Here is a 251,430-nt window from a genome sequence, read left to right as displayed (position 1 = left end):
ATTATGAGAGCTTTCATTGATTCGGAACAACATACACAATTTGGCTTTGATTATAGCTGCCAAAAGTTGTGGTTGGAAACAAATCGCTTATATGGCTACCAATTAGTAAGACGAATATGGTAGAATTGGTTATTAAGAACGGTTAGAGAATGTGGAAGAAATAAGCATCTCCTAGACTATATTTGAGAAGTGATTTGTATATGTGTCATCACTACATTAACTTTCACACAAAAATGATGATATGGCTTAAAAAAAATATGACATGGCATAAATCTAATTGTGACATGTAAAATTTACTATATTTAGATTTATGTTTTTGGTAAGATTTCTTAAATATAATAATGATGATTTTTTATATACGGATTTATATTTTTTGAAAAAGTTTCATAATATAGTAAAAACTAATAAATTTTATATCAAAAATATTTTTTCTCAGTAAATATTCATTTTGGTAAGATTTTTATGATACCTAATAACTTTTTTATATCTATTAAAATAATATGTTTTTATATATAAATAATAATTACGAATATTAAAATTTTACATCAATATATGAATCATATTTTTATTATTAAAACAAATGTAGTTTGAAATATATTTTTATCAACGTATATAAGTTATTTTTATTTAATGTATATATTATTAGAAATAATTTATATATTTACAAATAAAAATATTTAAAAATGGTAATTAAATAAAAAATAATATAATAAAGTAACTTTATAAATTTTAATTATTTTTATCAAAAGTTAAATAATGCAAAATTAAAACGTCAAAGTAAACATAAATAAATCAAACTAAAACAATTACATTATGGTTTTATTTTTTAAACTAATAAAAGTAAAATATAAAAATAGAAAATTTTATTTATATATAACATTTTTAAATATTTTATATCTGCGCATGGCGCAGGAAAACTCCTAGTTTGGTTCTGATTTTAAACTGTATATTCATGAAGAGAGTACATTTTTTTTTTTTTTTTTTTTGAATAAATGTAAAATTTTATTCAAAACTATCCTTTGTACATCAACTGCTTCTATTTTATGTGTAAATCAAGCTGAAAGCTCTAACAAAATTAACTCAAAAACTGTCATGGCCTTGACTCTCTAGTTCCAAACCATGTCTCCTCAAAATGTTTTTTCCCCAACCCCTTCACCATTAGAAGCTTTAGGCGGATTGCTTTATCCACAAATCTGGTAATCATGCCTGCACTTTGTGGTTTTTCGCCATGTCTACGGTTGTTCCTTTCTCTCCATAAGGCATGAACCGTGGCTTGGAATGTGTATCGTAGCAGAAATTGTTTAGTTGGTGGTAAGGTGGCTTGCGAGACCATCCCAACTAAATGATTCCATTCCGTGGTGAAAGCTCCTTGCAAGAGACCCCCACCAGCTCCTTCCATACTTCCTTTGAATATTTACAGTTGAAGAAAAGGTGACTACAAGTTTCATTTGCTTCATCACACAGCACACACACCGGGTTGACTGCTGTGTTCCACATCTGCATTCTATCGCATGTTTGCAATCTGTTTCTCAAAGCTACCCATACCAGGAAGGAGTATTTCGGCGTCGACTGTGTGAACCAGATGCCCTTGCTCCACTCACATCGAGAGGAGCCAGAGCGAAGCTGCAGCCATGTTTTTTTTGAGGAAAAGACCCCCTGCGTGGACTCCTTCTTTCTGTTTCCAGAGGGGAAAATCTTCTTCTAGACTAGGCGCAGACTGCAGGGAATCAATTTCAGCTTCTACCTCATTTAAAAGGTTTTCTCTGTGTCGTCGTCTCCTTCTTCTTCGTTGGTTGCCAAGAACATCAGCAACTACTGCTTGATCTAAAATTCCCAGAGCAATGCAGCCTCGATCTCCCAACACTTCCTTCAGACATCCAAATTTCGACCAATTATCATGCCAAAATAATGTGTTCTGCCCATTCCTTACCTCCATTTTATAAAATTGCTATGGACATGCCCAATTAATAAATGGTCCAACTGGACAAAAGACCAATTGGTACACGGTCCAATTGGGCGAAGACCAAATGGACAATGGGTGTCCATGGGCTTCTTAAAATATAATTTCATGAGTTTAATAAAAGAAAACATAACTTTACAATTTAACCAAAAAAAAAACAGTTTTATCGTTAAAATAAAAAATTAATGATTTTGACGGAAAACGTAATTCACAGTTTTGACGGAAAAATGTATTTCATAAATTTGGCGAGAAAATTTAATTTTTCGGTTTTGGCGGAAACACACACAATTTCTCGGTTTTGGCGGGAAAACGCAATTTCTCAGATTTTGGCGGAAAAACATAATTTCTCGGTTTTAGCGGGAAAATGCAAATTTGCGGTTTTAGCGAGAAACACACAATTTTTCGATTTTGGCGGAAAACGCAATTTCTTGGATTTTGACGGGAAAATACAATTTTTCGGTTTTGGCGGAAAAATGTAATTTCTCAGATTTTGGCGGGAAAATACAATTTCTCGGTTTTGGCGGGAAAACACAATTTCTCGGTTTTGGCGGGAAAACGCAATTTCTCGGTTTTGGCGGGAAAACGCAATTTTCCGGTTTTGGCGGGAAAACGCAATTTCTTGGTTTTGGCGAAAAAACACAATTTCTCGGTTTTGGCGGAAAAAACACAATTTCTCGGTTTTGGCGAGAAAATGTAATTTCTCGGGTTTGGCAAGAAAACGTAATTTTTTTGATTTTGGCAGAAAAACGTAATTTCTCGGTTTTGACGGAAAAATAAAAAAATATCGGTTTTGGCAGAAAAACGCGATTTTTCGGTTTTTGCGCAAAAGTTGCGTTTGCGGGTGGTAGCGGGAAAACCAGTCATACCCTTAGTCGGACGGTACAAACTTTTAATACGAATAAAAAGGAAGCTTACATACACTCTGCATATATATCATCTACAAAGAAGCTCACATTCTCTTATTTTTTGTAATTGAATATTTGACCTTTTTCCTTTTGGACATAATAACTTTGGAGGTCCTATATTTTGATTAGGACGTGGTTATATTAATGTGACAATGTCATTGGGAACAATATAACAACTTAGCAGGTTGCGAGTTATGGTTGCAATGTCATTGTGTTGTGGTATTGTTTCTAACTACTTGAAAATTACGTCGTGGAAAATCTTAGACATATCCCAAATGAATATATATACCCTCTTTAAAAAAAAAGTTTTACCAATGATCAAAAATTAAAAATTATTTGCTAGTAGATGATCGTTAATACACTAACCTTCTTTCTTTTAACAAGGAATTTACTTAACAAATATATATATAATTGATAAAGTAGGTGATTATATTCCAAATTTAACCATAAATGCAGATCCAATTACTATGATATATATGGGTTCGTAGCTAAATTATGAGAACCCTGGAGATTTTATTATGAAATCCCAGGTCCAATTATCAGAATCAAAGAAAGAAAATAACTCAATTAATAAATGATTTGAAATCTATTTTAATGTATGCACATTATTATACAATCATGGCCAGAGAGGTCACGCCACATGTGTATAGTACAATTTCACATGTGACAATGCCAATGGAAATTCACATAAACTTAAAACATTAGCTTAAGAGTTGAAGACATGTCCCATGTTCACTTTGGCTTATCTCTTCAATATCTCCTTGATTTTGATTTTGCAATTGCTTGGTTGCTAGGACACACTCGCATACAGCCACATGAACTCCCAATGACCCATATGTTCCTTTAGGGTCCAGATAAAGATTAGGAGTAATAAAAACCCACATTCCTCTTTCTACATGTACTAGTCAATTCTGTTTGTGCTGGTTTTATTTACTTTGCAAAGTGTGACAAAAATAACCACAAGAGGCGGTGTTAACGCCTACAAAGATAAAACAAGAAACGAGTTTATATATAATATATCCATTGGAGACTATTTTAACGTTCATCAAGTTATATGCGTGTTTTTCTAAAAAAATTATATATCACGCAAAATATTAGTTTTCTCAACATATCAATTTCATATATACAATCCGGGGGGGGGGTATTATTCTTGATTTACTTCAACTCTCAATGAATACTAAAAGGGACATACTGGCTCCGAGTTCATTGATTTTGGATTTGACTACTTTGTTCGAAAACTTTTATTGATATCAAGAAGTTTCGTACGTTTTCAGGAAATCGAGATCTGGTGATGCCTGAGAGTCTAGGGATAGAGATCATAATATGTTTTGAGACTTTCCATATATATATGAAAACAAATAGCTAAAGACTTATTTGATTCCGAAGCAGTTAAAATATTGTCTGATTGATGAAATTGACCAATCAACATAAATAAGATTCTCTTTCTTACGATGGGAAATAAGAATTCAGTAAATAAAAAACAGAACCCCACCGATTGCATCTGAAAAATCTTAGAAGCGTCGTGCATTATTGATAAATATAAAATTATAATAAGCGAGATACATACCAAAACATGAATATATGATTGAGAATAGAAGATACAAAACTAGGCCTTCTCATGTGGTAGACCTTACTTCAGTGAGACTGTGTTTAGGAGAAAGCATGTGCCTCTATTAATGACACATATATTAGTATATATTGCAAATGGTTTTTCCTAAAGTATAACACATAACACATACAATATAAACAATTGTTTGCTGGCCACGCAATTAAACCTAATAAGTGCTAAGTGGGAGGAATCCCCATCAGCAAGAAAGCTCATTATTATTGAAAATTAAATTCTTCATAAGATATGTTTGCCAAAAACAGATATGAAGGACTACGTCCAGTAATGCTAAATTTGTTAGTGTAGCCAAATGAAATGAGTGCTAGATAGTCAAAGTAATAGAAGTGTGAAGTATTATTACCATTTACCAGCTCATGCGCGCTTTAGACCAACTGCTAATTAAATCTGGTCAATTTATAACTATCATCATAAGCATGTCATATAAAATAATATCAAGTGTATGTAAACGCAAGTGGTAAAGACGTGAGGTTTATAACTTGTATAGCTGTATTGCAGTGTGTAATAGTAGTACTATTCTTATCCTAAGTCAAACTCGTTTTCAATATTTATCCACCGATTTTGTTATGTTTTTATTTATCGTGATGTATGATATCAATATAATAATATAACAAGTTATGTTCGTAAAACAGAAACTTCCAATGCCTTTCTCTCCACCAGTTACGGTTGCTGTCTTTTTCTTAGTTACTACTATACTTTAAATTAAGGGTTTATTTGCCAAACAACCAAAGAAAAAAAGAATAATTAGATTTTTAGTAAGATGCTAGAGAGATAAGAATAGAAATAAAGAGAGAGAGGGTGATTTTTGTTAGATGGTAAGTTTGTGTTTTTTAATGGTTATAACTTATAAGGTGCAAATTCCCTTAAATTAACTCCTTTTGAGAAATGGTTTACTCTTTTTGGATAAAATAACTATACTATACAATAGAATAATGTAGGGGATACGTGAAATAAAAATTACGAGGGAAAAACATTAATCCCAATCAATGGGCTACAATAAGCGGATACATTTAACACTGTGAACCAGAATAATTATTATATTGTCGAAAAGAAGTTAGAAGACAGTGAAGGGACAACAGAGCTCAGCTCTCTATAAGTGTACTTTGAATCAAAAGTAATTTACAAAAGTTGATCAACTTACATTTTAATATGTTTAATCTGGTCTTCGCTGGATCAAGTTGTCATCTTCCAATTCCTTACCAATCTTTCAAATTTTCTTAGGGATATTCTTGGAATCATCTTATTTTCCTTTTTTTTTGTAGAATTGGCTTCCTATTAAAAAATCATCTTATTTTCCCTGAGTTTGATTCATACTTCTTCTTAATATGCATAACATGCATGTGTCCACACGGTTTTATGATTCGTATCCTCAGAAGTATTTTTTAATTACTCAAAGAACCAAAAAAGTATTTCCTAAATTATGGCAAAATAGATCTAAACTTTCCTATAATATTAAGTAGACGCGTCTCTGCTTTTCAAATTAGCCTTTATGTTTTAAATATAGTAGAATGGGAATGTAGAGTTTCAAACTTTCAATGGTAACCTAGATAAAATAATCATCACAATGGCAAACTTTATCAAATTATCGAGCAGAAGTAATAAACTCGATGAACTTTGTTTAAGAGAACATTTTAACGGTTAAAATTTAGGTAAAGCTTAAATTTTAATAGTGTTCAAAAAAAAAAAGCTTAAATTTTAATTTTTAGACAAGATATTTTATGATCTATATTTTAAAGAAAATTTGAGCTTTATCTTAAATTTGATGCTATTTTCAAATTAATGGCTAAAATTGCATTTTTATTTGTTGAAGCTAGAAATAATAAGAAATAAGAGGACGTCCAGGAGTTTGACCAAAAAAAAAAAAAAAAAAGAGGACGTCCAGGAAAAAAAGAACCAGTAGTAATAACTTTTTTTTTTAATCAAGAAGCAGTACAGTAGTAATAATAAGAAGCATTGGACTTTTCGCACAAAGAAAACAAAGTAAAACGGGGAGTGTTTGGTGAGCAGTTGCAGGTTTTGGTCCTTGAGTTGTAGGTGGTTTTCAGAGTTTATTGGAGGCCTTCTCCCGTCTTTCTTTTCAGTGTTTATCTGAATCTTCCTTTGGTCTCTGGTTTCCTCGTGGCTTCGTTTGAAGCAATAGAAAGAGGTTGAGGCATGGAGGCTTTCCAGATTAAGGTGCGGTTGAGTATATGGTGCTCTGGCGGGTGTTGTTACATCCTGGTTTTATGTCTTCACTTCGTTGAAGTGGTGTGGGTGTTATCATTATGAACAGGTGGTTCAAATGAAGTTCTGCTCTCCATAAAGAAGTCCTCTACGTTGCTTGCTCTCTCTTGTTCAGTTCGTTGCCAAGAGTTCCGGCTAGTTTTAGTTCATTAAAGCTCTGTTCTTTTATCATTGATAGCTGGGTTTGTGTTTTGTAAAAGGAGTGTAGGTGGTTCGTTTAATCTCTGGATGTTGGTATGTCACCCGTGTTTGTTTGGGTTCTTGTTTCCCTCTTGTGGGCTTAGCTTCCGGGGATTTCTTTGTGTTCCGCCGGCTTTAGTATCTCAACCTTGTATCTTTTTCAAGTTATCAATGAAAATCAGATGGAAAAAAAAAAAAAAAAAAAAAAACAAAGTAAAACGACCTGCCGTCAAAATAAAAAAAAAAAAAATTTAAAAAGAAGCAAACGTTTCCTATAAAAAATGAGGGTAAAGAGAGGAAAATGCAAAGGAAGGAGGACTCTCTTGTTCCTCTTCTCTCCTCTTTATTATAAGTTGTTCACTTCATCACATGCTCCTCGTCTCTCTCTCTCTCAACTAATCACAAGTTTCAGTTACCCAGCTGCTCAGACTCTGATCTCATCTCTGTTTTGTCTGTTAAAACAAAAGATCCAGTTTTCATGGAAAATTAAATGAAACAGTGACGACTCAAAATCATTTCTTCTTCTTTGTTCTCTTACTCTGTTTTTTCCCTCTTCTAAACTCTCATTCATGGCTCCAAACTCAGTGGCAGTGACAATGGAGAAGCCAGACAACTTCTCTCTACTAGAGATCAACGGCTCAGATCCCTCCTCATTCCCTGACAACAAACGCAAATCCATCAGCCCAAAGCAATTCTCATGGTTCATCCTCCTCAAAGCTCACAGACTCGTCTCTTCCCTCTCGTGGCTCTTCGCCTCGGTCAAAAAGCGTCTCGCTTTCTCCTCCAAAGCCATAAACGAAGAAGAAGATCCCAAAAGCAGAGGAAAACAAATGTACAGATTCATCAAAGCCTGTCTTGTCATCTCCATAGTCGCCTTGTTAATAGAAATCGTCGCTTATTACAAGAACTGGAATCTAGATCTCGTGAACCGACCGTCCTGGGAGGTCCGTGGGCTTGTCGAGTGGTCTTACGTGGCTTGGCTCTCGTTTCGATCCGATTACATCGCTCCTATTGTCATCACTCTCTCCAAGTTCTGCACTGTCCTCTTCTTGATCCAGTCTCTTGATCGGTTGGTCCTCTGTCTCGGTTGCTTCTGGATCAAGTTTAAAAAGATCGAACCTAAGCTCAAAGACGATGAACTCGATCTTGAAGACGCTTCCAACTTCCCAATGGTCCTTATTCAGATCCCAATGTGCAATGAAAGAGAGGTAAACTATAAACATACTCTGTTTTTTGCTCTGTTTTACTCTGTTTTTGCTCTGTTTTTACTCTGTTTTGTGTTCTGTTCTGTAACTGTTGTGTTATGGTCTTGTTAGGTGTATGAACAATCAATAGGAGCAGCTTCACAGCTTGATTGGCCGAAGGATAGGATCTTGATTCAAGTTCTTGACGATTCAGACGATCCAAACTTACAGCTTTTGATCAAGGAAGAAGTAGCTGCTTGGGCAGAGAAAGGAGTGAACATTATCTACAGGCATAGGTTGATCAGAACTGGTTACAAAGCTGGGAATCTAAAGTCTGCGATGACATGTGATTACGTTAAAGATTACGAGTTCGTTACTATTTTCGACGCAGACTTTACGCCAAGTCCTGATTTCCTCATGAAGACTATTCCTCATTTCAAGGTAAACCAATCAATCACACTCAATCTATTCTAAGTACAAAAGGAAATTGTTTTTTTTAAGTTTCGTAATTTACGATGATGTTTCAAGAAAAAATTAAGTGAAAAATATTTACTCTTTTCACAATGTTTTTTTAATGGGAATATAATCTTCCAATTATACTCGTCACCGACAGTTGTCTCGATTTTTTTATTCATTCTTTTTCGGTGGGTCATGTTGAGAGTAGCCGACAAATATAATATAAAGTTTTAGGAAAAGTTGTATATGTTGTGTATGAAATTAAAGTAACCGACAAAACTAATTTACAAAAATCAACACGTCGTTGGATGATTTTCACATCATGATTCTACATATTTAGACTAGTTGAACCTAATCTTCACTCTGTTTATTTTGTAATAAAATAGTATGTTAATCATCATTTTTGTAAGCTGTAAACAGAGTCATCAAGATTAGGTTTATGATAAAGTACTATTTTGAAAACAGTTTGTATTTTATATTTTAAATAAAAAATTAAATATTTTAGTTTGCAAAACTGGAGTTTATTACTTAAAAACATATATTAATTGTGCTTAGCATATGATAATGAAACAATCATCAAGAAGCTAAAAAGAGTGTGTGTTGTGTTGTTTGTTGCAGGGGAATCCAGAGCTAGGATTAGTCCAAGCAAGGTGGTCCTTTGTGAACAAAGACGAGAATCTCCTGACAAGGCTACAAAACATAAACCTATGTTTCCACTTCGAAGTAGAACAGCAAGTGAACGGCGTGTTTCTCAATTTCTTTGGGTTCAACGGAACCGCAGGAGTCTGGAGGATCAAAGCATTGGAAGAATCCGGCGGGTGGCTCGAGAGAACCACGGTTGAAGACATGGATATCGCGGTCAGAGCGCATCTCAACGGTTGGAAATTCATTTACCTCAATGACGTTGAAGTCACTTGCGAGTTGCCTGAGTCTTATGAAGCTTACAAGAAGCAGCAACATCGTTGGCATTCTGGTCCTATGCAACTTTTCCGGTTATGCCTTCCTTCTATCATCAAATCAAAGGTAAATAATACTTAAATTCAATTTCTATAACCATAAATGTTCTAAAAAATCGGCTATCTACATGTGTAAAAATTATTGAATAATTTGAATTTTACTAAATAATTAATATATATAATTAAACAAACAAATTAAAACTAAAATTCAACTTCTAAAACTATTTTTTTCAAAATCGTTACTAAATAACTAATACATATATTCTCCTAATAAATTTGGAAGCCGGATTATATATACTAATATTTTGAGGGGCATAGACGAATGTTTTATTTTGTTATACTCAGAACGGTTATAAATAAGACTGAATTGTTTGTTTTTCCTGTTTTTGATTTTGCAGATATCAGTAGGGAAGAAGGCAAATTTGATCTTCCTCTTCTTTCTTCTAAGAAAGCTTATTCTACCCTTTTACTCATTCACACTCTTCTGCATCATACTTCCACTAACAATGTTCATACCTGAAGCCGAGCTTCCTTTGTGGATCATTTGTTACGTTCCCATCTTCATTTCACTTCTCAACATCCTCCCTTCACCTAAATCTTTCCCTTTCTTGATCCCTTACCTCCTTTTCGAAAACACAATGTCCATAACCAAGTTCAACGCTATGATCTCCGGGTTGTTCCAGCTTGGATCGGCTTACGAGTGGGTTGTGACCAAAAAGACTGGGAGATCATCTGAATCTGATTTGCTAGCGTTTGCTGAAAAGGAAGAGAAGTTGCATAGGAGAAACTCGGAGTCAGGTTTGGAGCTTCTGAGCAAACTCAAGGAGCAAGAGATGAATCTTGCAGTACAAGAAACCCCGAAGAAGAGCATTGGAGGGCTAGTGAGGCCGAGTAACAAGATCAAGAAGAGGAACATGGTGTTTAAGAAAGAGCTAGGGCTTGCGTTCTTGCTTCTAACCGCAGCTGCAAGAAGCTTTCTGTCGGCGCATGGTCTTCACTTCTACTTCTTGCTGTTTCAGGGACTGTCTTTCTTGGTTGTAGGGTTGGATTTGATCGGAGAACAGATCAACTAGACACACACACAAAGCAAAGACAGAGAAGACGAAGAAGGGAGATAAACCCGTTTATATTCGCTTATTTTTTTGTTTGTTTTAAATTCTTTTCCCTTTCTTACATGTGGGTTTTATACATAATTTTCAAAAAACTTATAATGTCCAGTTTCAGATAAATGAGTGAAACGATTAATTTGTTATATAATATTGACCTAAGGGTTAATAATCATATGCCTCTTAGGTGTTATGTACAAAGAGTGGTTTAAGATTCTGCTATTGATCAGGGTGAGGTGGGTTTGCTAAACATCTTTACCATAATCGTTTTGGAAATTTATTCACTAATGATGCTTAAGTGTTCCTAGGAAAGTCTTTGCTAAACCGATTGGTTTAACATACATGAAGAAGCTTCAGAACAAACGAAATTAAAGCAATCAAAGTAGTAATACTTTAAATTTTTTGGTTATCTTAGTATTGATTATAATTTATTTACCTAAATAAGATAGGAAAAATGTAATCTTAGTTTTTTTTTGATCAAACAACAGCTTTATAAATCATTAGTCTCCATAGCTGGAGAAATTGTTTACATCAAGAAATAACAAGGCCAAACCGGCTAAAACATATGCTGCTACCATAGCAAAACAAAACAATGAGATATAACACCATAAGATAGGAGCAAACATAACACATAAACAACACATAATGTCGCTGAGTAGTCCTCGAAACTCAACGCCAATCGTGCTAAGAAGTGAAATGAAGCTTTGGGAATTAGAGAGCACAAGTACTGGTCTAACGCCCGAGATTGAAACCGCAACAGAAGCAGCTTTAACAATCAGAAGTTCGGCATCACAAGCAGAGGCGACAAAGCACCAAATGGATGAGCCTTTGAGCAAAACAAACATGGAAGCATACATAATCTTGGGCACACTACTCCCTGTAACAGAACCACTCAAACCGAATGGAACATATGGGAGGCAATCATACTTCACAAAGGATAAACAATCCAGAAACACTGAAAAGATAGGAACAACAAGTGTTTCCTTACGAATCTGCCACAAGCGATGAGGAAGCAACTTTAAACTATTATTTGACGGAGTGAAACCAGAAACTAGGCTGCATACTGCAGAGAATCGCACAGAGGCGAGCGTACCGTAACAAGGCACGAGAGAACACTCAAAGGACATCATCGAAGCAAGCAAGATAGAGACAGAAAGTTTCAAATCTATAACCTGCAGGGATGTGTCCAGTAGAAGGATTAATGGTTCCAGTGATGGCGGTGAACGAGATCCGGTGGTGGGGGACATGGTGAAAACAAGAGAAGGGTGAGCTTCATGATAAGAGGTGATGGAGACAGATCTGTCTACTGCAGTAAGGGGTCGTATGAACACGACAATAAGAATCACCAAACCAACATCTTTTAGGAGAAAAGTCTCTTTGAAGATCTGGCTGTTCCAATCTATCTCTCTAAAAGTTTGAATTTTTAGATCTAGATCTGAAATGGTGAGAGTAAGGACAGGGACGCAAACAAAAGTGGAAGGGGTAGTAAACGCTGAAGTTAGGTCTGGTGGCTCTGGAGGGTCTGGCGGTTCCGGTGAGGAAACGCCGGTGACGGCGGCGGTCATCAGAAGAAGAACGAAGGTAAGCTGCTCTCTCTCTCTCTCTCTCTCTCTCTCTCTCTCTCTCTCTCTAAATGTAATCTTAGTTTATTTTCTTTTTAAGGATTCAAAGAAAATATCAAAATAGGCCGAAAACGGGCCTAGAAACATCCAAACCGCGTTTTATCTAATTATTAAAACTTTCCCACTTAAAAAAAAAATCTAAATAAGGAAAAAAACAAGAATTGTCAAACAGAGGAAGAAACCAACTTGGAGAACGCTGGCTTTGCCTTCAAGTCAGACCCAACCTCTCTCCCTATATATATCTCTCTATACATTCATACGTCTCTCAGAATCAAAAACAAACTAATATCAAAGGAGAAGAATAATAACAAGAAGAAGAAAAGCTATGGCAGGAAGAGGAGGAACAGAAGCGTTTCCTGATCTTGGAGAGCATTGCCAAAACCCTGACTGCAAACTCCTCGACTTTCTCCCTTTCACTTGTGACGGCTGCAAATTGGTAAATCTTTACTGAAAGTTTCAGTTTTTGTTTTCTTTTCCTGCAAGAAATCTTTCCATTAATGTTTCTTTAAATGAAAATTTATAGGTGTTCTGTTTGGAGCATAGATCATACAAGTCCCACGATTGTCCAAACTCAGACCACGGAAGCAGAACAGTTTCCATCTGTGAAACATGTTCTGTTGCAATCGAAACAACTGGTTTTGACCAAGAAGGGATCAAGTCTTTACTTGAGAAACACGAAAGATCTGGAGATTGTGATCCGAGTAAGAAGAAGAAACCCATTTGTCCTGTGAAGCGTTGCAAAGAGGTTCTGACATTTGCTAACAACATTACTTGCAAAGATTGTGGAGTTAAGTTTTGTCTGAAACATCGGTTTCCGACAGATCATGTCTGTAACAAGAAGACCGTTGCTAACTCAGGAACAAGGTCGAGATGGAATGAGAAGTTTATGGAAGCTTTGAGTTTGAGGAATGAGAAAGGATGTGGAAGAGGAACAACTTCTGTTTCATCAAGTTCTTCTCCTTCGATTAGATCATTTTAGTTTCTTTTTTTCATTCATTGCAACAGTATGCATCAACAAAATGTTTCTCATGTATGATTAATTCTCAATTGTTTCCAAGAGCATTTTAATGTGTGGCATTTATATTAGTCTGCATTACATCAAATGATTAATGTTTATGTTTAGTATGTAACAAGAAGATATGTTTTGAGGCTTTTACCAGCTAAATCATTGTCAAGAGTTGAGAAAAGCATACAATGGCACTCTTTTCTTATGAACAAAAAAGATTCAGATTTTAGCTACAAGGGCAGAAAATTTAAGAACCATTTGTCTAATTGTTTACACATACAAATTCTCTACTCAAGCAAACACTAGAAGAACATAAGGCTACATTTCTACATCTATAGAACAGAACAAACAATGTGGAGCAACAAAGCTAAAAGGCAGAGTAAAGAGTTTTCTACCTCTCTCTCACTGGAACATAAGGAATATTCTCCAAAACTCCTTGTCCAAACTCAGCAGATTAAAAAACAAGAAAAGGATCAGACTTTTTCAATATACAAGAGAATGAATATACTCTTTTAAGAAAAATCAGAACTACACCTGCAAGGGCAAAAGTGGTGCACCATATGAGTCTATATGCTCAGCCAATCCTCCATATGATAAAAAAAAGATTAACACTAGTCAAGACTTTTATTAAAATGAAAGGGGTGAAAAAAACAGAGGCCACAATGTTTGAGAAACAGAGTTCCAGCAAACCTCTACTTGATAAAGTAGACGCATTCAAATAAATATAACATCCTACAGAAATGAATGCCCTTAATTAATATGTTTGTTCAATTCATTGTTATTTCTCAGTTTCCATTTGTTTCATCACCCAAATACTAAGGATGCTATGAGAAAAGAATGACACATAAAACAAACAAAATCAAAGCACTGATAGAGCAACAGAATAGGTAAAACCTCAAATGTAATTCAGTTTTATTTACATCAGAAAAAGAGCAAAACTTTGTACTAACAAAAAAAAATTAGAATGAATCAAAGAATGTCTAAGTCTTGACTGTATTGAAGATACTGTCTCCGTGACTTGTGAAGATCATAAGGAGCCCATAAATAATCAACAGGACACGCCTTACCATCATCAAGCCTCACCCACGGCTTCCCTTTCCCACTCCAATGTATCAAACTCACCGGACCAGGATGCAAAGACCTACAACTACTCACCACATTGTCTCCACCTAGACCATGCTGGTTCCACTGGTGATCAATAGCTTCAATTTCTCCTGAAAACACCAGCAGAAACGGCGGCAACGAACCCAGCTCGTAAATCCTCTCCTCTTTCTGAATCTTCATCCAGTTCTCGATCTTTTTCGTGTACTCTCCTTCTCTCCATCTCTCTAAATCGATCACCATCACTCCCGTGTTGAAGTAGCAAGGCGTTTTGGACTCAAAGACTCCAGAGAGTTTTGGATTTGACCAGAAACGATCTGAGAAGTACTTTGTGAAGTTAGCGTGGCAGTACTCTGGTGCGCCGATGGTTCTTGATCCGGTTAAAGAAACCTTCCATAGCTTCTTGATATCGTCGACCACGATCACATCCGAGTCTAGATAGATCACTCTATGAACACACGTGGAGAGAATCTCAGACAAGTAGCTTCTTGCGTAGTTCAAGGGACTATCGAGAGCTTGTCTTATGGAAGAAGAGATGAGGTTCTTGACGATGGTTTCGTCGAAGGTGTAGACTTTGAAACTCAGAGAAGGGAAAACAGAGGAGAGAGTCTTCGCGAGGGGACCGTGGTGGGGACCCGAAGCGATGAAGTGGAAGAAGATGTTTTGAGGGCAAGATGTGTGTTTGAGGATGGAGTGGACTGCAGATACCGTGCCACGCAAGTAAGCTGGGTCGAGGGTCATCGCTATGTGAATAGCTGAAGGGTCGCAAGCTAACAAGAGTTTGTTTTGGGGTAGAACAGAGCATTTTGGTCCGTTTTGGTATCCTGGAGCCTCCATGAAATCTGAAGATCCATCGTTGAATGAAGATTTATCGTCTGGAACCAATCGGATTGATCCGACGGTGAGGAAGGCTGCAGAGATTATTGTGAAGATTATTATTAGTCTTGAACTAGACATCATCGGAGAGAAGTGATCGGGTTTGAAGAGTGGGTAAGATCTCAAAGCAGAGGTCTTTTTAAGGTTTTAGTTTTGAGTTTCTGGAGGAGAGATAGAGAGAAGGGTCGAGGAAGAAGACGAAGACAAGAACTGAAACGCGGTTTTGGAAGGAAAGGAAACACGGTCAAATTAAGTTCGTTTGAAACTCGTTTCTTATTGTCAATGCCTAGTCAATGTCAATGTTCTTTTTGTAGATAGTTTTTTTTTCTATAATCTTTCTAGAACATTTCTTTTGAGAAACGGCGAAAGTACAAAGTAATAAGTTCAAATTTATATTGATAATAACATTCAATGGTACGTGAATAGTGTTCATTGTATATGGAAAAAGTATTAAGGATACATTGATGACCAAGATAACATTGAATTTGCATCCATTTATTTCATTACCAGATTACATATGCACACCATCTGGTTAGGAACACCGACTGTTCTATAAAAATGGTAAATACTTATTGGCAAAGTCTAGCCATTTCAGTATATGGTCATCTCTCTTCTAATTTGCAAATGCTGTTGGGAATATCTAGTCTTTAATATCCATCCATTATATATGGTAAACCAATTTATAATCTTGAATTTGAACTTGAATTTTTAAGTGTTCAGATTGGCTCAGAGTTTAACCATTCTTTGGTTTACAGCAATAAATGTTGAGAGAAAGGTTTAACAAACCTATCTTAGTCAATATTGACATAATTTTTTTGATAAATACTAGTATCAAGACTAATTAATAATAATTAAGTGAATACGCATGTAAATGTAGACATTACACGCATAGACATTGTTTGATATATAAGGAAAGCATGTTAGGTTGTAGGAATCCAGCATCTTAGAGTATGGGTTGATAATGGGTCCAATGAACACATGGATCCATGTTCTTTTCTACTTATTTCGATATACATATATTATATATGTATTAATGTTCTCAATAATACCATATAATTATTGACTGACGGACAAAAGATAACAATATATTTAACTGGTCAGCTCACATTCATTGGATGCAATGCTCTTTGAATATAATAATACTATTAACTTAATGCTTGTATTTCACTAAAGCATGTGAGTATCCCTCGTTTAGATAGATTTTATTTGCAGGTTTTCACCCTTATCTATGACTAGAATTTGTTGTTTCCTTGAGTAGCGTTATGCTTATTCTCTGATATTAACAATGATATACTAATTGTAGCATCATACCAAATAAATATAATCGTTTATATATACACACATCTTATATTATGTTAAGTGGGAATATCCACTTCTAAGTTATATTGACACGTTAGCTTCTTCCAGAATTAAAACTAACATATCAGCTCGTAGTTTACGAGTGGATAGATCTCTAACTCTATAATAGTATGATATGTTTTTTTTGGTAAAAATAGTATGATATGTTATCAGAACAAATGTACGTGGTTGATAAGCCAAGGTGATATGATATCACATCCGTACTATCTTGCCTCATTCTGCACTTGATTTATACTAGATCGTATTGAACGCCAGTCACTCTTGCGTTTGTCAAATAATATTTACGCTTGGGGTAAGTCTTCGAAAGCTCCATGTGGATTACACACGCCCACATATAGTAAAATGAAAAGAAAAATTGGTTGATAATGTGTATTTACCACGTTTTATCAGTAATATATATACACACGTATAGATTCTTTTAAAACTTGCTTTCCAAATTTGTTGTTCTATTAACATGCTAGAACATTACCTATAAGAACTAGCTAATTACTATTCTCAATTTTTTTGCCATTTTGGGTATCAATTATTATTCCATAATCTAGTATGTGGAGACTAGATGTAGATAAAGAAAACAAATAAAGCTAATTCGATCTTTTTAAAAATAGAAAATCGAAGACATTTTATAGTGCAGATTTGTTGTTCCAACATCTTGATACACGAAAATTTATACAATTATTTTATGTTTACCAAAAGCAGCCATTACCCGTTCACTTGGTTTTACGTAAATCATACAACTGCTTTCTTAATAAAAGTGATTTTAGATCACATTTGTGTCTGCAGTTGTTCATTATAATTAATTTGACAAAAAAAGAAGAAAAAAAGTGTGATGTTTGAATACAGCTGTGTGTGCGGCTATGGGCTGGCAAAATCATTATTCTTTGTCATGAGTATACATCTTACTTTGGAATTATGCTTACCTAATTACAAAGTTTCTAACGTTCCCAATTCTAGCTACTTCTTATTTAAAAGAAACTCAAATCAACCACAAACTTTTGGTACGTCTGCTACGAGTTGCTTTCAATAGTAGTATCAAAGCTGGTGAAAAGTGAACCTATCATTAATAAAATTATTCCTTATAATTAGCTTTGAAGAATGGGGAGTCAATGAATTCATCATGGACGACTCATGGAAATGGGGAGTCAATGAACTCATCGTGGACGAGGACGACTCATGGAAACGACAAGTTGGTGGTGATCAGTTGATAAAAATTACTATCTATAGCAGTTCTCGCATGTTGTTGTTATCAACAAATGGAATCAAAACTAAGTGAAAACATAGATTTGCTCTAGTATTGGAACCTCTGTAGCCTTCTTTTAAACATAATCGTTTTAAATATCTATATGTAAATGGTTACAAATAAGGAAATAGCGTCATATAACATGTTCAATAACCCTTAGCTTAAAGAGTTTTATTTGTTTCCAGATCAGCGTTATTCAACAAGTTGTTCTCTGGAGACTGACCAATGAGAAGTAAACACCTGTGGATCCTTTTGCCAACAAGGATGAGTGGGTCCCACGCTCCACGAGCTTTCCTTTATCCAAAACAGCGATTGCGTCGCAGTTCTGAATCGTGCTCAGCCTATGCGCGATCACAACGCTCGTCCTCCCCACCATCACGCGCTCCAGCGCGTCTTGCACCACACGCTCCGATTGGCTATCCAAAGCGCTCGTCGCTTCATCGAGAAGCAACAACGACGGGTTCTTCAAAACCGCTCTAGCGATGGCGATCCTCTGTTTCTGACCACCGGATAACTGTACACCTCTGTCTCCGCAGTACGTATCGTAGCCGTCCGTTAAAGACGTGATGAAATCGTGAGCGTTCGCTGCTCTCGCCGCTTCGATGATCTCTGATTCGTCGATATTATCCGACGCTCTTCCGTATACGATGTTCTCTCGGATCGTTCCCGCGAACAACGTTGGCTCTTGGCTAACCAAAGCTATGTGTTGTCGGAGCGATCTCAGATTGTACGATCTTAAATCTCGACCGTCGATTTTCACAACGCCTTTAACCGGGTCGTAAAACCGTTCGATTAAACCGATCACCGTGGATTTACCTGACCCGCTTGGACCAACTATAGCAGTAGACTTCGCTGCGTCGATATCGATAGAAAAGTCACTAAATATCATCACATCCGGTCTAGTTGGGTATGAGAAATCCACATTAAGAAACTCGACCCGACCGGTTAGTCTTTCCGGTTCATATCCTTCTGGATCCTCCGGATCAATAGAAGTGTACCGGTCCAACACAGCGAAAACCGACCCGACCGCGTCCGAACCTTTAGCTAGATCCGTTGTCATGCTTCCAGCATCGGCTATGACCCGACCGGTACTAACCAAGATCATAAACGTTTCGAACAAAGCTTTAGCTGTTATGTACCCATCTTCGATCAGTCTACCACCGTACCAGAAGTCCAAAGCCCACGTGCATGTAGTTAGGCTCTGCGACATGGCGAGTCCGATCCCTGCGAACCATGACTGACGTATGCTTTCTCGCCGCGGGTTTTCTTGAGCCTTTTCTAGCATTTTCATGATACGTTCTTGTGACGAAAAGGCTGTGATGGTTCGTACGTTGGAAACAGCCTCAGCAGCTAGTTTGCTACTCTCGTCCTGAGCCTTGATTGCCTTTTTCGACATGTTCTTGAGTAGAACACGGCGAGTGTAGAAGCATACAATAATCAGTGGTTGCACAGCGATCATTACAAGAGCTAACCTCCACGCTATTACCAGACCCATTGTGCATGCTATGGTTACCGCCGATATTGTTTGTACCAATAGTGCCATACGATCACCTACTAGCGATCTCACCTATCATTAACCAAACAAAGATATTAGAGTGATCAAGAAACGTTATAATTGAAAATTTGAATAATAAGATTCATGTACGTACCACTACCACATTAGCATCAAGAAACGTTATATAACATTGTTAGTTAAAAGTTCAAATCATAATATTCATATACGTACCACATTAGCATCTTTTGCGAGTCTAGAACATATGGCACCACTTGAGTTCTCATCACGATCGAACCAACCAACTTCAAAGGTTAGAACCTTAGAGAGCATCCGTTCTCGGACGCGCTTAGTCAAGTATTCGCCCATGTATGCAAAGTTGTAGTGTTGGCTGATGTTGATCAAGAAAGAAAGCACGGCTAAGCCGACAAAAGATAATGCGTAGATCCTCGTTTTCTCCTTAATCTCGTCATGGCTCGTCAAGAAATAAACCGATACCATTGACCCTAAAGAATATGCATACGCCGGCTGTATGGCCCCAAACAAGGTTGCACTTATGCAACCGTATAACGCCTGTTTCCACTCAGGTAGATTCATTGCCAAGAGTCTTTTAAAAGATGGTAAAGGTGGCTTATCATCTTTTGAAAGATTCTTGACAATACTTGAACCTGTAACGGAGTTAGTAGAGCTTGACCGGCTAAGTGTCGAGACTCTTGAACAACTTCTGAAATCTTTAGTAGGATCCAAGGTTGGACTTGTTTGCACATTGACGCTCATGTTCACACTTGAGTCGTCTTTTTCAATCTGTTGTAAGCGGACTAGTGAAGCGTATTGACCATCTATGTTGTCCATTAGCTCATCGTGTGAGCCAGTCTCAACAACATGGCCGTTTCGGACCACGGTGATAACATCAGCGTTACGAATGGTAGAGAGACGGTGAGCAATAAGGATAGTTGTACGGCCGATTGATGCATTTTCTAAGGCTTCTTGGACTACTCTTTCGGATTCAGAGTCTAATGCACTTGTTGCCTCGTCTAGAAGGAGAATTGTTGGTGATTTGATTATTGCACGTGCGATTGCTATCCTCTGCTTCTGTCCTCCTGACATTTGCACTCCTCTCTCCCCAACCTATTTGTTTACACAAGCTAAATCAGTCTCTAGATAACACTACAAAAGATGCGATAATTATAATCCATCTGTCTGATAATATAAATTGTTTTATAAATATCTTTTTGTTTCAACATATAAATTGTTTTCATATTTCTATGTAACTTTTATCTTTATTGTAACCAAATAAGTTTTGTAGATTTTATAATTGATTAGACTATATTTATTCTATATATTAAATAATATTTTTGTTTTGTATGTTATGCTTATTGTCAAAGAGGATGGATAATTTCCCTCCTCTTTCTATTGTATTGTAGAAGATTGAGTATGAATGAAAGTAAGTTTGTGTTTAAAAAATTATTAAATTATATTTTTGAAGAATAGTAATTTTCTTAATATCTGTACTTTTGACTAATCTAACTTATATTATGAAACATAGAGTATAAAATTAGAATCTGACCTGAGTTTCATAGCCATTAGGTAACTGAGAAATGAAATTATGAGCATTAGAGGCCTTGGCAGCTTCCACAACATCATCCATCGTTGCATCTTCTTTACCAAACAATATGTTCTCCTTTATGGATGTGGCGAAAAGTGCAGGCTCTTGGCTAACTAAACCCATTTGAGACCTTAACCACTTCACTTGCAGCTTATCAATGGATACACCATCTATGAGAATCTCTCCTGCTACCGGGTTATAAAACCTCTGCAAAAGCGATATCACAGTTGATTTTCCTGACCCGCTTCCTCCCACCAAAGCCACGGTTTTCCCGGAGGGAACTCTCAGACAAAAATCTTCAAAGATGGATGTTTCTGGTCTTGATGGATACACAAACTTCACATGCTTAAACTCAACTTCTCCTCTGACTTTCTCTAGTTTTAGCCCTTCCGGATTGTTTGAATCAATCTTGGGAACTCTGTTTATTACTTCCATGATTCGCTCGCCAACTGAAGCCGCCTCGAAGAAGTACTTGAGATTAGACAAACCACCACCAAGTGATCTGAAACAATAACAACGAACAAGATCATGATACGATTTCACGAAGATCAACATATATTCTCTTTTAATATTTTGTTACAAGAAAACCACTTATAAATATTAATCTTACTACTCTACGGAAAGAATCACCAAAACATTGATTTATATGTAAACACGTTGAATTAAACTAAATTCCAATACATACATAAATGCATAAGAAAAGTATGAATTTATATATACATGTCATAAAGTTGTTATATAAACATGTTTTAAAGAAACTATAGTACAAAACTAATTAAAATATGTTTTAGATATCAAAACGAATAATATAATCATTCAAATTTGTAAGCATAAATTTTAGCATACGTAGTTGCAAGTATTACAATATAGATTGAATAATTTCTAAAAAAATAGATTAAAATATTTGAAAGAGCCAATTGGTTACGTAACTGGCTGATGCTATTTATACTAATACGTACGCAATGGATTCTATCATAGATAAAAAGCTGTGAGTAATTTTGATAGTTTAATTGTTGAAACCGTTTTGCATATCTCATTGTATCATACTATCATGCATATACTTTATTGTATGTTAATATATACTTACACGCCACCGATGGCAACAGCGGCGGCTACTGCAAATACGGTACCACCTTGAGCACCATGGTACATGACCATCCGGCTTCCATACCAAGACATGAACCCCCACATGGCGAAAGTGATTCCATTGCTTCCAATGGTGATTCCTTTGGCAAGCCCTTGTCTAATCCCTAGCTTTACCGAGCCTTGAAGCGCGGCTGAAAACTTTGATATCGTTTTCCTTTCCCCGGAAAACGCATAGACGGTTCGCACAGAAGAGATGGCCTGCTCAGCTACAAAACCAGCCTCATTGTACTCTTCACGTATCTTGCTAGATATGCTTATAAGGGCTCGGCCGTACATAAGCCCCGGGATCACTAAGAGGACAATAAAGGGTAAGCCAACTATGGCGAGTCTCCATAACAAAATAAAGCCAACTATGTAGCTTCCGACGAACATTGATGCGCTCATCAAGAAATTCGGTAACTGCACCAAACCGAACCGGTTTAGAAAAAGGAAGAAAAATGATTAGAATGAAAGATAGAAATGGTGAGACCTTTTCACTAAGCACGTCTTGGATGACGAAGCTGTCACTAGAGACACTTGTGATAACATCAGAAGTGCTTGTGACATGAAGATCAAAGTACCCCACATCTTGTCTTAACACTGCTCTAAGATATTTTTCTCTCATTCTTGCTGTTTGCCTCTCCCCTGTTCGTGTCCAACAATATCCTTCTGTTTTTATAATTTAAATATTAATTAGTTAATCTGTGGTTAATTACTATATAGTAAAGTAAGGTCAACATTATTAATATTTTACCAAGGAAACAGACAACCCAAGATCCACAAGCCACATAGAGCAAAGCCACAGCGTTCTGTTGATTTAAAAAAAAAGAATAAACATTAGTCTTCTTTCCTTATACAGACATACAATAAATCTAGAAGTGCATGTGTCATAAACTAAAGTTAAAACCGTAAACTGTTAAAAAATGACCTAATAAAAATGTCAACGGATTGTGGACAATCAAGCATCGACAAAAAAGCTTGTGATCAAAAAGTCTAATTAGAAAACCAAGTGATTATACATAGGAGATGAGAGATGGAAAGAATTGAGAGAACCTTGGATATGCTTTGCATGAAGGTTTCAGTCTTGAAAGAGGAGCCACCAAGGTTGTTCATGAGCTTGCTCGTGATGAGAAGAACAAGGGGAGTTGTGAAGCCATCACCGACGGCTCCGATTAACCCTAATCCCATCAGTACCCAATCCACACCGTCAGCGTGCATGAATATCGATCTTATGCTTCTAAAACTCTTCATCGTCTTCTTCCCAGTCTCTTTGCCCTCTACTTCACCCATTTTTTCTTTTGTTCCAAAGAGAGAGGAAGAGAAAGAGAGACCAAAACGACAAGAGGTTCTATGTTCGTGCAGTAATATTAAAAGCGGATGCCTTTACTTTCCTGTTTTTTTTTCTCTTTTTCTGTGATTCTTTTTTTCTAAGTTTCATTCACATTTCATTGATCCGATGAGGGAGTCGAAGGACATTTATAGAAGCCGAGAGAGAGAAAAAGCCAACTTCGGCTGTGTGAATTTAAAATGAGTATCAAATCATGTTTAAAGTTTATCTCAAAACATTATTCCCGGATGGATGTTTTAGTATTTTCATATATATTTAAAAAACACATCAATTATGTATCGTTTTTAAATTATCAAATTTGAATGCTTTTTAATTAATAATCTTTCAATAAATCTAACTAGTTTTATTGAAATTTGCTATTTTGTTTAAAAAATAATAAAAAAATTATTTTTGTAAAATCATTTTCTTTTTTTTTTTTTTTTTGAAAAAGGGCTTCTTATATATATATATATGTGAACTAAGCCCATCGGGCAGTTTTATGGGCACAGCCCAGTACAAAGTTTAAAAGTGGCATTAGCCCAAAATGAAAATAAGGTGGCGGATGGGTCGATGGGACAGAGTGGAGAGTGGTAGGTTCCGATGATGGAGCCCTGACGTTAGTTAGTAAACCAGAGTTGGAGCATCGTGGAGGAGAGAGCTGGATTGGAGTCCCTGAAGCTTGAGAGTTTGTTTTTGATGAGGGAAGCCGCTGATGCCGTGATCGAGTTCGATGTTCGAAAGCAGTGCCTATGTAAGCGGTTATTCCTTTCATTCCAGGTGAAGTAGATCGATGCCTGCCAAGCAATAATCCCCAATATCCTCTCTGGTTTGGGGCAGGATCGGCGTTGCATGTAGTCAAGGAGCTGAGGCCAGGAGCTGATCGGAGAGCAGCGAGCCTTGCGTGCGAGTGTTTCCCAGATCGCCAAAGAGAATGAGCATTCAAAGAACAGGTGATCCCTTGATTCAGCCGCCTGATTGCAGAGGATACAAGTTGGTGTAGTTTGAAGTCCCCAAGATATGATTCTGTCTTTTGTGGGACATCTGTTCAAGACTACCAGCCAAGTGAGAAAACTGTGTTTTGGGATTCCTCTAGAGGTCCAGACGACTGCATTCCAAGGGGCAAGGGGCTGATGCTTCTTTATGAGGCGGTAGATTTCACCAGTGGAGTAGGTGGAGATAGCTGAGCCATTCGGGCACCATTCAAACCTATCCTCCTCTGCTATTAGCGTGACAGTTGTGAGGTGAGCACAAACAGCAACCTGCAAATCAGAACGTGGGGGAGGAATAAGCCATATACCATTTCGATGAATGTCAGAGAGCGTTGCTGTTGGTCTGATGCCAAGAGTAGATGAATGGGGAAGGCATAGGAACTTCCTGATGTTTCCAAAGCTGCTCCAGTTGTCAGACCAGAATCTAGTTGATCGCCCATCACCAATTTTTACCTTAATCCAAGGGTAAGCAATATCTCTAACTCTCAACAATTTTTTGATCGCAAATGAGTGGCTTTGTTTCTCCTTCATAGTCCAAAAGTTGCTTTTGCAGTCACTGAGAATTGTCTTTGTGAGCCAGGCGACCCAAATGGAACCTGATCTGAAAAAAAGGAGCCACACGAGCTTTAAATTGCATGCCTTGTTCCACTCATTGAGGTCTCTTATACCCAGGCCCCCTTCTTCTTTCGACAGAGTAACGGTTTCCCATGATACTCGAGCAGAATGATGTCCCTCAGTTGTTCCTCTCCACAAGTAAGCTCCACACAATGAATTTATCATTTTGATACATTTCTTTGGGATTGTGAAAGTGGAACACCAAAAGTTAGATATCCCTGCTATAACTGTATTAATAAGAAGTAGTCGGCCAGCGAAGGAAAGGGAGCGAGCGCTCCAACTATTGACTTTCTTTTTCACTTGCTGGATTAGAGGTTCACAGTTTGCTAGGGAGAGTTTTTTTGTTACTAGAGGAACGCCCAGATATCTGACCGGTAATATACCATGGACTAACCCTGTTTCTGATGTAATGATGTTTACTTCAGGGTCAGTGAGGCCGCAGGAGAAGAAGCAGGTCTTTGAGATACTAACGGATAAGCCCGAGACCTCCGCAAACCGCTGGAGAATTTGGAGGACATTTTTTACCGATTGCAGGGAACCATCACAAAATATGAGAAGGTCATCAGCGAAGCAGAGGTGAGTTAGTTTGGAGTCTTTGCAGTGATGGTGGTAACCAAACTTCCCTTCAGAGGCGCCCTTGTCTAGAAGTAGGGAGAGACAATTCATGGCCATCACAAATAGGTAAGGAGATAAGGGATCACCCTGTCTAAGCCCTCGGGTGCTTTTAAAGTATCCTTGCACCGTTCCATTGAAACCTATCATGAAGCTTGGAGTGGTTATGCAGGAGTGTAGCCAGACAAGAAGTGGGTGAGGAATGTCCATCCCCTGGAGGATGCTGAAAATGAAGCCCCAATCCACAGTGTCAAAAGCTTTTGCGATGTCTACCTTGATGGTGATTCTGCCTGGGCCTCTGTTCCTGTGATAACCATGGACTATTTCCGAAGCAAGGATAGTGTTCTCAACCAGAAGCCGCCCTTGAACGAAGGCTGTCTGGTTAGGGAGGATGAGGGAGGGTAAGATAGGCTTGATACGTTTCACCAGCAGCTTGGAGATCAGCTTATACAGAGAGTTGCAACAAGAGATGGGCCTGAAGTCCGTGATTGAAGAAGCTCCAATACGTTTAGGGACGAGGGTAAGAATTGTTGAGTTGACCGAGTACGGAAGAAAGCCTGTGAGAAAGAAACGCCTGACACAAGCAATGACCTCCGGTCCTAAGAAGTGCCAAGCCGCCTTAAAGAATCCCGAGGTAAGACCATCAGGGCCAGGTGCCTTATTTGCATTTAATTTGAACATCATTTTTGCAATTTCCTCTTCTGACGGTAGCAGTACCATGGACACAGCATTCAGTTCAGGGCAGCGGAATGTAGAGAGAGCTTGGAACCAGGTTGGAGGGCAGGGGGAGGTGAGAGAAGTCTGAGGAGCCAGGAGCTGTTGAAAGTGAGAGATTGCAATTGCTCCCATTACCTCAGGATCAGTGACAATTTCACCCGTGGAAAGGGTAAATGATCGGATGGAATTGAAGGAGTTTCGGACTTGCATTAATCGATGAAAGAAGGTGGTGTTATGGTCCCCTTCTTGGAGCCAATTGATTCGGGAACGTTGCCTGAAGTAGCTTTCCTCAATGGACCGCAGGAAATCCCACTTCGCATGAAGTTCTTTTTCTTTGAGGAAGTTTTCTTGGGTAGGGTTTGTGAGCGCCAGTACAGATGAGAAAGATCCCAAGCTATGCTCCCGGCCTGATTCCACGCTTGCAACACTGTCTGGTAGAAGAGAGGGTGTTTAGTTAGGTAGTTGAAGAATTTGAAAGGCTTTGTTCCAGAAGTTGGGAGGTTCACAGCTAGGTTTAGCACTGCAGGGGAATGGTCAGAGAAATCTGGAGGGAGAAAGGAGGCTTGGCTATGGGGGAAGGAGGAGATCCAAGGCTGGTTAACAAGTACTCTGTCGAGTTTCTTTGCTATAGGGAAGGAGGGGCATTTGTTGGACCAAGTGTGAAGAGGGCCAGTAAATCTGAGATCAAAGACGCCAATGTGAGAGAGGGTGTCTCTGAACTCAGTCATGGGGGGGTCATAGCAGTTAACTGACGGGAGCGAGTGTTCAGAGAAGTGGCTAATTTCGTTGAAGTCACCACCCACAACCCACGGAGAGGAGTCTAGGGAGAGCTGTTGCTGGATATTGATGAGGTCGACCCAAAGATCAGATCTTTCAGAGCTGATATTAGCTGCATAGCAGGCAGTGAGAGTCAACCGGTGAGAGTTGCCATCATCGACCTCACAAGTGATAGATTGCCTTGTCTGGTGAATGATCTTGACTGAGATAGGTGCTTTCCAGATGATGACGATTCTTCCATCCGGGTCAGAGGCATGATTAGATAGGAAACTCCAGCCACGACAAGTTTTGGAAAGGACATGATTGAGTTGCGCTTCTTTGATATGAGTTTCCAAAAGAGCACCAAAATGGGCCTTACTAGAGGCTAACCATTTACAAAAAGGTTTGTGCTTATCCGGGTCATTTAGGCCACGGACATTCCAAAAAAATCCGATATTATTCATAGAGAGGATGGCGCAGACACTCCCTGTAAAAGGAGCGGGCCTTCAAAAGGAGTAGCAGAGGACAAAGGGGCTGAGGGGTCCTGGATGTCCCTAACAGAGGAACCAGAACACAGAGGGATAGGGTCGGGGAGGTCAAGAGCAGAGAAGGGGTTTAGGGTGGTGATAGAGAGAGGGGAGGGAAGGGTGGGTTTTTTACGAGAGGAGGTGTGTTTAAAGGGTGTGTTTCTTCTTTTGAACGGGGGGTTAGCAGCCAGCGCAACAACAAATTGTGACTCAGCAGGCAGAGATGAAAAAATAACAGGGGGAATGGTAGGATGGGGCGAGGTAAGTTCAGATGAAGAGCCAGGAGAGTAAATAATGAGATCAGTCATAGCAGAATCAGTGATGGGTTTTGAAGGTGAAGAGGAAAGGATCTCTTGGAGGTCACTTTCAAAGTCCGAAGAGGAAGGGATGGCTAAATCAGTTTGATCAGGGTGACGGGATTGGTTAGAGACTAAGGGGTTATCGGTACACAACAGAAGGCTAAATCAGTTTGATCAGTTTGATCAGGGTAAAATCATTTTCTTCTCAAAAAGTTCTATCTTAACGAAACAGAAGGAATATGTAACATGCTAGATAACATTTATTTTCGTGATTTGCACTAATATCACTGTTGTGTCCTGTCCTCATCAATTTTACGACATTTTTCTGCCAGCAACATTGTTTTAGACACATAACCTTTTATCAAGAGTGAGTGAAACAGTCAAATAAGATCCAGACTCAAATATAAATTAAAAAATATATATATGCACTATATAAAAATGGGAATATATAATTTAAAAAACTATATGTTTACTAAAAAGGTGAATATAGTTTACCAATAATTTGAGACCTCTGTGTATATAGGCTAAATTATTGTTCCCTAAATTCGTAATTGAAACTGGACATGAACATCAAAGAATCTAATATATAATTTCATTATTTTGAAATCTATATGAGATAAATTCTAGAGCTAATAAATAGGAAACATAAAATACATTTAGGATATTTTATAAATATCGCTTGAACTGAAGGCGGTATATTTCTAGTAATCAATGATATATATAGTAAATGCATGTAATTGAATTCGTCTTCTTGGGACATTAAAACCTGCGAGCAATTCCCTATGTGAGTCATGTGCTCGCCTAGCAGTCTTGCCTTGCATGCAGCCTTTTGCTCAAAACAAGTCTAACTCTGTATGTTTATTTATTGCTACTATTTTGACATCATTTATACATTTATATACTTATCGTATGGTAACAAGAAGTATAAGTGATGTAAAAAAAACAAGATGTATAAGATTATTCTCCATATTTCGAGTTACGGTGTAATTAATGTATAATACTAGTATTTGAAGTGTCCATATACAGAGAATGAAATATAGCTACTGCGTTTGTTACGATTGGAATACAACAACATTAAACGTACGTTTTTTGCAGGCGCAGCCGCGTATGCAATCGTATGCAATCGGATATCCATACGACTTCAGTCTGGTTTTTGTGGAAGGATTTTGGGCTTTATATATGTTTTTAAAATTTATTTGAATTTTTAAATTATGTTACGTTTCCAGCTGTAACATTCATTTTTGACCAGTATAAATAATTTTAGGAGCATATTTATGATTCTAGGCTTAGGGTTGGTATCAAACAATTTTGGTTTAAATTTGGTTTGTTTTTAGTTATGAGTAATTGGTCCCGCCCTAGTTATTTGATTTTGCTACTTCGAGTATAACTTTTGTCAATAAATGGAAAAATTTGGTATGTGCGGATATCATGGTATATTATTTTTACATAATCTGGACATGATATGGTAGTTATAGTTTTACATATTTTTCTATACTTCGATCAAGATTAATGTGCATTACTATTTACTACATATCAACTTATGTACCTATTATATATTACCAATATCTATACTATCAAAACATAATTCATGACTTTTTTCATGTGTGATAATTCATATTTTAATAATTATATCTTTAATATTTTTATCTTTTATTCAAAATACAAATAAATATTGTTTAAAAAATCTAAGAAAATCTTTCAGAATCAATTAAAATTTTATTTCCGAAAATTAATTAATTTAAATTTTAACTATCATAAAATAAAATTAGAATTTCAAATTATTTTTTTTATGAAAAAATAATATCGAATATTATATTTTTATTTTAATGATAACAAAAATTTAAATTAAATAATTTCCAGAAATTCATTTTACAAAAATCTTAAAAAGATTTTGTTAGAAAGAAATATCCATTTCTATTTCAAATAAAATAAAATAAAAAATCTTATCCAACTTTGTGTATTTCAAGCAATTTTTCATATAAGTTTTTTACTACAAAATTACTTTGCATGTACAATATATTATAGTTTCCTTTTTAAAAATAGGTTTTGTTATTTTTAACAATATCTCAAAATATTTATTTTATATTATGTAGGCCTGATTTAATATGACTCCCATATATATTTCGAATTTATAAATAAAATTAAAAATTATTTAAAATAGTATTGTTACATAATAATGTTCTGAAAATAAATTTTGTTACAAAATGTATAGTAATAACAATATAAACCACTTAAATATTGGTATTATAGAGTTATAATTAACATATAGGTAATTTAGTGATAAATTTTGTTATATAAACTAAAATGTTTTAGTATATATAAAGAGAAAAAACTTGTACGAATGTGCGGATGACTAAGTTGTTTTCTTATGATACATTAGTTTCCAGAATAATAAATCTAACTTTATTTTTTTCTTTTGATGCTCTTTAAAATTAAGTTTCTCAATTATAACACGAATATTTAAACATTGGACAGCCCAAAAAATCATTCTTGAATGGTGATGAATTAATTATCTATATCAAAGAGCAACTCGAATTAGGTCTATACGTCCTTGCAAATCATAAACCCTAATACACAAACCTTCTTGTATAATAAAATACTAGATTTTTCATGTGCAGGTAGATTTTCATTTTACAAATATATAACAGATACCATCGCAAAACTTTCAAAGATATAATTTACATTTTAGTGTTATATATTGTGTAAATCTATAATGTTATTGGTTATGTTTTTTATTCGATATTATTAATGTATAGTGATTTGTTTTATACAGTTTACTTTATTATTGATTGTTATTATATATTAATATATATTCGAGTTTGGTAAAATAAATTCATAGTATGAAATAAACAAATAGAAAATCTCCTTCATTTTTCTATACATATCACCAATTTATCATCAAATAATTGACATGTCGTTCGCGTTTGGTAGTATGGGAGTTGACAACTTAGTATCTCAGTGCATAAGTTCGTAAAGAACGTTCTCTGTTAAACAACCGAGTTATGCATGGATCACTATGTCTATCGGCTTTGATTCATGTTAACATGATAGATCGATCAAAACTCACTCATCCATCAAGTTAATTGGTATAGATCCAGATCACTAATCTAAATAAAAAATGATATGCCTAATTCTGAATTAACACGTATAATATATTAAACACTCATTATTGGGGCAAATGATACCGTCCCCGTGGGTGATTTCCAGGGTTTATACGTATGTGGTGACGTTTTCTCTTTTTCGCTTAAATTATGTAAACGTTGACTTCTGTTTAATTTTATATATTGGAATTCTTACAACATCACTCTTTGTTATTACTAATTCAATGATTACACTAACCTTTTTTTTTAACTTCAGAAACAGAATATAGGTTAGATAATTTTCCTGGTAAAAAAAAAAGTTATATAATTACAAGATTGGTGTAAGATATTATTTTGGATTTTCTACACAGAAGTAGATCACTGAATAGCTTTTAAGTTTTAGTAACTTTTATTCACTTTCATTTGTATGTTAGTCACGGTTTTCTTATATCACTTTAAATTCGTATGTATCAGTTAATTTAAATTTAAAACTTTGGTACATTATAGAATAAAAATAAATGTAATATTAGGTATTAACTATTAAGGTAGATAAAAAAGTGCAATCAGTGAAAGAGGCCTAAACAAAGGGAGACCGAGAGAGCGTAGAAATTTATAGAAAAGAGCATGCGACTCGAACATATCATATGAAAATAAAAACTCACAAACTTAACCACTAACTCAAAAGTAGTCTAAGTAGATAAAACCATCTGAGCAGCATATTAAGTAATGTATATCGTTAGGGCACCAGCTAGCTTCTGTAAGCTAATTATGCTATTGAATATGCACAATAACACATCGTTGGTAGAGTCTTATCACACTAAATCATACTATAGACTAGTGAAGATATACTAAGATATCATGAAATTATGTTTTACAAATTCACTTTTCAATAGGTTTGAACATCTATTCACAAAAATACCATATGGAATAATTGTTTAAAAGTCATTGAAATGATTTTTGTTCATTTGATTGAATCTTACCAAGTACAATCATTAATGCTAAATCCGAGAACACGGTTGTGTGAATGGAAATAAAAATAGACAGAGGCAAATATGTGGAACCCAGTAGTGTAATTAGAGGTTATAGTTAGTGACGACATATAACTATCATATGAAATCACACTATCTATTTATTGGTCCCTAATAGCTCAACAAATAACTAGTTTAGCTATTAAAGAACTTGCTCGTTCCATTGTACTATTTGAAAACCTATACTCACTTTAAGTGATGTATAGTTCAAGTATTAGGGTATATACAATAATATAAATATAGATAAAAATTAATTATAACAAACTGCTTAAACTCAAGCCAAATGCGTAAAATTGTCAATAGCGTTTCAGTTGGGTATTAAGATTCAAAATCTCTAATTTGTTTGATTGTACACCCAACACATAAGCATCAATATTATTATATATGCTAACTATTGACCTTTAATTTTGGGTTATGGTCACCAAATTCTACCGTTAACATGTTCAGAGATCCGTATTCTCCCTCGTAGGACTCGATCATAAGATAGCTAGTGAAGTAAGTGGAAAAAAAAAGATTTTCCTAAATTTCGCCAAAGTGTAATGATTTGAATATTGCGTCCAAAATCTAGTGGCACACAAAGAATGAAACTAGTGGGGGACACATTGTTCACCTTCTTTATGTTTCACTTCTTATTTCGATTATACGCAATTTAAGCAACCAAAGAAATCTCATTTCTTTTGTCGATTGTAAGATTAAAAAACGGTAATCGCTCTCAAGTGACCCAACAGTGCCTGACGTTTGTATTGTCTAGATGACTCCTAGAACTTGTTCTGCTATAAAAATAAACCTATAAAAGTTATAGATAAAATGATATATACACGCACTTATTTCCAACGTTTTAATGATAAATTAAGTTTTTGAACGTTTTGGCATATACCACATTTTAGAAAACTGCTTTTCCTTTAAAGATTCCAAGTTGGCCAAGAAAGATGCATTATGATAGTGACATATATATAATCAGTGCTTCATGTCTACCGCCATGTTTATAACCCATGCTTTCCACTGCCAAGTGTGACTTCAACTAGATATTTATGGTTCGAGTTTAATAATTAATCAAAAGACAACTGTAACTTTATTTCCTTGTCGATGAACTTAAATTATCCCACTTCTTCAAGCTTTCAAAGCCAATGTCTCACTTTTCTTGTGAATCCCAAAATCCACTTGTGTACCATCCAAGCATTCAGCAACTTTACAATTGCATGCCCTTCCAATTTCACTCTTGTATAACTTTCGGCTTCAAAGATCCTGTATTGTTGTTATCAATAAAGCTTGAAATGTAATTCCAGAGCCGTTACGACATTAGCAAAATGATTGCTTTGGAGACAATCGAAGGCTCAGCATTAATACAAGTGTTAATTATCTTGTCATTGACTTGCTTGATCGGTACAACTTTGTGGGGACTTTGAGAATTCAACCATTCGCTAGAGTGTCATGATCTAGTGCAAATTGCAAAACTTCTTGATTCCATTGATTGCATGTATTTCCATCTAAAACTAATATATTTAGGCTTCTTCATATTCACCATATACAGTAGCCACATAGCCAATAAAAACGCTATGTTTAAACTAAATGCTAATTTAAGTTTCCGCCATTGAACAATCAAAAGCTATATAAAATCTCATAATTATGTAAATATACAATTTTTTGGAACACTATTATTTAAATACATTTAACTTATATTTACTTATATAAACACAAGTATACATCTTTTCAAAAGAATTTAAAACATCAAACAACCTTTCATTTACATGCTATAATACTGTTGATGAGAAAAGGAAAAAAGGAAAGTGGAACTTGAAAGTGTGAGTATGAGTATGAGGATGAGTATGAGTGGGTGCTTATAATACATGTCATGTCATATCATGTCTTAGGTGAAGGAAAGCCAAACTCCACTTTACTCAGAACTATACATTCACTAAACAAGCTGAGCACAACATATCCAGCAAATCATATGAGTTGCAGGTTTCCATAAGTGGCAAAAGGCTCATCACCCTTCAGTCATAACCAATTGCTTTTCAACTTGTCCTACCAGTAGTGATTATATATCACTCCTTCACTACCACTGAAACTCACATCATCCTTCAAAGTGTACACCGACAATAGATTATTATTATATACTGCTTTTTTGTCAAGGGATTAATATTTTCCATATATAAAACTCAATTTTTTTTTTTGTAACACAAACCTCAATCTATTAATAGTTGTTTTGAGTAACTAATACATACCACTGCGGTATTAATGGATGCTTTTCATATATTTCAAAGTACTGCTTCTGAACTAATGAATAGTAATTATTCAATTTGTTTTTTGAATGTCTAGAAGTTCTGGATCCGAAGGTATGTATATTCTCTAAGGTGAGACTTATACCATTTTAAATTAAATCTTTTAAAAGAGAAGATCCTCCCAACGGAAACTGAACCTATAACCCTTTGGATTCCTACTAGGTAATTTCGGAGTTTTAGCCACTAGTTAAACTCATGTTTAGTTCGATTATTCATTGTCGTACTTCAAACACTTTACTAAATATCATATTGGATGATACAGATATCTCTCTATATATGTATATGTTTTCTGATATGTTCTAGATTTGATCAGTTCGGTAAAATACATTTAGTTCTACATAATAGATTTCTCTCTGAGTGATCACTATACTGTTTAATCCGAGTTTAAAATATTTTTCAACTAATGTCAGAAGTAATTGAAACGCATGTAACAAACTACCAAATAATTATTTATGGTCGAAGTCCAAACTCAAACTTGTCATGCAGCTATGATTTTGTTTTAAAGGTAGCTCGAACTTCAAGAAACGTGTTTCAGATATATGTATTTGTTGTGATTCTTTTGGTTTGTATATGTTGTGATTTTTGCATTCAATCTTCAGCCAAAGTACTCGCACTAACCACTATCAAAATACTCATCCTTGATGAGACAATCGATCGAACACATTGAAAACAAGAACACAGATAAAACAATAATAATAACTTTGTCTAACTAATGAAACATAGTAATTACTTCAAGGTGTATTCCATTATAGTTTACAATATAGTCAATTTCGTAATTAAATCTTAGCTTGGAAAAATAACACTCAAAAATATTGTGGATTCAACGTGGCTCCTACGAAAATTATATCTGTTCACGCAGATTCTCCTCCCAGAACAGTGCCATGGTGTATTCTGTTGTTAGACCCTTTTTGGTATATAGCTCTATATAGATATTTTGGTAACGGAACATATTGGATGATAGATAGTGTGGCACATACAGTAAATCGAACAGTTTTCATAGTCCCACATTCATTTTATATGATATTTACTGAAACAGCATATTATTATATTAGTCCTGACCACTCCTGAATCTTATTTATACTATTCTGAACAGTTCTATATTGTGAGTTTTGTGTAATTATCTAAATTTTCACAACAAAATTATTAATTTGTGTTTAATTTGTCCGTCAGTATTCAAAAAGAATATATAAACAAAACTAGAATAAATCGTGGATGTGCATGTGCATGTACATGTAGCACTTGAGCCAGCTATAATGCTAGACCCCTAATTTAAAATATCGCCAAAATAATTGGGCCTAGAAGTTTGGGCTCCATATACATGGGCCGAAGATTATCTGATTATTCCGCCTCCCACTGACGCAAACGTTTTCAAAACGGAAAGGAAGTGAGATATTTTTCCAGCGACGAAGAAACCATGGCGGGAATCGATACGCAGAAGCAGCTTCTCTCTCTGATCCGCGACTTCACCTCTGAAAGATCTCGTGGAGGTAAGATCATCTCTCTTACTTTCTCTAGCTTTTGTTTTCAGTCTCGAGATTTCGTAGAGAAAGACAACGGCGAAGAATCGGAAGAAAATTTTGAAAAATTAGGAGCTGATCTGCGTTTTGATTGAAATTTTTGTGAAATCTAGGGTTTGGATATGATTTGTATGCGATTCGAGCATGATAGTTTCTGTAATTAGTGAAATTATGGTTGTGATTTTCTGGTTAAGAGCAAAGAGTGGTTGGATTGAAGAAGCGGATCGAGTCTCTGCAATCGGAAGTTGAAGCAGCGAACGAAGAAGTTGAAAAGGCGAAACGAATCAAAGAAGTGGCGGAAGAGGAGCTCAACGGCTACGAAGTTGAATCGTCTTTGAACGATGCTACGATTCAATCTCTTGAGGTTTCTATTTTGTGCTTAGTTCAGCTCGATTAACATGTACAGGATCTGTTTCTTATCGTTAGTGTACTTTTTTTTTCACAGGCAAGGATTGCTCTTCTTCAGGATGAAGTTTCTACTGTTGGCAATGAAGTAGATGCTCTCAAGGTTTTGCTTATATGATCTATTGTAGAAGATTTAGAGCATTTGGTTTTGATTATTGTCTTTGTATGACATTCTGGAACTTTTTTTGTGTGGATGGCGAAACAAAGAACAAGGAAGGATTACTTAGGTGATTTCTTCTTTCTAACATCTTAATTTTATTTACATGAGCTTAAGTTTGTGTTTTAGTAATTCCTTATTACTTTTTTGGTTATGCAGAGATCAATTTATAAGCCAAATGGTTGAGCTGAACAAGGAAATAAGGTTGTTTTCTAGTCTATTGGCGTTCACCTTATGCTGCCTGTACACATCTAAAATTGATTGCTTTCTAATAGGGTGTTCCAGAGAACTGTAGCCTCCAGTGTGGGAAATGATGATAGTACTAGCATAACAGCAAGTGAGTAGCCTTTTTTTTTTCTGTTTACTCTTGTCAATTTTCTCACTTCTTATGAATGGCTTGTGGATATGTTTCCGTAATAGCAGATGTTGAAGTTTTTGAGGATGGTCATGGAGCTGATTCACAAGCTATCAAGGATATGCTATCTGATGTAAATTCTCAATTAGCAAAAGAGGAGGAAGGATACTTAGCGGAGCAGAACATAAAAGAACAGGTAGTGGTTTAGTCTTTGTATCAGTCTATTATCCATTCCCTGCTCTAACTTGTTTTTAAACATTCTATGACGTGAACAAACTCGTTTGATAACTCTATTTTTCTATCTGTAGCTGCAGAAAGAGCTTGATGAATATGAGAAGAAGATGTCACTCATGGAGGCCATAACAGAGAAAACAAACTCAGTGCATGCTCTCGCTGAATATCCTTATTCTCGGTAGTTAGTGAAGCGTGGTTTATAACCTGCACCAACTACTTTTGTTTCTATTGAGACAGTCTACTACTCTGCATCAGCCATTCTTTTGCTAAAATTTAAGAGCAAGCGAATGCTTGTACTTTTATTCTCATTTGCCATTCTTTCAGAAGAATAGTTTCCTTGACGTGCAACACGCAGAGTTCTGAGCTGGAACAGACATTGGCTTCACTGGGGGAGGAGCTGCAGAAGAGATGCCGATGCCAACATTGCCAGGCAGAAAATTTGGAAGTCTTGAGCTTACTTCTCCAAGGAGACCAGGTATGTCGAACCTTACAAACTATTTACTCATTTTACAAATAATTTTCTCGAAATGATATCAAGATACTGTAACTAAAAGCTTTTAATTTCGTATTTACGGTTGTGGGATTATAGGGTATTTTGACACAAGGTCTGTGACATATCTGAGTTCAAATATTTCTTTATTACTCTAGTTATCCTACAGCTTGGTTGATATCTGTTAGTCTAACCATATAACAGACATCAGTAAACGCTTTCAAGAATCTCAAAGTTAAGAAAAATAGAAGCCATCAATCACATATAGACCTACCTGATTCCTTTTAGACAGGCTGAACCAGCCATTCTATTGTTAAGACTTTTGTAGTCTATTGAGCATCCAATTTTATCGATGATACTTTGTAAACCGTGTAGTCACGAAATTACATCATCATATATAGGTTCTGCTTCTTTTCAGTTGGAGTTCTCATCCTAAAACATTTAGACTTGCGTTTAGCTTGTTCGGCTAACTACGACTTGTAACAATTTTATACAATGGTGACGAGAGTAGTGATGATCAGAAAACCATGTCTTACTTAGCTGTGTAGTATCTGCTAACATGACTTTGATTATATTGTCAAATTTATTGTGAGAGTGTAAAGGTGAGTAATATATATAGACTGAGCTTGTAATTTCTTACATTTTCTTCTGCAATCTTTCATGTTTACAATATTGTTTCATTTTTTTGGCAGGATATGGTGGTGTCTTAGTTAAAGAGAATCTTACATGTGGGTTGCTTGAGGGAAGATTGATTTACTCAGGTTCCAAAATCGTAAGACGTCTACTTTCACCTCTGAGGATATAAGTAAACCACTTACTATAGAAATTTTACTAAATGCGTAATGATGAAGCAAACACTAGTCCTCTAGTGTCTTCAACACTTATTACGTTTTCTGTTTAATTCTCTTGAAATCTTTGATACCATGGTTTTCTTTACATTAACAGCAACAAAACTTCATAAGTGAATGCAAAACTTGCAAGAAAAAAACTAAGTATACATTTTTTTGGTTTTCCTGCTCTTCATCTTCATCTTCTTTCTTCACTTTATCTTCTTTCCGTTTTTGAGAAAAAGCAAAACGGCATCTTTGACAGTCAACAGAGATTTCTTTGGAGACTGACCAATGAGAAGTAAGCTCCTGTAGGACCCTTTGCCAACAAGGACGAGTGGTCTCCACATTCAACTACTTTCCCGTTGTCCAAAACCGCGATCGTGTCGCAGTTCTGGATCGTGCTAAGCCTATGCGAGATCACTACGCTCGTCCTCCCGACCATCACTCGCTCGAGTGCGTCCTGGACCATGCGCTCAGACTGGCTGTCCAAAGCGCTCGTGGCTTCGTCCAGGAGCAGCACGGACGGGTTCTTCAAAACCGCACGAGCTATAGCAATCCTCTGTTTTTGCCCACCCGATAGTTGTACTCCTCTGTCTCCGCAGTTCGTGTCGTAGCCGTTCGATAGTGATGTGATGAATTCGTGGGCGTTTGCTGCCTTTGCCGCCTCTATGATCTCCGACTCGTCGATGTTTTCAGATGCTGCTCCGTACAGTATGTTCTCTCGGATAGTTCCGGTGAATAAAGCTGGCTCTTGGCTAACCAAAGCTATGTGTTGACGAAGCGACCTCAAATGATACGACTTTAGATCACGGCCATCGATTCTCACAGAACCCTTTAACGGGTCGTAGAACCGCTCGATCAAACTAATTATTGTCGACTTACCTGACCCACTTGGACCTACAATAGCTGTCGACTTTCCCTCCTCTATCTCAATGGAAAAGTCCTTGAATATAACCACATTTGGTCGGGTGGGGTAAGCAAAGTCCACGTTGACAAAGCTGATTATTCCCTTTATCTTTTCCGGAAGATAGCCATTTGGGTCCTCCGGCTCAATGGTTGTACATCGATCTAACACTGCAAACACAGACCCAACTGCATCCGAGCCCTTGGCTAGATCGGTAGTCATGGTCCCAGCGTCTGCAATAGCCCTGCCCGTACTCACAAAGATCATAAACATCTCAAAGAATGCTTTTGCCACGATTTTTCCATCTGCTATTAGTCTTCCACCATACCAGTAATTCAAAACCGTTGTGCATGCTAAAAGGCTTCGGGAAGTCCCCAGCACAATCCCTGCTAACAACGACTGGCGAACGCTTTCTCTCCGAGGACCCTCTTGGACCCTATTGAGTAATTTGAAAATCCGTTCCTGTGACGAGAAAGCTATGATGGTTCGGATATTGGAGACAGCTTCTGCGGCTAGTTTGCAACTCTCATCTTGGGCTTTAATTGCTTTTTTGGACATGCTTTTGAGCAGAATGCGTTGAGTGTAGAAACATACAACAACAACTGGTTGTACCGCAATCATCACAATGGCTAATCGCCAAGCGATGACCAAACCAAGTGTGCAAGCTATAGCCACTCCCGATATGGTTTGTACCAACAATGACACCCGTTCACCAATCAGCGACCTCACCTGTGATGAAAAAAAAACTTTAGAAAATCAAGAACTGTTCAAAGAGTTGTTCACTAAAGTTTAAATTAATAGGGGCGCAAGACATGCCACGTTAGCTTCTTTTGCAAGTCTTGAGCAAGCTGCACCACTGGAGTTCTGGCCTTCATCGAACCAGTTGACTTCAAAGGTCAGCATCTTTGTGAGCATCTTTTCTCGGATACGTTTTGTTAGGTTTTCGCCCATGTAAGCAAAACTATAATGTTGAACGATATTAGTCAAGAAAACAAACAGAGCTAGACCAACAAAAACCAACACGTAGATCCTTGTTTTCTCCCTGATCTTCTCATGACTCGTTAGGAAATACATTGACACCATTGATCCTACAACATATGCGTTTAGTGGTTGTACGGCCCCATATAAAGCTGCACTTAAGCAACCACACATTGCATGTTTCCACTCTGGTCTATTCATTGCCATCAATCTCTTAAACGATGGCACACGCGTCTTCTTATCCTTATGTATCGAACCAGAAAGACTCGAATCAATGGTTGAATTTGTTGCCAAGTTAGACCTGCTATCGACAAAAGAGAGTTTTGGACTATACTTTAAATCTTTGCTCAAAATCGATAATTGCCCCCCTTGCACCCTTACACTGATGTTAACATCATATTCTTCATTCTCCATCTGTTGCAAGCGAACTAGAGAAGTATAGTGACCATCCAAATTCTCCATGAGCTCTTCATGTGATCCAGTTTCTACAATGCAGCCATTATGGACTACACAAATAACATCAGCATTACGAATAGTAGATAGGCGGTGTGCAACAATAACAATAGTTGTACGGCCAGCAGAGGCATTGTCCAAGGCTTCTAGGACTACCCTTTCTGATTCTGAGTCTAGTGTACTTGTTGCCTCGTCTAAAAGGAGAATTTTTGGTAATTTGATTATCGCACGTGCAATTGCGATCCTCTGCTTCTGACCTCCTGACATTTGCACTCTTCTCTCTCCAACCTTTTCGTGCAAGAATTAAAAATACGGCTTAGTCCAACTATCTATAACAAACATAACTGGTTTGGTCTATTAAGTGGAATATAAATTTGATCCCAAAAAAAAGAAGACCTGAGTTTTGTAACCATGAGGGAACTGAGAGATGAAAGTATGAGCATTTGAGGCCTTTGCAGCTTCCATTACTTCATCCATGGACGCATCTTCTTTACCAAATAATATATTTTGCTTTATCGATGTGGCGAAGAGCACTGGCTCTTGGCCAACTAGACCCATTTGGGACCTCAACCACTTCACCTGCAGCTTATTAATGGGCACATCATCTATTAGAACCTCTCCTGCGACTGGGTCATAGAACCTCTGCAAAAGCGATATAACAGTTGATTTTCCCGACCCGTTTCCACCAACCAGAGCCACAGTTTTTCCGGATGGAATTCTCAAACATAAATCCTCAAAGATTGGGGTTTCAGGTCTAGAGGGGTACATAAATTTCACATGGTTAAAGTGTACTTCTCCTTTAAAGTTATTTAGAACTTGACCTTCCATGTTGTCCGAATCAATACCCGGAACTCTTTTTATCATTTTGGTAATCTTTTCCCCTGCTACAACCACCTCTGAAAAATATTTGAGATTCGAAAAACCTCGACCAAGTGATCTGCACGATATAAGATAGAAAATCTCAAAATTATAATATATTGTTTCTTTTATTTTTTTTTGCTAAATTGTAAATATCATTTCATAATGAAAGTTGAGATTTTACAAGATGTGATTAACAACTAGAAGATCTCAAAACTTGTTTCCACGGCAAAAAAAGTAAAAACATGGAAACAAAATCAATCAATACTTTAGCCGTTCTGCGTTGGAGCGAACATGACCAAAAGTAATGATACAAACTTGAGAAGTCCGAGCGAGAAGACAAGCCGAGACAGGTTTAAAGGGTGAGGACCGAAGACTAGTGAACGAGAAAGCACAACACTCACAAGAAGCTGATTCATCCGGCTACCTGAACAATTTGTCATCTCTCAAAAGAACAAACACAAGCCCGCTCAAAGACTGCCCTCAAGGTCCGAGCTGGGACACGGTCTGAGCCAAGATCCGACGAAAGACAGGACAACACTAACCACAGAAGCTTAATAGCGCTCAACTTCCTCAACCACGCTCGTCCTCTAAGCCGGTGAAGAGAAAGGGGCAGCATCACCACTTCCGAGCCTTACTACCTCCTCTAGGAACAAAGTGAAACCCTGAAACACCAAGAAAACGAAGAGCCTCCACCTCCACTACCCGTATCAGCTGAACCTACAATCAAAACCCAGACAACCAAGCAACGCCAAATCCGACACAAAGGAGGGATGAGGAGCTAATTAAAGCTACACTCAATAGCAAACACCTAAGCTTGACCCATGGAGAGACGAACAAGCCGCCTCCAATCCTGAGTCTGAAGTCCCGAGACCACGAGCTCGTAGTGGTGCACACCCAAATGACCCTTGACAGATAAGACAACTTTCACAGCGACAATTTAAACCAAACCGTTAGGGTCTTGCGGTGGACGGAGAGGCGGCGCAAGATCTGGTGAGGAGAGGCTGCGAAGATGCGGTACAGTCGCTAGAAGCACCAGCATCTGAGCTCTCTCAGCACGGCGAGTCCTTCAATCAAAGAGATGGAGAACGCTAGTCAAGACCAGAAACAGAGCGCTGATTCACCGACCGGACCCATGACGGAGTAGCAGATGGACATATGGGAGCGACAGTGGCCCTCTCACAACGCCGAGAGGCGCCGGAGAGGCGAGTTGAAAACAACGGCGGCTACTCTCGAGACGAAGGGTTTCAGAGAGAGATGTTGGGGCGCGTGGGTGGCACGCCCAAATTCTGGGGATTTTTGCTTAATGTATATATTGTTTCTTTTATGTCAAAGAAAATCTAAGAGCATTATTAAACCCAGTTTACTTACATGCCGCCAGAGGTAACGCACATAATGACTGCAAAGATGTTACCGCCTTTGGCGCCGTGGTACATAACCATCCGACTTCCGTACCAATTCATGAACCCCCAAATGGCGTAGATGATACCATTGCTCCCAAGGGCTAGTCCTTTAGCTAATCCTTGTCTTAAACCTAGCTTCATCGAGCCCTCAAGTGCAGCTGAGAATTTGGCAATCAACTTAGTCTCACTGCCAAATGCGTAGACAGTTCGCACCAAAGAGATGGCTTGCTCGGCAATAGATCCAGCTTCTTTGTACTCTTCCCGTATTTTCCTCGTGATGCTGATGAGGGATCGTCCGTACATCAGTCCAGGGATCAAGAGGAGAACGATAAATGGGAAGCCTACGATTGCGAGTCTCCACAGCATGATGAAAGTGGCGCAGCGTAGGGTTTATAACTCAGCTCAAATCTAGGGATTTAGGTTTTAAATCTCTAGAGACCTGACTTCTTGTATTGATGAATTGAATCGAATCAATGCAAGGCTCTCGGATTGATGAATTTAATCGAATCAACACAAGGCTTAAGAGAAATCTCTTGATTAATAACTTTCAAAAACTGCGTATCAAAAGCAAAGGTACAAAGACTTATATAAGTCTCAAGAGTCGGCTAAAATCTCCTAATCCTTGTAGAAATAGGAAAACTAATAAAAAGGAAATTAAACATTAAGTAAGAAAAGGAAATCCTAAAAAGCCAATATAGATGATCGTTGCTTGATGGTGAAGTTATCATGATGCTGCATCAGGTCCCTCCGGGTTCGAAAGATTCGACCACGAATCGAAATGAAAATTGCTGCTCCCGAACCTCCAAGAAAAGCATATCCTTCGTAATATTTTCCCTTTTCAAATTTCTCTTGATATCATTCTTCTCTGTAAGTATCACGTGCATAGTGTGATCATCTTTTTCTAATCTATTGATTTTGTTGACGTCGAGGAGAATATTCTTAGACATGTGACGTAGAGACTGATCGCCACGTTTAAGTCCCACACTGGCATGCTCCAAAAACTCATTCATGCCACTTCTCCACGAACGTAGGGATATATATTCAGGAAAAGACATTAAGTCGTGAACCAAAACAAAACAAAATAGGTTGCCTGAAGCGCAAGAAACATTACTCCAACAAATTAATGCCGTGTATCTGCAATATGAACCCATTTGTAGACTGCAAATAGCTTCCATTCCCAACGTGAAAACTCCACACCTGATTTGTAATGAGATGACTTGAAAATATGCCCATGGAACTGATGGACACGTATTTGGTATAGACCACACTGTCATGTTAGTGCCTATTGACCACCAATTCAGGAACTCATTTCTTCTGTTGTAGTGAAAAAGTTTTTCTTGAACTGCAAAAGCATAAAGCCCACGTTCTCGGTGAGGATGGACGATACACCGATCACCAATAACGAGAGATGAAAAGATGCCAGCAGGTGGTGCAATGAAACACAATACTATGCCCTTTATATCATTCAAACGGAACACAAAACTGAGTTCATGTTGACCAATGTACTCGTCGTAAGATGACTCGAGTTCCCAAGAAGTAGAAGACAACACTGCCCAGTGCTGTAAAAGCATTGCCCAAACAACACGACGCAATGAATTCAAGACATGCTTGAGAATACCTCTACGACATGTATCGACTTGATCAAATTCATGGCTGGTATTTCGATCACTCATCACTATCCTCAAAAGAGAACACACAACAATATGTGTTGGTTGAAAATGTGCACGAAGCTTAACATGAAACAGATCGTAACTCGTCAAAAGCTTGATCACCTTATTCCATGGATCTTGACAAGGAAATACTTCTTTACCCATTACCCATATTAGAATAGAGAAACCAGTCCAAGATGGCTGTGACAGAAAAAAAATGCTACCACGAACACATAACACACAACTGTAGGCCTCCCATAAGTACTTACTTGACACGCAAGCAATGTAACTCACCCATGTTGCTGTCGTGGATTTGTCATTCGACTTCATTTGTGGATGATGAACATCCCATATTCTCAACTTAGAAACTCCACAATGAAGCACTTTCCAATAAACAAATGTCTCCAAACTCTCCAGCATAATCTGTAATGGCCATACATGAATATGTAAGAAACTTAAAATCCTCGTGATCCACATATTTCCCAGACTCTGTGAAACCTCTGCCGTGATAAGGAATTCTAGAATATCGTAAGACATCATGGTATGAGCCAATAATGGCCACACAAGCACAGAGTCTTCTCCGCCAGTGAATACGTAAACCAAGAAAGAGCCAAGTGGAAACATTAACCATCGTGGAGAAGAGACGACATTAATAGCATAGTGATTTTCCACAAAATTTTCTTGGATACAGGTCACTGAAATACCCGTAGAAGTCGACAAACTACTCAAGAGAGTATCCCCTTTGATGTAGCTTTTGGACTTTCCTCTGTGTACAAGAAAATTTACACGCTTGGATATATCAAATAAATGATGATGTCGTGGCAGAACATCCATACCATCTTCACAAATTACCACATAAGTAAAGGCACCTAAGATGGTCTGCATACCAAAATAAGTAACACTGATAACTGGTTTCATTTGTGAATAAAACCATACAGTGATCCATCTTTGTCGTGGGCTAACATATGCGTTTCTTGTCACGATCCAGGGGGAAATATGCAACCACATGTACAACAGTGGCTGTACAACAGCTTCATCCACGTCAAAGTGCAAGGCTGATCTAGCAAAATATAGCACCTGATGATTTGATTCTATGTCGTCCAGCACGTGAGGTGAAGCAATTACAATCATTATATCTTCAGTTTTAAGAAGCAACATCTTTTCTCCAAGCTGATTACAACAATCACGTATAGGGCTCCTAACAGAAATATGTTCCTCATGAAGAGCGACCACAACAATTTGTTGGAAAACAAAATCGCACCTCCGTTGCATCACTGGACATGCAAATAACCCCTCAAAAATCTCACAGGATGATGTCTTTTCCTCTCTATAGTGTAGGTATATCCGTTTTGTACTGACCCACTTCTTCCAGAACAGCAGCCATTCCACAAGCTCACCATTGTTTTCTTTGTGTATAACCACAACTTTACTATGATCACGATCTGGTGGCTCTTTACTGATTTGCCTATGTATTTCGTCTTTCCATAGAATACAATCCATATGTTGTTCCATATGAATATATGAATCATTGTCACTCTTGTCAAAGAATGGAAGGCATACCGACTTCACATGTACTATTTCTCTCGGACGACTTGCTCGAACAAAGACAGTTTGTGAACTTGATGGACCTCCTTGATAACCGAGACCAGTCGTAGTCTTCTCTGTTCTACCAATACTTAAAATATTGTCTAAAGTTTTGGATCCCGTATTTAACATCCATATATTCCTGCGTGTTTTACTCAACTCACGCTCTAAAGTCTGGTTTTTCTCTTGCTCTAACAAAAGAGCTTCTTCAAGTTTAGTGATCTTTGCATTCAGAAATTTTGTATGCCCTTGTTCATCTTCAAGACCTTTGTGTTGAACACGATCAGGTGGCTCGCGATTGATGTGTCGGTGAAAATTCTTTCTCCATGCACAATAATTCATATTTTTTTTTTGTAAATCCATACAAGTCTTGCCAGCTCTCTCTTCACAGACACGAACAAGTTCTTGTTTGGGAATCATCGTTTGAAAGGAAGGAGATTTATCCTTAAGATTAAAGTCACATGTAACACCATTGCTTTTCACCAAACCTGTATTAGAAAACGTTGGAGTTTCTTGAGCGTAAACGGAGTCATTAAAATTTTTGCTATCATCTTCCCTTTCTTTATCCGTGACTTTTTTTGTCTCGTTTTCATCAAACACGTCATAGATTGGGATAGCTTCTGCCTCGTCTTCGTCAACCACGTCAAAAACTGGATTTTTTTCTGCATCAAACACGTCATCACCAAACTGACCAATGCAGAAATATTTTTTCGAGTCGTCTTCAAATATTGGGTCAGCATATATAGCATTGTATTCGCCGTACACGTCAAATATTGGATCGCCAATCTGATCGACAAAATAGCACTCATCTCCTTTTATGTTGTCTTCATCGAATAGACCATGGCTTGGATCAATTTTCTGCTCTGAAAAAATTTCTTGGCCGTCACTAAAGTTGTCAAAAACATCTTCGTGATTAGAATTAACCTGGATAACAAAATCCTGCACCGCCTTGCTAAGCTGTTGTATATCTTTTTTAAGACACACAAATAACTCTGCCTCAGTGGGAAGGGATTTTTTCTTAGCTTTGCCCATCGTTAGGAATCGTTGCTCGGCTCTGATACCAACCTGGCGCAGCGTAGGGTTTATAACTCAGCTCAAATCTAGGGATTTAGGTTTTAAATCTCTAGAGACCTGACTTCTTGTATTGATGAATTGAATCGAATCAATGCAAGGCTCTCGGATTGATGAATTTAATCGAATCAACACAAGGCTTAAGAGAAATCTCTTGATTAATAACTTTCAAAAACTGCGTATCAAAAGCAAAGGTACAAAGACTTATATAAGTCTCAAGAGTCGGCTAAAATCTCCTAATCCTTGTAGAAATAGGAAAACTAATAAAAAGGAAATTAAACATTAAGTAAGAAAAGGAAATCCTAAAAAAGCCAATATAGATGATCGTTGCTTGATGGTGAAGTTATCATGATGCTGCATCAGAAAGCCACTACGTAGCTTGCGACAAATGCAGATGCACTCATCAAAAAGTTCGGTAACTGCTTCCATTAAAATCACTAATTAAAAATGGTTTAAAAACAAAGAAACATGTTTAGAATGAAAATAAAAGAAAGATATATAACTGGTGAGACCTTTTCGCTGAGGACGTCTTGCATGACGAGGCTGTCACTGAAAACACTTTTGGTAATATCAGAAGTGCTGGTGACATGAAGATCAAAGTAAACCACATCTTGTCTCAACACTGCTTTCAAGTATCTCTCCCTCATTCTTGCTGCTTGTCTCTCCCCTGTTCTTGTCCAGCAATATCCTTCTGTTTTGTATATAAATATTAAAATCCATTCACAAATTTTACATAAATAGTTAGCTTTATACAAATGCACCAATAAATTTTAATTTGTAGATTTAAAAGAAAAACGGAAAGAAACATGGTCTAAAAGACTTACCAAGGAAACAGACCACCCAAGATGCACCAGCCACAGAAAGCATAGCTACAGCATTCTGTTAATCACCCAATGTGTACAGAAACCATTAGTTTTTTTTCCTAATGAAAAGATTAATTATAACATTCTCGACGTAAATTTCATGTCAAGATTCACATTTATATAACGTTTTTACACTTATTGCCGTTCCTAACATATATATGGTCTACTTCGTATGTTTAGTCGCAGAGGATAGAGACCAAAACCAGAAAACTAAGAGCAAAAAGAAGAGAGAAATGAAATAACCTTGGAGACGGCTTTCATGAAGGTTACATCATTGAAAGAACCACCTATGTCATTCAGTAGTAAGCCGGTGAAGAAAAATATAATAGGAGCGATGAAGCCATCACCAATGGCTCCGATTAATCCTAATCCCATCAACATCCAGTCCACACCGTCCGCGTTCATAAAAATCAATCTTATGCTTCCCCAAATCTTCATTTTAACTTTCTCCTTTTCCTTCACCTCTAAACTGTTTGAGAGAAAAGACCTGTACGACACCTTAACCTTAAGGAAACGATAGCTCACTCACAGCATTTTTTAGGCGCCTTTTCTTGTGTAGTGTTGTGGTTCTCCCGTCCCTGGTCGTTTTATATTAGCATGTGAGACACAGAAAGATTACTACACGAAAGTTTGATTCTTATAAAATGTGTTTATTATAATTCGTTTCTACGCGTTATTTTTGTTTTAAAACTTTAAAAATACTTGTTGTGTCTATATTTCGAACTCGTAGAATCACAAAAAATGATTTTTAAAACATCATCACTAAATGATCTCTGTTAGCATTATCTCTCGAGTTTCATGTCTCCCACCTCGGACTTGCGAATTTGGCCAGGTTGTGGGAAAACAACACTCAAATAGAAATGCGAAAAGAATCAAATCCATACTGATTCTGTTTTTTTTACTGAACAAAGTTATTTTATTCGTCGAAAAAGTTTAGTATAGCCATCAATCATACTCTTAATTAAAGAGCAATTTGAACATTTAAAGACAAATAATGTATGTTACTCAGACATGTGATCAATTTATCATTGACTTTAGCTGTTTTACATAACATCATAGGAAATATTAGTATAAAACTTCGATATAGTTTCAATAATGACACTATTGCATATATTTTTATTATCTTTGTATGATCTTTTTTTGACAAAGATCTTTCTCTGATCTTAAACGTAAAGCTATAGAAAATAATAAGTTTGCGGGGTTGGAGTATTTGCATAAACGTTTTTGATTTTAATTAATCAATTTATTAATAATTTATTAATGCATGGTATGGGGTAAGTCATCCATCCCCAAAGTTGCAAACTCTAGAATATCTGAAACCTTGATTAATAATACTTAAATTGATCCAAGGAACTAACGACGTTTAGAAAGCCAAAAACAATAATAAGAGAATTTTATTAAACATACATATGAGACCTTTTAACAGAGATTGCTCTGGAGACTAACCAATGAAAAATAAGCTTCTGTAGGACCCTTTGCCAACAAGGACGAGTGGTTACCACATTCGATCACTGTTCCTCTGTCCAAAACATCAATAGCATTACATGTTTTAATCGTGCTAAGCCTATGTGCAATCACGACACACGTGCATCTGACCATGACACGCTCGAGGGCATTCTTGCACCAGACGTTTTGATTGGCTATCCAACGAGCTTCTCGCTTCATCAAGAAGCAACACCGACGGGTTCTTCAAAACTGCACGAGCTATCGCAATCCTCTGTTTTGCCCCACCGGACAACTGCACCCATCTGTCTCCACAGTACGTGTTGTAGCCGTCCGATAACGACGTAAGAAAATGGTGAGCATTTGCTGCCCTAGCCGCCTCAACGATTTCTGATTTGTCGTTTTTTCACACTCTCCTCCGGAGATGCATGCATGTTGCATCCGGAGAAGGCCAGACTAATCCCCAAGAGGAAGTATTCACAAAAATCATGAATATCTCAATGAATGTTTTTGACATTATCTTTCCATCAGCGACGAGTTTACCACCCTACCAGAAGTTTAAAACCGAAGTGCATGCATGTTGCGAGGCTTCTCGAAGTCCCCATCACAATCCCAGCTAACCACGATTGGCGGATGCTTTCTCTACGTGGACCTTCTTGAGCCTTTTTGAAAATTGTCAAGGATAATTTATTTTAAAAATGTTATTTTAGGATAAAGTTGGCACAATACCCAAATTCAGATAGAAAATAGCAAAAACTCCTCAAGCATCGAGAACTTGCAGCACAGTTCCTTCGGATGGAAGTTGGGAATGGGAAACATACCTCCTTCTGGTATGATGTCTGGTCCAAGATCGGTTGCCTCAAAGTTGCTCTTGGTGACCGCGGTCTGATTGACTTAGGCATTGGTGATAATGCCTTAGTGTCTGATGTTCTTGGTAGGCAGCGAAGAAGGAGAAGGCACAGAGTGAGTTTTCTAAATGAAGTGGAGACTGAAATAGAGGCTCTACGGTTAGCTGCGAATCAGGGTGATGATATTGCTCTGTGGAAGCAGCAGGAAGGCAGATTTGTAAATAAATTTTCTGCAAAAAAAACCTGGGAACAGATTCGCCACAGCCGCCAAGCTTGCAACTGGAGCAAAGGCATCTGGTTCACCCATTCAACTCCAAAGTTCTCATTCCTTGTCTGGGTTGCTGTGCTCAACAGACTGCAAACTGGAGATAAAATGCGGCTTTGGCACACTGGGATAAATACGACCTGCATTCTGTGTAATGTAGCCGAAGAAACCCGTGAACATCTCTTCTTTGGCTGCAGGTACACAAGACAGATCTGGAAGGCTCTCGCGGAGGGATTGTTACAAAACAGATTCACCACAGACTGGAATCAACTTGTTGCGATCATCACCAGGCCGGGGCTCACTCCCATCAAAAACTTCCTTGTCCGGTATGTTTTCCAAGCAGCTGTACACTCAATCTGGAGAGAGCGCAATGCTCGACGACATGGAGAACAAGAAAGAGAAGCTCAGTGTCTAGCAAAGCTTGTAGATAAAAATGTTAGGCTTTGGTTGCTTTCACTCCAAGGTAGAGGAAAAATGGAAGGAGGGCTTGCAACATGGTTTGGGTCTAGAGTGGATCCTTAACTTAGGAATTTTGTTCTTAGATTCATGAATATGATTCTTTGATTCATAAACAGTTGCACATGATGTAAATATGTTTTTGCATGAATAAATTTAACATTCATTCAAAAAAAAAAAAGAAAATAGCAAAAAGAGAATTATGAAGGTTAGAAATAGAATTGATCCCTCTTTTTTCCCACTTGAGAGACACAGGTCACACGACACACATCGTTTAGAATAATATCGCCAAATTATTTGGGCCTAGTATTTTGGGCTCCATATACATGGGCCGAAGATTATCTGATTATTCCGCTTCTTACTGACGCATACTTTTTCAGAACGGGAAGTGAGATATTTTTCCAGTGAGGAAGAAACCATGGCGGGAATCGATACGCAGAAGCAGCTTCTCTCTCTGATCCGCGACTTCACCTCTGAAAGATCTTGTGGAGGTAGTAAGATCATCTCTCTTACTTTCGGTAGATTTTGTTTTCCTGGAAAGGTCTCGAGATTTCGCTGAGAAAGATAACGGCGAAGAATCGGAAGAGATTTTGAAAAATTAGGAGCTGATCTGCGTTTTGATTGAAATTTTGGTGAAATCTAGGGTTTAGGTGTTAGCTTTATGCAATTCGAGCTTGATTGTTTCTGTAATTAGAGAAATTTTGATTCTGATTGTTGGTGATTTTCTCGTAAAGAGCAAAGAGTGGTTGGATTGAAGAAGCGGATCGAATCTCTACAATCGGAAGTGGAAGCAGCGAATGCAGATGTTGAACATGCGAAACGAATCAAAGAAGTGGCGGAAGAGGAGCTCAACGGCTACGAAGTTGAATCGTCTTTGAACGATGCTACGATTCAATCCCTTGAGGTTTTCTGTTCTCCTTGATTCACTTGGTTTTTCTGATTCTCAGTACCTTTGGTGACTGATCAGCTCGATTATCATGTACAGGTGTGTGATCTAGTTGTGTTGCTTATGGCTAGTGACTGATCAACTTAGTGTACTTTTTTTCACAGGCAAGGATTGCTCTTCTTCAGGATGAAGTTTCTACTGTTGGCAATGAAGTGGATGCTCTCAAGGTTTTGCTTATACATTTTTTTATAGTAGATTTAGAGCTTATGGTTTGATTATTCCCTGTTTGACATTCTGGAATTTTTTGTGGATGGCGAAACAAAGAACAAGGAAGGATTACTTAGGTGATTTCTTCTTTCTAACATCTTAGTTAGTTCTACTTTCTATACGTGAACTTAAGTTTGTGTGTTTATAATTGCTTAGTACTTTCTTTTGTTATGCAGAGATCAATTTATAAGCCAAATGGTTGAGCTGAACAAGGAAATAAGGTTGTTTTCTTGTTCAGTTTCCTTTTCACCTTATGCTGTCGGTACACATTTAAAATTGTTTGCTTTGTAATAGGGTGTTCCAGAAAACTGTAGCCTCCCGTGTGGGCAATGATGATAGTACTAGCATAACTGCAAGTTAGTAGACTTTTTTTTTTTTGCAGTTTACTCTTCTTGTCAAGTTTGTGACTATTTATTAAGAGACAATGGCTTGTTGTGGATATGTTTCGTGTCAGCAGATGTCAAAGTTTTTGAGGATGGTCACGGAGCTGATTCACAAGCAATCAAGGATATGCTATCTGATGTTAATTCTCAATTGGCAAAAGAGGAGGATGGATTCCTAGCAGAGCAGAAGATAAAAGAACAGGTAAGGGTTAGTCTTTGTATCAATCTATTACGTGAAAGTTACTTCGCTCCTCCAATTACCGTTTGCTAGCTTATCCATTCCCTGTTTTAACTTGTTCTTAAACATTCTATGACGTGAACAAAACTCGGTTGATAACTCTATTTTTCTATCTGTAGCTGCAGAAAGAGCTTGATGAATATGAGAAGAAGATGTCACTCATGGAGGCCGTAACAGACATAACAAATTCAGTACAAAATCTCGCTAGATATCCTTATTTTCAGTAGCTAGTGAAGCATGGTTTATAACCTGCACCAACTAGTTCTGTTCCTATTGAGACAGCCTACTACTCTGCATCATTTAAGAGCAGCCGAGTGCTTCTACTTTTATTCTCATTTGCCAATAGTTTCCTTGACGTACAACACACAGAGTTCTGAGCTGGAACAGACATTGGCTTCACTGGGGGAGGAGCTGCAGAAGAGATGCCGATGCCAACATTGCCAGGCAGAAAATTTGGAAGTCTTCAGCTTACTTCTCCAAGGAGACCAGGTATGTCGAACCTTACAATCGATTTGTCTCTATTTTAAACAACTTTCACAAATTGCTATCAAGATACTGTAACTAAAAGATTTTATATTCCTGTCTATGGTTTGTGTGATTATATGGAGCATTGACATACGGTCTGTGACATATCTAAGTTCAAATATACTTTATTTACTCTAGTTATCCTATAACTTGGTTTGCTATCTGTTAGTCTAACTATATAACAGAAACCAATAAACGTTTTCCAGAATCTCAAAGTTAAGACAAGTAGAAGGCATCAATCACATATAGACCTACCTGCTTTCTGTTAGACAGGCTGAAGCAGCCATTATCTAGTTAAGACTTTTGTAGTCTATTGAACATCCAACTTTATGGATGATACTTTGTAAACCCCATAGTGAGGAAAATGCATCATCATATATAGGTTCTGCCTATTTTTAGTTCGAATTCTTATCCTGAAAGAATACATGTGTTTAGCTTGTTTGGCTAGCTAGGACTTGTACAATTTTATAGAATGGTAAAGAGGATAGTGATGACTAGATTATACAGTCAAAATTCTTGTGATAGTGAGTAATATGTGTAGACTGAGCTTGTATTTTGTTATATATTAATCTTACTTTTTTTTTTTTAACACAATATTATCTCACTTTTTTTCTGAAATCTTTCATGTTTACAATATTGTTTTTATTTTATTTTTGACAGGATATGGTGGCGTCTTAGTTAAAGAGAATCTTACCTATCTATGTGTTGCTTGAAGGAAGATGGATTTACTCCGGTTCCAAAATGGTAAGACGTCTACTTTCACATCTGAGGATATAAGTAACCACTTACTATAGAAATTTTACTAAATGCGTAATGATGAAGCAAACACTAGTCCTCTAGTGTCTTCAACACTTATTACGTTTTCTGTTTAATTCTCTTGAAATCTTTGATACCATGGTTTTCTTTACATTAACAGCAACAAAACTTCATAAGTGAATGCAAGACTTGCAAGAAAAAACATCTTTATGGTTTCCCTGCTCTTCATCTTCTTTCTTTACTTATCTTCTTTCTGTTTAAGAGAAAACGGAAAACGGCATGTTGCCAGTCAGCAGAGATTTCTTTGGAGATTGACCAATGAGAAGTAAGCTCCCGTGGGACCCTTTGCCAATAAGGACGAGTGGTCTCCACATTCAACTACTTTCCCTTTGTCCCAAACTGCGATCACGTTGCAGTTCTGGATCGTGCTAAGCCTATGCGCGATCACTACGCTCGTCCTTCCGACCATCACTCGCTCGAGCGCGTCCTGGACCAGGCGCTCAGACTGGCTGTCCAAAGCGCTCGTGGCTTCATCCAGGAGCAGCACGGACGGGTTCTTCAGAACCGCACGAGCTATCGCAATCCTCTGTTTTTGCCCACCCGATAGTTGCAGTCCTCTGGCTCCGCAGATGGTATCGTAGCCGTTCGATAGTGATGTGATGAATTCGTGAGCGTTTGCTGCCTTTGCCACCTCGATTATCTCAGATTCGTCGATGTTTTCAGATGCTGCTCCGTACATTATGTTCTCTCGGACAGTCCCGGCGAATAAAGCTGGCTCTTGGCTAACCAAAGCTATGTGTCGACGAAGCGACCTCAAATTATACGACTTCAGATCACGGCCATCGATTCTCACCGAACCCTTTAGCGGGTCGTAGAACCGCTCGATCAAACTAATTATTGTCGACTTACCTGACCCACTTGGACCTACAATAGCTGTCGACTTTCCTTCCTCTATCTCAATGGAAAAGTCCTTGAATATAACCGCATTTGGTCGGGTGGGGTAAGCAAAGTCCACATTAACAAAGCTGATTAGTCCCTTTATCTTTTCCGGAAGATATCCATTTGGGTCCTCCGGCTCAATGGTTGTACATCGATCTAACACAGCAAACACAGACCCAACTGCATCCGAGCCCTTGGCTAAATCGGTAGTCATGGTCCCAGCGTCTGCAATAGCCCTGCCCGTACTCACAAAGATCATAAACATCTCAAAGAATGCTTTTGCCGCGATTTTTCCATCTGCTATTAGTCTTCCACCATACCAGTAATTCAGAACCCCAGTGCACGTTAAAAGGCTTCGTGAAGTCCCCAATACAATCCCTGCTAACCACGATTGGCGAACACTTTCTTTCCGTGGACCGTCTTGGACCCTTTTGAGTAACTTCAAGATCCTCTCTTGTGACGAAAAAGCTATGATGGTGCGGATATTGGAGACAGCTTCCGCTGCAAGTTTGCTACTCTCATCTTGAGCTTTAATTGCTCTTTTGGACATGCTTTTGAGCAGAATGGATTGAGTGTAGAAGCATGCAACAACCACTGGCTGCGTCACAATCATCACAATGGCTAATCGCCAAGCGATTACCAAACCAAGTGTGCAAGCTAGGGTCACTCCTGATATGGTTTGTACCAACAATGATAGCCGTTCACCAATCAGAGATCTCACCTATAGTAACAAAACACTAGAAAATCAAGAACTGTTCAAAGAAAAAATTGTTCACTTAAGTTCAAGTTAATAAGGCGGAAGACATACCAAGTTAGCTTCTTTGGCAAGTCTTGAGCAAACTGCACCACTCGAGTTCTCGTTTTCATCGAACCAATTGACTTCAAAGGTCAATATCTTTGAGAGCATCTTTTCTCGTATACGTTTTGTTAGGCTTTCACCCATGTAAGCAAAACTATAATGTTGAACGATATTAGTCAAGAAAACAAACAGTGCTAGACCAACAAAACCCAACACATAGATCCTTGTTTTCTCCCTGATCTCCTCATGATTCGTTAAGAAATACAGTGACACCATCGATCCTGAAACATATGCGTTTATTGGTTGTACGGTCCCATATAAAGCTGCACTTAAGCAACCAGATATTGCATGTTTCCACTCTGGTCTATTCATTCCCATCAATCTCTTAAATGATGGCACATGCAGCTTCTTATCCTTAGGTATCAAACCAGGAGTATTCGAATCAGTGCTTGATTTCGTTAACAAGTTAGACCCGCTATCAATAGAGAGTTTTGGACTATACTTCAAATCTTTGCTCAAAATTGATAATTGACCCCCTTGCACCCTTACACTGATGTTAACATCTGATTCTTCATTCTCCATCTGTTGTAAGCGAACCAGAGAAGTATAGTGACCATCCAAATTCTCCATGAGCTCTTCGTGTGATCCTGTTTCTACAATGCGACCATTATGGACTACACAAATAACATCAGCATTACGAATAGTAGAGAGGCGGTGGGCAATAACAATAGTTGTACGACCAAGAGAGGCCTTGTCCAAGGCTTCTTGGACTACTCTTTCTGATTCCGAGTCCAATGCACTTGTTGCCTCATCTAAAAGGAGAATTTTTGGTGATTTAATCATGGTACGTGCTATTGCAATCCTCTGCTTCTGACCACCTGACATTTGCAAATGTCTTGATCCAACTTTGAAAACATAAGAAGTTTGTACTTAAAACTGGAATCTAACCTGAGTATTGTAATCATGAGGGAACTGAGAGATGAAAGTATGAGCATTTGAGGCCTTTGCAGCTTCCACTACTTCATCCATGGACGCATCTTCTTTTCCAAACAATATGTTTTCCTTTATCGATGTGGCGAAGAGCACTGGCTCTTGGCTAACTAGACCCATTTGCGACCTTAACCACTTTACCATCAGCCTATTAATGGGCACACCATCAATGAGAACCTCTCCTGCGACCGGGTCATAGAACCTCTGCAAAAGCGATATCACAGTTGATTTTCCCGACCCGCTTCCGCCAACTAGAGCAACAGTTTTTCCTGATGGAATTCTCAAACATAAATCGCCAAGGATTAGGGTTTCAGGTCTCGACGGGTACATGAATTTTACATGTTTAAATTGAACTTCTCCTTTAATATTCTCTAGAATTTGACCTTCCATGTTGTTTGAATCAATATCGGGAACTCTTTTCACCACTTTGGTGACCCTTTCCCCTGCTACAACCGCGTCTGAAAAATATTTGAGATTCAACAAACCTTGACCAAGTGATCTGAAAGATGTAAGATACCAATTACCAAATATAAAAAATGGTTTCTTTTATGTCAAGAAAAGCTACGAGTCTTGACCCTAGTTACTTACGTGCCGCCAAAGGTAACGCATGAGATGACTGCAAAGACGGTACCGCCTTTAGCGCCGTGGTCCATAACCATCCGACTTCCATACCAAGTCATGAAGCCCCAAATGGCGTAGATGATACCATTGCTCCCAAGGGAGATTCCTTTAACTATCCCTTGTCTCAGCCCTAGTTTCACCGAGCTTTGAAGCGCAACTGAGAATCTAGCTATCAACTTAGTCTCACTGCCAAATGCGTAGACGGTTCGCACCAAAGAGATGGCTTGCTCGGCAATAGAACCAGCTTCGTTGTACTCTTCGCGTATCTTCCTCGATATGCCAATGAGGGTTCGTCCGTACATGAGTCCAGGGATCAAGAGGATAACGATGAAAGGGAAGCCTACAATTGTGAGTCTCCACAGCATGATGAAACCCACAATGTAGCTTGCGAAAAACGCAGATACATTCATCAAAAAGTTGGGTAGCTGCTTAAAATGAAAACCATTAAAAAAAAACGGTTTAAAAACAAAGAAACATGTTTAGAATGAAAATATAGAGAGAGAAAGTTGAGACCTTTTCACTGAGGAAGTCTTGGACGATGAGGCTGTCACTAGAAACACTGGTGATAACATCAGAAGTGCTGGTGACATGAAGATCAAAGTAAGCCACATCTTGTCTTAAGACTGCTTTCAAATATCTCTCTCTCATTCTTGCTGCTTGTCTCTCCCCTGTTCTTGTCCAGCAATATCCTTCTGTTTATATAGAAATGCCCAACATAATATTTTGAATTTGATGTTTTCTTTATAGAATAAAAGAAATGAAAAGAAACACGGTCTAAAAGACTTACCAAGGAAACATATCACCCAAGATGCAGCAGCCACATAAAGCAAAACTAAAGCATTCTGTTAATTACCCCATGTACAAAAAGAAGCAAGGTACATTAGACTTTTCTTAATGAAAATAATAATTATATGTATTCTCAACGGAAATTTTACGCATGATTCACATACGAATAGCTCAATTCTTATAAAATTGCATACGAATATATTTTTACAAACGTATAGCATTCATTCATAAGGTCAGAGAACTATTAAGAGGTCAGGTAACACGCAAATTTTGGTCTACTTTGTCATGTCTAGTTGCAGAGTAAACCAGAAAACAAAGAGAAAAAAGAACCTTGGAGATAGCTTTCATGAAGGTTCTATCACTGGAAGAACCACCTAAGTCATTTAGTAGTAAGCCGATGATAAGTAAATAAATAGGAGTGATGAAGCCATCAGCTACGGCTCCGAATAATCCCATCAACATCCAATCCACACCATCCGCGTGCATGAAAATTGATCTTATGCTTGCCCAACTCGTCATTTTCTTCTTCTTCCTTATCCTCTTCCTTCTTTTCTAAGAGCAGCAGCAATGCAGACGCTTAGGTGGAGGAGCTTAAAAAAAATTATTATAATAAAGAATGAGTCCCACATAAAAACTAAACACCGATGCCTGCGTAGTCTAATTAAGAACCGTGTTTTCACGGTCTTCACTGACACGTGGTGACCCGCGATTGGTTTGTTTTTATTTTATTTTTAAAATCAGACAAAAAATAAAATAAAAAAATAAGCATTCCATTAGGGATGCTAGGTTAATGGTGCTCTAAACTACTTGAACCTTAAGAAAACGATAGCTCATCACAGCCTTTTTCAGGCACCTGTTCTTGTGTAGTGTTGTGGTTAACTTCTTCCTGGTCGTTTTATATCAGCATTTGAGATACAGAAAGATACTATTGGCCTATTAATTAACACATACACGAAGATTTGATTCTTATCAAATTTGTTTATTAAATCGTTTCTATGCGTTATTTTTATTTTTAAAACTTCAAAAATATTCATTATATCTATATTCAGACTCGTAGAATCACATAAATGATTTTTAAAACATCATTCACTAGTTCATGTCTCCCACCTCGGACTTGCCTCTAGCCAGGTTTTGGAAAAACAAAACTCAAATAGAAATGCCAAAAGAAGCAAATCCATACTGATTCTGTTTTTAGTGAACGAAGAAGTTATTTTAAAGTTGCACACTCTAGAATATCTAAAACCTATGATTAAAACTTTTACTACGTTAAGATCAGTATTATATATATAATTTTTTTTTACCTATTATTATATATTTGCATTTTTACATATCATGAAATAATAAATATATATTGAATCATCTACGTATATAATTAATTGGAACCTGCATTTAAATCAAACAATTATTGTTATTTCTTTTTAATCACTTTATGATAAATAATCCAAAAAGTCATTTTTATTTATTTTATATGACATAGAATTAAGTTTAAAAGATAATAATTCATTAATAATAAAATTTTCAATATGAGACTATTAATAGTTTTAGTGATTTATAATCATTTTTAAAAATTCAATGAAAATTTTGGAATTAATATATTAAATTCTCATTACTTGTTCAATGTAAATTTCAAAATTTAAGTATTTATTTATTTTATATAGTTAATTTAAAATATATTAAAATATATATTTATTTTAATCTGAATATTTTTTAAATAAAACTTCATACTCATATGGTTTTATTATTATTTTATCTTGTTAGAAAAAAATTAAACTATTAATCAAAAAGTTAAAATGTGGGATTTTTACAGTTTTATTAATTTATAATCTAAAAATTTCAAAACATAACATATACGAAAAATAATTATTTTTATAATAACATAAAAATTAAATAAAAATGAAAGAGGATACACATTTTTTATGAAATCTTTATTATTCAAAGTTATTTATTACCAAATATATTTTAATCATATTAGATAATTCCATAATTTTTATTTAAAAAAAGAATAAGAAAAAAAATTCACAAAATTCTTAGTGTGGACTTGCACAACTCTTATTTGATTAGAGTCGTGCTTTTATTTATCAAAATTCTAGCAAATGGCCTATTATGCCACTGAGCCGTAACTGTCAACGGACTCAACACTTATCAATATCTTCACCCATTTTATAAAACTATGGCTTAATTTTATTGTCACTGGTTCATCTCTCAATCTTTGACACAAAAGAAGAAATTATAATTCACCACTTTCGTGTAGTTTGTAGAGATTTGATTTTTTCTTCACATGTCCATTTTGTAGAGATTTTGATTTATAGCATGTGTTCTTTTGACATTACATCAGTAAAAAAAAAGATGCGCTCTTATGAGCTATTTAGCTCCAACCCAACAAAACCAAACGAATCTTAAGAAAAAACTAAAAAAAAAAGTTGCATAGAAACTCTAAACTGAACAAGTGACCTCCCGACCTAAAAAGCTAATGTCAGAGTCTTTTGATCTCATCTTCTGATCAGTTTCTCTGTATCTACCTCTTCGCGCATCAAGCACCAAATGTTGTCTGAACGTAGTGATGAACGCCTCTACTCTCTCGTTAAGCTCCTCATTAGATAACCTCCCTGGCTCAAAATCATCTTCTTCAACATTAGAGTCTACACCCTTCTTGTTAAGCACGCAACCTTTCACAGTTTCCTCGAATTCAGGACAAACCCTTTTCGTCTCCTCCACGACACAGTTCTTGATCACTTCCATTGGCTCGACAACAAGAAAATCTTGTCCAGAACAAGCTGGTTCCTCCACCATTCTTGTCTTCCTAGTCTTACGTCGCACCATCCTCATTCTACTTCCACGACGAGTCTTCAAATCACGAGTCTCACAGGAAATAGGACGAGTCGATGTGAAGTAAACTGCCAAGAGAACGACGTTGAGTAGAAGAAAGACTAACGAACGCCATTGCTCAATCAAATAAGATACCGAGTAGAAATGTTTTAGACAAGCCATTGAGAGAACGACAAAAGCAGTCAACAACGATGTACACATGTTCTCTTCCTCCACTCTAAGGTCTCTCTTCATCTCCATTGTCATCTCTCTCTCTCTCTCTTCTTGATTTGCTATGTTTCTTTCTTCCTTTGGCTCGATGAAGTTGAGATTCTTTATAAGAAATTTTCAAGATTCCTGAACAAGAAGTTGGTGGGTCCGGTTGTGGAAGACCAAATGGCGAACAGAAAGAACAAAATGAAAAGACAGGAGAAGGGAGAAGAAGGAGGAGGAGACAAGAACAGGCATGCCCCCTCTTCCTTCATATCTACTCTTTTTATTCCAGACATCTTATTATTACTTTCTTCTCAGGCTTTTCTAATTTCTTTGTTTTTACCTTTTTCTTCCTTAGGGGACCATTTTTCCTTAAAACAATCGTTTTCAACTTCCACTATTTGCAACTCTTTTTTTTTTTTTTTTTTGCATTTTGCAGATTTATTCTATACATCAAAAGAAGATGTTTCAGATTATGGACTTTTTTTGCTTCCAGTTATTAACATTTAAAATAATTATGTAAATGTAAAATACCAGACAATATATATTGACTACTGGATTTATAATTTCTTAGTAACAGAAAAAAAAAGCCAGAGAAGTGTATGCTACGCAAAGTTATGTTCAATGGGGAACCGCATGCTGAGCAGATAGGTGGAGAGAGTGGAACAGTTTTCACAGAAAAATGGGGATTATGTAAACAAAATATGTATTTTAGTGATATTGAATACTATACCAGAATAACATTTTACCAAAAGATAATAATAATAATAATATATCAGAAACATTTGAATATCAATATGAGTAACAAAAATAATAATTAAACACATTTCACGCCTGCTGCTGCTCTGTCTTGTTAATTCTTTCACACTAGTGTGGCCCCAAGGTTGCTCGTCTTTCCCAAACACATGCGTTTTCTGTTTTGCTAAATGTTCTAATCCCCAAAACAATATCTACATATATAACTAGAACTGCACTGGATAGCTTTTAGTTCAAATTATTTAACATATATTTTATTGAGATTGTTTAAAACTTGTTTAGAACTAGATCCATTCTAAAAGCTAGAATGTTATAGTAGTATGTACTAAACTCAAGAAAATATATTTATCAATCAACAAAAAGTTTAATAATTCCAGTCAAGATTCAATTTCTATTCAAAAAGAAATGAATCTACATTGAAAACCATTGTTTATACAAGTGGTTAAGAAGATTAAGATGAATGAGATCATGGGAAGGACCACGCTTATGTAGTTTCAGTCAACTTTAATCCTTGCCATATTGACATTTTAAACGATTTTAAGTTTGATTTACTTTATGTTTCACGTATTGGTAGTGTGATTCTTCCTCCCCTCATGAGTTTACCACGGTCAAAGAGTGATATTAACTTTGGTTCTCTGAGTAAAAACACTCTTCCAAGTTCGAATGACTCGAGAACATAGGGTTGTTGTCACAATAAGCTGAAAAGTTAAAATGTAATCCATAAGGTGTCAAGAGAGATAAGTACATACTTCTCAGCTTAAGCATTTTAGTTGATATATTTACTATATGTTCTCAAGAGTTCCCTTTGCACAAAGACTAGCCAGTCTACCATCAACTCTCAGACAAAGATTTAAGCTGCACATGACCAAAAGTAAGCATCACAAACTGAACACAAATCCAGATGTTACGAGTGTCAATGAAAATAATATGCTAGAAAAGTCACAGCTTTAGATGTAGTAAGACTGTAACAGATGCAGTTTCGACAGTTGAAAGGAATGTATCAGAAAAAAATTACTTGATAAAATGCATACTGTGTCTTAAGACTCTCAACTAATAAGAATGCGAAAGACTTTTAACAAAATTGAATGGACAAAAGATGCAAAGTAGATTACTCACATGTGTGGTTTCCTATAAGATGGTTTCATTTACTCAAAGTAGATTCAATTTGGTCTTGAGCTTTGTTTTCTTGATGTTTCCTTGGAAGGTTATTACTATCGTCTGCAGATCCTCTCTTTCGTTTCCTTTGGAATGTGTACTTCAAGAGTCGATTTACATTGGCTCTTGGAGGAGACTCACTGATTTGATCTGATACTACTGCAGTAACTTTTGATTCAGAAGCCATTTTGGTACAAGGAACCACACTTTCTTCTTCACCTTCACAACTTACCAACACATCACTGTCTAGAGTACGTTTAAGCTGCAAATGTTCTTTCAACTCTCCACAGGTCTTAAGGTCATCCACCTCCTCACTCTCTACGGACAGATGCGTCTCCATGGATTCTTCGCCATCTGAAGTTGATGTCTTGGAAGAGGTAATATTAGACTGAGATTGACAAGGCTTTATAAGCTGACTTTGAGGCCTAACCGATTTAGCTTTTGGTTTGCCAAACCTTCTCTTTCTCCTTCCTCTTAATTTCCTGGCTTTCTTGATTCCTAATGCGTTTGAAGGTATTGTTACCACCTCTGCACTACTAGCTCTAAGAGCAAGAACAAGACATCTTGTGTTCTCCAAAGTGCCAGCTTTTCCTGAGCTCAAGCTTTCTTCACTGTCCTTATCAGTTGTGCCTTGTTGCTCCTCTTCATCTGCGGAAGAAGATGATATCCTCTCCAAAGCATGGATCCTCTGTGTACAACCATTCCTAGACAGCTCAAACTTTTTGATTCTGATATCACCATCCAACTCCGACTCACAAACATCATCGTTTTCCTTTAAACTAGCAACACCTAACCCGTTGAACTGCTTTTCATCATGTATCTTGCACGTATCTGCAACCTCTTTATCAGGTTTCAAACTCTCAACAACAACAACCTCTTGATCAACCTTGTGAGTAGAAACCGTTTCTTCTTCCTTGTTCACAAGGTTCCTTTCCTGAGACTCAGAAGCTTTTGCTTTCTCCAAACTTTCATCATCTTCACATTCATCACGATCCTCTTGATTCGGATTCCAACTTTCAACGAGAACCTCTGGATCAACCTTGTGAGCAGAAACCATTTCTGCTTCCTCCTCGCTCACAACGTTCCGTTCCTGAGACTCATAAGCCTGTAAAGTATCAACCACACTTAACCCATCAAACTGCTTTTCCTCATTTTCACATTCAACATCATCCAATGAGCTAGGATTCACACTTTCAACAACAACCTCTGGATGAACATAAACCGTTTCTTCTTCTTCTTCCAGAGACTCAAAAGCCTTAGCTTTCTCCAATCTATCTCTGACCCATCTAACCTCAGACCTGAGATCAGTAATAATATCTTCAGCCTCGTGAAGCTGAGCTTCAAGCACATCAATCTGTCGTTGCTGGTTTGATGATATAACATCTCCTTCAATCGTCTGTTGACAAATAAAAGAGCTTAAGTCAGTGAATAACAACAACAACAACAAAGCAACCTAAGCATCTTCATCTAAACACTAATCCCAACGATGTTAAAGATTGTTTCTTTTTAAGAGAGAGAAGAAGATAACCTTAGCATCAATCATATGTTTCAATCGGACAAGCAAACGAAGAGCTTCCTCCTTGGTTTGAGAGAGATCGTGGTGAAAGCGAGCTGATTTTCTGTCGGAGAGCATAACCCTAGCGGCTGATTCCTTGGCCGTGTTTAGGATAATCTCCGCGTAAGCTTTCTTCAAGGCTGTCGTTTTCTGCCACACACATTAAAAAAAATGAAGCTCGCTGGAGGAAAAACCGAGATCGTTAGAACAGAGATCGAGAGAGAAAGCATATAAATTTTGTTTACATGTGACTCTTCCATGGTCGTATTATCGTCTCAATTTTCTCCCGCCGAAGAGAAGAAGAAACTCGGTAGACAGAAACAGAACAGAACACACAAAAAGGAAATAAAAATAATAAATGTTTCGTCTCTCACCCGTCTGTTAGGAACTGACATTCATGCGCTTCTTGCTTAAATTACAGTTTCACCCTTTGCGATCTCCGAACCGTGCAAAACGGAATAGGAATCAACATAGTTCGGGCTGGGTTATTGGGCTGATCATGGGCCTTGAGACATCTAAAAGATTTATATAACCTTCCGAGATTTTGAGAAGTTCTTCTCTAGAAATTTGTAAGCATGCCAAAAAAAAAAAAAAAAAAAGACTGTGTAGACCACTAGCTCACCTAGGAGTGGAAACTTTACCCGATATCTGAAGCCGCACCCGAACCCGATCCGAAAAACCCGAACTGAAATCCGAATCAAAGTAGCAAAATATCTGAACGGGTGTTGAATTAGGAGAGATTGGATATCCGAACCCTAATGAATATCCGAAGATAATCGAACATATGTATAATTAACCTTATATTTTTAGTTTACATATCTGATTTTATATAAAATATTTATATTGATACTACACATACTTTATACATACAATTACGGAGAAAATGATTTGCTACTCACTTAAAATGTATGTCAAATTTTTTATTTCAAGAATTAACAAAAAATTATATCTAAAATTTAAAAACAATAACCAAATTATTGTTTTTTTAGTTTGAAAATGTTATGTCCAAATATGTAAACCATTCAATCTATTAAAAATAAAAAATTAGTTAAGTGAAAGTTATATATTTAAAAACAAAAAATTTGAGAAATAAAAATTTTAATTTTTTTTTTCAAAATCTAAATATCCGAACCCGATCCGAAATAACCGAATCCGAACTAAAAATACCCGAACCCAACCCAAAGTACAGAAATACCTGAACGGGTTCTACACCTCTATACCGAAATATCTGAAAATCCGAAATACCCGATCTGAATCCGAACGGATACCCGTACGCCCACCCCTAAGCTCACTCATCTTGATTCGTGTAGAATTATTTCATATCTACGCAAATCAAGATTAGCAAAAAAAGCAAGTTCTGCCATCATTATAATGTTAGAATTGGTAATTAGGGATGGACATAACAGAACATATGTTATACATGTTCTGTACATCACGTCAACTTAAGAAAATCAAAACAATTCGAATATTTAATGTTGGACAATGATAGAATTTCCATTTTAATTGCTTTGAAACATCAATTAAAAAATTACTAATTCTCAAGTTCATATATGATGAACAAAAATATAAATAAAGACATCAAAGTCGACGACTAATCTAATCCTTGCGACGACCGTTCAACACGTCTGACTTCAGACAGCCTTTGTCTCTCTTCATTCCCAGAAACAAAAAAAAAACTTTACTTTTAATCCAAACCCAACAAAAAAAACCTTTGAACCCTTCTTCTTCTTCCATGGAGATCAGCTCAAAACCAAGAAAGCTCCTTCCTTTCTTCATCTTCTTCCTCTGTTATTCTTCCCCTGCTCTAGCAGCCGACGAAGACGACATAAGATGCTTACGAGGAATCCACACCTCCCTCACCGACCCTAACGGCCTTCTCAAATCATGGAACTTCGCCAACACCACCGTCGGATTCCTCTGCAACTTCGTCGGCGTCTCTTGCTGGAACAACCAAGAAAACAGAGTCCTCAATCTCGAGCTCAGAGACATGTCTCTCTCCGGTCAAATCCCCGACTCTCTCCGGTTCTGCGGGAGCTTACAGAAGCTAGATCTCTCCAACAACCGGTTAACCGGCACCATCCCTCGCCAACTCTGTTCTTGGCTACCCTTCTTGGTCTCTCTTGACTTGTCTAACAATCAATTAAACGGCGAGATTCCTCCCGAGTTGGCTGAGTGTAGGTTTGTTAACTCTTTGGTTCTCTCTGATAACCGGTTATCCGGTCTAATCCCGGTTCAGTTATCCTCTCTAGGGAGGCTAGTGACCTTCTCCGTTTCCAACAACCATCTCACAGGTCGCATCCCCTCTTTCTTTACCTCACCGAGTTACTCCCCTGATGACTTCAACGGTAACAAAGGTCTTTGCGGTCGTCCTTTGTCTTCTCCCTGCGGAGGGTTAAGCAAGAAGAATCTCGCGATTATAATCGCAGCTGGTGTGTTTGGTGCTGCTGCATCGATCTTGTTGGCATTCGTTGTTTATTTGAAGCGGAGGACGACAACAAGCAGTTTAACAGAAGGAGGATTAGCGCAGAGGCTTAGAATCCATAAGCTAGTTCAGGTCTCTTTGTTTCAAAAGCCTTTGGTTAAGGTTAAGCTCGGGGACTTGATGTCTGCCACTAATCACTTCAGCTCTGAGAATATTATCGTTAAAACTAGGACGGGGACGACGTACAAGGCCGTTCTCCCCGATGGCTCGGCGCTCGCGGTGAAGCATCTGAGCAAGTGTAAGCTCGAGGAGAGGGAGTTTGGTTACGAGATGAATCGGCTGTGGGAGCTGCGTCACCCTAACTTAGCGCCGCTTCTTGGTTTCTGCGCTGTGGAGGAAGAGAGGTTTCTTGTTTACAAGTACATGTCTAACGGGACGCTGAGGAGTTTGCTGGAGGAGGAAGAGGATGTTGAGTTGGATTGGTCTACTCGGTTTAGGATCGGTTTAGGTGCTGCGAGGGGTTTAGCTTGGCTTCACCATGGATGCCGCCCTCCTATACTTCACCAGAACGTTTGTTCGAGTGTGATTCTTATTGATGAAGATTTTGACGCGAGGTTAGTAGATTCAGGGCTTGCAAGGCTTATGGTTCGTTCGGACAACAACGAGGGGAGTTTCATGACTGGTGGCTTAGGTGAGTTTGGTTACGTAGCTCCTGAGTATTCCACCACAATGGTAGCTTCGTTAAAAGGCGATGTGTATGCACTCGGTGTTGTCCTAATAGAGTTGGCTACAGGGTTAAAAGCTCTTGGAGGTGGTGAAGGTTTCAAAGGGAGTTTGGTTGATTGGGTGAAACAGCTTGAGAGCTCGGGGAGAATGGCTGATGCGTTAGATGAAGGCATTAGAGGGAAAGGGCATGATGAAGAGATCTTGAAGTTTGTTGAGGTTGCTTGTCACTGTGTGGCTACGAATCCTAAAGAGAGATGGACTATGTTTCAGGCGTATCGGTCACTGAAAGCTATGGCTGAGAAACAAGGCTACTCGTTCACAGAACAAGATGATGACTTCCCTTTGATTTTTGACACACAAGAGAACTGAGACTGTGTGAAGTAAAACCTTTATGGGAAGCCTGTGATGGCAAGGATTTAGAGGATTATTACATTATCTTGAGCTATTATTATTATTATTATTTATTGTACTAGTTTCCACTGCCAATTTAAATGAAAATGTATGTGTATAGACTATGTTCATTGTAAAAAAAAACTGGTGTATATTATGTGTTCTTCTGTCAAAATTAAGAAAAGCTATGTTGGTTTGGTGTTTAACTGATCAAGAACTAGATTTCTGAAGAGTAACTGTTAAAAGAGTTTTAAGAGTGACAAAACAAATTTTCACTTATGTTTTCTTTTAAGAACAAAGAGAGGAATCTGTGTCCCATGCAGAACAGGATAAAGAGTGTTTTTATCAGCAGAATCTTACTTTAGGGTCTGCTTCTCGATACAGTCAAAATCAATCTAAGAGAAAGAAGCTAAAGAATGCAAGAAAGAGAGAGAGAGGTTTTCAATGTATGCTCACTCCTTTTGTATTCCCCTTTGTCAGATTCCCAAAGTTCAGAAGAAACCAAAAATGAAAATAGATGTGATTCTAAAGTTGTACAAGGACATGCCTTTTTTATTAAGAAGCAAACATCATGGAATATTTTAGTTGTTGTAGTGGTGAAAAGATAATACTACAAGGCATAGAATATTGATACAAATCAGTAATTTAAGGAGGGGAAATGAGTTCTAGAAACCAGAGCAACTTTAGTTAATGGTTTGCTTTTTTTAGCAGATGAAACACAAAAGCAAACTTTAAACTTATATAAATTTGAAAAAGAAAAGCAAAAGAGGAAAAACAAGAGAGTTGGATAAAGACATAAGCCTATAACTAATTCAAAATGTTATTACAAAATCCTACAAAGCCCTGAAAAAGTCTTAATATCATCAGCCTCAGTATTCAATCTTCAGACATAATGTTCCCAAAAGGGAAAAGAGAGCAAGACTTCACCTTCCAAAATGCCTCAGCAAGAAGAGACTTTATCTTTGCAAGGGTTCATCATAAGCTATGAGTTTACAGCATATACTTCCTATGTGTTGGAGCTAAATCATACTCTTGGTGGCAGTCTCGAAGTTCTTGCTTTCCTGAAGAAATAGTTTTGAAACAAAAAGCTCAGTAAAGTTGAGTTTTGCTGCAATAGAACTTTAACTAAAGTGGTCAAGTTCTTCACAAGTTCCTTTAGTTCTATTAAAGCATAGAAAATAGAGAAAGAAGAAGCTTTTCTTTACTAAAAATGATAACATTAGACACTGAAAAGAAGGAAAGAACAAAAATTCTGCATGCTAATAATCTTTCTAGAAACCAGTGATCATTGGTATCTGTGTAAAGTTACATCCAAACAATCTTGAATTGAGCAAAAGATAATAAGACTAGAAGATTCTCAAAAGGCTTTGATCTCTAATAGCAAACTCAAAGAAGCAAAAGATTGAAGTTGGAGAGAAGATGAGAGAACCTGTTGTGGATAGGATCAGGTCCATTTGGAACTTTTCGCTTGCTCTCATGAAACAGATTCGCATGCTCACCATTAAACTGTAAATTCTTGACCGTTTCTGTTGATGGAACACTTGTTGCAAAGCTTGATAAGTTACCGACAAGAAGAAACACAATAATACTCAAAGACAAAACAGCTCTAATAATCCCATTTCCACCCATACTCCAAACCCAATGTCCCTACAGCTTCCTGTTTAACATGAGCAGAACATCCATGAAGTTGGTGAAGTGACTGTCACATAAATAGAGGAAGAGATCTTCGTACAGAAGAGGTTAAAAAAAAGGGGGAAAGCGAAATGGGAAGCAAACAAACAAAGCTTATAAGTTGTGTGTTTTATATACCTTTGGAAAACAAATCTTTGATTGGCCTTATTTAAAGATGAAACACACAAAGCAACAGTATACATAATACATACGTAGGTGTCCACGTAGAGGGGAAAAAAAGTAAGCACGAGGAAGAGAAAGCTATGGAAAAACATATCTTTACGTAACATATGGGGCCGCTAAGTAACTTTTTTCTTTGCTTTGATTTGTGAGTTTTCATGCAGGCAAACCATTGGGGACCTCACAAGCTCCCCCTAAACATATATTTTAAGCCATAATAAAGCATAGGAATAGTGTATCTTTTCTGACTGAGTATTAGCAAGCCTACTACTTTCCTGACCACTATCTTAAATCGTCTGAATATTTCCTTTAAATTATAAAAGATAATCAATTAAGATTGTAACAATGCATAAGTTTCTAAAAAAAACTGTGAAAAGGAGCTCAAGCTAAAACTAAAACTTTCTTCCTTGTTAAGTATCCTCTTTTCGCCAAGAGCTAATTAGCAGAAAAGAAATGCATCATTTAAAGATAAAATGGAAACTTAAAAGGGCACTTACTATAGTATACCTCAAAGCAGATGAAATAATAAACTATAATCTTTACAAAAATGAGATTTAGAAACATATCCAGATTGCAAAGAAGAGAATCCATATCTGATTGACAGCTAGGGAAGATTTGAGTCAGTTTGTTTTCATGTCACAAGCAAACTTCCTTTTGGCCTTGGTGGGGTGGGATAGAGAAGCTTGCCCTTGTACATAGTAAAGCCAAAGTTTAAACAGACCTGGCCCCACAATTTTCTTACTATATATCTGCTGGGATCAGGATGGTGTCCTTCCAGTATTGATTCTTACAGGGATTCTGTGACCAAAGACATCTCAATATTTCACTTCAAGTAACATGCTCAATGGAAGAGTTCCTTACCAGAGTAGAATAAATTAGTAAGAAGGATTCCGTACATACCTCTGTTAAGTCACTTCCATAAAGGTTTTATCTAAGTTAGAAGTTATACTTAGGATGGTTATTGATGAATATCACTCATACATTTAGAAATTATGTATAGCAAGTTGCTCTCTCACGCTTAAAGCTATCAAGAGAAGCCATATGTAATGGAAAAAGGAGAAAACTCTAACTGACATCATATATCTCAAAGTGTGTACAAGTATATTTCTGCTTCACAAACACATAGGCGACATACACACCAGTACCGATTTAGAATTATCATAACACTGCAACTTGTTTCCATCTTATGACTTGGCAACAAACAAAATGGCGATCAGTGTACAAAGGCACCTGCAAAGGAATATAACCTGAAAGTCTGAGACCGTAAGAAAAAAATGTGACAGGAAGAAACAAAAATGAAAACGAAATGATCTTGTATATATTTTTATTTACATCTAAAACAACATACTCTAGTATTCAAAGGTTGGATCAAACTGTAGCTCTTCAATCCCAGCCTCTGTTCAATGCCTTCAAACGAGAAAATGGCCACATGTGACTGCTGAGATTCACTCTGGATTCAAGATTTTCTTGGCTTTTGAGCCCATTTGGGTCCATATATAGCCAGATGTGTCCGGCCAAACCTTCGATCAGTCATCTGTATGAAACATCTCTAATCAACATTCATTCAACCCCATTTCATTACACAATCACCAAAAGAGATAGTTACCTTTTCAAGGCATCCGCATGAATCAAGCATTGTGGTTCGTGAAGGGTACTCAACCACCTTAGATCAGAACACGTCCAGGTAAACATGATAAACACATGGTGACGCAAAAACACTTATAAGATGGTTTAAGAAGGAAAGCTACTCACAATAAATGTATTTTCCCCAATTGCTGGCGACTTAGAAACCTGATCCATCAGAACCTCATAATCAACCTCCATGTACGGTGGTGTAACGCTGATATAATCAAATGCTCCATCCTTACCTGATAGTAAACAAAATACTATTAAAAAGTTTTGCAAAAGTAAATAACATCTTCAAGGCTAGACAAGACATGCCTACTAATTTATCTGCACGTTCCAAGAAGTTTTCGACACGAGCAGTGTGTATAACCGAAGCTTCAACAAACCCAGTGTGTTCCAAGTTTGGTTGTAGAACATTTGAAACAACCCAAGGATCCATCTCCACAAAATGTGCCTGTGGAGAAACCAAAGAGAATCAAAAACAAGATCATACAAAACAAACATCTGCCATTACAGTTTTTATTTGTTTCTTTTGCTAACCTCAGAACATCCTCGGCTGATTGCTTCGATCCCAACGGATCCTGTACCACTGTACAAATCCAACCACCTCCCAGGACGAAGAGACGTTGGACAACCACCAGCTGCCTAAAGAAAGAGCCAAGAGGGTTTAGAATCAGTCTTGAAATGTTCATCACACAAAAAAAAGTGAAATCTCTAATCTATTACCTGGAGAATCCCAAAAGCTGCACCTTTGACAACTTCCATCATAGGTCTAACATCCATTCCCTTAAGAGAAAGCAGCTTCTTTCGTTTGGCCGTTCCAGCAAGAACCTAGAACAACTCCACACATTGAGGTTAATCAAACAACACAAACCCCTAAATGCTTTTAAAACACCAACAAACAAGTAAATACACACCTGCAAGAACCTAAAACAACTCCACATATTGAGGCAACCAAACAACACAAAACCCTTAAACGCTTTAAAACACCAAGAAACAAGAGCAAAAGCACACCTGAAGTAACCTATGAGTTGTTCTCGGCTGCACAACAACTTCTTCCTCTTTTTGACTGTTCCTTCCACCCCTTTCCTCCTCTTTTCTTCTAGACTTCTACAAACGTGTATTGAAATAACCCAACAGCAAGTCAGCAACTTTCCACATCTCTCAACAACTGTATCAGATAAGAACAGAGGAGAGATGAGTAATGAACCTTGGATTGAGAGGTAAACTCAGTAGCATCGTAACCATATCGTTCGAGCAACAGCTTCTTATCCTCGCTTGCCAAACCAGCTCCTATATCTGATTTCAAAATGAACCTCACAAGGTATTAAACAAAGAAGTCTATATGTATTTGAGCATTGAAAGAAACAAACTTTCGCACTTTTACGGCTCGAGGCGACGGTGACGACTGGTTTACGAGTACGCAGTGGAGTAGAAACACTAAAGAGTTGAACTTTGGGGAAAGAAGAGTACTTGGCACCCAGATTCTTACTCATATCGATGTTGATTCCAAGTGGAGAGACTATGGTAGAAGATAACACGACCGCCATAGCTCTAAAGGTTTCGACTTTGGAGCTCGCGAGGATACGAATAAACTAAAACGAAGGATAGGAATAAACTAAGACCCTCTTCCTTAGCCAGAGGGTCTATTTCTCTAAAGAGGTAAACTTATTTGAGCTCTGTATGTTTAGAGACTGTTACATAAGTGAATCCCAAGAAACTTGGATAAAGAGAAGAGATAATATAACTTATTGAAAAACTAGATGAAAGTAGTTCTTGAAACATCATAAAACATCGAATTTAAGCTACAAGAGAAGCAGTAACAACAACAACAATAGCATAAGGAAGGTTCTAATAATCGAAATCATTCAAGAGTTGAGGAAACTGTGACAGCATCTCTTGGTCCTTATCCAATATTTCATCCACAAATGAGCTCGCGGAGTGACATGTTCCAGAGGCCTTGGAAGCAATCTTCTGAGAGCTGCATTCTCCTTGGCTGTTGAAGTTTTCGTTCTGCGCAAAAGTGAGGTTGCTAGTAGCTGAGGATCCCACTACTTGTGTCTGAGAGCTAAGAGGTAAAACCGGATCCGAGAGAAGGTAATCACTCCAGCAGAACGTTGTAACCGGTGCCTGAGCCCCTTGGTTTGGCTGCGTGATACTAGCAGAAGATGACGAGGAAGAACATGAAGATGTGGCTCCATTGAGTGGAAAGTTTGAATGGTTAGAGAAATGGAATTCAGATGAAGTGGGATGAGTAAAGATCATAGGAGAGTTGTGATAGCTCTCATGGCTTGTTGTGTTCCTCATCATTTCCCAAGCTGAGTTGGATTGTGTGAGTATAGAGTTGTTAGATGGTTCTGTTTTGAAGTTTCTGACAAAAGGTTCGGATGAGTTTCCATGGCCGCTAATGTTTCTGAATTCCGTAAGGACCTGAGAAACAGGTTTGTGAGTCACCGGATCTATCCCCATTTTCACCAGCCTCTTCTTCAGCTTCGTGTTCCAGTGGTTCTTCACATCGTTGTCTGTTCTTCCTGGAAGCTTTCGCGCAATCGAAGACCACCTGAGAGCATCAGAGATTATTATTATTAGTAGAGTTTGATAGATTTTTTGTCATTGTTAAAAAGTTAGTTAGCAATTAGGTAACCTGCTGCCAATGATTCTGTGACACTGAATGATAAGCTCTTCTTCTTGGGGAGAGAAGCTGTCATGTTTAAGGTCAGGTCTTAAGTAATTAGTCCATCTCAATCTACAGCTCTTTCCACATCGATTCAGACCTGCACCCAAAATAAAAATAAATAAACTCAGACTTGTACATTGAAGAGTTCTTAAAATGAAAGAAGAAGCTTATGAACAAGACCTGCTTTCTTGGGGATCAAACTCCAGTTTCCTACACCATGGATTGCAACATAAGCGAGGATCTTAGCGTCTTCTTCTGCAGTCCATAGACCTTTCTTGACATTTGATTTGTCACAACATGGAGGCCTTCCCATTTTTTGTGGGTTATTCAGAGACAGGAGAGAAGGAGAAGATGCTGTGTGGAAGTACCACAAGAAAGGCTTTATGGAAATAGAATGATGCAATGCAAAAGCTCTGAGACTTGTCTAGAGAGAGAGAAATAAAAGGTGAGGATCTCATGCTTGAAGGCTCCTAGTTAACGGTAATTGCATGATTGTTACACTTCATTAGAAATATAAGAGTCTCTATGTGCATGACGTAGTTTAGACAACTATCATCTCATGTACACTACATCACGTATATTATTAATACATAATCAGTTATCATGTATTCCTTGCTTGAGGTTGATGCTACAAATAAACTAAACATGAAACCAGAGAAGCTTATTATTATTCTTTTTAGTATGTGTTCAAACATTTTTGCTTATATAGACCAAAGGTTTTTTCTCTACACACAAAAATTTTCAATCCTTTTTTAATAAGAGCTTTGATTGTTACTTGGTTCTTAAGATGAGCAAGCTTTGCAGCTCTTTCTGCAATATCCCTGGTCTGTTTCTGAACCCACCATGTAGACTGGATTCTTCTTACATTCCCCTGCCTTTGCCCATTTCTCGCAGCTCTCGTTCTCGTCCACACACCCAGTTGTCCTGGACACCGGTCTTTCGAACGACTTCACATGAATCCATCTGGTTGCTGACCATTTCTCTCCCTCAACCACTGGACAGCTTCCATGTAAGCTGCTCGGATCTGTTGTTGCATTCGGATGAAGGTTAAAGAATAGCAATGCGTCCCCTTTCATCGGTTTCACTGCAAAGACACACACTCTCAGATTGTGCAATATACCATTTGGAAAGATAGAATCATACTTAAAGCAAACGCATGTTGAAGAATACATAAAGTACACATGTATGTGTTTCTCTACCTGCATAACCTTGTTTGGCACATTGGGTCCAGCTATCGTCTTTGGGTTGAGCTGTTGCTCCCTTTAAGAATGAATGAACAGTGTTCAAATGAGGCCACTCAAGAAATGAAATCTAAATCATGTGATACATATGTCGTTATTACCTTCCACATGGGAAACACTGTTTCTCCACCTTTTTTGACGTTGGACAAGTACATCAATACGGTGGCGATCCGATGACCACCAAGCTGTTGGTTTACTTGGTCGTGAAAGAAGTCAAAATGCGGTTCATATTTTTGACCGTTCTCGTAGTGCAGTATTTGCATTGATTCTCCATTTTCTGATAGACAACACAGGTAAAAAAAAAAAGAAGAGATGAGTGTTTTTTCTGCTACTAAAGATAAAGTAAGAAAAGTATACATATGCCTCAAACAATACCCTCGGGAAGAAAAGTCCATGCAGCAAGTTTAGCCTCGACATTAGCTACTATATCATCCTGCACCGACACAGAATCTTTACCATTCATGCTTTCAAGCTCAAGGGTCAAACAATCAGTGAATCACAGAAAACCTTTAGAATAACCAGATTAGCATTCAAGCTACTTTTTCTAACCACAGAAGAAGACCATCCTAGATAGTGTTACTTGGTGGTATTAATAACAGAGAACTAATCTGTTTATTTGGTGAAGTTAAGCTAGTCAAATAGAAACAAAAGCAAGATTAGACCTCAGAAAACACATGATAATAAAATTCAACTGATTGCACAAAACAAAACATACAAACGGAACCAGATTTAAAACCACAACAGATCATTCAAAACCTTTACAAGAGCCAACATGTTTTCCTTACTGATTCACACATGTTATGAGTAATAGAAACTGAAGCTCTCACCTGTCTTTTGGAAAGAAACATTCCAGAGCTTGTGCGCACTTCACTCTCCACGCTCTTACCTGAATCATTATCCGCAACCATTGACTTCTCAAGCTTCCCTTTCGCCTAAAAAAAACAAAGTATCTGAACTGGGTCACAAAGTCACATAACATTCTATGATCATAACAAACAAACAAACAAAAAATAATCAAGAAGATGATTTGATTGATTGATAGTACCAAGTTGATGAAATGATCACATTCCTCATCTGTTAAAAGTCCCTTGTACAAAAACACCCTGCAGAAACCCATCACATACTTTTATAATCAAAACAATAAAAATTCAGACTTTTTAAAGCAAAAGCAACAAACAAACCTAGGAGTCCAAGAGAGCTGAGTGACACGAGTTGGATCAATAACTAGAGACGAAGCACTCGTCTTCTGCTTAATCACTGCCCCTTCTCTGCCCACCCAACCAATTAAAAGAAAGAAAAAAAAACAAATATTTATCAGTCAAACCAATGCGAAAGAACATCATTCATCGTTAGAGAGAGAGAGAGACAACCTTACCTATTACTACTACTACTCCATCGAGGGATGAATCTGATGGAAGCAGACGAAATTGGAGGGAAAATCAGGATAAGACTTAGCGAAAACGCGAGAAAATTTCGAGAATCCATTTTTTCCCTTCCCTGCTGAGAAAAAAAGAGAAGACTTTTTTCTTTTTGGTGGCGAAGACCAGACATTTAGTAACGAATTTGTATTCTTCTCAATTCTTACCCCCTCAACTATATTCTTCTTCTTAATTTGTCCCTGTAGTTTTGAGATCTTACAATTGCATCCCCTTTTTAAATGTATTAAATGATGGTAAGCGAGTGAGGGAGCGCCAACTGTAATTTCCTGCCTTCCTTTTTAATTCCCCTTTGACTAGATTTTCGTTAACTCTTTCTTACGAGACAGCACTTAATTTTAAGAAATTGTTGACCATAAATAAAATAAAGTTTTGTAAGTTGTCAAATATCAAATTTATGATGGGTTAATGTTTATTTGAGATCTGGAGATTATTAATTACTAAGTGTCAGTTTGATATTTTTTACATAGATTAAGAAAATTATTAGAATGTGTTTAAGTTGTTATTAATTACACATATTTTGAACAATAATATTTGAGATAAATAAAATTATTTATAAAATTAATGCAATTTACAATTAATTTTTAGTTGTAAGTAATATAATTTTGATTGAAATTTTGAAGTGACAATTTTTGTGTAATACGAAAAAATGATATTCCATCCGTTTCACTAAGATACATGTTTTAGAAAAAAAATTGTTTCACAAAGATAAATGTTCTATTTTCTATAAAAAAATTTGTAAACTTCAATAAAATTAATTAAGTTTATTAAATTATTATTGGTTAAAAGTTATTAAAATTTGAAAATTACAAACAACAACATTCATTATAGTGATTTAATGAGTTTTTTTAATAAATGTGAAAATAATAGAAAATCTATCTTTGTAAAATGATCGAATACAAACGATGGAAGTAGTTATTATTTTGGATGACATTGGTAAAGACTAATTGGCATCAAACTGTTGACGAAATGTAAATGGGTTCTGTGAAATTGAAGTTTCTAAAAAGAAAAATTCACTTTTACAATATTTCGATCATCAAAAATGACTAAATAATTCATTAGCGAATAAAAATTTTAAAGAAATCATTGTTAAATTCTTTTTTTTTTTGGTTTTTATCGTTTTGTAATATATGTTGCTTATGTAATAATTGATTTTCGGAGTTTATGTAATGATGTTGTAAACTCGTTTTAATTTCAGTGAAATTACTTTACCGGAAAAGAAAAGTTTTGTAAGTTGGTTCCAATATTAGTGGGCTTACATTAAAGTTCATTAACAGCATGGGCCCATTAATGGCTTTCTTTCGTGTAACGTACGTCCGAAAAACCCTAACCCTCCTCATTATGGGGAAGACACTTCTTATAAATACACAGCTTTGCCCTAGCAGTAACACGCTTTGTTTTTCACCGTTCGTGCAGAGAAGAAGAAGAAGAAGAGGAACGATGAAGGTTATCGCTGCTTTTCTCCTCGCGAAACTCGCCGGAAACGAGAACCCAACCAAAGGTGATCTGAAAAACATCTTCGATTCCGTTGGAGCTGAGTTCGACGAGACGAAGACGGATCTGTTCTTTTCTCTGGTGAAGGATCACGACGTGACGGAGCTGATCGCGGCTGGGAGGGAGAAGATGGGGGCTCTATCTTCCGGTGGTGCAGCTGTTGCTATGGTGGCTGGAGCAGGAGGCGACGCTCCTTCCGCGGCTGAGCCAGCGGCGGAATCTAAGAAGGTTGAGGAAGAGAAAGAGGAGTCGGATGATGGTGAAGGCATGATGAGTCTCTTTGATTGAGGATCTGATCTTTTAAGATCTAAACAGCTTTTTATTTTTTGTTTTTAATGTGGGATTCTATGGATGGATCGTTGTTGCTACCTTCGGATAATTTCAATATTTTAATTAAATCTATCTGATGCTCGAATTATGACTCGTCTTTATAATTTACCAAGAGCTCTAAATCGAGTAATAGACAATAGACATGTGCAAACCAGACATGTTAATTGTTTATGATGTTTATTTCGTTTGTTATACATTATTATCCTGTAGACCACTTGCATCTGATGCTTGACGAATCTGTCAAGCTTTGAGATTTGAATGTTACACCTTGAAACAATCAACATAAATGTCCATTGCGAAACGCAAAGTCTTATAAATTATGAAATGAAACTCCACCTTGGGGGGTTTTTACTTGGGAGAAATCCATTGTGTAGACTAGAAACTAAAATGAACCAGCTTCTTCAAGCTAGACTCAGAAACTAATTGTGAAAGTTATGCCAACATAGGAGCTGCTCTTATTTACTTCCATTATTGCCGATTTTAAAGCTCTCCCTCGCTTTGAGTGTATAATGGAAAAGGGCTCAACGATTTTGACGAATTGTCTCTTTGTACTGTGAGAAGAAATTCTTCGTTTCTAGTTGATGATGATGATGGTGGTCTAAGCTTGCGCCAAGAATTACTGCTCGCCACTTTTGAGTTGGGATTTCCACTCTGTTCTTAATGAGCTTTTCACGAAGCCCAATTTCTTGAGCGCATTTGGAAGCCGGTTAATTATGTTATTACGGCTATGAATTATACTACGTGATTTTACGGCCGACAATTCTACCACAGAAAATATTCGATGGTATGTCATGCACCATTTTACATTTTCTGGTTTGAACCTCAGATAACTAGTATAAAAAATATTAATGAACTTATTAATCAAAATATTGAACTAAAAGGGGAGAGGAAGAGTGGAAACTCTTCATTCTCGTTTTGGTTTTATAATATTTTAGTTTCGTTAAACTTTTATTTCGTCCATCTTTAGTAAAATTCTATGATTGTGACAATAAAATTTACTAGATTCTTTTCTTGTTTCACAAATCTATATTTCATATTAAAAAATATTTTTATATTTTTTAAATAACATTAACTAAATTTTTTGAATTAATTAAATATTATTGGTTAATAATTATTACAAAGTATATAGTAAATGTAAATAATAAACTTTGAAATAATCACTAGTATATTTTTAATATGTGAATATTATAGAAAATATTTTAGGAACGGAGAGGGTAATAAACTTAAAAATACAACAAAAGACTAGTTAGCTTATAATTCTAACTACAATAAAAACTTTATAAATTAGTAATGTTAGAACAATAATATTTTATTTATTTATAGAATTATTGATTTATAAATATTATATTTTAGCTTTTACCGTATATGCATTAATTAAATAAAAAAACGACTTTCCTAATGATTATTATATTATTTTGTATATATAAAATATGGTTTATAAAATTTAAATTTTGTTTTAAATATAATTTTATTAAATATTATTAAAAATATATTGAAATGTTAACAAAAGACAGAGATAAATTCTATTGTGAATATAAAATAAACAATACAATTTTTTGTATCTACTTTATCTATATATAATCAATTAATTTTAAATTTTAATGGAACCATCTGTTTACGTATGATTTCTTAAAGAATATTATTTTATCGATTTGTGTTATATTTTGAACCGGTCTAATTTGAGACCGAAAAAATTTATTAATTTACCATATATATTAATTCGTAGAATTGCTACTGTATGTATAAGCTAATCAATCAAAAGCTTTGGTTATGTTTGATTTCTTTGGTCAGACATACCCCACCAATATTCTTTATTTTTTCTTGAACAACCCCACCAAAATTCCAGAGAGCCCATTTTGATTGTAGCTCTAATTCAGTTGACGTCATCCCAAGTAAGCATGCTTCTCTAAGCACACCCGCGTATACTAACAAATTAAATGACATCGATAAAACGACAATAAAAACTTGATTTTACAATGTTTTTGTGTGATTATTTAATTGATTAGCCGTAAACCATTTGTTACTATTTAAATCTATAATTATGTTTTTCTTATCGTAATTTCGTGAGTATATAATCTGCATGTGGTGTTGTGGTGATTAATAAACTTAGGATGTAAATGTAATTTCATAGCGATCGCTCTTTCCTTTTTAGCTACTTCGATTATAGTTGAAGATAACGGATGAACCTAATATATGTTCAGATCCAATTACCACTTAAAGCAAATAAATGAAAATCTGTCATTGTGTAAAACATGTCATTACGTCGCATATTAATTTGTGTAAAAGCTACTTTTATGTGAGAAATTAAATTCCAAAGTTCATAGACAAAAAGATAAAGAAACGTAGATCTTACGTCAGTGAGGTTTAGCTGTTAACTCTTTCATAAACGGACAAAGGAAAAAAGTTCAACGTGTAGTCGAAGGTGTACTATTTTACAACCGTGACTAGACTTATAATACAACAAAATAAAAAGAGTAATGATTTCGTTGATGAAAGAAAATTTGTGGCTCATCCTTTATCGAATTTTATAAAAATTCTATAAAATATATAAGTGGCTCCTCGCAAGATGCCAGGAGCAAGCCTACGTAAGCAATTTTCACCTAAAAGTTTTGAGATCGTAACCGACAAGGCCAAGTGACGTTATTTGTTGATGTAATAAACCCTAAAAAGGTATATTAAAACTAATTAGGAAACTAAATAATATAGTAATATCGTATACATATCTATGCTCATTTTCCTGTAAATTAATTAGATATTTTGTGGCATCTTCCTCGATAGTATTATAAATAGAGGCAATGGAGCAATGAAACCAAACCAGAGCAAACTTGCAAAGTCTCAAGATAGTAAGCAAAAAAAGAGTAAACACACAAATCTCTCTCTTGCGACACAAGCAACTAGTCTTGAGACACAAGCAACCCAAAAAAACATGCTTGATACCGCAGCTATATGGGGAATAACCGGCACGACGGTGACGAGCTTCATGTTCATATGGGCGATATACTCACAATACGTCCCTCGCCATCTCCGAAGCTACATAGAGAAATACGCATACAAGATGATCGGATGGGTCTCTCTCTACGTCCACATCAAGTTCAACGAGTACACAGACGAAGGTCTCAAAAGAAGCGAGAACTACGACGCAATACGCAACTACCTATCCACCAACTCCGCGGCTCGTGCCCTGAGGTTAAAGGCAGACGAATCCAAAAACAGCAAGGCCTTGGTGCTCAGCATGGACGACCACGAGGAGGTTGAAGATGTGTTTGATGGTGTGAAGGTGAAGTGGTATTCGAATGTGAAGGCGATTCAGACAGAGTCTAGTGGTTATGGTCGAAGCAGCTCGGGCGAGAGAAGGTTCTTTACTCTTACTTTCCATAGACGACACAGAGGGATGATCATTGAGAGTTATATAACTCATGTTTTGAGAGAAGGGAGAGAGATAGGGTTGAGGAACAGAGAGAGGAAGCTTTTCACTAATAACTCGAGCTCAGAGTGGTATGCTTGGAGGTCAGGTAAGTGGAGTAATGTTCCTTTTCATCACCCCGCGACGTTCGAGACTTTAGCTATGGATCCTGAGAAGAAAGAAGGGGTCAAGAAGGATCTGGTAAGGTTTAGTAAAGGGAAAGATTATTACAAGAAGGTTGGGAAGCTGTGGAAGAGAGGCTATCTCTTGTTTGGTCCGCCCGGGACAGGGAAGTCGACGATGATATCTGCAATAGCGAACTTCTTGGAGTATGATGTGTATGATCTTGAGCTAACGACCGTGAAGGATAACTCAGAGTTAAAGAAGCTGTTGCTTGATACTAAAGGCAAGTCTATTATTGTGATTGAAGATATTGATTGCTCACTAGATCTCACGGGGCAGAGAAAGAGTAAAAAGGAGGAAGATGAAGAAGAAGACGAGGATGAGAAGAAGAAGGAGGAAGAAGAGAAGAAGAAGAAGATGGAAGGTGAGAGACAGAGTAAAGTGACTCTCTCAGGGCTACTAAACTCCATCGATGGGTTATGGTCAGCTTGTAGTGACGAGAAGATTATTATATTCACAACCAACTTTGTGGACAAGCTTGATCCAGCCTTGATAAGGAGAGGAAGGATGGATAACCACATTGAGATGTCTTACTGTAGGTTTGAAGCGTTTAAGGTTTTGGCTAAGAACTACTTAGAGATTGAGACGCATGAGTTGTATGGAGAGATCGAGAGGTTGCTCGAGGAGACCGACGTGTCGCCTGCTGATGTTGCGGAGACTTTGATGCCGAAGTCTGATGAGGAAGATGCGGATGTTTGCATCAAGCGTTTGGTGAAGACTGTGGAGGAGGAGAAGGAGAAGGCAAAGAAGTTGGCTGAGGAAGAAGAGAAGAGTAAAGCAGAGAGGGAAGAGAGAAGGAGAAAGAAGAAAGAGGAAGCAGAGGAGAAGAAGAAGAAGAAGAAGAAAGAGGAAAAAGATAAGAAAGTTAAGGGTTCTGAAGAAAATAGTGACCTTCATGAGAGCAATGGTACCAACTAAGAAGATGCAAGGAAAATAATGTATTTTGTCTACCTCTGGTGTACCATGTAAGAATTATGATGTTATATAATTTTTTTTGTTATATTTAAAAGATTGATGTTTTATATTTCAATTAATGAAATATATTTTTTGAATCTAATATAATTTTTATGTAAAAATAAAAGTTGTGAAACTTTATTGGAAAGAAAACGAAAATTTTAAAAATATTTTTAAAAAATATATATGTATGATTAACCTAAAACACCATTTAAAAAAAAAAACGGAAAGACTATAAAACCTGGTGCATGTTCCCAAGCTTACGTAAGATCTATTCCCCACCAAAAAGAAAAAAAAATGTTTAAGAATCAATGTATAGATAGACCTCAACGTGGCGTAATGCTAATTAATACCTTGATGGTTGATATAAAAAAAAATGTATGTATATAAGAAATTGTATGAATGCTCAGTAGTCGTTAGTACCAAAGCTTTTTTCTCAATAGCAACAAAACTTATACATTACCACTTAATTATTGCTTGGTTCATAACTGGTTAACACTAACTACTCAGAAATCAGGATGGTCCACAGACCTAGCTTCAAAGCTCATATCTTCATGATGTGACCAACGAAAATGAAAACTACATGTGAACAAAATATGTTGAATACGGACCCAAGCTTCTAGTCTCCCTTAATAATACAAGAAATTTCATTATAATATATAAACATTTTAAGTATCAAAATAAAATGTAGTGGCCTTTCTGAGACCCTAGAAGTTGCGATAGGACTCATGAGTATAATATACAGAGAGTTAAAGGTTTAGAAATTATATGAATGCTCACTACCAAAGCTTTTTCTCAATAGCAACAAAACTTTTACATTACTACTTTATTGTTGCTTGGTTCAGAATTGGTTAACACTCACTACTCAGAAATCAGATTGGTCCACACATCTAGCTTCAAGACTTTAAGCTCATATCTTCATGATGTAACCAATGATACATGTGAACACAATATGTTGAATACGAACCCAACTTTCTAGCGTCCCTCAATACTACAATAAATTTCATTATAACATATGAACATTTTTATTATCAAAATAATATTAAACGCAGTGGCCTTTCTGAGACCCTAGAAGTTGTGACAGGAGTGTAATAATAGAGAGTTAATGGTTAAGAAGCAAAGAGACCAAACACAGAGCACAACTTAGACAAAGTCTCCAGAGAAATAAAAAAGAGAAGAGTTTCGTGAAACGCAAGCACAAAGATGCTTGAGACAGGAGCAAAGTGGAGCAATGTGACACCTTGAGAAGCATTAATACATGATCAATCTTAAAATACTCTTATACTAAAGAAAGCATTAACACATGATTAGTCTTAAAAATACTCATTAAACTAAATACTTAAAACATGATTAGTGATCTAGCAAAAGCAAACGATCCTTTCTTTCTAACTTTTCTTGTTGTAGAAGCAAACTAACTACTTCCTCTCCTCTTAATCTGCCGCCTTCTCCTTTACTTCCAGATCTGCCTTCTTCTTCATCTTCTTCTTCCTCCTAGCTTCCAACTCCGCTTTCTTCTTCTCCTCCTCCTCAGCTAACTTCCTCGAGTTCTCCCTCTCTTCCTCCAAAGACTTAACCAAACGCCTAAGACAAACCTCAGCATCCTCTTCATCAGACTTAGGCATCAGATTCTCAGCAACATCAGCAGGAGACATATCTATCTCCTCCACCAACCTCTCAATCTCTCCATACAACTCATGCCACTCAATCTCCAAATAGTTCTTAGCTAAAACCTTAAAAGCCTCAAACCTACAATAACCCATCTCAATATGATTATCCATCCTTCCTCTCCTTATCAAAGCCGGATCAAGATTCTCCACAAAGTTGGTAGTAAACACCATAATCTTCTCATCACTACAAGCTGACCATAACCCATCAATAGCGTTTAGTAGCCCTGACAAAGTAACCCTACTCCGTTCTCTCTCTTCATAAAAAGCCTTCTCAGATGATGCTTTTTTCTTCTTACCCTCGTCATCTTCTTCTTCTTGATCCTCATCTTCTTCCTTCTTCCTCTTCTGCCCGGTAACACCAAGGGAACAATCTATATCTTCAATCACAATTATAGACTTCCTTTTTGTATCCAACAACAACCTCTTCAAGTCAGAGTTATCCTTCACGGTGGTTAGCTCAAGATCATACACATCATACTCCAAGAAGTTCGCCACAGCAGAGATCATTGTAGACTTACCAGTCCCGGGAGGACCAAACAAGAGATAGCCTCTCTTCCAAGGCTTCCCAACCTTCTTCTAATAATCTTTTCCTTCACTAAACTTAACCAGATCCTTCTTGATCCCTTCTTTCTTCACGGGATCCATAGCCAAAGTCTCGAACGTAGCTGGATGATGAAAAGGAACGCTACACCATTTGCCTTCCTTAAAAGACCAACCGTGACTCTTGTTGTTGGTGTAAAGCTTCCTCTCTCGGTTCTTGAACTCGATCTTTCTCCCTTCTCTCAAAACATGGTCGAGATAACTCTCGATGATCATCTCTCTGTGCTGCATGTGGAAGCTGAGAGTGAAGTACCTTCTCTCCTCGGAACCAGCGCTCGCGTTGGAGTGATCCTCACGCTTGCTCACGTGAGAAGACCATTTCACGTTCACACCGTTGAACACGTCTTCCACCGCTTCGTGGTCGGCCAAACTGAGCACCAGAGATTTGCTGCCTTTCTTCTCGTTGGCTTTGAGTCTTTTCGCATGGGCCGTTGACTTGGAGGACAAGTAGTTGCGGATGGAGTTGTAAGCTTCGATCTTCTTGAGACCTGTGTACTCGTTGAACTTGATGTGAACAGAAGTAGAGACCCATTTCATCAACTTGTAAACGTATTTCTCGATCAGGACTCGGAGCTGGTAAGGGAAGAACTGTTTGTAGATCGCCCAGAGGAACATGAGGCTTGTCATTGTGGAGCCTGTGAGCCCCCAGACTCCTCCGGTCTCACGCATCTTTGTGTGTTCAAGAAACTCTTTGCTTTCTTTCTTTTGGTTTCTCATGAGACTTTGTGACTAAACTACTTAACCACTCAATATCTATTTATTTATTTGTAATACTTTTATTCACGAAATTTTCATGGTCTTGAGTACAAATTTGACTGAAAGTATTAATGCGATTTTTCAAAGCGTTTTTTTAGAAATCAGCAATAAAGCACCAATCACGAGTTAGTTTTTAAATGCGGTTTCGTTGTAAATTGTAAAACAAATAAAAAACTCACTTCAAAAAATGACAAAATAAGCTAGTAAAGACAGTAACCAGAGAATATTAACCAGCGGTCCAGTGAAATCCGCACTGGTTAGTACTAGCTTTTTTATTTTTGATTTTTTAAAACAATAATTTTAATAATAAAACTATATATAAAGATCTATTGGGACAGTAGTAGAACATTCATTCTACACCTAAAAATGTTTTAGAATTCAACTCTCTCAAATAAATTGTTTTTCTCGACGACAAAAAAAAAGTAAAGTAAAATTTTAATTAATTTAAGGCATTGGATTTAAATTAAACTGATAATATGGTTAATATATATACTAGTAAAAAAAATATATATATACTAGTAAAAAAAATATATATATATATATATATATATACTAGTAAATAATTAGCAAATACATATTAATGTTATATTGATCTAATATATAACTATTTTTAGTAAATTTAGTTAGTTTCTATGCATTTTAAATTAATGCAGTAGATCTTATTGAATGACTTCATATATAGTGTATAGAAAAGTTAGTAGCGATGTGTACTTCTACATTTACAAAATTAAATGATTTTTTATACGTACAATTATAACATGACAAAATCACAACCGGCTAATCTCATTAATTTAGTACTGTTTTAAAATTTTGGGAGACCAACTTAAAAGTTGGACTAAACCAGTCTGTTGAAGCATGACTTATTCCTCTATTTGATTTAGATTTATGTTAGGAAACCATATTTGAGTTAAGCTGGAGAAATTAGTTAAAGTTTTGGCCAAATTCGTCAAAATGGTGCATCTAGTTCACTACTAAAAGAAAATTTTATAATATTTAAATTAAAAATAAAAAGTTGTAAACTAAAAAAATATAGGGCCATTTCGCTGAAAATACAAGGAACGAAAGATATTTAGGTTTCATAGCGGTTAACTTTTTATTTGGGTATGGTGATAAAGGCGTGGTGGGGAACTTACCATTTTGTCCCCGACGTCGAATATCAATCAAATCACATTGTGTGTCAGGAAACTCTGATGAAAGCGACGTTTTGAACATACGTATAGGGTTAGTTTTGGGCATACGTCTATTGTAAACAGGAGCAGATATCAACTTTTCCAATCACTTAAATTATCTTTCTAACGTGTATAGAGGATGCAATTACTCAAAAATATATCACATTATATTTAATATTTATCAAGCGAAACCACAAAATGCTTTTACCAATCAAATATTGTTCGACATCATCTATTCTATTAAAACCACATTTATCAACCATAACATATGAACTATAATAGAACTGTACCGTATTTTAATTATGCACCATTTATTTTATCTAATACTATGCGATTACCATTGAGACCCCAAAAGTATTCAAAGATTTTGGTTTATTTGCTCAAGTCATGAATATGCTATTGAGCTCGAAGCTAGGGTGTGGGGACCAAACTAGTTTCTGGTCCTGGCTACTTGTGGAAGAATCAAATACTGTATGTAACGTGGTGGTGATATAAGAATTTTTGAAGTGACTATGAGAATTCATTTCACATAAAAGATTATTAGCAATTACCTCAAACCAAAGTTGTATTCTATGCAGTATAATCATTTACTCCTTGGTGGTTAAAACCAAGAGTCTTTCAGAAGTTTATAGTCGTTATAGTTTGTGTGATATCCACTAGACTAGTTAGACTTTTTTTGTTATTTTCTATGGAAACATTTACATTTGTTAAGGTAAGTCTTGGTCCGTTTGATTATGTGACAAAGAGATTCTCTACGGCCGAATCTGCAAAGATGAAAATATGCTAACTTGATCCTCAAGCAACCATCTTATCAGTCCTGCCACGAAGAACTGTATATCTATCGTCTGAGCCTGACCACAAAGTACTCTTTTTGCCTTTTCTGTTTTTTTTTGTTTATTTAGTTTTGGTATGGTCACAATTTTCTCTGGTTGGCTATCGGCTATCTCCCACTCCATTTTTTGAAAAAGACCTCGGAAGCTTATTTAGTGCAAGCGTGTTCATAAGAAAAAAAAAACAAATCTTACAGATTTCGCTGTTTTTTTGTTTGTAATGTTAGCGTAATTTAACTTGATCCAGTAAAATTCCAGCAATCTGATTTCAAGAAAAAATTATCTACGAAAAAATATCAAACGAATATATATTCATATATATATATATATATATATATATATATATTGAATACCTTGTACAATTTACAATGCCAGCTTTAGCCAGAGATGGGTCAATATCAGATTGGTCCCGATACGCATCACATTAAGTTTGATCTTTTTTTTTTAAAGGTTCGAATTCATATCAAAAATATCTTTGAATTATTTCAGTCAAATTCGTACCCAAGATTCAAGTACGTAAATACAACATGTGTGACTTGAAAAACTTCTATAATAGAAAACGATTTTTTTCCTTTTTAAAGAAGTAAGTATATATATTTCACCATAAAAAGATAATTTATTAACTTCTTAATAACAGAACATTCAAAAATTAATAGGAGATAATATGGAATATTTCACTCAAAATGGAATACTTGAGATTTTTTTTTCTTGACATAATTTGAAACAAGATGATGATGAATACAAAAAATGTCACAATACGCTTCACGATAGAGAGTGATAAATTAGAGAGCAATAAGAAACTTATAGGTCATCACTTTGAAGACCTGAAAAAAAATACAAAAGGCAGAGAGGGAGAGAGAGACACACACACAACGCAATCATGAGTCAAGATCAGAAGCTTCTTCTTCAGAAAAAGAAAAGCAAAAGAAACCTATTCGAAATCTTGATGGGATCCATCGTGAAGCCACTCTTCGGAGACAACTTAACAACAATAGGATCAAACATTGCTGGTCTACTCTTCATCATCGAAACCCTAAGGAGATACTTCCCTGGACAGCTCAAGGTCACGATCCAAGAACTCCTCGTCAACGCAATCCACCGCTTACCCTTTTTCAAGAAGTTTGCCGACAAGACTCTTGCCTTCTTCTCCCCTTACGCTCAGATCAGGTTCACAGAAGTCGAGGAGTATAGATACAACTACGCTTACCCTGCCATCAAGACCTACCTTGGCGCGCAAGTTAACCCTCAAGTGAAGAATCTCAAGGGCAGCCAGATGAGGGGGAGAAAGTCTTTGGATTTCAAACGCGACGATGATAAACTCGAGGATGAGTATGAAGGTGTGAAGGTGTGGTGGGAGGTTGTTAAATTCAACGATGGGGCTAACATTTGTAGGCTTACTTTCCACAGAAGTAACTGGGAGGTTGTGACTGGTTCCTACTTGAAGTACGTTGTGGAGGAAGGTAAGTCCATTGAAGAAAAGAAGAAGAAGGTCAAGATCTTTATGAACAATCCAAGCCTTAACTGGGAGATGTCTACGATGAATCTATGGAGTAGCATTGACTTTGAGCATCCAGCAACGTTTGACACAATGGCTATGGATCCAAAGAAGAAAGATGAGATTATAAATGATCTTTTAGCGTTTAGAGAGGGTGAAGAGTATTATAAGAAGATTGGGAAAGCTTGGAAGAGGGGCTACTTGCTGCATGGACCTCCAGGGACAGGCAAGTCCACGATGATCGCAGCTATGGCGAATCTAATGGGCTATAGTATCTATGATCTTGAGCTAACTTCGATAGGGAACAACTGGGAGCTCAAGAAGCTGTTGCTAGCTACTACTAGTAAGTCGATTATTGTGATTGAGGATATAGACTGTTCCTTGGACATCACGGGAGAGAGGGGAGTTAAGGAAGATCAGATCAATGCAGAGATTAAGAAAGTGAAGAAGAAGAATGCAGTTACACTCTCTGGCTTGTTGAACTTCATAGATGGGATTTGGTCGGCTTGTGGACAAGAGAGGATACTTGTGTTTACAACGAACCATTTGGGGAAACTTGACCAAGCTTTGATCAGAAGAGGTCGGATGGATATGCATATAGAGTTGTCTTATTGCAGATTTGAAGCGTTCAAGATTCTTGCCAAGAACTATCTGAATCTTGATTCGCATCTCTTGTTTGGTGAGATTGAGACGTTGCTTGAAGAAACGAATATGACGCCGGCTGATGTTGCGGAGAATTTGATGGTGAAAGATGGTGAATCTGGTGTTGATGGACCACTCAAGGGTTTGATCCGAGCTTTGGAACAGATGAAGTTGAACCAACATTCAAATGAACAACAGAAGGAGAGTAACAAATAAATAGTATTAGCTGTTTTGTCATCTGCTTTGAGATCAGTGTTTCATTATGTTTTTACCATCAATTGTAGCTTGTAAAATCGAATTTAATAGCCGCTTTGAAATTAGTGTTTGTTATTAGTACTTCACACCTTACATTTTACAGATCATATATAGAGATTTCCAAAAAAAGTAAACACAAAAAAACACAATGTTTTGACGTGTGAAGAAAGTAATCTCAAGTGAATTTCTGTGAATTCCATATGTTCTTGTCTCTGTTTTCATTCTTTGTTGTGTGTTTAGTATGGATTATCTTTGGGCTTAAGTCAAGAGTTGGGACAGAAGATCTAGGAAATGTAATTAGTCTCATAAGTATAAACAAAGCCTCCTAAATCATATTCCCAAGAGAAACCCAATATTTAAAACTACCAAATTCCAAGTTTCAATAGATTTAGCTCTAGGCCAAGCCAATAATGTGAGTAATCAATCGATCAGCCTAGTGATGGGTTTTGGGTCAAACCCACCCCGCTTGACCAGCCAGCCAGCCAATGCACGGGTTAAGTGATGTTTTTGATTAAAAAAATATGACGTGTTTAACCCGCAAGAAGAAAATATAAAACCCGCACTCATCCTGCTTAAACTCTTGGGTGATCACTAGACCAGCAGATAATATTAATAGTAAAAATAATTATTATTTTAAATAAATAATTTTAATTTTTTAAAATAGTTTTTTCTCATAAATAATAGTTTTTTTATTTTTTTATTATATATTATTGCAGGTTGACGGGTATCCACAATTGAATTTAGCTGACCCGCCAAGCATAAGGGACGGTGGGTTCCTTCGACTATAACCTTCTTCAATGGTTCACTTTATTGTTTTATTCAGAATAGAAGAACTCTATAGTAGAATTGAAATATATTTCAATGATACTCTACTTTATATTGAAAAATAGAAGATAACATAAAATAACTGAATTGTTTTATTTATAAAGTAAATCTAATTTTATTCTGTTATAGAGTAACATATAAAGTATAATTGAAATATTTTTATTTCAAACTCTCTTTTTACCAACAGCAACGCAACAGAGGGAATATTGATCCGAAGACCTGAAAAGAAAGAGAAAGCGTAAGGATTAAAGTAGTAACTGGATCTGCTTGATTTCGCCGGTACGAGCCTGCGAGTGGATAGGTCGACACCTCTCCCTTCCACCAGCTCGCCTTCACCGCCACTGAAGTGCCCTGAAAGCTCTAGTCAGACGCCGTCCTCAAAGCAGGCAGAAACCAGAGAAAAGGGGACCAATGGTACAGATATAGAGCTAATCGGCTCCAAAACCCTTATCTAGAAAATTATCATTGAAGCATCTAACTGATAATTTACCTCAACTTTTGATGGCAAAATAACAGCCTAGCTTTCAATAGACGACTTCAATAGTAGTCATACAATATTTGAGTTGAAACAATGAAAAACGAAAAGAATTTGGAGGATTTTGTCTCTATTTTCTCGATCAACTAAGAAGATATGACATTGTTGATCTAAAAAATTTCGGAAAATTAGACACTCTCTCTCTTATTTCTCTCCAACCTCTCTCTAAGAAGAAAAAAAAAAACCTCTTTCGTAGATCTCCTTGCTCCGGCGACTGCTGCGTCCTCCGTGCGGTCGTGCGGTCGTCGGAGCCCCCCTGCTCTTGTGTCTCTCCGTTCCTCCTTGTGTATCTCTGTGGTCTCGGCGGAGGGTTAGTTAGACAAGGTCCCCCTTCCGGTTCAGATCCGGTGCTCCCGGCGTAGATCTAGAGGGTTTCGGTGTTGTGGGATGCGCTAGAGGACGGCGCTGTCTCATCGTACCGCTCTCTTCCTCTTGCTTGGAGCTTCAGTCCGGTTAGGGTTTTTTTCTCAGATCTCGTCTAGCTCTCTCAGGATTGGTGGCGTGTGGGTCGTCGGTGGTCCTCTCCAAGTGTTCTCTGATCTCTCAGTGTGGCGTTTGACTGATGGTGGGTTCGGCGTCTTGTTGGGGTTCCGGCTTCGAGCTTTGTGCTCCGGCCATCAAACTCTAGCTTTGTTTTCCACTGGTGGTCTCCAGTGGGTTGCGTGGGGACTCTGTAAGGTTGGGCTCCGTGCTCTCCTCACGGTGGTTCTGGTGGCAGCGCACTGCGGTTCGCTTCGGCTTCGGCTTCATAGCTCTGAGTTGCCGGCGGTGTGGCGTTCATCGCCCCTCTCTGTTCTCCATTTGCTTTGTGCAGGTACTCTTGCTCACTTGCGGTTGTAATAGGTAGTTTAGATTTGTTCAGGATGGCAATTGGGTCTCGGGTTACGAACTCACCAGATTGCGCCACTCCAGAGGTGGTGTACCTCTCCAGTCCGATTGTTCTATATGGACTCTTGGTTAAATGGGTGTATACGGTCCCGGTTGACAGACTTGAAGGCGGCAATCTTCGAGAACGTCTTCTGAACGACGGCATCGCTGGTCTGTGTCACTACCTCGTGCCACTGGTGGTGGTGAGTGTCGGGTTGGTAAGTGTATCCGTGCTCGAGATTCTCTGGATTAGCTTTGCTTGGTAGGTCATTAGGAAGCTGTAGGCACCGTGCAATCAAGGTTTGAGGGCGCCTTTCTCTCGGGCTCGCGGCAACCGTCGACTCTCCTCCTCTGCTCCGGTCCTTTGGTCTTAGCTCGCCTCGTTGTTCTCCGGTACTTTGGATGCTCCTGCTCTCCTCTCTTGGGCTTTAGGTCTTGTATGTAAACTTGTGTTTAGTTTCAATTATTGTACTTCTGCTACTAGTTCTCCTTTGTAATCTCTGTCAAAAACAGAAAACTTGATAATATAATTTTAACATTTTATCACAAAAAAAAAAAAAAAGATATGACATTGTTTTCTTCCGTTCAACAATTTTGTGCCATCATTTTCAACATTTAGCCCAATTTTTTAAAGTCTTAACCCATAAAGTATTGATTTTTTCAACGGTCCGTTTTGTGATGAAGCTAACTAATCAGCCACCTAATCATCATACTCATCGTCCGATACTTTAAAAGAGTTCAAGCTAAATCATGAATTGGCATCGATTTTATAAATCCATGTGTGTATGTAATTCAAATTAATGTAGAGTATAGAAATGTTTTTGTGTACATATAGAGTTTACTTATATTTTTTCAGCAACTCGTAGTTCAGACATAAGCCATTTTTCCGTGGATGGTACTGGGTTTAAAACTTGTGTAATACTCACTCCGTTTCTAAAAGATATATTTTTTAGTATTTTCACACATATTAAGAAAACACATTAAACTATCATAAGAAATGTATCGTTTTCTGTAATTTTCAATTTTCAATAACTTTTAACCAATAGTAATTCAATAAAGTCAATTAATTTTCTTGAAGTTTACAAATTTTTTATAGAAAACACAAAAAATACATCTTTGTGAAACAAAATTTTTTTCTAGAAAGTCTATTATTAAGGAACGGAGGGAGTATATATATATATATATTGAGTTTTGTTGGTCTCTCTTGTATTCCTATGTATACGTAATCATATGATGTAAGGATCCGATTGTCATCTAAGCGCAGGTCATACGCATTAGGTTATATACTTGTTAAAGAAATAATATATGTTACTATCCAGTTTGAAAATCTTTACCTAAAGAAAGTTGGATATCAAAACGTTTTTAGTCCACCACTACATGTCACTTTATCAGATAAACAATTATGTAATTCAGACTCCTTTTGGCATTTACTGGTATACTAGTTTTTAGGCCCGGCCATTTTACTTGGACCTAGTTCGAATCAGAATCTACTCGAAAATACCCAACTCAAAACCTAACCGAAAATTTACAAATACCTATTAGATTCAAAAAAAATTTACCCGAAAAAAACCAGAACCAAAAAGAACCATCCGAATAGACCTGAATCCGAAAAAAACCTACCCAAATATATCCAACCCGATAAGAACTGATTCATACCCGAGCTAAAAATATAAATATCCAAAACTATGATTTTTTATATTCTATTTTTTATATTTTATTTTATGATTTAGTTGAATTTGTTTTTGTTAAGAATCTTTGGTATTATTTTTGTAACATTTTTCAAGAAATATGAAGAATCAAATGTAAAATTTAGAGTTTAAAAATATTTTATTTTAAGTTATTTAGTAAAAAATTAGATATATATGATAGATTTCAACTAAATTTAATGGAGGTTTGGGTAATTTGTGTCCTTATATTGAATATCCGAATCCGATCCAGACTTGTTATGAATCCGAAAATTATAGGTATTTTACGGGTATTTTAATTATAGACCCGAACGGACCTAGGAAGAACCTTCCTGAACCTGAAAAAGAACCGATCCGGACCAAAAATTTACTAATACCTATAAGATTTAAATGTGTAGGACCCGAAACATCCGGATCCGAAAAAAATCGGGTTGAAACTAACCCAAACGCCCAAACGCCCAGCCTACTAGTTTTTATGGACGCTACTTTTACTTATATTGAATAACTTTATGATGAAATTGACGGTGAAACCATGGCTATTTTCCGTCTTTGTTTAGTTACTAGGGATTAACCCGGGCTACGCCCGGGATTTTTATTTTTTTCTAATTTAAGTTGTTAAATTATTTATATTTAGGTTATGATATATATTTATATAAATGTTAAGATGCATGTCATAATTAAAATTTATTTTTAAATTTTAACATGTTAAATTAACATATTTTTTTACTATTTAAATATTTTTTGTAATTTTGTTGGCTATCTAATTATCATATTTAGCAAAACTATCTCTTGAGTGTTAACATAAATGTTTTAGATATTAAATTAAACTGTAGAGTATTTTCGGATCGACCACATGCTCAACAATCAATCGATCCGTAAAAAGATGGTCGATCTCCTTGGCCAGGTAAGTACAATTTTAGCAAAAATATCTTTGATTTTCAGATATTAAGTATATAACTATTATTTTAAATATTGTTTTAATTGTATTTTTTGATCAAATTATTGTATTATAATGTTTATGTAAATATTTTTGTGATATTTGAATTTGTGTTGTTCGTATACTTAATCTAGATGATATTGATGTTTAACAATTTATTGTTTTATGGAAATAGAAAATAATGATATATCAAAACGTATCTAATACTTGTTAAATGATAGTATAATGTAAATTATATCCATTATTTGAAAATAACCATTTGTTGTTTTTTATTTTCTTTTTTAAATCAGAAATTATTTTTATTTAAAAACATTATTCATATATAATATAATAGTTTAAGTTTGGAAGATTAATCTATATATATAAATTATGTATATTTTTTTAAAAAATAATTTAAGATATTATATATTGAGTAACTGAGTAAAAGCTGAATTTCTTATCTTGAAAATCAAATATTTATATTTTTGTCTTCATGTTATACTCACCAATCCATCATTGATATTTATAACTCAGTATGTTTTTAAAATAACTTAGTTTTAAGTAATAAACGAATTTAATAATTAAATTCATCACCTATAATGTTATATAAACTATATTTGAAAACTCTCTAAAACTATATTTTAAGCATAATATTACTATTATTTAATTTAAGTTATTTTAAGCATAATATATGCTAAACTAACTTAAATTATATTTACAATAGGACCATCGTAAACCTGTTAATAAACCAAAAACAATACTAAACCAACATGAACCAATACCTGATTCGGCGTGGAATGAAGTGTTTCGGGATAAATGCTTGAATGGTTATTAACTGTAATAGTTTGATCATGAAATAGTTAGTATGAATATTAACAATAAAATGATGGATTAGATTAATTTAAATTTGTAAGAATACCTTTGAGTCTATGAAAAGCAATTCAATTCCCATGAATAAGTTTGGCTTTTGGAAGTTGTGGGTTTCCCAACAATGAATCCACCTAACAAAAAGTTCGTTGTTATAAAAAATCTCCTTCAAAGTCATTAAGGGTTTTTGGGACGGCAATAGTTGATGGTAGAACCATTTTTTTGCTCGAGTGCTTTAAAGTTTTTCTTGATAGTGTGAGGTTGATATTGATGGAATAATGAGTTTTATATGGACTTTCTTGACTTCCTCTGTTTCAAAATACATGAAGTTTTAGGTTGGGATACAAATATTAAAAACTTGTTTTTTATCTAAAAAGTATCACTAAAATATAAATTAAAAATTATTTAACCAATCACAAAACATACTACAAAATATAATTGGTTACACAGTTTTTGATAAAGATAAAAGATACCTTGAAATATGAAAACATCATCTATTTTGAAACATCAAAAACTCTCTAAAACATCATCTATTTTGAAACGGAGGGAGTACATTTTAATTTTTGTTTTGTTTAATGTGGTATTTTCATTTTTATATAATTTACTACCATTTTAAGATATATGTACATTTAAGATAGATGTTTAAATCTTAATGTATTTTTTCTATTTTTTAAAAATGTTTATTTCCATTTCTTATATTTTTTATTTACGTAATATCTATATTTTATATTTTAAAATAGATATTTAAATCTTAATGTACTTTTTCCTTTTTTTTAAATTGTGTATTTACTTATATTATATATTTTACATTTTAAGATTCATGTTTAATGCTTAATGAACTTTTTCCATTTTTTTAAAAAAAATTGTGTATTTACTTATTATTATATATATAATTCATATATTATAGATTTAAATATTTACTTATTATTTATTTTCCTGTATATGTATTTCCATTTCTTGTACTTTTTATTTACTTAATATCTTTATTTTACTTTTAAAGATAGATGTTAAAATCTTAATGTACGTTTTCCATTTTTAAAAAAAGTATATTTCTATTTGTTATACTTTCTATTTACGTAATATCTATATTTTAAATTTTAAGATATATTTTTAAATCTTAATGTAATTTTCCATTTTTTAAATTGGGTATTTACTTATATTATATATTTACTTATTATTTATTTTTATTTATATTGTGTATTTCTATTTCTTATTCTTTCTATTTACTAATAATTTTATATTTTAAGATAGATTTACATTTTAAGATAGATGTTTAAATACTAATGTACTTTTTCTATTTTTTTAAATTGTGTATTTCCTTTTGTTATATTTTCTATTTGCGTAATATCTATATTTTATATTTTAAGATAGATGTTTAAATCTTAATATAATTTTTTCCATTGTTTTTAAGTTGTGTATTTCTTTTTCTTATACTTTCTATTTACTTAATATCTATATTTTACATTTTAAGATAGATGTTTAATATTTAATGTACTCTTTCCATTTTTTTTAAAATTGTGCATTTACTTATTATTGTATATATAATTCGTATATTTATATATTTATAATATTTACTTATTATTTATTTTTCTATATATTATGTATTTCTCTTTCTTATATTTTATATTTTATTAATATCTATATTTTATATTTTAAGATAGATGTTTAAATCTTAATGTATTTTTTCATTTTTAATGTAAAACGGCAATGTTTTATAGAAAAACTTGGACAAATAGTCAAATAGTTATATTTATGTTTTTTTTTTATAAAATGGTAATGTTACATTATGGAGATAAACTGTTTTTTTTAGTGAAAAATAGTAATTTTACATATGTTTAATGTAGTTTTTCCATTTTTTTCATGTTGTATGTTTACATATTATTTTTATTTTTAAATGTAAAATGGTAATCATACATATGTTTAATGTAGTATTTCCATTTTTTATGATGTATGTTTACATATTATTTATTATTTTCGAAATTATATATAATGTTTTTTTTTACAAAATAGTAATGTTACATTATGCAGATAAGCCGTCTTTTTTTAGTGAAAGATGGTAATCTTACATATGTTTAATGTTTACATATTATTTTTTAAAAATAAAAATGTAAAATGGTAATCTTACATATGTTTAATGTAGTATTTCCATTTTTTATGTTGTATGTTTACATATATTTATTATTTTTGAAATTATATATAATGTTTTTATTTTATAAAACGGTAATGTTACATTATGAAGATAATCCGTCTTTTTTTAAGTGAAAAATGATAATCTTATAGTTTAATGTAGTTTTTCTATTTTTTATGCTGTATGTTTACATGTTATTTATAATTTTTGAAAATTAGTAATATTAAAATATAAAACTATATTTTATGCCACGTGTCATTTTTTGGGAGAAGTTTTTACCGCTGATGTGGACTCTCTATGGAGCCTCAAAAGGTCCTTTTTATTAGTATAGATTTTCTTCTTCTTTTCCAACAAAAACTGTAAATAATTAGTGGTTAGGTAGTTTCCAAGTGTGATCTCATAACATCTACAATACAAAATTGATAGAGACTTCGCAAGTAAAATTTTGTTATAAATGTCATAAGCTCTTGTATGCCAGAACCCCTATATCTTCTTCCCCAACATTAACCTTCCTTTCTGATCAAAATCTCAGCTTAATCTCATCTCAGAAACCTTCCTTCTAGTTCACGGAACCTAAATAAACCTATTCCAAAACCCTAAAACAGAGATTCGAGAGAATTAAAGGAATGGTGATGATGGGTCTTTTCAAACCTACTCCATTAAAGAAAAGAAGAAGAAGGTTAACCTTTTTATGAAGAATCCAAGTTCAGAGGCAGAGAGCGAGCGAGAGAAAGAGAGAAACACAACGCAATCATGAGTCAAACCAGTGTGAGAAAAGATCAGAAGCTTCTTCTTCTTCAGACAAAGAAAAGTAAAAGAAACCTAATTGAAATCTTGATGGGATCCATCGTTAAGCCAATGTTTGGAGATAACATAACAACTATTGGATCAAACATTGCTGGTCTACTCTTCATCATTGAAACTCTTAGGAGATACTTCCCTGTACATCTCAAGATCACGATCCAAGAACTCCTCGTCAACGCAATCCAACGGTTACCCTTTTTCAAGAAGTGTGCTGACAAGACTCTTGCCTTCTTCTCGCCTTACGCTCAGATCAGATTCAGAGAAATCGAGGAGTATAAACATAACTACGCTTACTCAGCCATCAAGACCTACCTTGGCGCACAAGTTAACTCTCAAGTGAAGAATTTCAAGGGGAGTCAGGCGAGGGGGAGAGAGTCTTTGGATATCAAACGGGACGATGATAAAGTTGAGGATGAGTATGAAGGTGTGAAGATTTGGTGGGAGGTTCTAAAACCCACGGACGGTGTTAAAATGTGTAGGCTTACTTTCCATAGAAGTAACCTGGAGGTAGTGACTGGTTCTTACTTGAGATACGTTGTAGAGGAAGGCAAGTCCATTGAAGAAAAGAAGAAGAAGAAGGTCAAGATCTTTATGAATAATCCAAGCCCTAACTGGAAGATGTTTACGATGAATCTATGGAGTAGCATTGACTTTGAGCATCCAGCAACGTTTGACACAATGGCTATGGATCCAAAGAAGAAAGATGAGATTATGATTGATCTTTTAGCGTTTAGAGATGGGGAAGAGTATTATAAGAAGATTGGGAAAGCTTGGAAGAGGGGCTACTTGTTGCATGGACCTCCAGGGACAGGCAAGTCCACTATGATTGCAGCTATGGCGAATCTAATGGGTTATAGTATCTATGATCTTGAGCTAACTTCGATAGAAAACAACTGGGAGCTCAAGAAGCTGTTGCTAGCTACGAGTAGTAAGTCAATCTTTGTGATTGAAGATATAGACTGTTCCTTGGACCTCACGGGAGAGAGGAGAGTTAAAGAAGATCATCAGAGCAACGCAGAGATCAAGAAAGAGAAGAAGAAGAATGCAGTTACACTCTCTGGATTGTTAAACTTTATAGATGGGATATGGTCGGCTTGTGGACAAGAGAGGATACTTGTCTTTACAACGAACCACTTGGGGAAACTTGACCAGGCTTTGATCAGAAGAGGTCGGATGGATATGCATATAGAGTTCTCTTATTGCAGATTTGAAGCGTTCAAGATTCTTGCCAAGAACTATCTGAATCTTGATTCGCATCTCTTGTTTGAAAAGATTGAGACGTTGCTGGGAGAAACGAATATGACACCGGCTGATGTTGCGGAGAACTTGATGGTGAAAGATGGTGAATCTGGTGTTGATGGATCACTCAAGGGTTTGATCCGAGCTTTGGAACAGATGAAGTTGAACCAACATTCAAATGAACAACAGAAGAAGATTAAGTATTTAACCAAATAATAAGATTCTAGTAGTTTTACCATCTGCTTTGATATTAGTGTTTTATTATGTTTTATAGCCACCAATTTCTAGCTTGTAAAACCAAACTTATGGAATTAAATAGCGGCTAGGAAATTAGTGGTCTATTTGAAGTGTGAAGAAAGTAATTCCTCAAGTGAAGTTCTGTGTGTCATATGTTTTTTTGTCTATTTTAATTCCTTGTTGTGTGTTTAGTATTGATTATCTTAGAGCTTTAGTCAAGAGTTGAAACAAAAGATTTAAGCAAATGTGATTAATCTCATAAGTATAAACACAATCTCCTAATCTCATCTTCAAGAGGAGAAACCCTATTTCAAACTACCAAAGTCCAAGTTTCAATAGATTTAGCACTAGGCCCAGCCAATAATGAGAGTAATCAATCGATCAGCCCTGACGAGTTTGGTATTTTAAGATTGTCAGTAAGAAACTGCATCTAAGAGGAAACGTCCAAGCACTGACGGTCTCGTTCTTGGTTCAGTGGACTAAGTATCTAACCACTCCTTACTTGTCTCTGTCCGTACTTATAATAATAATAGCCGTCTTCCTAACATAAAAAGACTCCTTCCCTTGAAACTTACACGCTGATGTAGCGAAAGCTTTATATAATAAAACTGAATACAAAGTTAAAAACTGTATATAAAATAAAACTATAAAACCTTAAAACAATAAAGATAATTATCTAAATTTAATAAAATAAACAATAAGATATTTGAAAATATTCCAAAATACTTATCCACGATTACATGAATCACGAGAAATCATCAAATTTGTAATTTTTAGGGTTTTGTTGTTTTGTTTCTCTTGCCAAAGTTCATTAGCTGCGATTATACAATATACTATGGGGATTCGGATTCCTATACTACTGGTTGGAGACGTGACTAGGCGCTATCGAATTACATTCCGAGAACTGGTTAAATAAGTAGTATACCTTACTATTCAATTAGAAAACCTTTGCCTTTAGGATAGTTGGATAACAATGTATATAACACTTCAGACTCTTTTTGGCATCCACTTGTACAATAGTTGTGGTACATGCTACTATATGAGTTAAACAATGATGTATATACTTCAGACTTTTTTAGCATCTACTGGTACACTAGTTGTGTTGTCTATTCGTAAAGGACCCTTTTAATTAAAATACATTCTGCATAAGTTATAATATGCATGAGACTGATGGTAGAAGCGTGCAATTTCCTTCTCTTTTCAGTTTTTGTTTGGTTATGATCTTTTTCCACAAATGTTTTTTTTTTGTTATAAAAATAGTCGTTAGGTAGTTCCCAAGTGATCTCATATTCTCATATGCGCAGACATAATATAATATTGATAGAGGCTTTTCAAGTAAATTTTTATTATATATTGTCATAAGCTCTTGTGTCAGAACCACTATAACATTCCTTTCTGATCAAAATCTCATCTCAGAAAACCTTTCTTATAACTCAAGAAACCTAAATAAACCTATTCTAAATGGCGACGATGGGTCAACTATGGGCTAACACAGGCTCTACTTTAGCAACCTTGATGTTTACATACACAATCTTTAGACGATGGTTCCCTCACGTAGGAGACCACTTGGAACCATTCTTTCAAAGACTCTTCAGCCGTTTCTACCCTTACATCCAAATCAAGTTCCACGAATACAGCGGAGAGCATTTCAAACGAAGCGAGGTCTACTCAGGAATCCAAAGCTACCTCAGCAAAGACTCCTCTCTTCGAGCCAAGAAGCTCAAAGCCAACACAACCAAAGGAAGCAAGTCTCTCGTCCTTAGCATGGACGATAGAGAAGAGATAACCGACGAGTTCGAGAGCGTCACGGTTTGGTGGCAGTCCAAGAAAGTGAGGAACACTAGGCAATCTTTCTCTTTCTACCCTGCAGCCGATGAGAAGAGATATTACATGTTGAAGTTCCATAGACGTGACAGAGAAGTAATCATAGAGAGGTATCTTGAGCATGTTGTGAAGGAAGGGAAGATGATAGATATGAAGAACAGAGAGAGGAAGCTTTACTCGAATACTCCGGGGCAGAACCATAGGAACCAGACAAAGTGGAGTCATGTAACGTTTGAGCATCCTGCGAGTTTTGATACTTTGGCTATGGAGGAGAAGAAGAAGGAAGAGATCAAGAGCGATCTTATTAAGTTTAGTAAGAGCAAGGATTATTACAAGAAGATTGGGAAGGCGTGGAAGAGAGGGTATCTTTTGTTTGGTCCACCAGGGACTGGTAAGTCTACCATGATAGCTGCCATGGCGAACTTCTTGGAGTATGATGTCTATGATCTTGAGTTAACAACGGTTATGGATAACACACAGCTGAGGAGTTTATTGATTGAGACATCGAGTAAATCTATTATTGTGATTGAAGATATTGATTGTTCTCTTAACCTAACGGGACAGAGAAAGAAGAAGAAGGAAGAGGAAGATGGAGATGAGAAGATGATGAAAAGTGAAGGTGAGAAGAAAGAGAGCAAGGTTACATTGTCAGGGCTATTGAACTTCATTGATGGGTTATGGTCAGCTTGTGGTGGAGAGAGGATCATTGTGTTTACTACAAACTTTGTGGACAAGCTAGATCCTGCTTTGATTAGGAAAGGAAGAATGGATAAGCATATAGAGATGTCGTATTGCGGGTTTGAAGCGTTTAAGGTGTTGGCCAAGAACTACTTGGATGTGGAGGAGAGTGAAATATTTGATGAGATAAAGAGATTGCTTGAGGTTGAAGGAATCAAGATGACACCGGCGGATGTTGGGGAGAATCTGTTGCCGAAGTCAGAAGGGGAAGAAGGGGAGACATGTTTGAAGCGTTTGATTGAAGCGTTGAAAGAGGCAAAAGAGGAAGCAAAGAAGAGGGTTGAGGAAGAGGTGAAGCAGAAGAAGGAAGAAGAGGAAGAGAAGAAGAGAATAAAGGAAAAGAAAGCAGAGATGAAGGCAAAGAAGGATGAGAAGAAGAAAAAGATTGAAGAAGAGCAATGAATTTTGAAGGAAATCTATATATGTTGCTTTTATATAGAGATAATCTACTATATTGTATAATCACTCTTATAAAGCATTTTAGTCTCTTCCATCTTGAGCATATTCAGAACTTTGTTCAGCCATGTCTACCCAAGACTAATCTATTACAGGGTTGGGGACAACGAGGGGAATGTAGATATGAGAGAGCGAAGGAGGAGCTTTTCTGTTTCAAGGGAATGGGACCAGAAGAGCTGAAACAGAAGCTTGAAGAAGAGACGGCTCGAATTATATATCAAGCTGTTCCAAGCACCCTTTAAACGGCAAGTTATATCCCCTTCGGTTGCATCTCCCTCCCAACAAAGAGGGCCAAGACCAAATACTTTTGGTTTCTGCTACTGTGTATTTCGGTAATATGCTGTAGGACAACGACAACAACAACAACAACAAAAAGAAGCATTTTACGTGACTACACCAACTTGATGCTGAAAGAATCTAGCATCAGGCTGTATATGAAATCCGACCTAAGCAACCAAAATCCAATACTACACCGAACATTCAATAAGATATTGTGTTTGGATTTTCGTAAGGCTTCCATCTATTTATTTTCTATAAGCTTCTTTTATTATCAGTTGAGATGCTAAATGAAACCAAATCATATTGAGTGAATTGTTAAACGTTATGTTTTTACAAGTCAAGACAAGTTCTTAAGGAGCACAACATAACTCAAAGCAGCAGCTTGTTAAGAAAGACGAGAGGGTACCTGGTCAAACTAGTGATCCTGGGCGAAGACTAGACAAATGCCCTTATCAGTCACCGTTTACCTGCAGTAACAGTTTTGGTTACCTAGTGTATAGAAATAATAGAATGGAAAATATCTTTTGAGCTTATATGTCTTACATCATGTATTCAGCTTTTTCACATTCAAGAGTCTCAAATCTCTCTACTCCAGGTGTGCCCAAATGCCATAATTTTCAACTGAAGCTTCTGTTTTGTTCCTTTTTCGCTCATGCACTTCTCTTCCACTCTCCAGATACCATTAAGTCTGAATCAAACAATTCTTTATAACCCTCTCAGAGGCTCTTGTGAAAGATTCATAAATTCATTTTTCTAAGGCCTTGCTTAAGTTTCCAGCTCCTACTTCGGGGAGTCCAATGTTTCCCTCTACTATGATATAGAACTGCAGCATGTTCAGAAACTCCTCTCGTTCCTTCAAAAGTACTCTTATCTCCATACCCACATAGCCTTTGGACAGCCCTCCAACGCCTGTTGTGGGTTCAATACGCTTAAAAGACAGTCTGTAGAAACAAGATAACCCAAGAGCGTCCTCTGATAAGAGTTGCAGCTTATTGAGCGCGTGCTACAGAATCTGCAAGGCATCAACCGATAGAAGATGAATCAATGTGTGTATTTGCAGCAGATTCGGGTGTGACGCATCTCCCGAGACGAATTTCGTAACATCTCCATCCACCTCTAACACACTGCATCCCGGTGCCTTTCTTATTCCCTTCTGATCTATCATCTGACGAATCTTAGACGCCTCGCCGTTTCTATGAGAAGTCATGTAAATACTAGATAGTTGAACAAGAGCTGCTTCCTCTTCATCAGCATTACCTTTCTCTACCTCAAGAAGATTCTTAACAGCTAGTTCTCCTAGCTCAACATTCTTGTGCGTCCGACAACCATTCAGCAACGCACCCCATACAGATGCAAGCGGTTTCATTGGCATTTCTTCAATAAGTTCAACCGCCTCATCTAATCTCCCAGCTCTGCACATCAAATCAACAATACAGCTGTAATGCTCATGCTTCGGAGTGATCCCGTATCGACCTTCCATATTATCCAAAATCCCTCTGCCTTCTTCAAGAAACCCTCCGTGAGCACAAGCGGCTAACACCGCAAGAAGAACTACACTGTCAGGCTTAACACCGTCCTCTCGCTCCATCTTCTCCAAACACACAATAGCTTCCTCACCATAACCATAACCCGCGTATCCTCCAATCAATGCCGCCCATGAGAAGACATTCCTCTTACTCAACTTCTCAAAGACTTCCAAAGCCGTCTCTAAGCAACCACACTTACAGTACATGTCAACAAGCGCCGTCCCTACAAACACATCATGCTCAATCCATTTCCTCTTCTCCAAAACCTCATGAATCCACTTCCCCTGAGTGAGAGCCCCAGCTTGTGCACAAGCCGTTAACGCTGTCGTAACTAAGAACTTATCCGGCTCTATCCCTCTACCCAACATCTCCCTGAACACACTCAAACCCTCTGATCCTAACCCGCGTTTAACATACCCGTTAATCAAAACATCCCACTTCACAACATCCGGGTGAGGAATTTCATCGAACACCTTCCGCGCATCTGACAAACAAACTCCATCTTCCACATAAAGCCTCAAGATTCCAGTCTGCACGTGACCGTCCGAGGTAAAGACACCATTTTTAACCACCAAGGAATGGACTTGCTTACACATATCGAACAAAGAAGCGTTCAAACAAGCGACAAGTAAGAAATGAAACGTGAGGTAGCTCGGAGCTATGTCATCTTCAGCCATCATTAGTTTGAAATAGCGTACGCCCAAGTGAGGCTGTGAGGTTCGAGAGCAGATTCTTATCATCGTGTCGTAGACGAAGGCGTTGGGGGATTGGATTGAGTCGAAGATGAGGGAAGCGTAAGGGAAGTGTTTGTTTGGATTTGGGAGAGGGAGAAGAGAGGTGAGGAGTTTGCTGACGGCGTAAGTGTTGCGGTGGAGGTTGTGGATGATGAATGACGCGTGTGTTGATTTGATTTGTTGTAATGTTTTGCAGCGCTGGCTCGCGAGGATTAGAGTCTTCCATGAGAGAACACTCATCGTCAACGTCGTCGTCAAATGAAAGGTTTTTGATTTAACGGCGAGTCTCGGAAATAAAAACGGCATGATGTTTGATAAATAAAAACGACAAGATGTGTATACTGTAAACATAATAACTCTCAGTTTCTGAATGTGGTGTGTTGGTGAGGAAGACAGTCAACCTTTCAGCATCTTCATCTTATATCAATCACTCCGAGCAATTACTCGAATCAAAAGAGGGAGGAGGTAAGGTCTTACGAAACCCTTTTGAATGCTGTAACCTTCTGTCTCGTTGCTATAAGGCTTTCTCTACGTCGTTTAGGGATTCAATTTCCCTTTCTGGGTTTTGCAAATTCCCGTTTCGTTTGAAATTTTGTGTTGATGGGTTTATTGAATTCGACATTTGATTATGTGATTTAGGGAAAGTTTCGATCTTTGGGGTTCGTTGATTCTGGGATTACGAAAAGATGTATTTTTATGCATGCGAACATTCTTCTACTTGTTGCAGAGATATTTCTTCATTGGTAAACAATGGTGAAAGCAGTAGTTGGAGAAGAGGCTAAGCTCACATCTACTGAAGATCGTCTCTCTCGCTCAGCTATTCCTGCTGAGGTAGTCACTAATTCATGTTATGTCATCTTGATATTGTTGCGGTTTCAAGTGTGGATTTGATTTGATGATTGGTGCATAGGTGGGTCTTGTGATAGGAAAGCTTAGCTCTGTTTTAGATCGTGGATTTGTGTTTGATTTGATCCCAACGCCGAGCAACGATGCTGGAGAGCCAGCATGCTCGGTTTTGGAGACCAGAGATGATAAAAAGAAGCCATCCAAGTCGAAATCTCAGTCTTCAGAGTCGTCTTCTCTGTCGATTGATTGTGATTGGGTAGCAGAACATGCCAGACAGGTTTGATACTATTGTTTGTCTTGTAAGTGTTAGATGAAGGTGATTTGGCATTGTAATGGTTGTTTCTTCTTCAGGTATCGAGAATGCTTTTGGGTGGAGTGAAGGTGGTTGGTATCTATGTATGGGCTAGTGACAGTTCTTTTAAGAATTCAACTATGATCCTTTGCCAGGTTAGTTTTGTGTGAGACTAATATTCCAATGGACATTGCTTGATTGTACTTTGGTTAATGAGTAATCTTTTGGATGCTATTGCAACTCTAATGCATGTTGATGAATCTAAATTATCAGGCTATTAAGGCAGTTTCAGATGCAATACGGCATTTGGATCCTGCCTTGGATGAAGCTCTTCTTGTTCACATATGCTACAGTCCAAGGAGGTACACCCCCTTTTTAGGTTCACTTACTAAAACTATGAGAACTATCTGGTAATTAAACTAAGAGCGGAATGTTTGTACGTAGATGGAATTGTCGAACATGTTTGTTGAACTCAAGTATTACATCAAGTAGCCTTCGACCTTGTGACTTTAAGCTGGGAAAGGTATTAAGTACTCTGCAAAGGTTTAAGTGCAACTACAACTTTAATTTCAGGTATGTTAATGCATCTAGATTTGGATTTTTGGGTTTTACATTCAGTAGCTTCTTCGCTCGTGAATACAATGTTGATTTCAACTATTCCTTTTGTATTTATTCTTGACCTCTTTCTGTTGATTTTCTTGTATATTTTTTCTTTGGTAGATTACCTATTTACTCCAAGGGTGAGTCAACTAGGCAAACATTTACTGAGATTCTCCGTCAAGAACTTGCAGTTCATGCAAAAGAGTTGAAGAGTGCAAATGCAATGATTGATGGGGACTTGGTGAGGAGAAAGTAAACCTTATGCTTTTTATGTTTCTGTGTTTATTGTTGAATATTGATGGGAAGGGGGAAACTATATGCAGTCAAGTTATCCTTGTGAACTCTGTCTGAAATGTAGTTTTTTTGTGCATTAATCATTGCTATAACCTGTCGGAAATATAGTTTTGTGTGCATCGATCGTTGCCTTGTCCGTGTTATCAACCCCTGTTTGTAATATCTTGTTTAACTTTTGTTGGAGTGAAGGTGCACAACGATGAGCCTTGCAACACGGAGGGGGAGCATGAAATTGAATTGTTATTCCCATTCATGAAAGATATTAGAGCTGAGGGTATGTTTTCTTTTATCACTCTTAACTTAAACACGGACTAGGGTTTGCTCAACGGACATATCTTTTGATGATCTAATCTAAACATCACGGTTTAATGTTGTGAAGCATTAACTGCAAAGAATGTTACTGGAATTCTACAATTTGGTGGTTCTATATACTCTTATGCCTATTTGAACGTGAAAGAACCAGTTTCACAAGCTGTTGCTGATATAAAGGTACTGCACCTACGCCTCTTCCCAGTTTTATCGGACCTATTAAAGTTTTACAAAATTAGTGATGTATGTATTATTTCTTTTCAGGCTGACATTACTAGGAGTCTGCATAGTAGATTGGACATTATCTGTGACGAGGCTGAGCAGGATCTCAATCCACCTGATGTTGGAGACGATGAAGAAGCTGAGATATTGACAATTCCCATTTCTAAATCCATATTAAACTCATCTACGTGAGTCAACTTCTAAACATAACCGTTACTCTATTGTCTGGTTATGTTAATGCTTAAAGTCTCTAATGTTTTTTAAAACAGAAAAGCTTGCCATCTTCGTCTTCCTAAGAGAGTTCTTGTCCCGTGGTTAGCTGGTACACACATCTGTGATTATCTACAGCCATATGAATCACTGGAGGTAGATGATCAACTTGCAATGTTATCAGTTGCACTCTTCTTCTTCCAAATGTTTATACCTGTTTTTTTCCTAATGTTAGGTAGTAAAAGAACGTTGTATGGAGTTAATGTCCATGGAACATTCTTCTTTTGACGCATCAAAGATCTCAGAAGTGGAAACCGAGACGTCTTTAATGGTTGCGGAGTCTATGTGGGACGTGATAACCTCTGCGTCTTCTGCTGCCAGCTGTCGCTTAGAAGGGAATGTTGTAAAGACAAGCCGTGAAGATGGTAGCAAGGGAACGGGTAACGCCAGTAATGCATCCAATGTCCCAATGATGGTAGCGATCTTCGTGCTTTTACTCTCGGTTATATTAGGATTCATGCTTTACCGGAAGGATTAGCAAAAGTTCACAGGTCTTTGTTTTTCATCAAACCACAAAATCAGTTGTGTTTTTGTTTCTTTGGGTTGGAGTTATAGATAGCGAACTTACAAGTGTGGCCTTTCTTCTTGATGGAAACTATAACATAAGCTTTTTCATTTACTTATCTTTTTGAGATTACCTTGAAACATGACCTGAAACACATTTAAAGGTTTAATGATATATAGAATTTTTGTTTAGTTCTTACTTGAAAGGCCATAAAAATCTGCATCTTCAAAGTGGATGTCCAGCAAAAGACATATTATTGAACGGTTACAATATAAAGAACAGACAAATGGGGATGTAGCTCAGATGGTAGAGCGCTCGCTTAGCATGCGAGAGGTACGGGGATCGATACCCCGCATCTCCATCTATATATTTTTTTTGCATGAAAGACTCCTCTAACGTTTGATAACTTTATCCCTCACTCAGTCCACGCAAAAGGGAAAATCAAAGTGAAATTTAAGTGTCATTAACTTTTCATTTATCCATCAAAACTAAAACACAATTATCTTTGCATCTAATTAACCAGTAAACATACATAAATGTTAGGTTCAGAAAAAACATACATAAATGTATTATACAAGAGAAAGTACGAGGACTAATTAAAAAGATATTACATATGCTACTAGTTATAAGCTGTTTAAGAAGATAAGTTTCATACCAACAAAAGCATAAATGTAAATGTAAATGTAAAGAGCCATGAAAGTCTAAAGATTTTGATATGTGATTTTTAGTGTGTAGGAATGTTTTTTTTTTTTTTAGTGTGTAGGAATGTTGAGAGTGTAAAGTTTTTTAAATGGATATATGTCTACTCTGTAATACGTGTTCTGCTATGAATTGATTTTTATCTTTTGAGTCGGGTGAAAATATATTACCATCCGAGCATGTGTTCTGGTAAATAGGAAAAAGAGGGTGAAAAAGTGGAGATGCGGGGTATCGATCCCCGTACCTCTCGCATGCTAAGCGAGCGCTCTACCATCTGAGCTACATCCCCTTTGTTGGTAAAGTTTAAACTTAGTGTTATTTATAAGAAGTTAGTTTCTCTTCTATACCCCTCCTGAGTCGTCACGAACTTGGGTCTGCCGGAGATTTTTGAAATTGCGAAGATGCTGAGAAGATTACTGACGCAAACATCCTCTCCTCGCCGTCTTCTCTCTTCCAAGACTCCCTTCTTCTCAAAACCCTCTCTTTCACCGTTTTCCTCATTACCCTCTTCACCGGATCCACCTTCCTCGGCGAGTAGCCATGTCGAAGAGTCAGGTTCCGCCGCCGCCGCTGGAACAACCATCTCCGTCGACCGTTCCGCTCTCTTCAATCCTCCCGGTAAATGATTCCACCTCCACACTCTATAGTGAGATTCAATTTGACAGCTTTGGAGAGTCTGATTTGTTGTTTGTTAAATTAGACCACTCTCATGAACCCACACCGGACTCCGAGCTCGTCAAGCACCTCAAGAGCGTCATCAAGGTAACTTAGACCGATTCTTAGTAGAAAGGTTGAAACTTTTTGTATGCAACTTTGATCAAATTAGTGCATTCGCACAGTTTCGTGGTGGGCCAATCTCAGTGGCGGAGTATATGGAGGAAGTGTTGACTAATCCTAGATCAGGTTATTACATGAACCGTGATGTGTTTGGAGCTCAAGGTGATTTCATTACTTCTCCTGAAGTTAGCCAGATGTTTGGCGAGGTAACATTACTTAGAAACAGTGAATTTGTGTGTTTGAGATTTGTTTATTTTCTTACTAGGTGTGTTGTGATGATGTTAGATGATTGGTGTTTGGACTGTTTGTCTCTGGGAGCAAATGGGAAAGCCAGAGAGGGTTAATCTCATTGAGCTAGGTCCAGGTCGAGGAACGCTCATGGTCGATCTCCTTCGTGTATGTATTTTGATCCTCTTGTGTTATGTCTCCAGAACCGCGAAGACTATCTCACTGCTGTCTCTGTTTTTTGGGGACTGTCCACGTTTAGGGTACATCAAAGTTTAGAAACTTCACGGAGTCATTGCATATACACTTGGTGGAGTGCAGTCCCGCGTTGCAGAAGATTCAGCACCAGAACCTGAAGTGCACAGATGAAAGTAGTTCGGAGAAGAAAGCTGTGAGTTCATTAGCTGGGACGCCTGTGCATTGGCACGCTACTCTTGAAGAGGTACCATCAGGAGGTATGCATGTTTTGTTACATTTACTTGGAACTTGAGACTCTCTTATGAGGCTTTTGTCTTAATATAGCAACAGTCAAATTGCTAAACATGTCTTAAGCAATGAGTTTTATGATGCCCTTCCTTGACAGTACCGACGATAATCATAGCTCATGAGTTTTATGATGCTCTTCCAGTTCATCAGTTTCAGGTAAGTGTGGGTGTAACTTTCATATTATAGTCTTCTCCTTTAGTTTAGTATGTGTATCTTATATGGACTCAATCTCTGCAGAAAACTCCCAGAGGTTGGTGTGAGAAGATGGTTGATGTGGGAGAAGATTCACAGTAAGTATTTGTATATATACAATATGCAAAGAAAACTTCAGAGCTGATGGATGAGTTGTTGGTTTTGTAGGTTCCGCTTTGTTCTATCCCCACAGCCCACACCTGCAGCCTTATACCTTGTGAAACGTTGCACTTGGGCTACACCTGAGGAAAAGGAGAAGCTGGAGCATGTCGAGATCAGCCCCAAATCAATGGATTTGACTCAAGAAATAGCCAAGAGAATAGGCTCTGATGGAGGTGGAGCACTAATAATCGATTACGGGAAGGATGTAATCATTTCAGACAGTCTTCAGGTGTGTGTCCTAAAAAAAATGCTCTGATCAAATGCTTATAAAGTCTTTTGTGTCTGAATCTATGGATATGATATAAGGCTATTAGAGAACACAAGTTTGTCAACATACTGGATTATCCAGGCTCTGCGGATCTAAGTGCTTATGTCGATTTCCCTTCGATAAAACACTCTGCTGAGGAAGCTTCAGGTTCGTTCCTATACTCACTTCTCGTTCCCTTATTGTTATAACTTACTTAAAAGCAAATGAAAACGTGTCTGTGTGTTGTGCAGAAAATGTGACAGTCCATGGACCTATGACTCAGTCTCAGTTCTTGGGTTCGCTTGGAATAAACTTCAGAGTTGATGCGCTGCTGCAGAACTGCGACGATGAACAAACTGAGTCTTTGAGGTCAGGGTACTGGAGGCTTGTTGGAGATGGTGAGGCACCTTTCTGGGAAGGACCTGATGAACAGACGCCGATTGGAATGGGGGAGAGGTATCTTGCAATGGCTATTGTCAACCGAAACCAAGGCACTCCCGCTCCGTTCCAGTAACAAAGATTTAAACTTTGAGAGGACACAACACTCTTTTGTTTTTTTTTTTTTTCTTTGAACTTGGCTTATCATCAATCTCAGGCTAAATGAAATAAAAAGCTTTTGAATTTCAAAGTTTTTGCTATATGGTTTTAAATCAAATGTTTTATGACATATAGCAATAATAAATGTTTTATAACATGTTACAAATCAAAAGTTTTATAACATAACATATGTAACAGTCAGGTTGACATATTTTGGCTGAGAGAACATAAAATGGCTACTTCCCAAGAAAAATTGAAGTACACTACTTCAACAGTATGTATAGCCATAAATTTTATTTTGTATTCATTATTAGAGATAGGAATTTAATATCCGGGTTTTAAGAAATATTTATAATCTAATTCTTTTTGTCTGAATAATCAATTATCCGATTTGATTTGATATATAGCTATCTGGATATTTTAATTGGATTTGATGTTCGAATATTAAAACAGTTTTATATTTTAATTGGATATCCGATTTGATCTCTACAAATAAAAAAAATTCAAAGATAATAGAATAAAAAATCATGTACCTTTTCATACTTCAGTAACTAGAATAATCAATTTTATGAATAAAATTTTGTAAAATTTACACAAAATGTAACAAAAATATAATTTTTATGTATATAATTGTTTATAATAAATAACGAATGGATCGGATATCCGTTTCTACTTTTTTTAGTATTTGTGATTATTTGTTTCCTGCATGTTATTTTGTTTTGCTTTGTAGAGTTAGGGATTTTTTGGTTCGAATAGAGTATTTTGCTCAACCTTCATTGGGTATAATAAATCGATCAACTGAACCAAAACCAATGTCCAGATGTTCACGGGTACGTTATTCGGTTAAGTAATTGCGCGCGCGTGCGTGCGTGCGTGGGTCTTTCTTTGTCTCTTTGATTTAGCAGACCGGTATAAGGGTAGTATCGTAATTTCAAACATGCAAACAAATCAATCAAAACTTCGAAGGTGTGTCTCTATCTTCCTCGCGTCGATCTCTCTCTCTCTCTGCTTGGATATATTTTCTCCAGATCTCTCCCGTGTCAATCATTGAGATCTGAATATCAAGGATGTACGGATTCGAGGCGCTTACGTTCAACATCCATGGCGGATACTTGGAGGCGATCGTGAGGGGCCACCGTGCTGGGCTTCTCACCACGGCCGATTACAACAATCTGTGCCAATGTGAGAACCTCGACGACATCAAAATGCACCTCTCCGCCACCAAGTACGGCTCTTACCTCCAGAACGGTGCGTGGAATCTTCCACATATCTTATGAATTTGATTGGTTTGACTTTGGATTCGATTCTTGGGTTTTAACCTTATTTTAACTTCAATGTATGGATCTCAAAGCTGATGTTATTGTTGATTATTATAGTATCTGAATCTCTCTGATCATTTATCTAATGGGATGCAGAACCGTCACCTCTACATACCACCACAATCGTGGAGAAGTGTACACTCAAGCTTGTGGATGATTACAAGCATATGCTTTGCCAAGCTACTGAGCCTATGTCCACCTTCTTAGAGTACATCAGGTGAGAGTCATTCTTGATCAACAGGTCATGGTTTGTGAGGTTTGGTAATTTCATGAAGCTCCAGTTTTCTATGAGATTGCAGTGTAATGGATTTGTTTTGTCGTAGTTTAAATGCTAGCGTATATTGTTTACTTTGCTCTTGCTTATGTATCCGTGGGTTTAGTTTAGTGTATGGTCTATCAGTGGAAGATGCTGGCGTTTGAGATATTGGGTTTTGTGCTCTTAATATCATAATGCAGATACGGCCACATGATTGACAATGTCGTGCTGATTGTTACTGGAACTTTGCACGAGAGAGATGTTCAAGAGTTGATTGAGAAATGTCACCCTTTAGGCATGTTTGACAGGTACCCCCCACATTGACCTTTTTGGATCTTCCTTGTTTATGTTTTTAGCTCATGATTTTTCTTTTCCAGCATTGCCACATTGGCAGTTGCTCAGAACATGAGGGAGCTCTATAGGTTGGTGCTTGTTGATACTCCTCTGGCTCCTTATTTTTCTGAATGCTTGACATCTGAGGTACATATCTGAAACATGTCTTCTTCTTTTTTGACGTTGAGTAGTGTTTTTTTAGTTACCGGATACATTGGTGAAGTTTGAAATTCATTTCATGTTCAAATTATTTTCAGGATTTGGATGACATGAACATTGAGATTATGAGGAACACCCTCTACAAAGCATACCTTGAAGATTTTTACAAGTTCTGTCAGGTGCTACTCGACTCCTAAATTCTTTTTTTACAAAACTTTAGAATCTACCTTTTACTAGCTGACCCGATTTTGCTGTGTATTCGAAATAGAAACTTGGTGGGGCAACATCAGAGATAATGTCTGACCTTCTGGCCTTCGAAGCTGACAGAAGAGCTGTCAACATCACCATCAATAGGTAAATTAATCACTGATGTATGTTTCCATTCATCAAACTACAAGAGATGGTACCCTCGTTGTGTTGCTTTGTTTACTAAGTCAGTGAAACTGATTTTCATCTTTATGCAGCATTGGCACTGAGCTTACAAGAGAAGACAGGAAGAAACTGTACTCCAACTTTGGTCTCCTGTAAGCGTTCTAGAGCCAATCGATAAAAATTCCGTTCAGTGGTTGCATAAAACAAAAGTTTTCTCACTATGGTTTTACTTTTTCTATAAACAGCTATCCGTATGGTCACGAGGAGCTTGCTATCTGTGAAGACATAGATCAGGTAAATCGGCAAGCTAATATATATTATTCCGCTGTTAGGTTCGTGGTGTTATGGAGAAGTACCCTCCTTACCAAGCAATATTCTCCAAGATGTCTTATGGAGAGAGCCAGATGCTTGACAAGGCATTTTATGAAGAAGAAGTCAGAAGGCTTTGCTTAGCCTTTGAGCAACAGGTTTGTTTGTTTCCATAGAAATTCCAAAAGCTGAGAGTCTAATACAATAGAGCCTGATTGCATAACGCGTCCTGAGTTTTTTGCAGTTCCATTACGGGGTGTTCTTTGCGTATATGAGGTTGAGGGAGCAAGAGATCAGGAACCTGATGTGGATATCCGAGTGTGTTGCACAGAACCAGAAGTCGAGGATCCACGACAGTGTCGTCTACATGTTCTGAGCCAGGTAAGAAGTGAGAAACACATTAAAATGTGTTCTAAAATTGGAGAATAAGAAGAAAGAACATGTTTGGTTGTTGTTGGTTACAATCTTCAATCCTCCGATTTACCAGAGAAATCTGCTGTACAATCTGCATTTTTTTTACATTTACTGTTTGCCCAAACCAGAATCTCTCCGATTTGTTTGTTTTGGCCATACTTTGATTGGTTCTCTATTGCCAATAAAATTCTTGTAATAATATAATCAAACTATTTATCTGTCATGCGTTTTTATAACATTTTGTTATTTAATAAGTTACGATTTTATAGGCCCACTACTGAAATAAAAAGTATTCAGTCATATTAAAAAATATTACAATTAACAAAAAATATTTAAATGATATAAACGTGAAGAAATAGAAAGTCAATATTACACGCACCGAATTTGACAAACTTACGTGAATGTAAATCATAAGGATCCCACCATCACTATGCATGTATAGTAACTTCTACTTTTTATCTCTATATAAACGAACGTTTGTGTTCGAGAAAAGACGCACCATTTATTATTCCTCTTATAACATATTTTCTCTCATTATTGTATCAGTATTATCTCCATTCTACAAATATAAAATTTTGCCCTTATTAAAATTTGTCTATACTACAAAGTTATAAGTTATTTTATAACATGTTATCAGCAAGATCACTCTGAAATTCGGTAAAGTTTATACGTATCATATATATCCTACTATAATGACCGGTATACTACCTATATTATTATTTATTATTTCGTAATAATTGTTGTAATTTATTACTCCCTCCGTTTTTTATTATAAGTCGTTTTAGAGAAACTTTTTTGTTCCAAATTATATGTCGTTTTCGGTTTTCTATGTAAAATTTATTAATAATTAATGTTGTATGACCAATAGTAATATATCTTCTATTTTTCTATTGGTTGAATTGTGGTTAGGTAAATAATTAATGATGTTTTTGTTTAGAAAATATAAGAAATTAATGGTTTTCTTAATCTACGTGCATAGCTGTAAAACGACTTATATTAAAAAACGGAGGGAGTATCATTTATCTATATTAATGCGGGTGGTATGTCGTCTCGTTAATAAACCTTGATTATTAAATATACTATAATTATTGGCTTGGTTGTGCCGTTGTATAATTGATTTAATGTTATAATTTTTCTATCACCATAATATGATTGATATTTATTTGTTTATTATATTATGGTTATTATATAAATTTTGGGCACATATATAAAATATTATGAAATTTACGGAATTTGGTTACTGATTATTACAATATTTTCAGATTAATTTTTCGGTTCATACGATTTAATTCCAACAGTCACAAAGAAAATTTTAAATTTTTCTCTTTTTCAAACGGCTGTGAACAGTGTTTTCATCTATAAATATACTCATTCTTTACTCATTTACTTCATCCAAAATATTTCATCTTCTCTCATATATTTTCAAATCACTCCATTCCGGATTCGCATATTTTTGGTTTTATGTGCAATTCTAATTTTTCCTTCTATGTATGTTCTTTTTATTGGAGAATTTTACTTCTGAAAAATATACGCTTAATGTCGATTTACTTTTCTATGCGTTGTTTTTCCTTGTGATTGCGTGTATCATTGATGTAAATGGTTCATTTAAAATTATGAAATTCTAATAAAATATATTATTTTGTGTTTTAGAAATACAAATGGCAAACATCGAGAAACTTCAGTTCCAAGCTCTAAAAATAACTGGAGAAAATTACGTTGGATGTGTCACAAATGTGAAAGCTTTTCTTGTAATGAAGAAGTTAACCGAAACGATAAAAATTGGTAACAAATCGCCGCCCAAGCATATAACCGAACCGATAATCTTCAAGCATTTAGATGCGAATCTAATGCATGAATTCTAGTTATCGGATCTCTCTTTCAAGGCTTGCCATAGTTCGGTTGGGTCTTCGCCGTTTACATAGTCGTGCATTAGATTCACATCTAAATGCTTTTTCAGGAAGATTATCGCTTCGACTATATGCTATGGCAGTGATTTGTTACCGATTTTTATCGTTTCGGTTAACTTCTTCATTACAAGATAAAGTTTCACATTTGTGACTCATCCGACGTAATTTTCTCTAGTTATTTTTATAGTCGGGAACTGAAATTTCTCGATTTTTGCCATTTGTATTTCTAAAACACAAAAAAAATATTTTATTAGAATTTCATAATTTTAAAATGAATCATTTACATTAATGATACACGCAATTACAAGGAAAAAAGCATAGAAATTTAAACCGACATTAAGCGTAATTTTTTCTGGAGTAAATTCTCCAATAAAAAGACCGTACATATAAGCAAAAATTAAAATTGCACATAAAACAAAAAATATGCGAATCATTTTTCTTGAAATGAAAAACCCGGAATGGAGCGATTTGAGAGAAGAGTAAATATTTTGGATGAAGTAAATGAGTGAAAAATAAGTATATTTATAGATGTAAACATTGTACATAGACGTCTGGAAAATGGCAATTTTTTGAAAATTTCCTTTGTGACCGTTTGGATTAAATCGTATGAACCGAAAATAAATCTGAAAATATTGTTATAATCAGTCAACCAAATTTCGTAAATTTCATAATATTTTATATAGGTGACCAAACATTTATATAATAAAGAAATAAATATCAATCGTATTATGGTGATAGAAAAATTATAACATTAAATAAATTATGCGGCAGCACAGACAAGCCAGTAATTATACCGTGTTTAATAATCAAAGTTTATTAACGAGGCGATATACTAGCCCCATTAATATAGGTAAATGATAATAAATTAAAACAATTACTACGAAATAATAAATAGTAATATAGGCGGTACACTAATCATTATAGTAAGGTATATATGATACATATATAATTTACTGAATTGCAGAGTGATCGTGATGATTGTTATAAAAATAACTTATAATTTTATAGTATAGAGAAATCAAATCTAAAATATTTAGTGTCCTAATTTTTATCTACCACTAACAAGTCATAATTTGACTATTTAAAGAATTAATTAATATGACATATTGTATTAGTTACATTAATAATAAACCAATTATAAATTTGAATTTCATTTTAATTATAATAAAATCTGATGAAAAATAATCTAACAAAATCTTGCTAGCTTTTTAAATATTTTTATAAAAGAACACATTAATTAATTTTGTAATTAATAATCTAATATTTTATAAATCATTGTTAATTAAAGTTTTATTATAAACAACAAAATAAAATTTTATACTTTTTATAAATTTATAATTATATTCTGTATTATATTAAAATAGAAGTACTATATTAGTTAAATAGTTTCATTAAATAAATTATCACTCATCATTAACAAAAATTTCATAAATTATATAATATTTTTATACAAAAATAAACTTATTAGCATAGGTTAAACTTTTATATCTACAACTATATTTTATATTTTTATTTAATTTGAAGTTCTCAACAATATATATTGTTGAAAATGTTTATATGAAAAATATAATAGTATACAACTAACCTTTAGTTCATATACTGTTTAAATATATGCTATTAGAAAATATAAATTTTAATAATTCATTTATATTACAAATTTAATTTTTATTTTATTTATAACAAAATCTGTCGAGAAAATATAAAAAATCTTACCAAAAGTTGAAATAATTTTTTGTAAAATAATATTTTTTAACAAAACAAATTCAAAATTCATGGAATTTTCTAAACTTAAAAATAGTTGTGTAATTTTAAATTTTTCTTTACAATATAAAATTTTGAAAATACATATTCAAACTCAAAATTATAATATTTCAAATTTTTGAAAAGATAAAACCAATGATAATGTTAACAAATTTTTTGAATTTTTTTTGAATTTTTTTTTGTTTTTTTTCAAAAAAAATTTTGGAAATCGAAAATTATGTTTGAAATTAGTTTTTTTTAAAAAATTATATTTTTAAGTATTTATTTATATATTTATTGGAATCATAAATTTCACTTTCCAAAAATTTTGCCCCACCCATCAACTCTAAGTAGTAAGTCTATATTAGTTAACTTTAAAGGTATAAGTGTCTTTTATCCTTTATTAAAAACAAAGGTTAAAATGATTAGTGTAAACATGAAAAATGGTACTATGAATGTGGTATGTGTGGCAATTTCCATTAACTACTCTAAAGTTTAGAGTTTAGGGGTAGAGTAGAGTTTTTGGAATGCAAAATTTAGGATTCTAATAAATATATAAATAAATACTTACAAAAATATTTAAAAAAATTTAAAAATAGTTTCAAATATAATTTTTGATTTTCAAATAGAAATTTTGAAAAAAAAAAATTCGAAAAAAAAAATTCAAAAAAAAATTATAAAAAGTTCGAATTCGAAAAAGTATAATTCAAAAACATAAATTTTTTATTTTTATTTATTTAAATAATAATTTATTATATATAGAGAACAATAGTATAAGAGTCTTTTGCCACTTAATGAAGAATATATTTTTGAAAATATCTCTTTAGTGTTGGTAAAAATGAAAAGTGGTATCATAAAAGTGGTAAACATGAAATATAAATATATGAATTTTAAAACACAACACGTAAATATGAATTATAAATCAATATCTTTTCTACAATATTAATAAATGAATTTGAAGAATGTATTATACGTAAAATGTATAAATTAAAGAAAAGCATATTTTGAAAGAGATTCTTTGTTATTTGTTGTATGTAGCTCGAAAATATATATGTAAATAATTAATGTTAATAACAAAGTGAAATGTATTAAAAATCGCTATATATTAATATTTTATATATTTAAAATACTAAAATTTAAAACTTGTAATAATATTAAAATTATAAATATACTTACGGATCAAAATTTATAAAATTAAATTATTATTCAGAAAATCGGATGAAAATTTTAGTCAATCAACGTAAAGGTAAAACGTATTCGAAATAATAATATTACATTTTCACTATTTTGTTAGATAGAAACATGAACATACGGCAATTTTGAGAGTAAAACCCCTAAATGCACGCCCAAAATTAATTTGACAATTAGCTTTGGAAGAGATCAGATCGAGTCTCCTTTCTCTCTCCTCACTTCCATCAGAGGAGCTCCGTTATCGCATGATGCACCGCCGCATCAATGGCGGATCCGCCGCAATCTTCACCCTCCTCTCACTCCTTCTACTCACCACCACCACCACCGCCTCAACAACTCTCCCGATCCCAGGACTAGACAGCTTCTTAACCAACCAATTCCGCCTCGACCCCAAAGCAACCAACGACTCCTTCGGATCTCTCTCCTCCTCTCTCAAACGATCCCTCTCCTCCTCCTCTCTCCACTTCACCTCCCTCTCCCAACCCCTCCTCTCCCTCTCGGTCCCCGTCTCCCTCCACGTCCGCTTCGTCGGCGACTCCTTCCCTCCCTCCTCCGCCTCCACTCTCTCCTCCTTCATCACATCCGCCGTCACCTCCGACACCTTCCACGTCATCTCCCCTCCCGACTCCTCCCCCGATCACAACCTCGCCGTCTCCCACTCCCTCCACCTCGACGCCTCCCTCTCCCCACCCTCCCTCTCCTCGCGCCTCGACGCCGCCTTGAAATCCCTAATCTCCTCCACCACCTCCTCCCTCCGATCCAACCTCCTCTCCCTCCCTTACTCCTCCATCGACGAGATCGTGAAACAAGAGTACGAGAAGGAGAGGCACGGAGACGGAGGAGTCTACATCTACTTGCTATCCCTCGGCCCTCAGGCGAAGCCCTACGCGTACAGCTACTCCCACGGAGACTCCTCCGCCGGGTTCACCAAGTGCCTCGGGAGCATCTGGACTGGGAAGGAGCGTTACCTCTGGATCGATCTCTCCGCGGGACCTGTAGATTACGGCCCCGCGTTATCAGGCGACGGCGTGCTGCCACGTGGCGAGTTTCACCCTCTCGCGGCTTTCCACGGACGTCCTAAATCGGAGAAGGCTCTCCTTGCTGACGTGGCTTCTTTGGTGTATAATGCGTATCAGGTACTGCTCGTTCCTTCTCTGAGGATCCCTGTGTACTTCGAGGAGTCTTTGGTTGTTCAGTTGATTCATGTTTACGGGTCGGAGCATAAGGATCCGGTTGGGTTGGATTGGGAGGCGGTTAAAGGAAGCTTCTTGGAGGAAGCTCATAACGGTGGGTTGTTGTTGGGAGAGCAGAAGCTGAGTTTCAAGAGTTATAGCGTGAATTACAGAGAGTGTCCTATTTGTTCGTTTGCTGTCTCTCGTGGGATGAACTCGTACACGTCTAGGTTCTTGTTTGATAACTATACTTTGATTGTGAGTGAGTATTTGGACTCCAAGCATATGCATCGGACGTTGACTGAGTCGGGAGATGAGTTGAGGAGAGTCGCGGGGATCCATGAGGAAGAGGAGTTCGCTAGGGTGTTGCCTGTTTACGTGTTTGATTTGGATGTCAACACGCCGTTGTTGTTGGATAGGTATCATCAGTCTGTTGCGTTTAAAGACATGGTGATTGCTGTTAGAACTAGAGGAACGCAAGCAGTGAGTGATTATACTTGTAATGGACGTCATGTGTTTGTTCATACTAGGGATCTTGAAAGACCTCTCGTTGGTTCGATTCTTCAGAGCATGTGGGGTGTGTCCTCGACTCATTTGACGTGGAGCCCGAGGCATAACTCGACGTTAGTTGACTACACGTGGAGCGTGGGGCAGACGCCGTTTGGACCTTTCTCTGATATCTCGTCTCTGTCGTTTGTTCAGAAAGACGCTGCGAAGAGGAACGTTATTCTGACGTCGTTGAACACAACTATCTCGAGCGCGATAGATGTTATCGACTCCGCGGTTGCTTATGGAGGAGAGGCGGTGCTTGTGAAACAGCACCGGCACTCTGAGTTCATGCAAAGGTGGAATCTTTTGAAGTACAAGATGGAGAAATCTGTTTCTGCTCTTTCACACAATGACTTCGAGATGGCTTTGTATTACCTGAGATCAGCTTCGCATGACTTGTACTCGATGCATTCAGTGGTGTACTTGGCGTCACAAGAGGTGGAAGCGAGTCTCGACTGTTTTAAAGATCCGCCGTTCCCGTGGGGAGCTGTTTCAGTGTCTGGAGTAGGGTTAGTGGCCTTGAGTTACGTGTACGCTAAAAGAGATAGGCTCTTCAAGAGCAAAAGAAAACAGTTCTGAAGAATCCTGGCCACTCTATTGGATAAAAGACTTGGCTTGGTTTTTGGGGTTGATACAACATGTACTATTATGAGCTTGTTTCAATTTGGTAATGTTGAACAAAAGAAAAACAAATGTTGGATCCTTTTTCTTCAGGTTGTCTATTTATTTGAATAGCTAACCTGACGCCAATTGAAATTGGTTTTCTTGTTAACTAAAATCACTTGAGAGAGCTAAGAGGATGTTATTAATCTATGATTTTAGTTGGTTTAAAAATCTACATAAAATATTAATAAGTATTTTGCAAAATGATTTTTAATTAGTTTCTCGCCAATTTACTTTAATTACTATTTTCAAATTAATTTAGTTAATATCTTACAAATTTATTTTAAATAGTATTAACAAATCTATTTTTTTTTGTTTTTATGTCTTTGTATTTTAAAATAAATTTGTTTCACATCATTAAAATTTATTGTAGAATAGAATTCATAAATAAATGGAAAATTGCATCCTATATACATGAAAAAAACTTAAATACACTAACTAACCAAAATTTCCCATTTCTCCTACTTTCTCTTCCTATCTTTCTCTATTTTCTCTCCTAAAATTTAATTTTTAATTTTTTTTGGTTATTTGGCAAATAAGTCCAATAAATGGCTCCCAGTCATTTTTTTGTTAATATCATTTAATTAAGTTTGTAACCCCTTTTTAGCAAAAAAAAAAAAAAAAAAAAAAAAAAAAGTTTGTAACCCCATCATGAACTGATTTTTTATTCCGTTTTATTACAAGACGCACTCCACCGCCCAAGGATCCTATAAAAGACACTACTCTCTTCTTCTCCTTAAGCTCCTCTCTCTGGTCTCTCATCTCATCGAAGAAGCCATGGCGGACGGACATTCCTTCAATAACATCTCTCTCAGTGGCCGCGGCGGAACGGTACGTTCCTCTCTCTCTCTATTCACTCTAATTACGTCATCAGTTTTGCTTTCTGAGGAATTTTCACTTCATCTCGCCCTTTTCCGCTTGCTCCGAAACCCTAATTTCTTATTCTTTTAGCCGCCGCCGATTGATTACTCAATTATGAGATGAATGTGTCGTTTTCGATTCAGTAACGTATACAATTGTGTTTTTTTGGATCTTCCAAGTGTGGAAATGGTTACATCTCGTCGCGGTTCTTGCTTCCGATGATTGATGGAAACATTCTTCATCGATGTTTATTAGGGTTTAATGTTGTTTAATTGGGGTACTGTAGAACCCAGGCCTCCTGAAAATAAACTCAGGAGGGATTCAATGGAGGAAGCAAGGCGGTGGGAAAGCTGTGGAAGTCGATGAGTCTGATATCGTTGGCCTCAGCTGGATGAAGGTTCCAAGGACGAATCAGCTTGGTGTCAAAACCAAAGATGGGTTGTACTATAAGTTCATTGGCTTTCGTGATCAGGTTTTGTGCGCTTAGCTTAGCTTCTTCGATTTTATTCCAATATTAATTGAAAGTTTATTATCATTACTTGTGTGTTTTGTTTGGTGGGATAGGATGTTGCAAGTCTGACGAGCTTTTTCCAAAGTGCTTTTGGGAAAACACCTGAAGAGAAACAGCTCTCTGTCAGTGGTCGCAATTGGGGAGAGGTGGATTTGAATGGTGAGTTCTTTATCACCTTGTGGTGTGTTCTCGTCCTCATAATTGACTATTTTTCTAGCCTTGGGAGATTTTTTTAGTGGGAAAGAATCATACTTTGGCTGAGTTTAAGCTTCTTTAGTGAAAAAAAGCTCTTAGCTTTATGCCTTTTCTTTGTGCAGGGAACAATCTAACCTTTTTGGTTGGCGGAAAGCAAGCTTTTGAAGTGTCCCTGGCTGATGTTTCACAGACTCAGCTTCAAGGGAAAAATGATGTCTTGTTGGAGTTTCATGTTGATGATACTGCTGGTGCCAATGAGGTATACTGCATCTTGGTTTCTCCTTAAAAATGTGATCTCTGGGCTAATAAGTATGCTAGCTGTGTTACTGATTCTGTTATATGTATTTTACAGAAAGACTCGTTGACGGAGATAAGTTTTCATATTCCCAATTCCAACACTCAGTTTGTTGGTGATGAAACTCGTCCGCCTGCTCAAGTAAGTTGCCAAGCCTTTTTTTAATTATATGGGTTTGTCTCGAGTATTTTCCTGCTGATACCAATACCATGTTTCAGGTTCTCCATGACAGAATCATGGCTGTGGCTGATGTTGGTGCTGGAATTGAAGAGGCGGTCGTCACATTTGATGGTATCGCAATCCTCACACCCAGGTGAAAGATTTTTCTTTCATCTTTTCTTTTCGAGTAGAGTATTAGTTGAGCTTTTTATCATATGTTGCTTGCACTACTATATGTCTGCATCATCTCATGACTACATGATTGGTTTTTCTTTCACAGGGGTCGGTACAGTGTGGAGCTTCACCTTTCCTTCTTACGATTGCAAGGACAAGCTAATGACTTCAAAATCCAATACAGTAGTGTTGTCCGCTTGTTTTTGCTTCCAAAGGTATTTTTTCTAATCATATCCTGGGGAACTTTATTTATACTAGCAGTTATCAGATCAGAGGATTATCATATTATGGTCGCTGAATCTTATTCTTAATAATGAAACTATTGTTATCTGTTTTCTGTGTGAGCAGTCGAACCAGCCACATACGTTTGTTGTTATCTCTCTAGACCCACCAATCCGGAAAGGTCAGACGATGTACCCCCATATTGTGATGCAGGTAAGCATTAGTTCTGTTTTCCTTTTATATCAGTTTTCTTTATGTAAGTGCGTTTCTTTACATCTGTTTTTTCTACCTTCTCTAGTTTGAGACTGACTCCGTCGTCGAAAGCGAACTGTCAATTAGTGATGATCTTTTGAATACAAAGTTCAAGGACAAGTTGGAGCCATCATATAAGGTCTCGTTCTTGACTGCCGCTTACGTTATCAATGATTTATAGAAAATAATTTCTACATACACTGATTGCGAATGATATGGCTATGAATCCTCAGGGTCTCATTCATGAAGTCTTCACCACAGTGTTGCGTGGGCTGTCTGGTGCAAAGATCACCAAACCAGGGAAATTCCGCAGTTCCCAAGATGGGTTTGCAGTGAAATCATCTCTTAAGGCCGAAGATGGTGTTCTTTATCCACTTGAGAAGGGCTTTTTCTTTTTACCTAAACCTCCAACGCTTATACTTCATGATGAGGTATTTTTTATTATTTTATGATTAGGAATTTTCGTTAGGCTGTGAGATAGAGTTGGTTTGTTCAAACCGTTTGCTTTTCATTTTTAGATTGACAATGTGGAGTTCGAAAGGCATGTTGCTGGTGGTGCTAACATGCATTACTTCGATCTTTCCATAAGACTGAAAACTGATCATGAACATCTGTTCCGGAATATTCAGAGGAATGAGTATAATAATCTCTACTCCTTCATAAGGTTAGAACGGGGTATTTCAGTATCTACTGTGAGTGGATTGAATTGTTGTGAGTAAAACATTTGTATTCCCTTACTGCAGCTCTAAGGGTTTGAAGATTACAAACCTTGGAGGTGCGGGTACCGCAGAGGGTGTTGCTGCCGTTCTTCAGGAGGATGATGATGCTGTTGACCCTCATCTTGAGCGTATCAGAAACCAAGCTGCTGATGAGAGTGACGAGGAGGCAAGTGCTTTATGTCTGACCGAATTACTTCAGTGTTCTGATGATCATGTTTTTTTGACAATATCGATACTTTTTAATTTATGAAGGACGAAGACTTTGTTGGGGGTGAGGATGACGACGGTGGTTCACCAACTGATGATTCTGGCGGAGACGACGACGACTCTGATGCTAGTGATGATGGCGAAGGAGAGAAAGAGGTAGAACTGTTTCATATAAATCAAACTCTTTCACCAGCGAAACCATATGCTTGACATATCTTATCTTATTCCGATCGTTGATTCGTTTTCAGAAATCTATGACGAAGGAACCAAAGAAAGAGACGAAAAGCTTGCCCCCGAAGAAGAAAGCAGTAGCCACAGAGGAAGGCAGTAGCAAGAAGAGGAAGGTGAAAAGGAAGAAGGATCCTAATGCACCTAAGAAGGCGATGTCTGGTTTCATGTACTTCTCCCAAATGGAAAGAGATGTGAGTTCCTTCTCTCTTCTTTGTTCTACATTTAACTCTTAATACATTTTAGTATGCTTGTTTATCCCACAGACAGCATTCCTATCAAACATTTTGTGGCGACCAAAACACTAATATATATCATTTTATGTTGGTGAACTGAACAGAACATAAAGAAGACTCACCCAGGAATAGGATTTGGAGATGTGGCGAAGGTGCTTGGAGATAAGTGGCGTCAGATGTCTGGTAAAATTCAAAATATTTCCTTTTAAAACTACAGTTATTTTAGCTTAGCATGTTATCTTATTTATTGTGTGTGTGTTTTCATGTGACTATAGCCGAGGAAAAAGAGCCGTATGAAGCTAAGGCACAAGTCGACAAGAAGCGATACGAGGATCAGATTAGTGATTACAAGAACCCTCAGCCAATGCTTGTTGACTCGGAAAACGAGTCCGACAGTAACTAAACTCTGATAGTAGTACCCCAAAGACTAGCATCTGAGATTTTACATGTTATTTTGTCTACTGCTTCATCTTTAGTTCGGGTGTTTTTCTCAATGTAGTGAATCTTACAAGCTCTTTAGTATCGTACTTTAGCTTGCTGAAGTTCACAAAGATCCATGAGTTTTTGCTCTTTAGGACAATTACTTATCTGCAAATTACACAATTATTTTCACTAAATCAAACTTCAAATCATAACATAATCGATTATAAATCTTCTCTTATTAAAGTCCACATGATGATGAAACTTATGAACAAGAAGAAGCATCTAAAAGCATATCGACAATGGGACGAGGTCTACACACAGCTTCCAATAACGTAGCCCTGCGCAACGTAATTCCCTTTTCATCTTCGCTCATGTCCACATATTCTTCTCCTGCTCTCTCCCACTCGAAACATTGGACCAACGATCCCAAAGCCAACGTCACTAGCCGCAGAGCTAGGCCTAAACCAGGACAAGCTCGTCGTCCCATCCCAAATGGCATCAACTTTTTATCCTCCCCTTCCTTCTCAAACCTCTCTGGCTTGAACTTCTCTGGCTCTTCCCACATCTCTGGGTCTCTATGTATGGCCCATACGTTCACCAGTAAGTTTGTTCCTCGCGGGACATCGTAGCCTGCCACCATGCAATCTTCTGATGCCATGTGAGGAACAAGCATTGGTACAACAGGATAAAGCCGTAAAGTCTCTGACACGATGCTCTGGAGATAAGGAAGTTTTACAATGTCTTGTTCCTCTATTAACCGGTCTGAACCGATTTGCTCGTCGATTTCGGTTTTTGCCTTCTTTAATACTTCTGGATGGTTCAACAAATTCGACATCGCCCAATCTAACGTTGCTGCTGATGTGTCTGTCCCGGCAAGTATCATAACCTATCCAAAATATATATCGAAATCACTTAGTTAATTTTTTTTTTCGGTTGTTCCTTTGATTAAAAAAAAACAAAAAAAATGAACCAATCGCGAACCGCCACGTATCAGTGGGACCTGCAAACATTGCAAGCAACAGGTGCTTGTGATGTCTAATTAAGCACTCATTATTTTTCTTTTTCTTCTCTTTCCTTTTTTTTAATTAAAAAAAATCTAAGCACCCATGATTAATGGTGCTCTTTAACTTCCCAAAAATAGAAACTTAGCCACAAATGTTATTATTTAATGTTTCTACTATTTTGGTATCTCGTTACTTACGACTATGATCCCTTTAATTATAGCATCAGTGTAGTAATCAGGCTGAGTTTCTTGTAGAGCAAGCAAGCGATCGATCACTGTGTTACCCTTTTCTTTCTCTGCACGTTTCTCATCAACCAGACTTTGCAAAAACTTGTCAACCCGACCGGCTAACTTCTTCACCCGTTTCTCATAATCAGTTATCCAACAAAGAATCGGGAAGTAGTCAGCAGCATTGCCTGCATCTGCGGAATAAACAGCATCGGCGATCAACTGTCTAACGTGTCTTGCCTCATTGTCATCCTCCGTTCCATCGCCGTAAAATCTCTTTCCAGACAACATCCTAATGATGTTGTTTAGAGTCAAGCTCATAAACAGCGATCCCATCTCCACCTTCGCAGATTCCTAAATTTCAGTTATTAACCAAATGGATATTAGTTCAAAGGTTCATTTTCTGATTTGAAGCTAGTGTACTCTGTCAAAAATGAGTGATTTATAAATTTTACTCTCTCCCAGTTCATAGATAGTATCATTTTTACACTTTTATACAGATTAAAAATGAATAAAATTCATTTTATGTCTTTAGTAATTACATTTGTTTAACCAATAGTGTTTAAGATACATAATATTATTTACAAGATCAAACCATTTTGTAAGTAATATTAATGTCAAAATAGATATAAATTATACTAGAATTTTAAAATGACATTTTTGTATAATAAAAAAAGCAAAATAATTTTTTTTTGTGAAACATATAGTAAATCTAACTACTTTTTTATATTTTGTGTTTTATTTAACTCATTTTCACCTGTTTTAAGATAGAACTAGATTTTGACCCGTGCGGTTACGGGTGTTTGTTTTCACTTTTCTATACATAAATTATTGTTTTAGAACATAAGTGATATATATTTTTAATGTTAATCATATACTTAAATATTTATATAACTATTTCAAATACAATAATTTTATAATTTACATGTTATAATTAATTAATTGCTTAAACCTTATGTATTTGCCACTTCTTATTATATATTTATCTTATTGTATTTGCATTTAATTATTAAGCAAATTAATATATTCATGAGAAAATATATTTAAAAAATATTTTGTATTTAATTTATGCTAAATTCTGACCCGTATTTCAAAACTGGATTTCTTTTTACCAATATTTTTATGCTTATTTATTTTAGATAATTTATTATTGTATATATAAAAGTGTAAGATATGTTAATTTTTAGACATGTATTATATAGTTTGTTAATTTTAAGCCATTCTATCATCATATTATATTTTAAACAAAAAGTTTATATTTATGAAATAAAATTTATAAATTTATCAATTGAATATAATTTTATCATATTTATTTTAGTATAATAATTATATTTTAACATGATCATGACTATAAAAGTAGACAAAATAGGATATGATTTATTTATTTTCATTTCTAAACGATAACTTAAAATACATTAAGTTATTGTTTAAACATTACACAGATTTATTAGAATTTTTAAAATATAATATATAAATATATATTATATTTAAAATGAAAATAGATTATGATTAAAGTAGTTACAAAGATTTTATATTATTAACTTTAAAGAAATACATGTTAATTTTTATACATGTATTATATAGTTTGATAATGTTAACCCATCTTACCAACATATTAGATTTTATTTTTGAACATAAATATTTTATAATTGTGAAAATAAAATATATAAATTTAATATAATTTTATTATATTTAGCTCAATATAATAATTTTAATTTAATATGATTGATTATGATTATATAATAACTAAAATATTATAGATTTTTTTTATTTTTCATTTTATATAACTGAATATATTAATGTATAATAATATTTTAAACTAATTTTGAAATTAGTGAAAATATTTAAATATAATTTCGAAAATGAAGATCTTGTAAAAATCTTTTTAAACAGATTTGTTAGAATTTTAAAATAAATATATTTATATTTAAAATGAAAAGATATCAAAAGATACTATGATTAAAGTATTTTAAAAATTATATTTATTATTAGTCTGAATTAAAATATAGTATGAATTTCTATGAATAGGTCCATTAGGTCCATTTTTAAAAAAATAAACATGAATCAAGGTTGTGACTTCTGTTTTAATATATAAGATTATATCATATTTTATCAATTTTATAATAATATCTATCATTTTAAAATAAAAATGTTATATTGAAGAAAATATGATAAAATTATTTTAAATTGATAAGTTAACATATTTTTTTTTTATAAATAAAAAATATTTATGCTAAAAATATAATATGTTGGTAGAACGGGTTAAAATTAGTAAAATATATAATACATGTATAAAAATTTAACTTATCTTAGTCTTTTCAATATACAGTAATTTATTATATAAAATTAATAAACATTAAAAAATTACTAAAAAATCTAGCGATTTGAATTACGGATCATGATTATAATAAATTAAATACAAAATTGTTTTCATATATGTTGTTTCATGCATTAAAAAAATTAGTTTAGTAATCAAACGCAAATTCAATAAGACAAATATATAATAAGCAACATATATATGTGATGATTTTAATTTACAGCATGAAAATTATAAAATTATTATATTTGGCATAATTATACAAACATTTAAATATGTGAGTAACATTAAAAATATATAATAATTATGTAAAACAAATATCTATGTATATAAATGTGAAAATATATACCCGCACGGTTGTGCGGGTGGAAATCTAGTTTAACGTTGCAATACTATACCTCCATATGTTAAATATTTAAATATTTGTCGATGTTAACTTTTAAAATTATAAAAAAAACATTTTAAATAACAAAAATCATATTATCTAACAATGATTAATCTTTACTACCTTAAACCAATGAAAAGAAATTTTAAACTATATAGTTTATTTTAAAAATTAAACAAAAAATAAATGTTGAATATTTACTTGATAATATAAATCTATGAACCGAAAATTTTAATTTTTAAAAAACCTTCTAAATTTGTGAAATGTTACAATATCTTTGAATATGACAATATAACAATATTTTACTAATTTTTATATATATTTACGATTTTAATAATGAAATAATAATCCAAAAATATATATATATATATATATATATATATAATATAGAAGAAGATACAAATACATGTGAAAGTTTGAAACAATCTATTCAATAAAAAAATATACCGTAAACTTATTATGTTTTAACAATTGATAGACACAAATATATTACTATAATATATACTAATTTAGAATTGAAAACACAATATTTATATAAAATAAATGAAAACAAAAACTCGCGCGGACCGATTTAGTTTAGGTGATGGTTGAGGTTAAATGTAGTGCGATCGATATATATAGATCGCTAGGTTTGTTAGGGTATTTAGGGAGAATATACTGTGACTTTATTCGCAAGGAAGAAAATTAATTGTAGAAAATTTTAAATCGGTTGTTATGGTTAGTTATATCGTAGACATTGATATCTTGATATATTAGAGGATATTCTTGGTAGTTGTTTGGATATTTCATAGCAAAATTTTAGGAAACACACACAATATGTTCATCTTCTCCAAATGCTCACTGTGTAGTTGTTTGGATATTTCATCTTCTCCAAATGCTCACTGTGTTTAGGTTATTAAGTAATAAAGTTATTAACAAATGTTCATGTTCAAAACTAACAATCAAATACGTAACAGATAATGGAAGAAACATTCAAGTGCTCATATTCAAGGCTAAAAACAATATAAGCTTATTCAATTGTCAATTAAAAATCTATGGTTGGAATGTTGTGTGTGAATTCTCACAAAAAAGCACTTGATAGCGTAATATCATGGTGGTCAATTGATTTCTGTTACTTTTGATTGACGTATATGACTGCACTTACGTACGTAGCAACAATTCCTTTCATGTTTCATTTGGAGATACACTATGAAACAAACCTGAAGCACTCCTGTTTGAGTCGATGTTAAAGTTGCAGAGAGGTTTGGGTTTTGAAAGTAGACGGTTTAGGTTAGTTAAACGTGTGTTAAGGAAGAGTAAAAATTGTAATGTTTGTGGTGTTTCAATGTATAGATGTGGACATGAATTAAATGTGATCAATTCCTAATAGATAGTCCAAAATTAATATGAAAAATGTAAAATGAATTTCTAGTAATAGGTCCAATTGGTCCATTTTAAAAAAAAATCACACATGAATCAAGGTTGTGACTTCTGTTTTAATATATAAGATGCATGTTTCCTAAAGAAGCAATTTTGTATTTTCATTAGAATTTTTTGAAAAATTCACTTTTTATCCCAATCATTTCAATATATCAAAATACAGACAGTTGTAGAATGTCTAAATAATATGTATAATAAAATTATCAAGAGACTTTTTGTGATTTTTTTTTGTTTTAAAATAAGAAGATTAAATCAAAACAAGATGAAACCATGTGAAATCTATCTCAGATTGTGGATTTTTTGTGTGTGTTTTTTTTGGCTAACTATGTTCTGGAAAAACAAAAAGTTGTACTGAAAAGTAAGGCAATCACGACCGTAACAACATACGCTTGTAAAAGACCACACTTACGTGCTGAGAGTTTTTCGATAAACAGAAGATGAGCCGTCGGATCTCGTCTTTACGGATGGATAAGAAGCTATCGAGCCTAAAAGACGAGAAGATCTCAATGGTGCCAATACGACGGAGGTTGCGCCAGTTGTCACCATAAGGCGAACTGACCATGGTGGTACAGTTGTACCCTATGTGTTTCGCGAAAATAAACTCCGGCCGGTTGGCGAAAACGATGTCGTTTTTGGTGAAACATTCCTCGGCGACCGCGTGAGAAGAAACGACAAAAACGAGACGATAGCCGAGGCGGAGTGAGAATATAGAGGCGCCGCCTAGTGATTTGGAGAGAGATAGAAAACTCCGTTGGAGCGGCATCTTTAGGAGGTGGAGGTGTCCGATAACCGGAAATGACCAAGCTGGACTCGGCGGTAGGTTTAATTTGCGCCTACGTGTTCCGAACAATAATGTTAGAGAGAGGAAGAGAGATAGTATCAGGTAGTAGAAAGTTTCCATTATAGTTTTCTTCCTGTTTGCTAAGGCTAACTTTATAAACACACTGAAGCTAGTAGTGACTCAATTATTGAGTAAATCAGATACATGCATGTGTGGTTGAGAATACAAGCGGGTAAAATAGTTTTGGTGACGTCACTGCTTACTATAAATAGATACTCATCATGCATGCATAACACGTGCTAACCACCACGATTTGTGTTTGTTGTATTCATGTATTGTATTGTTTGTCTGAATTGCGTCAGTGAGTTCTTTAGGTTAACAAGTCGAACACCATCAACTTGAGGTAAGGATTTGTTGTATGTAATAACAATGATAACGAACGTAGTAATAAAGAAAACATGCGATATATATTTTATTAATAGAATAAGAAATATCGATATTTTCTTAATGGTTTACAAATAGAGATTAAATATCGCATGGCGTTTCCCTCCTTCATATTTAGTTAAAAAACAATATTATTTGAGATGAACTCATGGCTCCCTCCTTCATCTGTTGTTGTTAACTTGCGTCTCACTCAGTCTAAGTGTTTGTTGCTAGTGTGGCTCAATGGCCTGAACACGCTTCCTCCGCCCAAATGTGCCTTAGCAGCGGCATCGTACTGAACTCCTCCTCCGAACCCCATGGATCCCCCGAAGAATCCTCCGGCTTCTCCTCCGATGTTAGCTCCGACGTTTCCTCCGACCTTGGCTCCTGCATTACCTCCTACCTTGGCTCCGGTCGTAGGTCCACACCCGGCTTTGCCATTACCTCCAACCTTGGCTCCGGCTTTAGCTCCTAATTCGACTCCGGCTTGACCTCCGACTTTAACTTCGCCTTGAGCTCCGACCTTGCCTCCAACCTTGCCTTTGCCTCCAACCTTGCCTTTGCCTCCAACCTTGCCTTTACCTCCAACCTTGCCTCCGGCTCCAGCTTGACCTCCGACTTTAACTTCGCCTTGAGCTCCAAAGTTGCCTCCCACACGACCTCCGACCTTGCCTTTGCCACGGCCTCCGACCTTGCCTTTGCCACGGCCTCCGACCTTGCCTCCAACAAGGCCTCCGACTTCGACTCCAGCTCCGGCATTACCTTCGACTATAACTTCGCCTTGAGCTCCGGCGTTGCCTCCAGCATGACCTTCGACCTCGCCTCCAACAAGGCCTCCGACCTTACCTCCGAATTTGCCTCCGGCCTTGCCGCCTCTGCCACGACCTCCGACCTTGCCTCCAACAAGGCCTCCGACCATGCCTCCAACAAGGCCTCCGACTCCGGCTCCGGCTCCGGCATTACCTCCGACTCCGGCTCCGGCATTACCGCCGATGGCTCCGAGGAAGTTACCGCCAAGTTGGACACCCTTCTTGAGGAAACCATCGAAAAGGCTACCGGCTACAACGGGGTTCCCCATCGGCTTCCCGGCGAATTTGGCACTGCACTTAGTGATCACCTTCACGAAAACATTAATGTAACCCTTCAACTTAATCAAACACTTCTCAATCTTGAACCTGTCAGCCATGCTTATCTGAGCATTAGCATCGAAATTATACTTGGCCGAGATCTCAGCAATCATCTGCTCAAGCTCAACAAACCCATCAGCCATCACCTTGTAGCTCTTCCGCACACCAGACGCAAGCTCACCTTCAACACCAACAGCTGCTTGAGCCGCAAACATCGCCTCAGTCATCATAACGAATTTGGTATGAATAGAACCAAACGCACTCTTGACGGCTTTAACCTTGAAAACAGCGAGGTAGTCGCTGTAGCCTTTGCAGATGGCGAACAAAGTGCTGAACTGAGGTGTGTTGGGTGCGGATTTGATCTTCTTTTCGATGAGCTTAGAGATTTCGATGGAGGGGAAAGTTTGGAGTTGGGACAATGTAGGTGGACATAAGTTCTTTTTGATTTTCTTAGGTGGGTGAGCTGAGACGGAGCCAATGGCTAGAACCACGGCTATAAATAACAACAGAGAGATCCTTGCCATGGTTGTTTTGATGGCAAGGTAAAGAAAAAATGAAAAAAAAAAACTAAAAAGAAATGAATATGAAGGAAGTGCGAGTTTTGATTGAGGATTTTGAAGGGTATATATACATTTTTCACAAAGCCTAAAAATAGGTTAAGGAAGGTTACAAGAACAGAAAAAAACCATCACAACAATACAAAAGAGAGATTCATGGTCGTTCACTTGAATTTTTCTTTGTCTAAACAATTTTGATGAATCACAAAAACAAACTATTTGTGAGAAGAAGTCAATTACTGGAGAACCACTGGTCTAGCTACTGTAATTAGAATATATACAAATTTAGTTTTCATCATACAATTTTTGTTTACATTCAGAAAATAGATTTGTTTTGTTATAACAGTAAACACAAAAGCAAATGCAAGAGCTAAGTTTGAAACAGTTGACCTTTTATATCAAATAATATGTGTTATTTCTTTGGGAAATTAGGTGAGATGACGCTACAAAAAAGCATAATTGATTGAGTAGCCAATTACCCTAACTCTTCTATTTACTGTATCAACAACAAAATCTGTCTCTCTGATACGGTTATATGTATTATCTCCACTGATGTTGCGAGATACAATTACATTTTTTCGCCGTGGATGAAGTTGATCGGAGAAGATAAACAGTGTCTGTTTATTTTGTTCTATTCTATTCTCATATGGAATAGAAATGTAAAACAATATGTGTTATGTTTGTTCTATTCTATTCGCATATGGAATAGAAATGTAAAACAATATGTGTTATGTTTGTTCTATTCCTGTTATGAAATGCGATATATTCTGCTACTCTTCTATTTTATCATGTTCCATTCCATTTGATGATTACTAAAGAGTGTTTTATTTTGTTAAAAAATTTAGTTTTTGAACAAGTAAATATCGTGCTATGATCTAGATTGTGTAGTTTAATATTACATAATATAATTTAATTTTACATAATATATGTAATTTTTTAGACTTTGATATTTGGGTTTAGGGTTTATATTTTAGTTTAGAGTTTAGTGAATATAATTTAGGGTTTAGTATTTAGAAGGTGATGGGATATGGTTGGGGGATCAGCATTAACTTCTTACATGAAATCATAGATATTTCATCATTTTGTTCCATTCGGGTTTAGTTTATGAAATATTGGGGTTGACATTGGATTAGGGTTTATATTTCCGTGTAGGGTTTATATTTAGGGTTTAGGGATTAAAGTTTAAGGTATAGTTGGGTACAGTTGGGTCACATTAACCTTTTCCATGAAATCATAGATATTTCATAATTTCACCAATATATACCATGCTATTTATTTTGTTACATTCTATTTGGGTTTATGGTTTATATTTGAGTTTAGGAATTAGTGAATATAGTTTAAGGTTTAGTATTTAGAAGATGAGGAGGTATAGTTGGGATCAACATCAACTTCTTCTACGAAATTATAGACATTTCATAATTTTACCAATATATACCATATTATTTATTTTGTTTCATTCTATTTGGGTTTAAAATTTATATTTGGGTTTAGAGTTATGTATTTGAGTTTAGGGTTTATTGATTAAGGTTTAGGATTTAGTATTAAGGGGTTGGGGTGGGATTTGGATAATGTTTAGTATATATGGGTTAGATTTGGGATAATGTTTAGTATTAGAGTATGTGAGTGAGGTTAGAAATCTGTTTTATTTCGGTGATGTGGAATAGAACACTGAAATATATGTATGTGGTCATAAATATGTGACGTGGTTCCTTATATTCACTCAGATGTGATTTAAATATTAGTCATACCTCAATTTGTTTACGTCATCTAACTTTCTATCTTTCACCGGTTACTTGCACCAACCAAGGGTATTACCGGATCAAATGGGCCTTAAATGTTAGTTACCCAATTACGTCAAAATCAATGCCATTCTCTTAATTTCACTTCAAATTTTGGCTATTTGGCTAATTGACCCTATTTCTTTCCTTTTCTTTGAACAAAAATATGTGTTATTTCTATTGATGATTTAAATCTTGCTATGATATTCTTTTTAGATATTTTTAAGAGAAAAAGACTAGAATAACACTAAACCAAGTTTTTGTTCCCAAAGTAGCACTCAAGGTTCAAAGTCACAAAAATATGTTTCATTAAAGAGGTAAATATACACTTATACCCCTAGGGTTAATTAATCCAAACCTTAGGGTTTAGAGTTAAGGGGGTGGGGTTTTGGAATTAGGGTTTAAAATTTTATAAAAAATAAATACTAAAATAAAAAATAAAAATTTTAAAAACAGTTTCAAAAAGTATTTTTAAATTATAAAAAAAAATTTGAAAAAAAAATAAAAAAAATTTCAAAAAAAAAATTATAAAAATTTCGAATCTGAAAACATATAATCTGAAACTATAAATTTTTTTTTTTTTTTATTTCATTTATTTTTATTTATTTATTTAATTTTAAACCAAGGGTATTAGGAATATTTTACCCTTTAATGAATGTCATTTTTGTGACTTTCTACTTGTAGTGTTATTTTTGAGACATAAACTTCAAAAGGTGCTATTATTGACAATTGCCCTATTTTTAACACTGTTTTATTGAAACTAATTTGGAACATATCATAGAAGAATATGACAAAACAATAATGAGAAACTAGTATTCTAGAATACTTTTTATGATTTAGACATACTTTTTATGGAAAAAGATTATTTTTTATATTGAGGATTAATAATTTACTAATGCGCATATAGAATTGTAAATTAATTATTGACATCATTAATAAAACTATAAAACATGTGTTTTGTCTCAATCAAATTTCTCTCTTGGTTTTTGAATCAGTTCTCGACAATGAACTCTTGAATCTCTATGCCAGTATGACGTGCGCCGCCCTGTAACCTAATCAAAACTTGATCCCCAAGTTTCAGCGAGGTCACAGGAACAGCAGTTTTACCAGATGAGTTTACTGCAAGAAAGTAAAATACATTCATCAGAAAACCATTTGATGTAAACTGCAATAAAGATCTCAAAGACAAGAACCTTGATGAGGAGTGACTAATGCAACTGTTTCCGCGTTCTGTAGGATGGTGCTAAAACTCGTTTCATCCTCCTCTCCACTAAGCTGCAAGAGATGAAACAGCTTAAAGTCTAAAGCACAGAGAACTAATGTACTACGAATGTAACATATGAACCTTAGCCTCCACGAGGATAAGAGGGCGCTTCTCGATTTTAACTCTCCCGACAACTGCTGTCCGCTGTTTTCCTTTCTGATCAACAACTATTACCTGTCTTCCTGTTCTTAACTCGGAGAGGTAACAAGTCCTCCCTCCTGGAACAGCGACATAAGCATGAACTGGTCCCTGTAAAATTCAAGTTTTTGAGTGAATAGTATCTTCAACTTATTAGATGAAGGAAATAAAAAACTCACAGCGTTGACTCTAAATGGTCTGCTTGCAATGTAATTAGACTCCAAGCACTCTGAGTGAACCAAGAACAGTCCTCTCGCAAAGGATCCAACCTTATGAAGACAGATTCATAAGTTAAATGGTTTTAAGGTTAGTAACGTTAATGTTGGAGTAGGGAGTGTATATACAGGCAAACATACAAGAAGACCTTCACCGGGTCTCATGAGGCTGCAAAGATCAACACAGACTCTGTCTCCCATACCGACCATTTCAATCCGAGTTATAGTTGCTTCAGTCAAGCTTAACGTATCACTTTCTTCTCCCCTTTTGTCAAAGTATTCCTAAATAGAAGCAGAAACTATTTACCAAAATGAAGAAGGTGGTGGCTATGCTTTAATGAGATGATGATTGATAACCTTTAGGTCAAGAACAGCTTTCACATCTTCTGTTTTAAGTATGATTCCGCCAAGACCATGCTCTAAAGCCTTAAAGCCAAGCATACAACCCTTTTATAAACTCAAACGTAATGTCAAACAACAGAAACTAGAAGCTACCTCAAGGTATAGTTTTGCTTCAGAGGGAGTACTTGAAATGGCAAACACCGTCTTCTCACTTCCTTGGAGAGCCGCCACTAGATTCTCTGCTGGGATTGACTACAAAACAAAACACTCTGAGTTATCAAAAGGTAGAACATTGTCAGTGTGTGTGTGTTCAAGTTACCTTCCAGTCTAAAAGACCAAGAACAATATTCTCAGCCTGCTCATTCTCAATCTTAAGCATCTGTAGCTCCTCAGGTGTTGAAACCTCAAAGACAGCAGCCACAACTCTCCCCGTTCCATCAGTAACTTGCCTCTCATCAATAAACAATGCATCCACCAACGCAACCGCTACAAAGACAAAAACTCAATACATCGAATCAAAACCTCAAAAGGAAGCTTTTTTTTAATAGTTTGTTTGTGATTCTGCAATGTACATGACCAGTCATCAGAAAGTTGTAGACTATCTGATGAGAAGACAAAAGTGTTCCACCCTCGTTCCACTGCAGTCGTCATCACTTCTTTGCACTCAGTCCATATCCAAACCTTCTTTGATCGTTGAAGATTCATAGGCAAAGTTGATGATGCAGACATTCTCACAGCAAGTCTCTGAGGAAACGTTTTTTTTCTAATAAGTCTAGTCGAACTGTGATGAGAGCTCCACGTTTGTAATCTATAAAGTCCAAATCTTTCTGCATTATCAACATAACCCAGATGGAATTAAACTTAAATTCAAGGCAAGGACTTAGCATCTGAAGCTGTTCTGCAATAAACCCAATCCATACACTTTTTTTTTTTCGATCCTGAGAACGATTAAAGAGAAAAAGACTAACCTTTTCGTAGTGGGAAACAATGGAGTTGGGTTGAAGAAGATTGGATGTAAGAAACAGAGGAGACCAAAGGCAAAGCCATAACCTCTTCTTGTCTGTTCCGATCTTTTACTTCACTTTCTCTTGTGAGGGGTTTGCGTTGGATCATTCCGGTTTGTCCCTGATCCAACCGGCTTTCTCAAAAATTTTGTCTTGTTTCAACCGAAACCAAATCCGGTTCGGTTTAATAGATAAAAGCAGCTCCAATGAAATTCTTTTAAGATGATATCTCACAAAAAAATAAGAAAAAGAGTTACAAAGTATCTAATTTAGCAACTATGAAAAACTCCTAAGAACCTATAATGCCATGTGTCAACAACTCAATTTTCCTAAAATAAATTTAAGTATGTAATTACACAATGTTACAATATTATTATTTTAGCGATTATAAAATTTCATTTAAAATACTAAAGGATGGAGCTACTCTAAATTATGTTATTCTGACATGATCAAAGATGAGTCCATCAAGTTCTCTAGGTCACTGAATCCATAAATTTAAACTTATCATTGTCACATATCCATTGTATTATATATAACGGTTCAAGAATGTATACTTCTGATTGTTAGATAATCATCATAAGTAAAAACAGTTTATTTGCTGTTCTTATGTTGCATTACACCATATTGACAACACGGTTTGGTCTCAATGTAGTTTCAGCACACATTATGGCCGCGAACTCGCATCTCAACATGCATTAAAGATATAGGGCGGTACATCTCTAATAGAGCCATTGGGTTCTTGTTAAAGCTGGAGAACGATTTCTTATGATATATGCATATAAAGAGAAGTTCACATGAAGAATATTTTAATTTGGGAAATGTTAAACTTAAAAGAAAAAAATAAAAAGAGGAGACTGAACAAAAAATTTGATAGGATATGCATATAAATTATTATTATTATTATTACTTTCTCACTATTTAATGTGTCATGTATACATACTCACAATTCTTTTATATTCATATTTTACAACGGAAATTAAAGAGAGAAAAAAAAAACCAAAATTATGCATGCAGTAAGGCTAACGCATGTCAGTAATTCTCTAGTATTTAGCAAAAAACATTCTACAGCTCGCTGCTGTAATTGTTAGCAGGGCCATTGCTTTATTGTAATTATAGTATTAATATGTGTTTCCGACCTATATGGTCCGAGAACCGACGAGTTTAATTTAAGACGAGCCGGCTTTTTTCTCTGTTTTGAAGCTGCTCTGGCCTGACTCTGAGGTTTGTGAGTGTGACTTTTTGTAGCTAGAAGAACCTTCATAGCTCGTTGCCCCCACTTTTCCTTTGACAGATTGATTTACTGAGGCTCCACTACCACCTTCGGTTGAACCCGCAGCTCCAGCCTCCGAACTTTGTTCCGTTGTACTTCCACTCGGGCCTCCGGCAGATGATCCTCCAGCTTGGTAAGATGAATTTTCACTTCCGGTGATGGAGGAGGTCTCACTACTACCCGACGCTGAACCAGAAGGGCTACTGGCGGAACCTTCCGCGCTACCACCTGTAGTGTCCGCGTAGGAACCTCCACTATTCATTGAGCTTTCTCCTTCGGCAGAGGTTTGAGTTGAAGTTTCACTCGCACCGCCTGAAGCACTTGCTCCTCCTGCCGACATATCAGATGTACTTCCGCTTGGAGCACCGGCACCAGCATCGCCAGAGGGTTCACCACTAGGACCACCGGCAGTGCTTCCACTTTCGGCACCAGTTTCACTTTGGGTCTCAGTAGAGCTTCCACCACTAGCTTCCTTGGAACTTTCTCCTGATTCAGCTGAGCTTTCACCTTTGGAGCTTTCATCCTTAGAGCTTTCATCTTTTGAGCTCTCATCCTTGGAGCTTTCATCCTTGGAGCTTTCATCTTTTGAGCTTTCATCCTTGGAGCTTTCATCTTTTGAGCTCTCATCTTTTGAGCTTTCATCCTTAGAGCTTTCATCTTTGGAGCTTTCATCCTTAGAGCTTTCATCTTTGGAGCTTTCATCCTTAGAGCTTTCATCTTTGGAGCTTTCATCTTTGGAGTTTTCATCTTTGGAGCTTTCATCCTTGGAGCTGTCATCCTTAGAGCTTTCATCCTTGGAGCTTTCATCTTTAGAGCTTTCATCCTTGGAACTTTCATCCTTAGAGCTTTCATCTTTGGAGCTTTCATCCTTGGAGCTTTCATCCTTGGAACTTTCTTCTGATTCAGTCGGGCTATCAGTTGGGCTTCCACTCGGTCCAGCAGCACCAGGAGTTTCACCAGCACCCGCTCCACTACCGGCACCAGCTGTACTTTCGGCCTCAGCGGAGCTTTCACTACCACCCGTGGAGCCTGCTCCTGATGAGCTGTCACTTGGGCTTCCACTTGGGCTACCGCTTCCACCTTCAACAGGAGTTTCATTAGAGGGAGAACCACTTTCACTACCAGCCGGACTACCAGTTTCAGCTGAAGGGGAACCGGTGTCCCCACTTGGACTTCCACTGCCACCAGTGCTTCCAGTTTCCATGGAGGTAGAACCAGTGGCCGTGCTTCCAGTTTCCATGGAGGTAGAGATGCCGGTTGCACCTCCACAGCCAAGGGATTTGAGATCTATATTACCGCCACCATTCGTCTCAGTTACGCTTTTCACAAACTGACCGATCGTTTGTGCCCATCTCGACATAGATGTGACCAGCTCTGTCCTTTGTTCACTTGTCAGTGTTTGTGAACCACTCCTCTTGTACTCAGCCAAAGTTTTCCCCATCGACACCAAACTTTCTATCAATTTGGTTGTATGCGCCTACCAAAAATCCCAAAAAAAAACAAAAAAAAAACTATATTAATGGGCATGCATGTTACTCATATGAGTTCACCTTGTGAATAACAAAAACATAAACTCTTACCGATGCTCCTGCTGTGCCACCCATTTTTGTGATAGCCTTGAAGAGCTCCTCAGATTTTGTTTTCAACTGAGTATGGAACTCTGCGGACGACCCTGATGCTGAGTTTATGAAGGCCATGAAATCCTTCAGCTTTGTGAAGAACTCCTTGTACTCCACCTTCAGGGGACATAAACCCTCAAGGTGGTCTATAAAACTAAGTATACCCTTGAAAGCGAAAGGTTCGAACTCGCTGGATATTTTAGGAATTTTCTTCATGTAATGGTCTAATAAGAAATGTCCTTGCACTTCATATATGGTACTTGTTGTTATCATAAACATTAGACATATTCCTAATGGAAATTTTGCCATTTTCTTGTTAGATGGAAAAGAAGAGAGTTAGAGTGATTTATTTCTTTTTAAATTTTTTGAAAATTTCTATGTTTTTTTTTGTTTTTCTGATGATTTTATTTTCTGAGAGAACTGGATTTATATAGATGCTAAAGAATTCTAAATTTTTTTTTTTTTTTTTAAGAATTCTAAATTTGATTTAAGAGAAATTGGTGGATCCATTGAAGGCCACGAGAGAATAGCACAAAAAAAAGGACTAATGGCTCTCATGTTCCCATACCCGATTAGAATGGCAAACTACGTTCCTCTTTTGTGTTTCTACCATTCAATATTTAGAGAATAAATCACTACCATATAAATAAGGAAATAACATTACAGTCCATCTTTTTAATGGTGCTTTGTAGAAATAATTAAGTACTCTCATTCCCTAATACATTTTTAATAACATATGATATATAGATTTGAATATGACTGGTAATAAATAAATAACAAACCTTCATGTTACGAAAAATAATAATAATAATAACAAACCTTCTAAAATATTTAAGTAAGCCAAACTTTATTTTTGTCGGTCTTGTGTACTCCAGGCAAAAATCAAAAAAATGATGTATATGTGACTCTGGACCTTCTTATTGGCTGATGGTCTTGAAGTCTTGCTAACTACTTGAATACCTCATCTCATGAGATAGAACTGCATATCTTCTTCTTCTTTCGGGTCAAATAAAACTGCATATCTTCTAAAAATCAAATTTTCATCATCATCTTCATTGAGATTCTAATTAACTCAAAGTGATGGTAACTATTGATTGAATTATGATAGGCAATAAGATGCTGATAAGTAAACGCTTATAGTTGGAGTTGCTAGTACTAATCAATGAACAAGAACCTTTCAAAGTTTGTAACTTTCCATTGGGCAGCCTCAACTTCTAACTTGCTACTTGAAACCAATCTTAACTCTCTAGTCACACTTCACTCTTATGGCATAAGTTGATGAGTGGGATCATGGGGAATAGCTATACGGAGGAGTGGAGTGCCATTCTGGCTTTTATGTCTCAGCTAAAGCTTTCGCGGGTTGAGAGTTTCCTAGCTCGTTACGTTTTCCAGTCGGCAGTGTACGTGATTTGGCGAGAGAGAAATTCAAGAAATCATGGGGAGAATCCTCGGCCTCTGGAGAACCTCTTCAGAACAATTGACAAGATGATCAAGAACAGAGTTATGTCTCTAAGGACTCAAGACAAGAGACTGGAGAAAGCCTTGCAAGTCTGGATTGCATATGTAGAACTTAAGCTGTTCTTTTTTCTTTTTTCATCGGTTTTGAAAAAGTAAAAAACAAAGTAGCAACTGCTGTAACAATGTGTTTTTTCTTTTGAATCAAATTTAACATTTTATTCAAAAAAAAAAAAAAAAACTCTCTGGTCACTCACAATGCATTCTTCTACGATTCTGTTTTGACGTTTCATAAACGTGTATCTCAGAAAGGCACCTTCCCTAGTTCACGATAGTGCCTTACTTACTACGTACAACGCTTTTCACTTTAGAGTTGAGAATAACCTTTCCATTTAACACACTTGGTACCATATCCCAGTTCGTTGACATAACGTTTTTACTATCTAACCTAATTGTGTATGAAAGTTTAGTTTACTTTTTCTTTAGTTGTGAGCTATGAAAACATAATTGTAAATGCTGTAGATAAAAATAAAAATACATTTATAAAACTTGTAAAATACAAATGAAATCAAACTGCAGCCAAAAATTGAAATAATCACTTAAACCTTTTATTATATAAAGTTGAACATAGGCGCAAAAAACTAAATTAGACGTAGGCGACTGTTTCTAAAATTACAACATAGACAGCAAGAGTATGAATACGTTTACTGGCTAGTTAATGTTTCAAGTTTTTGACCCTTTCAAGTCATACGATTAATTATATGTACACAAATGATTATATTATTGGTACACACTACTAATCTAATGTGAATTGTAAGAGATGCAACCGATTATATTGTTATGTACATTTGGATAATCATGAAGGTGTAAATAAGTAATGGTTTTATATTAATTGTGAACATGCTTGATTTAAGAGTTAATTACAATAAAATTTGATCCTTCTAAATATAGACAGAAGAGAAACGTGGATGAGAAAAATTGCCGTCAAAATAGAGCAGTAAAAAAATAAGAACCACATATATGCTATTCTCTCGCGACCTTAAACCATTCCACCATTTTCTCTTATAGGCACTTAAATTTAGACCTTTCACATCTATATAAGCCAACTTCTCCCACAAACCAAAACAATTCGAAAAGAAGAAAAAGAAAATAATTAATTAATTAAAAAAAAAGAAAACGAAAAAGACACTTTTACTTTGTTTTATTATTTCATTTTGCGTTCTTTAATAGAAAAACATGGCAAGGATTTCACTAGCGTTATGTCTGATGTTAGTAGTAACATCAAGTGTGATTTATGAAGCGCGAGGGCATTTCTTGTTGAAGGATTACTTGAAGACTAAATTTCCAAGCAAGAGCAGCGAATTTACGCCATACGTTAACAGGGGTTTGACAGAGTTCTTGACCGACCTTGAACGTTTTTGTCCACCGACTCCAGAGTTCAAAAGTTTCTTCACAGAGTTCAAGTCTTTCTTTAGCTCCATCGAAACGTCATCGTCCACATCACAAAACGTCGACGTCGAGAAAAAAGGTGACGGGCTTTTCAAAGCTGTGTCTGCAATAACTGGTGGTGCAGGCCAACAATCTGTAAGTCCTGTAATATTTTTATGGTAACGAATATGGTTACGCCCTGAGATTATGAAAATCTTAAACAATTTAGTAAACTTCTTTTTTCTTTTACAATTTGAAGATCTATGTTTTATATTTATGAATTCAAAAGAACTTAGATGTTCTAGTCTAATATTTCATTGTTACCTAATTGTTTGAAGCCTCGTAAATTTTAGAACCGGCCATAGTAGCCACCAAATTTTTGATTTTTTTTTTTGGTTATTAATTTCTTCTCAATTTGCAACAGGCGGAAGCAGGGAGTTTCAAATCTACCATGATCTCTATGGCAAAGACTTTGGTTGAGCAGAAAAAGAGTACAACGACGATAACGTCTACTGAAAAGAAAACGCTAGTCACATCGATGGTGCAGTGGACTAAAACGATTGCTACAACCGTGAAGACGGCTTGTGAGAAGAAAGGAAAGAAAATCGACATAAACTCTTTTGGACTTAACGTTGATGTTAACTCTGTCATGACTGTTAGTGAAAGCCGCCAGAGTAGCTCTTCATCCTCCAAATCCAGTCATGAATCCTCATCAAAATCTTCAACTTATGCCGCTAGAGCGGAGACTGCCGCTTCAGCAAAGGCTAAAGAAACCAGCGGTGCTAGAGCAGAGACTGGCGCTACAGCAAAGGCTAAAGAAAACACCGGTGCAAGCGCCGAGAAGGATGAGAAGGCTGAAAAGAAGGCTGAGAAGAAGGCTGAGAAGGCTGAGAAGAAGGCTGAGAAGAATGAGCAGAAGGCTGAGAAGAATGAGCAGAAGGCTGCTACTTCATCAGCCAAAACCAAAGAAGCCTCCTCGACCAAAGCTGGTGCAGCTTTCAGAGACACGACAGGTGGATCTGCGGGAAGCCCGAGAGGAAGTCCCACTGCTGGTAAGGATAAAACCGCAGGAAGCCCGAGAGGAAGCCCCACTGCTGCTAAGGAGAAAACCTCTGTCAAAGGAACCGGAAACGCTGCTGGTTCCGTGAACCAACAACAATCCAACGCTGGAAGCAGCAGAGGAAGTGGAAGTGCTGCTGCTTCCACGAACCAACAACAATCCAACGCTGCAAGCAGAGGAAGTGCTGCTTCCACGAACCAAGAATCGAAGAAAACGGCGAGCTCAAAGTCATCATCGACCACATCAGTGACAGAAATCGAGAAAGAGACTTCACAAGAAACAATGTCATTCATATCAGGACTTGAGAAGAGGTTTGCACAAAAGGCAGAACTCAAACCCTTCTTCGAGAAGCTCAAGGCTTCCATGACTGCCTCCTCAAGGGTTTCTTCCACCAAGTCCGAACAAGAATATACTAATACAGCCAAATCAACCACTGGTAAACTATCTGATGCCATGACTTTCGTCGGTTCAAGATTTAGCAAATCAGCAGAGGTACCTAATTTATACAACTTTTATTATTCCCCTTTTTTTTAATTATTATTATTATCAAGAATTAATACATTTCAATATTTTTACGTTGTGGTACGTACGGTAGATGAAGAGCACCATCCAGACTACCCAACAACAATTGATCAAGAATCTTCAACAATTTCAAAATCTCAACAGCCAAATCGTGGGCGAACAGAAAGTATCATCGACAAAAGAGACAGAGATTAAGAAGACCATGTCAAAGATTGAACAAGTCACAACCCAGTTTGTCGAGACTGCTGCTTCTTCAAGCTCGTCTTCATCTAAGCAAGAGACCGCTGCTTCTCAGCAGTCTCAGAAGCAGACCATGGCCTCATCTAAGAAAGAGACCGCTGCTTCTTCTCAGCAACAGACCCAGCAACAGACCCAGCAGCAGACCCAGCAACAGACCCAGCAGGAGAACGGTATGGGTAGGCTCAAGACCAATTAAGAAGCTGTACGTACTAATACGCGGAAAATCAGCAGGAATGACAATCCAGTAATGCCAAATATTTATTTATTATAATTAGTAGCTAAACTATCAGATATATTTTTTTTGTATATAAAACTAAGATCGGTATAGGCCAGCAGTGTCTAGCTAAAGACCGACGTATGCATGTAATAACTCTGTAAGACAATACAGATAGAATGTAACCGCTCTGTATGTTACATACAGAAGCGAGTGATTCCTATAAAAAGGATTTTGAATAATTTTCTTCTTCTAAATGAATAAGGCTTGTGACAAAAATAAATGATAAAAGATATCTTATCATCTTTAACTTCCAGGATTTCATTGTATGCATCTAAGAAAACATTGGAAGCCAAAGTAGAGATTGAAACATAACACGAGTGTTTTTTTTAAGTTTCATGGATTTTTAATTCAAAACCAATTGACAATTTGGTCCAAGTCTATTATATATCATTTTTGTTTCATCCAAATTTTCAATGTAAAAATTTATATTCTTATACATATTAGGGGCCAATGGCTCATCAATCTTTACATAATTTCAATACTCCCTTTTGAGATAATGGTTCTAACCATTAATAACATCATTATCAAACCCGAGAACACAAGCCATTTTTTAGCCGAATTATATAAGTGTGTGGATTGATTACCAAGCATTTTTTAGTATTAAGGTTTTTGTGGCTATAATATCGTGTTAAGTTTAATGGAATTCAAATTCAATATCAATTGGTAATTGGTGGATTAATCCAAATTATTTATATAAAATTTTATATTTTTAATTACACACATTTAAAAAAAAATAAGATTCATTAATCTTTACATAACCCCAATAGTATTCTGAGTTTGGTGCTTTCATAAACCTAGCAAATAAAGCGAGCCCGGGGGTTCAGAAGACAAGAATAAATGGACCGTATTTGCATATTTTTCTTTTAAAAGACTCATTTACCTTATAAATTTTGAAATCCTTTGACAAAATAACAATAATAAATATCTAAGTATTAATTTTAACCTTGAATTTTCTTTTTAACCTTGAAAATTTTAAACGTGTGTACTTCATACGAATAAGAATCATGCGGCACGAATATAATTTTATCAAGTATTATAAAATGCTTTGGTTTATAAGAAAACAGTATGAAATAAATTACTTTGGCTTTACACCATCTGAACTTTGTGTTGTCACCAATTGTTAATTGCATTAGATTATTTCATTTCTAATGAGAAAAGAAACTTCTTTCCAGAAATAGAATGATAAGTAAAAAACGGAGAGCAACATAAATTTCTGTCCAAGTAGAATGCGAAACATATGAGAACAGCTTGTGCTTTTCTCTCGCGGCCTTGAATCGATCCACCCTTTTCTCTTAGGCACATAAATTTAGACACCATTGAAAGATCTTATAAACTGCTTCTTAGTAATTGTAAAACTTCAAAACAAACAAAAAAAAATTTAAAAAAAAAACAAAACAAACAAAAATGGCAAGAATTTCGTCGGCGGTATGTCTATTGTTACTAGTAGCACTAAGTACGGTCTATGAAGTGCAAGGGACGTTTTTATTAAGGCACTTCCTGAGAAAAATTCCCAGAAGATCCAGGGGGCTTAGGCCGTTCGCTTGCAAGGGTATGCTGAAGTTTGTGAACCTGTTGGAGTTTAAGTCCCCATTGAAGCCTGAGTACAAGAACTTATTTGGAAATTTAAGGTCTTACGTGGGCGCAATAAGTTCGGGGTCGAATGTTGACTTGAAAGGGAAAGCTGAGGGCGTCCAAAGTGCTCTGTCTGCACTGGGTGGTAGCAGCGGATCGTCGGTAAAATGTTAATATTTGTTAAAATAATTTTGTGTTCTTAAAACGCATGTCAAAATTCAGTAGTATTTTAAAATGTAATCAGGCAAGTTATTATTAGAAAATGGCATGGTTTGGTAAAATCTTGATTTCATTAAATTGGTGATCAGGTGGACACCAGCAAGGTTATGGATGTGTTAATGACGATGGGAAAGACTTTGACCTCACAAACGAGTAGCAGTTCAACGGAAATGACAAGCGGACAAAGACAATTGTTGCTCACGTCTCTTGTGCAATGGGCACGAGTGATTGGTCAAGTTGTTGTCAGTTCCGCATCGAAGAGTGGAAAATCTATTGACATAAAATCCCTAGGAATCGATGGCATTGATGACAATGTGGCCACCGGAGGTTCAACTTCTACCTCAACTACTGGAAGCTCTAACACCAAAACTGGAAGTTCTACCAGTGGAAACTTCATGACCGGAACCACTGGCACGGGCACTGTCCCTGGCACTGGCACTGTCCCTGGCACTGGCACTCTCCCTGGCACGGGTACTGTCCCTGTCGCTGGCACTGGCCCTGGAATTGGCATGGCTGGTGGGCCTGCGTCTTCAACGGAAGGAGGAAGCTCTTTTGGTAGATCATTTTCAGGTAAAACAGGATCAACTAATTATGCAGGTTCTGTCAACTATCAATCAGGCCACAAGTCTTCCCGTCAAAGTACCACAAGCAACTCGGGATCCCCAGGCGGCACGGTATCCCCAGGCGGCACGGTATCCCCAGGCAGCTTCTAGAAGGATTGATTCAGCTCCAAGTACTAGAAAGACCGACCTTAGAATATATATTTGATCATTTATTAATAAGAAACGGCCCTGCTAACATATCACAGCAGCGAGCTGTAGAATGCCTGGCTCTATTAGACCTACCTTAAATAATACGAGAATTTTTTTTGTTTAACATTTTTCTAGAATTGCGGCATTTAGCTTCACGTTTTTCAATACATATGCCTGTCTTTAATTTTTAGTTTAAAAATTAAATTTCAGTTCTGGACATTAATCCAAGAGTAAAAGACTTGTTTCCAGAGCCATTCATCAAGTGACGACGATCTTCTCTCTGCTCGTTGATTCAATATAAAGATGTATTTTCAATGTATTTCACATCACATGATTTGTTTTTTTGTTGTACGAGTGTGATGTATATGTAGACTTATGCGTGTGTATTTCTCTCTGATTTTTTTTAGGATTCTACTATTCAACGGAAGTTGATTTGTGGTCCATATTCTTGACTTTGCCCATATCTTACTAACGATTAAAATTACACGCAACCAAAGAAAAAACATTCTATGTTTAAACCGATTTAGCTATTTAGCAGATTAGCCACATAAATGTTGAACCTCGACCAAATATGTAGTACACTTGTGACGAAATATGTGTTCTGGGACTTTATTATATTAGTCATGACTCATGGGTAAGGACCAAAGGCTAAGGGCATCTCCGACCTAACTCCGTATCTCATTTAATAATGGAGTTTACTCGTTTACTCCATAAATAAAATAATTTATTTTTTGTTTATTTATTATTTCATTATGGAATAAAATATAAAGTTGGATTGGAACAATTTTACTTTATTTTTATTTTTATTATAATTTGAAAAAAATAAAATTTTACATTGGAAATGCTCTAAAGACAAAGATATGAACATAAGTTTTTTTGGGGACGTCATTACTCCTATATACCAATTAATAGTAATATTAAACCGTTCCATTTGTGTTACAAACAAAAAAATCAAACCGTTCCATTTAAATAAAGAGAGCTAACAACCATTAAACAATATAAAATACATTTATATCAAAACTATCATAAATAACTAGATTAAAATAAGTCTCTTGAAACAAGGTTTAGTGGAGGCCATCTAATTCCTGTTTCCAAACGGCAACACATAACAAGACAGAAGACCAACAATGCCATCCGTTAATTAAGCCACTAAGTAACCCACTTCTCTCTCTCTCTCTCTTTTCTACTACTATTACTTACTATCAGATACTCAATTTGTCTCCACTCATCTTACGGTTAGTTTGATTTTTAAGGCGTAAACATTTCCGTGAAAGTATGGTTATTCAATCATTGATCAAATAATAAGTCCAATGATTCATGTTAGTTTGACGTTGGAAAGTACTAAGATACAATAATAATATAAGGGGCATAACTAGGATGCGACTTTTAACCGAATAAGAGTTTCTGAACGAATTATAATAAGAGGCAAAACTACGAACGCGATCTTTCGCCGAATCAGAGTTTCTAAACAAATGTGAGGTTTTTAGTTTTTTTTTTGGTTTATCTACTTCAATTGGATCAATCGGTAACATTTTGAAATTGATTTGGCTATTGGTTGGATTGATTCAGATCATCTAAATCAATAAGCACATTTTCTATTAATGTATCATACAATGTATACAAACTATATCTCCATTAATCATCTAATCGTTATTTAAAAGTTGAAATAATAATGATAAAGACGTAAATTAGTTTTTAATATTTCTTTTAAGTTTATTTATACTTTCTATTTTAGCTACCAGTTACCCACTTATATTTAATATATTATTTACACTTTATTGGACCAGCAAAACTTGGTGGTTTAAGAATATAATCATATTAAATAGTCCGCTTTGTGCTGAATCAAACCATCATTTTTAATGGCAGAGGCTAACATTTCGGGGGAGAAAGATTGTTGTCGTTTTCGTATTTCTACCGCATAAATATATTGGAGAGTATGCATATTCCTGAAATTGAGGCCACGATTTGGACTTACATCTATGTTTGAAAGCAATTTGAGATATTCAACAAAATTAGTGTAAATTGATTTTGGTTTGAATAGTACTACTAAGTTTTATATCTTATTGTTACTTAGTTCGTTAATGGCTTTGTGTTCCGTAGATTAAACTGCTAGTGATTTGCATCACGGAATCTTATGAAAATCCTGAAATTAGCATAGACATAGAATTCCGTAGACGTAAATTGTACTCCCCTTTTCTATTAAATATCAATATCAAAAACAACGGCCTTAAACTCTCAACATTAAAAACATGTATATCATTAAAAATTAAAAAAAAAATGTTATTAATATCCCAACCATAATAAAAATTTTAAAACCATATTTCTCTTTATTTTTGCGTGAAAAATCTCACTCTCTGTTTAAGCAACTCAAGTTGATACGATGGTGTACAAAAAACTAGAAAAAAGTTCCTAGTTGTAACAGTTGGTGAATAGCATGTATATAATACAAAGTTTACAAACACAGATTTTAAAATGCAGTAGAGAAGAGAAATCTGATAGTATAGAGGCATATAGGCCGGCCACAGCTCAGGCTTTTTAATCATTCAAACGAGCGAGATACGAGCTATATGTTTCAAATAGTGTCATAAGTGAGAACATATGTAAATAGTCAAAGAACAATATAAAATGATAAACATCTTTTTTGATTAATATGGGTATCCCAAACAAAAAAATTCAGTCTAATCTCCGATGAGAAATGCAGTATATGGATAAACCTTCTTTTTAAATATATAAATGGGTTGTAAATAAAAGGTTTATATATGTGTAGGCGTCCATAAACAATATGAGTTTTTGTATTATCATTAGTCTCCTAGATCGAATGTGAAATATGTTGGACATTTCTCTACTACATAATCTCATCCCAAACTATCTATACTATTATTTGCGAAATAAAATTTTGAAATCGAACTCTCACGTTAAAAGTTAGAGCGGTTAATATCTTTTTTTTTTTTTTTTTTTTTTTTTTTTTTGACAGCAGCGGTTAATATCTATAATACCCTTAATGAATTTTATATATAATTAATTATATAATCAAAAACGAATTTTTATTAATAATATTAACTTTTTAAAAAATAAGATAATTCTTATATATTGTTTTGTTATCTTAAAACATATTTTTCAATTATAAAATTTAAAAATAAACTATAAAACAATTATAATAAATTCAGTGGTTAAAGTCAATGTTATCTTTAATAAATTTTAATTAAACGTATATATTTAATTAGATTTTTGTCATATATATATGTTTGATTTAATTTTTTTGAAAACATAAATAATAAGTTATTATGTTGGTTTTTGAATTAATAAAAAATAAACTAATAAATATTTGTAAAACGATTAAGTTCGCATATGCGGGCAAGACACCTAGTTTAAACATTGTTTGACAAAAACTAGTAGATTATTCCGTGTTCAACAATATAACTACACTATGAAAGAACGAAAAGATTCTATCCAAAATCATGAAATTGTTTCTACAAAAATGTTGGACGAGATTTAATGACTCATAGATTGTCCATGAAAACATAATATTATCATAATCATATTTAATCTAAACTAATTTGTTTTATCCATGGCCTCTTTAAATTTAGTAAATAAGAATAATAATGTAAAGCTTATCAACATTTTTAAAAAAGGAGTGAAATCATGTATCAATTAGTAGATTGAACTAAAATCATTGAACTGGCAATCTAATTAATTTATAAAAAAAAAAAATCACATATATTTCAAGAAATTAGTGTATTAATTTACAGTATGCTAATATTTTATGTCCATAAAAGAAAATTATAGAAGGACACAAAAAAACCAGTAGATATTATTCCTATTTCAAAAACAAAAATTAAAAAAGTTTTATCCGAAAAGGAACCATGAAACCATATGAATACAAAGAACACCTACCAAATGGTTTTTGATGACTTTATAAATAACCAAATTATCTGAGAGAATTCTTATAAAACGCCACATTCTTTCTTCTTCTCCTCTGCGACTTTTAGAGAGAGAGAGAGAGAGAGATAGCATCCAGACGAGACGAGGAGACTGTAACTAGATGATGTTGTTGTCCTTGTGCTCGCTTTCATAAGTCAATTGGTTTGGACCATTTGATTTTGTTCTTCTTTTTATTAAATTCCTCAAAAGTACTCTGTTTTGGTCCCCTGTTCTGTCTCTGTTTCTAAACTGCTCTTTACTCGCAACTCGTTACGATCTCTCTTTCGTCTTTTCTTTTCCAGCTATTATTTTCACAAATCTCCATAAAAAAATATTCTTTTGATATATATCTATCTCATCGATCTTACCAAACCCTTTGTCTCCAAGAGTTTTTCGTTCCCCGATCCATTATGGGGTGTACGAGCTCGAAGCACCGTAAGCGATGCCACCACTGCCGGCAAGGGTATTGTCCGGTGAACATGCGTCAAATCCAATCGGTGCACCACCCATCTCAACACTCCGACGACAGCTGCCACATGGTTGCTCTCAGCTCCACCAGCCTCGGCTCTCTCAAGCTCTGCGACTCCTCTGACTTCAGCGGGAACCTTGTCCCCGCCGCCGACGAATCTCTAGAGAAGCGACGAGTCTCCGTAAATGGGTTTGGGTCAGAGAAGGAGAAGCTGAGTTCGGAGATGCAGGCTAAGCTTATGGAAGCTAAAGTATGGTCAAGCATGATGAACGAGAAGATCCCAAAGATCGTCCCCAAGACTCCCATCTTGACGCCTCCGGGAGAGCCGGAGACGATCAACACATGGGAGATGATGGATGGGCTTGAAGATTCGGTGAGCCCTAACCACGTTAGGAGCTTCTCGTTTGATACTGCTGGTGGTCATGGTGGTGCTTGTGAACGTCCCAAGTTGAATGGTGAGGTTAAGCCACTGTGGCTTCAGTTGGAGGAAGAAGGGCTTGACGACTTCGATGATTTCGATCCTGAGATCATATCTTCATTCAGGAGGTCTCTCCAAGAACTTCCCTCTGAACATCCTTTTAACATTTCGATTCATGACTTGAAACTGAGGCCACAGTTTAAGTTCTCTGATGAAGAAGAAGAAGAAGAGGAAGCTACTGGTAAAGACAAGGTGACACTCTACTTCACAAGCCTTAGAGGTATAAGGAAGACATATGAAGATAGTTGTGATGTTAGAAGTATACTAAAAAGTATTGGAGTTAGAGTGGATGAGCGAGATGTGTCTATGCATTCGGGTTTCAAGGAAGAGCTTAAGGAGCTGCTAGGGGATAAATTCAAAAATGGTGTTGGGGTTACTTTACCTAGAGTTTTCTTGGGGAAGAAGTTACTCGGAGGAGCAGAGGAGATTCGGAAGTTAAATGAAGAAGGGAAGCTTGAGAAGCTTCTACAAGGCTGCGAGAGGGTGGAAGAAAACAAGAACTGTAATGGGCAAGAATGTGAGGCTTGTGGAGATGTAAGGTTTGTGCCTTGTGAGACATGTTCAGGGAGCTGCAAAGTATACTATGAACATGAAGATGATGATAATGAAAGTGTAACGGAAGAAAGAGAGTATGGGTTTCAGAAATGTCTTGATTGTAATGAGAATGGACTCATCAGATGTCCTGTTTGTTGTGATTAGCTTTTAGAATATACACACACAGAGAAAACCTTATTCTTGTTTTTGTTTGTTTTGCTACATTGAGTTTTTGAGTGCTGTAGTGTTTTATTGCATCAAGAGGTTTTGTTGTGTACATAAAGATGGTTATGATTGTGAAGAAGGTTATATTTCAAGTGTAAAATAGGATATGGAGCTTTGCTGTCTATTCTTTGAAATTCCGTTGATGCTTTACATGTTGTTGAGGACACATATATTTGAAAAGGCAGTGGCAGTTCAGGTTAAAAAGTCAGCTGACAAATATGACCGTGGAAAATGAGAATCTTGCAAATGCTTTTTCTTTTGTCACCCTCCCATTTGAATAATAGTCATATAGGAAGGTAAATAAAATAGGTATGTCTGTTTTTTTTTTTTTTTTTTTGCTCAACTTCAACTGATTCATTCACCCATAAACTTGGTACAAGACATTTTGACACACAATGTTTCTACCACATATACAACACTGCATCTTAGCAACACTCTGGAACACTCACTAGGTGAAAACTCACTCGGATCCAGCGCAGCCTAGAGTACAATGCTGTATTTTTTAACCACAGTGAGATGAGAGAGCTCCACGACTCGAAGCAAACCATCTCTTAAACCACCTAATTAGACCTCATGATACAGACACGTTTACTAACTTAATGAGACAATCCTAAAAACGAGATTACAAATTATACCAAGCTGTTGGTCCCTTAAGATCGGCGTGATAAACTTGCCCCAACAACATCATCACCTTAGGCGTGTTCCCGCATTAGTTTTGTACCACCAGCTTTCAACGTGCTGATCCTCAGCCATAAAACCGGACAAACCTATCCGGAATGAAAGATCGAGCCTTGGTAGCCAGCACGAACCGGAACTGTGAATCCAAGTTTCCAGCGGTGTGGGGCTCGGACCACCGACTAAATTGATTTTCGCCGGCGCTGGGATGTCGAACCACCACCACGTACCCCTTAAAGGTAAGCTCCTCCAGTCGACCACTCCTTCGTCGCAGACCTTCGGTACATGTTATCCCCGAAAACCAGAAGACAAACCACCTTTCACTCGCCGTCAATCCTTGCCTCCGAAAGTCTCACCTCCATGTGCGAAGGTAGATCCATGACGGAGAACTCATCACACCGAGTCACGCGCCACCACCGGTTAGGAATCGCCACAGATCTGTAAAGGGAAAATCAGATCTTGCTCATCCTCAAGCTCTAAACGCCGACCCACTTCTCTTTCGTCGCCACCACAGCCTCGCCGCTGTTCCAGAGGGAGCCGGAATGCGACGCCAACGGATCCGGAGATCCGCCGGGAAAATCCCAACTAACCCAGAATCAACGAGCAAGGAGACCAGATGAAAGACAGAAAAGAAGAGAGCAAAGGAAAAAGGAGATGAGGGGAAAGGAGGAGCCTCCGGCACCGGCACCGCCGGACCGGAGTTAGGGTTTCACGGCTTTGATGTTAGAGATGGACGAGAGCGTTTGTTAGAGAGAGAAGTTTTAATCTAGTGAGATGTGTTCACTTTAATGTAAGAAACAGGTATGTCTGTTTAGGGTAGATAGAAGTTGGGATGCCAGATTTTAGAATATGGTAATAATGTGATTTATTACTATCTAATTGTATTCTTTCATTTTTGTCAATTTCTTTTTAATGTGTTGTTCTATTTTCGTCAATATACTTTTAATATATGTATGATTTTTGGTATTTACAAAATTTTAACATGCTATTTTTTTTTGGTCAAAACATGCTAATTTTTTTATCAATATACTTTACTATGTAGATATTTGTTCAATATATTTTTATATCCCCTATATATTAAAAGATAAGCATTACAACATTTTAACTATGACATAAGTCTATGAATTTTTGTTGTAAAAAAAAAAGTCTCTAGAAAAATATATTGGTCCCCTGAACATATATAATATATTTTTCATTAAACTAACCATGAAATTAATTAAAAATCTACAATTATTATTATTTTTTTTTTCCTTAAATAAAATCTACAAATTGCCAAAAGTGAATAAAGTATATATTTGATAATTAATTATTTTAATAATAAAGATTTGACAACAGTTTACATATCTTCCATTGTTTTTAATGTTATATTGTTAAAATAAATTAAAAAATCATATTAACCATATAATAAAAAATTAGATTTTTCGTATATGTTATATTTTGTATTTTAAAAAATAACTATAAATAACGAAAAATTGTTAAGAGTCTCACATTGAAAATTTTATGATTTATAGTTTAAAATTTTTGTTAAAATAAAATACAAATGATCGTAAAACCATATGAGTAAAGTTCACAGTCAATAGATATTTAGATTAATATATATAAGACTTATGAATGATATAATTATGGTTGACCAGTCAAAGTTCATATTTAACAATTATTAGAATATACATTTCATTTCGTGTGTAATCACCTAGTACGTATATATATATATATATATATATATACATATATATATATATAAGGATTTCTTTTATAATACGAACACCTAAGCTGAAGTTATCCACTAGTGATAAACGACATTAAAATTATGGAAGCTCCTTAGTCCGGTTTAACTAAAGCTTCAACAATATTTTTATACCGGGAGGTTATCTTCGAATCTCAGAAAATGCGATACTACGAATATTTATAGATTTTTTTCATAAAAGATATTCAATATGGTCCAATAAGTACTATCAAACATGATTTTTATTGGATGGTTTAGGTAGTGTAGTCAAACATAAATTCTCATAAGACATGTAAAATTGTCGGCTGTAAAATTGTCTATAATATTTTTCATATTTGTATTATCATAATTATCCAAGCTTTAAAAGAAGAACAACATTAAAATCACCAATTAAAAAAAAAAACCAAAATCCTGTTTGAAAAGTTGGTACCAATAACCATACAAATTTTATTATTAAGATTCTAACCATATAAAACTAATGGCTAGAGTATTCTGTGTACAATATATATTATTATTTTTTGCCCTTTAAAGTCACACACACAATTTATTTTATTTATTTTCAATTTTTTTCTTCTTTGTCTTCTTTAATCAATTCAATCGTGACTTTTTCTCCATTTCATGATTCATCTCTTTTACAACTCCATCGATTTCATATTTGGTCACTCCGCCTCAATCATCTCCACATGTAACATCGGCATTACCAACGATTATTTCATTGTCACCACTGTTTTCACCTCCAAAACCATCGTCACCTGTCATTTCCTCTCCTCCCATCATCTCTTCTTCTTATTCGGCAATGATACCAACTACAAAATTCATTTTTCCGCGAATGTTAGATACAATTTTCTTTCACAACTCTTAGGTATAATTTTTCTCAATCGGAGAAAATGAAATTTTTGATGTTTTAGTCTATTATAAATATATAGAATAGAAATGCAACACTAATTAAGTATTATTTGTTGATATCCTACATGTAGCATCACCACCACCACCATGACCAATTGTTTCATCACCGCCTTCTTCTCCACCACCATCACCACCCATCATCTACTCACCTTCTCCCACTGTCTCTTCTTCTTCGCCTCCTCCACCTCTCGTGATGGCTTTTTCTTCTCCTCCATCAACCATGGCGACACCTCTTCAAGCCCTCTATACTTATATCTCTTCATATGCTTCAAAATTGTCCTCTTTCACTATTTCATTGGCACCGCCTCTAGTCGTTTCATTGCAAAATACTATTTGTTTTTCAATTCTATTTGACGAACATAGAATAGAAATGTGACTTATAATATCTATGTCTAATGATAATTCTTTATACACCTCATGATATATATCTTCAGCTCACCTCCGGAAAAATGAATATTTCACATTAAAATTTAGTAGTTTGTTTTGTTCTATTTTATTTAAGAAAATAGAATAAAATTTAGTCTCTCTCCCTCGCTCCCTCTCTCTCTCCCTCGCTCTCTCCCTCCCTCCCTCCCTCTCTCTCTCTGAGAAAAATCATATGTACAAAACTATAATTTTATTTCTTTCTTTTTTTCCTCGTTCATTTTCTTTCTCTCTATTACTCATTTTCCTCCTACTATTCCTTTTTTTTCCTTCTCTTGGTGATGTGATAATGCTATAATTCAATTATTTTCTGTTATTTATATAGCAAATATAGTATAGTATAATATAACCAATCGAATTAGCGAACGGTCATGTGCGGAGAAAGAGAAACTTGTCAATTTTCATGTTAAATTGTCACACCCTTCTTCCCAGATCGAGGCATGACAATTTATCTAATTTTTCTTCTACTATGTACATTTCACGAGTTCACCGATCTTGTTTTGTATGGCCTATCAAACTATTAGTTCCAACCATTTTATTTTTACATGTGTTACTAATTACTATTGCACCAAAGCTTCAAATTAATAAATGTACCTAAATTTCTTCTTTTTAAACACCTTCTGAAATATCATATTTTGAATTTTAAGACTAAACATGTTAACTATTTGTGTTACGGGCCGGGTGGCTGGCTTTTCCCTTGACTATCTTTTATGGCTTTTGTTTTTTTGAAGAAAATCTTTTATGGCTTTTGTAAGTAGTCGTAACTGGTAAGATCCTAAATTCTCCTTCCAGTTACATAAAAGAAGCCTATTACAAATCAATCTATTTTAGAATATAGAATAATTACATTCCGTAGTAATGGAAAAGATGTTATTTAATAAAGACACAACAATGAAATTTTACTAGATAAATTAGCTCTCGTTTATCTACTTCGAGACTGGTAAAAAAATGTTTTTGATAAAAGACTGGTAATCTTTCCATACTATTAAATGGGTATTGATTTATTAAATGGAAGTTGGGTATGATTTATTAAATAGAAGTTGGGCTTTACGATTTCAAATTTGTGGTCCAACTTCTTTAAAATTTAGATAAACTAAACGTCCACCTAAAAAATAAGATGTGACAAATTAATTGTATAATAATTTGATGAAATATAAAATCAAAATTACAAATTTAAGACTAGTCACATTATTATTATTATTAGTATTATTTCATATTGACTTTTACCTATTCAGTATTCACTCTATAATATAATTGACTTCTCAGATGCATTACTTTATTGTTAACTCAGAAAAGTAATGGATCCCCTCGTCAAAGTAATGGATCTCCCGTCAAAGTAATGATTCTTCTTGTGACATTTCTCATATCAACGTAGTTATGTGGCAGCTTGCCCACAAAACCAAAGCTTTTTCAAAAAGATTTGTCGGACGTTTATATACTACACTCATGCCCATTTAGTCGTATATTTTTAGTGTCATCGTGAAATGTAGATACACCTCTCATTACTTCGTCAACGTCATAGACATTTACAGAAATGCAATAACTATGGTTCTCAAATAAAAGTCATTCGCTGTTTGGTCTCAGCATATTTAGTTTCGTTTCTGTTTCTCAAATAAATGTATTCCGCTATGGTTCTCTCAGGTAGCTCATGGCAATTGGACCTTCTCTTCGACCTTTCTAACTTGCTTGGTCTCAGCATGTTGTTTAGCTGGTTGCTAGACTATCTTATCTGATTAGGTTTCTTTTTATTGTCATTTTTCGTTTGTAGTTTCGTTTCTGTTTTCCGCTACTAATTTTTGTAACCACTGTAAAAAAAATTAAAAAATTGATATATTTTTTTTTTCAAAAATTTAAAGTTTTGTATTTAAATTTGAAAATTTGATATATTAATTTAAAATTTTACAAAAAAATGCAATAAATATTAGCCGGTGCTTACCCAATAAATAATTACATATTTATATTAACTGGAAAAAGTATATATATATTTGTTAATAATGAATTTTGAACAAATATAAATTTATACATCGATAGCATAATTTGATAAGAAATATAAATTTACATCCTGCATTTTTATATCTTTTAACTGACACAATCGAGTTCAGACACCTCAATGTCCAATATTTTGAAAGGAGAGAAGATAATCATAACTTTTCTCAAAGTCCTCCCATTATTTGAGTATTAAATATAACATCTTTTGGAGACTACAGACTAGAGGTTTAGTGTGATTGCTGGACCATAATTCAGAAGCTCATAAGACAAATTGTCGCTTCATAATATATTAAGGACGATCAACATTACATATTAATTAATATTATATAGTATAAGTTATATAATAAATCAATATATTGGAAGATTACATGAGTAGGTTTCTAATGACGGCAGCTTCTTGGCTATCTTCATCAACTGAGTCGAGGAGCAGCGACAAACGGTCACTGATATTGTCAACTTCTCTGTGCAGCTTTCTTATGTAGTTGCATGTCTCTTGCAGTACCTTCGATGCTGACACCTAAAAAGTTTCATATTATGCGCAAACATTGTCAAGACCACATATATGTACGGACATCACACCGCCATAAGTTTTTGGACGTTTTCATTTGGTCAAAATGGAAAAAAAATATGCTCAGAATTCAAAAGTTTGGACTTTTTTTTGTATACCATCTTCTTTTAACGAAGAAGTGTTTTTTCTTCTTCCTTCTTAAAGGAAAAAAAAATAATAGTATTAACTATTAACTATACTATAGATGAAGAGGTTAAATGAAACTAATGTTATGTAATGTACCTTATCAGAACGGCGCCGTTCACGAATCTCCGGTAAAAACTGACGGAGCTTACTAACGAGGTCGATGATCTGGTCATCGGAGATCCTCGTAGCACTTGAAGATTGTCTTGATCTTCTGTTAGACATTTTCTTGTACGACTGATTGTTCCTTCGGTGTAACACTATGTCGCAAGAAAATGACTCTTAAGCCGTGTACTTTATCTCTATCTCTACGTTGGACAATACAGAAGAGATGGAGAGAAATAGGGAGAGATAGAAAGGTTGTATTAATTAACAAGGGAGTTAAATTAGTGGAAACGAGAGAGGCTATAAAGCCAGTAGGATATAGAGGGTTTATGTTTATCCCACAAATTTTATATTTTGTCAAGGGTGGAATAGAAAGAGTAACGAGTAGAAAACTGAAATCTAATCAAACTTGGAATTATAAAGAAATTGAGAAAGTGATAAGAGGGACTTTAAATAGGTAAAGGACCACAGGAGATGGAGAGAAGAGCGCAATAAAACCTAGACAATGATGTAGTTGGAAGAGAAAGAGATTTGATAACCTCTAACTGAAGTCGTTGAAATTATTTATGTAAACCTTTTATTACGTTTATAAGAAACGGATATGTAATATTAAATGCTCTAGTCAAGATAAGTAATCATTTTTACTAACTTAATTTTCCAAAGTGTATATTTATAAATTAGTTTGGATTTACACTACAACACTTATTACAACACTTATAGTCGTGTGTAGTTGTGACATTTTATTTCTAACCAAATATTGACTATAATTAACATCTTAAATTAAGTGTAACTTCTCCCAGTCTGCAGCATGTTTAATTATCACTGACGTGACAGAAAATCGTAACTAAGTTGCAGCCATTGTTAATGGACAGTCGCAATCAAATAACATATATACAATTGGTTTGTAACAATATTTAGAAAACAAGTAAAATATTGGTAATTAGAAATATTGTATACGGTAGTTCAAAAAAAATAAATATTGTATACTTATAAGATAAATTACATGTTGACAAAAAAATAGATGTTGAATAATGGAGGATGGTTTTTGGATTATAAATAAGGAATTTAAAAACTTTGTGTTCCCAAACTGGTGTTGAAGTTGAAGTGGGATTTAAGAGAATTGTTCCATGTTGAGCTAACAATGTAGCCCTTTATGTGCATGACACTTAAAGGCAATACCATGTGATGACACTGGCTTTCTATTTTCATTTCCATTACTTTTCTAAATTATCCTACTTTGTATTAGTATTAAGAACTAGCTAACTAGTGAAGGATACATAAATAAGTTCATAGTTGGTCATCTTCAAATAAAAAAAATGAAAATTTGTTCCATTCAAGATTATAATCTATGAAACTTTAAATTTAAAAATCAATAATACTTAATAGATAAACGATCTACGTACATGGTACACTCGTAAAGTTGTGTATACGTTGTGTTTTTTCTTAATTATTATTTCCGCTGAATCGCATTACATCAAAAATAGAATCAAGCGTGGGCTTGCTTCGGCCTTGCAATTAATTACCCAAAAAAGTAGTCATGAGGTTCGTCTGCTTCCTAATTTAATCCTATGTTTTGGAAGCTTGGGTACACTTGATGCTGAACAGCATACATGTCCCATGCGGTTGCTTAAGATCTCGGATTATGCCTCCTTAGCTTCTTACATCGGGGACACAGGTACCTTAATTACGTCCTTTGTGTGTGCATTGTTTACGTAACATACATAAGTGTCAACAAATCAGGAAAAATACTTCAAATCAACTGAAACCATATTTTCTTCTCCAAGCTCAGTGGTGTTGGGCTTCACATTCCCAACAAAAGCAACATATCGATCAAAATTATTACCACAAATTTAAAATTAGGGAGAAGTTTGGTAGAGTACTCATTAACTTCTTATATTCGAGTCTCAAAATTTATCCATGGACTTCTTAAAAAAAATTTACATATGGATTTTTAGTGATACAGAAATAAAAGATAACAAATAAATACATATGTATATATTTCTATTTTCTAATGTTGCAAAGGGAGATTCAACATGTTAGTCCATGTGGGTTTCACGTACTAAATGTTAGGCCTGTTGCTCCACGGTGTTTTTTATGTCCAACGATCCCTTTTCCTATCAATTTTGGTTCATTCATAAATAACAAAATAAGATTTCTCAACCTTGAGTTAATTAATAAATATGAGAAAAGCACCAATATGTAAAACTTGACTTGTCCGATGCAACTATTAATAGTATAGTGTAATTTGAATAGTTGGAGTTTCGTGTTGCTGTTTATGCTGCGGAATCAACGTCGTAGTTTAATTTTTCTTTTCCTTTTACGTCGTAGTTTGAGCTTATATATGATCTTGCTAAATTGCGTAATTATAATAAACAGCATGACATAATAGTGATTTCGACGAGTCCTCTATCTCTATACGTCTTGACTTTATTATAGGTTATAAATAAAATACTGCATAACTAAGAAATGATATTATGGTCCGACAGAATACTAATGATGTTTTAAGCACACTTCACCTACCTGTAGCTTTACTCAAAAACCGATTGGTCAATTTACCAATTAATAATTGCTATAACTCCTTACACCGACTTCTTTTTACCGACGTTGAATTGTTGTAACAGGTTCTAGAGAAAATGACGGTGCCTTGACAAGGCCAAAATCAAAAGGAGAAGAAACGACGACTTTATTTTTGGGTTTAAGTTTTCTGGGTAGCCGACAAGTGAATCTTTTTCATTGATCAACCGATCGGTTTCATATGAACACTCCGTATGTTCCAGAATATATATTGTAAATGTGTTTTTGTTTTAAAATATAATTTATCTCTATATTTCTATTTAATTTTTTATATTTATTAAATATTGTGTAACCAAATTAAATTTGCATAAGTAGGTTAACTATATTAAATTTTATATGTTGACAAAAAATATTAAATGATATTTGAAATAATTTTTTTAATCTTCTTGCTTTTAAAACAATTTATATTATGGAAAAGAGGGGATAACTGAAGCAGAACTACCTTCCATAAACTTTGGTTCGATTAGAAAATCATTGGTTTGGTAATAAAACTAATATCTATTATGGATATTTGATTCCCTTGGGCTGCACTATATTTTAGCTAGCCTAGAAAGAAAACGCCCAAATAAGGCCCATTATTAAGACCTTGTTTAAATATCGGCACATATCAGTTTTCTTAAAGGGTATGTAGTAATGTAGGCTCATATCTAATTTATTTTCTTGGTGCAGGCCCATGTCGGATCATGTTTAAATTACACGTCTATTCCGCGAGGATGAGAGTGCACACTATGATTTTATAAGATTTGGCGGGCTTATATTTGTAAGAAGAGGATGTAACTTGACTATTTTTCTACCACAAGAGGAGATCCATTTCAATGAAAGTGGAGAACTATTGAAGAAAACAAGTAGGGATGTCTCGATTTCAATTTGAAAATAAAACCATTTACTTAGAAACAAAGGTGAGCATAAAAAGTTGTAAGAGATAAAAGGCAGGAAGACTTGACGCACAAATGACAGTCAAGGGACCCTCTCGTGAAGCAGAAGCAATGCAATAGTCAAAACATTTTATCATTATCAAACCACGTTTCGTGCAACCCTCTCTAAACCAGTACATGCACTGTAAACCTTCGTGTAATTGTTGTCTTGATTTCAAGATGAGATTGATTTCGAGATTTATAACTGCAAGATGGACAAATATTACCCTAAAAATCATATATAAAAGAATGTACAGTCTTTTATGAAATATTATATATAAAAATTATGTTTGGAACTTTTAGTTTTATAACCATTTCAATCACTCTTTGGAACCTTTTTCTTTTTACTTGTTGATCTATCACATCAAACATGTTTCATCTTGTTCTTTTGTTAATTGGATTAGATCGCTTGATGACTTGAGATAATCGTCGAGTTATGTAAAACGAATTATTTTTGGTAAAGAAAATGCATTACGTTAGTATTACGATTAAGTTTCCTATAGTAAAATAAAAGTTTATTATAAGCTGAAGAAGTCCATATTGATCTTGGAATTGAAATCGCAGCTGAGAAATTACACTATATATGATTATGAGTATTTTAGGATTTAGGTTTCGCTTTGTTGATTTTCTCTCTTTTGGTTAAACTTTGTTGGAACCGAGTCTTTTAAAAAATTTAATTTATTTCTTAGTGTTCAAATATTATTGTTTTAAAACACGAAACGTTTTGCTATATATATAAACATAACTCACTTAGTTAGCATGACTTTCTTTGGAATAAAATTGAATATTTGTTTTTTTTATCAGATAATATTTATTCCAGAGTGAAATACAAAGTTTGATAAATAAGGTGACAGATAACATAAAATCTCCCCAAATAAAAGCCTAAAAATAGGTAACTAAAACCCACAGTAGGCAACTTATCACCACAACATAAACAAAACATAGAGCTTAAAACCCAACAACTAAAACACATCAAGATAAACCCTCAACACAAGCCAAAAAAACAAATCAGTTCAATATATTTTCTAAAAGGCTGAAAGCAGTGAAGCGGATGTATCGTATGTTATCCTTGACCAACCAAATAATACCATCCATTTGCAGAACTGAAGACACAGTGTCTTCTTAAACCAGATCTATCGCTGCCGCATATTGTCTACCAAGCGATATCATCCCTCACTCGAACCCAAGAACCAAAATTTTATAAACCGACAAGAAAAATTGCTTCACGATCCATAATAACTTTCGGATACGGCTTAAACGCAGTCGTTGACGTTCACTTTGCACCTAAATAGAAGCCCACCTTAAACCTTCACACAATCAAGCTTCATCGATCGAATCCTATTATAAATACAAACCTTAAAAACCAAACCGACAAGAGATTACTGCAACCACCACAATAAGAAGATAAAACTGAAAATGAACCTCCAATGCTCACCAGACCAAGGCTTCAAAATGTTTGAGAGTCACTCTACCCAAAGTCACACTTAAAATCCTAAAAGGTTAGCAGCTAGCCAAGATCGACGGCAATAACAACCAGACAATCTAGTTGGATCGTTGGTTTACCCCATAAACTCCAACTTCAGAAAACTACAACCGAGCACATACCAGCTAGGCAAAAAACGAAACAAAGAACATTTATGAAACCTGAAAATAGATCTGTGCCCACCGCCATAAAAGCCGACTCCCACCGGATGTGACTACTTCACACTGTTGTGCCATGTTTCCAGAATCAAAAGACGCTCTACCAAACTGCACACGCGCGAGCGAATTGACGAAATAGACGAACATCAATAGTTTAGTACCACAAGCAAAACGATAGATGCACAAAGATAAAAAAAATGAAATATAGGAAATTATGGTGCTGGCACATACGTTCACGCGCCGACCAGTGACTGTAGATGCGTCTGTGCCACCGGAAAAAGTCAGATCTAATTTTTGGCTTCGAGAGGAAGGTGATGACCAAAAGGATTTTCTTCAGTTGTTTCCTTCTACTGAATCTTTGTTATTCAATTCAAAATTATGCATTATAAATTTTACGTTTTAATAGGTATTATCGAAAACTAGTCAAGTATTATAATTATATTATACATGTAACTCGTAACATAAAAAGACATGTAGCAATGTCTTAAAATTGATTGATATGATGTTTTGAGATGATTGATAGAGATATACATGAATGGACTGTTTGCTAAAATATGAATAATACAACGAGTGACATTGTTGATAATGGGAGATTGTGAGGCACATGTCTGCCCTTTTGCCTTCTCATCATACAATTAAAAAGGAAAGATTTTCTGTATAAGAACCAAAAAATCTTCACACTTTTTCCCTACATATTCATCAGTAAATAAAAAATGAAAACTTTTCTTTTTGTGCACATAAAAATGATACATCTCCGAATAGTTTTCTTTTAAACCTAGCCTGCTTTAAACTTTAGACAAATTAGCACGTTGCAAAGATGAGCAGGTTCGAGGTTGTTTCATGCAGCCCAAACTTGAACCGTGATGAATTGTAGGTAGCCTTTAGCATGAAGGATCAAATCAGAACAGTGTAATATTGAAATCAACTACAGACCGGATTGGAATCATAACAGTATATAATATTAGCATGTAGCTCAAGTAAGTTTATCTGTTATATATAGAGCAAATTACAAATAGTAAATTTAAAATATGAAATATCATTCGGCCTAAAAGTATAACTGCATAAATATTTCAAAGCCAAATTATCACACATATTATGTAATTAAGCAAACATCTCTCTTTTCCTTTTTTAATAAAAATCAAAGTGATTTAATAAAAAAAAAATATAGTATCTATTTAAAATAGTGTGGATTACAACACCCAAGGAATCAAAAGAATAAAGAACCTAAAGTGAAATGGTTCTGAAAGAAACTGGTAGTAAAACACATCAAACCATCTTCTTAACAACCCGTGAGACTTCTTGTAAGAACTTCAATGGTGACGCAAGGGTAAATGCTTGTTCATTCTTCTTGCCTCTTTTCCTTTTTCGGGTTAAAGTACATAGTTCATTGTCTGCTCATTGAATACTTAATACGATCAGACTTATAAGTTCCACAATTAGATTTCTTCACGTTTCTCTACAGCTATACGTGTAGGAAATATACAAAATATACAAAATACGCACATACACATACTACTGTAAAGTGAACATACTTGAGGTGTGTCAGTAAGTGGGGACATGCTACTCCTTCCCAATGCTGCTTTTCATGTTCAATTTATTTCTTTATTTAAAAGTTGTAATGATAACACTAACACATTAACACTTTTCATAAAATTCATAACTCGATTCAGCTTTTCCTGAAGTGTTCATCACTTTCGCGTGATATGCTTTTATTCTATGTGGCTTGGTTCAATGTTCTAATTAATTTCAATTCCAATTTGAAAATAACTACGCAAGTTTTTTTTTTTTGTAAATGCATTCTTTATAATTAAATAAAGGGGGTAAAGAAAATGTTTTTACAAAAGCCCATAGACCATAAGCTTTAGTTTCGGATTTAACCCAAACTCATATCAAACTACGCAAGTTTTCTATCTTTAATGTATGTGTTGATTGGAAATTAAAAAAATTTACAATAAGATATGGTCTTTATCTTAAAAGAAGATTTTGAAAACCACATGCTAAAGCAAATAAAAGAAAAGAGATCCAACTTATAGAATAATAAGATTGAAGGGCTTTACAGTTGGTTTCTTCAGTTTGTTTTTCTTTTCATGTTAATTATTGAACTTTATATACAACACACACCAGCAAGAAAATATAACGAAAAAAAAAGAAATGAATCAAGTACATCCTTTCTTTTTCATGACCCCAACAACTAGAAGATATATCTACTATATCATAATTGAGACCAGCTAAGTCTTGGGTTAGTGGTGAGCTCTAAAAATCTTGTGTGCTCTTAAGCCCTCTTAAACACTGATAAGTTGGAGTCATCTATTTTAGAAAAACTGCAAAACACTGATATATCTACATGCTACCTATCTAGCCTAATTTCTTCTAGTCATTCTAGAAGTTTACATTTATAGAAATGTATTGTATATCAATATCACATGTGAGAAATATACACAAATAATTATTGAGGATTTCGTGGTATCTTTTCATTTAGGCACGTAAAATTTACATACACCCAATAAAAAATATAAAAATCTGCTTGCCCACCCGAAAACTTTGGTGAAAATAACAGCTAACTTATCAATATCATGTGTCGAGACGTGACAAATGGTATACTCGTGGAACACCAGATTTACTGTCAAACAATTTGCAGCCAAGTTATCACAAAAAGACATGAATTGTTATGTCGTGAACATTTCTGAGACACGTGTGAAGGCCTTTTGAGCCAAAGCAGCTTCATTAGTTTCTTACATTTTGATGGTTAATCATGGACTCATCAACTCTGAGACCACTTGACCGGATCAGACCATGCCTGATCAAACCACTCACAACATCTCCGAGCAAGCCTACTTACGATCCAAACGTTTCTGCCAAATATTGATGAGCCAAAATATAAGACAATATGTTTTCTTGAGGCAAAAGTTAACAGCATAATGAAAATATAGTTTAGCCTTATGTTCCAGAAAGGACGCATAAGCATGCAAATACATAAGCTCCTGACAAAATTCAAATTAAAAGAGAAACCTTAAGGAAGCATAACACTCAAAAGCTTCATTATCTACACCTATTCATATTATCATTATAATCCATAGAAACCTCCCATATTAAAGTTTTGATAAAAGTTACACAAGCCAACTTTTGTTCTTAATCCATCAAGCATCAAATCATAAGCGTTTGAAGCTGTAACAGCCTTAAATAAGTTCAAATCCTATGTGTTTGAAGCTGTAACAGCCTTGAATAAGCCCCCTCTGGTCGGCTTACAAGCTCGGAATGGCTTCCTTGCTCCACAATCCTCCCGTCTTGAATCACACCGATGGAATCAACACCTCTTATGGTCGACAAACGGTGAGCGACTACCACGGTGGTCCTGCCTCTCATGAGCCTCTCCAAAGCTTCCTGCAGCACGCATTCAGATTCGGCATCCAGCGCGCTTGTTGCTTCATCAAGAAGCAACACAGTAGGGTTCTTGAGCACTGCTCTCGCTATCGCAATCCTCTGTTTCTGTCCACCTGATAACTGCACTCCTCTTTCACCCACTGGAGTTTTGTAACCTTCAGGCAACCCACTGATGAAACCATGAGCGTTTGCTGATCGAGCAGCCTCCATAACCTCGGACTCAGTGGCACCATCTTTCCCATATGCGATGTTGTCGAAGATAGTTGCTGCGAAAAGAGCTGGCTCTTGTTGAACAAGACCTATCTTGAGCCTCAGAGATTTTAGGTTTAGCCTGCGGATGTCTTTGCCATCAATCATAACTTTTCCACCAAGGGGATCATAAAACCGCTCGATCATAGCGATCACAGAACTCTTCCCTGATCCACTGGCTCCGACAAGAGCTTGGCTATGTCCAGCTCTGATCCTGAGGTTAAAGTCTCTAAACACCATGACGTCCGGTCTTGAAGGGTAAGCAAAGTCCACATGCCTAAAATCAATGTCTCCACGGATTGTCTCCACCGGATCAGCATCAGCATCGTCAGGGTCAATCCTGGTTTGCCTATCCAACACCGAGAAGACCGAACCAACAGCTTCACCTCCCCGGATGATTTCAGGAGCAAGACTGACGGTTTCAGCAACAGAGTTTGCGGTAATGACCAAAACCACAAAGACTTTGATCACTTTAGAGAATGTTGACTTGCCTTCGCTCACAAGGTGGGCGCCGTACCAGAGGATTAGAGCCTCGGAGCCATAGAGAGCAAGCTGAGAGAGGCCAAAGAGGAAACCAGAGGTCTGGCTTCGGTAGAAGCTTCTTTTCTGAGGGACACGGAGCTCGTGACAGAACAAGGAGAGGATTTTGCTTTGCGCATTGAATGCTGCTACGGTTCTAATGTTGCTGACTCCTTCACCAGCAATCATTGAAGTCTTTGCATGAGCCTTGGCTGTGTCTCCGGCAAAACCCTTTAGAGATAGTTGCTGCAATACACACACTTATGCATCAGAACAACTACAGATGGCAAACAACAGTAAAAATTATAATAGAAGTTAAGTCCAAATCTAAATTTAGTTCACTTTCTTTAAGTCCCAGGTAAAACATGATGTGGAACCATTCACTTAATCACATATGCAAAACGTCAACCTCATCAATTATAGGTGCATATACATTGTATCTCTATGTCCTTGTGTGTGAAATCTATTGATAGATTTTCATCACGGGTGAAAAATCTTATGGAGATTTGAGAACATGTTGGTGATATCTAAGCAGAGTTCTGAAGCTTGCAGATAGGAAAAATAAAAAAAATTCAGAACCTAAACTACCAAACAAAGAAACACAAGCAGACATTGACCATTGGCTGACTGTTAAAACACTGACACTCTGACATTTACATACACAACTGGGATAAGTAAATAAAAAGCTGAGACAAGAACTTTGACCAATGGAGAAAACAACAGCAAGAAAAAGGAAAAAAAAAGGTCTCTTCTTACACAATGTCTGTAAATAATTGGTTCTTGGAAGAAAAGAAAAGTTGCAGGTTTTTTGGATTTTGTGTGATTTATGGAAAAATGGGTTTATGGGCAAAAGAATTGAATAATAAGAGAGTGGGAACAGAGTTCAGAGTTGAGTAAGTGTGAAAGCTTAAAGTAGGAGAAATTTAGCATAAGTAAAGCAAGAAGATAGATGCATAAAAGACAGAGGAATCTTAGCTATTTTCGTGAACACTGTTATCTATGGGCCGTACTACCATTTGAAACAATATAATAAATATTCTACACAGATGCCCAGAGATTAAATAAAGTCTACTGTTTTCCACATTCATTGATGTGAGGGCTCCATGATCTTGACCCTCACACTATTCTCAAAAAGGAGAAAAAAGAGACTTAATAATTCTTTTATGATTATTATTGTAAAAATAAATGCACTCAGTGAAGAAGCACGTGCAGAGGCAGTGGATGTGTTGCCATGTTCTATAAAGTTTTGAACTTTTGCAAAAAAAGAGAGATTTAAATAAAATTAAAAACTGGCCCTTTGTCGTTTTTTCTGGAGATCATAATGGTGAATGCAAGATTCCCATTGATCCAACAAAACTCACAAAATTTATAAATATTTACTTAATTTTAGTTTTATGATTTGATGCATATAGTTGTAAAATTAAAAAAACTGAGACTGAGATAATATTTGTTCACCTGAGCAAAGTTGGCAAGGACTAGAAGTGGGAACGTGGCTAAGATGAGAAGAGAAACTCTCCACTCTACTATGAAGGCAACAATGAAGGATGTGAGAAGTGAAGTCATGTTTTGCAGTATCACTGAGATTCTCTCGGCTATGGCAGATTTAACATCTGCTGCATCAGTGGCTAACCGTGCAGCTATCAGGCTCGAGTTGTGTTCATCCTCATCGAACCAACCAACCTCATTCCTCAATATAGCTGATAAAGAACAATCAAGAAACCAAAACAATTAGAAAATGGAACGATATATTCAGTATTATAAGTTCAGACATTGATATATATATACCTGAGAGCATCATTCTTCTAACTCTTGTTGTGAGGTTTTCTCCCATGATGCTAAAGAAGTAATGTTGGATCAAGTAGGCGATCACTGCGTAGATACCAGCACCGATGTAGATGAACACGTACTCTTTCGTTTTCCTCTCCATTGAATCATAGTCTGTGTAGTAGAAGACTTCGATCATATTACTCATCACAATAGCAAACGTAGGACCAATGAAACCAGAGAGAACCGAGCCAACTGCTCCCATGATTGAGTAAGGCCATTCAGGTGCATTAAGCTTGAGAAGCCTGTAGAAGTAGTTTTGAGGCGCACGTGTCTTTCTATCCGTCTCTGCGTTTGAGATCATCTCGATCCGACCATCAGCTCCAGTGCTGTACGAGTAGCTCAGGTTCCTCAAACTTCCTGATCTCAAGCTGAGTGACTTCGTCGACAGGGAGTGGCTCAGACGGGTGGAACGGGTGCGACGTGTGGACGGGTTTGAGAAGTCTCGAGTTCCAACCATCTCTTGAAACCTGATGAGGGATGCGTAAGCGCCGGCTTTGGCGATGAGCTCTTCATGTGTTCCGGTTTCAACGACTTGGCCTTGCTGTATCACAGCGATGGAGTCGACGTTTCTTATTGTGCAGAGACGATGAGCAACGACCACGGTGGTCCTCCCCACCATGACTCTGTCTAAAGCTTCTTGTACAATGCTCTCTGAGCTAGCATCAAGAGCGCTTGTTGCTTCATCTAGTAACAGAATCTTTGGATCTTTCAACATCGCCCTAGCGATTGCTATTCTCTGCTTCTGTCCACCTGAGAGCTGAACACCTCGTTCTCCAACCTGTGTGTCGTAACCTTTAGGAAGCAACGTAATGAAGCTATGCGCGTTAGCAGCAGAGGCAGCAGCTTCAACTTCAACCATAGTTGCATCAGGCTTTCCGTAGAGTATGTTCTCAAGAATAGTAGTGGCGAAGAGCGCAGGTTCTTGGTTCACAAGCCCAATCTGTTCACGCAAAAACTTCAACTGAAGCGTCTTTATCTCAACACCATCCAACAGAATTTGCCCTGCTCATCCAAAAAAAACAAAAGCTATTATGATCATGTCACTAGCCAAAGACTCGGATAGAAGAGATAGTTTTATATTCAAGTTTACCGTTGTTTGGATCGTAGAATCTCTCAATGAGGGAAACAACAGTACTCTTCCCAGAGCCACTACCACCAACCACAGCCACAGTTTTCCCAGAAGGGAAGAAAATAGAGAAGTTTCTGAAGATGATAACATCAGGACGCGAAGGATAGCTAAAAGTCACATCTTTAAACTCAATGTCTCCACGAACTTGGTCCAAGCATTTCCCATCCAACGGGTCTTGGATTATCGTCGGTCTCTGGTTTATAATCTCCATCAACTTGAAACCAGCAGCTTTACCTTTACTAAACGCCCCAAGATTTGAGAAAGATTGTCCCAAGCTCCTAAAAACAACAAAAACAAAACAAAGATTAACAAAAAAACAACTTTAGAAAGAAAAAAAACACAGTTTCATGTTGTGTTTCTTACATTCCACCAACAATGGCAGAGAAGATAGCAGTGAATGCCTTTCCTCCATCTGTTGTCCCGCTCCTGATGAAAACGCCAGCGTACCAGAACACAAGAGCCCACGACATACAAGCTATCCCATATGTACATCCCAAACCCAATCCTTTAGCCATCCCTGCTTTATATCCAAGCTTAAGAGTGTACTGAATGGCATCAGAATACGAGCTCAGGGCCTTGCTCTCCCCAACATAAGAGTAAACAGTTCGAACTTGAGCAATTGCCTGTAATAATAATATTACACAAACACAAAAAAAAAAACATTAAACTCTGTTTTTGGTAACTTTTGAAGAGAAAGATATTGACTTAAGATTTGACCAAAGAAAAGTGAAAGTTTAAAATGTTAATTATGAAGTTAAAATCACTGTTTAAGTCCTTGCTGGATTGAAAGAGAAGAGAGAGAAACATAATCATTAGAGGGATCAAGTACAAAGAGCAAGCCTAAGAACAGTACAAAGCATTACGTCGAACAGGTGGTGGTCATTAAAAATGATTTAAAATATGAAAAAAGTAAAGATTTTTATTCTTTTTTTTTTACCTGCTCGGCAATAACGCCGGCGTTAGCATAAGACTCACGGCTCTTGGAAGTGATTCCGGTGAGCGTATAAGCGTATAAACCGCCGGCGAAAGCGATTCCGGGAATCACCGCCACACTCAACAAAGCTAGTCTCCATGCTGACACAAACCCAACCACAAGCCCCGCCAAAAACGTTGACAGGTAATGTATAAAGTTCCCCACCTGAAAAATTTAATGCGCACGTTAACTAACGTTTGCTAACGTGCACTCGAACTGCTAACGTGAACGGGACAGAAGCTCTGATTGAGATTGTTCGGGATAAAAATGGGACCCGCCGGTAGTAATAAACACGACCTCAAATACACGAGAACATGTCTAGTACAATTACGGAAGGGCTTTAATCATCATCAAGTTACAAAACCTTAAAATAAAAGCCAAAAAAAAAAAAGATTTAGTTATTAAGTTACAAAACCTTCTCGCTAATGGCGTCTTGAACAAGAAGAGTATCGGTAGAGACACTGAAGACAATGTCACCGGTTCTTGCATCAGTGTCGAAGAAACCAACGTCTTGTTTCAGAACAGCTTCAAGGTACTTCTTCCTCAGCGCAGCTACTTGTCTTTCTCCAGAGTACATCCAACATGCAATCTCTGTATTATTCGATAATTAATAAAATAAACTTAAAAATAGAATCTTTTTTACGAAGCGTAATAAATGTGAGGGAGATGCCGATTTGATGACGGCTTAATGGATACGGACAAAGTAAGAGTCCATGATGAATCACGTGGACTCGGTTTATCCTCTCTCTTTTTTTTTTAATTTTTTTTTTTTTTTACAACAACTTTTTTTTTTTTTAAAATTAAAGATTGAATTTTTTTTGATCCTATTGTTTCTGGGTTTATTGATTGAAGTGTAAAGAAAAAGAAAGTTTGGGTTTTTTACCTGCGTATGAAGAGAAGCACACGACCAAACCCAAGTAGACGAAGTACAGAGAATACTGCAGTTTTTTTTAAGACAGAACATAATAACAGATCAGATCTTAGATCTGTTTTAAAAATTTATTAAATGAGTTAAAAAGAAGGGAAATGTTTTTTTTTTACTTTGGAGACTTCATGTGTCATCTGGTGTAAATCCATCTGGTTTTTGCCGAATCCGTTAACCATTTCACCGAAGAGCAAGAAGAAGACAGGCATGGATGAGCCGTGAACGATGGCGCCAAGAGTGCCAGTGGTCATCAAGAGGTAATCGAATTTGTCTGCGAAGGAGAAGAGTTTGAAGAACGGTAAGCTCTCTTCTTTCTTCTTCTCGGCTTCGGCCGGTGGAACAGGCTTGGTATCTGCCGTTGTTTCAGACATTTTTGTGGATCCGAAGTTGTGGAGTGAGGAGAAGGGAGAAGGAACTGTGTTAGAGCGAGACAGAGACGAGTTGGCTCAGAGAGAAAATGAGATCATTGGTGGTAAATGGAGGAGAGATCCAGAGCTGAGATAATAATGTTTTGAGTAAAAATGTCTCGAAAAGAAGAAACTGACAATTGTTTTGTGAGTTCGAGAACTCTGCACTGGAGTCTTGATTGGGAGTGATGAAATTGAAAAAATGGAGAGAGAGATAGAGAGAGAATGAGAGTGTGGAGAGGAAGGTGTTATGTGTATATATAGAGAAGAAGAGATGAGAGAGAGAGAGAGCACAACTGTTGAAGAAGACCAGTGGTCAAAGACTACAAGAGCATTGAGAAATGAAATAAGAGAGATTCGTGTGTACCCCTCCTATGTGTGCGCTCGTGGACTGAGATCGGTAAGTTAACTGGTAAGCAGAAAAATTAGTGAAAATACGGCCAGTTGATATTAGTTACTAAGATTTTAATCAATTGATCTATTTTGTATTTTTTTTTTTTGATCAAATTGATCTATTTTGTATATATTATTATTATTTATAGCTTCCTTAAAATGATGACGTATTCAACTATAGTAGTTTTGAAAACACATTCAAAATTGGTTAAATTCAATTAGTGGTTTTTAACAAATATGCAAGTAGAACTCTGGTCAAAATATAAAGATATGCCATTGGCCTATTCAACCGTATATTTCCTTTCGGCTGGTCTACCATCTCTGTTATGAGAATTCATCAGTTTCTTTCCTTTCCAATAGACCATTTATATAGAGCATCACTGGCTATTTTAAACTAAATTATAAACTTTGCTATAATCTACAAGCGAATTAACTTGTAATGGACCATTAATCCTTTGACTTAAGTTTCTTTCCATACGAAAAAAGAAAAACTATGTTTCCACAAGTTTAAGAATGTCTATGAATCTCTATCAATAATAATAAAAAAGTCTATCCTTCTACTCTTTTATGTGAATGTTATATCTATATAATTTTTTTTTGATCAAAGTTATATTTATATAATTATGTTTCAAAATATTCGGGAAGAGTTTCCATAACATAGTCCATATTTGAAAATTTCAAAAAGTGCAGATAAATGGCTAGTCAGTAAACATCATCAACATTACTAATTTACTCTAATACATTTTTATGTGATGTACCATTTTATACCACTTAATAATGTATCATTGTCATCACACACGACCTTTTTAATAGAAATTACATTATTCAACAAAGGCCGTAAATGATGATAATGATACATTATTCATCGAATTCAGGGGTTTCAAATGCTTCTTGAATTCTAACAACTATTTAAATCTGTTCACGTGAACTGCTATGTACTAACTTATAATATTACATTTGTTATTAGTATATTTAGGAATTTAAAAAGGGGTGGGAAGAGATGATGTAGTAAATTACAAATCGACGAGAAACTGACGAGCGACTTCGATTCAAACATTCATATCCAAATTTGAATTACCACTTCTTTGAGTCAGATGCTTCTCAAGTTTTATCACCTTTTTAAAGCGTTTCACATAGGGGTGTTCAATCCGGATATCGGTTCGGTTTCGGTTCGGTTATTTTTGGTTTTCGGTATTTCAGTTAGTAAAATATAACTACCATTCTAAATCCATATTTATTTCGGTTCGGTTCGGTTTATATACTGTCGGTTTTCGGTTTATTCGGTTTTATACCAAAAAACATAATTATTTTGTTTGAGATCATATTATATGAATTTTAGAGTCATATTGTGAACACTGTCATTTATTAAAAATATATTACATATTCAAGTAAATGAACAAAAAAATAAAAATGCTTCTACCATCAAATAAAATAATCAAATCTATAACTAAAATCAAAGCTTGAAATTTAGAGAAAAAAAATGAAACAAAACAAAAACATAAAAGAAAAGTTTTTCCACTCTTCCATATTTAGTATTCATTAAAGTCATGCTTTTTCAATTAAAAATTTTCCATTAATTATTGTCCATCAAATTTATAATCTTCATATTAATTTAGTGAAGACTAAAATAAAGCAAAAAGATAAGAAAATAAGATGTCTGAATTGCGATGTATTGTTATTTAGTTATAGTTCAAGTGTTCTACAAATTAAGGTTTTTTATTACTATAAAATTATGGTAATAGTTATTAACACAAATTTAACTTATGTAACAAATAGATTTTCATGTATTGTTATAAAATAGATACATATTTACATGTTTCTACTTTTAATCGGTTTTGTTCGGTTTATTCGGTTAATTCGGTTATATACCAAACCATATCCAAATTCTACGGTTTTTATAAAATTATATTCATTCGGTTTATATGGTATATACCAAAATCAAACCATATTGTCTATTTCGGTTCGGTACGGTTCGGTTTTACCATATTGAACAGCCCTAGTTTCACATATACAACTGACTAATTGAACATTTATTATCCCTATTATAAAAATGTTAAAATGGCAACAGCGTAAAAGTAGTTAAGCGCATCTCCAAAAACAATTTCAAATATGAAATGTCACTATACAAAACTTCATATTTGAAGTTTTTTACTTTTAAATCTTTATACAATTATCTATTTTCAAATTATATTACTAACTTCTATAGTTATGAGTAAAGCAAAATATTACACAAAAAATATTACAATACACATTTGACACAAATCATAAAGTGAAAATACAAAAAGATAAAACGTATGAAAACAAATTTATTACATCAACTAACGAAAGTACAAGATTTTAACAATTTTTAACTTGTAATCTATAAATAATAATAATAATATTTAGCTATTATTTCGAAATACATGTAATATGTGATATCTTGTGTATTTACATGATTTCAAGCTTCATTTTAGTTCTCATATTGATCATTTGGATACATTTAGAGTACATTTAGGTTGTGTTGCATTACATATGTCTAAATCAGGTGTTGGAGATCTTTGTTGGTGACTTTGAAGACAATTGAGACGTTCTAAGGCAAAAAAGAGATGTTTGGAGTGTATATTAGTTTCTGGTGCTAAGTGTCGTAGAGACGAGAGTGTAGCGACATCGTCTGGTCGCTATAGCACCTGCCATAGCGACCCCGCCTGGTCGCTACGAAGAAGAAGAGCTGGATATCTTAAAACGACTAAGTGTCCATAGCGACGTGAGTGTAGAGACATCATCAAGTCGCTAAGAAGCCACGCGAGTCATCCTAGCGACATGCATAGCAACCACACATGGTCGCTACGAGAAGACCAAGACTGAAGTTGCAGATGGCTAAGTGTCATAGCGACATCATCTGATTGCTGTGGCGTGACGCGAGCAATTGTAGAGACACGACAAGGTCGCTGCAGACCCTGAAGGGCTGAGGAGTGCATAGCGACCAACCTGTAGAGGGAAGACCATGTCTCTGCAGGCGAAAAGACTGCTTTTTCACTGGGTTGACCGAGGTTTGTTGGGTTTACCCAACTCATTTTTAGATTTCTATAAATACATTTTAGACCTAATATTGGGACTGATCTTGTTTTCTATCTAAACACAAATCTATTTTGGTGAAAAATTCAATCTTTGGATTATCTTGATCATTAATCATGATTAACCTTAAATTACTATTAATTCTTGGGTTTATCATGTCTATTAGTGAGTAGTTACCTTTTGAATCAATGGGTTAGGTAGATCTAGAGTGATTAGTAAAGAGTTAAGGTATTTAATGATTAGATCTATTTGGTTATATGCATATTGAGTGTTCTTAATGCTTGATTTGACTTGTTCATTCTCATCTTGATAATAAGTTATTTTATATCCGGAAAGTGTTTGTTAAAATGTTTGACTGAACTTAATATTTTTCTAGTTTGAATTGATTTGACTTGTTCACTCTCATCTTGATAATAAGTTATTTTATATCCGGAAGATGTTTGTTAAAATGCTTGACTGAACTTAATATTTTTCTAGCTTGAATAACCAAAGGGATTTGATGTTAGGATTGCTAGATGTTTAATAGATTTGAATATAATACATGCTTGGATGATTTAAACCAATGTGAATTGATCTTTAGTTCATGTTTGCATAAGGATCTTTACCTTGAGAAAAGATTGATTTTTATTTGTGTTCTAGACCTATAGAAACTTGGAATTGCTTAAAGTTAACACCTTAACTTAAGAACTAATTACCTTAAGCGCATGGGTTCTTACTTGAACAATTGATTGAAAGCCTTTGATATTGCTTGCTTTGTTTGAATCTTGTTACTTATCAACTTGAATCCATTGATTGCAATTAAGTTGTATGGCTTGCATTCTTAATGATTGAAATTGATTGACCCTAAAATATTACAACTATACTTAGGATTAATCTTATTCCATATCAATACATTATTAAAATGTATTATCTTATTAATTATTAATGTGTATAATATTAAGTTAATATTTTATTGCTAAATAAAAGTTTTATGATTTTTGCTAACCTTTATTAATAAGAAAGACTATAGTGCAAAATGTAGAACTTTTAAAGTTAAGTTTGAAGTTTCTTAGAAGTTTCAATTATTTTTTGGTGACGAGAAGTTTTCTCTCTCCTGCGACGAAAAAAGCGATTAGGGTACTCCCGAGTCGCGCCGTTCACTGACCTCACGTCGGTGGCCGAGAAAGTGCCCCTCTCCTCCCGTCTCCCATGGATCCAAATCCGACGCTCCTGTTCGACGACCAGCCCGCTAAAACCCCAGATGGGAAAGTTCTCTCATCCAGAGAAGTTGGCTTCGCAAACTCGGTTCTCGACTCAAAGCTTCAGACTTCCTCAGCCAAAGCCTCGCCTCCGGAGATCTCTGTCCCTTCGTACGCTCAACGCTTCAAATCGTCGCTCAGGAATCTCAGAAAGATCTCGAGCCCTACTTTTCTCGAAGACGGTACTCCGGTGGTTCAAGCCCCAGCTTCAGTCCTCCTCTCCACAGCAGAGATCTGGAAGGATCATATTGTAGCTCATTTTCACGGCTCCTGTCCTCCGCCGGGGAAAATCTTCGCAGATCTAAATCCGGTGTGGGGGAAATTTGGAGACATCACCGTTAGGATGGTCTCAGAGACTTCTTGTCTGATCTTCGTTCCAAATGTTCAGTCAAGAGAATGGGTTTTGCAGGTGGGATATTGGCAAGTCGATCATTGTGCAGTCTCAGTGTTCCCGTGGTCTGCAGAGGGATCTCTTCATGATCTGGAGCTTAAGTTTGCGCCAACTTGGGTCATTCTTAAAAATGTCCCACCACAACTTTACTCGTTAGACGGCATCAGTGTGATTGCGAGCGCAGTGGGAGAACCGCTTCACACAGAGAAGTCGAGACTTGATCCGTACCATTTCGGAGATACCAAAGTCAAGATAGAGATTGATTTGTCGATGACTCCCCCAACTCTGGTCGAGGTTAGAGACTCAGAAGATAACTCAGTGAGAATAAAGCTTGAATACCCAAAACTCCCTCCTAAATGCTGCAACTGTGGAAAGTTTGGTCATTTGATGAATCGTTGTCCTAAACCCCTGATGAAGAAAAAGATGCAGCACCAAACTCAGGAGAAAGAGAGGATCAAAGTGGCTATGGCTCCGCAGTCAGTCTCTGTCGCGAATGCAGGTGCACCAGTGTTTTTACAAGAGGCAGAGGTGAAGAAAGTCAGTGAAGAGAGGCAAGTCGAGATCTCTGCTGTCTCTAGAAACACTCAGCGAAGAGCAAGATCAAGGTCCAGAGCAAGGGCGCGTAGAAGAAGCCTCTCGCAGCTCCCATCGTACCATGTACATTCTGAGGATAGTGATGATGATTTGGGTGGGCTGTCTAGGAATGCAGGAGGTTCGAGTGTCACTGTAATGGCAAAACAAAAGTCAGTAGTCGCAGGTGTGAAAGATCATGAAACTCAGAGCAATACCATCCAGGAAATAGAGGATTTCACATACTCGGAAACCCCTGTTGAGGAACACATTTGGCTATTGCCGAAGGCGGCAAGGCGAGCTCGAAAGAAGGAACAAAAGGCTTTATGGAATGCTTCAGCAGGACAGATGCTCAAGAACAGGATTCCACAGTTTCTAAACCGAGGAGACACCTCGGGGAGGAAACGAAACCTTTGATTTGTGAGTCCTTGAGATACTGCCCCTACGATATAAGATAATGAAGACATTTAGTTGGAATGTACGGGGATTAAACAGTATGGATCGTCAGAGAGTTGTTCGAGATTGGGTTAGAAGTGGTCGTTTTTCAGTTGGTGCTTTTGTAGAGACTCGTGTGAGAGAGGAGAACGCTGCGGCGGTATTGCAGGCAGTTGTTCCTGGTTGGAGATATGCTACGAATTATTCAGGGTCAGAAGGAGGTCGTATCTGGGTGGTTTGGGATCCAGAGCTATCAGTGCTGGTTTATAGCAAATCAGATCAGATGGTGGTTTGTGGGGTGTTTGATCAGGAGACCAGTCTATATTACACGGCGGCATTTGTGTATGGATACAATGCAGAGATCCAGCGCAGGAGATTATGGGAGGAGTTGATTTTGGTCACAGGAATGGAATTGGTTAAAGACGCACCTTTAATTGTATTAGGAGACTTTAATCAGATTCGTACAGCGTCAGAGCATTTCTCTATTGCCTCGTATCAGCTCCCGGTGAGTGGGATGGGGGAGTTTCAAGAGTGTCTGGTAGAGTGCGGTCTGGATGATTTAGAAACTCGTGGGGTGTTCTTTTCTTGGACGAATGGAAGGCCAGAGGATCCGATTTTGCGGAAACTTGATAGAGCGTTGGCGAATGATACATGGAGGCAAAGGTTTCCTGATACAGTTGCAGTGTTTGAAGCGCCAGGGGAATCGGATCATGCCCCATGTGTAGTGGATTTGGAGGTGGCTACTGAGATAAGGAAGACGAGTTTCAAATATTTCTCTTTTATCTCAACTCATCCAAGGTTTATAGGAGACATTCAAATAGCTTGGAGTGAGAGCATCCTAATGGGGTCAAAACTGTTCTCTCTAAAACAAAGATTGAAAGCGGTAAAAAAGGCTTGCAGAGAGATCAACAGAGTAGGGTTTGCAAATATTCAGCAGAGAGCTAAAGAAGCTATGGCTAATCTGAAGAGTGTGCAGGAGCGCCTTTTAACTGTGCCTTCTGATTCCTTATTTCGGGAAGAGTTTGTAGCAAGAAAGAAATGGAAGTTTTTTGAAGCAGCGCAGAGTGTGTTCTTTATCAGAAAGTCTCGAGTAAGATGGATGAAAGATGGAGATGCAAATACGAAATTCTACTACAACTCGGTAATAGCCCATCAAGCGAGGAATGCCATCAGATACCTCTTGGATGCGCAAGGAATAAAAATTACCAATAAAGCGCAAATAAAGGATATGGTTGTGTCTTATTTCCAAAACTTGTTGGGGGCTGTGAATGGGGAGGTAACGCCTTTGACAGTGGAAGAACTCAAAAGTATGCTAGTCTTCCGGTGCTCAGAAGAGGTCAAAGAGGAGCTGATAAAGATACCTTCAGAAGAAGAGCTTAAAGGTATTTTTTTCTCTATGCCAAAGAGTAAAGCACCAGGACCGGATGGCTTTCCTGTGGAGTTCTTCTGGGAGGCTTGGAATATAGTTGGAAAGGATTCGGTTCAAGCAGTGCAAGAATTTTTTCAGAGTGGAAGGATGTTGAGGGGTTTTAATGAGACAGCCATCTCTATAATTCCGAAGGTTGTAGGGGCGGATAAACTGAACCTGTTTCGACCTATCGCTCTTTGTACCACAGTTTATAAAGTAATTGCTAGGGCTATCAAGAAAAAGCTTCAGCTAGTGGTTGATGGCATTGTTCAAAGAAACCAAGTGGGGTTTATTCAGAAGAGACTTTTGTGTGAGAATGTTTTATTAGCCTCAGAGCTAGTAACAGACTTCCATAAAGAAGGGGAGACGAGAAGAGGTTGTTTGAAAATTGATCTCTCGAAGGCGTATGATAATCTGCATTGGGATTTCGTTCTCAACCTGCTCGAGGCTTTCGACATGCCATATGAGTTTATTGGTTGGATCAAGGAGTGTATTTCTACTCCAACTTATTCAGTGGTTGTAAATGGCGAGATGAATGGACACTTTCAAGGGAAGAAAGGATTGAGACAAGGGGATCCAATATCTTCACTGCTGTTTGTTATGGCGATGGATGTTCTCTCTAAAATGTTGGATAGAGGAGCAGCGAGTCAGGTGTTTAAACCACATCCTTCATGTGAAGACCCCCTGATCACGCATTTAAGTTTTGCCGATGACGTCTTAATCTTTTTCGACGGTTCTGAGGAGTCTCTTGCTGGTATTCTGTCTATACTGGAGGAGTTCAAAATGATATCAGGTTTGAAGATTAACAAGGAGAAGACTGAGTTGTTGTTGGATGGAGGTTGTTCTGTTAGGTGTCAAGAGATGGCTGAGAGATTGGGAATAAAGCAAGGGTCTTTACCCATTAGATACTTGGGTGTACCGCTATCTTCAAAGAAAATGAAGAAGAGTGATTTTCAACCATTGCTAGATAAGGTTTTAATCAGGTTTAACTCCTGGACGGTCCGTCATCTGTCCTTTGCAGGCCGTTTCCAGCTAATCCAAGCAGTGATATACTCAACTATCTCCTTTTGGGCATCAATATTCATTATCCCAAAAGAATGTATAACGATCCTAGAGCAAATGTGTAATGCATTTCTTTGGAAAGGAGCTCCGACCTCAGCCAGTGGTGCTAAAGTCTCCTGGATTTCAGTTTGTACTCCGAAGGAAGAAGGTGGTTTGGGTCTGAAGAGATTGGAGGATTGGAATAAAGTGCTCGCGCTGAAACTGATATGGCTGCTTTTTGCAGCGGGTGGCTCCCTGTGGGTTTCATGGGTCAAGCAGCATCTGATAGGAGATAGGAATTTTTGGGAGCTACAACCTCAGCGTTGTGATAGCTGGATTTGGAAGAGTCTGTGCAATTTAAGATATATTGCGCGGCCTATGATCATTTGTGAGGTGGGGAATGGTTCTCTTGCGAGTTTTTGGCATGATAATTGGACTTCTTTAGGCCCGCTGATTGATATAACAGGACCGAGAGGGCCAGGAATTACTGGTTTACATGAAGATGCAGTCGTAGCAGATGCAATTAGAGATGGGACTTGGTGGTTAAGTAGAAGCCGTAGCAGGAACAGGCTTATTACTTTGATAAGAGAGCGCCTCCCCGATGTAGCTCCAATCTGTTCTTCTGTAGCTAACGATATCTATCTGTGGAAGCCAGGGAACACAGCTGCTTCGAGTTATTTTTCCACAGCAGATACATGGGAAGCTTTGCACCCACAAGGTGAGCCCGTGTTCTGGCATAGAGAAGTTTGGTTCCAAGGAAGGATTCCCAAGCACGCTTTCATCACTTGGGTGATTGCGCGAAATAGATTGGGTACAAGAGATAGAATGAGGAATTGGGGATTGCAGGTTCCTGCAAATTGCATTTTGTGCAATGTGGCAGAGGAGACAAGACAGCACCTGTTCTTCGAGTGTAGCTTCAGTTCGGAGGTGTGGGCTTTCTTCTGCTCAAGATTGAGTTTAAACCCGCCAGCTTTGTTTGAAGATAAGTTGAGATGGCTTAGGAATCCCACATCTGATGAGTTTGTGAGGTTGATCACTAAGTTAGTGTTTCAAGCATCCTTGTATCACATTTGGAAGGAGAGAAACTCTAGAATTCATAATCAGAGCTTCCGACCGGCGCGAGCAGTGATCCTTGAGATGAAGCAAATAATCCAAGCCCGCCTAGACCCGCTATCCAGAGTCCACAACTCCAGGAGGGTAGACACAACAGTGCTTGGTACCTGGCTGGGACTATTCTAAACGGCATCAAAGTCTTGTTTCCTAAAGTCGACAGCATGAAGCTTTGGAGGTAAGTGGAAAAGTTGAGGTAATTTTTTTAGTTAGTTGTCTACTTTTGACTAGCTCTCGTATAGATAGCATGTGATAAGTTTTCCCGGTTGTGGGCACCGTTTTCTGGTGTGTTGAAGTGTAGCTCGATCAAAATATAAATAAATAAAAGGAGTATTTAAAAAAAAAAAAAAAAAAAAAAAAAAAAAAAAAAAAGTTTGAAGTTTCTTTTTTTTTTTGAGAGAATCATTCTTAAATTTGAAATTTGAAATTTTGCCAATTTAAAAAATGAAGTTGGTTTTGAAAATGCTCTAAATGGAAAGAAAAAAAAAAGAAAAAAAGCGAGTCGCTGGATAGTATAGTAATTCCAGATTTACAACCAACTAAAAGTGACTTAAGATTCGGTTATGAATGTATAAGAGCAGACCATGTGAAGTGGTTGTCTTCTTGTGTTGCTTTGGTGTAGACCAATGGCACTTCACGGCTTCAACGATGTTTCGTTTATCCCATTTTTCTATTTTATATATACATCAAAATCTAGAGATAATGCTGTATGAATATAGATGAATAGATGATAGATGCAACCAACCCTGAAAAAATAATAATTTGCATATACGAATATCGATAGAACGGTCTTGTAATAATAGTGTACGACGATGTGATTAAATAATCGTCAGAAGTATGGTATTGATCGTAGAGGTTTTATTATGTATTTACTAAGATGTTGGACATTAAATTGTCTTTCAATAGTGGTGTATCGATTGTCCACAGACATATAAAATGCTTGAGATTTGAATTCTAATAACAAATACTCTCCATTGTCGAATCTCTTAGCAAATTTCCAACCACCATGCTATAAGAAAAATTATAAATTTTAAATTGCTAATACTTTGATACGAATTTCGAATTTTAAATTGCTAATATCATCAACTCATGATAATACTTTGATACGACTTTTAATGTTTAAAAAATACCCATTGAGTATATAAATTATATTCATGAAAACCACAAATATAAATACATTATATAAAGTGAAAATAATTGTCCACACATTTTGTTTGTTAAGAAAAAAACAATAATTGTCCACACATGTGCTTGCGATATTGTACAATATTCAATTTTAGCATGATGAGGGTATATATGTTTGTGTATGACGTATATACGCATATAGTTAATGAATCATGATTTAACGTGTAATGAGCTAATTGTTACTAAATCTGCCATGTTAGTGGTTGGTATGGATGCAAGATCAAATTTTGATTTATGTTGTTTTGTTTTTCTCTTGATATTAAATATGTTTGTTTTGTTTCAAATGATCATCGATGTTAATTTATTGTGTTGATAAACTTTTTTTTTATAAACCGGTCCCGAGAAAAATACAATTAGTGTAATAGAGTAAATTAGCCTGAAAACGTAGTGCATGATCCGAACTTAAATACATGGAGTAAACAGATCGTCTGAACACGAGTATATTTAGGGCGTGTCGGATACATGAGTTGTCTATTACCATCCATGTAATATATATTCCTCTCGATCATCAGTCACTTTCTCCAATGGTTTTTTCCGATCAATTTGTTATTTAGTTGCTTCGGTGTGAGTTTTATAAATATATGGATGTAATTGAATATGCATTTCTTTGGTGTGGATATAATTTTAATTTACATGATGGATGTATGAAATAACTATGCATCGTTGAGAAAGAAAAATCGATAAAATTTCATGCAAGGCGGACTATTTGGTAATGAGCCCTAGAGTGGTTGGGTCTAATTGACACCTCGATGTGTACACATCAAACTCGGCCCAGTAGTCCAGAACAAACTGTATTGCACAAATCCGGAAAATTGCAAAAAAAGTATCTCACCCATTTCACCAAATAAGTTTAACAAAAGCTTGTTACAAAAAAAAAAAAAAAGTTTAACCAAAGCTACAATGTTCTACGACTCAACTAGGTATAGACGTACGGGTATTCGTTCGGGTTCGGATATCCGTTCGGATTCGGATCAAATATTTTGAGTTTTTTGTGTATTTAGGTACAAAGATCTAAAACCCGTTAGGGTATTTTTTTTTGTATATCAATCGGATTTGGTTATTTTTCTATTTCAGTTTGGATTTTTCGGATCAGATTCGTGTTCAAATTTCAATATCAGATAAACTGCCCAGCCTAGACCATACTAAAAAGGATACTCAGAAAGTAAATATTGTCCCATTCATAGATTTTTATTCAACAAATTTTATCTAGTTTCATGATTTTTTCAAAATTATCTTATTTGTTTCAAATTCACCATTCAATATATGAGATATTTTGATTTAGGTTTTCCATATTTTAAAATAGTCATACTTAAATAATAATGTTTATATATATATTGAAAACCCAATGAAGAGAACTCTTCGTTGGGATACTCTAACACAGTAATATTATCCATGGGTACATAATGTTTTGTCAGTCCTAAAGATTGATAACTACTTTGTGAGATGTAAATATCACTGTATTTATACAAATTTTTTAGTTTTCTTTATAATGAATAATACTCACTCAGTTCTTAATATATGATGTTTTTAAAGAATTTTGATGGTCGAATATATAAGATGTTTTTATTTTTCTAGGTAATTTTTTGTTTTATTAAAAACTGTGTAACCAATCATCATATTTGATAGTCTATTTTGTAATTAGTTGAGTAATATTAATTTATAGTTTTAATGATATTTTCTAGATAAAAAGATGATTTTTTAATATGGATGTATTTACCTAAAAATCTTATATTTAGGAACGGATAAAGTATCATAAAACAAGTATTCAAAGGCTGAGGCAACTAGAGTGAAAATGGGAAAATACAGATACCGATAGGCCAAGTGGCAAACGACAATAATAAAGACTGAACTAGATCTTGATCCGCGCAACCGAGCTGGTGTTTGTTTTCATTTATTTTTTATATAAATATTTTGTTTTCAATTTTAAATTGGTATATATTATAATATATAGAGGTGTGTCTATCACTTTTTAAAACACAATAATTTTATCGTATTTTTTTATTGAATTAGTTGTTCCCAGATCACTTTTTTTTTTGCTTAGAAATAATTGATAGTTATTTAGTTCCTATAATGTAGCAATATTGTGTTATAGACATATTATTTAGTTCCTATAATCTAGAAAGTGAGTTATTTTGACCTATATGTAACATAACTTTTTGGTAATAGGTCCATTTTAAAAATAAAAATCACATATAAATCAATGTTACAAATTCTGTTTTAATATATAAGACTAGATGATAACTCGCGCCTTGAGCGGGGTGAGTAGATTTAAAAATATTATCTTTCAATTTGTAGACATAATAAAGGTTAAAGTCATAGTAAGAAAAATATATGTAAGAAAGTACGGGTTATAGCTAAGAATTTTAGTATGTCGATATAAATTTATATGCGATCGACTTTAAAATTAAATTGTATATTTGTTTGCATAAAGATAAATTATAAATATAAGATTAAATGAAACATAAGCAATAGTTTAATAAAATATAAAAGGAACAATGTATCAGAAAACAAAAGAAAATAAAAAAATAGAAACAAAATAACTGATGTCAATAATGTCTTCAGAAGTCTTCGTTTGCAATCTTATTATGAGCAATAAAAAAGGGATCATCTTGCGAAATTAAACATATTATTTTAAAAAAATCTGCCATTAGCTTTTTGTGTTTGCTAGAAATGTAATGCTAAAGGGGTTTAGAGAAGGAAGAAATGGTGAGGAGATGTAAACGAACACGTCTACTATTTATATATGAACGGAGCCTAGGTCTTTCCTCACCACGCCAAAGTTAATGAGGAAGCCGATATTTCAGTCTTGAAATTAATACTGTATATACTACTTGCCTTGTTGTACAAAATTGCGAAATGTTTGGACGTCAAATAGGTAACAAAATGAAGTTCTGGTCACGAAAATTTAATTTCACAAATATTCTCCGGTCGATTAAGGTAAGTGTAAATCAAAGATAGACAATTTGAAATTCGTAATAAATTTGAAATGGTATAATTTGATTCAAATAACATCTATGGTACTTAAGTTAAATCCGTGATATATAAATTATTTCTTTTCAAGTCAATTTTATTTCTTTGAATACGCTAACATTCTAAAACAAATTTGTATAATATATTCGATCCCGTGATCAAGTCAATTTGAAATAACCTTTAAAATTTGAAGCATTAATTTTTGGGAATAATCCATTAATTGTGTTGCCTTGAATATAAAAGATCATAAAACGATTTGGCATATTATACATTGACTAAATTAAATCAAAGAAATGGTCATGGTACTTTCATATGGTCATGGCATATTACCTCTTCGTACCATGACTAATTAGCTTTACAATTGAAGTGATAATTATGGAAACAGAACAATTATGGTTAACATGCAATTGAGGAGATTTGAAGCTCATATTAGATTTTCAAAACATTATGATAAACATGGTTAACTTGTTGTAGGATGAGATATGAACTGCAATCCTGATTATGATATTTTCTTACAAATCGGCGTATCAAACTTAAAGAACCAATTCGAAGTGCAAAGAACATAATATAAAGAAGTTTAATAGATTAAAGAACCAATCATTTACTCAAGCTTAAAGAATTATCACCACACGTATACTTGGATATATTGTCAAGGTTCTTCACCGAGGAACATAATTATAACAATAAAGACTCTCTTTGAATGGTAATAAAATGTTTCCTTATTTAAAGATCCGATTTTTTTAAAGATCCAAATGTAACGTTGTGAAGATAATTTTGCTCGGAAATCTTATAATATAATGTAATGATCAGTGGCATTTGTTTGTAATTAGTCTAGTTGAGGAAGAGCTTTTAAAAAAATGAGAGGAGAGAGCTTGTGGTGATGACACCTAAGAAATGACACACATGTAATAAACACATGAAATCAAAATTATTTTTTATCAATGCTCCTCAAATAATAAAAAAGGGATAAATGAATATATAGTAAATAAGTGGGTTTGGTTGTTTCTGCACCCCTTTTCTCGAGCAAAGCATCTCGCTTATGTTATAGTATATCATATAATATTCCTATATTATTGTGTAACAGAAGATTAAAGATTGGGTTGTGGCCAAAATCGGGGCATGTGATGTGTTGAAAAAGCTGTGGTCTACGGTTTATTGCTACTATAATTATTCCTAACTAGTTTAATCCATTGATGGAATGTTTCATATAATGCTTTTATAAAGCTTATGATTCAACATAATGAAGATATCGTGGTATATTTCAACGAAGTGCCAGGGCCGTCTAACAGCACGCGCAAGTGGAGCGGTCGAACAGGGCCCCAAAATATAAAAATAAAAAATTTAAGAATTTTTCAAAATATATAGATAAATTATGGTAAGAAACTTAAAAATTTTAGATATAATGCTAAATTTAGAACTTATAATTAAAAAAAAATCAGACAAAATTATTAAATTTGAAAATTACGTGATAAAATGTACGATTAATATTTTTTTTGAACAGGGCCTAAAATTAATTTGAGACGGCCCTCCGAAGTGCCTTTTACTTTTTGAGGAAGCATCGATGTTTGGTAGGGGACACGACACGATATACAGTAACAACAAACACCCCTCAAACAAGTTTCACTAAAAACTTTAAAGGTTGATTGTCACTAGATATTTACATTGTTTCTAAAGGTTGATTGGTTCGTCTGATCATTGACATAAACAAAGATCATGTTGAACACATTTGTTACAGTGAGCACATATATGCATATGACGAATTAAAACTTATCGACAAGAATCGAGAGATAAACCAAGAAGCGATAGCTTGGTCGTAAAAAGAAGGTTTGAGTTAAAATGTAAATTCGTCGGCCTTAAGTTTGAATCCTGCTAAAAATTAATTTACTACTGTTTGGTCAGACGAAGATGGAGGCATATCTTATGCACTATTAGAAAATTCGGGAACCAAAATAATCGATGGTATTGTTTTTTGGAAAACTAGATTTTGGTCTAAGATATTTTCAAGAAAAAATTACAATTTTTTTTAATAAAAACTGATAGATATAGGCTTGTATCATATATCTATATAGGCTATAGTTAAACCTAATGGATTTCTTCTTTGTTTGCCGAACCAAATGAATTTTTTTTTGTAGTTGAACCTAATGAGCTTTTTATAAGGAAAAAAAAGAATCGGCTGGTTTGATGACCTTTTTGAGATTTCACTTTACAATAGGCACGACTTTATTAGTTGTTAAACTCAGCAAAAAGATTCGACTATATACAATGCGTATAGTTATAGATAATAGGGTTGGGCATAATATCTGTAAATTTTGATTCGATTCGTTATTCTTTTCGATTCGAACCGAAAATTCAGATACATGTAACTCTTTAAAGCAAAATCTATACTAATGTGCAATATCCGTAAGAAACAAAGTAAATCACAAATACTAATATTTTTAGGAACGGATATCCGATTCGATATGTTATATGCATATATATATATATATTTATTTAAAGAATTATACTCCTTTTGTTTCTTAAAATGTATATCACTTTGATATTTTTTACAGAGATTAAGAACCTTGTATATCTCTTTGATTAATTAAATGAAAATGATTTAATAAAAATCTATTGATTATTTAAAAGAGTAAAAAGTAAATTTAGTGTACAAAATTACATTGAAATTGTAGAATAACGTTTTTTTAAAAAATAAAATAAAATTGTAAAGTAACAATTATTATGAAACAAAGAGAACATATATTATATTTTATATAAGTTTTACAATATTTTATTTACTAAATTTATTATATTAGTTATTAGAGTTTTTAAAAGGATATAAATATTTATTTTTGTAGTAAATATTACTATTTTATATTATTTTGGACTTTTTATCTATTTTCTAGTGTTTACTTATTTTTTACGGATCAAATCGGATATTCGGTCAAAAATCTAAAATTTTCTGGATATTCCGGATCTCAAATATCTGGATGGTTACAAATCAAATCAGATTTGATAATTGGTTATTCAAACAAAAGGATTGGATCACGGATACCTTCAAAAATCGGATATCCGATTCGTGGCCACTCCTTTCTATACCCCCTATTTAGAGAGTGATAATTACCACATTCCATAAATAAATCTGATTATAATGCAGTGAGTACGTGATTTATTTATATAACTTGATCAACCAACTCATAGAACATGTTTGGGAATTATTATTGTTTGCTTTTATATGGGTATTGTAGGGGCCAACATTAATCACTTTTCCTTTGATACAATTATAATTAATTAGTTTGTCTTGATGCCATTGTCATCTTTAAATCACACTCTTTAATATATCTCGTTATAAAGAAATTCAATCTAATATTTTTTTCAGTATGCAGAGAAAGATATCTTATCTTATGCTTTATTTTATTGGACACCTTCTGCGATATTGGGACCGACGACTCTGACTTATTTTTCTAACCATAGTTATGTACTTCAAATTAAAATTAAAATGCGAGAAAATCAATGAACAATATTTAACATGGTAATGTGCTAATTCTACTTACTTACTTAATAAATAATCAAAAGTGACTTTTTAGAAACAGTTTTAAAGACTAAAACTAGATTTTGACCCGCGCTTTGAAAGCGCGGGTTATTTTAGATTATAAATAAATTTTGATAGAAAATAGTATTTTGTAATTGTTGTAAATTACTATATTACAAAGTTGTATGATATGACATATTTTTGGGTATTCGTTTGAGTTTTTGGATATGTTTTTGTATCAGATATTTTTTGGGTTTTCGCATATTTTTTGGATTTTTGGGTATTTCAAATCTTTTTCGAGTATTAAATATTTGAACTGATCCGGACCTGTTATATATTAAAAATATAGGTATTTTACAGGTATTTGAATTATGGATACAAACATAAATCAAATACCTAATTAGGTCCAAATGTCTAAGATCTGAAGGACTCAAACTCGAAATGAACCGATCTGTACCAACCCGAAAATTCGATGTCCATGCTTATTCTATTTCTCATTATATTTTGTGTGCATTTTATAATAGTTACATTTGTTAAATTGGTAAGACTTGAGATTAATTTACATATTTTAGCTATAGTATAGATTTATACTGTTTTTAATATAGTTTTTAAACTTATATTAAATAATAATTTTTTAATAATTTTTTTTAATCTTCTATTACTATATATTTAAAATGATTACCAGAAGTCTAACCGATAAACCAAGTAATCTAATATGTAATCGGGTATGGTTTTTAAAAATATATATAATTTAAAACCCGTAAAAAACTATTTTGTGAAAATTAAATTAATTATTTTATTGTTTTAAAAATATATTCATATCGTACTATATAACATGATTCTTTTAGCATAAATAAATTATACATTAGAAATTAGTAAAAGTATCATCCCATCATAATATTATATATATTCACAATAGTGAATATATTGAAATTAGTTTTGTGTCCAAAAAAAATATTGGAATTGGTTTATTCACGTTATGCAAATATCTATTCTAGCTATAGTAATCTTTGAAAAGAAATAGTTCTAAAGTTAAAAAAAGAAGTAATTATGTTTTATTTAGGCAAATAAATAATTAATCTTTGCAAATATCGTAGTAGCATAATAATTTTTTTATTTATATATCATATCAAAAAACAAAAGCATGGTAAAAGCATAAATAATTATGTTGTAATAAAAAGTATATATAGTTATGTTGTTCAAACATATAATACACTATGTGCATCGTGATAGTACTTATTTCATTGAACTCTAAAAAATAATAAAATTCATATATAGTGTACATATTATAATTAAAATCGATTAGTTTCGTGAGATGCCATTTAGTATCTGATTAATTATTGATTGGTTGTAGTGTTTCTTTTAAATTGGTTAATAATGATTAATAAAAATAATTAATGTAATTTCCGTTTTAGATCAACATAATGTTGCTTATAAATAGGAATATATATATTTTGATTGATTAAGGCAAACATTAAATAAACATATTATTAATGAAGGGGTCCAATATTATTAATGAAGGGATCCAACAACCTTTATAAGTAGATTTTTCAAAACTGCAGATGAAACCAACTACTACTTTTTCTCTGTTTGAAATCTCGTTTGCTCAATATGATAAAATTTACAATTGCCGTTTTCATATATCAGTTTTGTCTTCTTCGTTTTTTGGCGTCGGATATATAGACATTTCGACTAATGATGATCAAAGATAATACCAAACTTGGAGTTTTCGTCGCCGTTATCATGCAACATTGAAATGCTATAGTGTGAGAGGCATCAAGACTTTTTTTTTTTAAACCAGGAAAAGTTTGGGCCATAGACTTTAATCTTTTCCTGGGTAATATATACCGTAGACATAGCGAGAAGCATTTTGTTCACCGAAGCTCAAAATAGAAGCACAACATGACCAACCCATGCGCTTAAGTAACCATAAACCTACACACGGATGGTAATTTGTAAGACTTGATCAAATGCAAATTAAATACAAATCAGCAGTGGCTTGATCATGTAAGTCCCATATTTTAAAACGAGTTTACTATTTCCGGAAGGATGCAAAACATGTTGATTGTTCTTGAAGATCACCAATTCACCATAAGTTTATTTTTCTCGTTTTATCTTCATTCGCACATAATAAAAGTCATATCTCATCAGATCACAGTTCAGAGTATTGAAAATCCACTTTTAATTAGATCACCCCCACCCCAAATGATTATATATGCCGCACAATAATAACAAACTAAAGGAAATGATGATACCCAAATAAATTAAAGGTATAACGATACACTGCACAAGAAAGATAGAATGCCTTTAGAACATGCATTCCCTTTAACCTGTTATTGTCGCAACTGTTTTTGTCACGACCCCTTTACACTAAACTTCCTCATATTTTCCTCATTGCCGTAAAGTTAACACACACCCAAATCTTTTTTTCTCGAAAACCTTTATGAGCCAAAATGAAATATTACATATATGTTCTTTCCGCCGATGTGTTAGTTACAAGAATAAAAATGATAAGTAGCTAAAAGACGTTAGTAAGAACAAGGTTGACCAATATGCCAATGACTAAGAACAAAATTCTATTATAGCTAAATTATATTCTCTTGATATTCAAGCTTCACTGTTATCGAGCACCTTTTTTTACTCGTTATCAAATCATCAATAAAACATCTATTTTTCCATAGTTGATCATAGTCTAGTCTTTCTTTTTATAAATCTTATTTCTGAATGAAGTTTAGGACTCATCACGTTCTTTACACAAACCCAAATGACTATACACACAATTCATACGCTACTATGGACTTCGATTGTGTAAGCCAGGCAATGGAAACATGGCATACATCGGTTCTAAGCAGAGCTTGTTCTATCTGTTCATCTAAAAGTCCATATCTGTTCATCTTACAAGAAGAGCTTCACATTCTAAATCTAAGACAAAAAATTATTGATGGGCCTTAAGGGATTAGCCCATAACTTATTTTGGGCCTATTTGATTGTCTTCTCAAATATTCTTACAGTGAATCTCCAACTCAGGTTTTGCCCTAAAACCTCTCTGTCTTTCGATTTTGCCTCTCAAAATCAAAACTTTGTTCTTAGCACCGAGCCGCCATTGAAGGACCTCCATCCAAACCTCGTCTTGGTCCTCTGCTTCAAAGGGTACAACAAAGTTCCAATTTTTATTTTATTTTTTGCTTTTAGCAAAAAAAAAAAAAGGTTCTAACTTTTTCTCCTCTTTACACTCTCAGCTCGTAGAAAAATGTCTGCAAAGTGGCGAGCTCTCCAGCATCGCCACCGCTACACATACAGTGCCATCGTGTTCCCAACCTCCTTCACCACTTCTTTAAGCCAATCTAGTTTATCCCACTGCTGTCCCAAGTTCTACTCCGACATCGAAGAGTTGGTCTCTCTGAACTCAACCTACGCGCAAGTTAACCACGCCAAGAGAGTCGTTGCCTCGTTCGGCGAAGTACTCTCAAAGACCCACGAGAACGAAGAGGCAGCTTTTGTGCGTGAAGCCATCAGGCTTTACCTTGAGGTTCTCTTCATGGAGAACTCACAGCCTCTTCACAGGACTCTCGTCTCAGCTCTGGCTAAAACACGTAAGTTCCATTCGGTGATTAGTTCGTGTTTTAGAGAGCTTTGTGATGAGTACGGCGGTTTGGAAGACGGTGGGAAACGTTTCTGTGTGTCTAGAGTTGCTTTGTCAGTGATGGGAATGCCTAAGTTAGGATACTTGGTTGATATAATTGAGGATTGTGCCGTTTTGGTGGGTCGTGATGTTGTCTCCGGGTTGAACGGTATTGTGTTAGAGACTGAAGCTTGTGCTAGGCCTCCTCCTACTGTTATGGAGCAGTGCCAAGAGGCTTTGTCTTGTTCTTATTACTTGTTTCAGCGGTTTCCTTTGAAGTTTAAGGGCATGGTTGGGGAGGATGCGAGTTTTATGGAGAAGGTTTTCGCTGTTCAGATGAGTATTTTGAAGTCGGCGGCTTTTTCTAGAGACTGTTGTGTGGCTGCTGGTGTGAGTTTCTGTGCTGCTCTACAGGTTTGTCTTGAGGAGGAGGAGGTTGGGTTGTTTATAGCTCAAGGTATGTTTTGCTGGAGCGGTGTCGTTGAGTTTAATGATATTGTTGGTAAGATTCCATTTGGTGGAGACATTTGTTCTGAGATCAGAAGCCTTTCTTCTTTGAGTAGACTCTGCTTGATCAGAGGCATTCTTACAGCGGTTTCTAGAGGTGTTCTTGTTTCCTCTGTTGATTGTGATCACCAAACTATTCTGTACGATGGAATATTGCCTGAGCTTTGTGATTTATGCGAGAACCCTGTTGACAGCCATTTAAACTTCCACGCACTAACTGTGATGCAGATCTGCTTGCAACAGATCAAGATGTCTACGTTAAACGATCTGGCGGAAGATTATGATCCAATGCCGGACAGCAAGGTCTCCCGGGTGCTCAAAATCATATGGAACAACTTGGAGGATCCTCTGAGCCAGACGGTCAAGCAAGTCCATCTCATGTTTGACCTCTTGCTAGACATTCAAACCACCGTTCACCAGACGTATGATAAAGTGGAAGTGAGGGAGTCTCTGCTGAAGATTGTCAATTATCTTCTTCGCTTGGGGACACGGTGTAAGGGGAGGTACATTCCGTTAGCGTCCTTGACGAGGCGGTTAGGTGCGAAGACTTTGCTGGATATGAGTCCTAACCTATTGTTTGAGATGGCAAATGCGTATGTTGATGATGATGTCTGCTGTGCTGTCACATCGTTTATAAAATGTTTCCTTGAGATGTTGCGTGATGAATGCTGGGGGAGTGAAGGTGTGGAACGGGGATACGCGGTTTATCGACAGCGTTGTTTGCCTCCTTTTCTTTACGGTCTTGCTTCTGGAATGTCGAAACTCAGGTCTAATTTAAATACTTATGCAGTACAAGTTTTGCTAGAGCTGGATGTGGATTGTATATTTCCTTTGCTTGGTTTGATATCAATTGGGCCGAGCGAGGAAGAGACCAAGCTAGTCTACACTGAGTTGAGTAGCATTAGTATGGAACTGACAGTTGAGCAGAAAGTGGCTGTTTTAGTGTCGCTGCTCAAAGTTTGTCGTACGCTTGCATTCCTTGAAGGAGACATTGAACAAAAAGGAAGCGCTGATGCATTTGCATTTGTCAAAATCAAGGGTATCGAGTTGAAAGTTCCCGTTGAGTGGCTAAAAATGGCATTGACCCATGTTGATGAGTCCGTTCGTGTGGATGCTGCAGAGACACTCTTCTTAAACCCCAAGACCGCTAGTCTTCCGTCCCCCTTCGAGCTATACCTCATCAAGGAGGCTGTTCCCTTGAACATGAGGTCATCTTCTACAGGTTTTCAAATGAAATGGACCAGTTTGTTCAGGAAGTTTTTTTCTCGAGTTCGTACGTCGCTGGAGAAGCAGTATAAGCTAGGAAGCTGGCAGCCACGTCTAGCCAACGGAAACAATGAAAAATGTTTAAAAGGTGATGAGGATGCAGTCTTACGAGCAGAGAGTCTGTTCAAGTTTATGAGGTGGCTAAGTTCGTTTTTGTCTTTGTCTTGCTACCCTTCTGCTCCATACAGGAGGAAAATAATGGCGACGGAACTTATACAAATCATGATGGAAGTCTGGCCTATCGTGCCTTCTAAGGACTCCACTTCGCATCTTTACCCATACTGTGATATTGTCACTTCGCATGATTCAACGTTACTGTTGGTGGGATCGATTGTTGATAGTTGGGACCGGCTCAGGGAAAACGCTTTCCGTATATTGCTTCATTTCCCAACTCCGTTTACCGGCGTTTCAAGTGAAGACATGGTTCAGACCATTATCCCCTGGGCCAAACATCTAGTCTGCAGTCCACGTGTAAGAGAGAGCGATGCAGGTTCTTTGACTCTAAGGCTTATCTTTAGAAAGTACGTATTGGACCTTGGATGGATAGTCAAGGTTTCCAGCGATGTTGTTTGTTGTCAAAGAGAGCGTGAAGGCACGAATGGGTTTCATCAGAACTCCAAGCCCAAGTATCCTGTGATTGAGTATATCAAATCACTGATTCATTGGCTTGATACTTGTGTGAAGGAGGGAGAGCGTGATCTCTCCGAAGCGTGCAGAAACAGTTTTGTTCATGGGGTGTTACTGGCTTTGCGCTATACTTTCGAGGAATTGGATTGGAACTCTAACGCAGTGTTATCTAGCGTGTCAGAGATGAGAGAGGAACTTGAAAAGCTTCTTAAATTGGTGACGCGGATAACTACATTAGCACTATGGGTGGTTTCTGCAGATGCCTTGTGCTTGGATGAGGATATGGATGACATAGTGGATGACGATAGTTTCTTGTCAGATGTTCAAGATGATGCTGCTACTACTGTTCTCTCAAAGGAACAAAAGGATACACATCCAAAACCTGTGCAAGAAACAATACAATCAGAACAGGTGGTTATGGTTGGTTGTTGGCTCGCCATGAAGGAGGTACTGTTCTGTCATCTTCTCACAATTATCTTTACTTTAACATCACATTTTTTATATTTCTTAAACTGTTTTCTTTCTTCAGGTGAGTCTTCTTTTAGGAACCATCATAAGAAAAATTCCATTACCTACCAGCAGCCTTGCACCTTTAGAAAATGGTGATCTGGCTTCTGCAGTCCCTGATGATTCCGTTGTAGGAAATTCTGAATCACTGCTTGACCTGAAGCAGCTTGAAAAGATTGGAGATCACTTCTTAGAAGTTCTTCTAAAAATGAAGCACAATGGTGCCATAGATAAGACAAGAGCTGGGTTTTCAGCTTTGTGCCACCGTTTACTATGTTCTAACGACCCAAGGTATGATTTTAAGCTTCTTGTGGGTCTATGTAGTTTGTTTTTATATGTTCTGATATATTGTGGTTGTGTTTTTCTTTTCATAGACTTTGTAGGTTGACAGAGTCCTGGATGGAGCAACTTATGGAAAGAACTATGGCCAAAGGACAAACAGTAGACGATCTGTTACGAAGAAGTGCAGGCATTCCCGCTGCATTCATCGCTCTGTTTCTCTCAGAACCAGAAGGTTCACCAAAGAAGCTTCTCCCACAGGCGCTTAGGTGGCTGATAGGTCTTGCAGAGAAGCCTCTCATGGATCCCGCGGAAGAGAAAGGTTCTAAACATATGGATGAAGAGGTCAATCCTTCTAATATGCATCCAAGTGAAAAACTCTCAAAGGTCCGTGATGAAGGTGTTGTTCCAACGGTTCATGCGTTCAATGTTCTCAAAGCTGCTTTCAACGACACAAACTTGGGCACTGATACTTCGGGATTTTCTGCGGAGGCTATGACTGTTGCAATAAGATCCTTCTCTTCGCCATATTGGGAAGTCAGAAACAGCGCCACACTTGCATACACTGCTTTGCTCCGCAGGATGGTTGGTTTCCTTAATGTTCAAAAACGTGGATCTGCTCGGCGTGGCTTGACTGGCCTTGAATTCTTTCACAGGTATGTCTATTAGATCCTCCCCAGTGTGAAATAAAGATCTTTGTAGTTAGTTAATATTGTGGTGGTTTCCTTGAAGGTACCCCTTGTTGCACCCTTTCATATATGGTGAACTAAAGGCAGCGACTGATATGCTCGACACATCTGGTCAATCAGATTCAAACCTCGCAAATCATGTCCATCCGAGTTTATGGCCCATCCTCATTCTCTTATCCAGGCTTAAGCCTTCACCCATCGCAAGTGAATCTGGAGATGACCTGGACCCATTCGTTTTCATGCCCTTTATTATGAAATGCTCTACTCAAAGCAATCTCCGTGTTCGTGTTTTGGCATCCCGTGCTTTAGTAGGTCTCGTTTCCAATGAGAAGCTGCAAAGCGTTCTTCTCAGCGTTGCCTCAACATTGCCTTCTAATGAAGTCCAAGGCGGGCCTTTCAATTATCTTCACGGAGTTTTGTTGCAACTTGGTAATCTCCTAGATACAAACTGTAGAGACCTTACTGATAACTCCAAGAAGGATCAGATTATTGAACAACTGGTCAATGTCCTTGCAAAATGCACATGGATGGCTTCTCCGTTGCTGTGCCCTTGCCCTATCATCAGTACATCGTTCTTGAGAGTGCTTGATCATATGCGAGCTATTGGATGGAAAAATCTAAGAGACGTTTACAAGTTGCATTTGGATTTATCTACAAGTTGCTTGGATGCAGACGCTTCTTATGGTTTCTCCTATTATGACCCTACAGTCGCTGAGCTTAGGGAACAGGCAGCTGTATCTTACTTCGGCTGCGTGTTTCAGCCATCTGATGAAGCAGCTGAAGTGTTCCAAATCACTCAGAGACCAAATTTGCTATTGCAGAAAGTTCCTGAAGCGTTAGATTTTCCTGACCTTAAGGGTAGGCTCCTCCGTTGTTTATCTGATCAGTCATATGAAGTTCGTTTAGCAACACTGAAGTGGTTTCTGCAGTTTCTGAAAGCAGAAGATTCCAGTTTCTCAGAGACGAGCAGTATCTGGCATTGGGCGAGTAACGGACTCCAGGTGATGTTATTGGATCTCTTGGAGAAGGAGAAGAATCATAGATGTGAGAATTACATTCTGAGGATTCTTTGCCAATGGAATCTTCTTATGTTCAAAAAAGAATCCAATGAAGGCATTTATGTTGGTTCGTTGAGTTATGATTCGGTGATTCATCTTTGGGGTAGACTGACTTCTTTATATGAGAGGACAAGACATGTTAAGACTCGAGGTACACTCATGTCTTGCCTAGCGATTTGTGTGAAGCATCTCACTAGTTTGTTCTTTGACAAAAAGGAAGAGGAGCCAAGATGGAGCTGTGTAATTGACTGTGTCTCCTACTTTGTTAACTTGATCAAAGAGAAAAGCTCATCATCCGAGCAAGTGAATGTTCGCCAAGCATCTGCAGAGGCTATTATAGCATCTGGTATATTAGAACAAGCGAAGCTCATTGGTCCTCTTGTCTCAAATCACCAAACACCCTCACTAAGCAAGTTTCAAAACGCTTGTGATGTATACGCGTATCAGATTCTGGAGATGTGGTTCACATGCATCAAACTACTGGAGGACGAAGATGATATCATCAGGTCAAAACTCGCCACGGATGTCCAGAAGTGTTTCTTCTCCACTGCCATGGAAGTTCCTACACAAGTTGAGAAAGTCTTGGAACTGAGCTTCGACCATTTATCTTTTGTCTTTGGTCATTGGAACGAGTATTTCTTGTATCTCTCGAGATGGGTCTTCAGCACTGCAGATTACACTGCACCACTGAAGGGAGGTATTGATCTAGTGAGACGGGTTTTCGACAAGGAAATCGATAATCACCACGAAGAAAAGCTCCTCATCTTGCAGTTTTGCTGCCACCATCTGCAGAAGCTAGCGAACAGTGACTTGCCCCATGGGCAGCTACTGGAATGGAGGAGTAAATTTCACAATAAGCTGCTTTGTTTTGCTAAAGACCATGTGGGGAAACAAAGAGAGAGCTGGGTAGGGGGTGTAGGGAACCACAAGGATGTGTTTTTGCCACTCTATGGTAACCTCTTAGGTCTCTACGTCTTCTCCAACTGTATTCTCAGATTCTCAACTGATGGCAATGACAAGAAAGCTATGTTTGCTGATATGGTTGAGCTCGGGGAAGCCTTGAAACCGTTTCTGAGGAACCCTCTGGTGTCTAACATGTTCAGAGTAGTTGTCGGATTACATGAGAAGTCGGTGGATGATTCTTTGGTGGATATGTCTAGTGTTCTTGTTGGAGAGGTTTGGGAAGGTTTTGATCCGTATTTTCTTCTCAGATAGATGATAATGGTATGTTTTGGTGTCTCTCTCTCACGCTTTCTGCTTTGTTGTAACAATAGTTTTGGAAACTTTGAAAATATACTTTTTGCTATCTACGAGGTTACGCCACAATGATTCTACAACATATTATATGCCCTTGGACTATACTAGTTCAACAATGTGACTTTTACAGAATGTTAAGGGTTTATGACCTTGTCGTGTAAAATATAAGAGACTTTGCATTACAAGCTTGTCATGTAAAGGTACCTTTCTTTTTTTATGTATGACTTGTGACGGTGGTGAGACTACTTGCTGAAAAGACAGTACACGTTGTGGCACATGCATATGCCAGGGCTGGTTCAATACTTTCTTTGACTTCATTGCTGATTGTAGCAATTGACAAGATCAGAGATGCAACTGTAGCAGTACAGGAAAATGATGATGATGTTCTGTGTCCAAAACAACCATCTGTCTTCGAGAATTTATATTTTCAAGTTTAATAAATCATAGTTTGGAAACAAAAGCTTGATAGGCTAACATGCGTTGAGTCAAAAGTGTAGTCACCATCCACTAGTATGTATCCAAACGGTGAATTAATGTGTAAGCAAAAACTATATGATTTACATTTTCATCTCCTCCCACTTTAACAATGTTTCCAACCTAGCCGCACTTTATTGTGTGTTATTTTATCTTTGTTTTTAATGTATATGTTATCTCTAGTTTAGAATTATTCAAGTCTCTATCATATGAGTCTCAAACATTATTCATCAGGCCATTCATCCTCTTAGTCTTAGGTGCAAGACAATCTACTCCCGTGGATGGATTTTCGATGGTTATAATGCATAATGAAGTCATAAAATCTGCATGAATAAGGCGGTTTAAACGGCATAAACTATTTAAGAAGAATTTTTGAACATTAATACTTCATAATAACTACTATTTATAAGTTTGTTCTATTCACTCTTTTTTTGTTTCTATGTACTCAAAATTAATAAGAAGAATAACAATTTTCTGAGTCGTGTAAAAGCATCTGTTGGCATAACGAATTAAAGATTGTCCGAGTTTTAAAAAAATCGTTATAAAAAAATATAAATTAGAATTTAAAACTTTAAATTTTCATTATATTTCTAAATTTATATCCTATCATTTAAAAAGAAAAAAAATATTTAAATAAAATTATTAACTTTAAAATTATATTGTTACTTTTTATATATACCCTTTAACTTTTTTTGAATGGCACTACACTAACAATCAAATTGGCAGATAAGGGTATATACTTGACGTGCCAACGGCTAGTCTTCTTGATACCATTAAGACTTGACCAGATGGCCGGAATAACTGAGAAGATGACTTCAATTAATGGGTCCCAGTTTATAAAATAAGGCCCGTTATTTGATCACCAGGCCCAAACATTCAATAGCCTTAACTCGGTAGTTTAACAACTTGATAACCAAACCTAACAACCGGTTAAGTGCGGTTCTCGATTCGTTTTGGTTAAAAGGAAAATGGTACCGATCGCATGCACTGTCACTTGCTGATAATAAATATCGACTGAACTATGCATTTGTTCTTATGTATTACTGCATGTGCGCTTGCAGTGCTTTTATTTCTCTTCATTGCAAATATTATTTTAGTTTTCTGTTTTTAATATTGGCAAATAATAGTATAGATACCTAATATTTATTTTTATGCTTATAAATTATAATTTTCTCTCTTTTTATTTATTTTATCTATCTAATAATTAAAATAGGTATTTACGCTGGAAAATGTGCTTTGCCCGTCCCTACATCACAAGCACCATCCATACATCACACATGCATTCCATGTTATTGAGTCGTCATTTAATAATAGCAAAACATATATATGCATTTATAAGAATATTATGCCTCTGATATTCCACCTCCATGCTTATTATGATTCATCCCTACACTTTTAATGCGTTATGTGAGATATATAGTAAAAATATCAAATCTACAATATATCATATAAAGTACATATCTCCCGTTTCTATGGCCGTCGAAAATTCGTATTACTTTAAAAGAAAGTTGGATTCGTGTTATATGAGTTGTTTTTTTTGGTTTTAATGCATGTATTGACGTCTTTGAGTTGATAACGCAACTATGCAATTTAAATCTAAATGGTTGATAAACAGCCTGTTAACACAATAAAAAAAAAGTTTTATAATCGTACATAATCGGTAAAAAGACAAAATGAAATTTCACACTTGTTATTAAAAAAGAAAACCTACCTGCGTAAAATAAATAGACATAGCACAACATGCATTGACAAAAGAGACGAAATTGAAGGAGTCCCGTGTCTCTTCTTCTTCCTTTTCTTCCGGCCTCGTGAAAATCAAATTGATCTCATCTTTTTAACTATTTGTTGACATATATACATACATACACATGTTCACATAAATAGATATGGTTGTATGACTTGTGTCTATCAAATCCAGAAATCTCCATTATCTTATGCCAAATTCTCATACTAATATCTCTAATTAATCTCTTTACACCACCTACGATAACGACATATGTAACGTACAATTAATTTCATCTAAAACTATGTTTACCAAAAATCCAGATGTGGTCCACTAATACCAATCGCGAACCATACCCGAATAAAACATACAAAATCATATTTTGATATATTATCATGGATATACAAACATTATATATAGAGAAGTCATGACGTAGACCATCATGTAATTTGACAAACGCCAAAGACCCACTGGTTCTATCCGAAACAGCAAAAAAAATTCTTTTTTAAAAGAATATCAATTCATTTCATGGAACACCGAAACAGCAAATCATGACGCAGAGAAAATCTCGTTCGTCAAAAGACCCTTTCGTCAATTTCTATTATTAACAAAGCCTATGCATTACACATAAATGCAATAGCCACTATTCAATTCTTAAAATTATCATAGCAATAAATCAAAAGCTAGAGAGGGAGATATCATCTCACATATCATTATCATGCATGTTCCCGTTATTTTAAATAACATAACCCAAATAATAATATTTTTTTTGATATTAGGGTTTTTGAAAGGAGCAAGCCCACATTGAATGCCACGCGGTTTTGTGTGGAGGGTAGAGACTTTTACTTTCGCTACACAGCTGACTTTGGAGGCTTTACCTCCACTTTTGTAGTTAATGCTTTACACATTTTATTTTAATTTATTTTATATTTATTAGATTAAATACTCAATTTTGAGAGACCAAAGAGGGGTCAGCACTCTCTCTTTCTATTTATATATACATAGAAGAAGAAGGTGGACATAGACCTTTGTCGCCAAGCTTAACCATTAGATACATCCAAAGTCAAGAGTACTAATTAGTGAGCTTAAGAGTACTGTGACTTATCAACAAGTAAAGTTATTCCAATTTTCTTCTATTTTCTTGGCAAAGAGTTGTTGTAGTCGGAAACTAAGAGAGGGAAAAAGTTTAAAGGGAGTGATTATTAATTAGATTAAGAGAGCTCAAGATAATGGTGAGACCTCCTTGTTGTGACAAAGGAGGAGTGAAGAAAGGGCCATGGACTCCTGAAGAAGATATCATTTTAGTTACTTACATCCAAGAACATGGTCCTGGTAATTGGAGAGCCGTTCCGACCAATACTGGTATGCCAATCTTCATTCATCATCTCTTTCGTTATTTACATAGATATTAAATCATCTCTCAAGGTTTATATGTATATATGTAGACAAGGAACCAAAATGGGTATGGATTAAATTTGGTTAACTATACACTGTTCTCCAAATGGGTTTGATTGTGAAATAATCGTAACCAAAACCATATTTGGAATAAATTAGCTAGGGTTTTGCCGTTTTGGTTAATGAATTTAAGATCGAGCTTTAATGCATGAGCTCTTGTTCTTGTTATATATATATATATGTATGTAAAGGTCAAGTCTCTACTCATTGGTTTTAAACATTGTTTAACCTTTATGAACATTTTTTCTTGGAAATTTAGGATTGCTTAGATGCAGCAAGAGTTGTAGGCTTAGATGGACAAACTATTTAAGGCCAGGAATCAAAAGAGGCAACTTCACAGAACATGAAGAAAAGATGATTGTCCATCTCCAAGCCCTATTAGGCAATAGGTAAATTTAATTATTCACTCCTAAATCAAAAGATGATTTCTCTAATTTTGTTTTCCGCAAATTTTTTGAGTTTAAACGAAGGAAAAAAAATAATAGAGGGCATTTAATATTTGGTGTAGATGGGCTGCAATTGCATCATATCTTCCACAAAGGACCGATAATGACATTAAGAACTATTGGAACACTCATTTGAAGAAGAAACTCAACAAAGCCAATCAAGATTCTCATCAAGATTTTGATCAATCAAGAGACCTCTCTTCTTCTCCATCGTCTTCTTCTGCTAACTCCAACTCAAACATCTCAAGAGGCCAATGGGAAAGAAGGCTTCAAACTGATATTCACTTGGCGAAGAAGGCTCTCTCTGAAGCTTTGTCTCCTGCTGTGGCGCCAATCATTACCTCTACATTTGCCACCACGGCCACAACATCTTCTTCTGCTGAATCAAGACGTTCTACTTCCTCAGCTTGCAGGTTTCTTAGGACGCAAGAAACATCTACCGCTTATGCCTCGAGCACCGAGAATATAGCAAAATTGCTCAAAGGGTGGGTGAAGAACTCTCCGAAGATTCCGAACTCTTCAGATTTAATGGTTTCTCCAGATTCTGAGACAAAAGATGTGATCAAGAGTGATGTCGAGGACTGTGCAGGGGCATTCCAGTCATTTTCGGGGTTTGATCACTTGAAAGATTGTGACTCATCATATCATCAGGCTGGAGTATCACCGGATCATGAGACCAAACCAGACATAACTGGATGCAGTAACCAAAGTCAATGGTCTTTGTTTGAAAAGTGGCTGTTTGAGGATTCTGGTGGACCGATTGGTGATATTGTGTTGGATGAAAACCCTTATTTCTTCTGAAGAATTTGCCTAATCAGATGGTTCTAATTTTAGGATCATCATCTCTTTTTCTTTGTATAATTTGTTTATTTTTGGCTTTCCGAATTAACTAGCTTAGATAACCTGGGCTAATATTAATAATTTTATTTATTTTCCCTCGGAAATTACAGTTAATTATGGGGGGTGGGGGGGGGGGGGGGGGGGGGATATGTTGTTTTACAAATGGCCTTATGAATTCCAAAGGGGTAAAATATTGCTCACCCAATGTTTTAGTATTGGCGTAAAATTCCATATCTATATTTTCAGTTTACTAAATGTTATAATTGAATCATTGTTTTTACTATGTTATATTTGAGTCTTTGAAATGTCCAAATTGTATGTATAAACGCCAATATATTTATATACCTAAACTGAAATGACAAAAAAAAAACTTACCAACTTGTTAAATTGTTTACTAATATCGGGATTAGTAAGCTAATTCAGTATAAGATGCGCTCTATGTGTAGTGAGTAGATAAGAACTATTCCTATAGAATAATAAAACGATTACTAGTAAACAATCAATACTTGCAAGTTCCAACTTGCCCTTTTATTAGCAGAAAAGTACACTACACTTGGTTTAGAGTGTCAAATGGCGCCGCTCATCAAAATAAAAACGTAGATTTAAAGACAGGCTTACTATTGGTGAATTTGATACACCTATTGATAAAGAAAATAGTACTACTAGTAAAGAAAATTAAATGATATATTTATTGCTTGAAATAAATGGGGCCGACAAGCTATAAAAGTATTTTAAAACGGGATGGATTGAAAGTGATGAAGAATTAAAGTTTGACTTTCAATCTTGTGTGACCTTGTGAGTTATGTGTTGTAACTTGTGACTTACCTACGGTCCTACACCACATAGTTACTAAGTTAAGTTCTACAGAAGTCAATTTCACCGTTAATTTACCATCTCCTTTGGTTTTACGGTCGTGGTCGTTCGACGGTAAAAAAACAGTGGAATCATGTTTAACAAAAATTGAACCGGAGATTAAATTGAGCTAGTGTTATTGTTTGTTGGATTATGGTTCAATCAGCCTAACCGACTATTTCCAAATGAATTAATATGACATAAGTTTATACATTGTAATTTTTTAAGTTAATACATTGTATTTGTCCCACTAATCTCGTATAGAGAAAATTTATCATGAAATTTTTGATCCAAACAAGAAATAGTGAAAATCATATAGAGGCACAAGAAGCAGCAGCTCCTTTGCTGTAAAGCTAATGTACGGCAAGAACCGTATGCAACTTCTTGGCTTTTGATTTAATTCTCATCAGCCGTTTTATTTTATCTTTTGTTGATTTAAAATTAAAACAGCAAGCATAAATATATACCTGGTTCACCAGTATTTTGCTTGTGCATTATATATAAAAATTACATATAATAGTATGTGCGTATATGATTGATTGTAACCAAAAAATAGCTCGCATCCAGTTCAAATTCAAGGTGCATGGTAAATTTTTTGAATAGTTAGCAAACATGTACAGAAACTTTGGAACACTTAGTTCAATATGCTGATAAATATATAGATGGTTAGAAAACAAACACATATTTGGAAGAGAAAAGAAAATAGGTATATCATATGTACACGTCCGTTGGGTCTGGAACGGCGCGTTCCACTGCGTAATCTGAGATGTTTATGACTATTTGCCATTAAGCAAAAGTATGATGGTTAGGTTTTCGCAAACGGGTTTTTGGTTGAATTCAGTCACTTCGAAAAAAATTCTGCAAATCTTTTTGAGGACATAAAAACTCATCTCTAAGACCCGACTAATTTGCATTCTTAAGATACACAATTAAAGTTCAGTGTAGACCGCGCAATGTATTAGTGTTTTTTCTATCAGGTAGTTTAGTTCTTGCAAACGGTTCAAACACTACATCTATAAATAAAATTTCAAACATAAAAACATTCTTTTGGATCATTATAAGTTGGTAAAATAAAATAACACATAAGCAAGTCTGTGTTTCGACCAAAAAAAAGCAAGTCTGTGTGTGTGTGTGTGTGAATTGTGAATAGTTGGTGAGCTTGGTCTTAGGCCCGTGTTAGACTTTAAACCCAATAAGAAGAAAAAGTGTTAAAAGGAACTGAAGAATCATGTGCGTTCATGCATGAGGTCTCAAAGCCCAACCTCTTGCTTCTATTTAGCGTAGTGATCTTTCTTGCTTTCTCACGACTGAGATATTAATTATTTAGTAACAGAGTGCCTAAATTAAACTAGACGCTAAAATGTTGATTGACTACCTAAAGTTAATTAAGAACATCCCATATATAAGGTGTACAATATGTTATTTGCCAACTCCATATATTTGACAAGAGAGTTTAGTTCTAAATATCTTATGGATCATTGGAAAAGTGCATATCACACAGTTAACTTAATTCAATCTATATAAGTGATACAGAATTAATATTATTATTTTTGTAACAGTTGAAGCTCCGTATAGTCTCTTACATATTCGAAGTTAGCTTTTAAATATTTCAGTTTAAGTTATCTCCCTCACCCGACGTGATCATATGCAACGTCGATGCAGCCTGGAAAGTTAGTACTCGTAATTGTGGCGTTGGATGTGTTTTTTCAGGTCCAAGACATGTCCCAAAGCTGGACTTCTTTAGCGACTCACATCGCTCTGTTTCCACGGCGCTAATGGTTGAGGCCCTCGCCATCCGTTCGACGGTTATGTATGCCGCTACGTCAAATGTAAAAGCTCTATTGATCCGGTCTGAATCCCTCTCTCTCGTTAAGATGCTGAAGAAAGGAAGCTCTACGCCGGCGCTATATGGGATTTTGTTTGACATCTACCACTTTAGGTCTACTTTTATTGCTGTTTCTTTTGAGTATGTTCCAAGGTTGAATAATGTTTTGGCTGATTATGTGGCAAAATCAGTCATTCTATTGCTAAACTCTTCCTCCTCCCATGGAATGTAAAACCTTTTATTATGAATGAAGTAGTTGTTTGATCAAAAAAAAAAATATTTCAGTTTAGGATATAGGGTCCACAATTTCTCTTAGTTCTGAAGTCAGCTTTTAAATATTTTTATCTGAAAGGTATTGTTCTGTATTAAATGTTATTTGAACTCGGGGCACAAAAAATACTAATTCTCTTATACAACCAAAACAGGTTACTAACATTTTTTTTTGTCAAATTCTAAATTCATTTCATAAAATGGCATTGTGATACAAGTAAACCTGAATTAAAATCTGCTACAAATAGTAAAGGACTATCTAAAAATCCCCCAAACAGATAAAAATATTCTTAAACACAATACTTAAGTCTGATTAATCTCAATCCAAGAACTTAGACTAAAGCTAAAGGAGTAGAAAAGCCGTTAACACTTAGCAACCAGTACCGACTGAGCTAATTCACGAACCTCCAAGAAAAATAGTCAAGGAAGAAGCGAGCAACGGAGATAATCTCGGAGGATACTTGACCGAATAACATGCGGAGGCAGTTAGGCGTCCCGTCCCCGACCATCACAAAAATAAGAGAAATCCGTAATCGACCAATCCAGAGGCAAAAAGCGGAGGAGACTGTAGATCTCTGCTGGTGGAGAAAACAACAAGCTTGAGGGACAAGATCTCTTAAGAAGGTAGGCGGTGGTTTAACTCCCAATACCGATTACTAACATTTTGGTACTGATATTAATTTGATTCAAAATAGAAAATTGTCTAAAATATCATATTCCTAATACAATTTTTCATGTTTATCTTAATCATTTTTACCGTCACTTTGAAAAACACTTATAATCTTATAGTTAAATAATCAAAATTTAAAGTTTAGAATCGAGAGGTGGAATAGGATTTTTGGAATATAAAATTTAGATTTTAATAAATATTTAAAAATAATTAAAAAAAAAAGTTTCAATAAGAATTTTTGAATTTGAAAAAGAACCGAGAAAGAAAATTCAAAAAATTTTTTATCAAAAGTTTGAATTTAAAAAGGCAAATTTTGAAAACTATAAAAATTATTATTTTATTATTTTATTTTATTATTTATTTATTTAAATAATTATTTATTATATATATATAAATGATATAAGAGTTTTTTTACCTCTTAATAAAAATATATTTTTGAAAATATCTATTTAGTGAAAATAAACATGGATAATGATATCAACAATGTGATAAACACAGACATTCCCCAAACATCAAACATTAGAATGCTTTTGTACATCCTATTTAAAATGGACATCATGTATATATTAGAAGCAGAAGTAAGTGGATACAAGTCAAGTTAATGACGAAAGCCAAGTGAAGCAATAACAAGAGGCACGAAAATAAATTTAACCAAGATGCGTTTAAGACTTGAAATCTAAACAAAGTGGAAAGTTTAGTTTTTGATGATTTTAGTCAAATGGCAGAGGAGTGTTGGATGATCCCAAGACTCACTCCCACCTATTTTGGATAAATCCAGAGAAATTGTCAAAATCACCACATTCCTAATATCATTTTTCATGTCTATTTTAACCATATTTATTTTTATTTTAAAAAGGTAAATAGACACATTTATAACCATAGATTAATTAATACAGACTTAAAGTTTAGATTCGAGAAGTGAAGTATTGCAATGTGAGGTGTAGAATTTTAATAAATATATATATAAATATCTAAAAAAATTTAAAATAGTTTCAAAAATAATTTCAAATTTCAAAATTAAAATTTGAAGAAAAAAATATTTTCAAATTCTTTATATAAAAGTTTGAATTTGAGAACGTATAAGTTGAAAACCATATAAAATTATTGTATTTTATTTTATTTTACTATTTATTTATATTTATATACCCATAAAGTAAATGTATTTTCTTTTGACTCTTTAATGAATAAGGTATTTGTGAAAATATCTTTTTCATGAAGGTAAACATAAATTATAATACCAAAAAAAAATTTGTAAAAATGAAATTTCCCCATAAATCTAAAAATTAAGTTTTGTATTGTTACAAGGTTCACTATTTTGTTCATTAATGGATTGAACAACATTTATAAATTCTTAGCATGGATTTTTTTTTTGTTCACATGTGTGAATAGTCTCTTCCCTAATATTTTGGTGGCTTAAAGCATTTTTATTCAAATTTGGCCCTTTATATACATAATAAATAATATATCTTTGTAATCTTATATGTATTAATAAAAAAACTTTGAAATAAAAAAATGTTGATTGTACTTAATATATTCTAAATTAATTTTGTAAAATTTATTAGTTTAGATATTAACAAAATTTTATTTCTAATTTGTCTATTTTGAAGTTTATTAATTATAATCTATTAATATATTTGTGGCATTTTTTCAAAGGATGGTTTCAAAATTTAAAACCATGATTGAAATCACGGAAAGACTGATGTTCTAACTTTCGCAAAAAGCTGAATTCTCTACAATATGACCACAATAACATGGGTGGTTTTATGTTCAAAAAAAAATAACATGGGTGGTTTTCTTTTCTAACTGGTTAATTTTAGTTCTTAATAGGTGTTAGCTTGATGGAGAAAAAATATGACATTCATCATCATCAACATATTTATGAGTATTGGGGTATAATGAACATCGTTCTGAATATTGATTCTTACTAGTGCCGTGCGTGGTCCAAAACCCTAATTATATAATATGCAGAGGAGGATTAGAGGTTGACAAGTTGCCTTTCTTTCTCGCTCATTCATTAGAAAGTTAAATTATTTAGATTCCAGTCTTGTAATTAATTCCAAGCTACGTCAAATCGAAAAATAAAAAAAATATTCCAAATGTTTTTGTAATGTTTTGGAGTTTATCCAAATTTAATTGTACTCTTCGTATCCATGACTCGTGACTCTGTTTAGCTTATTTGTTTTTTCTTCTATTCCATCGTTCTCATGAATCATGATCAAATCTAAATTCTAAGAATCTATCATAAAAATAATATGTTTGCATTAATAATTAAATAACGTAAATGAAACTACGAAGAGGACATAATTTAAAGATGTGGCTATTAGTTAATGCAAATATATAGAGATAATACTTTTTAAATATAGAAATGATTATTCAAAAAGCTTCTGGTTATCTATACGTAACTCAATTCCTCAATAGATAAATATAAAAAAACATGAACTTGATAAAAAAACATGATCAAGAAAACAAAACATTTGAGGAGCTTGCATCATATAAATGAAAGATTTCAGAAACAAAATCTATCAAACTCATATAAGTAAGTAAAATGCTTGCAGTACCAGATCCAATTAATATGACAAAAATATAGTAACAAATATTGTTCATGCACCACTGAGAAAACATCCATGATGGCTCGGGACACTAGAGGCAAAGTATGCCTTATAAGGATATTCGGACGCTCAAGTCAAAAACTTCTCGAAAATATTTAGGTGAATGTTTAGAGAACAACTGCATCATGTGATGTGCTTTAATTCTTAATTTTAAAAGGTTAGAAAAAAAATTTACAAAAAAAAAGGTTAGAAAAATTTTGAAGTATTTTTTCAATGTATCTTGAGAGTGAATTGGTAACACCCCACATGCGACCTAGATCAGGTCAAGGTGCTAATCTTCTAATGGCTAAACTGTCTGTCTTATTTTTAACTTTTGAAAACTAATTTAAGAACAAGTGGAATTTCTAACATTTGCCAAATAGTGAAAACACATTCGTCAAAATTTGAAGAAAGAAAGAGGTTCCTTCACAGAAACTCAAAAATCAGGGTTTCTTTTCATTCTTAATGGAATCAACATTCAGACAGGGTCCTAATGCAACTATCTTACAAAAATATTAAAACTGCAGTCAATTTTTTAAACTCGCACTTCCTATACAAATTGTTTAGCCGCAAGGAGGTTAGTACCTCCTAAATAAATAAATAAGATTGACCGTTGAGTAGTCAAAGATTACACATCACTAATGGAAGCTGGGGAATGAGAGTTGGGTTGTTGAGAAACATAATCTCTCGTTGCTTTAAATCTCTATCTACTCTCCTTATCATAAATCAATAAATCAATAACCATCATTACTCCACTAGCCACTTTTGTCTTTGCCATTAATATATTGTAATTTTACTTTACTTATATAAATTCAGCCTCCACTAACCCTCTTTTAACATTTTTTTGATAACTAGACGGAGTTCCAGTCAGATCCTAATCTCTTTTTAGATCTAAGACCACCAGTATTTGCTAATATTTGATGGCATAGCGTAAAGTATTTTTCAACGGAAACCGAAATAAGAGTACAACAGAATCAATCTTTGTGCTAAACTACTAACACAAAGCACGGTTAGTAAGGCGTTTGAATACTTTCGATCATGAAGGTTTTATCTTTTTTTTTTCTGACTTGTGTGGACATATTAGTTTCCAAATGGGGAAATGGTTTTTAACACTGATTATTAGATTATTAACTCTATTATTTAAAGTAAGTGACCCGACTATAAGAACATTGTATATTGTTTAAATCCTAATCCGCACCAATAATAGTAAAAAGGAACCATGCAGATTTTTTGCCATGGAACTTTTAGTTATTCCTGTATAAACTATCAAGTAAAACTACAAACAGGTTCTGTTGGCCTATAATTATATAACTAACTTATGGCGCATATATGTCTGGTACGACTCCTAATTGTCGTTAGACAGAAACAATCTTATCAAATCAAAATAAAATTGGTTGTACATTGTCTGCAAATGCTTTATACATTTATCTACACCCATGCATTATATATGTCTTAATATAAATTATAAAAATATGACAGAACGATGAATCTCGGAACTTGCAGATGTGAAGTGAGCATTGTATTGAGTGCGTCTATTCTAATCAGTATTCCACCAACAGTAAGATGAAAGTTGAAACAAGGAAACTATGATCAGTGTTATTTGACATTTTTATCTCACAATCAATCGAAGACACACAGACACTATATATACACGTCTTTTTACTTAGATGAATGATACATGTCAATGATGTCATCTCAGTTAATACGATGATATTCGGATAATATCTCATGACTTTTTTTTTTTTGGTAAAATAATATCTCATGACTTGCGTAAAATTCAAAGGTTAATATATTTATATCAAATCTCGAAGAAGAAAATATCAAAATATTTATTTTCTAATTATCCGATATTGATGGAACACATGAATAAAGACCGTTTGATGTCTAACCGAAATACGAATGAATGTATGCACGTGTAATTGAAAATATCAAGACGTAATTGCAAAGTAGCAAAAGATCGTGAAGGATTGCGTTGCCTCATGATGTACATAGTAAGTTTGGTAGCCCAACTTATCAGTCCCACGTTTTTAGGTCCAAATGTATATACATTTATACACACATTTCTATCTTAGTTCATGCATTTTCATCACACAATCTAAACATATTGATTGTTACTTAGATTACAACAAAAGTTGAAATCTAAGAGTTTAAGTCCGTACATTTGATCGGGTAGAAACCAAGTGGATCACAATATCACGTATCCGACATAAACAGTTCTTTTTTGTCTATGCATAGATTTATACTCTCGAGCTGGATACTAATTCATATTCTTTACGATATGTATAAATGATTTTCGTAACCATACGTGTAATTATAATAAACAAAATGAATTAGAGAATATAGTAGAAGCAAAACATGGGATTAAAGGGGATGAGGGTTAAGGGGCCACCACAGTACATATTAGGTCTTAAAAGACAAGCTTAGCTGTTTTCTTCCTTTTAAAACCAATCACTTTGTTTGGTCTTAAAGAAAAGCTTTCTCATCATTTTAGGGTTTTCTAGCAGGATTGAACAAAAGATTCATTCACGCACTTGCAAACGTAATTTAATTTTGCTTTCATGATATATTAATTGTTACAATCTGTATCAGCACCCACTTCTTTATATATTACATTATTCTATTGCTTATTGTTATGATCATTGATAAGTTAGTTAAAACAATAAAAATAGATTATAAGCTAGCGCGCAATATATACATATTGGAATATGATAATGTTTTTTCTCTTCTGAAAGTTTCATATAGCAGCAGTTTTTTTGGTTCCGAATACTACGTTCAAGGATGATAATACTATCAACTAAAGACGGGTGCCTAACTCACATAGTGGTGTGGCTCCATGTCTCATGCTTATAATTGCATGTGATTTTTTTTCTTCTTGGTATCTCCGGAGTTACGGATATTTTTGAACATTACTAAACCAATAGGTTACAGTAGACAAATAAATCTCTTTTCTAGTTAAGCCTAGCCAAGTTCCAATTTCTGACTCAGCATAATGACTTCCAACTGGATGAAGAAACTTAGTGACTGAGTAAAATGAATTTTAAATAACATGAGCAAAAGAAACTTCCAGCACATTTAGGTTCATAACCCAAAAAGAAGATGTACTCATTCAATAACATGCATACACATGTGAATGCATAGTTGTGGACGCCAAATAAACTAAAATTAAGAAAAAAAAAAACATATTTGCATATGTATATCCATCTAAATATATGAAAATATTTGATAAGTTGATTATCGGATGTGAATCTGAATATGTGATAATGCATTAATATATACCATGATCATGTACATCTACACACACACCCATATATGTATATATATACATACTGACATACACATGAAAAATATCTAAGGTTGGTTGTCGATTGCTATCAGGAATGCTATAAATATATCATCTAGGGTTAGGGTTAACAACTCTTGTAATTGTCTCGATCTTTCACTCTCATTTCTATCTCCCACCGTAGAAATTTAAAGTAATAAAAATTATTTATATATAAATATATCATCTTCTTAAATATACATCACATTAATACATTATTACAAATTTAAATTTTACAAAGGAGTCGAGAAGAAGAAGCATATGAGAAAGCGTCAAGTGGTGTTGAGGAGAGCCTCGCCGGAGGAACCTTCTAGAAGCTCGTCGACGGCTTCGTCTCTGACGGTGAGAGGTGTGAGATACGGCGAGTGTCAGAAGAACCATGCGGCGGCGGTCGGCGGATACGCCGTCGATGGCTGCCGTGAGTTCATGGCAAGCAACGGAGAGGAAGGTTCGGTGGCAGCGCTAACGTGCGCCGCCTGTGGCTGCCACCGCAGTTTCCATCGTAGAGAAATCGAAACCGAGGTTGTTTGCGACTGTAATTCACCTCCTTCGACTGGAAACTAGACCAGTAAAAACTAGACCTAGGTAAGAGTTAATTGGTTGTGTCTTTGTGTGCTATATATTATACTATAATACACGGCTGAAATTCTTAAAATATATATATTATATTGTTTTAATACCTTCGTAGTGTCAAGGGTTTGTGTCTCGTTGAGAAGTAAAGCAGAAAATTTCAGAGATGTATAGATTGGAGGTTGTGGAAGATCTATAATAACAGGATGCTTTAAGCATGTCTCAGAAAAGATCTATGAAAAATGAAGCTTATATGTTTCAAGAAAAAAGAAGGTTGTTTTTATCTAATGTTTTATAAAGTTTGATTTTCTGTTTTGGTCAAATTAATGTATTTTGATTATGTGGTCGAAGCATATATCGTTTCAAATCAATTTCACTTTAAGACAACTACTAAGTGTATTGTGAAATAAATTTGTAACAAAGTTAATCTTGTATTCTAAGAACATTATATATGGGTATTTCTTGATGAATGAATGAGAATGATTGTTCCTTAACATATATGGAAGGTTCCTCTCTTGTAACAAAGCTAGATAAATATGGAAATAGAATTATTGGTTATCTCAATTTTTTTAATTGTTCAGATATACTTCTATATTATTATTTGCGAAATAATTTTTTTACTTCCGAACTCTTACGTTAAAAGTTAGAGCGGTTAAAGTAATTGTTACCGTTAATGAGTTTTATATATAATTTATTATATAATTAAAAATAAAATTTATGTTAATAATATTAGATTATCAGTTATATTAAATAATTGATTATAAAGTAATATAATAAAATTTTCAAAATAAGTAACATATTTTCTAAAAACAAGATAATTTGTATATCTATCATGTTGTTATCTGGAAATAATATTTTCTATTCTAAAGTTAAAAGTTAAAATTTTATAAAAAAATTATAATTAAATATTAATCAAGCAAAAACATTTGTATCAAGCTATTTTCTAAATTATATCTAATACGTGAGTGTTTTTAAAGTTTCAACACAATAATAAGCATTTATAGTTTGACGAAAAAATTCTCATTTATAAATAAATTGATGTTTGTTTTAAATCTTTTAAGAACATAAATAATAATTTATTATGCAAGTTTTTAAGCTAATAAAATAATAAACTAATAAATATTTGTAAGAATATTCGTATGTGCAGATAAAACACATCATTTTTTATAAATCTTCTAGAGTGAGAAGAAAAAAAGTTAAATTTGGCTATGTCGAGAGGACTCCTTTTGCTTTTAAAAAAAATATGGAACTTGTGGTAGTTAACTTTTAAATCACTATTACATATATTAATGTTATTTTCAAAAGTACATGTTTCAAACTAGAGATCGATTAAATTATATAAGTTCATAATTTACTGATTGTGCCATGATAAGGTACCACTTCCTTCGGAATATGCCTTTCCGTGCATGTTTCCAGTAATAATACTCTTTTACATTTCCAATATGGAAAAATACTCTTTTACATATTTTTAATATTTTGTGTCAAAAGATAGATTTCTTCAAGTTTATATAAAATGACTAGAAAATATATAAAATCTATACTAATAAAAGGGACCTTTTGAGGCTCCATAGAGCGTCCACATCAGCAAAAAAAACTTCTCCCGAAAGATGACACGTGGCATAAAATATAGTTTTACATTTTAATATTATTAATTTTCAAAAATTATTAATAATATGTAAACATACAGCATAAAAAATGGAAAAACTACATTAAACATATGTAAGATTACCATTTTTCACTTAAAAAAAAGAAGGCTTATCTCCATAATGTAACATTACTGTTTTATTAGTATTTTTGGGACGGCAAGAGTTGGTGGTGGAATCATTTTTTTGCTCGAGTGCTTTGAAGTTTTCCTTGATAAAGTGAGGTTGATGTTGATGGAATAATGAGTTTTATAGGGACTTTCTTGATGTAAAACTATACATTTTTATTTTTTTTTGCTAAATGTGGTATTTCCATTTTTATATAATTTACTATCATATATAAAATAACTTTGAATTAAAAGGAGAGCCAGAGGCCCACAGATCTAATCTTTGTTGGTTGCTAACTTGCTATGATGAAAAAGATTAGTTTTTAATTGATTTATTAAAGAACCGTTGAAACTAATGATCGTTCATGAGAATGGCTTGTGATTTCTGATGATTAGTTTTCCATAAAATCAGAATTAGGTGGGAACTAAATCTAATCTAACTGAATACTCACAAAAAGTACAAAATAGTTAAATAAAGAAATAAAATTAAGGAATGCTAAAACAAAAGAAAAAATGAACGACACTATTACAATCTCCAATTAATAGGGTTTTGAGCTGTTGTTACTGCGATAAACTACAGTATTGACCTGATGAATTAGGTGTTATCATTCGAAGAAAGTTAGATATCTTTGAAATGACGTGTGAGATGTATCATCATGAACGTACATTGTTAGGTATTTGAATATGGAGAGAAACAACTCCTGCTGCATATGTTTGTTAGCAACATTGTACCGAACTTGGTCAGGCCAATGTCGATTTTATATCCCTATATTTTCATATGTTTAATATATATCTATGCTGACAAAATATATTATTCTTCAAGATAGATGACGTTCTATTTTGTAATGATTTACAACACAAGTGATAGATATATTACTATAAAAAAAAAGTTTTCCGAACGGGTTCAATCAGCACATAATCACATTCTCATGAATCTAGTTATATTCCTAAGTTTTCACACTCAACCATTCACTTGCCACCGATTAGTGAAATACCATCCCATCGTGGACTAGACTATGACAAAATGAGAAAATCGATGATTTCAACCTCAACAATTTCAGTCGTGTTAAATAAAAGCCGAACAAATAGTCAGTACCAAATACGATCTCAACTCAATTATAATTCAAAAAATTTACCAAAATTTCTTAAAATGTGCCTAAAGCTACATTGATTCTAACCGAAGTTAGTCAATCGTTACAAGTAAACGACGTTGTTTTGATCTAATTTTTTTTAAATAAAAAATGTTCATTCAAGAATTCAAACCCGTGCCTTAATACCCCGTCCAAACGGACATGGTGATGATTGTATAAACTACTATACGTCTAAAGTAACTTTTGAAATATTATTAAAGTAACTTTTGAAATATTATTAAAATTTTGAAATTATATAAACTACTATATGTCTTCATCTTATCCAATTAAAAATACGGTGATGATTGTTTATGATTTATATAAATACATTAAAATCCTTTTACTTATTATATATTTAATAAAATTATATCTTACTAAAATATAAATAATAGTGAAAGAAAGGTAAAACGCATCTTAACATTTTGAACAAAATATTAAAAATATATAATATTAACTTGCTGACAAAAAAATATAATATTAACTTTGAAAAATAAAAAAAAATTCCACTTAAGTTTAAAAATTAAAAATAATGTAAATAAGAAAGTTTTATAAATAGCTTCAAAGTTGTAAGTATATTTAATTTCTTATAGTTATAAATGTTTTATTATTTATATTTTAGTAAGATATTTTACTATTAAAGATATGACAAGTAAAAAATGTTAATGTATTTATATAAATCAGAAAAAATCATCACCAAAGTTTTAATTGGATAAGATGAAGAAGTATAGTTGTTTATATAATTTCTAATTTATAATAATTTTTCAAAAATTTACTTTAGTCTAGTGGTTACTGTGCCCCTTTAAATGGGTACAATGTACATGTTCAAATCCCATAATGAACATAATTAAAAAAATCAAAACGACGTTATTTTAACTTGTTAACGGTCGATTAACTTTTGTTAGAGTCAATGTTGATTTATACACGTTTTAAAAAATTCGGATAGTTTTTTTAACTATAATTGAATCGAAGTTGTATTTGGCACTAACTATTTGTTCCGGTTGTATTTGGCACGACTAAAATTGTTAGGGTTGAAATTTGGCACTTTTCCTTGCAGAATACAATGCTATCACGTAGTATACATATTCCATTTCTGATATTCTGGAAATCTTAAACTATTCTCAACTCCATTTCATATTATTTGGTTAAATAATACTTACTTTTCTCTAGATTTTGAATTATGAATTAGTAGGTCCACGTGACTCATACATGGACCATAAATAATTAGTTAGAAGAGAGAACTGATGTAATACGATTAAACCGGATGTTACCAAGTTATACCATCTCCATTTTTTTCCTCTAAAATAGAGTAACTCTATAATAGAGTTAGATGTTGTTCTAATAGTACTTTATTTTAGAGTGAAAAATAAAGTAATGAACAAAAAATAAAAAAATTACTCTATATATAGAATAAAAAATAAGTTTACACTATTATAAAGTAGAAAATATAGTACCATTGAAGCATTTTTATTCTAAACTCTATTTTAGAAGGGAAAATATAGTGGGGTTGAAAATGTCCTACATCTCTAAACTAAACATCTCTTATGTGTATCAGTTTTCAATGACTTCACACACAGCTATGTCAAACTATATCTAGTTAAAACTCTAAATAGTCAGTTTTCTTTTCGATTCTTCAAAACGCAATCCAGTTTAGATGAACCATATATACCAATATTATAAAAGGATCATCAAGAGTTTTGTATCATTGGAAACTAATCGGAGGGCCGCATAGGGCGTTGATTGACGACAATTGACTGACAATTACATCAAAATTCTGAGAATTGTATAGTTCTTATTTTATTAGAACAAATGGTGTATAAGTTTATTATAGTCTTACTTGAACAAAATTATTGCAGTATGTTACTTATGACTTATGAGTTATGAGTCTTATGACTTGCATATAACAGAAGGAAAAAAAAGTAAGTCGACTTACTTTGTTTAAATAAAAGCCCAAATAGTGATTAACCAATTCATAAACATTTATGGGCCATGCTAAATTTGATAGCCCATGATCTGAAGCAAACGTACACACCGCATCTCCTTTGTCATTTTTATTTTCTCTGTAATTTTAGTATTGAAATCTAAAGGATAAGACAAAGCTTTTCTGATGCTCGTTGAAATCACTGCAGTCGAAAAATCCATAAAATACCGTCTTCTAACCCGAGAACAAACATAAAATTGTCTAAAATTCAAAATTTATTTTGTTCTGTTTCATACTTTTTTCTTTTAAAATTGTACTGTTAGACTTGAATGGTAATTAAATTATCATTATTATTCACTGCATATACGGACAGAGAATTTGTTTTCGATGTTCTTGTGGTAGAAGCATGTAAGGAAAGACAAAATTTAAATGTTTTTTGAAATTAGTATAAACACGAGAAATTTAGGATCACATGCATAGTAGAATGAAAATGCAGTTTATACACATAACAAGGAAATGATTATCATATGTTACAATTCCAAAAAGACAAGTTTGGGGTCCACAAAACTTTGAATGGCAAGCATTAAGACAGTCAAAAATCTGTTTTATAGATGGTGCGTGGAAAGAGAATGACAAATTCACGGGGCATGGATGGTTCTGCAGAGTAGTAGGATCAGAAGAGAAGATGATGGGGGCGATGAATTTCCAAAGAAGCTTATCAGTTCTACATGCCGACTGTGAAGCTTTGATATGGGCTATGGAGTGCATAAAGACCCTTGATTTTTTAGACATAGTTTTTGCAACAGACTGTTCTCAATTGGTGAAGATGGTATCCTCTCCAGACGAATGGCCAGCTTTTACTACACACATGGAGAAGTTTCGACGCAGTAAGTGTTTCTTCCCTTCCTTCAAGATTCAACATATACCAAGAGCAACTAATCTAATAGCAGACAACCTTGCACGAGGTGCTCGGAGTTCCCCTTCAGCTGTATTTTATGTTGATTCTATTCCACCGGTTTGGTTTTCCGAGCCGGTAGGTTTCTTATCATAGATTAGTTATTGTTTTCAAAAAAAAAAAATTATGATATGTTACATATTATGTTGATTTTGGACAATAATGTAATTTCCTTTCGTGTAGAAAAAAGTGAGATGCTTTGATGCTTTGTTCCAGGAAATTTAAAGAGGCGATTGTGAGCAAGAATTGAAAAAAAAAGAAAAAAGTATATCAGAGAATTGTGGTTATGTATTGTGTTTACAGAAGTAGGATAATCAACTTTAAGGTTACATCGGAAAAGATTCTCGGCGATGCAATTACTGAGAAACCAGTCATTGAATCTCAGCAAGTTTGGTATGATTGAATGAAATTAGGGATTCGAACAACAGTTTCGTGGCCAGAGAAATAAGTGGGTGAACCATAATTTTAAAGAAGATGAAAAATTAGCGATGGATTGTTAGAGAAGATGAACAATAAATTTTGTGTCTTATGTTCTATTCTAGTTTATAATCATATTATAATATGATACACTTCTCTTCCTCCTCCTATGTGAATTGTATCTATTTCTCTGCCCCATGGGTCTTCTTGTTCACTATTCCTCTAGCTCCAGTGTCTTGTCGTCCAGCACAGTCACTACAAATTGTGTCCTTACCTCCTACATGTTCTTCTTCTCCTTTAACTTTTGTGGTGGTTTCTCTCCGACTTCATAGACTCCACTACAACTGAAACATCAATTCTTCTGCTAATTGTATCTTCTCATGCACCTCGTAATTCTTCTTCATCACTACTTCAATACAGTGGCAGAGGTAGAAAAAGAATCTACCGGGGTTAAAATTTATATATGCAAAATTATACAACTAATTAAGAGGGTCAGACTATGAGAATTTAAACAATTAATCAAAATATATAACAATTATATGCATATACTAGATCAAATTCGAAATTTCGCAGAGGTCAACTGACCCATGTGATCCTTGCCACTGCTTCAACATCTCTCCTTCTTGCATTGCAAATGCACTATTTATTTATTTATTCTATTTAGTGAACATATAGAAATGTGACTTTACAATAAATAAATATGTGTTATATTTTGTAGGTGTAACATTATTATGAATCGATTGATTTATACTTACTGATTAAAATTAATCATTTATAAATGGGTTGACAAAAAAAGATCATTTATAAACGGAAATATATTAGGATTATATTATTAAAAATGAACGATGATCAATGTGATATTGAGTATTGTTAATGTGCATTATACTCTACTATTATATTTATCGAAACAGTATAGCCTCCTCCTCCTCTTATTATAAACATGTATAAAACAATATAGTTTATGTTATGTGTAAAGACTATGATATGTTTCCTATCGAATAGAACAATTTTGAGTCTTTTAAGTTTACTAGTTGTATCTGGTTTTGCTTCTTGAATCGGTGTAGACATTCGCACAATAGATACATACCATTTCTGAAACTTGCTTTTACAAAACAATATGCAGTATCAGAGGTGATCTGTTTGGTTTTCATTTTCTGACTATACTATACATTTTATCTTATAGATAGTTTTATATATAGTCAGAGCCGACCTTAGAATTTTTAAGGTTAGAAGTCCAAAAATAAAAAGTGGCCGAAAATAAAATGCTGCAGGTTGGAGGATTCAAACTCTGGTTTGGATTTAATGAGCTATGGCTATTAATCCACTACATTAAAACACGCCTTTAGAAAATTGTGGCCAATTATATTGATATTATTTAGCGGTCGGAAGCCCATGCTTCTTTCGCTTGGACCTAGGGTCGGCTCCGTATATAATAGGCTCTAACATTTTTCACGCACACACGCTTTTAAAGAATAAGAGAGAAATTTTTCTCTCCACTGCAAGAAAAGTTACAATGATCTAGTCGGTCCAATCAGCTACACCAAACTTCGCTATGTCAGCCTTTCAATTACCAGTCAGTCTATGCAAACAAATGCAATCAATACTCACCACATTCTGATGGGATTCAAAGAATGGAGAGAAAAAAAAACTGCTGGAAGTCTTGAGACTCTCTAACTCATCCCAAAAGTCTTGGAAGACTAGCCTTCCGTGATGTTCAAACATTTAATAAGGCTCTGCTTGCAAAAATTGCTTGGAAGATCTTCACCAAACCAAACAGTCTCTTGACCAGAATTTTATTGAGCAAATACTGATACAAAACTTCCTTCACAAAAGTATCTCTAGGCTCAGCGATTTCACAAGGTTGGAGAGGCATTCTAGTGTGCAGAGACTTGTTGTTTAAGCATCTTGGCAAAGTAATAGGAAATGGAAAGAGAACCAATCTCCGGTCGGATTCCTGGATACACCGTGAAACAAATCTCAAACCTATCGGCCATGTCGCCTTGCAAGATAAACACCTCATGGTAGCTGATATCCTTACAAAACTAAAGAATGGAACAAGGATCGCATTGTAAACCTCTTACCCGAACTAGCTGATCACATCTTTAACATCAAACCAAGTATGTTAGGAGCTGACTACTCATACGTATGGCCTCTGCAGAAGACTGTAAGAAGACCTTCGGACCTTTTAGGAGCACTCTCGGACTTCGATTCTCTGGCTTCTCCTATGACATCAACCTTTCTCTTTTGTCGCTTCTTTTTTATCCATCGCTCTAGTAATGGACTTGCAGATTCTATAGCTAAAGCCTGTTTTTCATTGTATTTGGGCCCAAGACCATAAGCCTACCACTTGCACAAAAAAAAATGTAATTGTTCCTTCCACTTTGTTTTACTGTGTAACAAGGCTATATTTTTCATTGTTAGACCTTTGTCAAATATTCTCCTAAATGACCTATAAACATATTTATACTATTATTTGAGAAGTAAAATTGATGATTTGTCATGCTCTCCAAAATTTTAAGCTCACTCATATTTTATGCTTAATTAATCTTAATAAATATTTTTTGTGATTTAACTGTTAATTTTATCATTATCTTCAGGATAATTAAAAAATATAACGATAATTTCATAGTTAAATTTATATTATATTTACTTTAGTAATATTAAAATATTATATATATGTTTATATTATATTTTGATTAGTAATATTAAAACGAATCTATTTTAATATTTATCACATAAGAAAGAACTATTTATCTTTTAAGATAAATTTCTTAGGAAAATCAAAATCACATCATTGTGATTTTTTTCGTTCTCACGTTAAAACTTAAATCGTTTAAAGTTTTTATTACCCTTAGTAAAGAATTAGGTTAGATTTTTTAATATATAATTACCCGTAAATGAAAAAAAAGTTCATTAATTTGATAATCATCATTATCTAAAAAGATTCTTTATACATCATAATATTTTGAATATTTTAAAAATAAATATAAATCCATGTGTATAGTTTAATGTGTATATGAATGTTTTCAAATTTATTTTACGTAATAAATATATATTTTATTAAAATAAATATTGTATATAAAAAATATTATTTAATTAAATATTAACTATTTCAAAAGCATGAAAATATTTTTATCCGGTGAAATCAATGGTGGTCTCGAGCTTCTCCGCCTCTCCGCTTCTCTCCACCTCTCCGCTTCTCTCCACTTCTATCCACCTCTCCGCTTCCCTCCGCCTCTCCACCTCTCCTCTTCTCTCCACCTCTCTGCTTGTCTCTGCCTCTCTCCTCCGGTTCTCTGGTTCCAGTTTCTCGTAAAGAATAACATGTCTTTGCAACCTTTATCTTTGCATGTTGCGTTCTTTGGTTCCAATGGTGCGTTCCAATCCTAGACAACCTTTATGTTTGCATGTTGCTCAAATGATTTGTTGCCATGGGTTTGTGTTCCTCAGGTTCCTCTTTGCATGTTCCTCATTTTGTTTCTTAGAATTAAATGAAAATAACAGTATGTTTTTGTCTAACTTTTGCGTGTTTATCACATTAGGACACTGAATTAGAATGATAGAATTACATTTGTTAATTGTCTTAGTTTGGTGAATTGATTACTGTGATCATATCTTCTATTTGTTTTGTTTATGGATTCGTTCATGGCTTTGATGTTTTTTTCTCTGATTCGATTTTTGATTAAGAAGGACAAACATGCTGTTTTTTCATTCCATTTGATTTGTCCTGACTTGATTTTCGTTTCTACGTACCGAAAGAAGGAAAATCATTTATTTAAGTGGGTTGATGAAGTTTTGCTTGATGAGATTTGAAGGGTAGAGGCGGAGCAAGGGAAAATTGTAGAAGAGATTGAAGATCCGAAAAGGAGTATGAAAATGACAATGGAAGAAGAAATTAGGAAGCAGAAAAATTCCCTTGGAATAGGTTGTTTAGGAAGCATTCTATTGCTTTCGGAAAATTAAAAAGCTAAAAATGAATGGAATCAGTCTACTGGTTCTTAGTATTTTGTTCTTTCTAGTTTTTTTATGACAATGAATATGTCGATTTTATTATTCTTATTACTATTACTAAGTCGATTTTATTAGTCTACTGATACTTATTATTTTGTTCTTAGTGTTTTTTGCCTTACAATGAATATGTCGAACAAACGAACGCACTTGATATCATGCATATTTCCATTGTTTTATCCATCCATCCATATGCATTTTGATCATATAGATTAGGATTTAGTCATGTTTAGGTTGCATTTTGCATACATGAGTCCTTATCAGGTATTGGAGTATCACATGGAGTTCTTGGAGACGTTTGGGTGCATTTGGAGCTCAAAAGAAGTGTTTAAAGTGATCAGCGGACGAGCAACACACCGGAGCGACCTAACCGCAGCGACACGATGAAGTCGCTGTGCCTTACCTCTCGGAGCGACCTAACCGGAGCGACGTCCTGAAGTCGCTGTGCCTTACCTCTCGGAGCGACCACGTTGGAGCGACGTCCTGAAGTCGCTCGCTCTTTTGACGAAACAGAGCTCAAAACTGAAGCCGGAGCGACCTCTCGCAGCGACACCCTGAGGTCGCTCCCGAAGCCCAGAGCGACGTGCTGGAGCGACTTGCCGAGGTCGCTGCGCGTCGCCTATCTGCTCGAATTCATGTTTTCTCAAGGGCCTTTTTGTCATTTTATTATGCACGTTTTTTATTCTGAAAACCTATGTTTTAATACTCTGTAAGCCACCAAGAGGGGATTATCTTTTTGTTCTTAGAAAAACCACCAAAAACCTTTGGAAAGTCATCTCTTTGAATCAATTGATCAGTTTATTATTGAGAATTCTGTGTTCTTATCTATTTTTCCTGAGTTTCTCTACATGATTAATCTGAAATCCAACATAGGTTTAAGAGGAATCATGGAGATTAGTGAGTAATCACCTTTTGAATTCATGGGTTAGGGAGATTGAGGGTGATTAGGTTAGAACTAGGATGTTTTAGCGTAGATCATTCATATTTCCTTGCTAGTTGAGTGAGCATAATGCATCTTCTGAGTTGGCCACTCAGTAGTTGAGCCTTAGGCATTTCCCCCCGAAAGGTGTTCGAGGAAATGCCCGAGACAACTCTTCTTAGCTTTTAGCATACTTTGCCAAAGACATTTGTTGTTAGAGGTGCTAAGATAGCCATTGGACTCGCTAGTTATGATTGCTTTCATATTATTCAACCAAAGACATTTGATGTTTGAATTGTGTTAAGTAAATGAACATTCATCTAGACATAGAGTTTGTTTAGGATTGTGTCCAAGCTTAAGGTTAATAGATTGATTGATCGTTTGCCATCTTTAGTTCGAAACTTGATCACCCGAGGTCTAATCCCTATATCCATGAGTTCTCTTTTCCAATAGTTAAGAAAGTATCATTTAGTTATTTCTTTTAATTAGTCATAGTTTAAAAACCCATCTAAATCATTGATTGCACTTAGATTAAGTGATTACTTGCATTCTCGGTGCTTTGATATCTCTCAGAACTGGTTCGACAATCATTTATACTACAGCATTTGTCTTAGGAGCCTTGAAAACTCCTAACACCAAATTGGCGCCGTTGCCAAATTCTGAGTAGATTTAAACATTGAGATTTAGTCAATTGCTTGAGACTAAGTCATTTTTATTTTCTTTTGTTACTGACTCTTCTTCACCTCCCTTTAATCTACAGGTGTATGAACTTGAGGAGCAGGGGTCCATCAAACCTAGTTCCAAGAGCAGCAGACATCAGGGCTTTAGAGAGAGAGTGTGCTAGAAAGAGAAGAGAAGAAGAACATCAGGCTCAATTGCAGAGACTGAACACTGACATAGGAGACGTTCATCAAGAAGATGCAGGCGTCAATGGCGCTAACAACAATGGCCCACCTAACCAACAACGAGCAGCTCGACCCATTGGCACTTACGACCGTCCAAACATTCATGGTCATAGATTGGGAATCCGAGCATCCGCTGTGGCAGCCAACAACTTTGAGATCAAGTCAGGACTCCTCAACGTGATCGAGAACAACAAGTATCATGGCTTGGCTCTAGAGGATCCATTTGATCACTTGGACAGGTTCGACAGCTATTGTGGGTTGTCAAAAACCAATGGTGTGTCCGAAGATGCCTTAAAGCTCAAGCTATTCCCTTTCTCTTTGGGAGATAAGGCACGTCAGTGGGAGAAGTCTCTACCCAGCGACTCCATTACCACTTGGGATGACTGCAAGAAAGCATTCTTGGAGAAGTTCTTCTCTACTTCAAGAACTGCTAAGCTGAGAAACGAGATTTCCAGCTTTCAACAGAAGGGCTTGGAAGGTTTCAGTGAAGCCTGGGAGAGATTCAAGGGCTACCAAGCTCAATGCCCACACCATGGTTTCTCTAAGGAGAGCTTGCTGAGCACATTCTACCGTGGTGCTCTCCCTAAGTACAGGGCCAGACTGGATACAGCTAGTAATGGGTTCTTCTTGGGGAGAACTGAGGAGGATGCAGAGGAGCTGGTTGACAACATGGTTAAGAGTGATGCAGTCTACAGTGGAGACCACGACAGACGCAGTAGAACTGTTGATAAGCAGACGAGGAAGGAATTGAAGGCTCTACAGGATAAGATAGACATCCTCATTGCTGATAAAGCTACCCAAGAGCAGCTGCACTTTGTTGGCAACCCAAGCCAAGAGACACCAGTTGTTGTCCATGAAGTTGAGGGTTTGGAAGGTCAGGAAGAGCTGTGTTTCATCAACAACAATGGTAGCTGGTACAAGAAAGAACCCAACTTTCAGTACAACAACTACCAACAGAAATCCTATTCCAACAACCAACAGAGTGGTTATCAGCCTCGGAACAATCAGCAAGGCAGCTATCAACCTCAGCAAAACCCTCCTCCTGGATTCAACAACAAGGGCAACCATTCTTCCCAACAACAATCTAATCCCTCTACCTCCACTCCTCAAGTCAGCAGCACTGATGCTCTACTGAAACAAATCCTGGAGTCTCAAACAAGAAGTGAGAAGCATGTTGGCTATGAGTTGAAGAATCTTCACTCAAAGATTGATGGGAGCTACAATGAGCTCAACAACAAGTTCAGAGCTTTGGAGAACCAGTTTGCTGCCATGAACACTCAACAAAATCGCCAACAGGGTTCTCTACCTGGAAAATCTGAGCAAAACCCCAAGGAAACCATGAAAGCTATCACTCTCAGGAGTGGTAAGGAGTTACCTCAGAGAACACTCACCAAGGATGCTGAGAAACAAAGTGAGGGGGTTGCCATCACCATAGATGATGAAGTGGTGATTGTTGATGAGAAGATCAATGACGAGATCTTGGAAAAGATAGTGGAAGCAAAAGGAAAAGGAAAGGTTGGAGAAGAGAAGAAAACAGTTAAAGATGGTGAAGTTGTCACTCCTGCAAGTGAAAACTCTTTTGTTCCTCCTGCCTATGAACCCAAGCTTCCATTCCCAGGTCGATTCAAGAGGCAGCTGCTAGAGAAGTACAAAGCTTTGTTTGACAAGCAAATGAGTGAAGTCCAGGTCACAATGCCCATTATTGACGCTTTCATGCTGATCCCTCAGTACAGCAAGTTCCTCAAAGATGCTGTAGCTGCAAAGAAGAAAGAGATGGAGGGCATGGTGATTCTCACTCATGAGTGCAGTGCTATCATTCAGAGACTGGTCATTCCAAAGAAGCTAGAAGATCCAGGATGCTTCACATTACCTTGTGCTCTTGGACCTATGGTATTTGATAGATGTCTCTGCGATTTGGGAGCTAGTGTCAGCTTGATGCCCCTATCTGTTGCTAAGAAGCTGGGTTTCACTCAGTACAAGAAGTGTAGACTTTCTCTGGTATTGGCTGATCGTTCAGTGAAGTACCCTGTGGGTATCTTAGAGGACCTCCCAGTGATGGTTGGAAATTATGAGATCCCTACAGACTTTGTGGTGCTTGAAATGGGTGAAGAAGCTCAAGATCCTTTAATCCTTGGAAGACCTTTCTTAGCCACAGCAGGAGCTATTGTTAATGTTAAAGAAGGCAAGATTGATCTCCATCTGGGTAAAGGGCACGTTCTGCATTTCGACATCAAGGAAGTAATGAGGAGGCCAACAGTTCAAGGACAAGTGTTCTACATCGAAGAGATGGATGCCCTTGCTGATGAACTCCTTGAAGAGTTGTCACTAGAGGACCCTCTACAGCATTCTTTAACTGTAGAGAAGGAGACTGAGGTGATTGAGAACCTGGAGAGTACTGCCTATGGGATGATGCTGGATTCACACCAGGCGTTTTTCAGTAAGGACCAGTACGAGGAGCTTCCACAGATGGTTCACCAACAAGTCTCAGTCACTCAACAAGAGGACAACCAGCAGGATGACTGGAGTGAACTTAAGGCACCTAAAGTGGAGCTTAAACCTCTTCCCCATGGTGTAAGGTATGCATTCCTTGGTCCTAATGAAACTTACCCTGTCATTGTGAGTAGTGAACTTACTGAAAATGAGCTATCTGAACTTTTGAAAACACTTAAAAGATTTAGAAAGGCAATAGGTTACTCACTAGATGACATCAAGGGGATATCACCCTCTTTGTGCATGCATAGGATACATCTTGAGGATGAATCAATGACTTCTATCGAGCATCAAAGAAGGTTAAATCCTAACCTGAAGGATGTTGTAAAGAAAGAGATTCTTAAACTCCTAGATGCTGGTGTTATTTACCCTATCTCAGATTCTAAATGGGTATCACCTGTGCATGTTGTACCAAAGAAAGGTGGTATCACTGTGATCAAGAATGACAAGGATGAATTGATACCAACAAGAACCATCACAGGTCATAGAATGTGCATTGATTACCGAAAACTAAACTCTGCATCTAGAAAGGATCATTTTCCACTACCATTTATTGATCAGATGCTTGAGAGACTTGCAAATCACCCATTCTATTGTTTCCTTGATGGGTACTCAGGATTTTTCCAAATCCCCATACATCCCAATGATCAAGAGAAAACGACATTCACATGTCCCTATGGTACCTTTGCATATCGAAGAATGCCATTTGGACTATGTAATGCTCCAGCCACCTTTCAAAGGTGCATGATGTCAATTTTCTCTGATCTGATTGAGGATGTTGTGGAGGTATTCATGGATGATTTCTCTGTCTACGGATCTTCGTTTTCTGCTTGTTTGTCAAATTTGTGCAGGGTCCTACAGAGATGTGAAGACACCAACCTTGTGCTGAATTGGGAGAAGTGTCACTTCATGGTCAAGGAAGGGATTGTGCTAGGACACAAGATTTCAGAGAAGGGGATTGAGGTGGATAAAGCCAAAATCGATGTTATGGTTGGTCTGCCTCCACCAAAGACAGTGAAAGACATCCGGAGTTTTCTTGGTCATGCTGGATTCTACAGGAGGTTCATCAAGGATTTCTCCATGATCACTAGACCTTTGACCAGACTGCTGTGCAAGGAAGCTACCTTCAGTTTTGATGTAGAATGTCTACAAGCTTTCAAGAAGCTGAAAGGTGAACTCGTTAGTGCCCCAATTGTCCAGCCACCTGATTGGGATCTCCCTTTTGAGATCATGTGTGACGCCAGTGACTATGCTGTGGGAGCTGTTCTGGGGCAGAAGAAAGATGGCAAAACCCATGTGATCTATTATGCCAGCCAAACCCTCAATGATGCCCAGATGAAGTATGCCACAACAGAGAAGGAGATGCTGGCAATTGTTTTTGCCTTTGAGAAGTTCAGGAGCTACTTGGTTGGGTCTAAAGTCATTGTCTACACAGATCATGCCGCCTTGAGACACCTTTTGGCCAAGAAAGATGCAAAACCCAGGCTTTTGAGGTGGATCCTTTTGCTCCAAGAGTTTGATATGGAGATCAAGACAAACCTGGAGTTGAGAATGGAGTAGCTGATCATTTGTCCAGGTTGAGGATAGAGTCTGGTGTCCCTATTGACGAAGGACTTCCTGAAGAGCAGATCATGGCTATCGAAGCAGTGATAGCAGTTTGTGAGACTGGTAGGAAGCTGGAAGAGGTCAAAGCAACAGAGGAGAAAGAACCTTGGTATGCTGATTTGGTGAACTACCTAGCCACAGGAAGAGAACCTTTGAATCTTGTAGGGTATGCCAAGAAGAAGTTCTACAAGGATGTGAAAAGATATTACTGGGACGAACCCTACCTCTACATTCTCTGCAAAGATCAGCTTTATAGGAGAGTGGTTGCAAATGAGGAGATTGATGGGATCCTTGCACAGTGTCATGGATCATCCTATGGAGGTCACTTTGCCACTTCAAACAGTTGCAAAAGTATTACAAGCTGGATTCTGGTGGCCACATATGTTCAAGGATACACAAGACTTTGTTTCGAAGTGTGATTCTTGCCAAAGAAGAGGAAACATCACCAAGAGGAATGAGATGCCTCAAAATCCAATCCTTGAAGTTGAAGTGTTTGATGTCTGGGGTATTGACTTCATGGGACCATTTCCATCATCTTTTGGCAACAAATATATCCTTGTGGCTGTTGATTATGTCTCCAAATGGGTGGAAGCCATTGCAAGCCCCACCAATGATGCTAGAGTTGTAATCAAGATGTTCAAGAGCATCATCTTCCCAAGGTTTGGAGTTCCAAGAGTTGTAATCAGTGATGGAGGTTCCCACTTCATTAACAAACTGCTTGAGGGACTTCTCAAGAAGAACGGTGTGAAGCACAAGGTGGCAACTCCTTATCATCCCCAAACAAGTGGCCAAGTTGAGATTTCTAACAGGGAGATCAAATCTATCCTGGAGAAGATTGTGGGGATTACAAGGAAGGATTGGTCTAATAAGCTTGACGATGCACTTTGGGCTTATAGGACAGCGTACAAGACACCACTGGGTACCACACCTTTCAACCTAGTGTATGGGAAAGCTTGCCATTTGCCAGTGGAGCTTGAGTACAAGGCACTATGGGCAATAAAGTTGCTGAACTTTGACATCAAGAGTGCCAAGGAGAAAAGGCTCTTTCAGCTACACGAGCTTGATGAGATAAGAATGGATGCTTTCGAGAACTCAAGAATCTACAAGGAGAAGACTAAGGCTTTCCATGACAAGAACATCCTGAAGAGAGAGTTTAAAGAAGGAGACCAAGTTCTTCTCTACAACTCTAGGCTGAAGTTGTTTCCAGGAAAGCTTAAGTCAAGGTGGTCCGGTCCTTTCAAGGTCAAGGAGGTTAGACCATATGGAGCAATAGTTTTGTGGAGCACTGATGGAAGAGACTTCACAGTCAATGGACAAAGGGTTAAGCTCTACATGGCTACTGCACCAGAGGAAGATGGGGTTTCAACTCCACTGTCTGATCCTACCCCGGCCTAATCTAAAAGGAGGCAAAGTCAAGCTCGGGACTTAAAACAAGCTCACTTGGGAGGAAGTCCCATGCGTATCCTTGTACATATTGCATTGGTATTTCCATTTTTCATCTTATTGCATAAAAAAAAAAAAGAGAGAGAAGTTGTGTGCAGGTGCTTGATCGGTTCATTTTGAGCAGGAGTCGTGCGTGGGAGCGAGGTCTCACAGCGACACCTCAAGGTCGCTCCAGCTGGGAGCGAGGTTTCGAGAGCGACACTCCAAGGTCGCTCGCGTTTTCGTCGTCGGATCAAGAAAAATCGCCTCAGAGCGAGGTCTCGGAGCGAGGCCGAAGGGTCGCTCCAGCTGGGAGCGACATTATGGGAGCGACACCTCGGAGTCGCTCGCGTTTTCGACGAAACGGAGCTCAAAAACTGACCCGGAGCGACGTCCTAGAGCGACGCCTTGAAGTCGCTCCAGCCCAGAGCGAGGTTTCTAGAGCGACACTTCAAGGTCGCTCGCGGTTTTGTCGAAACACGACGCGAGGAAACGACTCGGGAGCGACCTTTCCCAGCGACACCCTCACGTCGCTCCCGAACCGGTCCAGGTAAGTTTCCTAACTCTAAACCCCGGTTTGATTCAAGTAAACCGACCCTAGACCACCCTAAACCGAACCGGACGACCCTAAACCTACCCCAACCCCCGCGACTCTATCTCTCTCACTCTCCCCTCCTCTCACAAACTCACAAACTCTCTCAAACTCACCCACACCAAAAATCCCAAAACCTTCTCAATTCTCACCCAAATCAACTAGTTCTTGTTTCTAAACCAAGCTTTCGCCCCTGTAGCCTATTCCTCACCACCCATTCACCATTTCCTTTCATCCAGAGCAAGGTATTGAGTTTTTAAATTCAAATTCGTAGGTCCATGAACCCTAGAATTTGAAAGTCGAAATTTGGTCACTTTCTTGCTAGATTGTGGTGAAATAGACTAGGGAAAGTTTATCTATCAAGTTGGGTTGTTGAATTAATGGTGAAATTGAGTTTAATTTGCACTTTGGCAAAATTAGGGTTCATGGAATTAGGATTTTCGAATTTGACCTTAATTGGGTGAGTTTGTGGGTGAACTAGATGTGTTAAGGTGTTACAAGAGTGAGAATTGTTGCATTGTGTTGAACTTGAGTTTAAATTGATAATTCATTTGTTAAGTTCACTTTTGCAATTTTCTCTTGCAAAATCCTGTTTTTCTTTACTTCCAACTACTTATCCCTTTTCAAGTTTTTACTTCTTCAGGTGAAAATGGTTAAGAAGACAAAGGGAAAGTTGGAAGCTGAGAAGCAAGAAGCTGAAAGAAAAGAGTTTGCATTAAGAGGAAAAGCTTTATCCTGCGAGCCAACTGGGTCAGGGACGCAGAGAACCGTTCGACAGCAGACTTTGGCTGCAAGGAAATCGCAAGAACAAGAGAAGAGGGCTGGGAAAAGTGTAGCAGTTCCCACTCATGAGGAGAGTGAAACTGAGAGTGCTGATGAGCAGGCACCTACGAAGAAAGCCAAGATGTCCAAAGGAAAAGGGGTTGCTGTTGATCGAGACAGGGCAAAAACTCCATCTGTGGAGGAGCTGTATGATCACTTGAAGAATGGGGTCACTTGGGCTCCAACCAGGTTCGCCGACCTCGATTTGCTGAAGGAGTTGGGCCTAGAATCCGATATTGAGGCGATGCTGGGACATTTGAAGATGCCAAAACTCCTCACCATGGCTTATCCTTTCTACAAGGATGTCACTTGTCAGTTCCTATCCTCTCTTGTGGTCACTTACCACGACACGGCGCATGTGAGGCAAGGATGGGGAAAAATCACGTTCAAGGTCAATGGAAGGGAATACAACATGAACTTCAAGGACATTGGGAGGGTCATGGGGTTCCAAGACCTAGAAGACCACTCACTTCCCAAGTGTGAGAACCTCCCCACAGAGCTTTGGAAGTTGATCACTGGAAACAGGCACTCTACCGGGGCTGACAAGAACTCACACATCCGACACCCGTCTGTACGCTACCTCCACAGATTGCTAGTCCATGCTTTCTACCCACGGAAGCAAGCTGGTAATGTTACTGAGGAAGACATGCGACTGCTCTGTCCGGCTATCCGTCCTTACGCTCAACCTGGAGTGTTACCCCTTCCCAGCACTGATATCTATGCTACCTTTGGGATGGTCAGTTTCTTTGTGGGCCGTCTCGAACACTACAGAGACTGGGCGTGGTACACCACTGATTCGCGCCCAAAGATGGGGATAGGCGGAATGATCACACCACTGCTCCAATTTCTGAATGTTCCCTTGGGAAAGGACGCAGCGGGGCCTAGGTTCATTGATGGCACCTACTTGAGGATTGCCACCTATTTCAGTGGGATGTATGGGAAGGACTACGTCTACCACTACTACTTGCAGGGCAAGCCAGTCGAGGTGGTTCTTCCAAACCGGAACCTGACGAGTTTAGAGATACCAGGAGCTGTCAGCTTCAACATTCCCCAGGAGTACTTTCTCGGAGAACACGGGCCTCTCGATCCAATTCAAGCAGCTTCATCAAGGAGAAGGAGTGTCCCTACGCAACCTGACCCGCCTGTTGCAGACACGTCTGAGCATATCTATGGACCTCCGCGCTACTACTTCAAGCCCCATGACGGAGTCCTTCCCCCTGGAGCTCTCCGTGATGCTCATGACCACATTGGTCGTCTCCAGAGGTGGAACAAAGCTCAGGACAGAACGATAGAAAAGCTGAAGGATAAGTGCAAGGCGCTCAGCAAGACTGTGAAGAAGCAGGCAAAGACTTCAGCCAAGTTCATGAAGAAAGTAGCTGATGTCTTAACTAGGGGAGGAATAGCTGGATGTAGCTCAGCCGATTTCGCTTTCGCGAACACCTCAAACCCCCAGCCCCCACCCCCGCCTGATGCTCTTGGCTTCCCCCTCACTGCTGCGCAGCTTCAGCGTAAGTGGAGGAACCCACCCACTCAACCTTCCACTTCCGGCAACAAATCCCCATCCCTCGCTTCTTCTGACAGTGAGCACGAGATTGACGAGGTTGAGAGCCAGCCATGGTATGGAGGCTCCGGTTCAGCATCCGGTGGTTACTACACCACCTTCCCTCCTGACGACGACGATGCTGGGGCATCTGCCCCCACCTATTATCCATAGGAGGTACTTCTTTCTCTCCCTTGTATATACCATTTCATTTTTTGCATATTAGTTTTCTTCTCGGTATCTCCTTCTTTCTTTGACAACACAGAGACTGTGTAACTCAAGTTTGGGGGAGGTACCAAGCATTTGATCATGTTTGCTTTGATTGTGTTTCATTTGAGTCATGCATTGCACACCTATTTGCATAAAAAAAAAAAAAAGGATTTTTCATTTAGTTTACATCATTTGCACCATTAGGAGAGTCTAGAGCATATAGGTTGCATTCACTTGCATTGGGAGCAATGATTTTAAATGCCTTGTAAAGAACACTACGTTGCACCATTGAGTAGCCATGCACCTCTCGAAAAGACTTGTATGTTTCGAGCCTTGAAAACTCTTCTTGAAACTTGTTGATTGCTGAAACTCAGTCTTTGAAGCCAACTACAACCTTATTAGAAATGAATGAACTTAATGCTTCTTGCTTAGGGTCCCTTGTGTACTGAGTCATGGCTATACACACTGGAGTTGTCACATCTTTTATGCCAATCTTTTTGACAAACTCTAGTGGTAGACCACTCCCAAAACCTTTCCTTCCTTTTAAGCTTTCATTGTTTGATGAGTGAGGCCTTCTTCGGAAAGTCTTACATGCGCATAATGTTGAGAGTATCGGGAACGACAATGCTTGATCTTCATTTTTGCTAGATTGGACACTCTTTTGTCTAGCTATAGGTGGGAGGGTGAGTGTTGTGATCATGATTTGGGAGAAATGAAAAATAAAAAGGATAGACTCTTTGTGCTTAAGTGAATTGATTTTCTGGGATAAGTAGAGAACCTCTAGCTCTAGTTTTGAAAAGTCTTGGCCCCCAACCTAAAAAAAAAAATATATAAAAAAAAAAAAAGGAAATCGAAAAAAAAAAAAAAAAGAGAAAAGAAAGAAAAGGGGGCTAGCAAAGTTGTTAGGAGCTAAGAAATGTTTTGAGGTTGTAGAAAAATCCCTTGTAGATTTCAAAAAGAAAGAGTTAAAGTTCTTAGGATCTTTTGGTGAGAGATGTGAGTTGGGTTTGACATTTGGGAATGATTGTGTAATTGTATGTTTGGGAAAAGGGTAGAATAATGGAGATTGAGCATTGTATGCATGAGTTGGTCCCTTTCTTAGATATATTATGTGCAATGTCAAGGCTACTTGTTTTGAGAGTAAACCACCTTAAAGATCATATGTTTTGAACCTCTGGAATCACTTGAATAAAAGCCTTCCCTTACCCAACCAAATGACTTGGACCAACGGACCATTTGCAAGAATTCACCTGATGTTTTGTGCTTAATGAATGTGAGAGTTGGTTGATTTGAATGTGTGGATGCTTGATGATGAGTGTAGGGACAAAAGGAGTTGAGATAGGCCTAGAGAAGCTAGAGTGTAATAAGAGAGTGTGCTAATTATATTTGCTAGTGGTGTTTCTTTTGGCTATGAGCTCCCACCTTCAAATTTCTCTCCCTATGAGCTCTAGAAAGTTCACTTGTGGACAAGCAAAGAACAAGTTTGGGGGAGTTGATATCATGCATATTTCCATTGTTTTATCCATCCATCCATATGCATTTTGATCATATAGATTAGGATTTAGTCATGTTTAGGTTGCATTTTGCATACATGAGTCCTTATCAGGTATTGGAGTATCACATGGAGTTCTTGGAGACGTTTGGGTGCATTTGGAGCTCAAAAGAAGTGTTTAAAGTGATCAGCGGACGAGCAACACACCGGAGCGACCTAACCGCAGCGACACGATGAAGTCGCTGTGCCTTACCTCTCGGAGCGACCTAACCGGAGCGACGTCCTGAAGTCGCTGTGCCTTACCTCTCGGAGCGACCACGTTGGAGCGGTCCTGAAGTCGCTCGCTCTTTTGACGAAACAGAGCTCAAAACTGAAGCCGGAGCGACCTCTCGCAGCGACACCCTGAGGTCGCTCCCGAAGCCCAGAGCGACGTGCTGGAGCGACTTGCCGAGGTCGCTGCGCGTCGCCTATCTGCTCGAATTCATGTTTTCTCAAGGGCCTTTTTGTCATTTTATTATGCACGTTTTTTATTCTGAAAACCTATGTTTTAATACTCTGTAAGCCACCAAGAGGGGATTATCTTTTTGTTCTTAGAAAAACCACCAAAAACCTTTGGAAAGTCATCTCTTTGAATCAATTGATCAGTTTATTATTGAGAATTTTGTGTTCTTATCTATTTTTCCTGAGTTTCTCTACATGATTAATCTGAAATCCAACATGGGTTTAAGAGGAATCATGGAGATTAGTGAGTAATCACCTTTTGAATTCATGGGTTAGGGAGATTGAGGGTGATTAGGTTAGAACTAGGATGTTTTAGCGTAGATCATTCATATTTCCTTGCTAGTTGAGTGAGCATAATGCATCTTCTGAGTTGGCCACTCAGTAGTTGAGCCTTAGGCATTTCCCCCCGAAAGGTGTTCGAGGAAATGCCCGAGACAACTCTTCTTAGCTTTTAGCATACTTTGCCAAAGACATTTGTTGTTAGAGGTGCTAAGATAGCCATTGGACTCGCTAGTTATGATTGCTTTCATATTATTCAACCAAAGACATTTGATGTTTGAATTGTGTTAAGTAAATGAACATTCATCTAGACATAGAGTTTGTTTAGGATTGTGTCCAAGCTTAAGGTTAATAGATTGATTGATCGTTTGCCATCTTTAGTTCGAAACTTGATCACCCGAGGTCTAATCCCTATATCCATGAGTTCTCTTTTCCAATAGTTAAGAAAGTATCATTTAGTTATTTCTTTTAATTAGTCATAGTTTAAAAACCCATCTAAATCATTGATTGCACTTAGATTAAGTGATTACTTGCATTCTCGGTGCTTTGATATCTCTCAGAACTGGTTCGACAATCATTTATACTACAGCATTTGTCTTAGGAGCCTTGAAAACTCCTAACATCAGCACTCGTGGATCTGTCCATTGTAAACTCATACATCAGATCTTGTCTAACAAGCTCAAACTCAGTTGTGTTTTACATACGCAAACATTGTTGTTTTGGGAAGAGAGCTTGGAGAGACGGATGAGAAGAAGAGACATTTGTTTTGTAAACACAAAGTTGCTCTGCTGTGCTCACTAATACCAAATCTATTACTCAACTCCAAATCGGCTTAGCTATCTTCTTCCACATCAAAACCTTCCAAAATCATTTTCTTTTTAAATCCTTTAAGTCAGAACTTGATTCAAATAACAGTAGTTTACCCCCCTCCATTTGTCATCAGCCAAAAAAACCAGTGGTTGCACCTAATTCCCTACACCACCTGTTGTCTAGATATGCATCATAGAACAAGAGTTTGAGAAAATCACAAAGTATTTCATAATCATAGATTGATGTAGAATAAAAGGCAAAATCATATATATATTTTTTAATATTTTGACAAGGCAATTCGATCAAAACACGTTTTAAGAAGTTAGAATATTTTTAGATTATTTTCTTAACTAAAATTTCTTTAATTTTTGCAATATATATGTTTTCTTATCCGTAGAAGACACATTCTACACTGTGTAAAACCATGACAAAAATCCAAAATGTAATATCTACCTTATTTAGACGTACGAGTAATGTCTAGATTTTGCATTCCGGGAATTTTAGAATATTTCATAAAAATAGAAACTGTAGTCTAGAGAAAAGTAGATATCTTTACAATTAGTAGAATTCGTATTCTCCATATTTAGAATTTTAATTAAAAGTAGATTGTTCGTTCTAAAAACGTAGATGAATTTGTGTAATCTAGAATTTGTTTTCTACTAACCTATTTTCCGTAGAAGACGAAATCAACTTTTAGTAGAAAGAAATTTAAATTTTTTATATATCAAGTTTTCAAACAAAAAATATCATTTTGTGTATATGGATGGTTTATTAATTGTTTATATTTTTAATAAAAATTTTGATTCATGAAACTATTTATTTTATTAAGTTTCAGAAATGGTAAAGGTAAAAGGAAGACAAAATGGAAAAAATTATATCAAAAAGACAATTATGCCGAATTGTTGTTTTTTTGACAATTTTCCCTATATATATATTGAGCGATGAGATTTTAAAAACGAGTTCATATCAGAAATCAGGTTTCCCCTCATTTTTAGCTTATTTATAATCTTTATATCCAAAATAAATAATATGATTATTGAATTACTTTTAGCCACTATGATCGTCTAATGTGACAAGGAAGAATAAAGAAAAACTAATATTCCTATAGATGCGGAAACGTGAAAGATGAAACAGATGGTTATGGAATCTTCACAATATATAAACAAATAAAAATACTTAAATGTGTTTCAGCCACTATGATTGTTTTCAATGCTTTTACTTCTAATATGCAATTTTTAATTGTATCATATATATACATAATATACGGATGGAAATTCTCCCGATGATAAAGATAAGTTATGAATGTTAATTTTCACGAAACATAAAACGTGTTTAATTATCGTGTGCTGGATTAAAGTTGAAAAGAAATGAAACGCATTGGAGACAAATCTTGACAATACAAAAATAAGGTATAAGTGGTTTGAGAAAAAGGACCACATAAAAGTGAAATAATCTTTATTCCCAAAGAAATTTCCAAAAAAAAATAAAAATCAAAATAACTAAATATTTCCTCATTTAATACTCTTATCAATAATATTACTTATGTTAATGTCATCATTATATTATTATCGTCTAAATAGACCGATAAATAAGACTCATCTACATTATTAAAATAGAAATATTTTTTGGTGCTGTTTGGAAATTTACATAGTAGATTAAATGAAAGTTGTTTGAAAACAATGATAGCAGATTAAATATTTTTTATATACATATTTAGTCATTGTATTTCTTTCTCATTTACAGATTCTGTCGTTTGAAAACTTGGATAGCAGATTAAATGAGAATTATTTGGAAACACGGGTACCAGATTAAATATTTCTTTTTATTTACACATTTAGCCATTATATTTCTTTCTTATTTACAAATCTGCCACTTCACTTAAAATAAAAAAAATAAAATTAATTACAATGAATTGTTATTTCTTTTTGCTGAAAATAAAACACAAATTATAATATATAGTATATTAATCTGCTATAATAAAATTTTCAAGAAAACCAAATATCATAACATTAATAATAATTCATAAAAACCTACTGTAAAAAATTAAATCATTTTTAAATAAATAAACAAAAAAATCAATAGGTTATTATATGAATATTATATACAATTACATCAAATTGCATCAAGTTATAAAATTATAAATATAATATTACGTACAAATAAAAAATTATTATCAAACATCTATATTATAATATAATATATTATACTCTAAATATATTTTACAAAACATAAAAATATAAATGGATATTTTATAAAATCAATGGCTTATAAATTTACATTGAACGCAAGTTAAATCCAACATCCGCGCGGGAGCGTGGATCAAAATCTAGTTGTTTTTATAACTTTATATACAAAATTGTTAGGCTCTTTATAATGGTACACCGCAATTTTACTGACTTGCATCAATAATTATATTATATTTGTATAATTTTACTTTTAGTTTAGTTTATGTACCAGAATGGTTAAGTACAATTTTTGATAAAGGAAAAGGCTAAGTACGATTAAGATGACTTTTCTATTTAATAGGCTGTTTTGTTTTTGTGTAATTACGTGGTCCTCTACTTGGTGATTTTCAACTCAGAGGATGTTATCTAGATAATGTTCTAGGTTCCATTGTATTTTTTTCATACACTAATAATTTATTTATAATATAAAGGAGTGGGAAAAGATACAAACGATTTGGTCTTTGATTCCACAAATCTCAACTTTCTCCGAATAAGCCTTTTGCCAGTTTATGCTATCCCACTTCGTCCTTATTTTTTTCTGCATCTAAAAATTAAAACTCCCGTTATCAAGACTTACGTAAAATTTAAATTTTGGTTCGAGAAAATTTACGTAGCATGTTGTTAAAATCTGAGTAAAAGAACCATTAAAAGAATATATGTTGCATTATATTATTGTAACAAAAAGTTGTGAGGATGGATGATGCTAAAAGAAGTTGATCACAGCTGCACATTTATTTCAAATCTACCACTATGCCAAAACTGTTAAAACATCGTCACACCTAGCACTTATGACTGATACATTATAAATTTTGATAAAACGAAAAATATAGTGAATAAGTTTATACCAAAAAAAGATAACTAATTGAAAATTCTCGTGAGATAAAAAAAATGAAAAAATTAACTTAAGATAAGAGAATTTTTTTAATGTTTATCATAAATCGATCGGCAAGAGATTGATTGATTTTTACTCAATAGATAAGAGAGTTGTTGGTTGTTCAAAAGAAAAAAGATAAGAGAATTGTTGATTCTCAATACAAGAGAGTCTTACTAATTCATGCTTTATACACTTTTTTTTTTTTTGATAAAAGATATTCTATTTAAAGCATAAGAGTGCAAATGTTACAGGCTACTACCAGTGGGCCAACAGACCCAAAAGCATGAAACAAGATAGAACATTATAGAACCCAATCTCAACTGAGGAGAGTGAAAGAGACCGGTAATCAGTTCGTAGGAGAGTTAGAGAACCACATTTGGAGTAGAGCTGAAGCCTGAGCTGGTTGAGCGGATCGGAGAGAGGCGATTCTTCGTCTGATGGTGTGATCTATCTCAGAGATGATGGAGGTTGAAGATCGGAAAGAATGTCTATGTAGTCTGCTGTTTCTCTCCGTCCAGATGGTGTATAGAGAGGCTTGCCAAGCGAGGAGGAGAAGTGTTCGGTGTATTTTTGTCCCTTTGAACGCCTGGAGCTGTTGCAGCTGTGCTTCCCAATCACGCCTGGGCGTGAAGCCACATCGGAGAGCAAGCGGCGACCAAATAGCCCAAGAGTAATCACACTCAAAATAGATATGCGATCTTGATTCAGCGTAGGTGTTACAGAGCAGACAGCGACTGTCCGTTTGCAGTCCCCATTGGAGCATACGGTCGCGAGTAGGGCAGCGGTCTAGTACCATGAGCCAAGATCTGATTTTGTGTTTTGGGATACCACTCCCGAACCACACCAGTTTGTGCCACGGAACAGTGGGGCATTCATCTCTCAGTGCATCATAAATCAAGCGGATAGAGTAGGAGGCCATAGGCGTACCTTGTGGGCACCAGTCCCTCTTGTCTACTGAGTCAGTTAGCTGGAGCGAAGTGAGGAATGCGTAGATGAGTACTTGCTTTTCAGATCTCGCCGGTGGGAGAACCCAGTGGTCTGTCACCCATAATTCAGCTAAGGTCGTAGAGTAGGGGATTCCCACCGTCATGCAAGATTTCCCCTCCAAGAACTTCCTGATATTTCCAAATGGTGACCAATGAGAAGTCCAAAAGTAAGTTGTTTCCCCATTACCCACAAGATGCTTGATCCAGTTGTAGGCTGTATCTCTGAGAAGTAGAAGCTTGTTGGCTAACCAGGAGTTTTTCTGCTTTGTGTTAATGACCCAGAAGTTATTGAGGTTGCCCTCCAAAACTTCAGTTATGTACCACCGAGACCAAATTGATTCCTGCTTGAAAAAGAGTATCCAAATCAGTTTAAGTACAGAAGCCAAATTCCAAGTGGAGATCTTCCTAAGCCCAAGCCCGCCTTCCTGCTTAGGTGTAGTGACCTTCATCCACGCGACTTTTGCTGCATTGGCACCATCCGTTTTGCCTTTCCATAGAAACTTACTGCAGAGCGAGTCAATCTCATCAACGCAAGCTTGGGGGAGAATGAAAGCACATGACCAGAAATTTATAATTCTAGCTATCACCGTGGAGAGTAGCTGAAGTCTGCCTGCCATCGAGAGTGATCTCACTGTCCAGCTGTGGAGTTTTGTCTTGATTGATTGAATAAGCGGAGCACAGTGGAGCATGGATAACTTCTTAGTGCAGAGGGGGACCCCTAGGTATCTTACCGGCAGCACGCCTTCAGTGAGACCCGTTGCGGCTTTGAGCTGCGTTAGTTCATGAGGCTTCAGCCCTGCTGCGAAGAGAGACGTCTTATCGATGATCACTGCAAGGCCTGATCGAGCTTCAAAGTCGTTTAGGATCTCTAGAATATTAGTGACTGAGCGTGGAGAGCCGTCTGAGAAGATGAGGAGATCATCTGCAAAGGAAAGGTGAGTTAATTCTGTTCTTTTACATTTAGAGTGATAATCAAATTTCCCCTCCTTGGCCGACTTATTCAATAAGTGAGACAAGCAATAAAAAGTGGTTGATAGGTGGTGATCTCAATCAGATTACTCACTACCAAGAGCATTCATCACCTACAGTAGACCACCTTTCCACTGATATGCTCGAGCTGAAAGATAACCTCAACCAGCTTGGTGTCTCTGATCTTAGATTCCAAGGCTGTGCTAACACATGGACAAACAAGAACCCTTCAGCCCCTGTTACTAAAAAACTAGACCGGGCTTTGATAAACAGTGTGTGGCTGGAATCCTTCCCTAACAGTGTGGCTTCTTTCCTCGCCCATGAGTTCTCTGATCATTCTCCCTGTCTTATAGACCTAGCCTGTCCCCTTCCCCAAGCTGGTACCAAGCCTTTCAAATTCCAAAACTTCCTACCCCAACACCCATCCTTTTTGCAAGTGGTTGAGACTGCCTGGTTTCAGAGTGGAAGCGTAGCGACTGATCTTTCGACCCTGGGTTTTAAAATAAAAGGATTAAAGAGAGTGATGAAAACACTTGCGAGAGACAAATTTTCAGATATCCAAAAGAGAGTTATTTCTACTAACAGTTTGTTAAAAGATGTGCAGGTTCAATGTCTAAATCAACCGAATGAAGGAAACTTCCAAGCAGAAAAGGATCTGATTACTCACTGGACCTTTTTGCGAGGGGTAGAGGAAGCGTTCTTCAAGCAGAAGTCGAGGATCAACTGGCTGCGACTTGGAGACCAAAACACTTTGTTCTTCATGAGAGTGGCTGCAGCAAGGAACTCCTACAACCCGATCCGCTCTCTTCAGCTTCCATGTGGCCTACTTGTCACGGACTCGATTGAACTTTGTGAGATTGCACTTGCACACTTTCAGAGCATTCTCTCCCCTGTTCATCTCCCTCCTCTATCATCCCCCTTTCATTGGTTCCTAGAGTTGCTGCCTTTCAGGTGCTCCCCCGTTCAACAGACCATACTATCTTCTCTCCCTGATACTACAGAAATTGCAAAGACAATCCTCAAGCTAAACCCTAACAAGTCACCGGGACCAGATGGTTTTACCTCTGCGTTCTTCAAATCCTCTTAGCCAGTTGTAGGAGAGGAGACTGTGGTCTCCATACGCAAGTTCTTTGAAACCGGGTTTCTGCCCTCCTCCACAAATGCAACGATTCTTACCTTGGTCCCAAAACGACCAGGAGCTTCAGCAATCACGGATTATAGACCTATCAGCTGCTGCAACACCACGTACAAGACAATATCTAAATTGCTGGTCAAGCGCCTAAAGATCATTCTGCCAGAAGTCATTCTCCCTAATCAGACATCATTCGTTCAGGGGCGCCTGCTCATTGAAAATACGATCCTAGCCTCGGAAATTCTTCAAGGTTACCACAAGGAAGGAGGGCCCAAGAGAGTTACCATCAAAGTAGACATTGCTAAAGCCTTCGACACCATCCGCTGGGGGTTCATCTTCCAATGTCTTAGGAGCATTGATGTTCCGGAACTGATGATCCGCTGGATCGAGGCTTGCGTCTGTTCTGCTTCTTTTTCCCTTGGATTCAATGGTTCCTCTTACGGATACTTCAAGGGTACTCGCGGACTTCGGCAAGGAGATCCCTTATCTCCATATCTCTTCGTGCTAGCAATGAATTGCTTTATACACTTGCCCTTCATTATTTATTCATTTTAAAAATTAATTATATAAAGAATTACTATAATATTTACAAGAAACCCTCCATAATGATAATAAGAGAATTGTTGAATGTAAATCGCGTTTCATCAAATTGGTAAAACGTATAAACTATATACCTTATTGCATAGCAGCATCATTTCAGCATGGTTGGCACTTTCCAATCAAAGTCTATATCCCACTAATATTTAATTCTATAAATTAGGTCGACCTAGGTTATTATTGTTGTCATATATACCATATATAATATACCAGACAGCGAACTTTTCCAAAAAAACTTGTATGATAAAATCAAATACGAAAAGGTACCATTTTATTTGCATTAGTTACGTCAGAAAAATTTAAATTAGAAGTGGTGCACTGTGCACATGGTACATGGCAGTTAGGGCCATAACCTCAGCCTGTGTTTAAAAGTCATGTCCCCACCACGAAAAAGAGATTCGTGACTTCACGAATTGAGTAAAATAATGGCAAAGTATTTTTTATTGTTTCGTTATTAATATCAACAAACCCCCTTTGGAGATAACACAATATTATAATCTAATTACATAGTTATGCTTGTTTTGTTTGGTAAGCCGACATGTGCTAATCACGACTAGTATCTAAATTGTCTTAAGTCTATCGCATAATCCCGGCTGCATCTCTACGTTTCCCAAATGTAAAGTTATTTAGATTATTCGT

At 36.0% G+C, this 251,430-nt stretch overlaps 43 protein-coding genes, 1 long non-coding RNA gene, 3 other non-coding genes and 2 pseudogenes across 67 annotated transcripts; 27 read left to right on the top strand and 22 right to left on the bottom strand.

The window, feature by feature from the left end:
• The first annotated feature begins 7,131 nt into the window (after positions 1–7,131).
• On the top strand, positions 7,132–10,791 carry LOC103875165 (xyloglucan glycosyltransferase 4). The gene is made up of 4 exons (XM_009153644.3): positions 7,132–8,100; positions 8,209–8,517; positions 9,151–9,555; positions 9,887–10,791. The coding sequence occupies exons 1-4, from the start codon at positions 7,462–7,464 to the stop codon at positions 10,559–10,561; spliced, it is 2,028 nt and encodes a 675-aa protein (XP_009151892.2). The 5' UTR covers positions 7,132–7,461; the 3' UTR covers positions 10,562–10,791.
• A 1,695-nt stretch (positions 10,792–12,486) lies between these two features.
• LOC103875164 (zinc finger AN1 domain-containing stress-associated protein 12) lies at positions 12,487–13,384 on the top strand. Its single transcript, XM_009153643.3, has 2 exons — positions 12,487–12,652; positions 12,740–13,384. Exons 1-2 carry the CDS (start codon positions 12,542–12,544, stop codon positions 13,193–13,195), a joined length of 567 nt encoding a protein of 188 aa, XP_009151891.1. The 5' UTR covers positions 12,487–12,541; the 3' UTR covers positions 13,196–13,384.
• A 706-nt stretch (positions 13,385–14,090) lies between these two features.
• On the bottom strand, positions 14,091–16,207 carry LOC103875162 (probable galacturonosyltransferase-like 10). Its single transcript, XM_009153642.3, has one exon. The coding sequence runs from the start codon at positions 15,281–15,283 to the stop codon at positions 14,192–14,194; it is 1,092 nt and encodes a 363-aa protein (XP_009151890.1). The 5' UTR covers positions 15,284–16,207; the 3' UTR covers positions 14,091–14,191.
• A 1,601-nt stretch (positions 16,208–17,808) lies between these two features.
• Positions 17,809–23,308, bottom strand: LOC103875161 (ABC transporter B family member 15). Its single transcript, XM_009153641.3, has 7 exons — positions 23,072–23,308; positions 22,773–22,827; positions 22,509–22,687; positions 21,981–22,438; positions 20,855–21,395; positions 19,522–20,415; positions 17,809–19,362 (listed from the first exon to the last, which is right to left on the bottom strand). The coding sequence occupies exons 1-7, from the start codon at positions 23,306–23,308 to the stop codon at positions 17,992–17,994; spliced, it is 3,735 nt and encodes a 1,244-aa protein (XP_009151889.2). The 3' UTR covers positions 17,809–17,991.
• A 6,386-nt stretch (positions 23,309–29,694) lies between these two features.
• On the top strand, positions 29,695–48,662 carry LOC103875155 (cTAGE family member 4). 6 transcript variants are annotated; one of them, XR_004448681.1, is made up of 11 exons: positions 29,708–35,737; positions 35,962–36,131; positions 36,213–36,275; positions 36,380–36,399; positions 36,489–36,533; positions 36,605–36,666; positions 36,750–36,880; positions 36,993–37,079; positions 37,268–37,393; positions 38,101–38,180; positions 48,188–48,662. XR_004448681.1 is itself a non-coding variant. In XM_009153637.3 (10 exons), exons 1-10 carry the CDS (start codon positions 35,665–35,667, stop codon positions 38,116–38,118), a joined length of 789 nt encoding a protein of 262 aa, XP_009151885.1. In that variant the 5' UTR covers positions 29,695–35,664; the 3' UTR covers positions 38,119–38,374. The 6 variants fall into 6 exon arrangements, 4 of the variants coding, with proteins under 4 accessions (XP_009151885.1, XP_009151877.1, XP_033129711.1 ...); XR_004448680.1 differs by having other exon boundaries at positions 29,709–35,737; positions 48,182–48,662; XM_009153637.3 differs by lacking the exon at positions 48,188–48,662 and having other exon boundaries at positions 29,695–35,737; positions 36,999–37,081; positions 37,270–37,393; positions 38,101–38,374.
• Positions 37,957–43,202, bottom strand: LOC103875158 (ABC transporter B family member 22). The gene is made up of 4 exons (XM_033273875.1): positions 42,803–43,202; positions 40,970–41,510; positions 39,959–40,861; positions 37,957–39,871 (listed from the first exon to the last, which is right to left on the bottom strand). Exons 1-4 carry the CDS (start codon positions 43,198–43,200, stop codon positions 38,501–38,503), a joined length of 3,213 nt encoding a protein of 1,070 aa, XP_033129766.1. The 5' UTR covers positions 43,201–43,202; the 3' UTR covers positions 37,957–38,500.
• On the bottom strand, positions 43,215–48,175 carry LOC117126191 (ABC transporter B family member 22-like). Of its 3 annotated transcripts, XM_033273701.1 has the most exons (3): positions 47,963–48,169; positions 47,651–47,829; positions 47,115–47,557 (listed from the first exon to the last, which is right to left on the bottom strand). In XM_033273701.1, exons 1-3 carry the CDS (start codon positions 48,003–48,005, stop codon positions 47,498–47,500), a joined length of 282 nt encoding a protein of 93 aa, XP_033129592.1. In that variant the 5' UTR covers positions 48,006–48,169; the 3' UTR covers positions 47,115–47,497. The 3 variants fall into 3 exon arrangements, with proteins under 3 accessions (XP_033129589.1, XP_033129591.1, XP_033129592.1); XM_033273698.1 differs by having other exon boundaries at positions 43,215–47,557; positions 47,651–48,175; XM_033273700.1 differs by having other exon boundaries at positions 43,215–47,829.
• A 1,577-nt stretch (positions 48,663–50,239) lies between the features above and the next one.
• Positions 50,240–51,079, top strand: LOC117126153. Its single transcript, XM_033273576.1, has one exon. It carries the CDS (start codon positions 50,240–50,242, stop codon positions 51,077–51,079), a length of 840 nt encoding a protein of 279 aa, XP_033129467.1.
• Positions 51,080–51,360: 281 nt separating this feature from the next.
• LOC117125616 lies at positions 51,361–58,459 on the top strand. Of its 3 annotated transcripts, XR_004448682.1 has the most exons (11): positions 51,361–51,504; positions 51,748–51,917; positions 52,064–52,126; positions 52,224–52,243; positions 52,343–52,387; positions 52,461–52,522; positions 52,624–52,751; positions 52,907–52,995; positions 53,153–53,276; positions 53,973–54,056; positions 58,165–58,459. XR_004448682.1 is itself a non-coding variant. In XM_018660001.2 (10 exons), exons 1-10 carry the CDS (start codon positions 51,432–51,434, stop codon positions 53,988–53,990), a joined length of 786 nt encoding a protein of 261 aa, XP_018515517.1. In that variant the 5' UTR covers positions 51,361–51,431; the 3' UTR covers positions 53,991–54,249. The 3 variants fall into 3 exon arrangements, 2 of the variants coding, with proteins under 2 accessions (XP_018515517.1, XP_018515515.1); XM_018660001.2 differs by lacking the exon at positions 58,165–58,459 and having other exon boundaries at positions 52,913–52,995; positions 53,973–54,249; XM_018659999.2 differs by lacking the exon at positions 58,165–58,459 and having other exon boundaries at positions 53,973–54,249.
• LOC103875160 (ABC transporter B family member 22) lies at positions 53,874–59,906 on the bottom strand. The gene is made up of 7 exons (XM_033273697.1): positions 58,534–59,906; positions 58,205–58,259; positions 57,931–58,109; positions 57,385–57,842; positions 56,754–57,295; positions 55,816–56,711; positions 53,874–55,728 (listed from the first exon to the last, which is right to left on the bottom strand). Exons 1-7 carry the CDS (start codon positions 58,720–58,722, stop codon positions 54,358–54,360), a joined length of 3,690 nt encoding a protein of 1,229 aa, XP_033129588.1. The 5' UTR covers positions 58,723–59,906; the 3' UTR covers positions 53,874–54,357.
• A 576-nt stretch (positions 59,907–60,482) lies between these two features.
• On the bottom strand, positions 60,483–61,631 carry LOC103875154. The gene has a single exon (XM_009153628.3). The coding sequence runs from the start codon at positions 61,273–61,275 to the stop codon at positions 60,637–60,639; it is 639 nt and encodes a 212-aa protein (XP_009151876.1). The 5' UTR covers positions 61,276–61,631; the 3' UTR covers positions 60,483–60,636.
• Positions 61,632–62,581: 950 nt separating this feature from the next.
• On the bottom strand, positions 62,582–65,459 carry LOC103875153. Of its 3 annotated transcripts, none has more exons than XR_634343.3 (5): positions 64,933–65,459; positions 64,661–64,837; positions 63,094–64,528; positions 62,761–62,832; positions 62,582–62,675 (listed from the first exon to the last, which is right to left on the bottom strand). XR_634343.3 is itself a non-coding variant. In XM_009153627.3 (5 exons), exons 1-4 carry the CDS (start codon positions 64,945–64,947, stop codon positions 63,119–63,121), a joined length of 1,503 nt encoding a protein of 500 aa, XP_009151875.1. In that variant the 5' UTR covers positions 64,948–65,459; the 3' UTR covers positions 62,591–62,832; positions 63,094–63,118. The 3 variants fall into 3 exon arrangements, 2 of the variants coding, with proteins under 2 accessions (XP_009151875.1, XP_009151874.1); XM_009153627.3 differs by having other exon boundaries at positions 62,591–62,832; positions 63,094–64,237; positions 64,337–64,528; XM_009153626.3 differs by having other exon boundaries at positions 62,591–62,832.
• A 284-nt stretch (positions 65,460–65,743) lies between these two features.
• LOC103875152 (inactive LRR receptor-like serine/threonine-protein kinase BIR2) lies at positions 65,744–68,431 on the top strand. The gene has a single exon (XM_009153625.2). It carries the CDS (start codon positions 66,420–66,422, stop codon positions 68,202–68,204), a length of 1,785 nt encoding a protein of 594 aa, XP_009151873.1. The 5' UTR covers positions 65,744–66,419; the 3' UTR covers positions 68,205–68,431.
• A 363-nt stretch (positions 68,432–68,794) lies between these two features.
• Positions 68,795–70,805, bottom strand: LOC103875151 (CLAVATA3/ESR (CLE)-related protein 25). The gene is made up of 2 exons (XM_009153624.3): positions 69,655–70,805; positions 68,795–69,286 (listed from the first exon to the last, which is right to left on the bottom strand). The coding sequence occupies exons 1-2, from the start codon at positions 69,852–69,854 to the stop codon at positions 69,250–69,252; spliced, it is 237 nt and encodes a 78-aa protein (XP_009151872.1). The 5' UTR covers positions 69,855–70,805; the 3' UTR covers positions 68,795–69,249.
• A 313-nt stretch (positions 70,806–71,118) lies between these two features.
• Positions 71,119–73,344, bottom strand: LOC103875150 (putative rRNA methyltransferase YlbH). The gene is made up of 10 exons (XM_009153623.3): positions 73,084–73,344; positions 72,913–73,001; positions 72,717–72,812; positions 72,429–72,533; positions 72,243–72,347; positions 72,018–72,156; positions 71,829–71,944; positions 71,683–71,739; positions 71,425–71,610; positions 71,119–71,306 (listed from the first exon to the last, which is right to left on the bottom strand). The coding sequence occupies exons 1-9, from the start codon at positions 73,250–73,252 to the stop codon at positions 71,533–71,535; spliced, it is 954 nt and encodes a 317-aa protein (XP_009151871.1). The 5' UTR covers positions 73,253–73,344; the 3' UTR covers positions 71,119–71,306; positions 71,425–71,532.
• An 84-nt stretch (positions 73,345–73,428) lies between these two features.
• LOC103875149 (transcription factor MYB35) lies at positions 73,429–74,787 on the bottom strand. Its single transcript, XM_009153621.3, has 3 exons — positions 74,560–74,787; positions 74,347–74,476; positions 73,429–74,262 (listed from the first exon to the last, which is right to left on the bottom strand). The coding sequence occupies exons 1-3, from the start codon at positions 74,690–74,692 to the stop codon at positions 73,554–73,556; spliced, it is 972 nt and encodes a 323-aa protein (XP_009151869.1). The 5' UTR covers positions 74,693–74,787; the 3' UTR covers positions 73,429–73,553.
• Positions 74,788–75,019: 232 nt separating this feature from the next.
• Positions 75,020–77,249, bottom strand: LOC103875148 (probable prolyl 4-hydroxylase 7). 2 transcript variants are annotated; one of them, XM_009153620.2, is made up of 8 exons: positions 76,996–77,249; positions 76,802–76,888; positions 76,666–76,723; positions 76,448–76,552; positions 75,996–76,053; positions 75,722–75,897; positions 75,579–75,639; positions 75,020–75,463 (listed from the first exon to the last, which is right to left on the bottom strand). In XM_009153620.2, the coding sequence occupies exons 1-8, from the start codon at positions 77,169–77,171 to the stop codon at positions 75,162–75,164; spliced, it is 1,023 nt and encodes a 340-aa protein (XP_009151868.2). In that variant the 5' UTR covers positions 77,172–77,249; the 3' UTR covers positions 75,020–75,161. The 2 variants fall into 2 exon arrangements, with proteins under 2 accessions (XP_009151868.2, XP_033129693.1); XM_033273802.1 differs by having other exon boundaries at positions 76,802–76,892; positions 77,003–77,171.
• A 239-nt stretch (positions 77,250–77,488) lies between these two features.
• LOC103875147 (60S acidic ribosomal protein P2-3) lies at positions 77,489–78,975 on the top strand. Its single transcript, XM_009153619.3, has one exon. It carries the CDS (start codon positions 78,335–78,337, stop codon positions 78,836–78,838), a length of 504 nt encoding a protein of 167 aa, XP_009151867.2. The 5' UTR covers positions 77,489–78,334; the 3' UTR covers positions 78,839–78,975.
• A 247-nt stretch (positions 78,976–79,222) lies between these two features.
• Positions 79,223–83,518, top strand: LOC103875145 (AAA-ATPase At3g28510). 2 transcript variants are annotated; one of them, XM_009153618.3, is made up of 2 exons: positions 79,223–82,479; positions 83,186–83,518. In XM_009153618.3, the coding sequence occupies exons 1-2, from the start codon at positions 81,684–81,686 to the stop codon at positions 83,401–83,403; spliced, it is 1,014 nt and encodes a 337-aa protein (XP_009151866.1). In that variant the 5' UTR covers positions 79,223–81,683; the 3' UTR covers positions 83,404–83,518. The 2 variants fall into 2 exon arrangements, with proteins under 2 accessions (XP_009151866.1, XP_009151865.1); XM_009153617.3 differs by having other exon boundaries at positions 79,223–83,518.
• A 1,317-nt stretch (positions 83,519–84,835) lies between these two features.
• LOC103875144 lies at positions 84,836–86,455 on the bottom strand (annotated as a pseudogene).
• Positions 86,456–89,266: 2,811 nt separating this feature from the next.
• Positions 89,267–93,604, top strand: LOC103875143 (AAA-ATPase At3g28570, mitochondrial). Of its 2 annotated transcripts, XR_004448676.1 has the most exons (2): positions 89,267–92,896; positions 93,009–93,604. XR_004448676.1 is itself a non-coding variant. In XM_033273781.1 (1 exon), exon 1 carries the CDS (start codon positions 89,323–89,325, stop codon positions 90,793–90,795), a length of 1,473 nt encoding a protein of 490 aa, XP_033129672.1. In that variant the 5' UTR covers positions 89,267–89,322; the 3' UTR covers positions 90,796–93,604. The 2 variants fall into 2 exon arrangements, 1 of the variants encoding a protein (XP_033129672.1); XM_033273781.1 differs by having other exon boundaries at positions 89,267–93,604.
• Positions 93,605–98,714: 5,110 nt separating this feature from the next.
• On the top strand, positions 98,715–101,128 carry LOC117126193 (AAA-ATPase At3g28570, mitochondrial-like). Its single transcript, XM_033273776.1, has one exon. It carries the CDS (start codon positions 99,411–99,413, stop codon positions 100,914–100,916), a length of 1,506 nt encoding a protein of 501 aa, XP_033129667.1. The 5' UTR covers positions 98,715–99,410; the 3' UTR covers positions 100,917–101,128.
• Positions 100,959–104,321, top strand: LOC103875141 (AAA-ATPase At3g28580). Its single transcript, XM_009153610.3, has one exon. It carries the CDS (start codon positions 102,399–102,401, stop codon positions 103,899–103,901), a length of 1,503 nt encoding a protein of 500 aa, XP_009151858.1. The 5' UTR covers positions 100,959–102,398; the 3' UTR covers positions 103,902–104,321.
• Positions 102,579–106,902, bottom strand: LOC103875142 (putative pentatricopeptide repeat-containing protein At3g28640). 3 transcript variants are annotated; one of them, XM_009153614.3, is made up of 3 exons: positions 104,778–106,902; positions 104,641–104,701; positions 102,579–102,801 (listed from the first exon to the last, which is right to left on the bottom strand). In XM_009153614.3, exon 1 carries the CDS (start codon positions 106,843–106,845, stop codon positions 105,238–105,240), a length of 1,608 nt encoding a protein of 535 aa, XP_009151862.2. In that variant the 5' UTR covers positions 106,846–106,902; the 3' UTR covers positions 102,579–102,801; positions 104,641–104,701; positions 104,778–105,237. The 3 variants fall into 3 exon arrangements, with proteins under 3 accessions (XP_009151862.2, XP_009151861.2, XP_009151860.2); XM_009153613.3 differs by lacking the exon at positions 102,579–102,801 and adding an exon at positions 103,952–104,295; XM_009153612.3 differs by lacking the exon at positions 102,579–102,801 and having other exon boundaries at positions 104,516–104,701.
• On the top strand, positions 106,751–110,021 carry LOC103875140 (protein odr-4 homolog). The gene is made up of 12 exons (XM_009153609.3): positions 106,751–106,959; positions 107,222–107,325; positions 107,405–107,617; positions 107,692–107,787; positions 107,906–107,994; positions 108,077–108,205; positions 108,353–108,473; positions 108,716–108,800; positions 108,906–109,015; positions 109,100–109,245; positions 109,327–109,423; positions 109,503–110,021. Exons 2-12 carry the CDS (start codon positions 107,245–107,247, stop codon positions 109,803–109,805), a joined length of 1,470 nt encoding a protein of 489 aa, XP_009151857.1. The 5' UTR covers positions 106,751–106,959; positions 107,222–107,244; the 3' UTR covers positions 109,806–110,021.
• Positions 110,022–110,120: 99 nt separating this feature from the next.
• Positions 110,121–110,193, top strand: TRNAA-AGC. Its single transcript has one exon. It is a non-coding gene; the product is annotated as a tRNA-Ala (tRNA).
• Positions 110,194–110,424: 231 nt separating this feature from the next.
• Positions 110,425–113,406, top strand: LOC103875139 (protein arginine methyltransferase NDUFAF7, mitochondrial). Its single transcript, XM_009153608.3, has 10 exons — positions 110,425–111,149; positions 111,232–111,293; positions 111,371–111,514; positions 111,594–111,704; positions 111,796–111,988; positions 112,117–112,175; positions 112,257–112,309; positions 112,380–112,602; positions 112,680–112,788; positions 112,872–113,406. Exons 1-10 carry the CDS (start codon positions 110,933–110,935, stop codon positions 113,132–113,134), a joined length of 1,434 nt encoding a protein of 477 aa, XP_009151856.2. The 5' UTR covers positions 110,425–110,932; the 3' UTR covers positions 113,135–113,406.
• TRNAA-AGC lies at positions 110,748–110,820 on the bottom strand. The gene has a single exon. It is a non-coding gene; the product is annotated as a tRNA-Ala (tRNA).
• Positions 113,407–114,118: 712 nt separating the features above from the next.
• On the top strand, positions 114,119–116,573 carry LOC103875137 (V-type proton ATPase subunit d1). Its single transcript, XM_009153607.3, has 10 exons — positions 114,119–114,405; positions 114,573–114,693; positions 114,933–115,040; positions 115,110–115,212; positions 115,323–115,403; positions 115,493–115,578; positions 115,689–115,748; positions 115,842–115,890; positions 115,929–116,063; positions 116,150–116,573. The coding sequence occupies exons 1-10, from the start codon at positions 114,225–114,227 to the stop codon at positions 116,279–116,281; spliced, it is 1,056 nt and encodes a 351-aa protein (XP_009151855.1). The 5' UTR covers positions 114,119–114,224; the 3' UTR covers positions 116,282–116,573.
• Positions 116,574–121,284: 4,711 nt separating this feature from the next.
• On the top strand, positions 121,285–123,656 carry LOC103875136. The gene has a single exon (XM_009153606.3). It carries the CDS (start codon positions 121,403–121,405, stop codon positions 123,455–123,457), a length of 2,055 nt encoding a protein of 684 aa, XP_009151854.1. The 5' UTR covers positions 121,285–121,402; the 3' UTR covers positions 123,458–123,656.
• A 503-nt stretch (positions 123,657–124,159) lies between these two features.
• LOC103875134 (FACT complex subunit SSRP1) lies at positions 124,160–128,180 on the top strand. Its single transcript, XM_009153604.3, has 16 exons — positions 124,160–124,372; positions 124,689–124,874; positions 124,967–125,072; positions 125,231–125,367; positions 125,461–125,544; positions 125,622–125,716; positions 125,843–125,951; positions 126,085–126,171; positions 126,257–126,349; positions 126,444–126,641; positions 126,729–126,874; positions 126,954–127,095; positions 127,182–127,292; positions 127,385–127,558; positions 127,705–127,783; positions 127,876–128,180. The coding sequence occupies exons 1-16, from the start codon at positions 124,319–124,321 to the stop codon at positions 128,001–128,003; spliced, it is 1,929 nt and encodes a 642-aa protein (XP_009151852.1). The 5' UTR covers positions 124,160–124,318; the 3' UTR covers positions 128,004–128,180.
• A 49-nt stretch (positions 128,181–128,229) lies between these two features.
• LOC103875135 (cytochrome P450 81D11) lies at positions 128,230–134,522 on the bottom strand. The gene is made up of 3 exons (XM_009153605.3): positions 133,785–134,522; positions 129,225–129,608; positions 128,230–128,909 (listed from the first exon to the last, which is right to left on the bottom strand). The coding sequence occupies exons 1-3, from the start codon at positions 134,274–134,276 to the stop codon at positions 128,286–128,288; spliced, it is 1,500 nt and encodes a 499-aa protein (XP_009151853.2). The 5' UTR covers positions 134,277–134,522; the 3' UTR covers positions 128,230–128,285.
• An 82-nt stretch (positions 134,523–134,604) lies between these two features.
• On the bottom strand, positions 134,605–136,313 carry LOC103875133 (glycine-rich cell wall structural protein). Its single transcript, XM_018659510.2, has one exon. The coding sequence runs from the start codon at positions 136,228–136,230 to the stop codon at positions 134,791–134,793; it is 1,440 nt and encodes a 479-aa protein (XP_018515026.2). The 5' UTR covers positions 136,231–136,313; the 3' UTR covers positions 134,605–134,790.
• A 2,580-nt stretch (positions 136,314–138,893) lies between these two features.
• LOC103875132 (3-dehydroquinate synthase homolog) lies at positions 138,894–141,185 on the bottom strand. Of its 2 annotated transcripts, none has more exons than XM_009153598.3 (10): positions 140,969–141,185; positions 140,573–140,827; positions 140,320–140,486; positions 140,154–140,252; positions 140,016–140,084; positions 139,788–139,940; positions 139,623–139,712; positions 139,387–139,554; positions 139,235–139,316; positions 138,894–139,160 (listed from the first exon to the last, which is right to left on the bottom strand). In XM_009153598.3, the coding sequence occupies exons 1-10, from the start codon at positions 141,111–141,113 to the stop codon at positions 139,033–139,035; spliced, it is 1,356 nt and encodes a 451-aa protein (XP_009151846.2). In that variant the 5' UTR covers positions 141,114–141,185; the 3' UTR covers positions 138,894–139,032. The 2 variants fall into 2 exon arrangements, with proteins under 2 accessions (XP_009151846.2, XP_009151848.2); XM_009153600.3 differs by having other exon boundaries at positions 139,800–139,940.
• Positions 141,186–141,884: 699 nt separating this feature from the next.
• Positions 141,885–146,221, bottom strand: LOC103875131 (uncharacterized transmembrane protein DDB_G0289901). The gene is made up of 2 exons (XM_009153596.3): positions 143,855–146,221; positions 141,885–143,751 (listed from the first exon to the last, which is right to left on the bottom strand). The coding sequence occupies exons 1-2, from the start codon at positions 144,200–144,202 to the stop codon at positions 142,171–142,173; spliced, it is 1,929 nt and encodes a 642-aa protein (XP_009151844.2). The 5' UTR covers positions 144,203–146,221; the 3' UTR covers positions 141,885–142,170.
• A 252-nt stretch (positions 146,222–146,473) lies between these two features.
• On the top strand, positions 146,474–149,054 carry LOC103875130 (serine-rich adhesin for platelets). Its single transcript, XM_009153595.3, has 3 exons — positions 146,474–146,932; positions 147,201–148,328; positions 148,432–149,054. Exons 1-3 carry the CDS (start codon positions 146,585–146,587, stop codon positions 148,792–148,794), a joined length of 1,839 nt encoding a protein of 612 aa, XP_009151843.1. The 5' UTR covers positions 146,474–146,584; the 3' UTR covers positions 148,795–149,054.
• Positions 149,055–149,312: 258 nt separating this feature from the next.
• Positions 149,313–154,027, top strand: LOC103875129 (putative per-hexamer repeat protein 5). Its single transcript, XM_009153593.3, has 2 exons — positions 149,313–150,609; positions 150,756–154,027. The coding sequence occupies exons 1-2, from the start codon at positions 150,280–150,282 to the stop codon at positions 151,377–151,379; spliced, it is 954 nt and encodes a 317-aa protein (XP_009151841.1). The 5' UTR covers positions 149,313–150,279; the 3' UTR covers positions 151,380–154,027.
• A 510-nt stretch (positions 154,028–154,537) lies between these two features.
• Positions 154,538–160,753, top strand: LOC103875128 (uncharacterized protein At3g28850). 2 transcript variants are annotated; one of them, XM_033273788.1, is made up of 2 exons: positions 154,538–157,354; positions 158,522–160,753. In XM_033273788.1, the coding sequence occupies exon 1, from the start codon at positions 155,750–155,752 to the stop codon at positions 156,983–156,985; it is 1,236 nt and encodes a 411-aa protein (XP_033129679.1). In that variant the 5' UTR covers positions 154,538–155,749; the 3' UTR covers positions 156,986–157,354; positions 158,522–160,753. The 2 variants fall into 2 exon arrangements, with proteins under 2 accessions (XP_033129679.1, XP_009151840.1); XM_009153592.2 differs by lacking the exon at positions 158,522–160,753 and having other exon boundaries at positions 154,538–156,233; positions 156,264–157,167.
• Positions 160,754–162,910: 2,157 nt separating this feature from the next.
• Positions 162,911–171,346, bottom strand: LOC103875126 (transcription factor PRE5). Its single transcript, XM_009153589.3, has 3 exons — positions 168,918–171,346; positions 163,552–168,794; positions 162,911–163,278 (listed from the first exon to the last, which is right to left on the bottom strand). The coding sequence occupies exons 2-3, from the start codon at positions 163,675–163,677 to the stop codon at positions 163,126–163,128; spliced, it is 279 nt and encodes a 92-aa protein (XP_009151837.1). The 5' UTR covers positions 163,678–168,794; positions 168,918–171,346; the 3' UTR covers positions 162,911–163,125.
• A 334-nt stretch (positions 171,347–171,680) lies between these two features.
• LOC103875124 (ABC transporter B family member 19) lies at positions 171,681–178,423 on the bottom strand. Its single transcript, XM_009153588.3, has 9 exons — positions 177,806–178,423; positions 177,648–177,702; positions 177,180–177,355; positions 176,729–176,929; positions 176,155–176,414; positions 175,753–176,069; positions 174,621–175,664; positions 174,291–174,532; positions 171,681–173,081 (listed from the first exon to the last, which is right to left on the bottom strand). Exons 1-9 carry the CDS (start codon positions 178,058–178,060, stop codon positions 171,873–171,875), a joined length of 3,759 nt encoding a protein of 1,252 aa, XP_009151836.1. The 5' UTR covers positions 178,061–178,423; the 3' UTR covers positions 171,681–171,872.
• An 18,540-nt stretch (positions 178,424–196,963) lies between these two features.
• LOC103875123 (thyroid adenoma-associated protein homolog) lies at positions 196,964–205,396 on the top strand. The gene is made up of 5 exons (XM_009153587.3): positions 196,964–198,549; positions 198,639–201,868; positions 201,951–202,219; positions 202,303–202,863; positions 202,940–205,396. Exons 2-5 carry the CDS (start codon positions 198,650–198,652, stop codon positions 205,167–205,169), a joined length of 6,279 nt encoding a protein of 2,092 aa, XP_009151835.1. The 5' UTR covers positions 196,964–198,549; positions 198,639–198,649; the 3' UTR covers positions 205,170–205,396.
• Positions 205,397–205,635: 239 nt separating this feature from the next.
• LOC103875122 (transcription factor MYB30) lies at positions 205,636–210,253 on the top strand. Its single transcript, XM_009153586.3, has 3 exons — positions 205,636–208,770; positions 209,123–209,252; positions 209,372–210,253. The coding sequence occupies exons 1-3, from the start codon at positions 208,638–208,640 to the stop codon at positions 210,108–210,110; spliced, it is 1,002 nt and encodes a 333-aa protein (XP_009151834.1). The 5' UTR covers positions 205,636–208,637; the 3' UTR covers positions 210,111–210,253.
• Positions 210,254–219,883: 9,630 nt separating this feature from the next.
• Positions 219,884–230,472, top strand: LOC103875121 (mini zinc finger protein 2). 3 transcript variants are annotated; one of them, XM_009153582.2, is made up of 2 exons: positions 219,884–220,258; positions 220,362–220,695. In XM_009153582.2, the coding sequence occupies exon 1, from the start codon at positions 219,935–219,937 to the stop codon at positions 220,235–220,237; it is 303 nt and encodes a 100-aa protein (XP_009151830.1). In that variant the 5' UTR covers positions 219,884–219,934; the 3' UTR covers positions 220,238–220,258; positions 220,362–220,695. The 3 variants fall into 3 exon arrangements, with proteins under 3 accessions (XP_009151830.1, XP_009151833.1, XP_009151831.1); XM_009153585.2 differs by lacking the exon at positions 220,362–220,695 and adding an exon at positions 225,705–230,472 and having other exon boundaries at positions 219,893–220,258; XM_009153583.2 differs by lacking the exon at positions 220,362–220,695 and adding an exon at positions 225,653–230,472 and having other exon boundaries at positions 219,893–220,258.
• On the bottom strand, positions 229,204–231,683 carry LOC117126213. The gene is made up of 2 exons (XR_004448719.1): positions 230,888–231,683; positions 229,204–230,837 (listed from the first exon to the last, which is right to left on the bottom strand). It is a non-coding gene; the product is annotated as an uncharacterized LOC117126213 (long non-coding RNA).
• Positions 231,684–232,677: 994 nt separating this feature from the next.
• On the bottom strand, positions 232,678–232,784 carry LOC117126384. Its single transcript, XR_004448952.1, has one exon. It is a non-coding gene; the product is annotated as a small nucleolar RNA R71 (small nucleolar RNA).
• A 260-nt stretch (positions 232,785–233,044) lies between these two features.
• Positions 233,045–236,994, top strand: LOC103874149 (annotated as a pseudogene).
• A 223-nt stretch (positions 236,995–237,217) lies between these two features.
• LOC117126152 lies at positions 237,218–237,735 on the top strand. Its single transcript, XM_033273575.1, has 2 exons — positions 237,218–237,242; positions 237,308–237,735. Exons 1-2 carry the CDS (start codon positions 237,218–237,220, stop codon positions 237,733–237,735), a joined length of 453 nt encoding a protein of 150 aa, XP_033129466.1.
• A 44-nt stretch (positions 237,736–237,779) lies between these two features.
• Positions 237,780–241,460, top strand: LOC117126192. The gene is made up of 2 exons (XM_033273744.1): positions 237,780–238,599; positions 238,998–241,460. The coding sequence occupies exon 2, from the start codon at positions 239,004–239,006 to the stop codon at positions 240,888–240,890; it is 1,887 nt and encodes a 628-aa protein (XP_033129635.1). The 5' UTR covers positions 237,780–238,599; positions 238,998–239,003; the 3' UTR covers positions 240,891–241,460.
• Positions 241,461–249,201: 7,741 nt separating this feature from the next.
• Positions 249,202–250,149, top strand: LOC103875409. Its single transcript, XM_009153928.2, has one exon. The coding sequence runs from the start codon at positions 249,202–249,204 to the stop codon at positions 250,147–250,149; it is 948 nt and encodes a 315-aa protein (XP_009152176.2).
• Positions 250,150–251,430: the final 1,281 nt, after the last annotated feature.

The sequence above is a fragment of the Brassica rapa genome, chromosome A06 (assembly GCF_000309985.2).
Source record: "Brassica rapa cultivar Chiifu-401-42 chromosome A06, CAAS_Brap_v3.01, whole genome shotgun sequence".
Classification (NCBI taxonomy): Eukaryota; Viridiplantae; Streptophyta; class Magnoliopsida; order Brassicales; family Brassicaceae; genus Brassica; species Brassica rapa.
This window is presented reverse-complemented; position numbering and strand designations above follow the sequence as displayed.

Coding starts and splice junctions, on each gene's coding strand:
- LOC117126192 (XM_033273744.1), top strand. CDS start 239,004: ATGGTTAAGAAGACAAAGGGAAAGTTGGAAGCTGAGAAGCAAGAAGCT.
- LOC117126152 (XM_033273575.1), top strand. CDS start 237,218: ATGCACTTTGGGCTTATAGGACAGC. Junction 237,243..237,307: donor CTTTGGGCTTATAGGACAGC/GTACAAGACACC, acceptor GCCATTTGCCAG/TGGAGCTTGAGTACAAGGCA.
- LOC103875160 (XM_033273697.1), bottom strand. CDS start 58,722: ATGACGAGTTGGGCAAGCATAAGATCAATTTTCATGCACGCGGATGGT. Junction 58,260..58,533: donor TCATGAAAGCTATCTCCAAG/GTTCTTTTTTCT, acceptor GGTAATTAACAG/AATGCTTTAGTTTTGCTTTA. Junction 57,296..57,384: donor TGCGTTACCTTTGGCGGCAC/GTAAGTAACTAG, acceptor TACATCTTTCAG/ATCACTTGGTCAAGGTTTGT.
- LOC117126193 (XM_033273776.1), top strand. CDS start 99,411: ATGAGTCAAACCAGTGTGAGAAAAGATCAGAAGCTTCTTCTTCTTCAG.
- LOC103875131 (XM_009153596.3), bottom strand. CDS start 144,202: ATGGCAAAATTTCCATTAGGAATATGTCTAATGTTTATGATAACAACA. Junction 143,752..143,854: donor GTGGCACAGCAGGAGCATCG/GTAAGAGTTTAT, acceptor GATTTTTGGTAG/GCGCATACAACCAAATTGAT.
- LOC103875152 (XM_009153625.2), top strand. CDS start 66,420: ATGGAGATCAGCTCAAAACCAAGAAAGCTCCTTCCTTTCTTCATCTTC.
- LOC117126191 (XM_033273698.1), bottom strand. CDS start 47,099: ATGGGCAAAGCTAAGAAAAAATCCCTTCCCACTGAGGCAGAGTTATTT.
- LOC103875141 (XM_009153610.3), top strand. CDS start 102,399: ATGGCGACGATGGGTCAACTATGGGCTAACACAGGCTCTACTTTAGCA.
- LOC103875162 (XM_009153642.3), bottom strand. CDS start 15,283: ATGATGTCTAGTTCAAGACTAATAATAATCTTCACAATAATCTCTGCA.
- LOC103875137 (XM_009153607.3), top strand. CDS start 114,225: ATGTACGGATTCGAGGCGCTTACGTTCAACATCCATGGCGGATACTTG. Junction 114,406..114,572: donor CGGCTCTTACCTCCAGAACG/GTGCGTGGAATC, acceptor AATGGGATGCAG/AACCGTCACCTCTACATACC. Junction 115,213..115,322: donor CTGAATGCTTGACATCTGAG/GTACATATCTGA, acceptor AATTATTTTCAG/GATTTGGATGACATGAACAT.
- LOC103875148 (XM_009153620.2), bottom strand. CDS start 77,171: ATGTCTGGTCTTCGCCACCAAAAAGAAAAAAGTCTTCTCTTTTTTTCT. Junction 76,889..76,995: donor TGGAGTAGTAGTAGTAATAG/GTAAGGTTGTCT, acceptor TTGGGTGGGCAG/AGAAGGGGCAGTGATTAAGC. Junction 75,464..75,578: donor TGCCAAACAAGGTTATGCAG/GTAGAGAAACAC, acceptor GTGTCTTTGCAG/TGAAACCGATGAAAGGGGAC.
- LOC103875151 (XM_009153624.3), bottom strand. CDS start 69,854: ATGGGTGGAAATGGGATTATTAGAGCTGTTTTGTCTTTGAGTATTATT. Junction 69,287..69,654: donor CCTGATCCTATCCACAACAG/GTTCTCTCATCT, acceptor CTATTTCTTCAG/GAAAGCAAGAACTTCGAGAC.
- LOC103875142 (XM_009153614.3), bottom strand. CDS start 106,845: ATGTTTACAGTATACACATCTTGTCGTTTTTATTTATCAAACATCATG.
- LOC103875155 (XM_009153629.3), top strand. CDS start 35,665: ATGGCGGGAATCGATACGCAGAAGCAGCTTCTCTCTCTGATCCGCGAC. Junction 36,276..36,379: donor ATGAAGTAGATGCTCTCAAG/GTTTTGCTTATA, acceptor GGCGAAACAAAG/AACAAGGAAGGATTACTTAG. Junction 36,667..36,749: donor TAGTACTAGCATAACAGCAA/GTGAGTAGCCTT, acceptor TTTCCGTAATAG/CAGATGTTGAAGTTTTTGAG.
- LOC103875121 (XM_009153585.2), top strand. CDS start 219,935: ATGAGAAAGCGTCAAGTGGTGTTGAGGAGAGCCTCGCCGGAGGAACCT.
- LOC103875122 (XM_009153586.3), top strand. CDS start 208,638: ATGGTGAGACCTCCTTGTTGTGACAAAGGAGGAGTGAAGAAAGGGCCA. Junction 208,771..209,122: donor AGCCGTTCCGACCAATACTG/GTATGCCAATCT, acceptor TTGGAAATTTAG/GATTGCTTAGATGCAGCAAG. Junction 209,253..209,371: donor CAAGCCCTATTAGGCAATAG/GTAAATTTAATT, acceptor TATTTGGTGTAG/ATGGGCTGCAATTGCATCAT.
- LOC103875153 (XM_009153626.3), bottom strand. Junction 64,529..64,660: donor AACATATGATTGATGCTAAG/GTTATCTTCTTC, acceptor ATTTGTCAACAG/ACGATTGAAGGAGATGTTAT.
- LOC103875128 (XM_033273788.1), top strand. CDS start 155,750: ATGGGGTGTACGAGCTCGAAGCACCGTAAGCGATGCCACCACTGCCGG.
- LOC103875165 (XM_009153644.3), top strand. CDS start 7,462: ATGGCTCCAAACTCAGTGGCAGTGACAATGGAGAAGCCAGACAACTTC. Junction 8,101..8,208: donor CAATGTGCAATGAAAGAGAG/GTAAACTATAAA, acceptor TGGTCTTGTTAG/GTGTATGAACAATCAATAGG. Junction 8,518..9,150: donor AGACTATTCCTCATTTCAAG/GTAAACCAATCA, acceptor TGTTTGTTGCAG/GGGAATCCAGAGCTAGGATT.
- LOC103875133 (XM_018659510.2), bottom strand. CDS start 136,230: ATGGCAAGGATCTCTCTGTTGTTATTTATAGCCGTGGTTCTAGCCATT.
- LOC103875129 (XM_009153593.3), top strand. CDS start 150,280: ATGGCAAGAATTTCGTCGGCGGTATGTCTATTGTTACTAGTAGCACTA. Junction 150,610..150,755: donor GTGGTAGCAGCGGATCGTCG/GTAAAATGTTAA, acceptor ATTGGTGATCAG/GTGGACACCAGCAAGGTTAT.
- LOC103875145 (XM_009153617.3), top strand. CDS start 81,684: ATGAAACCAAACCAGAGCAAACTTGCAAAGTCTCAAGATAGTAAGCAA.
- LOC103875126 (XM_009153589.3), bottom strand. CDS start 163,677: ATGTCTAACAGAAGATCAAGACAATCTTCAAGTGCTACGAGGATCTCC. Junction 163,279..163,551: donor AACGGCGCCGTTCTGATAAG/GTACATTACATA, acceptor GAAACTTTTTAG/GTGTCAGCATCGAAGGTACT.
- LOC117125616 (XM_018659999.2), top strand. CDS start 51,432: ATGGCGGGAATCGATACGCAGAAGCAGCTTCTCTCTCTGATCCGCGAC. Junction 52,127..52,223: donor ATGAAGTGGATGCTCTCAAG/GTTTTGCTTATA, acceptor GGCGAAACAAAG/AACAAGGAAGGATTACTTAG. Junction 52,996..53,152: donor TCAGTACAAAATCTCGCTAG/ATATCCTTATTT, acceptor GACGTACAACAC/ACAGAGTTCTGAGCTGGAAC.
- LOC103875154 (XM_009153628.3), bottom strand. CDS start 61,275: ATGACAATGGAGATGAAGAGAGACCTTAGAGTGGAGGAAGAGAACATG.
- LOC103875161 (XM_009153641.3), bottom strand. CDS start 23,308: ATGGGTGAAGTAGAGGGCAAAGAGACTGGGAAGAAGACGATGAAGAGT. Junction 22,828..23,071: donor TCATGCAAAGCATATCCAAG/GTTCTCTCAATT, acceptor TTAAATCAACAG/AACGCTGTGGCTTTGCTCTA. Junction 22,439..22,508: donor AAGACGTGCTTAGTGAAAAG/GTCTCACCATTT, acceptor GGTTTGGTGCAG/TTACCGAATTTCTTGATGAG.
- LOC117126153 (XM_033273576.1), top strand. CDS start 50,240: ATGGAAGTTGGGAATGGGAAACATACCTCCTTCTGGTATGATGTCTGG.
- LOC103875132 (XM_009153598.3), bottom strand. CDS start 141,113: ATGATCCAACGCAAACCCCTCACAAGAGAAAGTGAAGTAAAAGATCGG. Junction 140,487..140,572: donor ACTTTCTGATGACTGGTCAT/GTACATTGCAGA, acceptor TTGTCTTTGTAG/CGGTTGCGTTGGTGGATGCA. Junction 139,713..139,787: donor GTCTTCTTGTATGTTTGCCT/GTATATACACTC, acceptor TGTCTTCATAAG/GTTGGATCCTTTGCGAGAGG.
- LOC103875140 (XM_009153609.3), top strand. CDS start 107,245: ATGGTGAAAGCAGTAGTTGGAGAAGAGGCTAAGCTCACATCTACTGAA. Junction 107,788..107,905: donor CAACTATGATCCTTTGCCAG/GTTAGTTTTGTG, acceptor CTAAATTATCAG/GCTATTAAGGCAGTTTCAGA. Junction 109,246..109,326: donor TCCATATTAAACTCATCTAC/GTGAGTCAACTT, acceptor TTTTTAAAACAG/AAAAGCTTGCCATCTTCGTC.
- LOC103875158 (XM_033273875.1), bottom strand. CDS start 43,200: ATGCTGTGGAGACTCGCAATCGTAGGCTTCCCATTTATCGTTCTCCTC. Junction 40,862..40,969: donor CTCATGGTTACAAAACTCAG/GTCTTCTTTTTT, acceptor TTGCACGAAAAG/GTTGGAGAGAGAAGAGTGCA. Junction 39,872..39,958: donor TTGCAAAAGAAGCTAACGTG/GCATGTCTTGCG, acceptor TTTTCATCACAG/GTGAGGTCGCTGATTGGTGA.
- LOC103875164 (XM_009153643.3), top strand. CDS start 12,542: ATGGCAGGAAGAGGAGGAACAGAAGCGTTTCCTGATCTTGGAGAGCAT. Junction 12,653..12,739: donor CTTGTGACGGCTGCAAATTG/GTAAATCTTTAC, acceptor GAAAATTTATAG/GTGTTCTGTTTGGAGCATAG.
- LOC103875134 (XM_009153604.3), top strand. CDS start 124,319: ATGGCGGACGGACATTCCTTCAATAACATCTCTCTCAGTGGCCGCGGC. Junction 126,350..126,443: donor AGTTGGAGCCATCATATAAG/GTCTCGTTCTTG, acceptor ATGAATCCTCAG/GGTCTCATTCATGAAGTCTT. Junction 126,642..126,728: donor CGCTTATACTTCATGATGAG/GTATTTTTTATT, acceptor TTTCATTTTTAG/ATTGACAATGTGGAGTTCGA.
- LOC103875130 (XM_009153595.3), top strand. CDS start 146,585: ATGGCAAGGATTTCACTAGCGTTATGTCTGATGTTAGTAGTAACATCA. Junction 146,933..147,200: donor GTGGTGCAGGCCAACAATCT/GTAAGTCCTGTA, acceptor AATTTGCAACAG/GCGGAAGCAGGGAGTTTCAA. Junction 148,329..148,431: donor GATTTAGCAAATCAGCAGAG/GTACCTAATTTA, acceptor TACGTACGGTAG/ATGAAGAGCACCATCCAGAC.
- LOC103875409 (XM_009153928.2), top strand. CDS start 249,202: ATGCTCGAGCTGAAAGATAACCTCAACCAGCTTGGTGTCTCTGATCTT.
- LOC103875147 (XM_009153619.3), top strand. CDS start 78,335: ATGGGCCCATTAATGGCTTTCTTTCGTGTAACGTACGTCCGAAAAACC.
- LOC103875123 (XM_009153587.3), top strand. CDS start 198,650: ATGTCTGCAAAGTGGCGAGCTCTCCAGCATCGCCACCGCTACACATAC. Junction 201,869..201,950: donor GTTGGCTCGCCATGAAGGAG/GTACTGTTCTGT, acceptor TTCTTTCTTCAG/GTGAGTCTTCTTTTAGGAAC. Junction 202,864..202,939: donor GGCCTTGAATTCTTTCACAG/GTATGTCTATTA, acceptor GTTTCCTTGAAG/GTACCCCTTGTTGCACCCTT.
- LOC103875139 (XM_009153608.3), top strand. CDS start 110,933: ATGCTGAGAAGATTACTGACGCAAACATCCTCTCCTCGCCGTCTTCTC. Junction 111,150..111,231: donor CGCTCTCTTCAATCCTCCCG/GTAAATGATTCC, acceptor TTGTTAAATTAG/ACCACTCTCATGAACCCACA. Junction 111,989..112,116: donor TGAAGAGGTACCATCAGGAG/GTATGCATGTTT, acceptor CTTCCTTGACAG/TACCGACGATAATCATAGCT.
- LOC103875124 (XM_009153588.3), bottom strand. CDS start 178,060: ATGTCTGAAACAACGGCAGATACCAAGCCTGTTCCACCGGCCGAAGCC. Junction 176,070..176,154: donor TCTGCCATTGTTGGTGGAAT/GTAAGAAACACA, acceptor TGTTGTTTTTAG/GAGCTTGGGACAATCTTTCT. Junction 173,082..174,290: donor TCCTTGCCAACTTTGCTCAG/GTGAACAAATAT, acceptor TGTGTATTGCAG/CAACTATCTCTAAAGGGTTT.
- LOC103875150 (XM_009153623.3), bottom strand. CDS start 73,252: ATGGCGGTCGTGTTATCTTCTACCATAGTCTCTCCACTTGGAATCAAC. Junction 73,002..73,083: donor CGTCGCCTCGAGCCGTAAAA/GTGCGAAAGTTT, acceptor TTTTGAAATCAG/ATATAGGAGCTGGTTTGGCA. Junction 71,740..71,828: donor TTGGGGAAAATACATTTATT/GTGAGTAGCTTT, acceptor TTCTGATCTAAG/GTGGTTGAGTACCCTTCACG.
- LOC103875136 (XM_009153606.3), top strand. CDS start 121,403: ATGATGCACCGCCGCATCAATGGCGGATCCGCCGCAATCTTCACCCTC.
- LOC103875149 (XM_009153621.3), bottom strand. CDS start 74,692: ATGGGAAGGCCTCCATGTTGTGACAAATCAAATGTCAAGAAAGGTCTA. Junction 74,477..74,559: donor TTTGATCCCCAAGAAAGCAG/GTCTTGTTCATA, acceptor TTTTGGGTGCAG/GTCTGAATCGATGTGGAAAG. Junction 74,263..74,346: donor CACAGAATCATTGGCAGCAG/GTTACCTAATTG, acceptor TGATGCTCTCAG/GTGGTCTTCGATTGCGCGAA.
- LOC103875135 (XM_009153605.3), bottom strand. CDS start 134,276: ATGGAAACTTTCTACTACCTGATACTATCTCTCTTCCTCTCTCTAACA. Junction 129,609..133,784: donor TATCGAAAAACTCTCAGCAC/GTAAGTGTGGTC, acceptor ACTGAAATTTAG/GAATCTGCGAAGGTGGAGAT. Junction 128,910..129,224: donor TAATTAAAGGGATCATAGTC/GTAAGTAACGAG, acceptor TATTTTGGATAG/GTTATGATACTTGCCGGGAC.
- LOC103875143 (XM_033273781.1), top strand. CDS start 89,323: ATGAGTCAAGATCAGAAGCTTCTTCTTCAGAAAAAGAAAAGCAAAAGA.